This window comes from Camelus bactrianus, chromosome 13, assembly GCF_048773025.1.
Source record: "Camelus bactrianus isolate YW-2024 breed Bactrian camel chromosome 13, ASM4877302v1, whole genome shotgun sequence".
Classification (NCBI taxonomy): domain Eukaryota; kingdom Metazoa; phylum Chordata; class Mammalia; order Artiodactyla; family Camelidae; genus Camelus; species Camelus bactrianus.
In genome coordinates, this window is record NC_133551.1 from 68547379 (window position 1) to 68758704 (window position 211326).

The window sequence follows — 211326 nt, forward strand, 5'->3', positions numbered from 1 at the left end:
GGCCATGGCCATACAAGAAGACATTTTATGTCCCACAACTGCTGCATCAGTCCCAAGGACATAGCCCAGTAGCTCTTTTTTTGTTCTTTTTCCCGCCGAAGTTTCTGTTTTAGGGCTGAGCTCCACAGGAGGAAAAAGCCAGTAACAGAAGATGATTGGCACCAACAGAATGAAGATAACAGTGGCAGAGCCTTCCAGTAAAAGACCCCGTGGCCCAATCAGGGGCTGGAACTGCCTCAACCAGCTACCTGGCTGATGACTCCCTACTTGTGTGTTTTCCTTTTTCCCTTCTGTCTCTGGGCAATAAGGCAGCTCTTCTTCTCACTTTGTCCCTCTGCCTCTACTGAGAATTCTTTCTCAATCGGCAGGCAAGGACCTGCATGTTTGAGGGGGACTTGCTCACCCATTTTGTGGATTTTCCAGTTTGGGGCCCCTCTATCTGCTAACATTAACTGACCTTAATTTACTTTTCAAATAGAAACAGGACAGCTAAGACTCCACCTGTCCAGGAAGAGAAGACAAGGACATTTCAAAAATAGATGACTTCCACCCAGAAGTCTGAAACAGGCCTATATAAATCCAAATTCAATCACTAAAAAATGTTAAAAGTAACATATTTTCATGGATTCCCAAGGAATAAGGTCTGTTTTTAGAGGACTGTTAAAATTAAGAATCTTAGTTCTCTGTATCTTAGGGTTAATCCTTTTACTCACCAATTTTTTTTTACTTACTATTTGTTTTGTATATTTAAAAAGGCCTCCCCCACTCACATGATGATTGCCCAGGACTTAAGAGTTCAAGGTGGGATTTGGGAATCTTTACAATCAAGTGCAAATACAGTTTCATTCCTCTTGTAAAAATCCATGCCCCTAATCAACAGGAAGCAGCTAGAGTGGTTGCTGCCTATTTCCCTCAAAATTAAGGCATGTACAAAGAAAAAGGGGGGAATTGAAACAGCACATAAAACATTGACCTGCTTAAACTAGTTTTGCCTCCTTAACTGGGTTGTTAATTAATCAAACCTTGAGTTATTTTACAGAGACAGCACTGCACGTGTGCAAGACAGGAACCCTTGTCTCCAGGATGACTCGGGAACCAAGAATCTTCAGTCTAGGGAATTCAAACCATAGAAGTGTTGCCACTGGAGCCCTTTACTAAGCAAGAAGTCCTTCAGTAAGGAAAATCCAGCTTCCAGCTGCCCGAGTAGCTTGATTCCAATCAACTTCTGACCTTCAAGACTAGCCAATCAGCTTCTGCCAAGTTTGAAATTGCCCCTAATCCCTTAAAATGTGCCCTGAACACTGGATGGGGAGACAGATTTGAGCCCTGCCTCCTGTTTCTGATGGTGTACCTCACAATAAAGCTCTTTTTTTTTCCCTCAAAAACTGGTGCCATAGTATTGGTTTTATGTGTCTCAGCAAGCCCTTGCTCGGTAACAAAAGGATGAAAAAGATCTGCTGTATAAAACATTTTATGATTTCTATCTGATAGCATGAAAATGATACCTGTATTTCCTGCTCATAAAGTGGTATTTCAAGCATCTATCAACACTACTTTATATCATCTACTGTGAGGTGAAAACATTACTGTTAATTGATAAAATTGCACGACCAGAACTACTGAAGTTCTCCTGAGTCTTTAATGACAGATATATTAGCATTACCTTAGACTAACTATGTGTCTTTTCAAACAATGCTCTGTTTTATTTTTCTACAGTATAGAATTGAAGATCCTGGACTTTAAAGTTCAGCTTTGGACACTTCCAACTTGAACATGCTGTGTGATCTTATGGAAATCACTTAAGGTTTCTGTGCCTCGGTTTCCCCAAGTTTAAAAAAAAAAGATAGTTATAATAGCTGCTTCAAAGGTAGATTATAAGGAGTAAATAAGTTACTGTGCTGAAAAGCTTAGAAAAATGCTCGACCCATAGTAAGATTTCCAAAGGTTAGCTATTGTCATTACGGAGTGTCTTGCCAGCCTTAAGGTTCATAAATCTCACTTCTTTAATCATACTGTCTTTCCCAAAACACAAAAGCAAACAGCATGTGTTTTTATTCTCACTGACATGTTCCTATAGGCCTCTATTAAAAATGTCATTCAGTAGTGTTGCATTTGGCTGCTGTAATCAAGCTATCTGACTTAGAATGTGTTCCTTCTCATGTTTTTAGCATGCCATTAATCTTTCTAAAGTGAGAACTTCCTGTTGAGAAATTGTGCAATCTGTATTCCTAATAATTCTTATAAATCACAGTCATGTATTAACTGTTACTAGTCTTTATTTAGAAGTTGAAGTAACATGCTTACTAATTCTCTGGTTTCATGATTTCCTGTCTGAAATGTCAGTTATTTCTGGATCTGTCCTCAGTCTAATGTTTTTAGGTGCTCATGATGTAAGGCCACTCACTGTATGCTGAAGATTCCCAAAGCTGATCTCCAGCCCTGAATTGACCTGGTGTTTCCAATTCACATAGCTAGGCTTCTTACTGGCGTCTTCACAAGGGTATTCCACGAGCAGCTCAGTCTATTCTGAAATACAACTAATGTTGCCAAGAGATAGGCCCCCATCCTTCTATTCTAAAATACAACTAATGTTGCTGATAGATCGGCCCCCATCCCTGACGAGCCGAATAACTCAGAGACAAGGTCTTGGAGTTTAGAGGCAGCTTTATTGCTGTCGGGCAAAGGAGACTCACAGCAGGCTAGTGCCTTAAAAACTGTGAACCCGCCTTAGGGCTGGGGCTTAGTGATTATATAGTGAACAAGTTGGGGTGTAAAAGGGAACGTTAATTAACAAAAGTCTCTGGTAAATCTTCCTCCGGAATCTTGGTGTGTCCGTCTGGTGTCATGGGGCTGTCCAGTGGTCTGGAGGGTCATCAGCCCATGACCTTCTCTATCTGATCAGATTTATCAGGTGCCAGGAGGAACTTCGGAGGGTCTGGTCATTCTCCTGGGATTATTGTCCTGTGACTCCCTTCCTGGGGGAATGACTCAAAATCCAAACATGACTGTAAATTTCAATTATCAGAGTAATGGAATTTGACACAACATTGTAAAATTATTATAAATCAATAAAAAATGTTTTAAATAATTCCCAGAGTAAGGTAAAACAAACAGGGAAACCAGTAGCTCTAACTCTAACAATGGGCCTGGGGCTGGGAGCAGTCTGATCAGTGAGATTTGCTGACCGCTCTAAAAGCAAACAGTAAGTTTAAGGTCAAGAATAGTTAACCTAAGCATGGCCATTTTATTATTTCTCCTTCACTAATACTGTTAACTGTCTTAGTTACTGACCAGCTTCAAAGATAAAAGATTTTGTCTTGTTCTCTCTCTGGAACTATGTTTACTTTGAATACATCTTCCTGTGAACCCATTCTTTTGAGTAAATTATACCAACTGAGACTTGGCAGCAGCAAGGGATGAGACAGACCATTGATTAGACATTACCTAAGTCTCACTTTTGAGGTGTAATTAGTTTTTCATAAATGCAACTGACTCCTAGTCATTTTAGGCTTTGTAATTACAGCATGTTACCAGCAGAAGGAGATAATTTCTTACATATTTTGTTACATTAGGTAATGAGCCTTAAAGGAATTCGTTGGGCATTCCTAAGGCTGAATCTCCTAGGAGACCAGAAAGATAGTGATCTTGGAGATCATTTGAGGATGCTGCAAAGGAAATAGCTTTTGTTTTAGCAAATGGGCAATCAGGAGGCCAGCCCTAGTTAAATTATAGGCCTCCTGTGATCTTGGGCAAGTCCCTTCCTCATCTGTAAAATGAGGGGACAGAACCAAATGAGGTCTAAAATTGAGGAAGCGGTGGCAGTTTCTTCCTCCAGGGGGAAAGGCCTAAGATTTGAGGCTGTGGCATAAGCAGACACTGACAAGAGACTCTAAAGCATGAGTTTCTCTGTCTTGTGAAATACATTTTTACACCATTCATGTTTGGGGCTCAGAGATTTGCACTCAGAACTGCAGGCACTTTTGATACACCACATGAAACACTAATATTTGATAGGAATATAAGAGCAAAGCCCATAGTGAGAAAACTTTCCATCTGATTTCCAAGCTGAGGCTATGTAGACAGTTAAGAAGTAAATGCCAACTTACCAATATTTAAAATGTACATGCCTGTTGACCCCACAATTGCATTTCTAGGAAATTTCTCTGTAGATACATTAACTCACATGCAAATAAAAGTACAAGGATATTCATTGCTGCTTTGTTTATAATCACAAAACACTAGAAACAAATTAAATGTCCATCATTAGAGGATTTGTTTTAATTCTTAAAATATATGGTACAGCTATCCAAAGGAATAGAATGCAATTGTTAACAGTTAGATGGTTCTAGATAAACTGACATCAAATTACCTCGAAGAACTATAGGTAAGTTAAAAAAAAGCAAGGTACAGAGCAGCATGTACAGTTCGCTGCTATATGAAGGTTTATTTATTTATATTTGTATGTGTGTGTTTGTGTATGCATCTCTGAAAAGAAATAAGGAACATGTAACAGTAGTTACCTTGGTGGAGAGGGAATGTTTACCAGATAGCAGGGGGACAGGTAGGACGGACTTAATTTTTATTATATGTCTTTTTGAATTTTGTTTTATGTGCATATATTACTTATTATAAATAAGTAGATATATAAGAAATGAATTTCAGTAATTGATTATTGGGATGGGCTCTGGAAGAAAACTAACTTTTCATTTATACTTAAGACCATAGCCCCTCTCTCATCCTAGCTTTATATCTTGCCTCCTCTTCTCTAATCGTGTCCCAATCTGTCTTCATACTGCGGAGAGACTGTTCGAAAACATCGTTTCCGGGGGAGGGTATAGCTCAAGTGGTAGAGCGCATGCTGAGCATGCACGAGGTCCTGGGTTCCATCCCCAGTACCTCCATTAAAAATAAATAAATAGATAGATAGATAGGTAGATAGACCTAGTTACCTCCCCGCTACTAAGAAAAAAAAAAGAGGATTTAAATAAATGAATAAACGAAACGTCTTTTCATCACATAACCTCCCTGCCCCCAAATCTCCATGATCTAGGAGATAATTTCCAGTTGTATAAACTGACCTCAGTCTTGCCTCCTCTTGTTTGCTGGAAGCAACATTGTGCAGAGTTCAATAGCAAAGGCTTTGAGGTGAGACCACCCGAGTTCAAACCCTGCTTATGACCATGAGTTGAGCCACTTAATCCCTGTGTGCTTCAGTTTCACCATCTACAAAGTAAGCTCAACAATGGCATCGACTTAGCAGTGCTTGGCTAAGAGTACACAATATACATCAACTGTGATTATTACCAAAGATTTTGCTTTAATAAAAATACTTTTGTGCGTATCACAGGTTATAATTTTATATGGGCTTATTTACTTGTTGATTGTCTGTCTCCCAGTAAAACTGTGAGGCCCTTCATAAGGGCAGGGACTTTGTTGCTTTACTTAAAGACATATTGCTGTACATATCATGTGGTTTGGCATATAGTAGGTGCTCACTCAATATTTGACTGAATGCCCTCTTAGTTTTCAAAATCCCAATTCATTCATTCAACGAATACTTAGTGAGTGCCTCCTGTGTGCCAGTCTCTATAATTAGGTGATAAAGCAGTGAACAAAACAGGCAAAAATCTCCACTATCTTTGAGCTAGGAGATTCAGCGTGGAGTGCTTCTGTATTTGACCCTGTTCTAATATGATCCAGCAGTTCCAAACCTAACTGGGCATCAGAATCCCTGGGGAGCTTTAGAAGTCTGAGGTAGGGTCAAAAGTGGGCCCTGGAACCTGCATTTTTTCCACAAGTAAGATTTTTAAAATTTCTCACCATTCAAACTCTGAATTTTAAATTGATTTCTTAAAAATTGAAGTGTAGTTGATTTACAATGTGTTCATTTCTGGCGTACAGCATAGTGATTCAGTTATACATATATATATTCCTTTTCATAGTCTTTTTCATTATAGGCTATTATAAGATATTGAATATAGTTCCCTGTGCTATACAATAGGACCTTGTTGTTTATTTTATATATAGTAGTTAGTATCTGCAAATCCCATACTCCTAATTTATCCCTTCACCCTCCCCTTTCCCACCTTGTAACTGTAAGTTTGTTTTCTATGACTATGAGTCTATTTCTATGTTGTAAATAAGTTCATTTTTAAAGATTACATGTGTAAGTGGTATTATACGGTATTTTTCTTTCTCTTTCTGGCTTACTTCACTTCGTATGACAATCTCCAGATCAATCCATGTTGCTGCAAATGGCGTTATTTCATTTTTTATGTATGAGTAGTATTCCATTGTATGTGTATATATACACATACCACAACTTCTTTATCTAGTCATCTGTCGATGGATATTTGGGTTGCTTCCATGTCTTGGCTATTGTAAATGAACAGTGAGGTGCATGTATCTTTTTATTTGACTGGCTCACTTATTCCAAGAATGCTTGTTTTTATTTTATTTCCATGCTTACATTTTGTTGCAAATTTAGGTTTTTTTAATCTATTTTTATATATAGTGGCTAACATTTGCAAATCTCAAGCTCCTAAATTTATCCTTTCCCACCCCTTTTCCCCCAGTAACCATAAGGCTGCTTACTATGTCTGCGAATCTGTTTCTGTTTTTATAGATGAGTTCATTAGTGTCCATTTTTTTTCTTTTTTTAGATTCCACATATGAGTGATATGCGGTATTTTTCTTTCTCTTTCTGGCCTACTTCACTTAGAATGACATTCTCCAGGTCCATCCATATTGCTGCAAATGGCATTGTTTTATTCTTTTTTTATGGCTGAGCAGTATTCCATTGTAGAAATATACCACAACTTCTTTTTAAAAAAATTTTTTTGGTGGGGGCAGGTAATTAGGTTTGATTGTTTGTTTGTTTATTTATTTTTAGAGGAGGTACTGGGGATTGAACCCAGGATCTCATGCATGCTAAGCATGCACTGTACCACTTGAGCTATACCTCTGCCCCCAACTTCTTTATCCAGTCATCTGTCGATGGACATATAGGTTGCTTCCATGTCTTGGCTATTATATATAGTGCTGCTGTGAATATTGGGGTGCATGTATCTTTTTGAATTAGCATTCCCTCCAGATATATGCTCAGGAGTAGAATTGCTGGCTTATAGGATAAGTCTATTTTCAGTTTTTTAAGGAATCTCCATGCTGTTTTCCATAATGGCTGTGCCAAACTACATTCCTACCAACAATGTAGGAGGGTTTCTTTTTCTCCATACCTCTTCCATCATTTATTGTTTGTGGACTTTTTAATGATGGCTATTCTGACCAGTGTGAGGTGATATCTCATTGTTTTGATTTGCATTTCTATGACAACGAGTGATATTGAGTATCTTTTCATGTGCCTATTGGCCATCTGTCTGTCTTCATTGGAGAAATGTCTGTTTAGATCTTCTGCCCATTTTTGGATTGGGTTGCTTGTTTTTTTGTTATTGAGTTGTATGAGCTGTTTGTATATTCTGGAAATTAAGCCCCTGTCAGTCACATCGTTTAAAGCTATTTTCTCCCATTCTGTAGGTTGTATTTTTGTTTTATTTTTGGTTTCCTTTGCTGTGCAAAAGCTTATAAGTTTAACTAGGTCCCATTTGTTTATTTTTGCTTTTATTTCTGTTGCCTCAGTAGACTGCCCTAGGAGAACATTGCTAGGATTTATATCAGAGAATGTTTTGCCTATGTTCTCTTCTAGGAAGTTTATGGTGTCTTATGTTTAAGTCTTAAAGTCATTTTAAGTTAAACAGATTCTTGGACTGGTGGCTCATATCAATCGGCTCATTCAACTTTAGCACCTATCTCATCCCCAGTAGCTTTTCTGGAACTACTACCTTCACCATGAAACTCCATGAGTTTTCCCAATTCTAACTTGGACTTCTTCAGCATTTTAATTTTTCTAACAAAGAGATTGTGGAGTGGATAAATAGATTGGTAAGCCTTTTACGTCTTTTCCAATGCTCTCTGCAGTCAACTTATTGACCACTTCTATCTAGTCATTTGTTTGTACCTCTTGAGTCATGATTTCCATCAACTTCTTCCAGATTTGGCAGACCTGTTTGTGCTGAGCATAAGAGGTCTTTTGAATCTGATTGTTGTTTTTTTTTTTTTTTTTTATGAAACCAACAGAGAATAGACAAGCAAATAACCTTAAGTAGTCTTGACATCAATATGAGCTTCAGTCATGGTCTGCCATTTTTGACTGTGGAGCACATTTTGTCACAGGTAAGATCCATGCCACAGAAATTAGTTATGCAATTTTTTCCCTGAACATCCTCAGTAATTAGCCTGAATTTTCTATATGCAACTTCATGATTCTGTAGATCAGCAAGGCTCACCTCCAAAACACAACCCTTGAGGCCTTCAGGTGTGCTTTTTAGTTCCTTGTGACTAGTGTTTTTCAATACTTCTCCCAGTTCTTTTTTTGCGGGGAGGGGGTAGTAATTAGGTTTATTCATTTATTTAAGTGGAGGTACTGGGGATTGAACCCAGGACCTCGTGCATGCTAAGCACGCATTCTACCACTGAACTAAACCCTCCTCCTCTAATACTTCTTATATTGAACATAATTGGTGCTTTCACATCATACCAATATTTCTTAGAAAACAGATCAACTACTTTCTCCTTGGCTCCCTTTTTGCCACCTTTCATAAGGTGCTTGTTCTTACCTCCATGGTGCTGCTCAGAGAGCCAAAAGGTAGAACCTGCATTTTTAAAAGGAAGCACTTCAAAAGCTGCTCCAGTATTTGTTTCTAACATTCAGCTCTACAGGGTGTTTCAGCATGGGGAATGGGTGTTGTTCACAAGTTCTATGACAATTTTTAAGCTTGGGATTTTTAATGATACGATTTTAATATTTATTTTACCAATTACAATTGCCAAATTTTTATTTTGCAGTGACATTTCCTAACTGAAAGACTTGATCAGTGTTTCTAATACTAGGATTCCATGAGTGTTTTCCCAGGGATCTTTGCATTATTCACGTTTGTAGGACACAGATCTAGTGCTTTCTAGAGTGAGGTTAACCCAACTCTGTTCAATAGTGTTTTGCCTTCCCAGCTTCGGAGCAGACTTGGGTTCGTCCTAAGAGATATCCCAGAAGATCCATTTTATCCCAGGGCGGTAGGCTGGCAGCTCAAGGTTGCTACAATCTTAGGTGCAAGGAGTGAAGACTGAGGCCTTGGCCTCTGTATCTCTGGCACTTCCTTAGACCACATGTAGTACAGATGGGTTCATGAAGGTTCTCACCTTCAAACCAGGTTGCTCCCTTGGAAGGGGGATTTTTCTGAAATCCACCACCTGGTGATAGTGATAGTGGAAAACACAAGAGCCTGGGAACCAGACTGAGTTCAAATCCTGCCTCCCCACCCCAACTCCCCGTATTTGTGGCTTTCGGAAAATGATACATCCTGTGCCTCAGTTTCCTCATCTAAAAATGGAGCTAGTAACAAGACATACAGTGGTTGTTACAGTTACGGGAAGCTCTGGTTGCATAACCAAGGCACTGAGTTTCTCTCCTTCAATTGACATCCAAGAGCACTTCCATCTGCCACAGCCTATCCCTGTGCTCATCAGTCCCCCAGGGGTACAAATGAATTAATTCCTGGCTTAATGTCTATCATAGTCTCAAGCCATTGGGGAAACTGCCCAGTTGTCTCAAGCAGTGCAAAGAAGGGTGAGTGCAGCTTTCAGGCCATTTGTTGGCACCTGAGGAAGGCAAGAGAGGAAGCGCGATGTTCACTTACTCCAGCTTCGCTCCCCTAGGCGCTGTTCCTACCTTGGAGAGCCTCGTAAGGTGGTGGGTGATGGGGAAACCAAAGACCTTCCCAACATGGCACCGCCCATAGGCCCCTTGCGCGGGCCCGCCTCGCTGACGTGTGTGGGGGCGCGCGCGCGTCCTCCGTGCCCGTCCCCGGCGCATGCGCGCTCCGCGCTGTCTTTTCCCGGCCAGAGCAGCAGCGGCGGCGGCGGCGGCGTTTGAGTGGAGGAAGATGGCGGCTCCGACCGGCTCGGTATCCCGCCAGCTGTGAGGAGCCCCCTAGTACGGCGGGCGCGGCCTGGGGCGGAGCACTTCTGCTCCGGTCTTATCCCCGGCTCCCTCACCGCCTTCGCCAGCGGAGCGTACCCGAGAGCGTGGCGCGGGCTGGGCCAGGTGAGGCCTCTCCCTCTCCCGGGGCCGCGGCGGGGAGCTGGCGCCTTCTGCCCTTTATGCCCAGGGTCCAGCGCAGGCCCTGCACCCCGCGCGGGGGTCCGTGCCGGCTGGCCTGAGGGCCTTGCCGCAGTCATCCTCGCCCTCCCTGCGTTAGACAGGGAGGAGAAGGAGGAGGTGAGCCCCTTTCCACCCAACCCTTGGGATGGGTGCGAACCCGGCCTCTCTTCTCTAGCAGAGCGATTCTCATTCCCTCACCGGGGCCACGAAAGGGTGTGTGACCAGGGTAAGGGTGTCTGGGGTATCAGATTATCTTCCAGCTCGACCCCAAATCATTAACGCCTTGCGAGAGAAGCTGGAGTTGGTGCCCTCCAGAATTAGGGCTGCGGCGAAGGGCAGCATCTCTGAAGCTGCAGCTGCAAAGGGAAGATTTTGTAATTGGCTTAAGAAGTAAAACACAAGCAGCCTTTCCTACTCCTTAGTTTTTTGAGCATTCCCCCAATGAAGTAGGAACTGCGGATCTCGTTGATTGAGACAGCAATCCACGTTGTGACTGGAATGCTTCTGGTGAGAATTATTTTTGCAGAGGGAACTGTGGAGGGTAGGAACCAATTTATAAACGAAGGAAGAACAATTGCAAGACCTTGATAGCCTCTGCAAAGTAACTTCGGTGCTAATGAAGTCCTCATTCCTTTGAAACCTTTGGATTGTTAGAATTCGGAATATCCAATTGTTTTTGTCTGTTAATCTCCCGAATTTTATTAGGAAAATAAAGGCTTCATTTCTTAATTGTCAGAGTCTTTGGACTTTTCTGTGGTGGGTTTCCGATTGCTCAGCATGAAGCTTCAGACACGTTACCAGTTCTCACTTGCTAGCAGGAACATTGTACTATACTTGTTACCCTTTTTGAGAACAACTTTTGTTATTGTTTGAATGCTAATTCAGAGACTTTGATTTGTTTCTCTCAGGTAGGGAAGCTGGATGAAGCTTTGTGGTCTCTTCCTTGAGGAATGATGGCTTCAGTTGGAATTGTACTGTGGGGAATTGTTGAGGCAATGGTTTTGACTTGGAAACACCAAATACCTTTTGTAACTTAAATTTGTTTTGCTTGTGCTTGATAATGATGACATCATGGGTTTAAAGGGACAAGGACAATTTGAGAGGAAATAGCATCATTTAGAATTGAACACTTAAGATTCAGTCTGTAGCTTTTACAGTGAATAGTGATGCTCTGTGTCTAATTCCTAATTTTGAGCATATTCATGTGTATAATCTGACTGAGATACCTTTCTATTGTATGTTGTCATTTTACACCTTGTAACTGCTTCTGACAAGCCCAGTACAAATATATTACTCAATCTACTTTGACCCATAAATGCTTTGTCTACTTCAAAAAGCTTTTTGATTGTTAAAATGACACCTGTTTAGTTTAATACTGTCTAAATCTTTGACCATTTTTTTTCTTTTCTTAAAGCCTTTTCCATAGATTTGTAGATTTTCTTAATGCCTTTGCTAAGGACGTAAACCTAAACCAGCAACTTCTCCATTGTAGAAAATTGGAGAGCCACTGCACTTCAATTTGCTAATAAAGTCATGAAATTAATGCAGTAAAATATCCTGGTGGTTTGACATTATGTTTCTTGGCATAATGTGTTGCATTATTGTGCTAAATCATCATCAGGTATTGATGCAACTTCGTGACATCCATGACATCATTCACTTTCCAGCATTTTGCCTTTTGCAATTTCTTAGCTTCTCACAGTCACAAAAAATTGGATCAGGAAAAATAGCTTGGATGCTACTTAAATGTCTGATTTCTAGGAGCACCTTCTCTAACGCTGCTTTAAAACCTGTAGTTAAAATCCTTTTGTAAGATTCAGAGCTGTGTGATTCCTACCTATTGTGAGAATACTAGCAAAACCTCTGGGATTTACAAGAATATTGAGGTCCCAAGGAGAAGTTATCTCAAAGATGAACAAATACATGATTATCTTCTTGATTTCAGGGTTGTTTTAGTCAGTCTCTATAAAACCAGAAACCATTGGTTAAATAATGCCCTTCCCCCTTCACAAGGTTGTTAAATGAAGCAAAAACAGGTAATGTTTGTGAAAGTGCTTTTGTAAAATAAAAGATAAATATAGGATTGATTATTCAGTAATCAATTTTATGAAAAGACACTGAGGGCCCTCTGTGCGCTGGACATTTTGGGAAGTAGGTACTAATGATTCTAAGATAAGACAGCTTTTGGTCTCAAGTTGCCTACAGTCTGGTTGGGGAGCCAGACTAGGAAACTAGTTAAATATATTGTACTGTAAGAAATGCACTGAATCCAAGCAAGGAAGTCAAGGAAAGCTTCTCAGAGCCAGGATGGCTTTCCCCAACCTTTCCTGTTATTCTGCAGAGAAATCTACCTTTTATGAGTGAACCTGCTTTTTATAAACACTTAAAAAAATTCTGTCATAAATTCTTTTCCCCTTTTATTCATTCACCATCATGATACTTCCCACACAGTATGCCCCAGTTATGGTTTCTGCATTCTTAAAAATCCACCAGTCTTGGGAGAACCTTTCTGAGAGTGAGTCATATGCACAGGCAATAAACACAAGCACTGCAGCTGCAATTAAAATATTTCAGATTACTAAGTGGTGACAGCTTTAGAGTGATGATGCTTTTGTTTTTGTTTTGTAAACTGGCACAAGAAACACTGTATGATTTTAATTTGATCAGTACTGTCTCGTGCCTCCCAATAATAAGTAAAATGAGAAGGTCCTTTTCCTTTTGGGGTAATGTTGACAGTTTAAGCCAGAACTATATTAAACTATTTTATAGAATCTGTTTATGTGGATTGAGGCTACTTAGCATCTCTGATATTGAACTTCTATTCAATACAAGTTCCTCATCTTACTGCTCTGGTATTTTATAGTTAATTTAACATGTTATCACCTACACTGCAAAAATTTTACGAATTTTTGAATGGAATGGAATCTGTATGTGGTGCAGTATTGAACGCGTAACATCTGTATCTTAACTGAAAATGAGTGCTTTATGGTAGTGGTTGACAGAAGAGTGAAGGTAATGTGTTCATTCTTCTATATTGTGACAGTTTGTTCTATGTAGAAAGATATGGTAGAGAGGTCATTTAAAAATAGCTCATAACACTGCAGCTTATTTTTAAAATTGTTTCTTGTGACATTCTTCTAAATGTCTACAGTAGTTTTTCCTTACTCATACCTGTATTGGGAAGCAAATTTGCTTTGAATTCTTATTCTTCCTGTATTAAATTTCTACTTTTCAATTTCTGAAGTTTTCTCCTAGATTTTTTGTTTGATTTTTTTCTAGTGTTGCTGTTCTGTTTTGCTTCAAAGATGGAAGTATTTTGTGATGTTTTGATACTTGTTTATATATGTGTGTGATAAATGTGCATGTATTATATACAGCAATAGTTACTTGTCAAATTTTACTACTCTAGACAGTAACTTAGCTTCAACAGTAACTTATTTCTTCTCATCTCCTAGTAATACATACATCTGAGGTATTTCATTTAATTTTTGTGAAGGCAGACAATTTTTAGTTTTAGCTACTAATTCTCCCTTAGAATATTTAATATTTAGGGTGCATTTATTTCACCTATTTTAAAGAATTCGCTAGTATGGCATACTCTTCCCAATTTGTGTTTCCTTTATTATTCTCATCTTGAGTGTTTGATTCCTGTTGCTATATGGAGAACAAGACTTTTTTTTTCCAGAATGAAGTTCTTGGTGCATTATTTGGAGAAAGATTGATGTTAAATATGGATTGATCAGTACAGTTTTACTAATTGTTGCCTCTCCCATCTGCTGGTTTTTCAGACGGAAGTCAAGGGAAAATAGAATTTATCCTTCTATTTCAGTGTTTATTTTTAAAGCTTTTTTTCTAGTAATCTTGCTGTCTCTTGCCAAAAAACACCAGTGTCTTGTCTTTTTTTGGTTGATCCGTCAGTATGATGTTTGCAGTCTGTTTTGCAGGACTGCTTTCTTAGCTTTTGCTTTGAAATACCAAATAACATCTTTCCAAATAGATCCTTTGGTCTAGTCAAAATCAAGCAAGCTGCTTTCTTACTACTGAATCTAAAGTTTTACTTTCCTGTGGACCCTTCAAATTTTGGTTTGTCTGTCTTTCTCATCTTTCCTCCTCTTTTTTTTTTTTCCCCTTCCAGTAAATGTAGCTCCCTCTTCCAAGTGTGTTTCATAAATCATAATGGAATTTTGGGGTATAATTCCCATAGGGGTACATAATGATGTGTGGGTTAGAATTTCACATTTTATTTAACTTAAAAGGGACTTAATGGTAGTGAATCCTGACGACATTATACTAGGTGAAATAAGCCACAAAAGAACAAGATACAAAAGAACAAATATTGTGTGATTACACTTATATGAGGTACCTAGCATAGTCTAATTCATAGAGACAGAAAATAGAATGGTAGTTGCCAGGGACTGAGGAGAGGAGGGAATGGGGAGTTACTGTTTAATGGGTATGGAGTTTTAGTTTGGGATGATGACAGAGTTCTGGAGTTGGATGGTGGTGATGGTTGCACAACAGTGTGAATGTACTTGATGCCACTGAACTGCATATTTTAAAATGCTTATTAAAATGGCAGTTTTTATGTTATGTATATATAATGCACCCACACAGGAAACTTAATGGTTTACAATGTTCTGTGGACTGGCTTGATAATCATTTGTTTTAATATAGTAATTAAAATTAAGATCATAGGCTTTGGCCCCAGGTAGATCAAGGCTCATACCCTAGTTCTGCTACTTTCCCTGGATATGGACCTTAGGTTCTCTAAGCCTCAGTTTTTTCATCTACAAAATGAGGATAATGCCCACGTTATGGGACAATTAAATGTGGGAACGCATGTGAACTTCTTAGCACATTGCCTAGCACATAGTAAACACTCAAATCTTAAAACATTATTATTACATTGTGTTATGGAACATTAAAACTGGGACAAGGAGAACTTATCTCCTTGCTTCCTCATAGTGTAGTTCTGGTGGCATACTTGTCCTGTATGCAAACATACCTGTAGCAGAAATACATGATTTCTTTTTTCCTCTGTGCTTTTCTTTCTGTCTTTGGAGAACTGGGCTTATTCATGTGTTCATTTGACACCACTGCCCTGATGTCTCTTAGATCCATCTATATGTGTTCTTTCCCCTTTATACCTCTTGGTTTTCCAGGGGCTTTATAAAGCATATCCTCTAACTCAGCTGAGTCCATTATTTCATCTCTCTCCTCCCTTAAGATAACCTTCATTACCAAGTTCTCTTCACAATATCCCCATTTCTGTAGATAAAATAATTTTATTCTGGTCTGGTAAACCATAAAACTGGGAATCATTTGTTAATCCTCTTTTTTTTTTTTTTTTAATCTTTTGTATCCTGCCGTGTAGTTCTGTATTATCTTCTTCAGTGTCCCTCAGGTTCCCCTGTTCCTTGTTGTATTTGCTGACATGACTCTAGACCAGGCTTTCACGAGCTGAAGGCGGACTGACGTAATGCTATAGTTCTTAGCTGGTCTCTTTGCCAGGGCTTTGCTGTTTCCCAGTTGTATGATCTCAGTCTCCCTCATCTTCAGATGGGAGTTGTACTTCCTCCCTCATGACATACCTGTAAAATACTTAACTAAGTGTCAAACACATGGTAAACACTCCATAAAAAGTAGCTGCTGTTATTTGAGTTTTTCTTCTTGGTAATTTTTGTAAATGATTAAGATTGAAGTGACAGTATTATGACAGACCAATCTTAAAGGACTACGGTCTGAATATTTCTCCTCTGATCAGGAATGTATGATAACTCATTATTGCCTAGCTTTCTTATCTTTGAAGCTCTCCGTATGGCCCTCGCTGTCCCTTTTCAGCCTTAGTTTCCATAATACCCGTTATGCAGTCTGTTCAAGCCAGGCTAGTCTCACTGCCTCTCATATGTATCATGTTCATTTTTATAACTGGAGCATTCATTTTCCTAGGTCAGAGGCATTTTTTCACTTAACTACTCTATCCAACTCTGTAGGGTATCTCCTGTGTGCTCCACCATTTAACCACTGTTGCCCTTGCACAACTAGGTTAAAGTTAATACCCAAAAAGAAAATTATTCTGCTAATTAATTCCAGCCAAATATCTTAAAAGAGATATATTATGCAGTATAATTCATATGTAACATTTTTAGTATCTTATGGTCACATTTAGTACTTACATGTTAGGTACTCAAATGCTCATTCAGTGTATGCACTTGATTCTTAGGGGTGATGTTCCTTATGAGCTTCCTGAGGCATTGCATGATCCCAAGTGTCTGTTGAGTCTTTCTTGCCTTTTTCCTCATTGGTCCATTCATTCAGCAAACATTTATTGAATGCTACTGTGTGCTAGGCATGATTCAAGATATTAGGGTCACAGTGGACAAAATAGGCCAGGGTTCTGATTTCCTGGATCTTACATATGAGAATGAAGAAAGCAATTGAGGAATGAATAAAATTTCAGGGCGTAATAAGTACTTCAGATAAATAAAAGAGGGTGATGGGGGGAGGATATAGCTCAGTGGTAAGAGTGTGTGCTTAGTATGCATTAGGTCCCGGGTTCAATCCCCAGTACCTCTATTAAATAAATAAACCTAGTTACCTCCCCCACAACAAACAAACAAATAGAACTTTAAAAAGTAAGAGGGTGATAGGATAATAACATGCGGCTGAAAAGGAAGACTAAAGGAGATTGATTGGTTTAGAGAAGGCCTCAGGGAGAAGGCAATGTTCAGGCTGTAAGACACAAAGCAGGACATTTAACACGAAGTTTTGGGGACACAGGGAACAGCTAGTGCAAAGGTCTAAAGTAGGAAACAGAATCCAAATTGCGTTTGGCTGTTATTTAGTTCTTGCTTCGTAATATAAAACAGCCTCCTCTCCTTTCCCCCATTTTTTTTCTTTCCCTCAGTGACATTGACTTTTGGAAGGGACCAGTCTGGTTCTCTGGCAGACTCTCCCACATTCATGATTTGTCTTCCTATTTCCTTGTGTCAATGAATTCCTTCCTTTATCCTCTTTTAAGACAAATCTAAAGGCTTGATTATATTCATATTTGCAGACCTTTGTGATACTGTGTATTCATTCATATTGTATCACACTTTATGTCAGCTTTTACCAGTATAATAAAGATGCTAAATTTGATCACTTGGCTAATGTGGAAGTCCTCAGTATTTCCATTGTAAAGGTTTCCCTTTACATGGATCAAGTAGTCTTAGGGTAGCACTTTTAATGCAATGCAGTTACTCTATTCCATCTTTCACCTGTTGGTTTTAACGTCCATTAATGATCCTTGCGTGAATCAGTTGTTTCATTGGAGGTTGAATCAGTTTCATTGCAGGTTGTGAAAGGATGATTGTTATTATTATTATTCCTTCCACATTTGTTAGCTGGCAAGACACCATCAGCTGAGAATGAACTACTGTAAGTCTTCCCTGATAAGGCAAGTTGTTTGGGTTTACCTTTGCTCTTCATTGTAAATTCTCTTAGTAAAGAATTGGTCACCTCAGTGGTGGCAAATGAGTTTCTTTGCTATTTTCTGTACCACTGTAGGCACGTGGGTTTTTATTTATTCATTGTTTTACACTTAGTTGTAGCCATTAGTCTCTTTGATGCTGAACTTTGGCCAGTATAAGCCTCTTCAAGCTGGTGTCAGATCCTTTTGACATGTCCTGTTGGTCTTTGGGATGTTTTCTATCACAAAACAAAGATATCCCAGGTGCACCTTGTGTTCTCCCTGTTCTTGATCTGAAATCAGTCATTCTTCTAGGGAGACCTAGTTTCTTTTACAGAAAATGCCATTAGAAACCAAGATCTGAGGGCTAGGAATGCTCACTGCTATTGGGTCTTCATTATTTCTAGGTCCTTTTAATGGACAGAGATAGAAAATATGTTTTTAGAAATCAAAACTTTATAGTGATATTTCCAACTTAATTTGAACTGACTTTTTTCTTTAGCTTTTATATTTGTCTCTCTTTTCTTTAACTGAAAATCTTGGTTTTTAGTACTGTTCACATTTGTTTGCTTTATTCTAAAGTACACATAAATTTTAAAAATATTCATAAAAAAGAAAAAATATAGTATTCATATTATTACTAACAAAATTACTGAGGTAAGTCTAAAATTTGTTTGTAATTCTTTTTACCCTTGGAATATTCTTTTAGGATCGAGTCAAGAAAATGGAAAACATACTAGATATTTCAAAGAGAGGAGACTTAGTATAGATTGCAAGACTGAGAGAGCCAAGAAGAGTAGGGTAGGGTAACTTAGAGATTAGTAACAGGGTAAAACTGTTATCTCAAGGGTTGGGGGAAGAAAAGGGATAGATGGTATTACCAAAATGTTTAAAGAATCTGGAGGAAGGTCACTCACCCCCTCAAGCACTGCTGCCATCTTCAGATCTGGGACCAAGAAGGGAAATTGCCAAGGTACACCACATGGCTGGTACTCGGAACAGCCTCCTCCTAATTTTTATTAGTTTCTGGTTTATTCTTTCAGTGTTTCTTTTTGAAAGAATAAGCAAATATCTCTATAAAAATATTCTTCTTTTTCCTTTCTTACATAAAAGGTTGCCATATTATGTACACTTCAGCATTTCACTTAATATATCTTGGAGATCATGACTTATTGGAACAAAGGTAATCCCTAATCATTTTCCCAGCTTCGTTGTGTGGATGTGCCAGATTTGTTCAACTAGTGACTTTTTGGTGGTCATCACTAAGTAATGCTTTATTGCTGCTCTTTTAAAAATGGATTTTGGTGCGTGTGTTAGAAAGAGCATTGGGCTGATACAGGTTCTGTTTTGCCACTAATTACATGACCTTAAGGAAGTCACCTAAGTTTTCTTACTTCGGTTTCCTCATTTGTAAAAATAAGGGTTTAGTTGCTCCATAACTCTAAGATCTCCTACTATAATAGTTTCTATTTTTCTCTCCAGGTTTTATTAGCCATATTTTAAACCTATTGCTTGGTAAAGTATATAAGGCATAGGAAAACTGTCAATGAGAACATGAGGTTAAGTTTTAGAAGTACGACTGAAGGTTTTCTGAACTTGAATCTGCTCTGGTGCTTGTTAAAAAAATTAAGATTCCTGGACCCATCCCTGTTTTCTGAAACAATCTCCAGGAAATGTACCTACTAGGTGATAATTTTTTTTTTTTAATGGCCAAGCAAGCTTGTGAAACAAAGATTTACTTCATGTGTATGTGCCATTGTCTTTTAGGTTTCCTGAGGGTGGGGAGTAGTCAAGACATTATTTACCCTTCATGAATTCCTTTGCTCTGACCACCACCAGAAAAAATATAAGTGGAAATGAAAATTTCCATTCTCTTACAGCATCTTGTCAAAATGCATTATGTTCTTTGCAGAATATTTTTGTGTTAGTGAGGTAGCTGGCTCTGTATGCAAACAGAGATTTGATAGGAGTGCTGTGCGATTGTAGAGTCCTTTGAATTCTGCTTCCTGAAGCACTATTTTCACCATGCTTCTCATTCGCTCACATTTAGTGAATTCCTTTCTTGGCACTTTGGAACATACTGGGTTCATATTTTGGCTCCTTTTCTTTTTACAGAGCTGGCTAATTGTGGGCAAGTTAATTTATCTAGGCCTCACTATCCTCATCTGTAAAACATAACTGATAACATGCCCCTCATAGAGTCGAGGTAGGGTTAAATGAGGTAAGGTGCTTGGCACATATTCTCAGCACCTGTTGAATCCCTTTCCTTTTATCAGCTAGTCTTGATACCAGCTGCATTTTAATGGATTCTTAAGAAATTGGTACTCAGAGGCTATGGACTGGCAGCATTGGCTTCACTAGGGTTAGAATGCAGAATGTCAGGTCCCACTGCAGGCCTACTGAATCTGAATCTGTAGTTTGAAATCTGCATTAAAATGTGAGAAGCATTGGAACCTTAAGAATTTCCAGTGAGATCTCTTTGTTCTTTTTGTCTGAGTTCCTGATGATTTGGTTGTTCTTTTACGTTTGGCAGGTTGTGCTGTGCACTATTAGCTGAAACTTTTAGATGAAATATGTGAGCACATGTTCAGAATAAAAGTTCACCTGCAGAAATCTTTACATATTATTATTAAATAGTATTAAAAATTAGGTTTAGCTAGAGTTTTTATATTGTGAGAAGTTCAGAAGAATGCATAAAATGTGTGCTACTTAAGGAATAATAATAATAAGCAAACACCTGTGTAAACACCATCCAGGTCAAGGAATAGAATATTGCTAGTGCCCCAGAGGTGCTTCCAGTGTACCCCTCTTTGATTACAGCCATTTTCCTCTTAGAAGTAATTACTTTTTTGTCTTTTGTGATAATTTCCTTGCTTTTCCTGATCGTTTTATCACCAATGTATGTATCTCTAAACAGTAGTTTAGTTTTGCTTGTTTGTCAGCTTCACATAAATGGAGTCATACTTTGTGTATTCTTTTGTTGTTTTCTTTTGCTCAGTATTAGAGATGTATCCATTTGTTGTATAGGTTTTCTTTTTAAAGTAGTAAAGCTCAAAAAGTCTGGCAAGTTTTGAATGGTTTTAGCTATAGTATTAAATCTTGATGTTTTTGAAGAAAATGAAAACACTAATTCAAAAAGATATGTACTTCAATGTTCATAGTAGCATTATTTACGAGAGCCAAGATATGGAAGCAACCTAAGTGTCTGTCAGCAGATGAATGGATAAAGAAGATGTGGGATATATGGGTGTATATATACACACACAATGGAATACTGTTCAGCTATTACAAAAGAATGAAATTTCGCCATTTGCAACAACATGGATGGACTTGAAGTGTATTAATCTTACTGAAATAAGTCAGACAGAGAAAGACAAATACTGTATGATGTGATTTATATGTGGAAAATAAAAAGTAGAGCAAACTAGTGAATGTAACGAAAAACAGACTCACAGATGTAGAGAACAAATTAGGGATTATACTAATGAGGAGAGGGAAGGGTGGAGGGACAAGATAGAGGTAGGGGATTAAGAACTACAGACTGCTATGTATTAAACAAATAAGCTACAAGGATATATTGTACAGCACAGGTAATATAGCCAGTATTTTATAATAACTATAGATGGAGTATAGCCTTTAAAGAATTGTGAATCACTATGTTGTGCACCTGAAACTTACTGTATATCAACTATACCTTAATTTAAAAAAAGAAGGAAAAAAACCTTTGATGTTTAATTTTCTTTGGAGAACACCCATTTATACAGTTTGTTTTTTCCCCTCTACTTAAAGATACATAGTTGTAATATCTAAACCACTCAGCACTTTGTTTCTAAATATTACAGAATTGCTAGTTTTGTTATGTCTATTTTTGGCAGGAATATTATGAACTCTCCAGGGTGTCTTTTGTTAGACTATAGAATAATCTACTTTTAAGTATGTATCTTTACATTTTAAAATCAGAACCAAGTTGGATTTCCTGAATATTTGAGACATTTTAAAAAATTACAGAATAGATGGTTGTTGTAATCAACTTACGTAAGTGAATCCTTTTTACAAACTACTATAGATAAGTACTTTTAACAGTCTGAAATGAAATTTTCTCTCTGGATACAAAAAAATTCACCTTCACAATTTTAAGCAGAAATGGCTTTTATGTTTATGTTTTTATTTATTTATTTATTTATTTGGAGGTACTGGGGATTGAACCCAGGACCTCATGCATGCTAAGCATTCACTCTGCCACTGAGCTCTTCCCTTCTCCCCCAGAAATGGCTTTTTAAATTTCATGGTATGTTGTAGTGTATTCTTAGTACATATAAATCCACTTCCTTTTAATAGCTGCTTAAGATTATGATTGTATCATAATTTGTTTATCTACTCCCCTGTGAATGGATATTTAGTTTGTTTCTATTTATTTTTTAAATTTGCTGTTAAAACAGTGCTGCACAAATCCTTTCTGCAACTGTGTCAAGGTTTAGTTCAGACATATTCCTGGGTAGAATGTCTGGGTCATCTGGCATGTGCATTTAAAATGTTGACAGATAGCACTTTAAAAAAGATTTGAGCAGGTATGATTTAGTTTTCCTTGACAGCCCTCAGCTTGATTGGAAATTTTGAATTACTTTTATCTAAAATTTATCTTTATTCCTTTATTGTTGATCCATTTTAATTCATTTAACCATTGTCAGGGAATGTTCTCAGGAGTAGGTGGTGCTTGAGCTGGCCTCGAAGTGTAGGTATATTTGCACATAGGAAATAGTATTCCAGGGAGCAGCAAGTTTAAAGGATTATAGAGGTAGGAAGGAAGAGGCTCTGTTGAGATTCAGTTTGGCTGAATGGTAGAGGACTAGACTGCAGTGAGGAGAGATACACAGAAAGTGAGGTTAGACCCAGATTGTGATTGACTTTAAAATGATATGCCAGCTGGTAATTCTTCAAAAAACTAAACAAAGTTACCATATGATCCAGCAATTCCACTTCTAGGTGTATATCCAAAAGGGTTGAGAGCAGGAACTCAGACATATTTGTACATCAGTGTTTATAGTAGCATGTTCACAGTAGCCACAAGGTAAAAACCTAGATGTTCATTGATTGATGAATGAATTAAATAAAATATGGTGTATACATACAATGGAATATTATTCAGCCTCAAAAAGGAACTAAATTCTGACACATACTACAACATGGATGAAGCTTAAAGATGTTATGTTAGTAGTAAAATAAGCCAGAAATAGGGCACGTATTTTATGATTCCACTTATGTGAGATCCCTAGAGAGTAGTCCAATTCTTAGAGACAGAAAGTAGAATAGTGGTTACCAGGGGCTCACAGTAATGGGGAGTTAGTATTTAATGGGTATGGAGTTTGCATTTGGGATGATGAAAAAATTCTGGACATAAATAGTAGTCATGGTAGTATAATGTGAATGCACCTAATGCCATTGAAATATATACTAAAATGACTTAAATGTTATATATATTTTTACTACAATAAACAATAAAAAAATAAACACAGAAACGCAATGCTAAAGACCTTGGGTGTTGCAGAATAGGCACTGGGGAATCAGTGAGGGGTTTTGATCCATATTTGTGCCATGAAAATTCATTCTGAAGCAAAATAAAGGGTAGATTGGAGAAGGAAGGAGCAAGCAGTAGGAAAACCAGCCAATTCTCTTCATCTCAGTTTAGTTAAATGATTTTGGCCTTTAAGGCAGCAGTGGAGGTAATTGGAAAGAAGGGAGAATATGAGAGAAATTTGTCGATTAATTAGATGTGAGAGGAAAGAGATAAAGAAAAATAAAAGATGACTCCTAAGCTTTGAGTCAGGTGGATGGAAGGAAGGAAGATAAGCAGGTAGCTGGGAGAATGTTCAGCATGAATTTGGTATCACCTGTCCAGATGGCAATTGAAAATGCGAAAAAGAGGAGATGTGGTTCAGAAGAATCAGGCCGAAAATAAGTGTTGGAGTGATTCATTTGTCCATCCACCCATTTTTTGAACAAATGTTTCATTAAATCTGCCTTTTGCCAGGCATATGAGATGAACACATCAGTCTGTAACCTCAAGGATCTCATGTCTAATGAGTCATTCTCTTACTGATGATGTTTGAAATCACATGATGCCCTAAGGAGAAAATGTAGCAAGGACAAAGAAGGCAAAAATGGAATTTTTGGAGCTGCTTCCACATTTAGGGTATGAAAGCAGAAAGGAACCTCAAAATGAGGGGTCAGAGAGGTAGTAGAAACCAAGGGGAACATACATAGTCATCAAGAATTAAACTGAAGTTGAGAAATCAAAAATGGTGCTAAGATTGCTAAGTTGGAAAATTTCAGAAATTTCTTTAAAATGAATTTAAGGTTTGCTATTTCACATTATTTTATCCATACGAGTGATGACAATGTAATCTTAAATTTTCTTTTTCTTTTTGCCATTTTTCATATTTTGATTTATAACTGATGGATGTAGAATCACATTAGTGTGCCAGTCAGCTGCACTTTTCACCTTTGGATTTTTGCTGTTAATCAGCAGAAATTCCCGCTTTGAACTTTTGTCCTTAGTTTTTATCTATAAATAAAATATTGTCTTCCTTCAGTCTAAATTGGTCTGGCTCATAATATACTTCTGTTTTGTTATGGTAAAATATATATAACATTAACCATTTTAGCCATTTTAAGTATGCTTCAGCGGTATTAATATTCATATTTTTGTGTGTAATAATAATACCTTTCTTCATTTATATTGCTTTTTAAGTCAAACTTCTTTCCTAATAATTTTTCATCTTTCCCACATAGAAAATTGATTCTGTTTATTTAATTTCACTACAATAGTTAACTTATTTAATTTCAAGTACCTAGTAGATTGGATGGCCTTGGAGAGTATTATGCTTAGTGAAATAAGTCAGACAGAGAAACACAAATATGGTATCACTTATATGTGGAATCTAAAAAATAGAGCAAACTAGTGAATATAACAAAGAAACAGACTCACAGATATAGAGAACAAACTATTGGTTACCTGTGGGGAGAGGGAAGTGGGGAGGGGCAATGAGGGGTAGGGGATTAAGAACTACAGGCTACTATGTATGAAATAAATAAGCTACAAGGATATATGGTACAGCACAGGAAGTATAGCTAGTATTTTATAATAACTGTAAATGAAGTATAGCCTTTAAAAATTGTGAATCACTATGTTGTACACCTGAAACATATAATATTGTACATCAACCATACCTCAATAAAAAAATTTTTTTAACAAGAATACTTCATATTCCTTGTTTCTTTAAAAAAAGAAATAAAATGTTTTATATTTTATGCCACATTTTACAGAAAAATATTTTTAGGGGCAACAAAATTTTTTTAACCTTTCAACTAGCATTATCAATTTTGTCCTTAGGCCATATTTGCTTCAGAATTTTTTTTTTTTAAAGGAGAATATAAGACACAAGTGGTAGTTGAAACCCTGTGTGTTTGCCATCCAATCCCACTGCCTTTGTCTCTAAAATAACCATAATGAAGTGGGTGTTTATCATTTCCATGCATGTTTGTATATTTTACTATATATTCATGTATAAATAACACTAGATAGTGGTTGTATCATGCAAGTATTAATATAAATGACAGTCAATTTTAATTTTTAAATGAGCAGTGTTGCACAAATTAGATTCTGTTTCATGAAGTAATTTTTGCAAATGTGAAAAATGAGTTGGAGCATCTTTACTAACATGTAACTTTTTTTTTTAACTAACAACTTCTCTGACATTCTAGGTCTAAAGTTAATGCAACTTGGTTTAAACTGAAAGTGTGCATTTTATGAAATATATATTTAATGAAATACACATAGATTTATTTCATTAATTTAATGAAAGTGTATTCATTATTACTTCAGCTAAATTTTGGATGACTGCTGCTGCCAAACTAACAGAGCGGTCTCAGCAATGTACAAAACTGCCAGTGTCAATTCTGACAGGAAAACTTTTAAAAATTTAGTTAAGAATAGAAGTAGGATAAATAGAAGAGTCTTTGTGATTCCATGTCTGCATATAAATGACTGCATCTCAATTGTTACAAATTTGATACCAGTACCACTGCAAGTGAATGTTCTTAATAATAAAATTCTAATATCTAAATCTTTAACACTCTCCTCTCGCTCCCAAACCTCTGTGTGTGTGTAATTTTTAAAGTTTTATTTATTTATTTATTTATTTATTTATTTATTTATTTATTTATTTATTTATTTTATTTTATTTTATTTTATTTTATTTTATTTTATTTTTGGAGGGGGAGGTAGTTAGGTTTACTTATTTATTTACTTTGAGGCGGTACTGGGGATTGAACCCAGGACTTCGTGCATGCTTATGCACTCTACCACTTGAGCTACATCCTCCCCCACAGTGTGTGTAATTTTGCATTTCATTCTAAACTAGATTCTGGTTGGCAGTAAACATTTGCAGAATTTGGTGCAGTTATGTTGTTTGAATTCTGAAAATTAATCTTTTCCTTCAATTCTTTTAAGTTTGCAGATAGCTTCTTTTTCTGGTCATAGCCCTATGTAAATAGGAAGTAATAATGAAGATAATTAATTATGCTAATCTGCTGTGTTAGTTAAGAAGGCTTTTCTTTATAAAATTAAAATAATCCCTTAGAAGTATAGCCCTAGGCTTCCCTTAAGTACTGCTGTATTTTATAAAAATTGTTATAAACAGAACTTGTGGCTAAGCTTATTTTAAAGGAAAGTTTTCTTTAAAGGTATTGGGCTTCCCTAAATTGTAATACTTAAGTCTAGAAGTCAACTATGGAGGGATATAAGAGAGAAGAATATTATTTCTTTTATAGTGTAATACAAGCAAATGACCATTAGTGTAAATTGCATAGGTTTAATTATTTTATCAGTAAATATAGTTTCTATACTAATTGTTTGTAGAAGATCATAATTAGAAAATTATTTGAAATGTGAAAGGAAATGTTTCTTTTTTATTTATATACAGAATGTTCTAGTCCACTCAGAAGGCAGAAATAGGTATAAAGTAACAGTAACAAACTCTTCTATCAAAATGAAACTAGAAATTATAAAATCATTTGGGAATCAAGAAATAGATACTGTTTACCTGATGAAAAATAGTTTCAGATTTTAAAGCCAGCAGTGTGAGATTTGTAATTGTGGGATGATTACGTGACATTAAAAAGCTAAAACTACATATACTACATGCTATTATTTCTCTCTATATGCCTTGTGTATATACAGACATCTCCAGTGTTCCCTGACTAAAGGATTATGCTCATTAGAAGCTAAAATCAAGTAAAACTGACCTGAAGACTGTATTTTATTTCCCTTTGGACCTGTAGGCACTGTTTTCCAGTGGAAATTTCTTTGCTAGGCTTAGAGCTGTTGGTATTAGTGATTGTAAAATGCAAAATTTTTTTGAATACATTTTGCCTCATTGTATTACAATATAGGGCACAGTGTTTTGCTAACCAGTTTGAAATAAGGCTGAATATGTTTAGATTTTTGTGCTTATTAAAGGCAATGATTCATCTAATTTATTATTTCAGAATATACTACTGCTTTTCTCAAAGGAAATTGTTTAGTAAACATCTCTTCTGGTGTAAAATTGGTATATATGGGTGAACAAATTTATTTTCACTACTGGCTTGTTTAAATGTTCTACTTTAACTGTTAACTTCTGCAAACAGAATGTAAAACAAAATGCAAATGTTCTTTAACATTTGAGTATTTACTATATGCCTTACACTTTTCCAAGAGTTTACACGTATTAAAGCATTTAATCCTCACAAAGACTCTATGAGATAGGTATTATTATTATCCACATTTTACAGATAAAGAAACTAAGGCCTTTTAAAGAAACTCTAAAATAGAATTTTTAAATTTAAATGTAATTTCTTCAGGCAGTTGTGATTTCAGGATATACTGTATTTTCCAGTCTAATTTTATTCATAGTATTATACAAAAGTATTTCTGCACATTTTAACAACTAAAATGGTACCTTTGAGGATTCTTGTCGTAGAATCACAGTTTTGCCACTGTTTTCAGTAACCCCTCATCAGTAGTATCCTTTCAGTTAGTGCACAGTAGTTCAATAAACTTTTCCTTTCTTCCTTCTTTTACTTTATGTAATGGAAAATTTCAAATACATGCATAAATACAGAGGATAGTATGGTGACTCTCTGTACTCATCACTTAGCTTCAAAAATTACCAGCGTTTTAATTGTCTTATTTCATCTGTCTCCCCACTTTTGGGCAGACGGATGGTTGATTATTTTAAAGCAAAGTCTAGATATCCTGTTACATCACTCATTAATACCTAGATACTCATCCATCTTTAACTGATTTTGGGGTCTTGGAGGTATTTTGTTTTGTTCATGTATTTTGCAGTTCTTATTGAGAGTGTACACATTTAGGATTGTTATTTCTTCTTGATGAATTGACCTCTTTATCATTGTGAAATATCCCTCTTTTTTCCCTGGTAATATTCCTTGTTTTGAAGTCTATAATGTCAAGTATTAATATAGACATTGTAGCTTTCTAATGATAAATATTTCCCTTATATCTTTCCTATACTTGACTTTTTGCCTCTCTGCATCTTTTTATTTAAAATTTCTTGTAGGCAGCATAGTTAGGCTTTCTTTTTTAACCAGTCTGATTGTCTCTATCTTTTGATTGGAGTATTTAGACCTTATGCTTAGTTTATTTCAATATAGTTAGATTTTTATTTGCCGTCTTGCTATTTTTTTCTTTTGTACCATCTGTGCTTTGTTCCTTTTTATCTTTTCCCCCCTTTTTTTGTATTGCGTAATTGAGTATTTTTTAGTATTCCATTTTCTCTCTCCACTGTTGGCTTATTAGCTACACTTCTTTTGGGTGTGTGTGTGGTTCTAGGGTTTTCAGTATGCATTTTAAATTTATCATGGTCTACAATGTGTATTTTAAGTTTATCTACAGTCTGTTATACAGATAAAATGTTACACCTCTTCACATTGAAAACCCTATGCTTTCCTTGTTCCTTATCCTTTGTGCTGTTGTTGTCATGCATTTTATTTCTATGTATGTTGTAAACCACACAATACATTAGCTTTGCTAGTTAGATACCTTTTAGGGAAGTTTTTAACGTGATAAAACAAGAAAGTCTTTCATGTTTACCCTATATCTGTCATTTCCTGTGCTATCATTTCTAAGTGTATGTATATTCAAATTTCTAGCTGATATCATCCTTACACCTGAAAGATTTCCTTTAACATTTCTTGTCATGTAGATATACTAGTGTTATATTTTTTCTACTTGCCTGTCTGAAAATATTTTTATTTTATTTTTAAGGATATTATCATGCATATAGAATTCCAAAGTTGTTGTTTTTTCCTTTCATCACTTTGAAGATGTCATTTCATTGACTTCCGGCTTTCATAGTTTCTGACAGTCATTCTCTATCACTGGTTTTCAGCAATTATAATGTATTTTTGTGTGGTTTTCTCATTGTGTATTTTTTTTTCTGCTTGGGTTTAGATTTTTGGAACTCTGGGTTTATAGTTTTCATCAAATTTGGAAAAATTTTCACCATTATTTCTTAAAATATTTACCTGGCTCCCTTTCTCTTTTCTATCAAGACTCCAATTACATGTGTGTTAGACTGTCTGATATTGCCTCAGAGGTTACTGAGGCTGTGTTACATCTTTTTCGTCTTTTTTTCTCTCTGTTTCATTTTGGATAGTTTCTGTTGCTATGTCTTAAGTTTCAGTTGATTCTTTTGTATGCTCTAATCTGCTGTTAATTACCTACAGTGACATTTTCTTGTCATATATTGTATTTATCATCTCTAGAAGTTTTTTTTTTTCCTTTTAAGTATTTTCTGTCTTTCCCTCTGTTATAGTCATGTTTCTCTTTAATTCCTTGAGGATAATAATGGGGTGCTTCTTATAGCTGTTTTAATGTCCTTATCTTCTAGTTACATCTGTCAATTCTGGATTTTTCCTATTGACTGAACTTTCTCTTAATATGGGTCTTTTTTGGGGAGAGGGTCTCTTGGCACATCGAGTAATTTTTGCTTGGGTGTTGGATGAGTGTCTGGATTTTGTTGTCTTTTTTTAAACAGTGTTTTGGCAGACAGTTAAGTTGCTTGCTGACCTGTTTCATCTTTTTGAGGTCTATTTTTAAGTCTTGCTAAGGTGGAATTAGAGTAGACTGCAATTCAGGGACAGTTTAGCACTATATTAAAGGTGAATCCTCTGGGTCTCCACTGAGTATCCCAGGTGATCAACAGGGTTCTCCACTCTGACTTGCTGGAACTAGAATGTTTTCCTGCTTGTGAGCTGTGGGAATAAATTGGCTTACAACTCCCTGTAGTTCTTTGCCTGACTTTGTGGAGTTTCACTATGTAGGTGTTGCCCAATACTAAGCAAAGATTCAAGAGGACAGTGCAGATTCCTGGAGTTCTTCTCCTGTATGGCTTCCTTCTTTCTGGAATTCTGCCCCACGAGTTCTAGCCTCTTCAGCCTCCCTGAACTCTGTTATCTGTCTTCCCAACTCAGAGAGGTTACCATGGGCTCATTTGATTCCCTCTGATTTCATTGAGGTCCAAAACTTGCCTTCAGGCAGAAGACCTGGGCAGTTGATCTTTTTAGCTTGGTCTAGAGGCATGATGAAATAAAAAATCTAGAGCAAGAATCCTTCACAAGCAGTTGGGCATACTTCCCGTTGTATCACACATGAAATATAATTTCTGGCGGTCTTACAGATGGACCTCTAGGTTCAGATGATATCAGCCTGATCTCTCATATTTTCCATCAGTCTTTCACATAATATTACCATCCTTTGTTGATTATAAATTATTAGAGTTTGCAAAATGGTGATTTTTTAAATTCTGTCTTCATCTAAATAGAATTCCTTACAAAGTTCTTTCCCATAGTAACTATTTTTTATAGTTACTGCTCTTTTAATTTTTTTCTTAAAATAAATTTTTTTTAAATTGAAGTACCATATTAACTTGGTTACTCTGGTTAGTATAGGAAAGGCAGAAAAGGACTTGATTCTTTCCCTTTATTTATTAAGTTTTAGTAATCATGATGTCCCTTAGCAGCCTCTTCTGGTGACCAGTGAATTTTCTTTGATATCATTTTGAGCTTACAAATTTTTATGTATTTGATACGTTTGAATCCATAATCATTTTTTCAGGGTTTTGTGTTTTTTATGCTCAAATTGTTTCCTCCAGGCCCATGGGAGTGCCTTCAACTTGGGCCCCATGGTCTTTTATGACTACATTAGTCTTTAGCAGTCTCTTTGCTTTCAGACACAAGAAGATATTCCAGGCTCATCTTGTACATTTCCTTCCCTAGTGGTAGAAACAGCCATTTCTCAAAGTAGACCTACTGCTTTATAGTGGAAAATAGAATATAAAGACCCCAATCTAGGTGCTAGGGGTACTCACAGCTACTGAGATGTTTCTGCTCTGAATCTTTTTCATTGGACAAGTCTAGGAAATACTTTCTTTTAAGAGGAAAAAAAATGAGTTTCTACTGATAATTCTTATTTTTGTTTCTAATTACAGGGGTTTTATTTAATCTCTCTCATTTTATACTTGTATCTTTTTTCTTTTATGCTTTTTTTTGTGTGTTTTTTTTTTTTTTTACTGGAGTTAACGTGTTTACTTACTAGCTTTACACTATACTTCTAGTAGTTTCAAAAAAATGATGACCAGGTTGTTACTACAAATAAGACTACTGAATACAGCTTTATTTATTTTTTAATGGATTTTTTCATACTTAAAATATAACTCACAGAAGATACGTAGTAAGATATATTACTTTTTAAAGCTACTTGAACTGATTCCTATCTCTGTGGTGTTATGCCACCAACTTGTTATATAATTGGGTAATTTTATTTTTTCAAATATTTTCTTTTCTTTGTGATAACAGCTCAACATCACTGTTTACATTTCTGAAACCCCCTTTAATGAGTGTTTACTTTCATCCAGAGAATTTCATTGTACAAGAAAAAAAGAAGTTGAATGTTTCTGCATACCTGTTTGCTGTTTGGTTCATCTTCGTGTACTCTCCACTTAACATTTCTCCCGTTTGAAGTTTTGATTGTGGTTTGCAGCTTAAAAGAAGTAACAGAAGTACATAATTCCTAATAATCTTAGGTATTATCTGTCTTTTGTATGGTAATGCTATTGTGTGGGTGGGAATTCTATAAATGTATGTCAGTTTGATTTTAGAATTTGTAAACTGATACGAAATAGTAAATATGAAACAATGAAATTAGGGGCATTTAGTTTTATGTTCTAACCTATGTGTTTCTTTTAAAGAATATTTAAAAGTCAACTGTTTAGGCCATACAACTGACCTTTGACCCTAAGTATAAAATTTTGCCATCACATATTTCTTTCTGTCTGGAATTTAATATTATAAGCTTTCTTTGAATGCATTTGTATTTTGCACAACCTTCACTTATTTTTATAAAACTGGTACAAAACACTGCATTTTGACATTTCCGGCTTTTTTTCCAAACAGGACAATTGATACAGTATGCAGAATCAATTTCCCTGAGATTATAGTAAATTTAAAGAAGATCACAGATGGAAATTTGTTTCCCCAACACCATCCTTTTAAATGTGGATTCTCTAATTTGAATTAGGGTATTAAAAGATTTTCAGCCATCACACTATCCATCTGAAGTACAGTGTGATACAGCACATATAAAAGGGCAGTTGGCATTGGCAATTTCCACATGTTCCTGGACACCCTGCCTTAAGGCATATTGTCTGCCTTAAAGCCCAACTCTGGCTGTGCATGTTGCATGTTGCATGTTGATTGCCTTTTCTGCTCTTGCCTTTGTCTGGACTTTATTAGAAACCTCAGCGATAAGAAGTGAAATACGGGTTTTAATTAGGCAAGTTATTAATGAACAGAATTGTAACTTGTGAAGTGGTGAAAAGTAGAAACTATCTGTATTACCTAATGTTGACCGAGGTCTTGTAGGCTGCCTAACTCAATAGATACTTATATAACACTGAAATAATGAAGATACTGTACAAAATGAATAGAAAGCGAGAAGCATGCATAATTGACTGGAGGGAATGGGTGAATCTCACAAAAGAAATAGCTCAAATAATGAGTAGGAATTTGCCATACTGGCAAGTAGGAGAAAGGTGTTTTAGGTAGAGGGGGTGTCTAGCAAGCACAGAGACCAGAGATGGGGAAAGGGTTTAGGTATTTCAGGAACAAATAGCCCAAAATGACTAAATTGAAATCTGTTAGAGTTGTTAATCATCTCATTCTTAAATCCTTGGCATGTTTTGGTAGCTATTGCCTAGTAATTTTACTCATTTTATTAAAATGTTCATTTTTTGATAGGAAGAACTGAACCAAATAAGATATATTTTCCAGGGTTCAGGAGGGTAACTTTATATACTTTTTGTCTAGGTGAAATTATATCGAAGCTTCTTCCATTAAATCTTTTCATCTATTCCATAAATGTTCTTTTTTGGAGAGAAATATATTTGATCTTCCTTCATTCAATAATAGTAATAGTAGCAATCTGCCTTCCTGATATGTAGGAGAAATTTTAAAGTGTTAACCTATAAATGCAATACCGTTTTTAAGTATAAGCAAAGCTCTCAGTATGTGTGGTTAAATTTACTGAAGGTGGCAAAGGGACAGTGACATTTTTATTTAATTTGCCCCCCCATATCTGTTTGTTATCCCAGAAGCAATCAATTTATCAGTAAATTGGGGGGGGGAGCAAAAGAGCACATACGAAACAGCATTCCTAACTCATTGGATCTTTTCTAGGTAAAAAATATGCTAGATCAGAAGTGACCAAATATTAAAGATGAAGAAATATGACCAGTAACTGATACTCTTATGTCCTTTAAAATGTTAGTTTATCATGCTATCAATCTGGTGTCACTTATTTCCTACATACTTATGTCAATGTTTTCTTTATGGGGTGTTTTAGAAGGAGGGTGTCTTGGCTTGCACTGCCATAACAAAATGCCATAGGCTAGGTGGCTTAAACAACAAATTTATTTTTCAAAGTTCTGGAGACTAGGAAGTCCAAGATAAGGTGCTAACAAAGTAGTTTCCTTTTGCGATTTCTTGGTTTGCAGGTAGCTGCCATCTTCTTGTGTGCTCACATGACCACTTTGGGAAGAGAGAGTGGGAGTAAGCTCTCTGGTATCTCTTCCTAATCCCATTATAACAGCCCCATCCTCATGACTTCATTTAACCCTAATTATCTCCCAAATGCTCCATTTCCAAATAACCATCTCATTGGAGGTTAGGACTTCAACATAAAAATTGGAAGGGGGCACAAACATTCAGTCTGTAACAGAGGGTAGTAAGAGTTCCTCATGTGTATTTTATATTTTTACCATTTCATGAAAATTCCCAAAGGAAAAGAAGGTCTTAAGAGTTTTCTTAATAATGTGATCAAAACTAGGCTTCAGAAGATCCTCTCATGGGAGTCAATTGAGTCCTTGCTTCTTTAATATTGATGTGCTTTTGTCATGTAGCTCTTTTGAGTTTTTATTTGCACAAAAGCTGAATATAAATAAATGTTGATAGCTCACTTCAGCTGAAGGGAAGAATAGATTGTAAGCAAGGGTTTTGTGATTTACTTAAAATGTCAGCTACTTAAACTAGCAGTCTGGTTCTGGGTGTGCAAATGTAAAGGAATGCTTTCAAGGGTAAACACAAGTGGGCAATCATATGACTGTGACAGTTGTAAGTGAGGTCTTGGGTGCTTTGGTGATGCTTTCTGATTGAAAGTAATGGTTGGTTTTCCGTTCTTTATTTTTAACCTTCATTTCTCCATTGTGAATTTCCTGGCATAGGAAAACAAAAGTTTTGTTTGCCCAAGGTATGAAGGATGAAGTATTCCAACTTCACCCTTCCAACCAGTATTCTGATTGAAATTATTTTCTAGCTCTCTTGGCCTTAGTGCCATCTTCTTAGAAACTTCAGCACCATGAGAGCCAAGTGAAGGAAGAAGCAAATGGGCCGACCAAAGCATAAAAGAAAAATGAGGCAGAGGTCCAGATAAATCACTAGCCTGTGCACCATGGAAGCCGTGTGAGCAGAAACAAGAAAAACCAGAGGCCAGGGACGCTAGTACAAATTGTTAGATTGTGTGCCTACTGTCTAGAGCTCATCTCAATGATTGTAGACCATCCATAGCCATCTGATCGCCTCAGCCACATTTGAGAAACCTTTCTTGCTCATACCAAGTAAGTCCCTTTTGGTCCTCTGTCCCGGGCTTGTAACATTCTGGACTAGTTCTTTTCTCAGTGTGAATAAGTGTAACAGGTGTATGATTAGTCATCTCTTTTGCTGTCTTAGCTGAAGGAAAAAAAGAAAAATTGTTTTCTATCCATTGTAAAACTAGTTTAGTGTCTAGCTACATTATATGCTAATAGGAATTTTGCCTAGTTGGAGACAGATTGGGAAGAGAGAGAATCTATATGAATTATTTGGAAATTTGCAAGGGAGATTTGTTTCTCATCTTTTTTTTTCTTTTATTCAATCATTTATATTCGTATGAACTCATGGATATTTATTTTGTGCTCAAATTGCTTCAGCTTTGGCCATCAGGAGTTTTTTCATTTGTCTCCTATGTACTTTTGATATAATCCCATAAATGTTTTCTTTTTGGATCACATCCTCACTTTCTGGCACTACAGAATTATCCAGGATCATCTTGTATAGTTCCTGTCCCAGTCCTAGTTTTGCCATTTCATCAAGGAGCCCTAGTTCCTTTTATTGGAAACTATATTAGAAATCAAGATCTGAATACTAAGTATGCTTATTGCTACCAGGGTGTTGCTTCTAGAACCTCTCAGCTGAGAGTGCAAGGAGATATGTGTGTATCCTAACCCATTTATTTACATAAATCTTAAGTATTTCTGTATGTAACCATCTATATCTATATTGTATCTCCTCTCTCTTATCACATGATCATTTTACACTCCTCCCTTTGCTTATTTGTAAATTCGCACTCCAACCATGAGAAGCTTGGCTCCTGCCGTCCACCATTCATTTACTTAATTTTCAGTTCCAGTATACACATATAACTATATTAGAGTTATTAACTATGCTTCTGTGGGAAATGAGTTCATCAAGTAGAGTCTAGTGTTTATGTGTGTTTCCTTTTGCATTTAATCTTACAGATGCCACTCGTATGGTCAGCACCTTTTCATCCACCCATGACTGTCTTATATATTTGTAACACAGTTCGGTTTTTTTGTCATAGTCTCATTCCTTCCTAATACATTTTTTTTTTTTTAATTTTCATACATTAAGACTCACTTTTTGTGCTGTGAAGTTTTGTGGTTTTTGGCAAATGTGGATTGGGATAGTAAGTTTTACTTGAATTTTAAAATGCTTTAAAAAATGATTTGGCCAGAATGACTCTTTTAACTCTAATGTTTATCTTTCCCATTTTGGCCACCCTTAATGTTTTTCTCCTGGGACTTACACTGTTAAAAGTTGGCAGTTTGGGGCTGGCAGGGGAGATTGCTTATTTATTTGTTTTTTGTTTTATCAGCTAGGCCCCTGGCAACATGCAGATTTCCATAAGGGATTACTTATGTCTTCAGAGATTCCAGGTGCCTTAGAATCTGTTACTGAATGATGACAGTTATTCATAATTTGGCATGGCGTAGTATCTTGGCATTTTTCCCCCCGTGATCATTATACTTAGTTGACTCATCTGGTTAGCAAGGAGTTCAGGTGCAGCAAGTAGCTCAAGATTTATTTTTATTTCAGTAACTTCATCAGTGAAGGAAAACCTGTTTTATAGTGTACTCCCAGCGAAGGCAAACTGTCTACAGATGTGCTTTTGGTTACAAGGAGGGCCATGTGAAAGAATGGCCTGATACGAGTTCTTCAACACTAAATACTTCAAGAGTACACTTGGCAGCCCAGAAGTGAGTCAGTAACATTAACCTCTTCAGGAAGGGACTTTGTAATCTTTATTCATTAAAAAAGTATTTATATTGCTAAGGTAACTACTAATGTGCCAGATGTACAAAGATGAATATGACTTAGTCCCTGCTCTCAAGTAGTGTACAGTGTAGTGGGGAAGAAGCAGGTCATAGAGATGGGGGCTGTATAACTGAACGGACTGGTGACATCTGTTGGAGTTTAGAAGAGGTTAGCTGGCTCATCATAAATTGAAAGTTTTCAGAGCAGATAAAACTTGTTTAAGGACATTTACCCATTACTTACATGACATCTGTGTAGTTCATCTCTATGTTTATTCAGTAGTCTAAGTTTAAATTGTATGGGTAATGAAACCTGTAGTTATTTCTGGCTAGTAAGACTAACTCAAGTAGTCCTGTTACAAAATAAATGGAATCAATGGATGGAAAAATTTCACAAAGAAAACTCCAGGCCTATATAGATTTGCAAAGCAGTTTCTGCCAGATACTTAAGAAACAGATAATTACAGTTTTATATAAATTCTTCTAGATAATAGGGGAGTGGGGAAGAACAGTCCCCAAATCAATTTATGGAAACTAGCATGATTTTGATTCCAAAACCAGAAATGGACAAGAAAGAAATTATAGATTGTGTCTCTCATGAACAAAAATCCTAAACTAGATAGTAGCAAACTAAATCTAGCATTGTAAAACATGGCCTAGTTCATTTTATCTGAAGAATGCAACCTTGTTTTAACATTAGAAAATAATTAATATAATTTATTTCATCAACAAACAGGAAACATTTTAGTAATTGCAGCGAAAACATCTGATAAACTTTTAAAGCCCATTTATGATTTTAAAATCATATCAGATTAAAATCGCTGGCTACACTGTAGGTGGGAGCATAAATTGGAACAATCACTTTGGAAGACAGTTTGACATTATCTGGTAAAGATGTACATGCCTGTAACCTACACCCAGCATTTTCACTCCTAAACTGTTTTTCAACCTGTGGCCAGTAGAATGAAGACAATTTAATGGCATTTGACTAACAGTTCCCGTAAGTGGTAAATACAATAGAAAACATGAGTGCACTTAACTGTAAGGGTATTATTTTGTGAAACTCATTCCCAGTTATGTATCTGTGTATGTTTAAGTGGACTGCTTAGTGAGGTAAAATGTATTTTCTTATTGTAGTTGCTATCAGGAAAATTTGAAAGACACTATGCTAGAGAAGCTAAAAAATGGTCATTATTTCATAAAAACAAAACATTGGGAACAACTGATTTCTTTCAACAGTAGAATGGATAAATTGTGACTGATTGATACAACGAGATTTTACACTGCAGTGAAAATGACCAAAAGCTACAGTCAGCAACAAAGCAGTATATTGCTTAGGAGTATATATGTGATATCCTTATGTGGTGAAACTATAAAGAAAAGTAAGGGACTGATAAATAAGGTAGCATAGTGATTACTTCTGGTTGGATCAGAGGTAGGTGGTAATAAGAGAGACATACAGAAGCCTTCTAAACGTCCTGTGATGTTCTGTTTCCTAATTTGGATGTGGATGCACAGTGGTGTATTTTATTATTTTAAAAATTGTACATCTGTGTTCTATGCAGTTTTTTTTAATTGTGATAAATTTACATAACGTAAAATTTACCATTTTAATCATTTTAAACTGTGCAGTAAAGTGGCATTGAGTACATTCACATTGTTGTATAACCAGTACCACTCTTCATCCTAGAATGTTCTCATCTTCCCTGGCTGAAACTATACCCATTAAACAATAATTCCCTTTTCTCCCCTCCCTTTAGCCCCCCTGGCAACTACCATTCTACTTTGCTGTATAAATTGACTACTCTAGGTACCTCATCTAAGTGGAGTCATATAGTATGTATCATTTTATGTCTGGCTTGTTTCACTTAGCATAATGTCTTCTGGCTTCTTCCTTGTAGCTTGTGTCAGAATTTCCTGCCTATTTAAGGCTAAATAATATTCCGTTATGTATATATACTAAATTTTTTTTATCCACTTTCCACTGACGGACATTTGAGTTGTTTCCATCTTTTTGCTGTTGTGAACAGTGCTGCTGTGAACGTGGGTATACAGATACCTGTTTGAGTCCCTGCTTTCAATTCTTTTGGGTATATACCCAGAAGTGGAATTGCTGGATCATATGGTAATTCTGAGTAACTCATTGAGGAACTGCCATACTGTTTCCCACTGTGGCTGCACCTCTATATTGTGTGTCTGTTATGTTTGGCTGTTAAAAAATTAGTTTTAGAAAGGCAAAGCCTCCTTGTTTCCCTCCTCATAGGTGATGCTCTTAACTTTGATGTGTGTCTTTCTAGATCATTTTTCTATGTATTTATATATATAGATACCTATATGGATATATAATTTTGATTTATTCCTTTGTTGTTGAACTGGCTATGAAAGAGTTGTTTGGGTGTTTCATTAAAAGTAACCCCCCAGAGAGTTTGATTTGGTTGGTTTGAGTGGACTTAGGAATCTGAATTTTAATAGTTCTAATAGTTTTAATAGTTTTATAGTTTAATGATTCTGATGGGCAGCCGCTGATTTATTCTTTAATATAAATGGTATTAACATATTTTCCCCATTTTTGGAGATCTCTTCATGCCAATATATGCTGACATACTCACATTTTAAATAACTAGTGCTTTAAATTCTATAGTTTAGAGATAGAATTTATCTAGTCATTCTTCTATGTATAGACTTTTAGGTTGTTGCAACTTTTTGTCACTACAGAGAAGATGCAACAAACCTCCACTTGTGCATATGTATGGATGTTTGTGTTGGAAGGATATCTGAAAAGTAATTTGCCGAGTCAAACGGTTTGCATATATTAAATTGTTAAATATTGCAAAATCCAATCCAGTATTGAAGTTTTCCGTCTTCTGTATAAACTTTTTCTTCTTCTAAAGAAGGAAATACTTACATAGTTGACCCTTGAACAACAGGATTGAACTGCATGGGTCCCCTTATACAGGGATTTTTTTCAGTAGTAAATACTACACTACTACATCATTTGGTTTGGATACAGAGGAACTGCATCTAGGGAGGGCTATTGGTTATATACAGATTTCAACTGAGTGGAGGGGGGTTGCCCCTAATTCCCACCTTGTTCAAGAGTACAAGTGCAATAGCAGAAATATTTGTATGAGATATGTTGATATATTTAGAAGAAACTGAAAATCAATTGCCTTTAATTTTTTTTTAATTATGAGGAAAATACTTACTTAATGATACAGAACTGGTTTTGCAAAGTAAAATGAATTTGATTTTTTTAAAACAAAATTCTTTCCATTGAAATAGTTCTGCAGTGGATGAATGAACTAGGAAGATGTTAGCCCTTCTTAGAGGTGAAGCCATGAAGTATTGATTGCTTTTGTCTTTCTTAACCCAGAGGAGAGGCTTTTTTTTTTTTTCCTTTTTACATGAACTTTCCTTATCACAGATTTTCCTCTGGATCTTGAAGAGTTTTCTAACTTAAATCATTTTAGAATGAGGTTTGGACTTGTTCCTTTTTTCTTTTCTCTGTCTCTCTCTCTCTTTTTTTTTTAATGTAGCATAAAATAGCACCTTATGTGAGAACCTGATGTTTTAAACTTCAGCTTCTGTGGAAAGTTTTGAAACTCTGTGGTTTGACTATTATACTCCTAGTAACAGTAATAAAATTTGACTGATATAATCCATTGCAGTTTAAATGAAAAAAAAAAAAGTGCTACAGTTAAGTCTTGTTGAAAATACAGACCTTAAGAATTTAGTAGGGGAAACACATGGGTGAAAAAGCATTAAAAATTCACCAGCCAATGAAACAAAAGAGCAGCAGCTAATCTATTTCTGAAAGAAATCAGGTTACATTCGTCTTTGGTGCATTCTTGCCAGTAGCCATCATTGTCTCTGCTTTTCTAGCGCTAGGAAATGGTTTCCCAGCGTACTGGGAACAGCTAGTTTAAATTAGCCTTTAAAAAAATTCAGACTGTATAACTTGTTTTAATTGTCTGTGGGATTTTCTTTTCACAAAGCAAATAAGGAGTAAAATGAAATATCATGACACAGTAGTGAAATAGTAGTCCTAAAAATACCGGTTCAAGTTCATATTGTCTTGAAGATTTGTGCATATGTGTGTTTATAAGGTTTCCTTTCTTGGGAAGGACAGCCTTCATTCAGAGATTATGGTATCCCAACTCATTTAGGTTTATAATTGTCCTTTTATGAAACTATGACAGTATTAAATTGGTGTGTGTGTATGTCTAGTTTTTTGGAGGTTTTTCTTTTTTCCCTTGCCTTATCTAGGAACATAAAAAGTTGTTGACCCAATGTCAGTCCCCTTCTATGTCAGTCCAAGAAAACTTGCTGATCTGTGAAATTCAGAGGTCTGGGAACCACTGTGATAGAACCTTTCCCCAGAAGGCTAGAGAATCCTGGCATGCAATGGTTTTTGCACACTCCTCCTTTGCTTTCAGAGTGAGGGTACATCATGACAGAAAAATCTTAACATCTTAAAAGTAGTAATGATTTGCTTAGATACTGTACATTTTAAATTTAAGAATAAAAACTCCTGCTGCTTTATGCCCCATTTTTAACCCTCTAGTTTTGTCTTTAGCTAGTCTGAAATCTGTGATTTTATTATTTTTATTTAAATTTTTGATATGAAGTTTCTGTTGTTTTCATCAGAATATCTAGAAATTAACATTTAGGTTTTGTTACTGACCCCAAAATGAAATCATAAAGCTGTGTTTGCTTATTCATTCAGCGGTCTTTTGCTGAGTGCTTTTTGGATGCAAGAAATAGGATTGTTTTCTGTTGTGCCCTAAGGGGAGAGGAGGATGCAGACAGACAACAGCAGTGTAGTAATTACTAGTATGAGGGCAGGCAGTTACTTAGTATTGTGGAAGCATAGAGGGAGAGGTAGTTGTGCTTTGAGCATTTCTGCAGCCTGGAACAGTCAACTTTCAGTTAATACACTTTACTGCTGTTACAGTATGGATATTTGCCTCTTTTTGCATTTTCTTATTTTCTTAAATAATTATTTTCTAGAGGGAAATAATTTCCAAGCCTAGGAAGTTGCACCTTTTAATGCACCTTTTCTCTAACTCTCCTCTGATTCATACTATACTTAAAATGAAAGCCTTTTGTTTAAAATCATTCTTAAAGTTAAATTATTACATTCAGAATTATTATATACTTTGTATATTATTACTATCTTCTCTTAAAGTCTAAAAATTCAGTGTCTCACAAAATATAAATTTGAGTATCAAAGCTCTGTTATACTTTTTTCATTTTATGCCAAATGGAACATTTTACTGAACCTAGAATATATGTTCTCTGTGTGGAATTTTCAGAACTTAGAATATCTTTATTGATGATTGAAAAACCAGTACATTTTTCTCAACCATTTATACTTAGTAAAATCCTTTGGGTGCTACATAAGAATATGGAGAATGGCCCTGAGAACTGGTCCAGTTCTGCTGCTATTCTGTAACAGCCTTAAAATGCCTCCACTTAGTATCAGCCATTGCAGAGAATGATAAGAAAATATACTGATGGGTAGTTTGAGGAAATACTTTTTTTTCTGTTTCATTAAAGGGAATCTTAACTTATATAACCCACTGATGTGTTAACCATTAAAAAAAACCCTCACTATAGCTGATACCTGTTATTTGGAATGCTTTCTAGAAACAGCTCTCTGAATTTACATGTCAAAATAGCTGACAGTTTGCTTAATAGCAACAGTAGTTATGCCAAATTATTCTATTTCTAGACTTTTTTTTTGGTCAAAACATTGACTGTCAGGAACTAAGGAGTCTCCAGATTATGGGCTTCTGTTTTATTAAGTAGTATGTACATGTGGTAAAATACCCATTGAGTGAAAAATAGTTTTTGCCCTTTTGTCCTAAAGGTAATTCTGTAAGTGACAAAAAAGTATCAGTACAAGAGATGATAACTTGAAAATCTTCTCTCCTCCGTCCCCAGTTTCATTCTCTGAGATGCTACCTATTCTTCAAAGCCCAAGTGCTTGCTTCTGTATTACTTCCTTCTCATACTAGTTGAAGCCATCTCTTCCTTCCTGGAACTGCTAGAGCTTCTTGTGTGGTACCACAGTTCGTTCTGTGTTAGTGTTCTTTATGTGTCTTTGGCTCTTAGCAGGTTAACCTTTTTGAGAGGAAATAGTGGCATAGCTTTTTTTTGTAACTCCCATGGAATCTAAGCACAGTATTTTCACATATAGCAAATCTTCCACTGATACTTATTGAGTGCATAAAGTAAGGTAGAAATTTATATTTTACTATTTTTTCACTTGTTACAACTTTTTCATTGACTTAGTATAATGATAATAATAATGGTGGTATATTAATAAGAAGGCTTATTATCATATTGGATTGGATCATATTGTGGTCTGTAAATATTCATTTGACAGCATTTTGTATTTTCAATATAAAGAGTAGCATTTAATACTTGTCAGCTCACATTAGTGCTGCTGAGGTGGGTAACTTCATGAGTTCATAATGACATCTGTGCAGGATTGCTGCTTTGCTCCAGAAGCCTGAGAGGCCCTCATGCTGACCAATGACTGGGTGCTTTTCATTCAATCCAGCTACACATTCTTTAGTTAAGTCTCAGTGCTTTATTTAACTATCATCATTAAGAAGTTTCCTTAATTGCACTTTTTAAATTGAGTTATAGTCAGTTTACAATGTTGTGTCAACTTCTGGTGTACAGCACAGTTTTTCAGTCATACATGAATATACATATATTCGTTTTCATATTCTTTTTCACCATGAGCTACTACAAGATCTTGAATATATTTCCCTGTGCTATACAGTATAAACTTGTTTATCTATTCTATATATACCTGTCAGTATCTATAAATCTTAAACTCCCAGTCTGTCCCTTCCCACCCTCCTCCCCACTGGCAACCACAAGTTTGTATTCTATGTCTGTGAGTCTGTTTCTGTTTTATATTTAAGTTCATTTGTTTTCTTCTTCTTTTTTTTTTTAGATTCCACATATGAGTGATATCATATGGTATTTATCTTTCTCTTTCTGGATAACTTCACTTAGAATGACATTCTCCAGGGACATCCATGTTGCTGCAAATTGCATTATATTGTCGTTTTTAATGGCTGAATAGTATTCCACTGTATAAATATACCACAGCTTCTTTATCCAGTCGTCTGTCGATGGACATTTAGGCTGTTTCTATGTCTTGGCTATTGTAAATAGTGCTGCTATGAACATTGGGGTGCAGGTGTCCTTTTGAATTAGGGTTCCTTCTGGATATATGCCCAGGAGTGGGATTGCTGGGTCATATGATAAGTCTATTCCTAGTCTTTTGAGGGATCTCCATACTGTTTTCCACAGTGGCTGCACCAAACTGCATTCCCACCAACAGTGTAGAAGGGTTCCCTTTTCTCCACACCCTCTCCAGCTTTTATCATCTGTGGACTTTTGAATGATGGCCATTCTGACTGGTATGAGGTGATACCTCATTGTAATTTTGATTTGCATTTCTCTGATAATTAGTGATACTGAGCATTTTTTCATGTGCTTGTTGATCATTCATATGTCTTCATTGGAGAATTGCTTGTTTAGCTCTTCTGCCCATTTTTGGATTGGGTTGTTTGTTTTTTTCCTACTTAATTGCATTTTTTAATCTTTTAAAATTGTGGCTAAACTTGATTGCATTTTAAATGTTTGGTTTCCTTTTAGGTAAGTGATATATATTCTGATTTTCTTAAAGATGTGTTTACTCAAAGAGGATTGTCAGATGTCTAGTTGTGTAGAAATCAAAGGCACAATTAGTCAAATATTGTACTAGGATCTGGCAGTGATTGTTATGTGCACAGCAGGGTAGTTTCATTCCCGTCTTGAATTTCTTTGAATCGATTTTAATTCTTCACAAATTAATTGATTTCTTCCAATGAGTTGAGAGTAGTTTGCTGATATCTGCTATCTTTCCAGAATAGGTGGGGAACTTTCATTACTTAGAGATAGAGAGGTTTTCCTGTCTTACTCTGTGTGGCTTACCCTGGGTCACACAGCCTTATAGCTAGACAGTAGCAAATCTAAAGTCTTAGCCTTAATTTATACTCCAGAAGGGCAAGGTATTTGGATTTTAAAAACTGGTTTGTGTTTAGTTGGATATGGTATAATAGTTTTTCAAAGGAAAAGATACTTCTGGGACAAATAAATAGTTTTGTCAGTACCAACCCTCTTGACCCAGCAAGGGGTTATTGGGGATGGCTCAGGAGTCTGGCAGCAGACTCTCAGACCAGTGTACACTTTAAAAGGTCAAAATTCAAGGAATCAGAGAGGTATATTCATTCTGAGCAATAAGATACCTTGATAACATCCAGTGACATATAAGGGTAGGGTCTGCTATTTCCTGGATGTACTGTAAAATAATGTAAAGGGTGTTATGAGTAGAAATGTCAGTAAACCTTGGCCTCATTTGGATGTCTAGTGCTCAGAAGACAAGATGCCTAGGCTAGTGGTCTCTGCTCTCAGAGAGCTCAGATTCTAGTAAGCTGAGTTCAGTTTGTAGTTTCTTCCAAAGACTTGATCACTTTGGGGAAACTGAGAAGGCCTAACACAAATGTGAAGGGTGAGGAAGACTTTTTAAAAAGATTTTCAGGAAAACCACACTCATTGAGTTACTACACTTAGATGTGAAATGTTTTGTAGGGCTTCTTTTGGCATGAAAAAACAAAAAACTGTTTCAAAATGCCTCTGCATCCCCTGGGAGTATGAGTGATGATTTCATTACCTAATCATGGATGTGAAGATGAAGAGTTGTGCAAATTGGTGCTGGGCATGTAATTACAGAGGAATTGCATTTGAGCCCATCCCTATGTGTTCTCATTGGCATCTGTGCTCAGGGCCAAGTTAGCAAACATGCCCTCAGGGACATGGGGTTTGATGCTTTTGTAGACAGTGAAATGATTGATGAGAATTACTTAAAACTGGGTATTACAAAAGTATAAGTCCCTTTATTTAGGCTTGCTAACTGTACTCCCGAGAAGATTTGGGAAAAGAGTAAAAGTTGTTTTATTGAGCCAAACAGATTTATTTTGCTTGGGAAAAAAATAGTGTTATGAATAACCTTTTGCAGCCTTCATCAATACAGTTTGTTCAGAAGCAGACCCTAGGCTCACAATCTGTCAAAATGTGTGAGGGAACAATTGTAATTGTGATGCTATATTTAATTCAAAAGTGAAAGATGCAGCCAAACTCAAGGAATTTGTTTTTTTGGACTCTTTTCCTTGGTGAATTTCAGAGTTGAGTGAAGGTTAAAAAAATATGAGGAAGTCAATAAATTCGAGAATATAGCCAATGGAAGATGAACAATGATAACTTGCAAGGGAAAGAGTAAGAGGGATTATGGGTAGTGATTTTTTTTTGCAGTAGAAAAAGGCACTTTTGGAGGAGATGGGCCAGAAAAAAATTCTCATCATTGTTTTCTATTTTATGTAACTGTACTCTTTAGGGTAGGAGTTAGGGCTGGAAATGGAAGGGCCTTCCTCTGGCAGGTTTAAGCATACGGACGAACAGTTCACCCAAAGTGGACAGAGGTAACTAGGATCTTTTATCTAATACAGTTTATGGTAAACCTATCACAGTACTTCTCTGCTTTTGAGGAATGGAGGGAATTGGTGCTGCCCTTCCTCTGCCAGCACCCACCTCCCCCACCCAGGAGGATTTAGGCTACTCTTCTTCTAATTAGCCACCAATTCATCACTAAGATCCTAGCAGCCACTTTGCTAGGACACATTGCAGCATCATGGGCTAATTTGGTAAATAAATTATGTTGGAAGCAATTTCATGAGTTTTGACTCATGTTTTCCTTTTTTAATGTGATTATTCTTCCAGTTGTTAAGATGTTGTGCATAATTAGTATGTAAATTACAGGAGTGGTAGAGATGAGGGGAGGATTCTGTTCTTTGCTCTCTGTGCACCACCCTGACCCCTCACCTTTTGGAACATTTCAGATCTTTCTCAAGGCCTCAAAGTATATTTCAGGATCACTCTTCTCTTCCTATTATTTCTTATTCTTTTCATCAGTGCCAGAGGGAATGCTGAAAATTTGCAAGGTGGATGGCATAGAGAATGGTCAGGATAGGTGCATATGGTTAAGAGAATGGATGTATTAAAAGATTATAAAATGAACTCAGATGCTACTTCAAAAAATGACTTGCTGCCCGTCTGTAAAGAGTATAGCTAAAGAAAGCTATTAGTCCTTTCAGGGTCTGTATCAGCATTGGAACCAAGGTCATGCTCTTCTCCAAGCAGCCTCCAGCCAGTGGTGGCGAGCAGAGTAGTGATCTGAAAGCCTTCCCTTCTTGCCCAGCACTGGAGTCCTCTAACTGGCTGTCCTCGCTCCTGAGCTCTCTGTTGGACAGGCTTTTTGAGATCTGCATCATGGTCTGATGGCTCCTCCTGATCAGTCCTACCCTTCTTCTCACAAAAGTTTTCCCCATTAAACCTTTTTCATTCCTTATCTTATTTTAACATCTGCTTCCTCTAGAATCTAACCTGTGACACATTTCTTACATAAATCACCTTGTTTCTTCTCTTTACTGTTTTTACCTCAGGCTTTGCATAGAACATCAGTGGCATGGTATAAATAAATTGCCTGCCTCTGTGTTTGTGTGTTTTAATTTGTACTCTTCCTAGAAAATTTAAGGAATACAGATAGCACAAAGATGTTTAAAAATTACCTATGATTTTTTAAAAATTAATTACCTCCACTAGAGGTAACTTAACAGTGTCTTACTTTGTAAGCTTTAGAGAAATGCATTAAGTTACCAGCTTGGTAAATTTATCATAAACTGAACACACCATGTAACCATTACCCAATCAGGAAGCTACCAGTACCGTAGGAGTCTCCCAGTGGTTACCTTGGTAACCACTACTCTCACTTGCAACAGCATAAATTAATTTTGCCTAGTTTTGAATTTGATATAAGCATGGTCATGTAGTGTGTATTATTCTGTCTTTTTTTCTTAGCATTTTGTTTGAGAGATTTATCTATGCATGTATCGGGTTCCTTGCTGTATAGTATTCCATTGTGTGAATGTACCACTCTATCTGTTCTGTTGGTGATGGATGTTTGTATTGTTTCCAGTTTTTTACTCCTTGGATCTGTTATGTTTTCTAGTATAAATATTGCCTTTCATTTGGTATTACAGCTAGTTAAGCCTATTACTGGGAAGTTTGTTATCCTCTTAAGTCACTTGTGTAAAAGCGAAAAAAACCTGTCATTTCTTATTCCCACATCCTCAGAATGTTCTTATTGCTCTTTTTGGACCCACAGTTAGTTTTTCCTTCTAAGTTTGAGGTCTTGAATTATGTTGTTAGCCAAGGGAAGCTAGTTGTTGTTTCCTTTGCTGTCTGCCAGTCAGATCCTTGAGTTACAGGAGTTGTTGTTAGAGAACAAGTTTTTTGGTTTTACTGTTGTACCAGAACTTGGCTGTCATTCTGGTTTTCATTGGGCAGAAAAAATACCATCAGAAGCCTTTAGGGATTTGTTAGATATTTTGGGATGGGCTTGGTATTTCAGCTGTACCTGAGAAATTAAGGTGGTTCATAACTAGTGTGGGAAAGTGCTAAACAACAGTTTCCATATTGAGGATCTAAAAGAAATCATAAACAGCTTGGATGTATGTGCCTGAGTTATTTCAGAACTCCTGACAGTGTATACTGGTGTTTGTTTGTTTCCCACTATAGGTGTCAAGTGGAATGTCATGGCCAGCTCCTCAGACAGTGAAGATGACAGTTTCATGGCTGTGGACCAAGAAGAAACTGTGCTGGAAGGGACAATGGAGCAAGATGAGGAGCCCCACCCAGTACTGGAGGTTGAGGAGACTAGACATAATAGGTCCATGTCTGAACTGCCAGAAGAGGTTTTGGAGTATATCCTGTCGTTTCTTTCCCCATACCAAGAACACAAAACTGCAGCCCTTGTCTGCAAACAGTGGTATCGACTTATTAAAGGTACTGTGGAAAGTGAAAAGGTTTATTTATTTATTTAAAATTTGTTTGATTTATTTTTAGACTCTCAATTTCATCTTCTTTTCTCCCTTAAATTTCTTGTGGTTCTAAAATTTAATGTTAGACAATTAACACTGTACATTTTCCTTTCCTCTTTATCCTGCCTAGTTTTATGAACAGCTTGAATACTGTAATCCAATCTGCAGTTTTAAAATGAGGACTGTGTGTGTGTGTGTGTGTGGTAAGTTTTATTCATGGTCTTACCAAGGACTTTAGCTTGGGAGACAGCCTTTCAGCAGCTCTGAGAAACTGTTCCAAAGAGGTAAGGAGGAGCTAGTATGTAAATAAACTTTTTGGCTAGCATGTAGTCAAGCATATATCTTGGTAAAAGATTACTGCTAATCACAAAGAAGTAATTAGAGTAGAGACAAACTATAATATACAGTTTGAGAAAGATAAAATAGGTCATCTGTGAAACAAGAATAGTAAGCAATTTTTAAAAAGAAAGATTCAGAGGCAGAGGTAGAGCTCTCAGTTATTAAAAAAAAAAAAAGTTAATAGAAGTAAGAATTTCAAAAGAAATATTTGAATTGAGATCATTTCCCAGAAAGTGAAAAACAAAACAATAAAGAGATTATTTTTATGGAGATAAAAGATTTTTAAAATTTTAATGATTAGTCAGAGGGCCATTCTCTGATTGTTAGGAGTTCCAGAAAGAGAAAACAGTTTTTAAAAAATGAAGAGGATGAAATTACCAAAAATATACAATTTATTAGACATATGAGATAGGACTAAAGCACATGACTTTTCAGATTAAAAGTAATCACCAAGGTTTCCAGTGCAATTAAAAAAAAAAACTACATCAAGGAAGAGTATCATGAAATTTCAGAATCACAGATGAGGGTGGTGATCTAATCAAGTATATGAATTTATTCTTAGGTTTTATTTGGCATTCTTACCATTTTGATCTTTTTTTTTTTTTTTTTTTTTTTTTTTTTTTAAGAGAGAGGAGCCTTAACCTAGTACTCACAGTCTTAAATCTTCCAGGGAAATCACTGCCAATACAGTTTTTTTCCCTGAGTCATTATGTATCTGTCTTTTATTCATTACTGCCTCACCTCATTTCAACATTTGCAAATGTGTGTTGCTTCACCAGTGCATAGTGGCATTGTGGTCACACATTAAAAATGGCCATGTCTTTTTAATATTCCAGTTCCTAACTGTGAGTTCAAGCAAGAGGTAATGATCATCATTGGAATACATGTTCTGTGACCCTGCTTAAGGATCCACTAATGTAGTATTAATTCAAGAATGATACATTCTTTCAAAATGTAAATAATTGGTTATACTCTTCATTCAAAATGTTTCTCTTTGAAAAATAAGATAGTAGTTTCATGTGTTGGAAAAATAGATTGTTTCAGAAATATGAAGCTTTCACTTTTTTTTTTAATAGATTTTTTTTTTAGAGTAGTTTTAGGTTCACAGCAAAATTGAGCAGGTTCATAGATTTCCTGAATACCCACTGCCCCCTTACATATGCACAGCCTCCCCTGCTTTCAACATCCCCCACCAGAGAGGTGCATTTGTTACAATGATGAACATACACTGATGCATCATCATCACCCAAAGTTTGTAGTTTACATTAGAGTTCACACTTGGTGTACATTCTGTGGGTTTGGACAAGTCTATAGTGACATGTATCCACCATTACAGTAAAAGCTCTCACTTTTTTAAAAACAGCCTTCCCTAGTTATAAATTGATCTTTTCATAATGCACTGTCAGCTTATTATCTCCTTATTTAAGATGGACAGTACTTGGTTGCCACGGTCTAAATGCTTACTGAGCAGCTGTTGTATTCCAGAGACTGTTTTACCGGCCCCTTTGCTCTGGAGTAAGTAGCACCAGTTATTTTGGTATGTTGCCTCCTGGTATGACATAAAGGGGAGCAGAGTTAAAGTGTGAGCTGATTTTGTAATCTTGAGGGAGTCACTTAACCATTCTGAACCTTGGTAAAGTGAAAGGATTTGATCTTCCAGTTTTGAAATTCTGTGATTCTATTTGTATCTTTGCATGAGAAGTCAAAGAAATTTGGAGTTCCTCAAAGAAACTTATGTCTAGTAAAAGTGATAAGACATAAATGCAGTTTTAATAATTTGATTTACAAGTGAAGAGTCTAGGCTGAGGTATTTGTTATTTTTGTCTTTAGGTGTAGCCCACCAGTGTTATCATGGTTTCATAAAGGCTGTCCAGGAAGGAAACATTCAGTGGGAGAGTCGGACTTACCCTTATCCTGGAACCCCAATCACTCAGCGGTTCTCACACAGTAAGTATTTACTGTGAAAATAGGTCCCATCCTGCCAGTAGTCATGTTTCCAAAAACTTCTTTGGAGGGTTGGATTTTGTTTGACTTTTTAATGAAGAAAATGTAAAAGGAGGGTTTATATTAATTTTACCTCAGAATTAGGGAAGAGCATAGCCTAAGTATATTGTAGGTACTGTTGTATAAGTTTATATTCTGCTTTTTCATTGGATTTTTCTAGTATCTCCTGCTCCAAAAAGGTCAAGGTGTTACGCTTAGACTTTTAACCGTTTGACATCATGTAAGAGGAAAACAAAAGGAAGGCATGTCTGCGGCTTTCTGAGATCCTGCTTAGGGAGTATCCAGAGTTTAGTACTGTGTCTTATATTAAACTCAACTTTAAAATAGTGCATGTTCAGCAAACACTAGGTTTGACTGAGGACACACAGAAATTTTAAACATGAAGGGTGTTGATTATAAAACACAAATTTAAGTAGTAAAATTATAAATGTTCTGGCAAATAGACATAATTTAGGGTTTTTTACTTACTCTAAATTCTCCATCTTAGTTGATTTTTGTAGATACCATTTTATTCTGTTAGTGATTTCTATACCTCCATCAAAGTGAGATTGAGATGTGATATATCTTAAGCCAGTAAAGGTGTATTTATTAATAGTTTTGCATAAAGAAATTTCATTGAGAGGAAAGGAAGCCTCTTAGAAAGTTCTCAGAGTTACTGTTTTAGCTAATATTACTTCTCTTTTCAGAAACCTTCAGTGTCTATTCAATGCTACAAGATAAAAGCTAAACTTAGTCTTATATGTAAGACCCTCTTTAAGTTGACATTTGTCTAAATCTACCACTTCATCTCCCAGCTTTTTCCAAGAGCTCTCCTATTTCAAGTTGTCACTTGGCTATACTCATTTCTTCCTCCCTGGAGTATTCCTGTCCACTTAGCTGAAGCGTGCTTCTCCTTGAAAACTCAGTTGAAGTTCTAGCTCCTTCAGGAAGCCTTTTCTCAACTCTCTACTAGCCCACAGAAAAAATTTTCCTTTTCTGAGCTTACGTTGTTGTCTAGAATACTAATTTGGTGTATAACTCACATTGTATTTTGTTGTTAGCTTATATGAACTTGTCTGTTTTTTGGGTTTTTTTTTTTAAGCCGTATTTTGAACTCCTGAGGGGAAGGAGAGTTACTGGCTATCCATGTTGCCTGGGAAGTCTGCTTCCAAGCTCACTCAGTAACCTTTGGCAGGAGACTCCATTCCTTACTACATGGATCTCTCCACAGAGCTGCTTATGACTTGGCAGCTGGCTTCCCACAAAATGAATGATCAGAGAGAGACAGAGACAGACACCAAGACAGCAGCCATGGAGTAATCTCTGGAGTGAATACCTTCTTTTCTGCTCTATTCTATTGGTTACACAGGGATTGACCAAGGGTGTGAGGATCATTGGAGGCCTCCTGGAGGTTGACTACCCCAGACCATATGCTATACTCTCATATCCAGAGGAGAACTCAGTAAATAATAACTCCTTGAACTGGATCTAAATAGAACAAAGGAGCAGCCAAAGTATTTGTTGTGTTTTTGGTCCTCTCAAAGAGCTGTTTTTACTCATAGGGGAGCTGTTGTGACTCCCCTGGAGTGTCGGATCTCAAAGTGAGATTCCTGCACTTTGAGGGAAGGAGGGCTTCTGTGAGACTCTTTGGGGTATCTGTGAAGTCAGAACTGGCTTCGTTTTAAGCTGTGGGTGTGTAGGAGTGACGAACACAGTAATCCCTAGAGTAGCTTAGCACCCTTACCTTGATTTTCCCAGCTTTCTTTATTAGTGCAGATGTCAACACAGTGAAATAAACAATTAGTTACTACTTCTATACTTTTTCTTCTCATTATTATTATTATAAAAATAGTTTTGAAAGAATCTCATGTTTTCAGGAGTCCACAGACCACACTTTGATAACTGCTGTGATGGACTAAATAATCTTTGTGGAAAATATTTAATGAAATTACAGGAGGATCCATATTAGGTCCAGTATTTATTGTTGAGGAAGGGGCAACTTCAGGTATCTACAGATAATTGGAATAGGAAGAAGAGACAAGGTTTCTAAGGACTAAAGACTTTTTTTTAGGATGGTGTTTGGAAACAAGTAGTTTTAGAACTGTAAGAGAGGGAAACCACATGAATTTGGGTAAAACAGAAACCAGACTAGGAAACAGGGGTGAATAATTATCAGAGCAACAGTTCAGCTTTCTGATGAGCGAGGGAAAAAATATTTTTCAGTTAACTAGTTTTTGAAAAGAGTATTACCACAAAACAGTCAGTATTTTTTGAAAGGGAAATAGAAAGGGATGGTACTATGAGTAAGCTCACAGAATTCAGAGGTTGGTGGGTTTTGATACTTGTTTTTGCTTTAAAATTTTTTTCATGTCCTTACTTGAAATCCAAGAAAGGGTGTCATAGTTTTTTTTTTTTTTTTTTTTTAATGATGTTTGTGTGTTTCATTGCCTTTCGTTGTCTCTTTCGGTCTGTCTCATTGTTTCCTCCTATCTGTCTGTACATGCTATCTAACTGGCAGGCTGAAGAGGATTGTTACAGGAATGGGTGGATTTCAAAATAGGTTGAAAACAAGGAATTCCTTTAATTTTTTTCCTTAGCTCCTTCCTCTTCTAAGTCTGTATTTCTCCCTTGAGCTCTATTTTATTCCATGTACTCATGTTGAGTTTGAGATCCACATTTCCAATTCTTTGCTCATAGTGCCAAGAGATCCACAGATGTTTCTTATTTAGTCAGCTAAAAGTAAAATTCAGTAGTTCCCTCCCCCCCACCCCCGCCAAATTTTCTCCTCTCCCTAATTTAGTTAATGCCATTATCATTCTCTCAATTATACAAGCTTGAAATCTTGGATCCATCCTCAATTCCTCTCCCTTCCTCAACAACAAAAGTCAAAACTTGTTGATTCTGTTCTGTCTCTGCGGTCTCTCTCATACCTTTCCCTTCCCCCACTTTTACGCACATTTCTGATTTAATCATTCCATCTTTCCTAAATCATTTCTAAATGGTCTTCTTGCCTTTCCTCTCTCTTCGTGTGAACCTGGACTAGACACTGTTGGCAGCCATCTGTAAAACTGGGGACAGTGCCACCACCTAGGGCATTTGGAAATGTGTAAAGTCATTGTTTATTGTCTAGACTGGAAAAGTACTATAAGCAGTTGGTAGGCAACGACCAGAGGTGCTAAGTGTCCTGCTGTGAATGGGATGATCCTACACACAAAGAATTGACCTGCCCGAAGTGACAGGAGCCCCTGTCAGAAAACACTGCAAGTCTGAAATATAAAACCAGCCTCTGCCAAAAAAGCCTCAGCCTTTCAGCACTGCGTGTAAAAGTTTCTACTCTACTGGTATTCAAGGCCCCAGCTTATCTTTTCAGCCTGACTCACTGCTGCATCCTTACACAGCCAGGTTCCACCCACACAAGAATCCTTGTAGTCTTAAACTTCCCTACTTCATAGTTTTGCTTGTATTCCCTGATTTCATTCTCCCTTTCCCTCCCATTCCCTTTTCACTCTTAGACTCTTTCACTCCTTGTTAATTGACTGAAAATGTTCTGTTCTCTAAAACCCATTCAAGAGACAAAGCTGAAAGCCACCTTCTTTTACACCACTCTCAAATTCCCGACCTTGGAGATTAAGCTCTTCTCTTCCTCTGCTTAGACCCCCATTTTTTACTGTAAATATCTATTTAAGAGAGGCTACATGCAAAGGAAGAACTTTAGATTGGGAAGAGAGTTCCTCTGCTCCTCTAACCCATAGTTTTTTCATCTGTAAAATGTGTGTGACAAATTCTGTGTATGCCACAGGGTTGCTAGGAAATTTAATTGAGGAAACACTTGTAAAAATATGTTTTAACCTGCAAAATGGTAGGATGATAATGATGTCTCCTCCACAAGATTGTTATCTACTTGACGACAGTCAGGTTCCGTGTCTCAGACATCCGTGCACCTTTAACAACACCTGGTTCATAGCTGATAGTTATTAAGTTCTGTGGAATTGTGTAACAAAGATAATGAGCAGTAGAGCTTTCCTATGTAAAAATCTGGGACAAAAAATGCAGGGGAAGAAAAATGAAGCCAGCTCTCCTAGTTTTTTGGTGAATGTGTGTGTGGCCAATCATGCAACCCTTGATTAATGTAGGATGTCCCTTTCAGACTGACATAGGAGTCTTTTGAGTCCCCAGAATCACATTTTGAAAAATATTTTAGTGTTTAAGCTGAAAATACGGTCAGGTCATTCCATACAAGTGCTAATTGTGCTCCTGCAGTAGGCAGCAGGCCCAGACTGGATAACCAGCCTTTCTTATTCCATAGTTACGTAATTACAAGCCTTATCAAGTATGTCCCGGCTTGTATGTGTAAGACACATGACAGCATAGTTTCTTTAAGCATGGGATAAATGCCTTAGGACCTTTCCCTGGGGACACACGGAGAAACAAAAGAGAATTTAATGTCTGAAAGTGTAAAAATTACAGTTCAGTAAACATTAATTTAGTGACCACCAGGCACCGTGGAAAATATGAAACAACTGGAAGACCTTGTACTTCAGAGAATTATAATATAGTAGGAAAGTATTCAGAACACTGAAGACCTATTTGCTGGTTGTGTGTGTAATTGTGAATATTTGACTTGTCTTTGAATAGGGATTATTAGATTTTAACCCGAGATATGTGACTTGCAGTAGGTGTTCATGCAGCAGTCAAGCACATTTCAGAAAACTTGAAGAGATTTAGCGATTGGGATAATCACATTCTTTATGTTAATTTCTTAGCAGAGTAGTCATACTGTACTGTGAACTGTAACTTTTGTATAGTACATTCCAATGGTCTAGATGTTCTGAAAAGAAAATATTCTGTTTGGGTGGAGAACTTTGGTAAAAGGAAATAACTACTTGAACAGTGGTATTTGCTGAAATACTAAATTCTTTTCTAAAAGGCCCATTGAACTTGTTGGGTCTCCCCAACCCCCACCCAAAACAACATGTAGGTGTCTTAAATAAAAATAGACAAACATAGTTCTTAGGATGCTTAAAATATTTGAGTGTGTTATTGATGGCTATTTTCTCATTCCCATTATATCTGAGTTCTAAACATAGCTGCCTAAATTGACTCCCTTCCTCTCCAAGCTTTGTTGATAATGACTGCTGGGTATTGAAAATACAGTGTGTGAAACATGTCATTTCAGTCCCTTAGCTTTGCGTAGAGTTTGGGCTGTGCCTTCCTCTTCCAGAAACCTTTGTTTGCTCAAAAAGAAGCAGGAAAATGCCGAGTGCCTTATTTTAGTTTAGGATTAAAAAACATGTGGTAAGGACCTCGTGGGGCCCAGCTACTGGCTAGGTTTTCAATCCAAAGAGAGAAGAAGAATGCTTGCTACCTCTTTGAAAAGTAAAGGCACTGTGCTCTTTTGCTACGTGAAGGAAGCCATTGCTAAGAGTTGATCTTTGAGGAACAGTGAGACGTAAATGAGCCCCTGACTCTTTCAGTTATGAAATCACGTATTTGTCTTGACATCAGTTAAGGTTTCAGAAGCCAGAGGACATTGCTAATTTCTGTTCTGGGGGTATATATTATCAAGACTAAGAGAATGTTCTTTTATACCGAGCATCAGTTGATCGGTTCAAAATTGTCCCATTTGTTGGAGTAGCTAGTTCAAAAAAGATATTGGTGGGGGGGGTATAGGTCAGTGGTAGAGTGCATGCTTGGCATGCATGAGGTCCAGGGTTCAATCCCCAGTACCTCTGTAAAAGATGTGAGAAGACCAAGATATCTAAAGCTCAGCTCCTTTAATGGAGATTAAAACGTGGCTTCAGGAATTACACTTATTGTTTGTCTAATGTCATCTAACTTGATCCTTTGTTATTTGCAGTTCTTCGACCTGAAACATGAACAATGGAATTATGTAGGATTTTACTTCTTAATAGACTTTCTTGTTGGGATGTGGATTTAAAAACTGATTTAGATATGGACTAGAAGTTATTTTCAAAGGCAAAGAAAATCAGTGGAAAGTATAAGATCATTTAAACCTTCATATACCATTGTAGTGTGTCTGAGCTCTGGGAATAATTATTTTGCAGATGTGAGCTTATTGATGATTAACTGGTATTTCATTTCTTCACATCTCTAGTTTCTTTAATTTCTTTGTTAATTTGACAAGCCTGCAGCTCCATTATTGCACAATGTCTTATCAGATGTTTTGGATTTACTCCTGCTGGCTAAAATTATTTGGGTGTAAGTGACTAAACACACTGCTTTTATTATCTCTTAACTTACCCAGTTTTCTGACTTGTCCTTCCTAGTGTAGAAGTCCTCAAAGCCCTGTCGGGTAGACTGAGTTAAGAAAAAAATTAAAAAGGAAAGTTATTCCCAGAGCTAGTATTTATCACAGGGGTAATTATAGTAGTGACGTTTCCTTTTTTCTTAACTTGAATAAGTGGTGCCAGAGTTCAGAAGAGATCTTAAAAACTGGTGTGCTAAACTGAACTAGACATGTAGATAAACTGGATGTTCACTAAAACCATGCACTAGTGAATTGAATCTCTGAATTTCTTTTCCCTTTCCCATTTCTTTTATGTGACACATAACTATTCTAGCCTAATTTCGCATGATCCTTGTGAGGTCTTTTTTCACCACTGGTATGCATGAAATGAGTGAAAAGTTTTGTTTGGCCCTTTTCCTGAAATCCAAGATGATAAATGCAGGACCATAAGGAGCATGGTCATCTTTTCCAAAGAACAGAGGCTAAATGAGCTTTCCAATGAGAAGCAAGGTGGCAGAGCTTAGTTTCTATGTCTCTTGTCTAGACTCTGGCTTTGGTCTTTCTGGTTTTAGGGGAACAGACCCTCTCACGGTCATTGCATCTTTTCTTCAGAATAGTGCCCATTGGTGAGGTGTATATAATCATCTAATTAAAAAGGCTCTTCTTAAAGACCTGGTGCTTTTTTAATGTTACTTGCTGCACTGATTTTCTGTTCAGCACCAGTCAGTCAGTCTTGGTGGCTTTTGGATACACTTAGGGGCTTAATGACTTTTATGTTTTTTTCTCTCAGTTGTTTTAGGACCGTTCTACTTCTGAGATCCCCGAACTACATTGGTTCTTTATGTGTGGTTGCTTTATGACAGTTGTTTTCTGTCATTCTCTTTTGTATAAAGCCTTATTTACTGGTTTGTGCTTGAAAGCAAAAACAATAAGAGGAGGACTGGTAGAGAGAAATGGGAGGACAGAATACATCTGTTAGCGCTGACTGTCTTTGCCTAGCCCTACAGGATAATGATGCAGATTTAGATTAATTATGCAGCTGTGCTGAAATTTCACTCACTGAGCACCCGCAATCTGAATTCTTGTGTGCTCATGCTAGACTTATACTGTCTTATTTAATGACATCATTGTCACTTTACTTAGTGTGCTCAGAAATAACATTTCCATAGCTTTTCTCTGGACCTTATTTTAAAGTTTATTGTGATATTGACCAATCTGAAGACAAGAGGCTGGTTATAAGAAAGTTGGTACCTGATAACAGAATTGCAGTGTGTGAAATAATTGATCTTTGAAAATTATGGGCTATCATTAAGATGTTAGAGGGGCTTCAGAATTAGATATCAGTTATTCATTTATTACTTTCTTTCTAGGTGCATGCTATTATGATGCTAATCAGTCTATGTATGTGTTTGGAGGCTGTACCCAGAGCAGCTGCAATGCTGCCTTCAATGACCTCTGGAGACTTGACCTAAATAGCAAAGAGTGGATCCGACCTTTGGCTTCAGGTAAGAGATAAAATGCTGATCTTTGCCTTCTTACCAGGTAGCTCCCTTTGCATGGAAACTCTACCTGATCCTTTTTGGTGTTGGCTTCAAAGACAGATTATTGGCCCTCGATCCTTTGTCAAATCTGCTACTAAATGCTAAGAGTGATATGCTTGTGTAAGGTCTTTGAATTTTTTTTAAATTATGCTTTATCATTAGTATTGGTACCCTGCCAAAACTGCCATGCTGCTGTGTGAATTCGTTTGCGTGGTTTTCTCAAGTGCTGGTACAAGTGTGATACGCTGTTTGGTATGAAGTTGAAGTAAGAGTAGAAGCACGATGGTGAGAACTGTCGTTGACTGACAGAGGCTGTTGTCCCAGGGCTAAGACCTCTGAATATCTTTTGTTGTTGCCATCTCAGGTATTTGGGGAGTGTATGGAACATGCCTGTGCTGGTCACTCTTAACAACTCAGGAATGTGGGAAGATTCCACAGTAGGTGCATTCCTGTACAGTCCCACTGTGCCAGAATTCTGGCAGAAAGAAAGTAGACTATTTTCTCTCTTGACCTAACCTTTCTTGGGGGAAGAGACACACACAATTGTTTTCGCGCTTATGAGGTGGGACAGTTTAAAGGGCACAGTTAAAAGATTGGAGGGGCTGGTGTGATGGAAAAATAGAGTCCGCTGAATATCAAGTATTCTGCTAGATGTGTTGGCAAGCTTTTATCAAACATTCTTTATTTGGCTTTTCAAGGTTGGAATTCACTCTAGGACTAAGGAGACGTGGGTACGCCTTGGGCAGAGTCCCTGCTTATTTAGGCCTTGATTTACTTTGATTGCTAAATGGAAGGCAACATGGTATATTAGAAAGGGCACTAGACTAAAAGTGAAGAGACATGAGGTTCATTTCCTGGCAAAATTGCCATTCTCCGTATAAACCAAGAACGAGTTACTGTATCTCTCTGAGAGAAATACAGAGGATGACCAGAAGATTCTGTTTTTAAGTGGGTTGGAGAGGCTGGTTTATGTTTCCCTTTTTGTGTAATGATTGCTATGAATGTCTAGGCCAGAGGCTTAAAACCTTTTTATGAAAGGAAACTATATTCTGCTTCCCCAAAGCTGTAAGCTCCTGTTCCTTCCCTCTGCAATAGGCAAATATAGGAGGGAGCAGTCTACAGGTGGGGCTGCGTTTTGTGCAGATGAAGTTCTTGGAAATTACTGGAAAGATGAGGAAGTGTTAATCTTTAAAATTTTTTGAAGATTAATACTATCTTAGAGCCCTCAAAGCTGTGTGTTTCCACCACTGTGTCCCTTACGGCACTTAGTGCAGTGTCGATTAGAGTTTGGAATCACATTCTAAAATGTAGAGATCTTTTCAGCTTGAGCGTCCTGTTGCCCCTGTACTTATTGTCCAGGCCCCATTTCAGAGCACATCTGATGTTCCACTCACAATAATACTGCCCTCCTCTGCTTTGTAAACAAGCGTTTATGCCTTTGATAATTTGGATCGATGTTGCTCTTTCTTGTAGACGTGGAGCTCTGGACCTTCATAGCCTGTTGGCAACTACTTTTCCTGTTTTTCCTTATTTCTCCCTGTAAGATAGACATGGGATTTTTTTTTAAAACTACTAAGTTTAAAGACTATGTTTTGAAATCCTCGAGGTAGGAGTATCAGAAAAATAACTGAGTTTATAATTCATATTCTACAAAGAATCTGAATTTTTAAAAATATGATGTTAGACTGTTCCCTTTTATAAAACATATAAGCTTCTGAATGTTTAAAAGTAAGTTTCTAACAAAGATTCTAGTTTCTGCTTTAATTTACAATTAGAGCCTTTTTGGAGGAGGGGAAACTGAGCTTTTTGAAATATCTGCTTAAAAAAAAACAAACAGTAGTTTAATAGAGTTCTGTGAGATTCTCATTTAGGCAGAAATCCCATGGGAAGATTGCCTGAGGAAATGTTTCTATATGCTGTCATGAATCCCAACCAAAATTACTTCCTAACTGAAACATCAATGAGTCTTTCTTTTTTTTTTTTATTGAAGTATAATCAATTTACAGTGTGTTGTGTTAATTTTTGGTGTACAGCGTAGTGATTTGTTTATACACACATATATTCCTTTTCATATTCTTTTTCATTATAGGTCATTACAAGGTATTGGATATAGTTCCCTATGCTATACAGTAGGACTTTGTTGTTAATCTGTTTATATACAGTCATTAGTATCTGCAAATCCTGAACTCCCACTTTATCCCTCCCTACTCCCTTTCTCCCTGGTATCCGTAAGTTTGTTTTCTGTCTGTGAGTCTCTATTGTAAATAAGTTCATTTGTGTCTTTTTTTTTTTTAAGATTCCACATATAAGTGATATCATATGATATTTTTCTTTCTCTTTCTGGCTTACTTCACTTAGTATGACAATCTTCAGGTCCATCCATGTTGCTGCAGATGGCATTATTTTACTCTTTTTTATGGCTAAGTAGTATTCTGTGATAGATAGATAGACAGACAGACACACACACACATGTGCACATATATATACATACATACGTACACACCACAACTTCTTTATCTAGTCACTTGTCAATGGACATTTAGGTTGCTTCCATATTTTGGCTATATTTTGTTAATGTTGTATCCTGCTACCTTGCTGAATTCGTTCATCAGCTCTAGGAGTGTTTGTGTGGAGTCTTTCTGAATAAAACACAGTTGTTGGTATGTCTTGGTGTGCCTGACACACCCCTTTTAGTGCATAGAGCTGGGTAAGTTGGATGGTGGCTGAGGGGAGGATGCTATCCACCTCCCTTTGGTACCAGAGGTGAAGTCTTCTTGTAGCATTTGAGTATTTGCAAGTTATGAGTGTCTTTATCACTGAAGAATGGTAGCTTTAACAGGGCTCAGTCTTCAAAAGTGTAGCTCTTTGGAGAACATCGAACAGTGGAGCAGTTTGGGTTACGAGCAGAGTTTTGAAAGAGAATGCCACTGTATCAGGTACCTTTTTACATGTGTATTTGGTTATATTGCAGATGAGACTGGAGCATCTCACTTTGGTTGGTGTCTTAACTCAGGCTGCCATAACAGAATACTGTAGTCCAGGCAGTTTTATCAACAGAAATTTATTTCTCACAATTCTAGAGGTGAGGAGTCCAAGATCAGGGTGCTGCAGAGAGCTCTCTTCCTGGCTTTCAGAGAGCAGCCTTCTTGCTCTGTGGCAGAGAGTGAGTACCTAAACCTAATTATCTCCCAAAGAGCCCATCTCCATATGCCATCACATTGAAGGTAGCGCTTCAACATAAGAATTTTGGCAGGCCACAGTTCAGTGCATAGCAATTGGAATTAATGTGATTTGCCAGCAAAACCTTGTCTTGCATTCCTTTTGAAATGATAGAAGGAGGGAGCATCTGGAGGGAGTATGGTGGCGATGAGCACTGGAATGACAGCTCTTACAGTTGAGAGAGACCTACCGTACTTAGACATTTCCAGTGAGGTTCCTTCTCCCTTTTGTACCTGCTGTTGTGATCCCTACCCTCATGGAGCTTATATTGTAATGGAGAAGAAACAAAGCACAATTATGAAGGAAACAAGGAATGAGGTATAGAATAAGAGGGGGAGAGCTACTTTAGACAGGAGGCCATCTTTCTTGCTGAGATGTGAAAAGTGAAGCGTGGAGGAAAATGAGAATGGCATGTACAAAGAATAGAACTTACTGGAGGGCCTGAAGGCAGACCTTTGTGGAAGTAGCTTAATGAGCAAGGGGTAGACTGGCGCATGGCACAGACGGAGTTGACATGTAGACAGAAGCCACATCATTCACAGAACAAGATCTGTGAGATTTTGAGATTTTAAGCAAAGGAGTATTATGATCCTATTTACATTTTTAAGAACACTTTTGCTGCTTTTAAGGAAATGGATTAAAGAAGGCAAGACAATAAAGCAGAGAGAACAGATAGGAGGCTATCAAAATAGTACAGGTGAGAGATTGTGATGGGTTGGACTAGAGTCCTACCAGTGGAGATAAAGAGAAGTGAGTGGATTTGAGCTGAATTTTTATGGTAGAATTGATGGGACTTCTTGATGAATTAGATATGGGAGGGTGAGAGGGTCAATCAAGGCTGACCTGTGTTTCGGGTTTATATACTTAGGTAGATAGTGGGGCCATTTGCTGAATGAGGAATAAGTATTTGAAAGTTATTTTTTTTAATCTCCTTAAACATTTAAGTGGTGGTATCAAGTAATTAGTTATTATGGGGAGTTTGGCATTTAAAATAGGGGCTTGACTTCCCTTAAGTGACAGTGCAGTCCTTCATTTTGTTCGGTTAATTCTTCTCTCATCCTTTGTTTATGCAGCAAATATTGATGGACTGCCTACTCTGTGCCTGGTATTGTTTTAGATTCTGGGGACATGTGAGTGAATAAAGCAGACAAAAATCCTACTCCTAATGGAGATTAAAACGAGAAGACATATTTAAAATGACAAGTACATAATGGAGATGATTAGTGCTATTGAAACAAAACTATAGCATTACTAGTGGGATCAGGAATAGGGGGATTTTAACGAGAGGGATCAGGGTAGACCTCATGGAGGTGTCATCAGAACAAAGACTTGATGGATACAAGAAATGAACTATGTGGATGTCTAAAGAAAGAACATTCCAAACAGAGAGAATAACCAGTGCAAAGGTTCAGAGGCGGGAGTGTGCTTGAGACAGTCAAGGGATAATGAGGAATCCAGGTGACTGGAACAGAGTGTACTAGGAGAGGCTGGACAAATAATGGAGGAGAGTATGTCATACATATAAGGCTTTCTGGCTGTTGTAAGGACTTTGTCATATCCTTTGAGTGAAAATGGCATTTAGGTTGCCGAGAAGACTGTAAGAGGGCAAGTGTAACAATGAGATCTGTTAAGAAATGGTAGCAATAATCTAGGCAAGAGATGATGGGGATTTGGACTAGGGTGTTAGCAGAGAGACAGAAATTGACTGGATCAGATCGAGCCCACAGTTTGGATGTGGAGTGTGAAAGAGAGGAGTCGAGGATGGCTGTAAAGATTTTTAGCTCAGGCACTTGAAGGAATAGAGTTGCCATTCACTGGGATTAGTAAGACTGTGGGTAGCCAGGGCTGGCAGAGTGCAGGAGAGATGAGATATTCAGTTTGAAATGCACATTAGGACATCCAGGTTGAACAAGGTATGTCTGGTATTCAGGGGAGACATACAGGCTAGAGATTTAATGTCTAGATAGCCAAATGGCAGTCGTATAGATGAATTTAAAACTATGAGACTGGATGAGATTACCAAGGGAGTAAGTGAAGATAGAGGAGGCTGTCTGGAAGGCTCCAACATTTGGAGATCAGGAAGGAGAGGGGGGAATAGCAAAACACTAGAAAAAGAGCAAGGGGTAAGATATGAGAAAACCAGCAGAATGTGGCATCTTGGAAGCTACCATACTTCTAAGTGTTTCCAGGAAAGGAGGAAATAACAATGTCATATGCAACTAAGTGGTCAAGTCATACAAGGACTGGGAATTGACCTTGAATTTAGTAAAGAGAGTATTTTGAATGAGTGGTAAGACCGAAAGCCTATTTGGAATGGCTTTAAGAGAATGGGAAGAGAGGAGTTGAAGACAGTAAGTATGAACAGTACATTATTTTTTTTTGAAGAGTATTTCCGTAAAGGAGAGCAGAAAAGTGAGGTGGTAAGTGGAGATGAATGTAGAACTGAGAGTTGCTGTTTTTTTAATATGGCGGATATAGCATGTTTATACGTTGGTGGGAATGCTTTTCTAGAGGGAGGAATTGATTTGGGTAAAGAGGAAGAATTAATTGTCAGGACAGCATCTTCGAATAGTGACAAAGGCAGAAATTACTATACAAGTGGAGAAGTTGGCTGTGGGTAAGAACACTGACCCTTTATCCAAAGGAACAAAAAGGAGTATATGATTATAAATGTTGGTGAATGGGTAGATGTGGAAACTGGTGGAAGTTCTCTACCGATTTATCACTCAGATAAAATAATTAAGGGTGGAACAGAATAGAAGCCGTTGGAAATCCTGGCCAGTGATTATGAATGTACAATTGTATACATTGTAGTCTTTGCCAGGTAGTTCTAGGAAGTTGAATGTTTTACCTTCTGGTATTGTCCTAAGGTAACACCTTAATTCTTTTTTTTTTAATATATGTTTTTATTGAAATATAGTCAGTTTACAGTGCTGTGTCAATTTCTGGTGTACAGCATAATGCTTCAGTCTTACATGAACATACATACATTTGTTTTCATATTCTTAATCAGTTTCGTTTGACTCAGCCTGTGTTCAGTTCCCAAAGCAAATGAGCAGTTCTTGGGACAGGTACTTTAAAAGACTTAATGTTTAAACCATTGTTTCTAAAATACCCTCTATTCAAACTGAGGCTAATTTTGGCATCTGTTTAATATGTCATATCATAAGTCATAGCCTATTTTGGTTACTTTAAGTCAGGATAGAAATTTTCAAGTAGGAATTTTTACACTTAATATCGGAGTGTTCTGATTTTCAAAATTTATTAAACATTAGTCCACACCCATTTACAAAAGGGAAACAAATTTCAGTTTTAAAACTACATGGTTATGAGAGTCTGTAAATATTGGGAGAGTCTATAGATGTTAGGTAAAGATTTAAAGCTCAGCCTGTTAACTCTAGTCCTGGAACACAGTTGATTTTCCCACCACATTCTCCCTGTAGAATCTTCTTTCCCAAGGGTTTTTTTCCCCTTTCCAGTTTCTTCCCTTTCAGTCACACATGTAGTTCCAAGTGATGGCTTGTGGTTCGGGCCCTTTGTTTTAAAAAAGCACACTCAAGGTCAGAGATACACAGACTAGATGCCTGTTCTAATCTTGGCCTTGCTTCTTGTGAGCTACTTGCTTTTGAATGTAATAATTTCTGCATTCTCTGGGTTTCCCTTTCCTTCCCTGTGTAAGGAGGAAAAGATAAGACCACAGTTCCTAAAACCACATGGCAGATCATCTTTAACCAAATCACCTGGGAAACTTACTAAAAATATACATTCCTCAGCCTCATAACACTCACCTAATCTCAAAGGATTAGGGATAGAGTGGTGGGATCTGCATTTTTTAAAAAGGGAAAATGTCCTAGTTGATTCTAAACCTGGCTAAATTTGGAAATCCTGGATCTCTACGAAATATTACTGTGCAAATTGTGGCCTCACTTTGTTGTCACAGTCTATCGGGTGTGTGTGTGTAATGTGCCAAAGTGGACTCCCTAACTCGTTAAGGAAGAAGAAAAATGACTGCTCTGTGCTCATTTAGCTGCTGCTTTATAGAAATAGCTACTGTTACCCTAATTAGCAGAGTAGCCTACTTTCTTTCTTTTTTTTTTTTTAATTGAAGTATAGTCAGTTACAGTGTGTCAATTTCTGGTGTACAGCATAATGTCCCAGTCATGCATATATATGTGTATTTGTTTTCATATTCTTTTTCATTAAAGGTTATTACAAGATATTGAATATAGTTCCCTGTGCTGCTATACAGAAGAAATTTGTTTTTTATCTATTTTTATATATAGTGGTTAACCTTTGCAAATCTCAAACTCCCAAATTTATCCCTTCCCACACCCTTTCCCCCGTAACCATAAAATTGTTTACTGTGTCTTTTTAAAATCTTTTTTATTGAGTTATAGTCTTGTTTACTGTGTCTGAGTCTGTTTCTGTTTTGTAGATGAATTCATTAGTGTTCTTTTTTTCTTTTTTCTTTTTTTTTGGATTCCACATATGAGTGATATCATATAGTAATTTTCTTTCTCTTTCTGGCTTACTTCACTTAGAATGACGATCTCCGGGTCCTTTCATGGTGCTGCAGATGGCATTATTTTATTCTTTTTTATCACGGAGTAGTATTCCATTGTATAAATACACCACAACTTTTTTATCCAGTCATCTGTCGATGGACATTTAGGTTGCTTCCATGTCTTGGCTATTGAGGTGCATGTATCTTTTTAAATTAGAGTTCTCTTCAGATATATGCCCAGGAGTGGAATTGCTGTATCATATGGTAAGTCTATTTTTAGTTTTCTGAAGAAGGAGTAGCCTACTTTCTAAGGAAAATGTTTATGAAGAAGGGTTTGAGGTAGGGTTCTGGTTGCCCCAGATTCTTCATACATACTATCTGACTTTCAGATCAACTCAACTAGATTGGCAGTACTATTATCCCCATTTTACAGATGAGGAACTGAAGCTCAGAGAATCACCTGATAATTTACCTAAGATCACATAGCCAGTAAGAGATGGAGCAGTGATTGAAATGCAAGATTTTGTTTCTGAATTTTGTGTTTTTTTCTACTATACCATACTGAGTAGGTTTTTTTTTTCTATTGTTTACTGGTTTTACATTGTCAATTTTTTTAAATGGACTTTTAAATTTTAGAATAGAACAGAGTTCCCACACCCTAATTTTCCCTATTGTTAATATCTATTTGTAATAGTACATTAAAACAATGAATGAACCAATATTGATACATTACCATTAACTAAAGTGCATACTTCCTTCAGATTTCCTTATTTTTTTATTCTAATGTCCTTTTTCTTTTCCAAGATCTCATTTAGGATACATTACATTTAGTCTTCGTGTCTCCTTAGGTTCCTCTTGGCTGTGACAGTTTCCTAGGTTTTCTTTTTGATGATCTTGACAGTTTTGAGGACTACTGTCAGATGCTTTGTGGACTGTCGTTCAGTTTCAGTTTGATGTCTTTCTTATGGTTAGGCTAGAGTTACGGATTTGGGGGAGGAAGACCGTGATGGTATAGTGCCCTTTGCATCACATCCCATCAAGGGTACTTACTGTCAGCATGATTTATCACTGTTGATGTTAACCTTATTCACCTGCATGAGATAGTGTTTATTGTATTTCTCTGCTATAATAATTATTCTTTTCTCCCTCTTTTAAAAATTATTTTTTATAGTTTATTTTCCTGTGATTCTCTTTTCTTTATTCATAGTTGCCTTTGTCCTTGACATACCATTCAGTTTTGGTGAAATAACTAAGCTATCTGACCATTATGTCTGTCATCAGCGTCAGGAAAGGATAATAGCAGAGGGTATGTCATTTGAAGAAACCTTTTCACAGCTTAGAGAATTTTAAAATATCAACATGATTTGCCTTTTTAAATTTTTTGGTGGGGAGCAGGAGAATACTGAAGACAGAAGTCTCTTTTATTATGCCCTAACACAATCAAGATCTTTCTAGCTATCCAGAGTCAGAAGCTCTACTGGAAATCATTTTGTTCCTTTGGGACCATTCCCTAAAAGAAAAAGTATGTTTTACAAAATTACTGAATAATCCTGCAGAAAAGCTTGTTTACTTTTGAAGTCAAGTGCAGGAAAAAGAAAAGAGTATTATCCATATCAGATGTCTATAGGAAGGCCAGAATATCCTTAGAAGCTGGAAGGTGCTGGAACTGCCCAGAAATAACTGCCCAGAGTGTCGTTGTTTCTCTTGCTGTGTAAATGATACCTTAAAAATGACACGCATAGGGCTCTTGGATCCATCGGTGAAGCTTTCTGTTCTGTGCCTAGTAGAATAGCTTAGTCGCAGGTTTCCTACTGTAGTTTCCTGAGCCTGTGGTAATGTCGCCAGGAAATGTCAAAACAAAATAAAGGAGTCTGGGACTGATACCTGGCACCAGGTGTAACCAGAACAGCTGACAGGAGACTGTGTTCTGGAGTGGATCACCCAGTCCTTCCCTTGGCGTAGATCCCAGGTGTCAGTGCTGACAGTGAGATGGCTAGATGTTGAATTTTTTAGAGTAAAGTGTATTAGTGACTCATAGTCATGAGATTCTCCTTTTTAGCATCGTTTTGCATCTAAACACTTGATACATTTTTTAAAAATCACCATTATGTGCAGATGTCTTCTGAGAATATGGAGATGGGGGAGAAGTGGATGCTTATCAACTGGTAAATATCAGACCATGTAGCGAGAGGACACTGTTCATGCCTTTCAAATATACTCCAAGCTTCTGTTCTCTGTCTTAAAAACAAATCATTGATCTCATTGTTTTTGTTTGTTTGTTTGTTTTGAAGTACAGTTGATTTACAGTATTGTGTTAATTTCAGGTGTACAGCAAAGTGATTCATTTATACATAAATATATGTGTGTGTGTGTGTGTGTGTGTGTGTGTATATATTCTTTTTCAGATTCTTTTCCATTATAAGTGTTACAAAATACTGAATAAAGTTCCCTGTGCTATACAGTAGGTTCTTGATCTCACTGTTTGAAATATTGTCTTTGTGAATGAGAAGGCCTAATTAATTCTACCTACAAATCTTTTCTTCATTACCAAAATGTATTAAAATCTGTCCTTAGTTTTTCTCTTTATTTTGCAGATTCTACATCCTTTAACTTTATTCATTTGGTACAACTCATGAGCCTTTTCTATCTTTTCTTAAAACCCTCTAAACGTTTTTTTTATTTTAGATAGAAGTCCAGAGTGTCATTGAGAATAAGCAATGACTTTCCTTAGAATTCTGAGCTTCCATATCTACACATTGTGATCCTCTCTGCTTACAATCTTGACAGGCAATTTTTGGTTGCTCTTGGTTCCTTGTGTAGTAAGACTCTCAGACCATCTCATGTTTCTGTTTATTCTCAGGTATCCACATAATTCCTCCCCCTCAACAGCAACTCATGTTTTATGACCACAATAAACTTCATCTTGTATGATTTATTAGCTTTATGCCCTGAATCAAATTGTAGAAGGCTAATCCTGTATGGGGGAACACAGAAGGTATTATCCTTGAGTCTTTTTTAACTTCTCCTTCCCTGTGAATGACCCAGTTGGTTTCCAGGACACTCAGCAATACAGTGTACCAACTTATGCCCAGTGCGCATTGTTTGGCTGTTTATTCTCTATACAATCCAAGATCAGGCCAGTTTCTGAAATTTTCCAACTCTCTAACCTTGAGGAGATTTTGTGAAGTGTCTACAGGGTACTCATAGATGGGTGAAGGTTGTGTTTGGTCATTCATTAACTTAAAAATATCAGGTTGAATTCTGGGAGACTATCCTTTCGAAGCTCAGAAGCTACCTCTCATCTCTTCTTTGGGAGATGAACTCTTTTTTTGGGGGGGGGTGATAATTAGGTTTATTAGTTATTTTGATGGAGGTACTGGGGTTGGAGCCCAGGAACTCATGCATGCTAAGCATGTACTGTAACCACTGAGCTGTACCCTCCCCACCTTGGGAGATGAACTCTTGAACTGTGCTTTAATTGATTCTACTTTTCAAACAAGTAGTTCCTCTGATAATTTTCTCTTTTCCATAGTTCTCTCTGGAAGTGATTATGGGCTATGGATTTTATATTTAATTTGTTGGCTTTTTACACGGTGTTCCTTTTTTGCTTTTCCTTCCCTTTTTAGTAAGCTTTCTGAAATCCCTTTGCCCAGTCTTAAAATGTTTCTTGCTATTGCAGGGTGGCTACATATTATGTGAGAAATGTGTTCCTGAAGACCTCACATAATGAATTTTAATCCTGACAGTGGATTGCTAGTGTTTTTGTTTACTGGTGAAAGTAATGGGTGATGCCATGTGATAGCAGTGCAACATGCTTTGACATGAGCCATTCTTTCTCAACAATACTTTATCAAGACATAATTTACAATAGGAAAAATGAACAAATCTTAAGTGCCCAACTCAAAGACTTTTTTATGTATGTATATAGCCATGTGATCATCACCTAGGTCAAGATGTAAAATACTTCTGTCCCTTCAGAAAGTTCCCTGGTGCCCCTTTCTTGTCAGTACCACTCCCCACAGAGGTGATCACTATTCTGACTTCTAACAGATTTTGGGGGATTCATCTTGATTTTTTTTTAGATTCATCCATGTAGTTGCATTTGTCAGTGGTTTATTCCTTTTCTCTGCTGTGACTATTCCATAATGTGAATATACCACTTTTTTTAAAACCCATTCTGCTGTTGATGGATTCTTGGGTTATTTCCACTTTGAATATAGCTACAGTCAACGTTCTTATGTAAGTTTATTTGTGGACATATGCACTCATTTTTTACTTAGGATCTACTTGTCAACTTTAAGGAATATTCTAGACACAGAAAGTACCCAGAGAGTTCTCTGTTCACTTAGTCTCACATTAAGTAGGAAGATACAGTGATGTAAGTAAATATTATAGAGGTTTGGGGGGGAAAGACCACTCAGCTAGTAATTAAAGGTATACTCGTTATTAGGGCCTCATGACCTAAAGTGACGGGAGGAATGTGTTGTGGGAGGGAAGGAGGTAGTTGGTAGTACCATTAAGAGCATTGTTTTTGTGCCATGCAAACACAGGTTTGCATCTGATCTCTTCAGACTAAGTTGCTTAGTAACTGGGTGACCTTAGACAGATTAACATCTCATTTGCCTCACCTTTAGGGTAGATAGGGTGATATCTATCTTTCCTAGTTTTTGTTCAGATTATATATAGAACACTCAGATGGAGAGGGGATGTGGAAACTGATTGAGTTGATACCTTTATATATACTGAAGTACTAGCTAAGGAGTAGAGAGTGGGCATAAGTTTTCTTCTAGTTCCTAAAGCTTGAAGAGTGACTGTATTCATTCCTTTATTCATTTTCATGCCTTTATTTATTGTTTATGCCCAATGCTATTCTTGGTGCTGCAGATACAGATGTGAGTAAGCAGCCAGGACTCCAAGACAAAAAAACAAATCAATAAAAAGACCATATAAAGAACTAAGAAGAAAATAACGTGATGCTAAAGAGTAGATGGAGATGTTTAAATAAGTTACAAAATGTATATAGAGCCAGAACTTGTGTGGATGGATAGGTTTTTAAAGGAAATCCGATTCATGAGACGTAAAGTAGTAAACTAATGAAACAGGATTCTCTTCACAATTTGTTACAATTTATTTTTGATGCCAATTGTTTTTTATTAGGATTATGTGCTTTTGCTTAAAATGACTCTGAACTATTTGAATCTACATCTACATTTTTTTGTTTTCGTAGAAGAAAGGTAATGAGGGTCCGGACACCACTTAGATGTGCTAATCTCTGTGAAGAAGGCGTGGGATGTCACCTAAGTGACTACTACTGCTTTGAATTCTTTGTTGTATTAGCTCCTTCCCAATTCGTGGACCCGTTCCTGCTTAATCTTTATGAGTTGGTGATTTCTCCTTGTCTCCTCTAGCCCTATGCAATCCTGGAACAACTTGGACTTTGGTGGTCTCGGGAGATGTGAATGAGAGCAGAGCCAGTGGGTTCCCCTAGGAAAGGAAGGAATCCTTTGTGTTTATTTATAAAGTTCAGATCCTGGGACTTTCCAGAATACATGCTTTTCTAAGGTGGGTACACATTCTCTCCTGCTGGAGAGAAGAGTGGGGCAATTTGCATAGCACATATCTGGGTAAACTTTGGTCCTGCAGGGGAGAGAATAAATAGGATTATACCATATTTCAGTTTGGCTCTTTCCCGCCTAACTATGACTTTCCTGTTTTGACACCAGGCCAGAATCTTTATGACTAGCAGCATTGTTTTGGCTTCTGAACAGAGCCGCTTAAAAGGGCATCCCCGCTCCCCCTCCACTGTTAGAACTGCAGTTAACAAATTACCAGATTAAGCTGAGACTCTAGACCTCATCTCCTTCCCCAGAAATTGAATCAAAAGGCAACTTGAAATGATCACAAGGAACTATTACTGGTTTTCGTGTTGTTAATTTTTAACTGATAAGTGCTGCCCTGTTCATCAATGGTCTTTCATGTGGGTTTGTTTAGAAGTGAAAACAATGCCAACAGGGAATTTTTGTTGTTGTTGTCCATGCCTGTGGCCTGTGTAGTTATACAGATCTAAAAGTTTCTCATGCCCATTACAAAAATTCCACTTGTTTTAGATGTTCTGTAAATGACCCAAGGAATGATGTTTTTAAAGACATGGGTATAATTGTAATAATAAAAATGTATGCCCTGAAGCCTAAGATCCAGACAAGCTTTGTCTAACAGTAGTGAGTTGTTTTGATATCTATCAGTAACTTTCTGGTCATGTTGCAACTGAAGAATGAAATAGGGCAAGCCAAAAAATAAAATAAAATTGGAGTGTGAGGGGAACACCCAAAGAAGCATTTGACCTTTCCCCTGCTGAAAGGCCTACTGATGCCTCCCGGGTAGACTGTGGTTAACTGGCGCCAGCTCTCACCCCAACCCATGAGGGATCCGTGGATGGGTTCAGTTCTGGAAACAGTTTTATAAGAAATAGTTCTGTCCTCTAGGATAATATAATAATATAATCTTATTGGGAAGCTATTTTATTGGCTCTTGTTGCTCACAGTAGTCTCTTACGATCCTTTGTATTCCTGTGGTGTTGGCTGTAACTTCTCCTTTTTCATTTCTGATTTTATTGATGTGAGCCCTCTCCCTTTTTTTCTTGATGAGTCTGGTTAAGGTTTATCAATTTCGTTTATCTTCAAAGAACCAGCTTTTAGTTTCATTGAATTTTTTTCTATTGGCTTTTTAGTCTCCATTTACTTCTGCTCTGATCTTTATGATTTCTTCCCTTCTACTATCTTCAGGTTTTGTTTGTTCTCCTTTCTCTACTTGGTTTAGGTGTAAAGTTAGGTTGTTTATTTGAGATTTTTCTTGTTTCATGAGGTAAGCTTGTATCACTATAAACTTCCCTCTTAGAACTGCTTTTGCTGCATCCCTTGGGTTTTGGATCATTGTATTTTCATTTGCCTCTTTCATTGCCTTCATTTTTATTTCCTCTGATTTCTTCAGTGATCCATTGGTTGCTTAGTAGCATATTGTTTTGTCTTCACGTGTTTATGTTTTTTGCAGTTTTTTCTTGTAGTTGATTTCTAGCCTCATTGGATTGTGGCTGGAAAAGATGTTTGATATGATTTCAGTTTTCTTAAATTTACTGAGGCTTGCTTTGTGGCCCAGCTTGTGATCTGTCCTAGAGAATGTTCCACATGCACTTGAAAAGAATGTGTGTTCTGCTGCTTTCAGATGGAATGCTCTATAAATATCAGTTAAGTCCATCTGGTCTAATGTGCCATTTAAGGCCTGATTTTCTGTCTGGACAATCTGTCCATTGATCTAAGTGGGGTGTTAAAGTCCCCCACTGTTATTGTGTCACTGTAAATTTCTTCTTTCATGTCTGTTAACATTTGCCTTATATATTGAGGTCCTCTCCTGTGTTGAGTGCATACATATTTACAATTGTTATGTCTTCTTGGATTGAGAGAGACCCCTAATGGATAATTTAAACACCGTAGTAAACGCTCAGATAGATGCAGGATGTCCCCTCTCCATTCAGCCCTCCTTCCCCTAGGAGGGTCTTTAGCCCAACATGGGAAGGGATGTACTGGCAGAGGTCCTGCAGAAAGCCATGTCTAGGAGAATTTAGTTCTTTTGCATCCAGTACCATGTCCTTGGTAACTAACTTAAATTCCTATTTTAGACCGAGTTAAACAGCACAGTTGGCTAGAACCAAGTCGTGGAAAGCAGTTTAGGGGTTCTGTAGTGACTTTGCCAAGGAGTAACTTTATTATTTACCTCCTACCTTTGTTCTTTAAAATAAGCAATTACAGTTTTGTATCTTCCATGAACATCTATATAAGTGCAAAGACATCATAGTTATTATTGGCCACAATGATATTAAATTGGAAATGTTTTCAGCAGCAGCAGAGAAATTAGTATCTGTTCCAGATAGAACCTCTGGATACTTTGGAGTCCTGGCTGCATACTTTGGAGATCATTCTGAATAGTCATTACTCTTCAAGGTGTTTACAGCCCAAGACAGACTATATACTCATGATTTGTGAAGTGTTCTTCTCAATTTTTTTTTGTCTCCCACTTTCTCAAACCATAGTATTGTGAAATATGCTTTTCTTGTACCCGTTACAAAGTATTACCTATAAAATCAAAACAGTTTAACCAGTTATGGGGGTGCTACCAGTTATAGGGGTACCAGAGGCACTTGGGCATGAGGGGGTCTCATGTTACCATACAGAGAAACCCTAACTAATAAAGGAAATGCCCTCCCCCCCAAAAAAAAATAGTTAAGAGATGTAAGCAGTTAAATTATTATAATGCCAGTAGTTTTTCTTTAAAGGGTCTCTTGCCTCCTAAGTTATAAGTTCCAGCCTCTCCCTCGTGCCCTGTAGGTTTTCTGATTCAGATGCTAATGTGGTGTTCTGGGAAATGCCTCTCCAATTTATTCTCCTCTTGACCTCTGACTCTTGCTATCAAGGTCAGTCACTTCACACACTACCATAATGACAGCTCTATCAAGCCAAAGGCTTGGTCTGCTTCCAAAGGCCCAGCTTGGGTCCTGTCAGCAAAATTCATCTCTCCCGCCCCTTATATAAACACCAAATCAAGGCTCCTCACTGCCACAGAAAAGTACCCACACAAAAGAAACTGTGAGGTAGGTAAGGCTGTTGGTTAATTCTATCTAGTCTATCTGGTCTTATTTTGCCCTCAAGGCCAGTTTTGTGTGGAAAGCACTAGGGTACCTCATATCGAGCTGCAAGTGCATGCCTCTCATTGGCCCTACCCTGGGAAAGTGTATGTGTGAAGAGTTGTTAACGTGAAATGGAAAGTATGACCTGAATCCTCAGTACCATTATTCATTCTTTAATGTCCCCTTTGGCATCATTACTATAAAATAAAATTATTTGAAAGCATCCAGGGAGGTTTTTGATTGCCAGTTAAGAAGCAGTTTAGACCATGCCCCTTTTAAAAAGCAGATCACATACCAAAACATTCTGTAATTCCATGAGCAAATTGGAGATTTTTTTTTTTTGTCCAGTTCTTTTCTTCTGGATTCACTGACATACTGTTGAGTCTCCTATGGTTAAATTTTTCATGTTCATAGTTTTCTTGTTTTCAAACTTTACCTCTTATAAGTACCTAATTCCTAATATTAGATCCTTCTTTTTTCAGAATCATGGAAAACTATTAGCAAGTCTCTTATGTTGCTGTAAATAAATCTTAAAGTGATTTGCCTGAAAGCCAGTAGAGGGAACAGTTTTGTTTGTTTATTTTGCAGAGTGTAGTTCAGTAACATGTGGATGAGTATGACCAATGAAATATTTATATATTGAAAATATTAAAGTAGTTCCTTTCAGCACCCCTTTAGTCAAAGCACTTGGCAGGCAAAACCTACTTTGGACCCTTGTTAATATAGTCATACTCAGAGTGTACATACGGAAAAAAGTCTGGATAGGTTCAGTGTTAAGGAAAATCATCTAAACTGGGAAGAAAGGCAAAAGGGTGACCATATGCCCTTGTAACGTCATACTGGAGCATTGTCTGACAGATTCACCCAAGAATTATTTAACTCTCTGCCACATAGTTCTCAAAGTCTAGTCCCCAAACATCAGCATCACCTGGGAACATGTTAGAAATACAACTTCACGGATCCCACCCCAGACCTACTAAATAGGAATCTCAGCCTGTGTTACAAGTCCTTCAGCTCCTTCTGATACAACTAAAGTTTGAGAACTACAGCTCTAGGGGCATGGTAACTATAAGACCTTAATAATAAACTAATAATAGCAATAAATAATGATCACAGTGTGGAGATACAAGAGTAACTTTTTAGTTATGCATAAAATACAGGAACCCCCAGTTAAACCAGGCGCTTGTTCTATCTTGTATCAAACAGGTGAGCTTCTCTTTTGTGCTGGGTTCTATGTGAGTAGAAACTACAGTTGTGGGAAAGTGGCGAAACAGAATTTGGAGTTGCTTCACTGTTTTCCAATCTTCTTTGCAAAAGTAAACAAGAATGCCTTGTAGTTCTACCACTGTCTTTTCATGTGTGAAATTTTCTTCTGATTTCATAGGAACCTTGGGAGACATCTGAACCAATTAGCAGTTTTAGGGAAGGTTAGTTCTGTGGATAGAGAGCCTATCTGATTATCCAGTTTCCCACAGCTGCCTTTTTGACTTGTGCCTTGTTTTGAAATTTCTGCTGTGGGATTTGAGGCTTTTGGTGTTTGGGGAGAGAAGCCTATGAGGATAACCATCAGCTCTGGGAGGAAGAGGCTTAAGTAACGTGTCTGTCCAAGTTTGGTGTGGACATATTTGGTCCTGTGGTGCTTGATGAAAATCTGCGTGGGAGTGATACCTTTTCTTTTTCCACTTTTGTAATACAATGATATTTAGACTGTCTAGAGGCCAAGTGACTTCATACTTTGAAGGCAGGCCAAGAAATGTCCTAATGAGTACAAAACCTTCATTTATAAGTTTTCTTGAGGGGAGGGTATTTATTTCATCGTATGTCACCATGATGATGATGGACCTTTTAACCACGGAGGATCTTCTTTTGTCACCTACCCTATATTGTACAAGATTTCCAGTGATTCATTCAGTCTCTAATGTCATTGGCAGGTGTGTTTTCATAAAGATATATTAAACAACTGTGTGATATCATTTTAGCTACTGTATGGAATGGATTGCTTGCACATAGGTGCAATTCTTCAAAGTTTAGGACCTGGTATTTTATCTAGGGCTAGTCCATATAAAAGTTAGTTACTTTCCTTGCCTAATAATGTATGGTCATGTGTTTGTTTTTTAAAATAAAATTCATAAATACTACTCTTTAAATAGTGTGCTTTTCTTGGAACTTTAAAACAATGAATTGAAAGTATGTAATTTGAAAATGAGTTTTCTTGTTTTTCTCAAAAATCTGGTAAAGACCTTGTTTGCTTTCCAGAACTCAGATAAAGAGATGGTCTATTCTTTAAGATACAGAAATTGCCAAAATTCATTGATCTCTGCAGTCTCTGACCTCAGCATAAATTCATTTCATTTCATTTGTAAACCTTGTATCAAGATAATTGGGAGGGGAATTGAAGACCCTCTGCTTTAAACAAATTCAAAATAGGAGATAGGCAAATTTTAGAAATGATTTAGTTAGGGACTCTTGGTAAAGACTTTACAATATTGATTCTTCAAGTAACAAGAACTTAGAAGTATCCAATTTGTGAAAAATACTATAAACATTACATGCATAATTGGGTCACAGAAAATTTGACAGACCAGTATCTTTGACCTCTTGTTGCTGAACTAACTTTTTAGAGATGGTATGTTGAATTCTGTGCCCTCCCTCCCCCTACTTCATTTGTTTCTGTGGGGTAATTTTCCCCCCACTTTCCTTATAAATTGAGGTGGAGGAGCACAAGTTAACTTTCAGTATGACTCTATGTAGCTGTCAAGATTAAGTAAAATGCTAAAATTAAAGCTATTTGTGACATAAAACAGACCTTAGAACTGCTGGATGGTGGGGTTCTCCCACTCCTTTGGATAAGAAGTAGAAGGAAATTTTGGGGCTTTCTTGAAATGAAAGTCCAGATATTTGAGAAGTCACTTTGGAAATCCCTTACCAAAGATAATCCTTAAGGACTGATTTATCGTTGTCATTGGTCCCAGTTTACCTTTCCTTGGAGAATCTGGAGAACAAATAAAGGGAGGTAGATTGTGACCCAGAGCCTTATGGAGAAAAAGGGGTTTTAAGAATAGCCTTCTGTTCAATTTGCTTATCTTTATGCCTAATTAGTGGCTTACCTAATTAGTTAAAATTTAGGTTTTGTAAATCAACTATATTTCAATAAAAAATAAAATACAAAGGAACTTCTTAAAAAAAAGATTTAGGAAAGAGCTTTTGCAGCTTTGAAACACTGAGACATTTTGAGGTGCCTGACTTGTTGTGGTTAACTACTCAGGAATGTATCTGTGTGCATGGATAACAATCTAGAGAATGAGTTTTACATCCAAACTAAATGGATTGGAATCCTGGTTCCCTCACTTATTAGTTCTGTGACCTTGTGCAAGTTTATATAAATGAGCATTGTCTCAATATTCTCATCTGTAAAATGGAAATAAAACTAGGAGTTTTGGAAGGAGTAAATTAGTTAATACATGCAGAGCACTTAGAAAGATGCTTTGCATATAATAAATCCTCGATAAATATTGATCACTATCATTTGTAGCAGTAGTAATAATTATAAGTAGCAGAAATTATAATTTCTCTTAAAAGTCAATCAAGTCACCCAACCATCCCTACCACCTTCCCGATATGATGTGAACATAGGCACATGGTTTATAAAGTCAAATTCTTTATCTAAAGTAGTACTGTCCAATAGAACTTTCTGTAATGATGGAAATGTTCTGTATCTGTACTTTACAATTCAGTAGTCACTGGCACGTGTGGCTAAATGGTGACTGTGTTGGGCAGTGCAGGTCTGAAGTGTAGTCTTTACTTGGGTTTGATTTTATATGTTACTATGTTTTACAAACATTCTTTTTAATTCTATGGCTAGTTTTTCCCCTTAAGAAGTATGTATTCTGTATAGCACAGGAAACTATATTCAATATCTTGCAGTAACTTATGGTTAAAAAGAATATGAAAACGAATATATTTCCTATATGACTGAAGTATTGTGCCGTACAGCAGAAATTGATACAACATTGTAAACTGACTATAATTCAGTAAAAATTTATTTTTAAAAAGAGTCTGAGCATTAAAAAAAAAAGTATGTATTCTTATACTGCGTTTGTAGTATCTCTGCATCCAGCGGTTGGTAAACATTGGTTTGCCTTGCCTCTTAAAGTATTGGTAATATTTCAAAAGGTGTTACAGGAGACGCATAGTGCACATGAAGGAGCAAACCCAAACTAGTCTTCCCATGTTAACCATTCTTTTTTGTTTCCAAATCATAATTCTGTGCATTTGATTGACCTTCTTGGGACTTGGGATGATCTCCCTTTTACATCATCTAGAATCAGTTACAGTTTTATTCTATTGTACTTTCTTGAGCTAAATAGTTACTCTGCCAGGAATATTCTAACCATATAGTAGCAGTTAAATATGCCCACCAGTTCAGTTCTGTTCTCATAAACTTGTGCCATGTAGAAAGCAATACTGTCAGAAGTCTGTGGCTAATTGACCTGGTATTAACTTCAAATTAATTTGCTTTAGCAATGATAATAACAATACCAGGCACTGCCCTAAATGTATTATATGATTTAACTCATTTAATTTTCTTTTTTTTTTCATTTTTCAGTTTTATTAGGTGAAATTGTTACAATTTGACTGCACATATACAATGTATTGCATGTAAATACATATACACAATATAATGCACATATTTCTTTAATTTACATATATGTACTATACATTGTTTCTAAGAATGTTTAGAGCTTTAGCTTTTTAAACTTACATAGTTATCAAGGAGTAAAGCCAACTACAAAATAAGAATTAATTTAAAAAGATACATACACCCTGCTATTAACAGCCACATTCTTTATAATTGCTAAGATATGGAAGCATCGTAAGTGCACGTCAATAGATGAATGGATAAAGAAGATGCAGCATATATATGTAATGGAATACAACTCACCCATAAGAAAGAAGGATATTTTGCCTTTTGTGGCCCTTCGTTCACTTTACTTTTTTTTCTTTTCACTTCAAAACCCAGAATTTTATAACTGGCATAAACATTTCCATTGCATCAAAAACAACAAAATACCTAGAAGTAAACTTAATCAAAGAGGTTACCTATACTCTGAAAACTGTAAAACATTGATGAAGGAAATTGAAGGTGATACAAAGGAATGGAAAGATATCTTGTGCTCTTGGATTGGAAGAATCGACATTATCAAAATGATCATACCTACCCAAAGCAATCTACAGATCCAGTGCAACCCCTGTCAAAATACTCACAACATTTTTCACAGAACTAGAACAAACAATTCCAAAATTTATATGGGGCCCTAAAAGACCCCGAACTGCTAGAGCAATCTTTTGTAGGTCTTTGTTTTCTCTCTCTCTCTTTCTTCTTTTTGTTCTCTTTTCTTATGGTTTGATGATAACTAGAGAAGTTCCTTTAACATTTGTTGTAAAGCTGGTTTGGTGTTGCTGAAATCTTTTTGCTTTTGTTTATCTGTGAAGCTTTTGATTTCTCCATCAAATCTGAATGCGAGCCTTGCTGGATAGAGCATTCTTGGTTGTAAGTTTTTCCCTTTCATCACTTTAAATATATCGTGCCACCCACTTCTGGCCTGTAGAGTTTCTGCTGAAAAATCAGTTGATAACCTTATGGGATTTCCCTTGTTGTATGTTATTTATTGTTTTTCTCTTGCTAATTTTAATATTTTCTTCTTACCCTTAATTTTTGTCGATTTGATTTCTATGTGCCTCAGTGTGTTCCTCTTTGGGTTGATCCTGTGTGGAACTTTCTGTGCCTCCTGGACTTGGGTGACTGTTTCCTTTCCCAAGTTGGGGAAGTTTCCGATTATTATCTCTCCAAAAATCTGCTCAGGTTCCTTCTCTCTCTCTCCTCTTTCTGGGACCCCTATAATGCGAGTATCAGTGTGCTTCATGTTGTCCCAGAGTTCTCTTAAACTATCCTCATTTCTTTTCATTCTTTTATCTTTTTTCTGTTCTGCAGTAGTGATTTCCACTAATCTGTCTTCTAGCTCATTGATCCATTCTACCTCATTTAGTCTATTCTTGGTTCCTTCTATTGTGTTTTTCATTTCAGTGATTTTATTCTTCAACTCTGTTTTGGTTTTCTTTATATTTTCCAACTCTTTGCTAAACACTTCACTCTGTGCATCTATACTCCTCTTGAGTTCTCTGAACATCTTCGCCATCATTACTTTAAACTCTTCCTCAGATAAATTGCCTATCTCCTCATCACTTATTTCTTCAGGGATTTTATCTTGTGTCTTGGCCTGAGAGATATTCCTCTGCCGCCTCATATTGTCTGTCTTTCTATTTGTATTTTTAGGTAGGTTAGTTACATTTCTCAACCTTGGAGAGGTAGCCTTCTGAGGGAGACATCCTACGGGTCCCAGCAGTACACTCCTCTCTTGTCACCCAAGGGCCAGAGTCCAGCAGGTCCTAATGTAGAGTCTGGTCTGTGTTTGTGGATTCCTTCCATGGGCTTTGGGATTGTTGTTTTCTTTCTTTCTTTCTTTCTTTCTTTCTTTCTTTCTTTCTTTCTTTCTTTCTTTCTTTCTTTCTTTCTTTCTTTCTTTCTTTCTTTCTTTCTTTCTTTCTTTCTTTCTCTCTTTCTTTCTCTCTTTCTTTCTCTCTTTCTTTCTCTCTTTCTTTCTCTCTTTCTTTCTCTCTTTCTTTCTTTCTTTCTTTTTTTTTTTTGCCAGAAACAACGTATTTAATTTTATCTTTTTAAACTTTTTTTTTATTGAGTTATAGTCGTTTTACAATGTTGTGTGAAATTCTAGTGTAGAGCGCAATTTTTCAGTTATACATGAACATACATACATTCATTGTCACATTTTTTTTCTCTCTGTGAGCTACCACAAGATCTTGTATATATTTCCCTGTGCTATACAGTATGATCTTGTTTGGGTTTGTTGTTTTCTTATTTCTGGTGTCTGCCCCCTAGTGGATGAGGCTGGACTAGAGGCTTATGTAGGTTTCCTGGCAGGAGGAGCTGGTGCGTGTCCGTCCACTGCTGGGTGAAGCTTGATCCTGGACCTCTGGTGGGCAAGGCTGTGTCTAGAGACGTTTGTGGCTTGGGGAGTCTGCTGATGGGTGGGGCTAGGTCTTGGTGCTAATGATCCAGTCAAGATGTCAGGCTCCAGGAAAGCTCATGTAGATGAACACTCCCAGAATGTCCGCCATCAGCTTTTATGTCCCCTGGGTGAGCCGCAGCCATCCCCTATGTCCCCAGGAGACCTTCCAAAACCAGCAGGAAGGCCTGGTCCAGGTTCCTATGAAATCACTGCCTCTGCCCTTGGACCTGGCACACTCAAGATTCTGTGTATGCTTCCCAAGAGAATGAAGTTTCTGTTTCCCCCAGTCCCATGGGGCTTCTGGAGCTAAGCCCCACTGGCTTTCAAAACCAGATGTCCTGGGGTCTCCTCCTCCTCCCAATGCTGGAACCTTGGCTGGGGAGACTGACGTGGGGCTTAGATCTCTCACTCCTGTGGGAGACCCTTTGCGACTTAATTAGCCTTCAGCTTGTGGGCCGCCGCACCCCTGGAGGGATATGGGGCCCGATTATATCATAAGCACGCCCCCCTCCCCTGTTCCATTGTGGTTCCCTCTTTATGTTTCCAGTTGAAGAAGATCTTTTTTGCTAGGTTCCAGTCTTTTTTTCGATGATTATTTAGCAGTAGTTGTGGTTTCATTGCAGTCGTGGAGAGGAGCTCGTGGTCCTCCTACTCCACCACCTTGACTGGAAAATCCTTAACTCATTTAATTTTCACGTCACTCTTTTACATGGGTATTCCTCAATCTGTTTCAACACTGGAGATGAGCATCCTTGTATATTCTCTTTTTTCACTTGGCCCGCTATCTCATTAGACATTAGATTAATCCCTGGAAATGGAATTGCTGATTCAAAGCATACGCATTTAAACTTTTTGGATACAAGTTGCTCAATTTACATTAAAAATTCTGTTTTTGTTTGTTTCCATGTTTTGCTATTTGTGGGACCCTTGGTCTGCTGCTTCACTTTGTACGCTTGATTTAAAAGCCAGAATTTCCAGTATCTCAAATTCAAATCCAAATTTCAGTCTGGAAAGACAAATTTTTAAGTCACTACCCTGCCAAAGTCTGTTACATATTTTATTAGCTTTTTCCAACCTTTTCACAGTACTTATGAGTTCCAAGGTAGGAGCAAGAACTTGAAGATTTGGTTGATATTTCACATGTTCTATTAGGGGTTTATGCTAAATATCTGATGCCACTAAGTGTTCTTAGATGCTTACTGCATATTCTGAGGCCTGGTACCTTCTGGTAAATCATGTTGTTACTCAGGGAAGACAGACCTCTGCTCTACGTTCTCAACCTCAAGACTGTGTAATCAACACCATTAAAGCAGTCTGAGCAGGGGTTTTCAAACTGTGTACCCATAACTCCTTGCTGAAGGGGGAGGCTAACTTGCCCACTTAAATTGGAGCACCTAAACTGCTATCAGGTTGATATACTGCTGGGATTCCTTCTTAAGATTTCCTTTGAAAAATAGATCCTATAGCTTTAACAACAACAACAATTCTTTTTAATATTCCAGTATTTACTGACACCTGGATGAGATGGGTTACTTTGGTCTTGAGCAAACTAAGGTGACATGTAGAGTAAAGGATTGAGAGAAATGGCAATTGTTTCAGAGATAAAAAAATGAAAAATTATGCTCCTGTGGAACGTTTGTTATTCCTGAAGTTTTCCAGCATAAGCCACATTTCTGTTGTTTTGACATTTGGTCAACATAGCCCAGAGGTCCAGCCTGGAGGGCCTTAGTAACCACTCTTGGCATAAGGCCTGCAGTTGCATTGGAATGCTTTCATGTCCAGCCTTGAATGTCTACTTACATTTGTGCTAGTGAGGCCCATAGCTAGGGGCCTAGAGGTCCCTATGTTAACATTTGACTTATAGGACAAACGAGAACTGCATTTTTTTTATTTGTTTTTAAGTTGCATCTGGGTATCTAGCAACTCTGTATATCCTCCTCCCTGGGTCCCTTACATGCTTTCCTTTGTGACCTCTGTTAAGCTCATTGAAGGGATGGACAGGAGAATCAACATTTATTGAGTACCTGCTATGTGCCCGGCACTGTGCTAGGTGCTTTGAGTATACTGTTTAAAACTCAGAACAACTTTATGAGATAGGTACTCTCATCCATAATTTCAGATGAACAAACTGAGCCTGAGAGAGGCTAAGTAACTTTCTTCTAACTCAGGTTTCTCTGTTTCAATTATAAAAGATGTATAAATTGGTGATTTTCTGTCAGACCTGCAAATCCAGTTTTGTCTCCTCCTCTCCCTTATGCTTTGTAGTATTGGTTCCTGTTTTGTCACTCTTCCAGAAAAGTGATCTATAGACAGCCTACTGTGGCTTGTTGTGAGGCCCCAAATCCTAACCATGGTATTATTGACTTCTCCCAGGGTCCTATCCTTCCCCCAAAGCTGGAGCGACTCTGGTTGTATACAAGGACCTGCTGGTGCTGTTTGGTGGCTGGACGCGGCCAAGCCCTTATCCCCTACACCAACCAGAGAGATTCTTTGATGAAATACATACTTACTCACCCTCTAAAAACTGGTAAGCCACAAGGAAAAGATCTTTTCAGTTTGGAGTAGAAGATTTCAAATGACTGGATTTCTCATCTTATTTATGTGCATCCAGGAACCTCTTTGAGAATTTGATGAAAACTTTGGACTCTTTTCCCAGAAAAATAATTTTACATATGCACAGATTTTGCCTATAGTTTCAGAGGGTGTACAGGACCCCCTTAAAACTTGAAGTTAAAGTCCCTTATTCCAAAGAGAAAAGATAGAATAAAAAAAGATTTATTTCTCTTGCAAGAATAATGAATGAGCCAGTTAAGGAATAGGGAGCTCTTCAACTTTGGCTATTGACTCCCCAGGAGTGCTGTGGATCCAGATGATTCTTTATTCCCTGTTGTGTGCCCAAGACTGACTCTCAGTTGTTTTTCAAACTTGTCTTTTTTTAATGACAGTAACCCCTGTTCCTTATAATGGACTACTTATTACAGGGCTCGTGGCAACTGCTACTGATCAGATCAGGACCGCAGAAAGAAGTAGCAGGTGGTACTCCTTCAGTCAACGAGGCTGAAGCAGGCAAGGAACCGGAATGGAGTCCCTTGTCATTGTTTTCTCATCTCTCCACTCTACCTCCAAGCCATACACCTTGAGAAGTTGAAAGTGAATATAACTGTAGCAGATTTGTAGAAAAGGCATAAATGCCTTATGCCATCCTCATTTATTACCCTAACAGTATCTCTCCTGAAGGTGATAGGTTTATTATTTTAAATGGATGCTTCCTTACCATTTTGCACCTTAAATGCATAAGACCAGAAGTGGAGGAGCTGACTTCTTGGCTTCCTCCTGTCTTTTTATATTAGGTGGAACTGCATTGTGACGACCCATGGCCCACCTCCCATGGCCGGCCATTCCTCCTGTGTGATAGAAGATAAAATGATTGTCTTTGGTGGCTCCCTAGGATCCCGGCAAATGTAAGTATATTTGGTTTGCGCCCTATCAACCTGAAGGTAAATTCTCCTGGAATAAATAACAGATCAGAAGAGCAAACTAGGCAGGGTCAGTATCCCTAAACATGGTTCTAATTAATCTAATTAGTTATCTCACCCTAGTATTCCATTTTTTGATTCCAATTATAGACCAATAAGTTGAAAAATAAATAAAATCCATAAAATCAGGGCTGTTATGTAGGATCTTTTTTGTTTGGAATGTAGTTCAGTTGAGTGAGATCAAATTCTTACGGGGCCTCCACCTTGTCTCTACCTACTTGTGCCTACAGAAGGCCCCCTTCCAAGAAGCAGAGCACTTCTATTTGCTCTCCTTTGCGGCGCAGCCATTCTCAAGAAGAGAGGTGGATTGACAGGGCAAGTGGCAATGGTTCACTCTCCAAATGGGCTGGGTTGAGGGAGAGGGTAGGAGCAAGAAAACTGTGTCAGGCCTGACACACCTCTGTGAGGTGGTTCTCCCTATCCACTGTCCTCCCTCTCTGGCCACGGCTGGCCAGCTCGGGTCAGGGCCAAAGCCAGAGCAGCCTGTTGGAACCACTGCTTGTCTGCTGGGCATTAGCAGCAGCAGCAGGCATTTCCCCTGTGCTGTGAGATGGAAGTTGATGAGCTGTCAGCAGTAAAACCATTCCAGACCCCACCCTGTTCTCTCTCAGGATACTCTCCTTCTTCTTATTTTAAAACAGTTGTGCAGGAGACTGTAAGCTCTGCCCTCCAAACGAGAGGATTTAGGGCTTAAGGTATTGGCGCTCTTACTCCTGTGTTCCTTTGTGTGAATAAATGACCTTAGAGAGAGGACCGTAGAATAGAGACTGCCATTTAGGAGTCTGTCCTTCCCACACTGGTCCCTCGAGGGTTGGAGATGTCACTTTGTCCTTGATAAAACTGCAACTTTCATTAGCCATGGTAAAATTACTTTTTGTAGGCAAAATATATAGGTATCTCCTGGACGATGATAGAACTGCCTTTTGAATAATTTTTTTCTCTTCCTTGTGGGTTTTGCCTTTGAAAGAGTGTATTTTGACTAGTAGTTATTTCCTGCTACCACCAGTTAATTAACTCTTACTTGAGGTAATCGTGTTTGGCTACATACATGACTCAAATGTGGCCTTATAGGTCAGTGGAAAAGCAGAGGTTTGAATGTCTCCTTTCAGGGAAAGGAGGGGAAGAAAAATATAATCTGAATGCTAACTATGAAAATGACACTTTTAAGGGCATCCTTATAAATGTAACCTCATTTATATCAGTTCTTGTGATCCCTGAGAGCTCCCAACTCCTTCATTCTTATGTTCTTATCTTATAGGAGCAACGATGTCTGGGTCCTTGACCTCGAGCAGTGGGCGTGGTCCAAGCCAAACATCTCCGGCCCTAGTCCTCATCCTCGAGGTGGCCAATCTCAGGTGCTTAGGAATTAAAAATAACTATTCAGCAAACACTGTAGCATCTTTCAGTTAGGACAGGAGAGGGAGGAGGGAGTCAGGTAAGATGCCAACATATGTAAGCCCAAGAGAATTTATCATCCCTTTTTGCTGGTATTTATTTTTCAACTTCTAATGCATTGTAATTATTTTTGGTGGCTTTATATTATGCCTCTCTCAAAAGCACTTACTTTTTTATTTTTCAAGAGAAACCTGCATTTTATGTGGTTGGCACTCTCATGTTAATAATATTTGATCAACAAAGAATCCATTCAGGTGAATCATCAGTAATTTGTTTACAAGGATCAGAACTGACTTGGTTTGGGGGAATGGAGAACCTATGGTAAATAGAATACTCTCAGTTGGGAGCTAAGTAGACTATTTTTATATACCGCTGAAGTATAAGAAGTCAGATGCCTGTGTCTTTGTAGGTTTATTTTAAATTTCTTCCTCTCCTCAGATTGTCATAGATGATGCAACTATCTTAATCCTCGGAGGGTGTGGCGGTCCCAATGCTGTGAGTACTGCTGGTGTGGCTTTCTCATGGACATGCTGCTGTGTTCAAAACTTGCTTCCCCTGTCTCATCTTGTAAGAGTGTAAAATATGGCCATGTCTGTGGTATTTTCTGGCCTTTCTCTCCACTCTTTTTTGTAGGGAGGAGGAGGGAAGCTTTTCATCAGAAACATTCATCTCTTGAACATGCATGTCTATAGTCTTCCTACTCCACTTAGTCTTTAGGCTATGAAGTTTACTGCTGTCATTCTTTCAAGGAGGGGTAGGACAGCAAAGCAGGTTGATAACAGCCAGAGTTCACATGGAATTTATTTCAGAACGCAGATTCAGACATTTGGGTATGTATTATCTACCCTGTCCATCAACACACACACACAAAACCGCAGGCAAAATTCACTTAAAACTCTTTCATGGGGTCACAAGTACAATTTTATGTGCTAGGCCAGTGGTAATAAGTGAATGAATGAATGGCCAAAGATTTTGCTGTTCTTTCTGAAGAGCCCACACACTCTCTTTACCAGATAGCACAAATTTGAGATTCCAGCTTTGTGTGTGTGTGTGTGTACTTTGTAACATGTACCTGACTCCTGTTGTTGGTCCTTCTCTTACAGCTGTTCAAGGATGCTTGGTTGTTGCACATACACTCAGGTCCCTGGGCCTGGCAGCCACTCAAGGTAGAAAATGAAGATCATGGGGCTCCGGAACTGTGGTGCCATCCAGCTTGCCGGGTAAGCAGAGAGCTGACAGGCCAGCAGAAGGAGAGGCCCATAACTGGGAAGCCAGAGTAACTCGTCAGATTCCCAAGCAGCTTTGTATGGAAATTGAAAACACCCTTGATGTCCCAAAAGAGGTGGACATTAACCGTAGCTACATGGGCATTTCTGACATACATCAGCCGCTAGATGGAAAAACTTATGTGGGTCCTGCTCATCCTTTAGGCCCCAGCTTTAAGCATCTCTTTGTCTGTAAAACTTGCCATAGGGTCCCCCAAACAAAAACCTGTTCCTTCCTCCACTCTACCCTATTCTGTAGACATAATTCGAATGATAGCATGTGTCACACTATAGCAACAAATTGTTCCCATGTCTACACCTACTTCTAGCTTAAAGGGCAGGCTACATTATTTTCATCTCCATATCTCAGGTACTTACAGAATGCCTGGCACATTGCAGATGCTCATCATAAAATGTTTGATGGTTAAATGAATGATCAGAACTGAGCACAAATCTTCTGTCTTCCAGGTGGGGCAGTGTGTGGTGGTCTTCAGTCAGGCTCCTAGTGGGAGAGCCCCACTCAGCCCCAGTTTGAACTCTCGCCCTTCACCTATCAGTGCCACTCCCCCAGCCCTGGTTCCCGAAACCCGAGAATATCGCTCTCAGTCTCCAATAAGAAGTACGGATGAAGCTCCCTGTGTTAATGGCCGCTGGGGAACACTGAGGCCCAGAGCTCAAAGGCAGACTCCCTCAAGTTCTCGAGAAGGAAGCCTTTCCCCAGCCAGAGGAGATGGTTCTCCCATCCTCAATGGTGGGAGTTTATCTCCAGGATCAGCAGCTGTAGGTGGCTCTTCCTTGGACAGCCCTGTACAGGCTATCTCTCCTAGCACACCATCTACCACTGAAGGATATGACCTAAAAATGGGACTTTCTTTGGCCCCCCGACGAGGGTCACTACCAGATCAGAAAGATCTAAGATTAGGATCAATAGATCTGAGTTGGGATCTGAAACCTACTTCCAGTAGCAATCATATGGATGGTGTGGACAGCAGGACAGTTGGGGGAAGTATGAGACACTCTTCTGAACAGACGAATGGTGTGCATACACCACCGCATGTGGCCAGTGCCCTTGCAGGAGCCGTTTCCCCAGGTGCCCTGCGTCGGAGCCTAGAAGCCATCAAAGCAATGTCATCCAAAGGCCCCCCGGCCTCTGCAGCACTGAGTCCTCCTCTGGGGTCTTCTCCAGGCTCCCCTGGGGGCCAGAACCTGAGCAGTGGAGAAACAGTGCCCGTTCCCCGTCCAGGGCCTGCCCAAGGAGATGGACATTCCTTACCTCCCATTGCCCGCCGTCTGGGCCACCACCCTCCGCAGTCCCTAAATGTTGGCAAACCTTTGTACCAGAGTATGAACTGCAAGCCCATGCAGATGTACGTGCTGGACATTAAAGACACCAAGGAGAAGGGGCGGGTCAAATGGAAAGTATTTAATAGCAGTTCTGTGGTTGGACCTCCAGAAACCAGCCTGCATACAGTAGTACAGGGCAGGGGTGAACTCATCATATTTGGAGGACTCATGGACAAGAAACAGAATGTGAAGTACTATCCAAAAACAAACGCCTTGTACTTTGTGCGAGCAAAGAGATAATGTGTTCTAAATCCCTTTCCCTTCCTGTGGCTTTTAATTTGGAATTTTCCAGCGTGCAAGCATTTGGACTGAGAATTGAGAAAACAGAGGAAAAATTACTCTCATAAACCAAAACGCCAATTCCCAGCCTCACTCACTCCAGGCTGGGATCAAATCTCCATTAAGAAAAGAATTATATAAATATATAAATATATATTATAGAGCCAACTCTGTTTACAAAGAGGGGGAGATCTCCGTCCTGGTTCAGATAAAATTGTTGCTGTGTTTTAGCAGAGGCTGTGCTGCCTTTTTCTACTTTGCTGGTAACTAGACCGAGAATTTAGGGAACAGACTAATACCAGAACTCTCCTAAAGACACTGAAGAGCCACCTGTAAATCTTATTTGGCCTTCTCGGAGTTAGAAAAAGAAAGGGCATGTGTAAGATGCACAGTGGAGGTTTCAGGTTCACATGCTTCAGGTGCTGGCAGGGTACAGTAGCCTATAGAAAACTCCGCTCCCCCCGCCCCCCAGCGAGGACCTGTGAAAAGCTCTCTCTGCTGGGATGCCCAGTGCCAGGCCCCATCCTGCCCTTTGTGACTGAGGAGAGTTACCCACCAAGGGCTTTTTTTTCCACATTTGTGTGCCAGGGTCATCATGAAACAGTGTTTATGGAGCAGCAGCTGTCCATCTAGTGTCCATTGGTCTTTGAGTGCTCCCTCCATGTCTCAGAAAACATTCTGGTGTCTGACTGGAATTTTCTGACAATTGTATTTGGTTGCAGTTGCCAAAACCCACATTTGTTCTCTTTCCTTCCCTTAAAACCTGATCCTCAGAGACTGCCTTTTCCATTTATAGGCTGCTTTCCTTCCTGCCTTCCTTCCATCCTTCCTTCCGTCCCTCCTCCCTCCCTCCTTCCCTCTCCCCCTCTACCCTCCTCCCCTCCCTCCCCTCTTTTATGTGGGTTTTTTAAGCCCTAAAACCTTTTTCACTTTCTTGTCTTTTACAAGGCTTGGGTACCCAGAGAAACCTCTTAGAAATATTTCTGGAACCCTGTTTCTGGTGTCACTAGGGGACCAGTAAGGGATCCTGAGATGCCAGTATCATGAGAGATCCTTAAAGCATCAAAAGATACTGTTTTACCTTATGGACTTCTTTTTATTTGCAAAGCACATTGGACACACCCATCCATGTTTATAGAACGTGGCAATTGATCTTGGAAGAGAATCCCAGGAAACAATTCCTTCTAGAAGTGATTTTTGCCGTTGTTTGTGACATGCATTTTTCTGTCTGGCTGTTGACTGGTGATTGGGTTGGGTATCACATGCTTGGCCTCTTTGATGCACGACTAACGTGGGAGCAGCTCCTTTTTTTGTGATTGTGGTGTTCACCTGTCACCCAGACAAGGCCTGGGTTTTTACTTTCATGTCATTTCTGAGATAAGGTGTAATTAGCTAGAACATTTCTTTGGTTGATACAGGAAATTACAAGATACCAGTCTCTAAACCATGGCCTGGACATAGGAGATATTGGCACCACTTAAATGTGGACTTTTGAGTTATTTCTTATCAATGGAAAGAGGATTTTTATTTTGCCTTTAGGATTTAAATTTCAAAACACTGCATTTCTCATCCCCACACTCCCCTTTTTCATGTTAGCATTTCCCAAGCACAAGCCTGCTACAGCTGGCCCTGAGTCCTGGCTTTCAGCCAGCTCTCACCAGTCTGTCTGATAAGTATGTTTTCTCCTGTTACATCATGTTGAATCCTTTCCCCTAGCTATTCCCTTTTACAGTGCGGTCTTGGTGGGAAAGCCCCCCGGTGCCAAGCCCAAGAAAGGGCCAGCTCACAGGGAGCGTGGTATGTGTTCCAGAAACTGCTCTGTGTGTTCCCTAAGATGAGGAAACTACCATGTGCCTACTTACTGTGGTGTCCAACTGCTTGTAGCTCAGCACTTAGCCTTCCAGACTCTCTGCTCTGGGCCTGTTGCCAGTCCTTCTTTGGCAAAGACTGTTAGATCAGGTGGGGTCCTTATCCACAAGAGAAAGCTAACCTAGAAGATTAGCAGTTTTGGCATTATTGCTGTGGCTGAACCTTGTTTATGACATTGCATTTGTGCATGGATGGTGCCTCCAACCTCAGTTCCCGTTTAAATATAAAGTCTTTGGAAGCCTGAAAGTTAAGAATCTCAACTTTGTAATCTTCCCCTTTGTCCTGTGGCCTTCCTAAGCTAGCTGTTAACTTGTTGATTCCTTCTGCTTTCCCCAAGTAGGCAGGCAACAGAGATGACGATTCTCTTAGAAAGTAACCTGGCTCCTTGGAGCTCTGTGGCATCCCAGTATTACCTGGACCATTTGGAACTAGACCGTCTGTTTACAGCTCTTTAAGAACAGTTTGCCTCTTCTGCAGGTGGTGGTTTGGTCTTGGTGGCTCCTGGGCATTGTGGGCACACACCTTGGAGAGCGACTCAGCACAATCAAGGCGATTGTCTCCTTAGGCCCTTGTGAAGCCACACGTGCTGTGGAGCTTCAGGCATCTCAGCTGAAGTGACTGTTTCCACAGCACCTTGGATGCTTCAGTCAGATCAGATACAACCACGACTCGGGTTTGACGTGATGCCAATTTTGTCTTAAAATTCACTGAGGAAATTGAGACAAAATATTTTTTTAAACCCTCAGGAGCACCTAAAGTAAATATTTATCAGTATTTAAGTATTTAAAATACATTTTGTTTCTACTTGAAGCTTTAACCCCTTCCATTCCTGCAAGTGTGCCTTTGAGAGCCCCCATGTCAGATTGACTTCACCGGCCACCTCACTGACCTCCTGAGAATTTTAATCTCTTCCTACCCTCTTGAACAGAGCTTCCTGTTTCCTCACTTTGCAGGCTGTACAACAGAGAGGGTTCTGTATTTTTGCTCATATTTCTACCCTTCTTCTACACTTGGGTGGGGGCCTCTGGAACCCCCGACCCCCACCCCACATTTGGGAGCACAAATTCGGTGTCAGAACAAGCTTAAATTTAGTTGTAAGGGCTTACTCTCCTCCCAGCCCTCTGGATTGATTTGATTTTAATGTTTGAGGTTGGTATCAAGAGCTGAAACCATGAACTGTCCTAGGGACTGTGCTGAAACTCTTTAAAGTAAGAGAAGATGAGGAAGAAAGAAAACCAACTTAAGAAATCGTGACTTTGGAGGACAGAAAGCCACCAGCTGATGGAGAACAAAGGGATGCTTCCCTTTCACTTTAATCTCCTGGGTTTCCTTCTGCTTTTGCTGCTTTCCTTCCCCTTAAAAGTGATATTCCTGGTTGGTTTGTTCGTCTGTCCTTGTCCTTTCGGTGACCCTGGCACGGTGATGTGCTCTGCTTTGCATTATCTGTGGTTTCTTGCCAGCGCACAAGTCAGTGGGGAGGATCTGAACACATACAGGGGCAAGGAACCTGAAGTTCAAGGCCTGCACCACCTGCAGCCTCCCCATGAACTGCAGAAGGCATGATCTGCATGGTCGCCAGTAAGTGGCTGCCTCTCACCACGTTCCTTGTCAAATGCGAGCAACCCTTAGGCATTGGCTCCACTGTACTCTTTCCTTGCTCTGCTCCCCTCCTACCAACCAGGGTTCATGTCAGTGCACACCAGTTGTGCCCTGGCGAAGCCGGTGCTGTGAGTGATGTTTCCCATACAACTCAGGGGTCCTGGGTGGCTTACCCTGAGATGATCATTTTAGGCACATAACAGCGTAGGAATGAAAAGTGGATTTGATTTCATTGGTATTTAAATCTCTGTCGATTTTATTTTTTGTTAATGTTTTCCCCTGATGACTTTTTAGCAGTTTAACAAATAAAAAGAAATGGACAGAATTGTCTTAACTGTTTCATTAGTATAAAAGAAAGAAAGCAAGCTGTGATGGAAAGCAATTGGAGATTAACGTTGGAAGCAAAGTCGTTGGAAAGATACTCTTCCCTCCTCTAGGAGGGTTGCCTGTCCCTGAGGACAACGGCATTTATGATAAAGCAGCTCTGTCCGTCATACTTGAAGGACTCTGTTTCAGAGCCTCAGTTACCACCCTGCAGTGGAGACCCAAGAGAGGTGATGAGCTTGGAGCAGAGGCCCGGGGGCCAGGATGACATCTACGCCTTTACTGGCCTCCTAAGCAAAGATGAGGACACAGAGCGTCAGGGTCTTGAAACAGCATAGCAAGTGGGGGTTAGGAACACAGGCCTGAAGCCGAGAGGCCTGTGGCTAATCCTGCCCTCCCCTGTTTACTCCTTAGCCTTGGATACGAGTCTCGTCATCTGTGAATGTAGTTGTTTCTACTTTATAAGGATCATGAGGATTAATTGAAGTTGTACATGAGAAGCATTAGCACAGTGCCCGGCACACAGTAAGTGCTTAATAAATGGTGGCTATTATTTATAATTAGCCCTTGAAGGAAATACATGATCTTAAAGGAAAGTGCTGGGGTCAGTGTGCAAATTGTTAGGTGCATGCCCATACTGAAGGATTACGCACGTCCACAGTTGTCTGGGTCATCTTTGAGATGTCACCACACAAACCTTTGAGGCTTTTGCCTCGAGAGCGGTACATTGCAGCTGCTGCCATAAGTCAGGCCAGAATGGTCTAGTTGTTTCATCTCCCTTTGGACTTTATTCTTGGTTTGCCAGTTGAATTTGGCCTCTAGCACAAAAAATATTCTGCCTGGATTTGAAGGCACACTTAGTTGGCTCCCAGTCTGAAAGTGTGGTTTGGGGGCTGATGATATGAGTCTGCCCACCCACGTGGGGACCTGGGAGGAACCCGGCACCACGAGGGTAGGGGCTACAGCCCCTGGGTCTTTTCACCAAGCACCATTACGTTTTTTTTTTTCATTTAATGTGTACTGATTGTTGACCTTGTCCCAGGCTCAAGTGCTGCGAGCCTGCAGCTCATCCTGTCTGCACGTTTGTGTTTCCCAAGCTGCAAGATGAAACTTTTCCATTTCTAACAACATGTGGTCTGATGCTGTCTGTTCTGTTTACTGAGGCATGTAGCAGACTAGACCGTGATAAGAGGAAGGGTCTCGGTACAGGGGGCCCAGCACTGTGTGCTAGCAGCTACTGATTTGATTTGGTGGTGGTAGGGGTAGAGTGATCCTTTTGAATGCTTCCACAGTTGTCCCTGCAGAAAGGTTGGGCTAGCAAGTCCTTGTGACTCTGTTGGGCTAAGCAAGCTTTAGTCGGTAGAAGCTGTAGGGAAGAGATTTCAGGGTCGCTGGGGAGAACTCTGTATGGTCAGAGCTCTGTGTAATGAGTGGAACCAGTGTGGCATCACTGGAGGACCTCAAGTGTTGCCTGGATAGTCAGCCTGTGGGATGTTGTAGAGGAGGTGATGTTCAGTGGGTTACGGTGCCAGTGGTGATTGGTGGCCCTGGGGAAGACCCCACATGCCCAGCCTTCAGGCCAGGCCAGTCTCACAAGGCTCCATGACAGCTTCCTAACTCCATCTGTCCATGCCAGGAGCTGTGCTCCTGACTACTGATGAGCAGGCTCCCGCTCTGGAGGAGATCAGAGTGTGAAGACAGTGATGTGATTGGCCCCAGGTCAGAGGATGTGTGGGAGCAGAGACGAGGGGACTTGCCAATTTGGGGAGAAAGCTTAATGTCAAGAACACAGCTCAGAATGGAGCCGTGACTCACCCCAGGCCTTGCAGTAGCTGGCAGCCTCTGCCTTCCCCTGCAGTCCTAGCACAGTGCTCCCTGGCCACTCCCCTGGGGACTGAAGGGCCTGAATTACCAATCCCAGCCAACAAAAGGGCAACGCCACACTGTCCTTTCTGCTTCCCTGGTTTCTACAGCTCTTCTCCAGTAGGCCCTGTGGGGAAGCACTGCAGGATTCACTCAAACGAGGAGATCAAGGCCTTGCACGTGTTACTACTACCTTGAGCTAGCTCCTCAGCCCACGACTTTGCCTCCCATCACCCTAATCTGGGGAACCTGGCAAAGACCAGGCCGTGAGCACCCTTGGTAGGAGCATCCAGGTAGGACAGGAGACATCACTTTGGAATCCTGCAGGCTGATTTGTTTGTAGTGTTGCCACAAGGACTGGGGTTTACCCTTCTCAGCACCTCCAGGCAGAGGGGAGCATCCCCAGCTAAAGTCAGCCTTCTGGTCTCAGTGGTCGTAACTATCACCTCCTCCCTGCAATATACCATTGAAGAAAGCAATCCAGCATCCTTGTGGATTTTTTTGTGAGGTAATGAGTTCACTGTTGCTGGAAGTATTCACACAGAGACTGATAACTTGCATGGCAGGGGATGGCAGAGCTGATTGATAATGCATCAGATCAGTAATGGGACCAAAGGACCTCTGTATGCCCTTTCAATTCTTAAGATGTTCTGTGGACTGAGAAGGGACTTCCCAGAGAGGCTGTGGGACAGGGACATAGGCACAGACTTTGAACTGGGAGAGACCTTGTTTCAAAAGCTAGTCCTGTCACATTAAGCTGGGGCGAGTCATCTCACCTCTCTGAACCTCAGCTAAAATGGCAATGATGCTGCCAGTCTCACCGGTTAGCGGCTTAGCTGGAGCCAGCAATAACTTGCTAGTCTGTGGCATGGCTGTGATTACTTAAAAGACCATCTGGGGGCACCCTATGAAAGGCTTTGAGTCCTAGGCACTATCAGAGGCAGTCTTGAGAAGGAAGTTGAATGGGCTACCTCCATTGGTAAAGCCTGAGGAGGACCCCTTCTCTGGCCTCTGTTGCACTTCTGAGCACCATCCCCAGGCTGGCCCTCTCTGCTCCAGCCCCCAGCTGTGGGAAGGCCAGTGTTTTCCCCATGGGGCTAGGCTCTGGACCCAGACCCCGTCCACATGCAAAAGCTGAGCTGATGTTTTAAGTAAATGCCAAAGAGGCTTGGCAACGTGTGCCATGCCCCCACCAGGGAGCCTGTCTGCCCACCCACTGCAGGGAAGAGGGCTGCAGGGCCAGGACTTACCAGGCAGACGCCTGGGAGGAGGAAAGAAGCTTCTGCCTGGTGGGGAGGCCAGGGGACTTGGGCTGCCACCCACTCACTGCGGGGGTGGGAGGATCACTATTCTCAGCACACATTCCCTGAGCATGGACTGACCCCGGATGCACCAGACAGATGAATCAAAAGAGCTCACAACCTCGTCACAAACCAGGGAGGTGTCACTTTGGGCTGAACAAAGATGACAAATCCTGAGCTTCTGAAGCCAAAAAACAGTCTAGGTATGTCATACTAAAAAAATAAGGTGGAGTCAGTAGAACAGCCCACACACCCAGCGGGGGCAGGACATCTGAGAAGAAGCCAGACAGCAAGGAAGCTCTTGTCCTGTCCTCACCCTGCTAGACTGAGGCAGGGGCCCGTGAAGACAGAGCCTTCCTAGGGTCCCCGGTAGGTGGGGTCCAGGTCTGGCCTCAGACTGGAAAGACAGACTCCCTCTGCTCCAGGAAGGATGCAAAAGGGCTGGGGGGTGGGTGCTACCTTATCCAGAGCAGCCGGTATTCAGGGCTGAGGACAATGCAGAGTGACCAGAGGTCATCCTCTCAGATGTTGCAGGGACGGAAGCTCATAACCAGAATCCATGATGGGAGGAGAGAACACCTCTGAACAGAGGCCAGCACATATGAGGCCATGGCAAAGATGTAGAGGAGAGTTCTCTCTGGAGCGGAAGGCCCACCCCCGACCTCTACTCCACCATGGTTCCCTGGCATTTGGGTAAGCGCCTCCCACCAACCCCACTGAACATGAGCCCCAGGGCCAGAGAAGGGGGAGATTAAACAACACTGAAGGCTGAGTGTTTAAGCTGTAGAGAATGAGGAAATCACTGAATTTAAGTTTACCAGGAAATCGCTGGATTAAAATGTTTGCATGGCAGAGACAGATTAAATTGAATCAGAGGAAACAAAGCTCTATTTCTTAAATGCCTGAGTCAGTGAAGGTAAAAACTTGTACTTGCTCCAGTTAGAAGGAGAGGAGTCAGGTGAAGTGCTTGGGAGTCACAAGAAAAGGATGAGAGGGGTTATGGCAAGTGCTGGACAAAGGAAAGAAAAGGGTCTTCAAGTAGAGGAAACAGCCTGTGCAAAGGCACAGAGCTCTGGGTGTGACTGGAGTGGACAGGGCAGAACTGGAGAATGAATTGGAGATGGAGGACAAGAGGCAGAGCCCAGGAATGAGTGTCCTAACCCAGTAGTGGCAATGAAGAGAAGATATAGAAACATAGGGAAAAAAATCAGCCTCTGGTGGCCGGCTAGATCTGGAGGTGGAGGAGGAGGTGTCTAGCCAGCACAGATTCCTGCATTAAGCAAATAGATGGTACCCACTGTCAGGGTTACTGCCAAGGCACTGTCTGCCCTGTGGAGTTTGCATTTCAGTGGAGCATGAGGAGAAGGGATGACATATAGGTGAACAACTAAGCAAGATTATTCCAGGTGAATACCATGAAGAAAATAAAAATGCGACGTGACAAAGTGTGATGGGGTTGGATCATCAGAGCAGCCTTTTGGAGGAGGCAGCTGAGACCTGAATGTAAGAAACAGCAGCTGTGGAAAGATGGCAAGGAAGAGCATTCCCTGCAGAGAGAACAGCAGGAACAAAGGCCCTGAGGTCAGTGTGAGCTCGACAAGTTCAAGGAGGAGAGAAAAGCAGGGTGCACAGGTGGGCCTTGCAGGCCATGGTGAGGGAGGGGTGTGGACACTGGTGCAGTGGGAAGCTGTCAGAGGGTTTTAACGGGAGTGACACATGAAGCTGTCTGAGTCAAGGACACTAGACTTGCCAGCAACCCCAGACTCGAAAGAACTTCCTGGTGATGATTTGGTAGCTCCAGCCCCAAATCCTGTATATATGTATGTATGTATGTATGTATGTATGTATGTATGTATTTATGAGGGGTCAGTAATTAGGTTTATTTATTTTAATGGAGGTACTGGGGATTGAACCCAGGACCTCATGCATGCTAAGCGCACACTCTACCACTGAGCTATACCTTTCCCGGCAAATCCTGTATTTAAAGAGAATCTGGACACATTAAACCTCCCAACTAGAGTCCTCTCTACCCTACTGCCCTGCTTATTAATCTCCACCAGAGTGTGGAATACACAGGGCGAGGTTTGTATCTCATTCACTGTTGTCTTCCCAGTGCCTGGCCTGGCACCAAGAATGCTCATAAATATTTAACAAATACATGTCCTCATCCCCTCGTGCCTGGAATGTTCGCCCTGCTTCCTAACTGATCCTTCTTCCAGGCTCACTCTCTTCGGGCCATGCTCCATGCTGTAGCCGTAGCCAGTCAGTCAACACATTTTTATTAGGTTTTTACTACATGGCAGACATATTTTAGGTATTCGGATTATTATGGGCTGAATTACATCTCCCCACCCTGAAAAAAAATGCATATGTTGAAGACCTAACCCCCCAGTAACTCAGAATGTGGTATTTGGAGAGAAGATCTTTACTAGGATGAGTAAAGTAAAATGAGGTCATTAGGATGGGCCCTAAACCAATATGACTGGTGTCATTATTAAGGAGAGGAAACTGGACAAGGACTCACACAGAGGGAAGTGATGTGAAGACACAGGGAGAAGACAATCACCTACAAGTCAAAGAGAGGGACCTAGAGCAGATCTTTCCTTCTCAGCCCTCAAAGGCATTAACCCTACAACACTTTGATCTCAGGTTTCTAACCTCCAGAGCTGAGAAAATACATTTCTGTTGTTTAAGCCACCCAGTCTGTGGTACTTTGTGGTACTGCAGCCCTAGGGAACTAACACAGGGATGGATATAACAGAATAAGAAGACAGGGCCCCTATCCTAGCTTATGTCCTAGATGAGGGGGACAGGCTGCATTTGAAAATTCCCAGGATGATGGGAAAGAGTGAGCCTAGGGCATGGGGACACATCCTTGAGTGGTAGAGGAGGAAGGCTTCTCTGCAGGAGACATTCACTCAGAGACCTGAGGGGAAGCAGCCATCCAGGTGAGGCACTGGGGATAATGCAGAGAGCCCCAGGTGGTGGGAAATGCAACTCAGAGGCCCTAAGTGGGAACAGAAAAAGGCCAGGGTCACTGGAGTGCAGCAGGCCAGGGAAAGAGGGTGACAGTTGAAAGCAAGAGGTGATCAGGGGGTCACAGGAGGCCTTGGAGGCATGGAATTTGGATTTTATTCTGAGCTCAGTGAAAACTACTGAAAGACTGTCATCATGAGTGCCCTGGATTTATGTTGCAAAAAGATCATTCTATAAAGCTATTTAAAAAAAAAATCAGTCTGGTACCTGGGTGGCATCCCAGAGGGAAAGCAGAGAAACCCTGAAGCAGCTGCAGCATCCTGGCGAGAGATGGAAACTCGAATTCGATAGTGTCCCTTCACTTAGGCTCCCTAGGCGTCCCACCTGCCCCCGCCTCTGCCCTCCAGGTCCTCAGATCTCTGTGTGTGTCTGCCCACCTGGGCCATGCACTTCTCAAGGCTGGGGACTGTGTCCCTGCCTTGACAAATCTTCCTTTTGAGGCCTTCAACCAGGAGGTGCTCAAACTGAGGGGAAGACCAAACAATGAAGAAGTAAGTAGATTAATCAGAAGGTTCTACACTAGAAAGGTCTTTAGGTAGATGATCCGCCTGTTTCACCTGAGACCCAAAGAGGAGACCCTTATGGGGATACACAATTTAGTGGTCAAAGGGGCACATGAGAGAGGAACTCACTAGACCATGTTCACAGCATCCTTCTGAAACGCAATTCCAACCACCCTACTCCCTGGTTTCAACTGTTGACTGGCTTCCTGTCCCCAGCAGTGGTGATTATGTAAGTGAGGTCTTTGGGCATCATTCAAGACTGAATTGTGTCGCCCTCACCCCCATGCTCCAAATCCATATGTTACAGCCCTAACTCCCAGTGTAACTTATTTGGAGATAGGGCCTTTAAGGAGATAATTAAGGTTAAATGAGGTCATGAGGGTGGGGCCTTAATCCAATATTACTAGTGTCTTTATAAAAAGAGGAAGACACACCAAGGGTGTGTGTGTACAGAGAAAAGGCAGTGTGAGGACTCAGAAGGCAGCTGCCTACAAACCAGGAGGGAAGTCTTCACCAGAAACCAACCCTGTTCCATCTTGATTTTGGACTTCTAGCTGCCAGAACTGTGAGAAAAATTTTTTTGCTGTTTAAGCCACCCAGTCTGTAATGTTCTGATGGCAGCCCAAGCAACCTGACACAGAGCCCAGGTTCAGAAGTGCCCTGTGCTCTTGTTAAATGGACAGGCTCGCAGACCCAACCAACCCCCCGAAGTAGAATCTCTGGGGGTTGGGGCCCAAGAATCCATGTTTTGAACAGGTTCCTAATGCTCACTGAAGTGTCCTCTCCGCAGGCTCCAGAGGGCAGTGAAGACTGATTCCCCTACCCCTCTGGCCACTAGCTCCTCTGATCACCAGTCTCCCTCTCTGTGCCCAAGAGGACTTCACATCTTATCCGGCCGCCAGGTTAACTAGCACACTCATTCTGCCTAGTTGCTCCATTTCCTCACACTCTCCCTGAGCCCTCCACAAGCCAAGCCAGGGCAAGGCTGGCTGTGAAGTCTGGAAACCTAGGGATAAATCAGGTCTGAGCCCTGCCACTGAGGCACTCCTGGGCCACAGCGAGAGCTCCACACAGCTGACTCCGGTGGATAACCTGACTCCGGTGAGATGCAGCAGCAACTGCAGGGAGGGGAGCAGAGTGACCTGGGAGTATGGGCAATGGGGTCAAGCTGCAGAATCCTGCTGGAATGGTTATTAATTGGTTGTATTCCTGGCTAGCGAGGGAAGCAAGCTGCAGGCAAGCGCCCTTTCACATCCTCGTCCCTTCTACCCCCTAGGGGCCTCATAATGGGCCTCAATGATTTGTGGGTTCATGGCCCTCTGGCTGCCTTCTATTTTACTAGAATGGCCCTCCTAGTGGCTGAGGACAACGTTTTGAAAACACAAGACCCAGTGTGGCAGAAAAGAGACGTACTTCAGAGTCCAAGAACCCTGGGTTCTGAGTCTGGTTTTCCTACTGATCACTGGTATGACTTCAGACAATCACATTGTCTCTGAGTTTCCTCATCTATAAAACAGGAATAATACTTTCTACACAGGTTTGTTTATAGAATTAAATGAGCTAAGCTCTGAAAGCCCCACTCTCTGGGACTTAGTTGACTTTCAATAAAGGTTAACTCTTAGATTATTCCTTACAAAACAGTGATTTGCCCTATTTGAAGGCATGGCAAGAAGACACTAGTAAAAATGACGAATAGTGGACAACCTCTCAGTAATGACCCACCTGCATCTTGTTCAACTATGGGGCGTTTACTGAGCACGCATCTTCTGAGTAACGGGCCTGGTGCCCAGTGTTGGAACAGTGGAGAGGGGCTCATGGCCTCAGTGCTGGAACATCAGCTCCAGGAGGGCAGGGACTTACTGTTGCCAGTGCATTCCCAGCAGCTGGAACGGGCCGGGCACATCGTAGGCGCTTAGTAATTATTTGTTGAATGAGTGGCATAAATCAATCAATTAATAAATGACTGGAAGGCCTCTGACTCATAAGAACTTGAGCAAATCTCTTGACTTCTCTCATCTGCGAAGCCAGAGGCGTTTAATTATTCATCTCGAGTTAATTAATCTTGAGCTGCCGAGCAGGATTAATAATAATAAATTATTAATTATTATCTGCGCGGTGGTAGCTGCTGAGGTGGGAGAGACCAATCCTGCCAGGAACAAGGCAGCTCCGCCCCGCCCCCGACGTCTCCATGACAACGGCCTCCGCACATGCGCCTCAAGCACCGGCGCCTGAGCAGGCGGCGTGGGCCGAAGCCGGACGCAGGCAGGGCGGAAGCAGGCCGGGAAGGCTGGGTGGCTGGAGCGCCGGGCGGGCTTTTAAAGGGACAGTCTCCACCCGGGCCTTTTCTCCCGCGGGGACTGCTGATGGTGACGGCTGGGTGGCCCTGGGGGTCGGGATAGAGGAGGTAAAGAAGAAGCAGGGATGTATGACCGCCCCGTCCCGGAGGTGACAAGGGAGTGAAGGGCTGTGTAAATGCCCTCTGGGGCATTTATGGGATGGCTGTCCCCCAGGGAGCAATACAGAGGAGAAAGGACTATGGAATTCCGCCTTCTGGGTAGTAAGAGGGAGACAGAGCTTTGTAACTCCTCAGGATATTGAAAGGGAGCTTGGATTCCAAATTTGTTGATGGGGATAATAAAAAGGGTGGGGCCCCATAACTACTTCAACCCCCAAGGAGGGGCTGGGGCTCCAAGGGAGAGTCCGAGGGCTGGTTAAAAGGGGTCACAGGTACAGCTTGGGACAGTTACCCTCTCCCCTCCGTGTCGCTTGCCCAGCCATGACCAGACCAGCCGCCCCGGGCTCAGTGATAGTCCCAGACTGGCAGGAGAGCGCCGAGGGCAAGGAGTACCTGGCCTGCATCCTGCGCAAGAACCGCCGGCGGGTGTTTGGTAAGTGCCCCCCTCCCCCAGCCTGTCAGTTGCCACTCCCTGGGGAGAAAAGTGTCACCTGTCCCTCCCTGTTGGGAGGGTGGGGAGCAGAGAAGCGGGGCAGTGAGACCCTGCTCCACTGCACTCTTCAGCCTTGGGAACCCCAGAAACCCTATCCCGGGGAGCCCACCCCCAAATCTCCTTAGAGTTAATTCCATCATCAGAGCCAGGAAGATGGAAACAGCCGAAATACTGCCAGGAACCACTATCACCAGAGAGGCTGTTGATTGAGCCATCACCCGGTGCCAGGCCCTCTGCTGGGCACTTTATACAATGGACTCCAGTTTAACCTCAACAGCACACTGCAGACTTGTCCAAGATCCCCTAGTGAGTAGAGACCAGCCGCTTCCAGATCCTGCTGTCTCCAGGATAAGACACACATGTTCCCCAGGATGAAGCTAACTCGTCCAGGCAGGGCCAGCTGACAGGCTGGCAGAGGGGCCTGGCATTGTTTACAAGAGTCCAGCTCTAGCCAAGAGAGACAAAGCACCAGAAGGCTTAAGACCAGAGAGTGAGAAGGCAACCCACAATTTAGGACTTCCAGGCATTACACCTGTAGGTGTATGGCTTAGACTTTTTTGGGGCAAGTTTGATATATTGATTCTAAGGAGTTTATTTATAATAACTAAGAATACTTTTGCTGATATTTCTCCACTGAGGAAATAATTCTGAAAAACCTTGCTTTTACATGTGGGAAGTCTAGGATATGTGATAACGTTATCAATAAAAGCCATCTTGTGCATCAAACTTAAAAAAAAAAAAACGGTGTTATTTGGAGTAGGTGCTGGCCCACTTCACAGAGCACAGGTGTTTCCAGCAGAACTTCTCCTCCCGGGATGTTGCTTGTATCCCAGGCCTCTGTCACAAGTGTAGAGAATGGTTTGTTGGCACTGAAAAAGCCCTGAGAGATGAGGTTGTACAAGCCAGGGTCTGATGGGGCAAGTGCAAGTTGACCCCCTGACCCCACCTGGCTCCCGCCTTGCCCCAGGGCTGCTCGAGCGACCAGTTCTGCCCCCCCCTGTGGCCATCGACACTGCCAGCTACAAGATCTTTGTGTCTGGGAAGAGTGGCGTGGGCAAGACAGCGCTGGTGGCCAAGCTGGCTGGCCTGGAGGTGCCCGTGGTGCATCATGAGACCACTGGTAAGTCCTTCCTAGGAGACCTTCCCTGGGGCGGAGAAAAGACTCACCTGGAGCACATAAGCTGGGATTTGTAACCAGCCCCACCATTTACTCTGCAACCTTGGAAAGTCACTGCACCTCTCTGAGCTTACATTGGCTCCTCTGTCCAGCAGGGATAATAGTACCAACCCCTTGGTGTTGTTGTGGGGTTAGGACTAGAGATAGTGGTGGTAACATGCCTAGCAATGAGCTAGCACTCAGTAGGTGCTCAGAAAACACTAATCTTCCTTTCTTGTTTCCTTCCACTGGTTGCTAATTGACCATCATGTTGCAGCATATGACAGTATTCTGGGACCTTTGGGTCTCCATGTTCACAAGAGTTAAACTAGTTTGTCGTGGCTTGGGCTAGGGCTGCATCTCCCCGGTAGACTGGAGGCTCCTCCCAGGCGGGGCAGTTCCCCCATCGACTAAGAATTCTCCCACATCAGGAACTAGGCCTTCCCCATCAGACTGAGGACCCACCAAGGCAGGGACGTATCTCCTCCTCCTATTCCCTCCTGGCCCCTACTCCTCTCCACCTCTGACTCTCCCATGCTGAGTGGCTGACCCCGGCCTCCCCAGGCATCCAGACCACCGTGGTATTTTGGCCAGCCAAGCTGCAGGCCAGCGACCGTGTCGTCATGTTCCGCTTTGAGTTCTGGGACTGTGGGGAGTCTGCGCTCAAAAAGTTCGACCACATGTTGCCGGTGAGCAGGCAGGTGGGCCTGGGTGGGTCCAGGAGGGGCTGGTTATCTGAGGTGGGCTTCTGAATACAGGTGGCTAAGCCTGGCCTGCCTGGTCTGCGGGAGCCAGAATTGGGCATGACTGTACTGAGGATGCTGCCATCCTGGCCTAGGAGTGCCCGGAGCTGGCACGGGGGACTGGGTCCCAGCCCGAGCTCTGCCCTGGGACCAGCCACTCCCTGCTCTGGGCCTCAGTTTCCCAGGCTGCAAAAGGAAGGATGGTGCTGAGACTTCTCAGGGCCTGAAGCTGATAGGTGCATTCTGGTCCTGAGGTTGTGAGCCTTGCATCAGCCTCTCATCGGCCTCTCCATCCCCAGGCTTGCAAGGATAAAACGGATGCTTTCCTCTTCCTCTTCTCCTTCACTGACCGTGCCTCCTTTGAAGACCTCCCTGGACAGCTGGCCCGAGTAGCAGGCGAGGCCCCTGGTGTGGTCAGGATGGTCATTGGCTCCAAGTATCCTTTGGTGGCCCCTACGACTGTCAGAGGCTACATTTGGAAAGGCCAGAGCAAGGGGGTCAGTGACCCTGCCTCTGCCCAGCCATGGGGTCCAGCCCCATGTACTTTACCTTAAAGGCTGTAGCTGAGCCTCCCACAGACCCTGGATGTGGATGGTGAGGGAGGAAAGAGAAAGCTGGGTTTGATGAGGTGGTAAGCAGAGGTCCCTGGACAGGCTCCTTGACCCTTCTCCAGATTTGACCAGTACATGCACACAGACGTGCCTGAGCGTGACCTCACAGCCTTCCGGCAAGCCTGGGAGCTGCCCCTCCTGCGGGTGAAGAGTGTGCCAGGGCGGCGGCTGGCAGATGGACACACGCTGGATGGGCGAGCTGGGCTGGCCGACATGGCCCACGTGCTCAACAGCCTGGCGGAGCAGCTGTGGCACCAGGACCAGGTGGCAGCTGGCCTGCTCCCCACCTCCCCAGAGGACACCCCCAGCTGAGAGGTGATGGCATTGTGAATGGGCACTCCTAACCCTCAGGTGACCTAGGGCCAGACCCAGGGCCTAAGGCTGGGGCAGGAATGTTGATCTCATCCCGAGGACTGGCCAGAAGGGCCTGGTCAGGGAGGATGGGGTCCTGAAGGCTCCTGCCCCAGCAGCACTTACCTTGCGGAAGTCATAGCAGGGGGCACAAGGCATCTGACCTAGATGTCATCTGGCTTTCTCCCTCTGCCCTACAAGTCTGGGCTCTTGGAAAATGACGAACTGAATGGGCAGGGCCTGAGGGCTCAAATGTCTCCCCCAACCTCCCGCTGCCCTCCCGCTTTTGCAGCATCTGTGGAGGGAGAGGTGATGCCTCTGCTGGGCCCTAGACATTAAGTGACTTCAATCAACAGTTTGTGTACTGGAGGGAGGGTATAGCTCAGTGGTGGAGTGCATGCCTAGCATGCACGACGTCCTGGGTTCAATTCCCAGTACCTCCTTTTAAAAAAATAAGCAAATAAACCTCACTCCCTTAAGAAAAAACAAACAAAAAAACAGCCTGTATTAGTTGAGGAACACTATCTGCTGCTCCAGATAAATCCTTAACTCTCAATAGCTTAACCTTGTAGTTTTTTCTTCCTTATGTCTCACCTCAGGTGGAGGTTAAGGTGGGTATGGGGGCTCTGCGCCAACCACTCATTCAGAGACCCAGGCTCTGAGATCTTCAACACGTGGATTCACCCTGGGGCATCAATATCCAGTCAGCAAACTGGGAATGAGTACAGGTCACTCTGCAGGTTTCTGTGGACCTGGTGTAGGGTGCTTTGCCTCATTGCTGCCCACATTCCATTGGCGAGCACCTAGTCACATGATCACACAGCTGCAGGCGATGCTGGGAAATGTAGTCTACTTGTGTCCAGGGGGTGAACCCCTCAGTCTGTAGTGCCTTTCTTGACTATGAAGCTGTCAGACTAGGCTTAAGACAGGGGCCCTGCTAGCCTGGGGGTATCAGAAAGCATCACTGGGCAGGGCCAGGGACTGGGCCAGGTTGGGATCGGGGCATGAGTTGGCCTGACAGGCAGCTCAGCCCTGCAGGAGGCCAGCAAGAACAGGAGCAGGCGGGTGAGTCAACTTGTGTCCCTGTCCCATTAGCCAGACACTGGTGAAGGCAGGCTAATGGGGGTGGGGGGAGACATGGGGTATAAACAGGGCATTTATACTTTCACTCCCCAATGACACCGTATCCAGTTCCATAGATGGACCCCTGGGTAGAGGGCTGGCCTGAGTCTGGCCCACCTGGAAGGGCCCTGGATGCCAAGGTCAGCCATCTGATCCTCAGAGCCCCCTCTTGAGAAAGCAGCTCCCGTAGCTCTGCACACTCCACACTCACGTGCATGATCATGTGTCCACACACCCCAGCACTTATCCTAAAATGCTGCCCCACTCCTCCATCCTGGCACACATGGGAGGCTCCCCGTGCCATCTCTGGCTCATGCTCCTGAGTGTGCTGATGGCCTACATGGCACTTCATGCCAGTCTGTCCACACTGGGCACTGCCCGCAGGCTTGTGAACCCTTCTAGGGCCTAAAGGATTGATTAAAACCTTCTTACCTCCAGCTCAGGTTCAGAGCTGAGGCCTGAGCTTACCCCATACCCCAGAAAAGGAATATTGCTGGGCAGGACCCCAAGCCTCACAGCTTGCACAGCCCATAGGCTGGCTCCCGCTCTCGGGTCACAGAGTGTCGCACTGCTGCCTTCAGCTCTGCTTTGGCCCATTTTCCTCTGTTCTTAGCTCCAGTAGTCCTTACCCAACCAGGCAGAGCAAGGTGGGACCCAGCGAAGGTATCCTCAGGGCCTGGATGTGACTTTCCAGCTATGAACACCCGTGTTGTGGGCACCAGCTGGGGCACTAGTTACCCCACATCCTAGTCAGTTATCTCTGGCCTTAAAGCTTCAGCATCTTTCTTGGGCACTGGCTTAGCCAAGAGCCAGAGTTTGCTCTGTGGAAATAACCCAGATCCTCCCCAAGGCAGAGCAGGGCAGTTTTCTCCCAGTTAGCACTGCTCCAGTCCTAGAACCAACCCCTCACCCACCTTCACTCCAGACCAAGAGGGGAAAGATTCCCTTCTCCCCGAGTAAGAACAAAGTGGGGACCACACTGACGATGGGCCTTGGAGCCAGCCACCTGCCACCCCAGCACTGCTTTCTCAACCCCTCCATGCCCAGGCCCAGTGCCACTTTCTTTTTTTCTTTCTTTTTTTTTAAATTGAAGTATAGTTGATTTATAATGTTGTGTTTGTTTCAGGTGTACAGTCCAGAACTGGACTGTGCTGGTGCCCTAATCTTGGACTTCCCAGCCTCCAGAGCTGTGTGAAAGAAATTTCTGTTGTTTATAAACCTACCCAGGTTGTGGTATTTTGTTATAGCAGTCCTATGGACTAAGGCAAGGAGACTGAAGCCCAGAAAAGGTCAAGAATTTCTCCAAGGTTGCAGAGCCATGGAGCAACTCTGATGCTCTTAGCCCTCTGCACCCGTTTCCCCGGGCTGTTCTTCCTCCTCATCCCCTAATGCTGTCTTCTGCGTCTAGCCCCTCACAGGTTCCCACTTGGTCCTGCTTTTCCAACCAGAAGCCTGGGGCTGCCTGTAGGAGGGGAAATACATACCATGCTGGTGCCTCCCCCCACCTCACCATCTTCCTGGAAGTCACCGCAGTCCCAGTGGTAGGCCAAGGTGATGCTCCTGTGCTTTCAGTGCTCCAGGAAGGCCATGGCCCAGAAGGACATAAAGATGTTGAGGAACACAGTTCCCAGATGGTCAAAGAGCTAGCCCAGCTGCGAGGGAGGGAGAGAGGGCACACTGCAGGGCCTGGCCCAGCACTGCCTTCCCAGTAGCCAGGCCCAGGTACTGGGTCCCAAACACCTATCCACTCCCTGGCTCACCTTGGCCATGGGGCAGATCTTGGAAATATTCCATGTGGCACAAGTATTGCAGAGTGGGCACATGAGGAATGCACACCTGCTGGCACAGATCTCCTATGAGCAAAGGGTACCCATCTTGGCAGGGTCTATCCTCAACCAGACAGCTGACTCTGCCCACCCATCTCCCCTTTCCCGCTCCCAGTCACTCAGGCCGGTATGTCGGTGCCCGTGGTGACTAGGCCAGAAATAAAGACCAGGGTGCCCACAAGAGAAGCAGGCAGCAGGCTATGTAGAAACCTGCAGGGGTGACAGCACGCTCGTGAGCCCCCATCTCTGTGCTCGACCCCAGCTCTCAGCCCTCACCCCCAGCACCAGACTCACCTAACCAGGCAGAGTAGATAGCCACCTTCTCCTCAGAGTACTCTCGTATGTGGTCCAGGGGCTGGTACTTGTACCAGCATCCCCAGTGCGCCCACTATGAATACAGTTAATTGTTAAGGGTTGAGGTCTGCACCAGGCACCTGGTACCCCAGCAGTTCAAAGGAGCCCTAAAGGGCTGCAGCAAAGCCCCAGAATTCTCTCCATATGCCTCCACAGTGGGAGATGGCTAGGCTTGCCTCATCTCTCCCTCATGCAGTGGGGAAGGCTGCAGCATAGACTCCCTCGGCCAGCAGATGAGCAATGCCCATCTCTGCACATTTCTGTTTCCTGTAGACTGTTCGGGCCTGGATCTCTGCCACCTGCCAGAAAGTATTCTGGCATCAATTCTGCCCCCTTAAGGTTCCAGCTGGACCTTCCTCCACAGGCAGTCTTCTCACCTCTTGGTGCCTCTGTGTGTTAGAGAAGTAGGAGTCGTGGGAATCGCTGCCCAGGAATCTGTGAGCAGAGCAGGGGTCAGAAGCTGAACTCTCTGTCAAATCCGGGGCTCAATACAACGGGAGTGCAGTCTCTACGCTGAAGACAGGGATAAAACTTACCAGTTGCTAAAACCAGAGAGTCCTACTACCTACAAAGCTCAGCCTAAGCTGGGTGCGTTCCAGTCAGTTGAGCACCTGAGGGGGATTGAACAAGTGGGAATCAGGGACGGGGAGCTGCTAGGGCATGGCCTGGACCCCAGGCTGCGGAAAGGGCAGGCCTGAGACCTAAAGTGAGTTAAGCAGGAGTTGCCTCCCTGGCAAACCAAGAGGGAGCAAAGGAGCCTTGATTTGACTAAGACTGCGGCTGGCGCCCCTCGCCTCTATCGGAGGCCCCGCCCACCCGGGGGCCACCCGTCAGCCTCACTTGTCTAGCTTGGCGCCGCGGAAGGTGCACGTGTAGAAGTCCAGCGGCTTATTGGACAAGCGTTGCTGCAGAGCTTTGCACAGGCGCAGGCGCCGCAGCAGCTCTGCCGACCCGTCCGAGTCCGGGTTAGGTCGCGCCTGGAAGACAAGTGCAGAGTCACAGGTAACTGGGAAGACCCCGCCCCCCGGGCTGACCCCTCCCTGGCCCTCTGCTCCCACCTGCAGCTGCGCGCGCAGGCTCAGTGCCTCCGAGTAGAACAAAAGCAGCTCTCAGGCCGCGTTCAGTTGGGCGAAGTGCGCCCTGTCGGCGCGGCTCTCGGCGGTGGAACTGCACTTCTTGGGAGGCCAGGGCCTCTGAGTGGGCCAGAGCCCGGAGCCTCTCCCGTCGCGATCCGCCCAGGGGTGACAGATACGGTTCTGCGGGCGCGGGCCCTTGCCGCCTTCAGAAGAGCTTTGAACTAGCACCCTCATTTTACAAACGTGGAGATAGACCCTGAGTAGGCCAGCGTCATACAGTAGTGGCTGCTGTTTCCCATTTATTGGGCACCGCCAGTGTGCAGGCCCTGGGCTGAGTGCTTTACATTTAATCAATACAGCTCCTTTATGGGGTTGACACTACACTACAGTAAAGCCCATTTTACAGATGAAGTGCTGAAGTCGCTTGCACAAGTCGAAGAATCATCTGCCCAGAGATGCACAGAACCCAGACCCTCCAGGAAGTTGCCTTCACTTTCAAAGTCTTCATCTTCCAGTTTGCCAATTTCTACTCTTCTCCCTTCTATGTGGCATTCTTCAAAGAGAAGTGAGGACCTCCCCCTCCCCACAAGGCTATTGCGTCCCAGTGAAATGATCCAGCAGAATGGCAGCATCCTTGATGCTCTACCAAGGCCTTACTGTTGACCTTGAAGTTGGTCCTTGATTGCCCTGGGCCTCAATTTTCTTAACTGTAATATACCAACACAACATTGGGTAAATGTGAAACTCTTAACACCTGAATTCATTCATTCACTCAACCCTCATTGATGGCCCAGGCCTGACACCCACCTCCCACTGCTGACATTTGGGTTCATGGCCATCTTTATGGTGGCCTTTCCATAGCACCCTGGACTGGATGCTAGGGACACAGGAATGAACCAGATCTGGGCCTTCCCTTCAGGAGCTTCCAGTTTTTAATAAGGATGGGTCAGAGATCCTCATGAGCTAGGCTCCCAGGAGGTTGTGTTAACTGTTTAATTGCCATTGTCATTTGGCAGGAATCAGAGGGAGAATCACCAAAAGAACCCATCCCCCAACAGCATGACTCCCTGTTCCTGGGCCGGAAGTAACTATTGGCTTCTCATGGGTTGAGCAGTAGGTATAAGCCATGGTCCCAACAGGCCTTGGGAACATAGCTTATCTGGGGGTGGTGGAACAAGGCCTCCCAGCATCTAGGTCACCAGGGTTATCTCTCAGTGGATGGGAGGCCAGAGGATCAGGAGTACAGTGGAGAGAGGTGTCAGCCTCAGCATGGAGTTTAGCTGTGGCCTGGCTCCAGAGGGAGAGAGCACATTGCAACAGAGCAGTGGGCCTACAGTTTTGTGGGATATCCCGTTCAGTATGGCGCACTGTTCGGCACACAAAACAAGGATATGAGTACCCCTAGAAGGGCCAGCTTTTGAGGGAGGTTTTGGGCATCCCTCCCTCAGGTCTGGCAGGGGTAGGATCTGCCTCTGGGGCCTCCAAGGAGGAGGGAGCAAGACCCTAAACCCTGAGTAAGGTGCCTTGTGTCTGCCAACCACAGTGTGGCCCTGAAACCTGCCTTCTCAAGCTCGCTTAGCAGCTCTTCATCATCATGGTGGGCAAACAGCTGATCAGCAACGTGGAGAGGTTTGTCGTGCAGTGAGCACAAGGACTGACCTGGGATCACAGAGTTGGGTCTAATCAGGTGGGAGTTGGGGGAGGCCTTTTTATGAGAACAAAGCAGAAACCCTCCCTGACCAGAGATCAGGACACAGACAAAAGTCCTAGTTCTGTCTCCTGTAAGCTCTGGCATTTCTTCTCTCTAAGCTTCAGTTTCCTCACCTGTACAAAGGGGGTGATACTACCTCTCCAAGAGAGTTGAGTAGATTAAGTGATATGCTGAACAGGAAAGAGGAGGGCTTTCTGTTAGTATTTTAGAGGGGGGAGGATATTCCTGAGATGGAGAATGGCCATGTAGGAAGCACAGAGTTGAGAGCCCTGGACTCCAAGACTGGATTTGAGCCCTGGACCCACCATTTACAACTTGAGGAGCCTTGGGCAAAGTCTCTGACTCTCCATTTCCTCATCTGTAAAGTGGGAGTGATCATGGTACCTATCTCAAAGGGATATGGGAAGGATAGAATGGCATTGGCTGGTCTCCCTGCCCCCTGCACCAGGAAGCTTAAGGCCTGATGGCAGAAGAGACAGGGAGGCGGGAGACCCAGATCGGGCAGGAGGACTATAAGCTCATTGAGTGTGAAGGCCTGTTTGACGAATACCTGGAGACGGGTGAGCAGTGGCCCCGCAGTACCAAGCCCAGCAAGGTCTCTGGGGGCCTAGCCCAGCAGAGGAAGTGACCCCAGGCCTGACACTCCCCAGCTCACAGAGCTGCAGTTTGGGTTCATCACCATCTTCGTGGCGCCCTTCCCACTGGCACCCCTGTTTGCTCTGCTCAACAACTGGATGGAGATCCGACTGGATGCCCACACGTTCGTGAGCATAGGCAGCCGGTGGCTGAGCGGGCACAGGGCGTTGGGATCTTGCTGCCCCTGCTTGAAGCCAAGGCCCACTTTTCCATTATTGTGAATGTGAGCCTAGGGCAAAGAAGGGGAATACAGGGTCAGGGGAAATGAAGATCAGAGACTAGGAAGAGGGAAACGGGGGCTGAGGCTGGAAATCAGGGTCAAAGATTGGGAAATAGAGGCAGAGAGCTAGAATCCTGGGGTGCAGGCTCATTCTGTCTGCGGGAGTGGGTTTGGACTCAGGTTGGGATGAGTTAGGAGTTTAGGCCCTGAAGCCCCTCTGCAGGCTTTCCTCATTCCTTTCACCTCGGACTTCCCGCCTCGTCCCCTGTACCAGTACGAACACCACAGCCAGCTGCGTGGCCACATCAGCTTCGCACTGGCGCCCGCACCTCCCGCTTACCTCGCCCAGGGCAACCACACACCCTGCAGGCGGGAGCACCACCGGGCGCGGGGCGGAGCGCGGAGGGGCGGGGCCTGCCTGGGAGGGGCGGGGCCCTAAGCCCGTGGACCCGCTGGCCTGGCTGGGGGCGGGGTGCTGAATCTAGAGGCGGGGCGGGATCCTGTGGGAGGGGTGGGGCGGGGCCTAAGTGGGAGGGCAGGAAGCTGAGTCTGAGGGGCTGACTAGAGGGTAGAGCTAGTTCAGGATATGTGCTAACCGGGCAGGGCCAGGCTCTAGGGCGAGGAGGCGCGAGAGTGCCAGGCGCGGAGTCGAGAGCCTCGCGGCACCCCACGCCCTTTGCTCCCAGGCACAAGGCCTTTCGCGACACGCAGGGGAATCTCATCCTCTTCTACTGGAAGGAAGCTGCTGGCTGTGCGTCTGGGCTTCATCATCGTCTTCGAGGTAGGCTCAGCCAACTGTGCGTTGAACAGACCAGGGTCCAAGTTCAGGCTGTGCCGCCGAATGGCTGTAAATGGGGTATATTACAGAATAGGATCTACTTCATTGGGTCGCTAGGAAGATTCAGTGGCAAGCATCTGCACAGCATAGTAGGTGCTCAGTGAATTAATGTCATGACTATACTAATATTATCTCTTGGCAGCAGTCCTGGAGGAAGGAGAGGAAGCATGCCCCTTCCAGCTTTGCTTAAGATCTTCTTTCTCTAGCCCTGACTCTAACAGGGTCCCTAAGGTTAAGGGGTTCGAACTATACCTCTGTGTCTTTCGGCAAATGACAACCTCTTTATGCTTCAGTTTCTTTACAGGTAGAACAGGAGAAGTAATCTACTCACCTCCTAGAGTTATTGTGAGGATTAAGTGAATGAATACCCGGAAATCCTCAGAATAGTGTCTTGCATTTAGTAAACGCTCCACAAATTAAGACTGTTAAGGCAATCGTTCTCTTTGGCCTCCCTTCTCCCCAGCACGTGGTGTTCTTCCTGAGCCTCATCGTCTGGCTCGTGCCCGACGTGCCAGCCATCCTGGCTACCAAGATCAAGCGCGGGCGCTACCTGGCCAAGCTGGCACTGGCAGACAACCGGGTGGCACTGCTTTCGGTCAGCGCTGCCCGCGGACCCTGGCCCCATCCCGTATGACCACGCCCCTCTAACCGCCCTCAGGGCTAAGCTCAACTTTCTTGCTCCGCCCTTCGTTCGGCCTCGCCCAGAGGGAGGATTGGCCAGATGCCCTCTAATTTCCACTTGGCCCCGCCCTTCACCCGTCCTTGTCACGCCCTTTCTTTTAAATTATTTCCACCAGAGTAGTTTCTGCTCTGGAGGGTCCTCCTGCTCAGCTTAACCTAGCCATGCTTTCTGTTTGCTGCAGCAGGGGCGCTGTCCCTGGAGCCCAGGACGTAGAGGCGAGTGAGGAGAGACTGCCCTTCCACGACGCTAGTTCCCCCAAGATGCTTCCTTCATTGGGGTCCTCTGCTTCCAGCCAGGGGTCTGGGCAGTACCTTGGCCAGCGGCCTCAAGGTTGCCTGGGAGCTGGGATGAGAGGGTTAGGGTTCTCTGAAGACCCCTAGTCCTGCCTTGCCTCTCCATGTTCCCAGTCTCCTGCTCTATGTGCGGTGCTGACAATAAACCTCTCTTTGTGCCCCATTGTGACATCTCTCCATGGACACCTGGTCCCCACTCACTCTGTGCAGTGTCTTCTCATTACATGATGATGCTCTGAGGGGCCAAAGTAGACATGAAGGAGTGAAGGGACCTAACCACTCTGAACCGAGTGGTCACCATTTGGTAGGGAGAGTTCATTAGTGTCTGGGTGTGGACCTCTTATCCCATGTGCTAATCAAAGCCTATAGTGTGTAAATAACAATAAAAGAGCTTAGCTAGATCAGCTGAGATACTTCCCAATGGATTTTCACACACTTTTCACCAGATCCTTCCTAAAGCCCAGTGAAGCAGTACTGGGCAGTGGTTAAGGACACAAATTGGTGGTGGAGTCAGACAGACCTGGGTTTGAATATTAGTTTTGACTTTTATTTGCTGTGTGACCTTGGGCAAGTTCAATGTCATTATCTGTGAGATAGGGATTTCATAGAGCTGATGGGAGATTTAAATGGGATAATGTGCTTAACCTGTGCAAGCCTCCTTTCCTCATTTGATTAAGTGGGAGAAATAACAGTATCTATCTTCTAAGGTTGCGGTGGAGATTAAATGAATAAATAGATGTGAAGTGCTCAGAAGGGTGGCCGGCACATAGTCAGTGTACAATTAGAATTATTAGCAACATGAGTATTAGTATTTGTATACATACTTGTATTAAGTGCCTGGCAATTACCAAGTGCTCATATAAATGGCAGGTAGTATTAGGGAGAAAGCAACTTCCCAACTTTCTCAGGTTTGTGAAGATTGCATGCCAGGTACAGAGTAGGCCCTCCTTACTAAAGGCTGGTTCTACTTGGGCTATTTGAATTGGTTTTTTGAGGGTTCATTCAGTGTGGGCTAGAGCCTGGGAAGTCTGGTGGAGGAGGCTGCTGGAGGTGGTGAGGTGGGTCATTATAGGCAGCAAGGGAGGATGGATGGTTCATGAGGAACTGGGATGCTGCAAGGGTGACCAGGATGGTGCCAGATGGTCACATCACAGACTTCCACAATTTTCGTCTCCCAACCATAGAGACAAGTGTTCCCATTTTATAGATGCTGTAGCCCACTCTGAGAGAGTCAGTACACTACAGAGTCCTCAGGGTCCCTGAGAAGTCTAAGGCATGGGAGTTTCTCTGCAAAGGTCCCAGGATGCTCCCCAGCCCCAAGAAGCCCCCTGCGGACGTTTCACATTTGGGAAGCTCCAGAAGATGGGTGACCTGTCCCCTGGGAGGAAAAGCAGTGCCTCTTCCATCTTTAAGATGTTAGTCTGGGGTCCTTCAGAGCCTCTCCTGGGCATAGGACTCCCATTGTTCCAGCCCCCCTCTTGTGCCTCAGACTGGCCAAACCGGTTCTGGGGAAGGGGGGCGGGGAGCAGGCACGTTGAGACAGCCGCCTGCCTGCCTGCGAGGTTCCCTCCGCCCTTGCCTCCCCTCTCCCTGCCCCACACAATACCTGGGAGCTTGCATTGCCTGGCTCAAGGGCCATGCTGACATCGCCCCCTGAGGACCTGGCTGCAACCCCAGAGCCCCCAGGGTGGCCTGGAGCCCTGGACGTGCTGGAGGCTGGACGGAGCTCCCTGGCTGAGGTAGGGCCCACCTGGCTGCCAGCAACCCCATCCTCCTCCCGCCAGTTTTCCCAAATGAGTCCTTTGTGCTGCCTGCCTGGCCTCTTATCCTGATCCCCACACACTTACGGCCTCTTGGGGCTCCACAACCTTCTTGGCCTGGATCCACTTTCCAGCCATGATCTCCCACTTGGCCTTGTTGGTTATGGAGAAGAGGGGCCCTGCCCTGGCCCTACTCCTCTGAGCAGCAGGGCAAGGGGTACCAGGGAGGGGGCAGGGAAAAGCTGGGTATAGGAGGCCAGAGCCTCTTTCTCCAGACTGTGGTAGTGGCCAGGACTCTCTCTGCCAGCCTTGCCAAATGGGCCCATTGTCCATGTGATTAACAGGGACCCTCCTTGGCCCTGCCCATCCTTCTCAGCCTGCAGAGACATTTGTGATGACACAGGTTTCCTAGATGTGGTGGCTGGGGTCCTACAGATGGGGACACTCAGGCCCAGGCATAGGCTATGATTTGCCTAAGACCACACAGTTGATCAGTGTCAACACAGGGCCTTGAACGTTGGCAGGGGTTTTCCCCTGTGGGTTCCAGAATGACCCTTGCCTAGTGGGCACTATAGTATCCTGTGTTCATATCTTGGGCAGGTAATGTCCCTGTTACCTGGGGCTAGTCTCTTCCGGAGATTCTTTTTCTTCTTATTTTTTGCCTAGCAGAGATAAGCTATAAACACTATGAACATAGTTCTGCCCTCTCCTTGGTCCCCAGCATTGAGGTTGAGTGGATCACATCCATGGAAGGCCACAGAGCTGGCATCCCAGCTAGATGGGTCATTCCCATTGCCCCTTGGCCAGGACAGAGGTGGAGGCTGACTCCCTCCTGACTTCCTCCCTAGGGACCAGCCTCCAGCCTGTCCCTCCCCACCCCCCCACCCCCACCAGAAGCCTTACACACCCCCCTCCATTTACATAGCCTTCTCCTCTGAGACTTTAACAGTGGGTGCTCCTGCCCCAAGGGTCCCATGTTTTGCTCATTTCTCCCTGCAGTTGACAAGGGTGAGGGGTTCTTCCTCACCCTCCAGGGGCTTCCAGAACCCAAGTGGAGAGAATCTCCCAGAATACAAAGGAGCAGAGGTATGTGTATATTCTGCCACATGTGGACCCACAGATGCAAGGGGGACTCCTGTGTTAAGGACTTGATTCTGGCAGAGAAAGAGACCTGTCTGCTGGGCAGTGGTCCCCTGTGTCTCCTGCCACATGCTTCTACAAAATAGGGTGTGTCTCACTGTCACTGCCTCAGTTTCCCTATCCATGTGATGGCCCAAGCCATCCCTCAACAACAGAAAGACTAATAATCCTCAAAAGAATGATTATCAACTACAAAGCTCCCACTATGTGCTAGGTGCTTTATATGCATTATTGTTAATTTTCATATTAGTGTTGGCATGACTATCTTATTTACCAGATGAGGAAACTGAGAGACTTGCTTCCTGTGGGGAGGGCCTGGAGGAGGAACTGTTCCTTAGGAACAGCCACCCCACCCTCACTCCAGGCAGGGGATGAAGAGAGCTGGGGGAAAGCAGGTTGAGGGGCTGTGCACAGTGGGGCCCAGTCACAGATCCAGTTGTCCCCTACTGGGTCCTCCCCTCCTTCCCACTCTCCCAGGGTCATTGATACTGTTACTGTTTCTCTCATACCAAAGTTTTGTCTTTCTCTCTGTGCACTGAGTCCCTGGGTTTTCAGCCAGAACAGTTAGCTATTACTTCCTCCAGGAAGCTTTCCTGGAATGCCTGGATCAAGATGAGCCCAGCACCCTACTCTGAAGTTTCCTCTGGGTTGGCTCTTGCCAACCTGGATTGTAACTGTTTTCATTTTTGGCTTCCACACGAGACTGGAAACCCCCCAGGGCATGAAACATTTGCCCATCTGTCTCCCCGAGTTTTTCTGGGCTTCACATCTGTCTCTGAGTATCTAGTCTGTCTGAAATTTTCATTGTCTCTGTCTCTCTGTCTCCATCTCTGGATCCCTGAATGTCTCAGCATCTGTGGTTTTCTGGTTTTGAGTGTTTTAGGGTCTCGGTTTCTGGGTTGCTGTCTAAAAGGTCTGTGTTCTCCAAGTCCCAATCCCTCAGTCTCTCCGTCTCTGTCTCCTGGGTATCCTGGCCCTGCCAGGCTGGGCACTACCCCTTTGGCCTGAGGGGGCCTCTGGGGGGGTCCTTGCTGCCCAGCCTGCCCACAGCGAGGCCAGGCTAGGGTAGGCCCCCGCCCAGCCCGCTCCCTGTTCCCTCCCTCCCTCCCCGCTTGCCTCACCACAGGGTTTGATGAATCAAACTCTTTGTCTGGGTGGGATCTCCCCCAGCCAGCTGGGCAGAGAGAGGGCTTCCCCTGCCGGAGCAGCCGAACAACATCAGCAGCAGGCCTTGGCTGGAGAGGTGAGGGGCTGCGGGAGGGCAGCCTGCGAAGGGCCACGGGGCAAGGGCTGGGGGGCTCAGACCTCTGATCATTAGGTCTGTCCTGAGGCTCCAGCAGCCTCCCTGGGGATGATTTACTGCCCAGAGAAGGCCCGTTCAGCCTGGCCCAATCCTGGGGCTGGGAGCTAGGGTAGGGAAGAACCCCTCTTCACCCCAAGCTGGGGGGCTGGGGCACTTTCCTGCCCTTCTCCTGGGATGACCCAGTCTGATCTGGGTGGTGGCCCGCCTGCCAGTCTGTGACTCTCCCAGCCAGCTTGGCATGGGTGTGGGCACCACTCAGGGCTAAAGGCTGCAACTCCGGGCCTGGGAAGGGAGGTTGGATAACACCAAAGCAAGGACTTCTGGGTCTGTGTGTTTGTATCTGCAGCAGGGTGTGTGAGTGTGAATGGAACAGCAGTGTGAGAAAGCTTGAGTGGATAGGTGACTACCTGGTGGGTCAGCATGTGTGTGTGAAATCCGAGTGAATATATGGACTTCTGTAAAAAAGTGTGCAAATGTATGAGCCTATGAATTTGAAATGTCTGAGTGTATCTGTGAAAGTGTGTGTGTCAATGTGTGTGCTCGGGAGAAAATGTGTGTGCATGAGTGTGGACAGACAGGAGTTTGTGTGACAGTTTGTGTCGGATCCCATGTCCCAGTGAGAGTTAGGAAATGTGCAAGGTGCCTAAAAGCACCGATTCAGAAGCTAGACTGCCTGGGTTTAAATCCTGGCTCCACCATTTATCAAATAACAATTGCTGTGCCTCATTTTCCTCACCATAAAATGAGGCTAGTAATAGTATCAGTTCAGGGTTATTGTGAGGATTAAATGAAATAATATGTAGAAAGTACTTGGCCTGTCATTCAGTAAATGCCAAGTAAGCCTTAGCTTTTACTATATAATTAGGTGTGAGAGTGCTTATACAGATGTGTGTACACATGTGTACACAAGGGTTTGTCCAGGCCTCCAGGACATGGTGGCTTGCTGGCCCGCCCTGTTACCCTGTGTCTTGCTCTGATGCCTTCTCCTCTGCAGGCCCAGGTGGGTGGCAGAGCAACAGAGGAATGGACTGTGGGCCACCTGCCACCCTCCAGTCCCATCTGGCTGGGCCACCTGGCACTGCCCACTACCCAGTAGCTGTGTGCCAGCAGGAAAGTCTGTCCTTTGTACAGTTGCCCACCCTGCAGCCCCCAAGTCCTGTGTGTCTGGATCTCTTCCTCGTCGCTCCAGAGGAGCTGCAGGCGCCTGGCAGCTGCTGGTCCCTGGGGACCCCTGCTCCTCTCCAAGGGCTGCTATGGCCATCATCCCCAGGAGGCCCAGACACTGAGATCTCTGCCAGTGCGGGAATGCGGCCCAGCAGGGCTGGCAGCTGGCCACACTGTCCTAGTGCCCAGGCCCCAGCTCCAGAGGGACCCTGGATTTCCCAGCACCCACAGCCACAGCGCCGGGCCAGCCATGGCTCAGAGAAGAAGTCAGCCTGTGAGTCACTCTGGGTGGGGGAGTGGTAGCCTAGTGGGGCAGATAGGGGAGAGCCTGGGTGGCTCTTTTAGGACTTTTAAGCCCCAGAGTTCCCCAAATAGGCAGGACAAGTGATAGATTTTAGCAATAAGGGAGCTGGGGCTCAGGGAAGGCAAGTGATTTGTCTGAGGTTACAAAGTGAGTGGCTATCCTGGGCTCCTTGGCCCTTTGCCCACTGCAGTCAGGCAGTCAGGCAGTCAGGCAGTCAGGCAGTCAGGCAGTCAGGCAGTCAGGCACGGTGCTTTCTCTCTACCCCTCTTGTTGATCCCATTACTCTGGAGAAAGATCCTGGCAAAAACATTGGCCATTCTCTTGGGCATGTCCCCCAGATGCTCAGGGCCATAGAGCAGCTGCAGGGAGAAGGTGGGGAGAGACCCACTGGATGCCAACCTCTGCTCTCACCCCGCCGCTTGCAGGGCGCAAGATGCGGGTGTACCAGCGTGAAGAGGCCCTTGTGAGCCCCGAGGCCCATCCTGTCTTCCTGGAGCCTAGCCGGGTGACAGAGCAGGCACTGAGCACAGAGGAGCCTGGGCCGCTGGAAATGCCTGGGTCCACCCGAGTGGGCCTCGAGGGGCCTGAGCGGAGGCGCTTCTCAGCCTCTGAGCTGATGACTCGGCTGCACTCTTCCCTGCGCCTGGGGCGGAATTCTGCAGCCAAGGCACTGACTCCAGGGTCAGGCACTGGAGTTGCCCAGGAAGGTACCAGCTCCTCCCCTGGGCCCTAAGAGCAGCCCAAGAGCCAGATGTGGGGTGGGGCACAGCTCACATTCACTGGATACCTGAGATTGGGGGCTGGTTAACTGGAGTGTGGTGCCCCAGTGCCCAGCACCACTCCTGGGGCCACCCTCTCTCAGCTCTTGCCCTCTCCAGGGAAAGCGTCTGCAATGGAGTCGCGCAGTATAGAGATGAGGGTGGACGCTATGGCGATGTCAGCCCCTGTTGACCTGAGCAGGGGCCATGGCAGCTGGCCCGAGCCCAGGTACTACTTCCCACTCCGGGCTCGGGTCCAAGGCCGGGTACCGGCGAAGAAGGGCCCCGACACTTCCTTTCCTAGGCTGGATGCGCAGGAAGAGCCGGCTCTGGGTTCCAGGAGCGCCAGCGAGCGGCGCCAGTCACGGTTCCTCCTTAACTGTACGTGGGACGTGGAACGTGATCATGGAGGAAGGGGTTGGGGGCTTGGGGGTCCTGGGAAGCTGGGATTTGGAGAGTTGAGAGGTAGGGATTTTGTGAGAGGGAGAGAACTGAACTCTCAGTATCCAGCACAGGGGCTAGCATACAGTTGGTACTCAAGCAGTGTTTGTAGAATGAGTGAGTGAATGAATGAATTCACTGTGTCCCGCTATACGAACCGTTGAAATGGCTAGTTAAGTGAGGCGGGCCCTTGGGTGAGACGGGGTGGGAGGGGGAAGCCAGGGAGGAGCCGGGCCAGGCCGGCAGGAGCCCCACGGTCCTCCTTCGCCCCTCTCCCCGCCCAGCCGTCCTCTACCAGGAATACAGCGACGTGGCCAGCGCCCGCGAACTGCGGCGGCAGCAGCGCGAGGAGGAGGGCCCTGGAGAAGAGGCGGAGGGCGCGGAGGAGGGGCCCGGACCGCCGCGTGCCAACCTCTCCCCGAGCAGCTCCTTCCGGGCCCAGCGTTCGGCGCGAGGCTCCACCTTCTCGCTGTGGCAGGACATCCCCGACGTGCGCGGCAGCGGCGTCCTGGCTACGCTGAGTCTGCGCGACTGCAAACTGCAGGAGGTGGGCGCGGGACCCCGCGGGGTGGGGCCGGCGGGGCTGCCCGCGGAGCGAGGTGGTCCTGGGGCCCACAGTGGGAGGTGCATAGAAGGGGCGGGGTCAGCAGTAGGTGGTTGGCAAAGTCCAGCAGTAGGTGGACTTTGAGGAACGCGGGCCACGGGGGTACCCAGCCAGCTGGCCTGCAAACTGCAGGTGGGCATGAAACCCAGCGGGGAAGGCGGGGCCATAAAAGAGGAACTGTCAATGAGGAAGGTGAGTCTAGGACCTGACAAGGTGGGGCTGGCCTCGTGCTAGGACGCAGGAGCCGTGGAGCCAAAGGCGAGAGGGGAAGCTCGATGGAGGGGCGGTGTCAGGGGCGGGGCCAAGGGGCGAGGCCTACCATAGGGCAGGGACCGAGAGGGGAGCCATCCAGAGCGCAAAACGTAAGGTGTGCCCGGGACTAGGTGGGGCCAAGGGCAGAGGCGGAGTCGGCAGGGGGGCGGGACTAATGGAAGGACGCGCCACTGAAGGGGCAGGGTCTTCAGAAGGCTAGGGCTCGGCCAGATGGGCGGAGCTGGGGACGCAAACTGGGTTTGACAATTGCAAGCATCAGGAGGCGGGTCCCAGATCCCTGCCTGGCACCAGGTTAGGGGAGGGGCTAGAGAAGGGGAGGAGACACGGGAATGCAGCTGTGTCAAAGGAGGTGGTGTCCAGGGCTTGGGATGCGCGTGGTGAGCGAGGCAAGGGCGTTCAGGCTGGTGTGGGCTTTTCAACCCTGCGTCCGCCCTCGCTCAGGCCAAGTTTGAGCTGATCACGTCGGAGGCCTCATACATTCACAGCCTGTCGGTGGCCGTGGGCCACTTCTTAGGCTCAGCTGAGCTGAATGAGTGCCTGGGGGCCCAGGACAAGCAGTGGCTGTTCTCCAAACTGCCCGAGGTCAAGAGCACCAGTGAGAGGTGAGGGAGTGGTCTGTCCTCGCTGGGGTCAGGGACCGAGCCTGCAACTGACTGGGCCCCCAGGTCTGAGGTCTTATCCGGGTCCTGGCCCTGACCCCCAGCTGACCTTTCAGGTTCCTACAGGACCTGGAGCAGCGGCTGGAGGCAGATGTCCTGCGCTTCAGTGTGTGTGATGTTGTGTTGTACCACTGCCCGGCCTTCCGTCGCGTCTACCTGCCCTATGTCACCAACCAGGCCTATCAGGAGCGCACCTACCAGCGCCTGCTGTAGGGCTGGGGGCTCTGAAAGGGGAGGTGGGGGAGGATAGAGAGAGTCTCAGGCAGCAATAGGTACAGAGGATTGGGTGGGGAGGGGTGACCCGGGAGGGGAGGGGTACTGGAAAAGGGCTCTGTGACCAGGATAAGGCTAGACTCAACCCCAAAGGACAGGAAGGGTGTGCTGAGAAGGCATCTGAAGAACCAATGGGTGGCTGGAGTCATGGATCCCAGGGGTTCAGGTTTACCTGTGATCGCAGACTCTCCCCATTCTCCAGCCTGGAGAACCCCAAGTTCCCCAGCATCCTGGCTCGCCTGGAGGAATCCCCCGTGTGCCAACGCCTGCCCCTTACCTCCTTCCTCATCCTGCCGTTTCAGAGGATCACACGCCTCAAGATGCTGGTGGAGGTACCCGGAGGGCACCAGGCTGTGATGAGGGCTGGGTGGGGGAAATGCTGATGTGCCCCCCACAGCCTTTTCTGGGCACCCAGGGCTAGGCAGTGTCACTGGGGGAGGTCACAGACTGCCTCATTGCACTGACCCCACCCTCTAGAACATCCTGAAGCGGACAACACAGGGCTCTGAAGATGAAGACATGGCCACCAAGGCTTTCAATGCACTCAAGGAGGTGAGCTCGGTGGGGCAGGGGATGTCTGGCTCCCAAGGGCCTCCCCCAAACCCCTGAGTGTCTCTAGAGGAGCTCCAGCCTTCAGTGTCTCTGGTCCCTAGGTGGGAGCCTGAGGCTGGGCCAGGGGAGCCAGGGTTGAGGGCTACAGGGGTGCTGCAGGTTACCCACCTATGGCCTCCCCAGCTGGTGCAGGAGTGCAACGCTAGTGTGCAGTCCATGAAGAGGACAGAGGAGCTCATCCACCTTAGCAAGAAGATCCACTTTGAGGGCAAGGTGCATACCCTGAGCTGGGAGATGGGGTGCACGAAGGGGCATCTCTTGTCACCTCCTTCCCTGGGGGCTGCAGGCCAGTTCTTCAGTGTCCACACCCTCCCATCCCCTGCCCTGTGCTCCCTTCCCTGCTGCCCCTGGCCTGATGTGTACTCCCCCTTGCCTCCTCCATCCTCCCAGATCTTCCCGCTGATCTCTCAGGCCCGCTGGCTGGTTCGGCACGGGGAGCTGGTGGAGCTGGCACCACTGCCTGCAGCACCCCCTGCCAAGCTGAAGCTGTCCAGCAAGGCGGTCTACCTGCACCTCTTCAACGACTGCCTGCTGCTCTCTCGGCGGAAGGAGTGAGTTGGGGTGGTGGGGCGGGAGGTAGATTGAGGTGGGGTTCCCTTCTTCCCCACCACTGGGCTCACAACCTATCACTGGGCCCAGGAGCCCTCACCTGTGTCAGGCTGTGCTGCCATGGCGCCCTGAGCCTTGGAGGCTCCCCCAAGAAAGGCAAAGATCAGGCAAGTTCATCTTCTGAACCTGAAACCAGGGTTGGACTATGTGCAGAGGACTTGAAGCTGCTCTGAGCTTAAGCCAGTTGGAGCAGAGATTAGGAACACAGCCCTAGAGTTCTAGCTCTTCCCTGAGTCATAATGATAATCACCAACGTTTACTGAGCACCAGTTCTGTGCCAGGCATGCTATGTGGGTTGTTCCCTTTAGTCCTCTAAACATCTTCCTGGGAAGTAGGCTCCCTTGTTATTCTCAACATCATGGAGCTAGTAAGTGCAGGAGCTGGGAGGAGGCCTGGTCTGTCGGATGCCACATCCCAGCTCTTAACTACTGTACTATCCTGTCTTCCATCTAGGAAATAGAGACTACCATGTAGGGAGATTCAATGTGATAATAACACATGAAGAGTTTAGCACAGTGCCTGGCACATACTGACACTCACTCAGTATTAGCTGTGCTTATTATAAGTTTAGAATGAGGGAGAAGACTTCTTGAATGAAGTAAGACTTAAGGCTGGATGGGATGAAGGATGGACATCTTATGCTATGGAAAGAGCTCATTTCTGATTTATTTGTTCATTCAATAAAGCATCACTGAGTCTTTGTTCTATCCTGGGCTGTCCAAAGGGTGCTGGTGACATGATGAATGAGACTTATTCTCTGTTCACAGGAGCTCTCAGATCAATGAAAATACATCCTAGTAACCATCTGTTCAAAGTTTTGATGGAAGGGTAAACTGTACTGTAATATCCCCTGATTTGGGATGAGAATCAGTATAAGCTTCAGAGAGGAAGGGACATTTGATTTGGGTTTTGAAGAATAAGTAGGAGTTTTCCAGGTAGAGGAGTTTGAAGGGATATAGCTAAGTCACAGAAGAGTATAAGAGCAGAATGTGTTTGAGAGATGATGAAGCCTGATATGGTTGGATTTGTAGAGGGGAAGGGCAGGAGAGGGAAGCTGGGATATTAAAAGTCATGGCAGAGAGGTTCCACTTTGTGAGGGCAGTAGGGAGCATGGAGAGTTAAGCAGAGGAGTGACACTTTACTCCTGGCCAATTTGGAGAATGGTCTGGAAGGGGAACAGGAAGAGACAGGAAGCTCTGGTAATTGCTCAGATGAGAGTAGATGCTCCAGAAGTGGTAGGGGGCTTGGGAACAAGTGAATCCTGGGGACAATAAGGAGACAGACAGATAGGATATAGCTGCTGTTTGGGTGTGAGGGAGAGGGAGGATAGAGCTGAGAACGAGGACTGAGTTTCCTCTTGGGCAACTTGGTGGCATCCTTCACTGAATTGGAGACAATGAAGGGACTTGGTTTGAAGTGGGAGATAATGGTTTTATTTAGATGGGTTGAGATGAAGGAACCTATGGAACATCCTCTCCCCACCTACCTATCCTTCCCATAAGGACCTATCAGACCCAAACAGCGGGCCTGGCCATGTTGGGCACTGGGATACAGTGGCAAATAAGAGACAAAATTCAGCTTCTATACCAGTCAGAGTCAGACATGAAACAGCCCATTAGAGGAACAGCCCAGTTGGCTCTTTGAAACAGGGGCTCTGGGGAGAGATTCAGAGAGAAGTAGAAAGCGTGCCTGGGGGTCAGGGACTGGTCTCCAATACCTTCCACCTCTGTCAGTGAGCCAGTGGGAATGGAGCTCTGGATTCCCTTTAGGGGCTTTGCTGGCTGCTGGGGGGCAATGCCCTGTGCAGCCAAGTTCCCTTAAGGGGGTCCTAGAGGGACCAATGACCCCTTCTCCTCCCTGCCAGTGGGTGGGGTAGCTGGGAGCCTGCGCATGGGCCAGGCTGACCTGGCCTCCTCTGGTCCTGCAGACTGGGCAAGTTTGCCGTTTTTGTCCACGCCAAGATGGCCGAGCTGCAGGTGAAGGACCTGAGCCTGAAGCTCCAGGGCATCCCTGGCCACGTGTTCCTCCTTCAACTCCTCCACGGGCAACATGCAAAGCACCAGTTCCTGCTGAGGGCCCGGACGGAGTGAGTGGGCCTGGGTATGGGGAGAGGGGACCCCTCAGGTAGGCACAAGGCCCTTTATCTCTGGCTTCAGGATGGTGGCATAAGGCTGGACATGGGCAGAGCTGGCACCCAGGGTGTTCTGGACCAGTTCTGTTCTTATGCTCAGAGCTGGATGGGGCACCAGCTTGGGAACAGTGCTGTGGGGGACTCTGGGGTAGAGAGGACATGGCCTTGGTTCCAGGTCTGGACATCATACCCAGTTCTCCCAGCCCTGGTTTCACCACCCTGGCTCTGGGAGACTGCAGTTTGCATGTTGTGACAACTCAGCCTCCCTCTCCACAGAAGTGAGAAGCAGCGATGGATCTCAGCCATGTGTCCCTCCAGCCCCCAGGAGGACAAGGAGGTCATGAGTGAGGGGGAAGGTAACCGATGCTACCTTCCCCTCCTAGGGCCACATTCCCTCGGCTGGGTACCTCCTTGCTCTCCCGTTTCCTCCAGTCCTGGGTGCCATGTGGCCATCGGGGGCGGGGGGGGAGAGATCAGCTGGCTGGGGGCAGTCAGGGGCAGCTCTGCGAAACCTCGAAGGACAGGCAGGATTGACATAGGACAGACCAACCTCCACGTACAGGCAGCACCCTGGAGATAACGTTGCCTTTTACATCCTCCCATTTCGTCCTCTCAGAAGCCCATTTTACAAATTAGAAAACAGAGAGTCAGAGAGGTAAAGTGACATGTCCGAGTTCATCTAGTAAGTGGCCGACCTGGGACTGGAACCCAGGTCTGTCTCTAGCTTTGCATCAGTGGTAGAGAGGACAGGCACCAGAGCGGTGGGGGTGTGCGGGTGGTGGCGGCAGGGCAAGGGATCTGCTCTGTTAATACAGAGGCTTCTCTAGGTGTGAAATGAGGCTGGTAAGCCAGGGTGCAGAGAGCAGCTTGATACAGTGGGGACCAAGTGGCTCTGGAAGGTTTTTGAGCAGGGTGTTAGGGCTGAGCTAATGAAGGAAGGAAGGGAACTCATTTCCAGCTGGTATCTTCCATGTGCCAGGGTGCTGGGGGCTTTGTATACGCATTTATTTTATTTAATCCTCGTGACAGCCCTATTAAGTAGAACCATTTTTCATATCTGAGAAAACTGAGGTCCAGTAATGTTAGGTAACATGCCCAAGGTCACACAGTCAAAAAGCTGGGATTCCAGCCTGGTCTGGCCCCAAGGCCTGTGGTTTTTCTGATATTCCCAGCCCACCTAGTGTGGTTGAAGGAGCTGAGGGCTCGGATTGGAGCAGATTCTCTGGTTTGAGCTAAAGGTCTTGTTTGGGCTGGAGGGTTAATTTCCCACTCCAAAGAGGTGGTCAGGGAAGGTCCTTGAAGGATGGTGGTGGGAACCATGAAAAGATCCAGGGAAGATCATTCCTGGAAGGGGGAACAGCCAGTGCAAAGGCCCTGGGGCAAGAGGGAGCTTAGAGTGTTTCAGGAATAGCAGGGCAACAAGTGTGGCTGGGCTTCATGAGCGAGGGGGAGGGGGGAAGATGAGGGCAGGTGAGGGGGTTAGCAAGGGGGCAACCCCAAATCATGCAGGGCTCTGCACACTCTGGAAAGGACTCTGGATTTTATTCTAAGAGAACTGGGAAGCCCTGGAGGGTGATAAATGGGGGAGTGATGAAGCTTGAATCCCAGTTGAGAAGGATGGACTGGAGGGAACACCAAAGTAGCATCAGGGGGCCTATGAAGGGACCATGGCTGTTTGTGGGGCTGTCTGGGGGCAGTTGAATTGACCTGGAGGTCAGAAGCAAAACACTGAATTGAGCTGGGGAGATGACAGCCCAGGGCACAGAAGCAGTAATCCAAGCCAAGAGGAACGGATTCACCTAGAGCTTGTGTTTAGGGTGAGAGAGGAGTGGCCAGGGTGGGCAGAGGAAAAGCAGCAGCAGCGGCTACCCTCCCACCCCTTATTTCCTCCTACTGCCTCTCCCTGCCTCACCCTGCCCCATCCTCCCCTGGAGACTCCCTCACTCTCCCTTGGGCTTTCAGACTGCCCCCAGGTTCAGTGTGTCAGGACATACAAGGCACTGCAGCCAGATGAGCTGACCTTGGAGAAGACTGACATCCTGGCAGTGAGGACCCGGACCAGTGATGGTGAGACAGGCCTCCTGGGAAGGCCTCCCTGATGGGGCTTCAGTGGGCAGGAGGTAGCTAGATAGCTAAGACTTCACAGGAAAAGGTTATGCAAGTGTTGGTCAGCCACAGCATGCAAGAATCAAGTTAGATAAGAGGAGGAACTTCCTGCTTGCAAAAATGTAGGATTGAGAGTAAGTGATGAGGGAGAGTGGGAAATCCCTCCTCAGAGGATATCAGGAAAAACAGGTCAGAAGTTCATCCACAAGTCTGCTAGAGGCATGCTCCTTCCTGAAGCTGGGAGATGCTGAGATGATGTCGCCTCGGCCACAGGGGTGCAGACGAGGCTTGCATCAGGGCCTAGGCGTTCCCTTGCAGACCTAGCCCTGGTGTTCCTTTGATGCCACTGATGCTGCTCCCGGCCTGTGTGCTCTTAGGCTGGCTGGAGGGGGTCCGCCTGGCAGATGGTGAGAAGGGGTGGGTGCCCCAGGCCTACGTGGAAGAGATCAGCAGTCTCAGTGCCCGCCTCCGAAACCTCCGGGAGAATAAGCGGATCACGAGCGCCACCAGCAAACTGGGGGAGCCCCCCATGTGATGGGCAGCCGTGGCCTGGGACACCAGCTCCACACTCGGCTCCCGGACAGGTCTGGAGGCGCCTGCGGTGCCTCCATGCCCCAAGCTGCTGCTGCTGGGGCTTCTGTTCTGAGGCCTGGCATCGAGGGTACAGGCTGGACACAGGAGGGGTTGTCTTCGTGCTCCTTGGCGTCCAAGATTCAGAGCTGAAGGCAGTTTCTTCCTCTGGCTTGGGGGCCACGACATGTGACCTCTGATGTCTGGCAAGGACTTGGGCCCTCTCCTTTTCCTGCTCTCGACCCTGCCTGACTCTGGGCCAGCTCTGGTGCTGCTGGGTGCTGGGCCTATATGTGTATGTATATCTGGAGTCTTCTGGCCTGAGCCCTTGTGGGCCCTGGTTGCTGTGACTTGTCTGTAAATAAACTCCCATAATGCCTTTGCTTGGAGTCTGTGAACCATCTGATGCTGCCTCCTCTCCAGCCCCGTTTCTCCAGCTAAAAATCAGGAAGGTCTCTGGCTACCTCCCAGTGGGGATTTGGCCTTCTGCAGAGTTCACCTCTAAACCAGAGGAGGGTGAGAGAGGGGCTGTATATCAGTTAGACTGCTTATGGCTGCAATTAACAAAATATCCGATTCAAATAGGCTTAAATATTAAGGAGAATTTGTTAGTTCTTAGATTTATTTCTTATAGCTTCTTTAACAAATTACCACAAACTAGGTGACTTAAAACAAGAGGTTTATTCTATCACAGTTCTGGAGGCCAGAAGTCTGAAGTCAGTATCACTGAGCCCAAACCCGGTGTCAGGAGGGCCATGCTCCGTCTTATAGCGGAGATGTACTCTAGGGGAGAATTGTTCCAGCCTCTTCCAGCTTCTGGTGGCTGCCGGCCTTCCATGGCTTGCGGCCGCATCACTCCAATCTCTGTCTCCATGGTCACACTGCCATTTTTGTGTGTCTGCCTAATCTCCCTCTGCCTCTCTCTTATAAAGAGACATGTGGTTGTATTTGAGGCCCACCCACATAATCTCTCCAACCCATAACCCTTCTTTAAATCCTATCAGCAAAGAACCACCTCCCCTCTATCCTATAACATTCACAGGTTCCAGGGACTAAGATGTGGATATGTTTTGGGGGGCCATTTCTCAGCCAACTGAGAAGTGTAGCAGCAGGATGGGCTTCAGGCAAGGCTTGATCCAGTGGCTAAATGATGTCACTGACATCCCAGCTTTTTCTATTTCTCTGCTCTGTTGTTCTTGGTATTGGCTTCATCCTAAAGTTTCCAAGGGCTTTTTCATTCACATCCAGCTTGGAAGAAGAGAATTGTCTTTGTCCTAGCAGTCCCTGTCAAAGTTCTGGGATGCTTTAGACCTGCTTGGGTCACATGGCTACCTCTGGGCTGATCACAGTGGGCAGGGAATGGTGTCGGCTAATAGACCTAGCCTAGGTCATATGCTTTATCTCTGGAACCAGGTTATCTTCTCTGAAACCCCATGGATCCCCAAGTGGAATCTAGTGGCTGCTGCAAAGGAGGGATAGATGCTAGGGAGGTCAATGTTCACTAAAACCCAAGTCACCTAAGAAAGTGAAAGGACCTGGGAATAATGGATGTGGAGATATGAGCACACTTGGGTGGGAGAAGGAGAGGAGCATCCTTCATCTCTCAAAAGATGTCAAAGAAATCAGATGAGTTGAGGTGGTCCTAGAGGCCCAGCATGGGCAGATGGGGAGAAGCTCAGACCCCTGAAGGAGGTTTGGGGAATGACTTTCTAACATGAGCTGGTGCAGGGAGGTTGGAGTGCATGGGCTCAGGAGCCCTACCTATTTGAATTTGACTTCTGGTCCGTGCATTTATACCTCGTGTGATTTTTAAAAATAAAACTTTTACTTTGGAATACTCTGAGATTCACAGAAAAGTAGCAGAATTGTTCAGAGAGTTCTGTTCACCCCTTCCCCAGTTTCCCTAATGGTAACATCTTAAATGACTATGGAACAGTTGTCAAAACTGAGAAACCAACACTGGTACATGACTATTAACTGAATACCAGATTTTATTCAGATTTCACCAATTTTCCCACAAATGTCCTTTTTTTGTTGTTGTTCCATGATCCAATCTAGGATCCCACATTGCGTGTTAGTCATTACGTCTCCTTAGCCTCCTCTGATCTGCCACAGTTTCTTAGTCTTTCCTTGTTTTTCATGACCCTGCCAGTTTTGAGGAGTTCCGGTCAGTATTTTGATAAACTGTCTCTCTGCTTGGGTTTGTGTGATGTTTTGCTCATGACTGGGCAGGAGTTGTGGGTTTGGGGGGAAAAGACCACAGAGGTGACCTGCCCTTTTTGTCACATCATCTCAGGAGGCATGTGATGTCCACGTTACTTATTACTGGTTATGTTAACCTTGATTACATGGTTAAGCTGGTGTCTGCCAGTCTTTTCCACTGTCAACTTACCATTTTCTCCTTTTCCTACTCTGTTATTTGAAGCAAGTGGAGCCCACACTGAAGTCGGGGGGGAAGGCAGGATCCTCCTTCTGGAGGCCATATCTACAAATATTATTTTGAATTCTTCTGTAAGGCAGACTTTTCCTCCTCCCTCCCCAATTTATTTAATCAATCATTTATTTCTATCAGCATGGGCTAATGCCTTTATCTATCTTAAACCTTTGGGTTGTAATTCAATGCTAAATTATTTATTTTATTGTTCAAATTGTTCAGCTTTGGCCATTGGGAACTCTTCCAGATTAGCTCCTGTGTCTGTTACATCCCCCATCCTTTTGTGTGTTTGTTTTTTGAGAGTTTCCTTACTTTCTGGCACCACATGACATTCTACGCTCATCTTATATTTTTCCTTTCTTAGTACCGAAATCAGCCATTTCTCTAAGGAGCATGGTTCCTCTTACTGGACAGTGGTATTTAGAAACTAAGATCTGGGCACTGGATGTGCTCATTGCTTTTGGGGTGCTACTATTTCTAGGCCCACCCACTGGATAGAGGTAGGAAAAATATATATATATATGATTTTAGACAAGATGCTTAATGGCTCTAAGCCTCAGTTTCACCTCTGCAAAATGGGGATGGTGATAATAGTACCTACTTCGTGGAGCCATTGTGAAATAAAATACATAAGGTTGACACCATAAGAAGGCTGTTCCATAAGAAGTTGCAAAAAATGGTAGCTTTTATTGAGTCGCAGCTGCAAAGCCAGGACAGGCGGGCCCTTGTGAGGTGGTGAGGCCTCTGTGTCTTGAGGATTTAAGGAACTCTGAAAGTCCAGGAACGATATTCCTGCACTGAGTAAAGCCCAAAGGGCCTCTCTGCTTCCTCCAGGGCTGAATCTGCATGGCAAGAGCCAAGGTGGGCACCGGGATGGCAAAGCAGAGGAGACAAGCTCTCCTCATTCAACCTGCCCTGGCACAGCTGGATTCTGGCCACCGCTCGAGTCTGGGCTAGGCTGCTGGGGGCTGGGGTTGGGGTGTGGCTGTCTTTAGGGCCATGTTGCCAGAGAGGCCAGGCTGCACAAGATCCTATGGGGCCCACTTCCCCTCTTCCCCACCTGCCCAGGAGGTATATTCCGGGGAAGGCATCGTGGGGGGTCCCCTCTCTCAGTGGTACCTGCCTCTGCCCAGGAGGCTCTGCCCTGGTACCTGGCCTCGGCCAAGGACCCAGGGCCCTGCCCCTGCTTGCTGCAGGAGGAGGAGGCAGGCGGGGGTGGTGTTGGGCAGGACAGATGGGCGGGCATGTCTGGGGCAAGGATTTTGGCCTGAAGCTGTCTGCTCAACTGGTCTGCAAGCCAGGTAGCTTCAGGGGCTCCTCATCTCAACGGCCTCCCACCCAGTGCCAAGCCCCTTATCAGCAGTGACTGCAGAGCCTCTGTCCTCCACCACTGCCAGTAGTCCTCAGACTCTAACCTACGGCTTAGAAGACTTCATCCTGAAATGAACTGTTGAGAAACGTATTCAGCTGTTCCTTTTCAGGGCACAGTGAGGTTTCAGGGGGAACCAGGAGCCAAAGCTTTAGCCCCAGCAGGCACTTACCTCCGGGGCAGCCAGCGTGGAGCCCACAGCATGGAGATACTCACCTGTTTCTTTGTTCGTTCTCTCCCTCCCTCCTTCCTTTCTCTCTTTCTTTCTCTTTATTTTTCTGTCCTTCTTCCCAATCCCCTTCATTCTCCTCTCTCTCATTTGTGTCTTCTGTGGCAGAGGTGGTGCTTGGACAGCACCCTCTCACCCTAACAGGTGAGACAGACAAGTGGACAGAGGAAATGCGGCGGCCGCCACACCACACTGAGAGCTGGGAGGACGCGGGGCAGCAGGAACAAGCCTCCTCTGTTGGCGGAGTATAAATTGGCACAGCTACTTTGGAAAACAGTTTGGCTGCATCTGCTAAAGCCAAGCACATGCCTACCCTCTGACCCAGTAATTTCACTTCTTTCTTTGCATTTACACCCAACAGAAATATGTACATATGTGCCCCAAAAGACACGAACTAGAATGTTTATAGCAATACTATTCATTAATTCGCAAAAATACTAGAAACTCCCTAAATGTTCATCAATGGTAAAATGGATAAATTATCAATTCACACATGGGAACACTATACTGAGAATAAACCATCTGCAACTGCGCCTAAGGACATAGTCTAGGAAGCGGACTTCTTAGATGATCGTATTTGCATGAAGTACAAAACCAGGCAAAGTGAACTGAGGGGTAGAGATCAGGGTGGGGATGCCCTGGGGCAGGACTAGTAACTCTTGGGGGAGTCTGATGATGCTGTTTACACAGGCTATTCATCTGGGGACAATCCATTGAGCTGCCCACAGAAGATCTGTGTCCTTATGCATGTGAGTTAAACTTTAGCAGAACCTTTACTCTGGTATCCTGGTAGGAGAAACCCTGGGGCTGTGGGTGCACAAAGAAGGGAGCAGCCAGCTCTCACAGGTCATCAGGGCAGACTTCCTGGAGGCGGTGTCACCCACGCTACATCTTAAAAGCTGAAATGGAGGTGGCAGGACAAGCACATAGCAGAGCAGAGACCCAGGATTTGCCCTCCTCTGGGAACCAGCAGCTAGAGAAGATTTTTCTTTTTGGGAAAAAAGGAGTCAGCGGCTCAAGTCCCTGACCTGACCTTGACTTTGGCCTGTTCCTGCTTTGCTTCCTTTATGAGAGGGCCCAAGGATGCTTCTTGCTCCAGTATTTTTTCTGGGTTTAGATGGAGACTCGCCTTCTGATTTCAACAGAGATTAGTTATGAGCCGGAGCCTCCCAGTCTTAAGGATCTATGTGGCTGGGAAATGATCCTTTCTTCAGATGAAGGAAGTTTGGCTAAGAAAGGCCTTTGGGATTTGAAAGTTCATCGTGGAGGTATGAGTGGCAGGCCTTGGACCTGACATTCTTTGAGCACCTGTTGTGGGCCAGGGACTGCAAGACGCTCTGCCATCCAGTGACTCCAAAGATTTCCACAGCCACTTAATTCTGCAGGGCAATGGAAGGATGGGAGGAAATGCTTTACAAACTGTGAAGTGCAGTGCACTTGCACAAGACCTAAACCCTTCAGTACCTGACTGAATGGTTGGGCAGCCCATGTGGGTGGTGGGGGTGGTTTTGGACTGGGGCATGATGTTGAGATTAAACCCTGAAGGATGCCATGGATTACAGCAATGATAAAGTGCCAGGTACCATTTACTGGCCACTGACCAGCTTGTGGGATGAGGCCTGTATGTCCATCTTCATATTAAGCAGGTATTTTTGATCCCATTTTACAGATAAGAAGACTGACACTCAAAGAGAAAGGCACCTTGTGAATCCACACTTGAGAGCCCCATGCGGGCCCGTTGCCCTGGCCCTCTTTCTAACTGATCATCAGACTCCAAGCTCATTCCAACCTTGGGGCTGTTGCCCTGGCTGTCCCCACCTCCTGGCATGTTCTCCCTTCAGACATTCAGATCTGGCTCCTTCTTGTCATCCAGGCCTTGACTCAAACGCCACCTGCTCAGGAGACCTGTGATCACCCTCGCCTGCGTGGCCTCCACACCTCCCCGCTCACCACTCTGGGATTCCTTGCTTTTTTATTTATTGACTTGTTCACCATCACCTCCCCATTGGACTGTGAGCACCATGAGGGCAGGGACCTTGGCTGTGGCCTCAGGGCCAAATGTAGCGCTTGGCAAAGAGGAGAAGCTCAGTAAATGCTTGTTTACAAGGGGTCAAGGGATTTCAAACCCAGCTCTGCATGCCTCCTGAGCCAGAGCTCTTCACCCACTCAAACCCACTCTGCTCCTCAATTCCCATGCCAGCCCCCATCTGGGAGCCACATGGTGGCAGCGGAGCAGGGGGTGGGCCAGGTGCCCTCAGGCTGTGGGTAAGGCTACCCCACCTCAGCCTGTGTGATGCTGCCCTGGGCACCAGGAGACCAGCTCAGCCACTCTTGCCGCCCTGACCTGGATTTGAACCTGGGCTCAGCTCTCACTTCCTGTCCCTGAGTGACCCTTCCCCATTCCAAGGTCTCTTTGGGCCTCAAGTGTCCTCCCCAGGTTGTATTTCTGACATTCCTGGGAGAAAGAACAAAAGAAAATTGGCTAAAACTGCAGCAGGGGGACTCTGGTTAGACATAAAGTAGGACTTCCCAACTGTGGGAACTGTAACAACAACCTGGGAGGGAGAAGGAAGTGGCTTTGTGGAATCTCCTCCCCTGAGCAGCGTGAAGAACAGGATGAACAGTCATCTGCTTGGGTGGGGTGCAGGGGTATGGACAGGATGAACTTTGGAAACCACTGTCAAGTTCTTGGCTAATGAGCTGCCTAAGGCCTGGGGACCTGGTCAGGAAGGAGAGAAGGGGTCAGCCGCTGGGCCTGGCATTCTGAATGCTGGCGTGGGTGTGGGAGAAGGTGGAGAAAGCAGCTGAAGAGGGCAGAGGCTGTGCCTGTTTATTAAATGAGGCAATAAGGACACGGAGAATTCTAAGGCACTTTAGAATTTCCCAAGCAGGGTGGGGTAAGTGAGCACTGGAGTTGGAGTCGGGCAGACTTGGCTTTGAGTCCGGTTTTACCACCTATAAGCCATGATGCTCTAGGCAAGTTACTTCTCCTTTCTGAGCTTCAATCCCCTCATCTGTTAAATTGGAATGATAATACAGTTTAAAGGAGGTGACACTTTGGAAAAGGACTTTGCAAAAAGCATTAAGACATGCACAGGATGTAAGGCAGACTGGGCAAGTGTCATTATGCTAACAATTATGGTGTTTTGTTTTCAGTTCAAACTCTGCATCAGGCATAAGGTCATTTAATCCTTACAACAACACTATTTTTTTTTTACCCATTCAACAGATGAGGAGCCTGAGGCTCAAAGAGGCGACAGGACTTGTCCAAGGTCACAACCTGTTGGAATCTGACTCAGGACTTAAATCCCCATCTGATTTCAGTCCACATCCTGCACTGCCCCCACACCCCGCAGCCTATGATTGACTGAGAAGGTGCTTTAGAAATTGTAAAGTTATGAATATCATTATCATCATCATTTTATTTTTTATGGTAATTGCTGTTCATTAACTAAGGTTCCTCTAGAGGAAGCAGCAGCCTTCTCAGTTCTGCCACTAGAGGGCAGCAGAGTCCTGGGCTGGGACCCAGGGGTCCTGAGGGTGGTGCCCTGCCCACTCCTCACATCCCCGGGGCTTGAGCCCTCCTGATGCTTAGCTATGTGTGGGTGGTAGGGGGCATGGGGCAGGGGGCCGGGCAGGAGCAAATGCCTGGTCCTGACCTCAGCTCTGAAAGGAAAAATCCTGACAAGCAAGATGGTGGTTGGTCATGGCACCCTCCTCCAGGAGGCTCCATGCTGACTCCAGGGCTGGGTCAGAGCCCTCTTCTTGCCCCCATAGCCCTGGAATCCAGAGCATCAGCATCACAGAACATGTCATCTTCTCCATGCTCCCACTGGACACCTTGAAGGCAGTGCTCTCTGACTCCTTCAAGGGTCCCAGCATGGGCCAAGCACCAAGGGGTGGGGGGGCTTAAGGCTTATTGAATACATTTATGGGGTCCAGAACTGCTTCCTTCTGAAACTGCCCCAAAGATGTGGTGAAGGGGAAGGGGGAATTCCTAAGACTGAAAAGATGTTTATCCCAGAGGTTCTAGAGACCACCCCCTTGGCTCTGGGATGTCCAAGTCTTTGTGCCAAGTTCTTGGATATACAACAGGACAATAAAAATCACCACCACCGGGTACTAAATGCCACTTCATCAGCATTGATTACCTCCTGAAGCGCTGTAACAACCCTCTGAACAGGTTCTATTTGTACCTTCCAAATTTTCCAAAGGAGGAAACCGAAGCTCAGGGAGGGGAAGAGACTTGCCTGAGGTCACACAGCAAATAAAAGGCAGAGCCTCTTTGAATCCAAGCCTGCCTGACCCAGAGCCTACCTCTCAAGCCATTTGCTCTAACAACTCCCTCCTTCCAGCTCTGCAGTGATTCCCAGCACACAAAGCCCAGGCATGTCCACCAGCCACCACGATTCTCACAGCAGCTCTGCAAGGTGGGCTGATGGGGATGGGGAGCATGAGCCAGTGCTGCACTGGAGCCTACTCAGACTGGCTCTCAAGAGCAGCTCTTCCCAGCTCTGCATTCAGTGATGTCAAGCAGGTGCTGGGAACTGGCCATGCTAGGAGTATTTACAGAAACCAGCCGCCCCTCCAATCCCCGTCACCAGCCTGTATCAGAGCTGGTTGTTAATCTTTCGCCAGCACACCACCATGTGACTAGGAGCCCACTGAGCCTTAGAGAGGGGAAGTGATGATACTGAGATGCCCACTGGCTCTCTCTGCTTCCCAGCCAGGCTTCAGCCCCTCTGCCTGGCTCTCCTGATGCCTCTGCCCTCCCCCTCTTTGCTCACACCCTGCCTGGGTGTGAGAACGAAGCCGTTTGCAGCTGCTGAGCCCCTGATCCTATTATCCCCTCCGGGGCGTGACCAGGGCTTGTGATTGGCCCCTGCTGGGCCCCCTGCCCCTCCCTCCTGCCCATGGACTTGGGGTGCTCCTGACCCAACCCCTCTTCTAGACTGCAGGTGAAGTCTACTTCATAGCTGGGAAGTGGGATGCCTCGAACCCGACACTAATGCCCCTCAAGCTGTGACCCATGGCAGAGAGGCACTGACATCCTCCAAAGAAGAGTGACACCTAATGGTGTCACATCTACCTTGTCTCTACGCCTGTCTGCCCCTGCCGCCTTCAGGGTGGGGTGAAACTAGGCTGTGTAGAAGGCAGGTGTGGACATGCCCTGGGAGGCTGTGCTGCTTGGCTGAGGTGGTGGCCGGCAGCACTGGTCACTCAGGGCCCCAGTGGCACCCTGGACTCAGCTCCACAGCCATTCTGGCTGCTGGATCCAGTGATTTTGGGGGCCGAGCATGCAGCAGGAGGCTGGCCAAGCACCTGGAGGTGAGGCCATGTGGGCTGGCTGGGGGAGGAGCCGCCAGACAGGACAAGGTGCCCACACCCCATTTTCCCATACAGGTGCCTCCCTCCCAGACATCCCCACAGTGTCTGCTGTTTTCCAGGAAAAGGCCAATGCAATCGCTGAGTCGACGGATCGAGGCTGGTATCACCCTGGCAGCTCGACAGGATGAGCCTGCTGCTTCGAGGGCCCAGCGGGGCCTGCCCAGGAGCCCTGGACCTGGCGGGGCTCCCATTACCCGTCCTGCACCAGTTCCTACCTGGCAGCCGGCCCTGCCCCTCTCACTCTCCTTCTCTCTCGCCCCTCCCTCTAGCCCAAACATCACCTCATGCCTAAACCCAGTCTCTCTCCAATTTCCCAGATGACAACCTTACTCGTCCCTGGAGTAGGAAGGAGGGGAGATCAGGAGACCTGGGTTTGAATTCCAGGGCCACACCTACTGGCTGTGTGGCCTTGGACAAGTCCCTTTACCTCTCTGAGCCTCAGTTTCCTCACTGATGAGATGCAAGTTGTCATCCCACTGTGCCATGCCGTTCAAAGCCTAGAAAGGGCCCAGAGGGTGTCTGGCGTGCAGGAGGTGTTCAGGAAATGGTTTTGACAGACTCTTCCCCAGTGTGACCTGTTCTCCCAAGACCTGTGGGGAAGAGGGAAGTTGTGGAATCTCCCGCTTGCCCATCTGACATTCATCAGCAAGTGGTCATTACGCTCAACACGGCGCTCCCATTATTCACTGGTGAAACGGGTCTAAGCCTCTGAGCTCTCACCTCGGCCAGCTCTGGGCTCCCAGCGGCAAGGCTGGCTTGGGTACTTGGTCTGGGGCTCCCGGCTTTAGCAGAGCCTGAGGTGTGGGTAGAGAGGGAGCACTGCCAGGGGCTACCGTCTGGGTGAGGTGGGGACTTGGAAGAATCCAGCCTGTCTAAAAAGGGAGCTGGCAAGGCTGCCCTGAGGGGGGCATCAGCCGGACACCCCCAGGGTGGGAGGTCTGGTCCTCTCCGGGGCAGCTCTGGGGGATGGCCCCGGGCCAAGGAGGCTGGGTGGGTGCCCACACCCTGGTGCTGGTCTTAGCACATCACGCCTGCTCCAGACAGCTTCTTCTTGTTTGTCTAGGGTTTGGGAGGAATGAATGAAATTGTTATGTAATTAGCAGCGTGGTGGGCCCCATCCAGGACTGGGGGGGGGGGGCTGGGAATGCAGAGGGAGAGAGCCTGGGAACGGGGGTTGCTCAACAAATGACCAGTGAAGAAGGAAGGGTGGGAAGTGAGTGGTGGATTGAATAAAGGAGTGAATCAGTGAATGAATAAGTGAGTGAGTGAATTAATGAGTAAGCTAATCCTAAATTATAGTAGCAAACACTTTCCGAGCTCTCGCTTTGCGCCCGACATTGTTCTAAGCGTTTTACTTGTCTGAGCTCAGTCTTCACAAAAACTTTATGAAGTAGGCTGTGCTACTACCTCCGTTTCACAGAGGCACAGAGAAGTTAAGTAACTTACCCCAAATTACACAGCTGGTGAGTGACTGGGTTTGGACTTCAACCCGTCCAGGCTGGCTCGAGTCTCTGGGTACCAAGTGGGAGCATAGCTCCAGGACCATGAGGAGAGTTCCTAGCTGAAGCGTGGGAAGATGGATTTTGCATTCTGGACCTTGAGACTTCAGACTTTACCTTATTCAGTGAGTCATTCATTCGTTCCTTCCTTCCACATATCTGCTGATCACTCACTCACTTGTCCACTCATTGAGTGCTGGCTCTGGGAGAGGGAAGGGTGAGATTAATGCCTCTGTTCTGCCCTAGCAAAATTTGTCCTTCAGGGCTAAGCTCAGGTGCCACCTCTTCCAGGAAGCCTTCTCTGACTTCCTCTGCAGAGGGCCCACAGGCTCCTGGGCTTCCCTCAGTATTACTCACCCACTGGGCAGTGCTTTCGTCTCTGAATTCTTGGTATACCATGAGTGCTCAATAAATGCTTGATGAGGCATCCTGTTGCTGCTGGGCCTCCTCCTGGGTACTGCCAATTCTCCCTGCTCTCTGCTGCTTCCTCTTCTCCCTCCAGCCAGGAGGCTCCGGTGTCTGGGCACACCCCTCCAAAGACCCTCCCATCCTGCTGGTGAGTGGAAACTCCCGGGCACTGGTTCCAGCCAGGGACCACGGTCAGCACAGCTGGGATTCACCCCTGGCCCCGGGTGGGAGGGAACAGGGTCCACCCTAGCTCAGCAACCGACAGCAGCCTCTTCTTTCACTGGCTACATGTTTGTTTTCAAATTCCTGAAGCCTTTGTCACCCTGCACCCCTGTCCCCGCTGGCCCCCGGCCTGCCTTTGCTTCCTTCCTCCCGTTGCTTGATCAGGCTGGTCTGCTGGGTGGGGCACCGGGCCAAGCCTCTCTCTCCTGCTGCCCACCAGCAAGGGCCTGAGTCTTGAGCTGGCTGACCAGAGACTGAGACAAGGAACTCAGGAGCCCTCCCCAGCCCCTTTGCACGGAGTATAAAGACTGTCTCTTTTTGCTCTTCAGGGAACAGTGGTAAGGAATCACAGGCTGGTAGCCAGGACTAGTTACCTTCAAGGCTGGGTTAGCCAGGTTGGGCCAGCCTGATCCTGGCCCAGAAAGCCCAGCACAGGTCAGACTTAATTCAAATTCTTCCCACCTGGGAGTCTTGGACAAGTAGGGCAGTAGGTCTCAAACATGAACTCCTGTGCATCAGAATCGCCCAGGGACCTTGACCAAAATCCAGACAACTGGGCCTCATCCTCGGAGTTTCTGTCTCAGCAGATCTGAGGAAGAGCCTGGGGATCTGAATTCCTAGCGTGCTTCCTTAGTGATGACACACAGTGCTGAAAAGCTTCAATAAGACAAAGCCAAGTTAGACAAACGTGGGTTCTAACCCCAGCTCAACCACTTACCAGTCATATGACTGACCTTTGAGAACTGTACTGTCCCGTTTGGGAGGCACAAGCCACGGGTGGCTATTTAAATTTAAATTAATTAAGATGAAATAAAATTAAAGCCAATTCCTCTGGAGCATTGGCCACATTTCAAGTGCTCAGTGGCCACATTTCAAGTGCTCAGTAGCCACATGTGGCTAGTGGCCACCATATGGCACAGAGCAGATACGGAACATTGCCATCCACCCGTCATTCCATCCACAGAAAGTTCTCTTGGACAGCACTGTTCTAGAATGTCAGCTCCATCCACGAAAGCACAGATAATCATCTGCTTTAGTTACTGCTGTCTAAGGCATCCAGCACAGAACCCAGAACGTAGTCGGGGATCCATAAACACTTTTTCATTTTTTTTTTATTGTGGTAAAATATACCACATATAATGTCAAATTGACCATTTTAGCCATTTTTAAAGTATTCAGCTCAGTGGCATTAAGCACATTCACATTGTTGTGCAACCATCACCACTATTCACTTGCAGAACTTTGCCATCAACCTACACTGAAACTCTGTCCCCGTGAAACAATAACTCCACATCAAGAAATAATGTTTTAAAATTTTTTATTGAAGTGTAGCTGATTTACAATGAATAAATAGTTTTTGAATAAATGAGTGATCTTGGTTACTTCCCCGCCATGGGCTTGATCTTTCTCATCTACAAAACTGGTATCTACAAGTTTCCGCCTTGCTAGTTTGTAAAGGTTAAATGAGCTCTAAAACGTGTGTTTAACACTGGCCCTAGTGTACAGTAAGTGCTCATCAGATGTCCACCATTACTGTATTATTATCCCTTCAGGAAGTCTTGCCTGAGTATCCCCCACCTCCACTCTCCGAACTCTCCATTCAAATAAACAGAAACAGGGACAACTGCTGGTGTGAATTACATGGGTGTTTCGTTTCCGGGGCCTGGGCCGCTGCTGCCTTTGTGTCCTCTGCCAGGCTACTTACCCCGGTGACCATCACTTTCAGTTCCCAGAGTGCTTTCAACCAATGATCTGTCCTGGGACCCTGCCACACCCCCTGAGACAGGGGAGGAGTTGGAGGAGTCAGATGATGTCAAAGTACAGATGGGAAGGCTGAGGCCAAGGTCAAGTGAGAAGCCAGTGGCAGAGCCACGACTCAGAGCAGGAATGCTGATCCCAGTCTTTGCAAGGTGCTACCCTGGCTGGCACATGGGAGCCACTAACTGAATGGAAAGATGGATGAATGAATGAATGCTGTCAGGTGGATGAGCCCCGTTTTGTAGCTGAAGAAACAGGCTCAGGAAGGCTAAGTGAGGTGCTTGGTAAATGTTTGTGGAATTGACTGCACACTGTCAGAGAGCAGGCCATGCTGGCCAGGCGCTCTGAGTCCAGCAGTACCTTTAATCCCTGCCCCAGGGGACAGCCAGGACAGTCTCTTGCCCTGGACAGGAAGTTATCCTGGTGGAGTAGAAAGACAAGCTAACTCTTGGCATCATGAGAGAAGGAAGGAATTTCTTTGGCTTTGGAGTCAGACAGGCTCAGATCTGTCACAGATCTTGAGGCGCAGGAGCAGTCTTGCTAAGCTCTTAAACTTTCTAAGCTAGGGACCTTTCTGAGACATTATAAAAGCTGCGGCCTCCAGCCAGTGGTGAGCTGGTAAATGTTTAATAACAACTGGCTCTTTGAAATGGGGGAGAAAAAAGCCCTGGTTTGCATTATTTGCTGATTGCTGTGGTGTAAATACTTCCACTCACAGTTATTTCAAGGTACCAATGAACCCTGGCTCACGAAATTCATGAAAATTTAACAGCCTGCTCTCCCTGAGCCAGAAAGAGCCAGCTCCAGCACAACACTAGGTCTGTGTAAACTCAGGCCAGCCTCTTCCCCTTTCTGTGCCTCATCTCCCTCATCTGTAAAGTGGGGCTGCTAATGGTGAGGATGAAATGAGCCATTTCCATGCTCCAACTCAGAGGCTGAGAGATCAGCAAGACTGATGGGGTGATGGCTGTGGAAGATCACACCTTCCAGCCCTGGCTGGGGCATGTTGGGGGACCGAGAGGGCAGGCAGGAGCATCACCTCATCCCTTTTCCACCCCTGGGCTCCCGGGCAGCTTCTCCTTCCTTCCTGACCCCTAGCCTAAGGACCCCTGGGTTGCCCAGTGGAAGTGACCACAAAGCCCCCTGCCTTTCTGTTTGGGCCACTTCCTGAAACCAAGCTGTGGGTGGGGCAGTGGGGAGGGCAGAGCAGCTCAGGGGTGATGACAGAGTTTGCCCAAATCTGGAAAGACAGGCTCATCTGCTAGAGTCTGGTTAATCCCCCCTTGTTTACCATGGCTTAACTCCTGCCCCATGGGAGCGGGAGGAAGTCCCCTCTGTCACCCAGGCGGCCCCTCCTTTCTCTACCCCAGCACTGGCAAGACCCTGGGCACCCGAGGGGGCAGTCCTTTGACAATGGGGTACCAGGTCATGGTGACATCCCCCATGCTGCAACTCCCCTCTTGGTTTTGGCACCCAAGGTGCCTGAATCCAGGGGACAATGAGCCTAGAAGTTAGGAGATCTGGTCATGTTGAGAAGGGTCCTTCTCACTTTGGGAGGGAAGACTGCATTCCTGGCCAAGTGTTTCAGAAATTTCTTTGTAAAGGTCATGAGAACACAACAAAATATGAGGGCAGAAAGGTGTATACGGCAAAGACAAGTCTTCTGCTACAAAGATGGGGAAACTGAGGCTGGGCAGGGGAAAGGTCATATTCACAGTCAGTCACACAAGGACTTGAGCTGGGCTGAGCTGGGACCTGGACCCAGTCCCTGGATGGCCAGTCTCTCTTCTTTGCTACCTGGTAAGTGGCAGAAGGGGCTAGAAGGCTGTGGCCCAAGAACACAGCTGTCCTGGGTGGGGAAGAGTGACCAGCCAAGGCCTACGATTTCCCAGGGGGTCCCTCATGCTGGTGACCACCCTTCTGGAAGACCCAGGCCCTGATAAGTCGAGTGATTGTCAGTCTGGAGGTGGAACACTCCCCTTCCTGGGGTATAGGTGATGCTGCCTGCAGGTGGGGACCTGGGTCTGCCTGGCTTTGCCCCTAATTCCCTGTGTGGCCTTGGGCAAGTCATGGTCTCCTTTCCCCTTGACACCAGTCTCTCTGGCAGCAAAATGGGTGGTGTGGACCAGATCAGTGGTTGAAAACTTGTTTTAAGTTGCAGAATGATTATTTAGATGTCTGGGATAGAAAACAGACACCAGAAGGGCAGATCTGGGGTTTGGGGAAGAGGAAATGACAAGAGGGTGGGAGATTTGGGTCCTGGAGCCTTAGCTGCTCAGACACCCACCCTACACCACAGCCAGAGGGGACTCTTAACCCTCCTGGGGACAGAACGCCCTGGGGACTGTATCTTTGGAAAGGGGGGGATGCCACGGGCCTGGGCCATACCCCGAAGGAGGGAGTCTGGTATCACTCCTGACCCCTGAAAGACATGGAGAGAGACAGAATTCAAGAGATAGAAGGGGGTGTGTGGGGGGGTAATAGCTCAAGTGGTGGATTGCATGCTCAGTATTCACCAGATCCTTGGTTAAATCCCCAGTACCTCCTCTAAAACTAACTAAATAAACCTAATTACCTACCTCCCCCCGCCCCCCAAAAAAGAGACACAGAGAGGCAGAGAGAAACAGAGCAATATAGAGAAAAACAGAGAAAGAGAGGATCCCCAAAAGAGAAATATTCAAAAATGAATAGGGAGAGAGGGAGAGGGGGAGAAAAAGAGACACATGTTTCCACTCAAAGTTCTTTTTTGTTTAAAATAAAATCGACCCAACAATCTTTGCTGCTGATGGTTGGCCGGAGCCCAGGCCCCAGGCAGAATGTGACCACAGGCCTCTGGCCCTCTGCCTGAGAAACTCAAGTCATAGCTGCCTGGGGCTCTGCTCCGACCACCTCCGACACAGAGCCTTGTCCCCTGGCATGGGCTCAGGCCTGAGGCGCCCAGGGGAGACCCCCAGCAGGCAGGCCTCTCCCCAGTAACTGCCCAAGCATGCTGCTCCTGTCAGAGCCTTTTGGTCATTCCAGGCTGGGAGCAACCAGGCACCAGGAGGCTTGGGTCTGAGGGCCAGGCAGGGCACTGCGGCCAGGAGGAAGGCCTGAGAAGGGATAGGCTCAGGATGGGCTTTAACTTGGGACAGGACCTGGTCAGCAGGGGTGCAGCACCCCCGGACATTCAGAGGCCCTCCACTCCTCCTCTCTGGAGACACAGCCCAGGTCCCTGTAGCCCCGGGCTCAGGGCACTTGGCTGGGAGCAAGCTGTGTATGGTGGGACTGTGGAGGGTGTTATGTGAGGAAGAGCAGGGCCCTTGTCACCCAGCACACCTTGCCAGGCTGGCTCAAAGCCCCTCCCTCTCTCTCTCTCTCTCTCACACACACACACATACACACACAGACACATATCTTGCACTCAGACCCAAGATTTGATCTGGCCTCAGCCCCACATGCCCCCGCAGGAACCAAGCTAATCTAATAGCAGTGACCATTTGTAGAGCACCTGCTGGGCCCCAGAAATGGCCAAGCACTGAATGCATCATCTTATTTAATCCTCATACCCCAGGAGGTTGGAGCTATTATAATGTCCATTTTACAGATCATGAAACTGAGGCTCAGAAGAATTAACACACTTACCTAAATCTCTTAATAAGTAAGATGTGGGATTTGAACCTGGATTTTCTCACCCACCACAGCCCTACACCCTGGGTAGAGGGGAGTTTTCGAGTGTGGGGCCACCCCTGGAATCCCAGAGCCCACGGAGGGGGCACGGTTCGCTCTCAGGCCCTGGCTCCCGGCCGTCCCTTCCGGAGCTGAGAGAGGCAGGTCTGAGAACAGCTGATCCCCCGGGTTTTGTTCTTGGCACAAAGGCGTCCGGATCCAGGCTTAGTGGTGAATGGCGTGAGGCCCGTAGCCCCCTCCCGCGGGCAGCCCTGGCAGGCTCTGCCCCTGCCGGCTTCCCCACAGCCCTGGAGCCCTCAGCTTCCTATTCAGAACCCCAGCTCATCCATCAACAGGAGTATCAAAGGCAGGCAGATCTGGGGGGATTAAAGGAAGCAGTGAGAGGTTGGTGGGGGGGCTGGGGGATAGCTGGGGGCACTCACGCCAGGCACTTCCTGATCTCATGTAGGTAGTCCTCAGGGCCACTGGCAGTGCAGGTAATGATGGGAAATGGAAGGCCAGAGAAGGAAGGGACTGGCCTAAGTTCACACAGAAAGTCAGAGGCAGAACCAGGGTTCAAATCCAGGTGACCCAGCTCCCAGTCAGGGCTTTTTTCATGAAACAAATTTCCTCTGTGCTTAAGACACCCTCGTCCTGTGGCCTCTTCCAGAGACAGAGAAAAGGACAAAGGCAGACAGAGAGAGGAGAAGGAGACCCCAGTTGGCAGGGGCAGACACAGAAGGAAGGAGAGGGTCTCCTAGCAGAAGCTTCCCCTCTGGACCGCCTCAGGGGGGCGCTGGGGACTGAGGGCTGGAGTGCCAGGGGCAAGGCCTGGTCTGGTAGAAGAGGAGAGGAAGGGCTGGGGACCACGCTTGGAAGGAGCCCCGGGAAGAGGGGAGACGAAAGCCCAGGGCTTCCTCAGCCAGAGCCTCCTGCAGCCGGGTCTGCCCTCGGGCCACCGTGAGGGGTGGGATCTGGGCGTCCTTACTGACCTGGGACTCAGACTTGTCGGGGAGACAAGGGAGTGTGGGTCTTGCTAGTGAGGGCTCTGGGTGGGTGTGGAGGACTTGGGGACAAGCACAATAGGCATTTGGGCCCTGGGGTGTTGCCCTGCTGTGTGGCCTCAGGGAGGTAAAAGTCCCTCTCTGGGCCTCAGTGGCCTGCTAGGGCCCTAGAGTCAGAAAGCGTCCTCATTCTGTCATGGTAATGTGGGTTTGATAACTGAGGGTCCACTGAACCCTTGGGGTGAGGCAGGATTTTGCTGAACCCTGAACCCGCATTCTTTCATCCAGTTCTCATAGTAATTCCACCAGAATTATTTTCTCCCTACCTGACAGATGAGGAAACTGAGGCTCAGAGAGGCGGTCAAAGCTCCAAGGCCACACAGCTTGTAAAGATTTCAGAGCCTCAAGACCTCAGTTTGGCCCCTTCCCCTCAGGTGCCAAGCCCTGGCTGTGCGCTGGGACCCTGGCAGGCTGACCCCAGGGCCTGGGCAGTTGTGAGGCCCGCCCTGGGCTTCTGTCTGAGGTCCCCTCTGTCCTGGTGCAAGGTGGCAGAGAAGGGTGCCTACCTGCCCCCCCCCCCCCAGTTGCAGGCACAGGGCCACCCCCCAACTCCAGGAATGCCACCACATTCCTGCGGCGGGGGTGTGGCTGCCCGCAGCTCTGTTTGCCGGAGGCCTATGCTGTTGCTAAGCAAGCCCCAGCTCTGGGGCTGAGTCAGCAGGCCGGGCAGCCCCCGTCACTCCCAGCAAATCCTGGTCACCAGGAAGGTGCTGGCAGGAGGGGTGGAGGAAGCTCTCCTTCCCTTGGAGGAGAAGGGGTTGCCTTGGGAGTCAAATCCAGGAGTAGTGGGGGAAGTTGGGCCGAGGCTAAGACACTCCCTGCAAACAGGGGCAGTGGAGCTCAGGGGCCGGTGTTAGGACTTCAGACCGGAGGGGAGGCATTTGTGCTTTCCGAAGCATCTTCTGTGTGCCTGGCGCCGTGCTGGCTGCTTTGCCTGAGTCTCTTATCTCATATAATAAACTGACTCGCTCTCTTTATCCTCCATTTTGCATATGGGGAAACTGAGGTGCAGCCGGGTCCTAAGTGAGTGAAGGGCGGGGACAGGCCTATGACTCAGAGCCGTGCTCACCATGCAGGGGGCAGAGAGGGACCCCTGTTCTGCCAGGCCTGCCTGACCTTGTGAGCCTGGACTGGGCCCTTCCCCATCTCTGCTGGGATCACCAAGGGTCTCTCCAAGCCCTGAGAAGAGAGGGAAAGTGCGGGGTGGGGGGTGCCTACCACTTCCTCCTCAGGGCTGTTTACTGTGGATTAGGGACAAGTCACTTCCCCTGGCTGGCCTCACCCTCCCGGCCAGCCTTTGATCTCCTGGCGGTGACTGCCTTCAGATTCCCTTTATCTTTATGGGCAATGCCCCTGAGCACCACCCTCACCCCATCCCCACCCCACACTGGCACCCAGAGGGCAAAGGCGGCTCACCCAGGAGAAACAAGAATGTGTGGCAGGAACCCCAGGCCAGGAACGGCCAGGACTCTCAGGGGTCTCGGAAGTTGGCCTCATGGTGCCAGTTCTGCTCCTCTCCGGGTCTCCTTTGGAATGGAATTGGCAGGTTGTGGGCACTGGGAGCCAGGATTGGGCAGACGGGGTGGGGCAGGGTAGGGGGTGGGTGTCAGGAGGCCAGGAGTTTCGATGGTTGGTTTTGGTGGTTTGTGATAAGAGAAGGAAGAGGTGGTCAAAGTCCGTGGGAGACAGGGCGGGGGTAGGAGACAGAGTGGGACGGGAGGGAGACAGCGGGTCTGATTCTCAGCCTGCCTGGTGGTTTCGGCCCCACTGCCCGAGGCCGCAACCCAGGTCTGAGGACCTGCACCCCCCCGTCCTGCCTCCCCTCTCAGGCTTATGGGAGGGGACTCGAACAGATGACCATGATTTGGGGGGTCAGGGCTGAAAGAGGCAGTGTCAGTGGTGCCTAGTCTGAGATGTGGATCCTGAGCTAATGGGCTGGAAGGTGGTCCCTGCCTGATGGGGGAGTGCTCGTCCCCTGTCCTGGGAATACCTCTACTCCAACGCAAGAGCCACAGCCCCTGCCCTCAGAGGGCTCCTAGTCTGATGAAAGGGCACAAGGGCCATTCCTGGAAAAACTCCCCCATCTGCTAGGGAGGCTACTGTGGCCTTCCCTTGGGGGGTGCACTGTCTGAGGGCAGAGGCAGGCAGTCATGTCTGCTAACCAGCAGGGCTGCTTGGAGTCTGGCCCCTTCACCTGCTGAGCCTGATCAGGCCAATTTGGAGGTGAGGACGGCAGAGTAGGGCCCAAAGACACCCCCACCTCACTAGGGATCAGCCTGGGGTCAGGCCCTGGCTGAGGAGGGGGGCCTGTCAGGCTGGCCCTGAGGCGCATGCTCAGGCTGTGACATGAGTGGATCTGCTGTGCAAAACAGTTATTACCACCTGCTTCTCTAGGCCCCGACGAGACAGGGAGGGTCTATTACAGGGTTGGAGATGCAGGCAGCCCTCCTTCCTCACCCCACCCCGCCACACCCTGCCCACTGCACACACACACATACCTGGGCATAGACACGCACCTGCACACACGTGCAGTCAAATAGGCAAGTTGTGTGATTCTGAGCAAGTCCCTTCACCTCCCTGAGCCTCAGTTTCTTCAACTGTGAAATAAGGATCATAACAGGATGCATGTCTGGATATGCAGAGTCTATGTAAGCCACTGCCTCCCTCCCCTGCTCAGTTCCCTTACACTAGGACACACAGACATGGGCACATATGCATCCTTAAACATGTGGACACCTACATAAGCCCACGCAGCCCTGCTCAGACCCCTCCCAACTCACATGCAACATCCCCACACATCCTTGCTTGTGAACCTTCACACAAGTGCGCACACACATATATATACGTAGTTGGGGGACTGTGGCAGGGTCCCCAGGATCACAAAGGGAGCCCTCACCCTCCACCAGCAGCATTCTCTCTCTGGGGCAGACTCCCAAGTTAGCCAGGCCCCAGGCAGGGTCCCCAGGCTCAGTGCCCCTTGCCCTCTCTCTGGGGAAAATGCCACTTTGGGCCAGGGGGAGGTTGTGTGTGAAAGACATGTAGATTTGACTTCAAATGCCAACTGCCCCCAGAGCCTTGGTTTCCTCATCTGTCATGTGAGGATGCGAGTAGTCATTAAGATGTCATGGAGTAGGGGGTGGATTCCATGCGATGATCTACATCAAGTGTGATGTGTGGTGCCCAGGACACAGTAGGCACTCAATAAATGTTGCTGGGGTTGACTTGAAACAGCAGGACCTACCTAGAGTGTAGAAGAGAGCAGATCTCGTCAGTGTGTTCCACACACCTGTTATGTTCCAGGCCTTGAGCTGGGCACTAGGGCCTCAGATTTAAAACAAAGCCAAACCAAACCAAACCCTGTTCCCTCCCTGCCCTCAAGATGCTCACCCAGTCCTGGAGAAGATGTGTCAACAGCCAGTTCCCAGTCAGAAGGTACATACAAGGTGTGTGCTGGGAGACAGAGAGGCAGCAGGGTGCTGAGGGAAAGAGTAAGGTTACCACTTTTCAGGGGTTGTCCCTTTTTGAACTCAGTTTCCCCATTCATAAAATGGGCATGAAAATAACTAGCTCACTGCTGGTCACGTGCCAGGCAAGTAGCTCACTTAACAGAAGGGGTGATGATTCTGGTGTGATGGTGACCTAGGACGTGGCCCCTGGGCCCCTTTCTCATCCTCCTGAGCCTGTGCTGGGGAAGGGTCTGGGGGTCTGGCGAAGGGCTGGCACAGACCCCTGGGATGTGCTTGTCCATGGACAGACATGGTCAACCACCTCAGCTACAGGAGTCTGCACACTTCTGGTGACCACAGTCCTGGGGGAGTGGCAGAGATATACTGACACTTAGGAGCACTCAGACTAATGGGAGCAGCACAAAGCCCCCAGCCCTCCCCCTTCCCCAGCACCCAGTCAAAGTGGGGAGGCAGCAGAGCAAGTTACCCGAGTGATGACCTAAGACTCTTTGGAATGTTGGAGCTGAGAGGTCCCTTAGACTATCTCTCAAGTCTCCAGGGGCTTGGCCTGGAGAGACCCTCTCAGAGTCACAGGGGCGGGACACACATGGGGACTGGGTGTGCTGAGCGCAGGCGCTGGAGCAAACTGGAGGCTGCATGCTCTCAAAAGCCCTTCAAAGTCAGGGTTTTATGCATAGCCCACCAAACCCACCAACCCCAGACCAGTCTGATCAATTGGAAAGCCCATCCCAGCTTCGCTTTGTACAGATGGGGAAATTGAGATCTGAACGAGGAGGTAGTGTTCTAGCTGTGAGACCTTGAGCAGATGTCTGCAAGCCTCAGTTTTCTCCTTTGCTTTCTGCGCAGGGTTGGTATGAGGCCAAAAGGTAATAGATGCTCAGGACTAGCTCAGTGCCAGGCCCAGAGATAAAACCCAGCTAATCTAGCTGTGAGTATTATTAATTATTATTGTTGTGAAGAGCTAGTGAGGCCCCAGGCCAGGCAGCACTGGCTGAAGGCTTCCTGGAGGAGGTGATTTTTAAAGGCGGGGGTGAGGGGGCTTAGGGAGGAGGGGCGGCTGGGGCCCGAGGGCAAGAACCAGCAAACTGTCTGCAAAGTGCGCACCAGAGCTCCTGGGCCGGGATGCCCCGGTCCCCTGTCGCTGTCCCCAGGGCCGCCCCTGTTTCCATGGCGACGGGGGCCGCCCCTGCCGGGCCCCCGACCCGCTTTACGAGGCGCAGAGGCCGAGGCGCAGAGGCGGTTCCTCGCAGCGGGGAAGGGACTCGGCCCAGCAGTAAACCGCACGCGGCGACCCTCAAAGGCGGCACCTGCGGGGCCGGAAGCCGGGGAGCGGGCGGTGCGAGACAGGGGCGCGGGTGGGGGATGCTGGGCCCGGGCTGCCCCCTGCGCCCCCCCCTGCCTCCCTCCCCCGCCCAGGGCCCCCTAATTCACTGACCCCTCTCCTTGGCAGGTGGGCGCCCACCCCGCAGGGAACCGGAGTCGGACACCCGCCCCCGTCTGCCCCCACCCCGCTCTTGTCTCGCTCTGCTTTCCCCTCTCTTCTGCCCCCTCCCAGGCCCTCTCTCCTGCCTCCTCCCAGGCCCTCTCTCCTCTCCTTTTGGCCCGGGCTCCTTCCAGACTTTTCTGGGCTCTCCCGCAGTTTCCATCACTGTCTCTGCTGGTCTCTGTCCCTCAGCAGCTGGAGAGGAGGGGGAGTGCCCTTGAGGGGAGGAGGACAGATGGCCCCAGGCTGGGACTCCAGGGTTGGTGAGTGCCTGGGCCCCCAAGCATGGGGGCACTAGTCAGGTTCCTCTTAAGGAATCAGGAGATAGGAATATAGGTTGGATTTCTTTTTCAAATTATGTATTTAGTTTTGACTAGATCATTGATGCATATGGTGAAAATGCAAACAGTGCACAGGAAGAATACACAATAAAATAGCCAACCACCTCCCCCCCAGGGTTCCTGGTTTCCCCCCCACACACACACACACATACAACACACACACACACAGGCTCCCCAAGGCAGGGCTGTGTCCAGGCCCCTAGTCCCCTCATGCTCAGCACAGGATTCAGTACAGTGCATATCAGAGGTCACAGAGATATCTGTGAATGTGAACACACGTGTGTCCATACACACACGTGCACAAACACCCCTACCCAGGGCTGGCTGAGGGGCACCTCAGGGGGCCCAACCAGGGAACATGTGACTAGTGGCAAGTTTGGACAAGTGGCTGTGGCATGATGGATGGGATGGCAGATGGATGGATGGGCTGGTGGACAGACAGACAGACGGGAGCTGCCAGGAGGTGACTACCTGGCTGGGAAGAGCTGTCTGGGAAGTGATGGATGGGACACAGAGAGGACTGAGAGGGGCTGGGCTGATGGGGGAAGGAAGTAAGGATGGATAAATGGACAGACAAACTGACAGATGAGGGAGACAGATGAGGGGGTGAGGGAGACAGATGAGGGGGTAATGGAGCGATGGGTGGTGGGGTAGACAAGTGATGAGAGACCCTGCTGAGAGAGGGGACAGGGTCTTGCTGGGGAGATTGTGACAGAGATGATGCATAGGGCTGGGTGAGGACGGATTCTTCACTGCTGGGCTGGCTACAGACAGATGGACAGACAGATGCACTCATGGATGAATGGGTGGGTGGATGAGGAGGATAGCTGGAAGGAGTGACCAGGGCCCTGCCGGGGCTGGTTGATAGAGACACCTAGACAGATGGAGGGAGACAGGTCAGGAAGGAAGGGCTGGGGTAGGGTGGGGTAGGAGCCCATGTCCTGTCCCCAGGTGGTCCCTACAGAGCCCCCAAGACCTGCGTGCCTGGACACACGTGCCTCTGTGTGTGTGTGTACAGACATGTGTGATGCCAGGGTCATGGCTGGTTCACAGCACTTGCCAGTGTTTGTGTAGGCTTGTGAGGGCATAGGCCTTGGGATGGACATGGAATAGAGGCCTGGAGTGTGGAGTCCCTGCCCTTCCCTTGGGGGCCAGGCGGGGTCCTGCTGGGTTTATCCAGAGCAGGGTGGGAAGGGGGCCTCGGGCAGGGATCTGGTGAATGAGGCCTTGTGTGCTTGTCAGTGGTGTCAGGGGGGAAAGGGGCTGGGGTCACATTCGGAGACTTTCAGAAAACAAACAAGCCAGCTTCCTTACCCTTCCTCCCTTCCTCCTGGGCCTCTACCAGGCCCGTGGCCAAAATGACAGGACTCAGGCGGGGGGGTGGGACCTGGCAGGTTCTGTGTGCAGGGCCCCCAAATACAGTGTCAGTGATAAAAATAATCATGGCTGCCATTTGTGGAGGACTCGCCATGTGCCAGGCACTGTGCCAAGAGTTTTTCACACTTTCACGGCTCCCCCCACAAGGTGGGTATTGTATTATTTTTATCTCCACTTGACCAAGGAGAAAACAGAAGCTGGAGAGATATGCTCCTCAGAGGAGGTGGTGGCCACGGGAAGTCAGGAGTGTGCCTTCACCCACCCATGGCCCCGTCCTCCTTGTCGCATGTGCACAGGGGCCCTGGTAGACAGGGGGACCCTCAGAACACAGAGCAGGGAGCAGACCAGGGTGGAGAAAGGACAGGAGTGATCTCCGGAGACCCACTGGTTAGCCGAGTAGCGCTGTGGGCCACAGAGCCCGACGGGGCTTGGATCCTGATCCTGACTTTGCATTCGTGTGACTTGAGGAGGTCACTTCATCTGTCTAAGCCTCAGTTTCCTTGTGTATGAACTGGGGAGCGTGCCACTCACTGGGGCTGTTGTGAGGGTGAAAAAAGATAATGTAGGAAAAGCAACTGGCAGGTCAGAGCACCCTAGGGCCACAGCAGAGAATCCTGGAACTCAGGTAAAGCCACTGGAGCCCTAGGGCACTAGTCTCCGCATCTTTTGCAGTAGCAGGAATCCCCCAGTAGTCTCATTAGCTCTGGTCTCCGGAATTCACCCTCCGGGCGTGGCTGAGCTCTGTGCTCATATGGTCACCTGGGCCATCATCACACCTCTGATGTGGCTGTTACCCCTCAACAGTGCTTTTCCCATCAGGAAACAATTTCCCCATCAGGAAAGTGAAGGAGAGAGAGGGGAAGTGACTAGCCCAGATCACAAGGCGATGTGAAGCCACCATGCTGTGTGCCCATTCATTCCACAAAGCTCCAGGCTAGGTTGTTGGGGGTGAGGAAGAAAGCAGCCAGCAACTGGCCTTCTTGGAGCCGAGGCACTACTAGGGAGTGGGGCGGAGAAGGGAGACAGACAATAGACAAATAAACAATCCTATGTAGAGTGTTGGCAGCGGGTGGTGAGTGCAAGGGAGAAAAACACAGCGAGGAAGGGAGGTAGGGAGTCCAGGGGTGGGGTGGGTGTTGCGAATTTAAGCAGAGTGGTCAGGTAAAGGAGGTGAGGGACCCAGCCCTGAAAACTGAGTTGGGGGGAGGGAGTGATCCAAGGAGTATGCAAAAGCCCTGGGGCAGGGCTGCCCTATTCCAGTGTTCAAATTCATTTCTGCCAAAGGTTGTGATGAGGCACCTCCCTGCAGCTGATAGCCTTTGGGTGCTATCAAGAGAAGGTCAAGAGAAGTAATTAGTGAGAAGTTGTTTGCAATGAGGTAGGAGTCCGGAGGCCAGGGTTCTAATTTTCCTGCTGTCTCTGTGACCTCCAGCAAGTCCTTTCCCACCCGTAGGCCTCAGTTTCCTCCTTTGTAAAATACACAGCTTGGACTTTATCTCCTAAGACTCCAATTCCATAGACACAATGCTGTGACTAGGTCAAGGGTGGCTGGGAAGGCAGGGGGTCCCAGCAAGGGCTTTGGAGACACTTCTGCCCCCTCAGGCTCCTGACCTTGGCAAGTGACTCTGACTTCTCTGAACCTCAAAGTTCTCATCTGTAAAATGGGGGTAGAATCCCTTCTTCTCAGGATGCTTGTGTGTATATGAGGTGGTGCCCCAAAGCTCTCAGCTAGGGGCCTGGCACATAATCAGGGCTCAGCAAGTGGGCACTGCTTTTACTTTGATTTTTAAAACCTCTGGCTAAAGACTGGCACCCAGAGAGAAAAGGGAGGAAGGCCAGTGGTCTGGTGGTCAGGGAAGGCTTCTGGGAGTGGGGGGCCTAAGCTGAACTTGGAAGGGGAGGAAGATGTGGCCAGGTGGGAAAGGGAAGGGCAAAAGGAATGAGGGGTGTCAGTCAGGAGTGAGAGGAAGAGATCTCTGGATCCAGGTGGGAAGTGGGCAGAAGGTGGCCCAAGCCACACTGGTAGGGGAGACACCCCGCCCCGCCCACCCGGAGGCTCCGCCCTGTATCCAGACCTTGTGGGCAGGGATTTGCAGGGAACCCACTTCAAAGGGTCCCAGGAAGCTTGAGCAAGCCCCAAAGGAAGCAACACAGCCTCTAACCCAGCTCTGGGGGTGGGGGAAGCCCCACAATTATTGGGGGGCTTCATTCCATGCTGCCCCCCTCCAAATGCGGGAGCCCACATTTAAGTTCCCCTTCCTGACCTCAAACCACCACACTGGGGGAGGGGAGCTCAGTACCACTTCTGCTCAGGCAAGTTCACCCCAAAAACCTCACCTGAAAAGCTGAACATCATGTCCCACTTTGCAGCTGCAATGGGGGCCTGTGTTCCTTTGAAAAAGATGGAGCCCTAGTACCTGCACGTGTGTGCAACCCATCAACATTTACTGAGTGCCTACCGAATGCCATGCTCCATGGGGCAGGCAAGGTGGAATAAAACTGGGCTTCTGTCCCTCAAGGCACGCCCTGCCTAAAGGGGAGGGAAGGTGAGGAAGTAATTATAACACAGTGTGAGAGCTAAGGGTTGTTCCAAAGTGAAGTGATTTATTTGCTTGGGGGAGCCCAGCTGGCTTTTCAAAGTGGCTTTTGATTGTCAAGGTAAATAGTAGCTAAGATTTAACACTCACTCACCGTGTGCCAGACACTGTGCTATGGGCTTTACGTATATAATCTTGTTTAATCCCAGCAGCAGTCCTGGAGGTTGGAAACCATTATTATCATGCCCATTTTACAGAGAAGGCAGCTGTACAAGGCTTGCCCAAGGCTACATCGTTGGTTAAGTGACAGAATCTGGGTCTGCTGGACCCACCTTTCATTCCTTCATTTATTCACCCACCACATCTGTCTTGGCACACTGCAGACCAGGTGCCCTCCTACCTTTGGGGCCTCCAGTGTTTCTCCCTCTACGTTTCTCCAAGGTAAGTCTTGAAGAATGAGTAGAAGTTGGCGAGATGGAAAGGGCATCCAGGGAGAGGCTAAAGCTTGGACAACAGGGATGCAGGCATGAAAACCCAGGGTGTGCTCAAAAAAGTGCAGCTAGACCAGGCTCTGCAGTGAAACACACTTCACTTTTTAATTCTACCTCTGCTGTGTCCTGGCTGTGTGACTTTAGAGAAGAAAGTTCTCTCTGAGCCTCACTCTGTTCACCTGCAAAAATGAGGACAGTATTAACTTTTCCTTCCAGGGCTGCTAGGAGGATTAGATGGGTTCACATGGGTAAAGGTGGCCTTGGCGTATAGTAGGCCTTCAAGAAAATGAAGTGAAATGAATAGAGGGAAGTGATTTAGAGGGTCCCCATCAAACGTGAGCATCTATTGAATGACTCCTGTCTCAGGGACACTCTTCTAGCTGGTGCCAAGAATGCAAAGAGGTGTTGGATTCGTTCCTTGCCTCAGGGAGCTTATGGTCAAGTTGAGAGGGAGTTCAGAGGCTCTAAAGACGAGGAAAAGTTGAGCTGGCTGAGGCTGGGGTCCTGGGGGGCATGTTGTATGGGGGCTCCGGGGGCTCCACGGGTTCAAGGGGGGGCCTGATCCCTGGGGGCTTCCCCGAAGAGGTGGTCATTAGATTGACCTTGAGGACTCCGGCAGCAGAGCAAGTCACCTCATTCCAGGCCAGGGCCGGCCCTCTGGATTCTGTGGAATTCAGGGCTTCGAGAAGCAGTGGAAAGAGGGTTTGTGCCAGATCCAGGCTGCCTGGGCTAGAACACTGGTTGTTTTCCAGCTTTTAGGAGCAAGTCTGGTCCTCTGCGAAAAGGCACAACAACAGTGGTCACCTGCTGGGGTTATAATGAGAATGAAGGGGTTAGTATAGGTGAGGTGCCTAGAACTGGGCCTGGCCCATAGTAAGCACCTTATAACTGTTGGCTACAATGCCTTTTTTCAGACGTTCTTGGTCAGAGACAGGCACAGATCAAAGGTGGTGTGGGTGAAACTATTGTTTCAATGTTTATATTTGTCATCTGCTTGTCCCGAGCCAAGTCCTAGTAAAAGCGGGCACCTGAGCGGGCTGGGGGGCTTGAGGTGGGGATTAGCTGATGAGGCCAGTGCCACCATGCACACACACTCACACACACTCAGGCTCCACCTGCCTATACAGGAAGCCTTGCTCGCTGCAGTGGCACTCAGGCCCCGAGGGCTCTTTGGGGCCTTTATGGGGTAATTCCATCTCCATTAGGGCTTATTATGTCACTATAAATACCACCTTTCGGTGCCGCTTTATAAGACACACCAAAGCACTTTCCTTCTCCGCATCCAGTCACCCAGAGCGGGAAGGACTCTGAGTTGGACAGGAAGAAAGGGAAGGGCGTGTCACCAGGTGAGTGACTAAAGACAGAGGAACTGCCCCCACCCAACACCCTCCTGCCACCTCACACACCACTCTTCCCACAAGCCTCTGCTCACATCCCACGGGTCCCATGTCCTAGATGAGTGACCACTAGCTCTACACTCTCAGCCCTGAGCTGGGCATATACCTCCGAGCATTCAGCCCACAGCCAGCAGGGCCTGCCTGCACCCCAGCACGTGGGTTCAACCTTGTGGGGCCACGCATGGAAGCCCACACGTGCCACACAAAGGATCAACCAACGACTTGCAACATAGAACTTGCCAACATCTTCATTCACTCATTGGACAGTATCTTCTAGTGATGCACCCAACATACAGAGCCTGCAATGGCATGTAACACACTTGGACACACACAGTCTTACATACAACACACATGAAATCTTACACTCATCACATATTGTCCATGACCCAGAGGGTCCAACACAACCTGCAAAACACTTATCCGTAGCATGTGCTACACACACACACATATTCACACACCATGGGCCATCTGAGGTGCCTTGTGAATACCACCTGCCCCACCTGCCACAGATGCCACTTCCTCTGGCTGCACCACATGTAACCATAATAACAGCTGAGATTTAACAAGCGCGTTCCATAGTCATGGCCTATGCGGTTAACATGCATGATCGTATTTGGTCTTCACAATAACCCTCTGAAGTAGGTTTATACATCTTCCAGATTGCAAATTGGGGCCAAAGAAGTGAAATGTCCAAAAACTCATAGGCTGACTCCATAGCCTGCGTTCTCAACCACTGCCAAGTCCAGCACATTCAGTCACACACAGATCCTCTCATGTCCACACATGCTCACACACACACACCAACACATCCACATACTCACTCTCATGGACAATTGCATGCTCACATACTCTCGGAAGACCAAGTCTCCCCTCCCATCATCCTGGTCAAAGGCTTTCATTACACTACCCTAACACCTGTAATTAACCCTCCTCCTCTTCCAGGGGAGATGTCTGGACCCGCTTCCCAAGGGCAGGCGCCAAGGCCAAGAGGCCAAGATGTCCACCTCTAGCAGGGAGGTACCAGAGTAGCCCAGCAAGGCTGTTGGGTGAGCAGGTCCAGGAGAGTCAAGGAGAGGATGGGGTGAGAGAGAAGGAGGTGGGCAGAGGGGGCTGTAGCCTCCCAGAAAATCAGGTCTGCTGCAGCTGCTCCTCCTGGACTGGACTCGCCAAATGGCTATTGGGCAACAGGCAGTCGTGGGTGGCCTGGGCAGGCAGGCGGGAGAGAGGACATTCCCCGTTTGTTTCACTAATGCCAGTCACTTCCATCATGAGGGGAGATGAGCTCATGTCTGAGGAAACTTTGGGGAGAGGCACCTTGGGAAGCAGGTGCCCCCAAAGTGTCAAAACAGACCAACTGCTTCTGCCATGCCAGTGTTGAGGGATGGGATCCTCTGCACAGCCTCTTGCCCACTCTTTCCCAGTATGGGCAGCAGCTAAAGCAGAGACTACCCAGATTCAAATTCTGATTCTACTATCTTTGAGCTATGCAGCATTTGGGCATGTTGTTTAAGCTCTTAGAGCCTCAGTTGACTCTTCTGTAAAGTGGAGATAATGACACCTACCTCCCACATGAGAATTCAGTGAGATCACCCATGTCTGCCTCGCTCGCTAGTTGAGGTGGTTGCTCAGATTACCGCATTCTTAGAGGGCCCTGAGCAGAGAAGCTCTCCCTGACCTCCAGTGGTTTGGTGCATGGATCAGAGATCCCAGAAAGGGCGATATCTGGATCTATTTCGGAGCTCTCTTGGACCTCCAGGTCACTTCAGCCCAAACCTTCAGGTCAACGTTGAGCTCGCGCCCAGAGGGCAAAGGGTGAGAGTGGGGAATGGCTCAGTGCAAAACCATCCTCACGTCTGGGCCAAGGACCTTCAGCTCAGAGATCCCCAGGACTAGCCCTGGTGGCAGTGGCGCTTTGAGGTACTCAAACTTGGGAGGACCTGGGGGTGCCAGCGAGTCCAGAGGGCCCCAAGATCCTCCCCAACGCCCTCGGGACTTCCCCTCCCTTCCCGCAGGGTGCCAAGACGGCCCCTTTAAAGACATTCCTGAGGGCGTGGCCTTGTTGACGTCAGCGCGGGGCATGAATGAACAGGAGCCGGTTCTCACTCAACTTCCATTAAGCAGTCGGGGCAGGAGGGGCAGAAGTTGCAAGCAGGCAGCAGGCGGGAGCCGGACACCGAGGCCAGCGCGCGGGCGTGCGGGACCCGGGCTGAGAGGATCAGGCCGAGAGCGAGCAGCGCGGCATGGAGTGTCTGGCGCCCCGCGCCTGTCTCGCCCTGCTGTGGGGCTGCCTGCTGGCCGCCGCTACCGCGGCGCAGGGCAAGGAAGGTGAGTGTGTGCGCGGCGGCCGCCCTGCCCGACCCAATCCAACCCCGGCGGCCAGACCCCTGGACTCCCGCTTCTTCCGGACCCCAGCGAGGGTTGACCCGCAACTTTGGAAACTGAGCTGGCGCCTCCCAGTCCCTGCGTGCTGGGGTCTGGAGCGCTCGTGGGCTGCAATCAGGACGAATCTGGGAACCCCCATCCGGGGTTCTAGGGGCGCCGGGACCAAGGGTTTGCGGCCCAGGCGCGCGGGGCTCGAAGGCCTCCGTGAAGGGGACGCGGGGCCCGCCACGCGGTTGCGGCCCGGGCGGCAGCTTCAGGAACGCGTCCCGGCGGGGGCGCGGGGGTCCCTTGGAAAATGGGCTATCTGGGGGGCCTTTCCGCGGGCTCAGCCTCTTGGTGACCTGAATTCACTAAGCCGCTTGCCCCGATTTTGTGGAGAAGGCCTTTCTGTGGAGGCCCCTCATTTTGGGGAGGGGTCTCTTCGGCCGGCGGGGAGCTCTCTGAGGAAGCCCCAGCACCCTGAGATTTTCTGCACGTCCCCTTCTGCCTCCAGTCCTGGAGGAGAGCATGCGGGGAGTTTCGGGCCAGTCTGCCCACGCACAGCCTTCCCTCTTTCCCACTTCGCACTCCCAGGTTCGGGGGGCAGGTTCGGGGCCGCGAGTGCAGACAGGAAGTCCCAAAGTCAAGCGTTCTGAGCAAGGGTTGACTCAGAACGAGGAAATGCGGCAGGTGGGGGCGCGGCCTCCCAAGGTGTGGAGCCGTCACCCTGGGGCCACCAGGGAGTCCGGGCACCCGGGTGTGAGGGACTGAATCACCCACCCCCGCCCCAGCGCTCCCGGTGCCGCGCTGGGTGAGGGGCGGTGGACTCTGCCCTGGGCGGGGCGGGTGGTGGATGGGGGTGTTGCCCCTTGGCTAGGGCCACAGAGGATGGGGGCTCCTGCCCTTGGCCTAAGACCTTCCTGTCCACCTGGCCGAGGCCGGCTTCAGTTTCCGAGAGATCAAGTTTTGCCCACCCGCCGGGGCAGAGGGAGGTTTCCGCAGGCTCCGCCAGAGGGAAGTGCGGAGGAAACCCTGGCCTGGTGAGAAGTTTCCTTGAGCCTTGCCTTCTTTTTCCGCCCCCCAAACCGGGGTTGGAGGTTTTGCCGTTCTAAGCTGGGAGGCCAGAGCTGGAATTCTTGGTGGAGGTGGGGGTGGCATCCTGTCCCCTTCCCTGAATCAGTCAGGATTCCTGGTACAAACTTGCAGGAGGAGTGGGTAGCTGGGATTTCTGTGACCCTCAATACCCACCCAACTCCTGCAGCAGCATTTGGTCCTCCCTCTTCCTGGGGGGATTGTGGTTGGAGAGAAGGGGAGAGAGGCTGGATTCACTACAGGCCTTTCCTGAAGGCTGCCTGCGGGGGAGTAGGGGGATTAAGCAGGGTGATGCTACTAGGTGATAATTGTGCTCCAGCCTTGTCCTTGTGCTCCTCTGTCCAGCACTCCCCAACCTTGATGACTGGTGCCCCACCACCCCATGTGATGGAGGAAAATGACAGGGAAACATACTTGCTGAGGCTCCAAGGGCCCTTGTGAAGGACTCCCTAGGAGGTGCGCCAATGGCGGGGATGGGGGCAAGTGATAGCCCAGCTGCTGGTGTGTTGTGCTCCCAGGGGTTCCTAGATGTGGCTGATCTCCCTGGTCATGGGTTGGGGGTGCAGAGAGGACACATGCGCCTTCGTCTACCTTTCACCTAGGCCACTGCTCACTTCCCTTCTCTTTTCTTGCTGCTTCCCTGTGAGTGGAGGAGCCAGGCTGCATTTGGAGACCCAGATGGAGCCTGTTAAGTTCTCAACAGCCACTGAATCCGTCCTCCTTTTACAAATAGGGAAACTGAGGGAGGCCCAAGCCGTCGCCTGGCAGGGCCCTCTGCACAGAGAGGATTAGGTCTGAGCATCTGACTTCTTGGGCTGCCAGAGCCCAGGGCCCCTGCGCCATGGTTTCATGGTGGGTTTTCTTGAGAAGTGAGAATTGCTGTGCAGGGGTGCAGGGGTTGCTGACTTGAGGTGCAGCTGGGAGGTGGGCTGGAGCGTGCCCAGAGGCCTTGGAAGTCACTGGCTTCTTGATTCTGTAAAAGCCCAATGTGCCCTCTGTCCCTTTCCCTTTTTGCTTCATCCTTCCTCCCCACAGAGTCCTCTGCCTCCCTGTTTCTTTACGAGTTAGCTGGTCTTGGTTAAAGAGGCATGGGGGGAGCAGGGAGGCGACACTAGGGGAGTGGGTGGTAGTACTGGATTTGAGTTAAAAGCCCTAAAGCAATATGGACCCAGATGGATGACGTTTATAATGGAACTTCAGGCTGAGAGGGAGGTTTTCCTGGGGTAGGGTGAGGGACAGGGGGCTCCTGGATGAGCCCTACTTAGCCCAGGCCTCTCAGTGAAGCTTTTGGGGTCAGCTGAGAGGCTCTTAGGGCCCTGCCCCTTCCAGGGAAGCAGGAGCCTCAGCCCCTGTAAGCGCCCAGGGAGAGGCTGCACCCGTGTGAAGTCAGGGTGGAGGGCCTGGGCAGGGCGCCTGTTCCTGGTGATCGGTTCTAGGGAATTTCCCCGGGAGGGGGCTCCTTCCTCTGTGAAGGCTTCTTTTCTTCTCAGATGAGACCTGTGATAATTCTAGAGCCAGGCCTGGGGCTTGAAGGGGAGTGAGCCCTGGCAGGGGTGGTGGGCGTCCCTCCGTGCCAGGTTAACCCTTCAGAGCCTGGGCGCCATGAGCCCCCTCCCTCAGGGGCAGCTGCCTACCCCTCTAGGGAAGGAGGATGTGCAGGCCCCCTGTGAGGAGCTTTCACCTTTGTCCTCCTACTTATCCAGCAGGAGCCAGGAACCCCCAGATTCCTTCCTGTGTAGCCGGAACATTCCATTTGCTAGTGGGGTTAGTGAGTTTTCCAAGCCTGAGCCCTGGGCATGTCCGAACAAATCCCTGCCCCTACCCACCCCCCAGCCACCCTCCTCCTCCCCCTCAGCCTTGGGGCTGGTGCCACCTCGGATTTCCTCTCCCTGTCTGGGCTGTGAGACCCTTCCTAGAGAGATTTGGCCCCGGTCAGCAGCAGTCAGGTGGCAGGGCTTCACGCCCAGGCCCTGGGGCCATCAGGAAAGGGTTTCTCAGACTCCTCTCAGGCTCCTCTCCCCTTCCCTCTCCATCTCTTTAAATCAGGCCCACCTCTGCTCCCTGCCAGCCCAAGGTTCCACCCTTAGAGTCTCCCAGGTCCTGGCCTTAATGAATGCTCCTTCTTTAGGCCATATTCCTCAAGGTCCAGGGTCCAAAGGAAGTAAGCACTTGGTCCCTTCCTCCCTCCACCTTAGGGCTTTACTCTGAATCTGGGGACCTTATAGAGGGTCTGTGCCTCAGTTTCCCCAATCTCCTTACCTTCTAGGGAGGGTGGCTTCTATTGGCAGCTACCTGGACCTTACTTGGAAATGGAGGAGGGGCTGGACCAGGGGTCTTGGGTCTTAGGTCCTGGCTGCAGCTGCTGAGCCTGGCAGAGCCAGGGGTGGACTGATGGGAGGTGCCCAAGGGCAGGCCTGGATCCAGGGAAGCCCCTGGCAGTGTATCCTTCCCTCAGGTTCCAGGTGCTTCTTGGGGGCAGCATGGTCCTGGCACCTGGTTCTTCTGGGCCTGGAAGTCCCCTATTAGGGTTTCCATCCTGGGTGCCCCAGGCACCCCTGGCAGGCATCCCTGGCAGGGCAGTGGCCAGGGTGTGAGGGACAGGCAGCGGGAGCAACCTTCCCAGGGAGGGGATCTCACCAGCTGTGTGTATCTTTGGGTCCCTCCTAGAGGCCCCTGGGGGTTCAGGGCTTTATCCCGCCTGTTCTGTGGCTTTTGTGGTGAGAAGATCAGTTTCCAGACACCCCCCACCAGTCCCCCTCCCCTCCCTGGAGCTGTTCCCACCTGTTAACAGCTCTCTCCTCTTGGAGTGCCATGAGACACGTGTATATACGTGTGCTGCATATGTGTGAGCCACGTGGCCTGGGTGGGGTTGAGGGTGTTTTGCGCTGTGTGGGGGGGATGTGGCAGGAGCGGCCAAGAGTACCCCCAAAGCCCACATGAGTGTGAACTGCTGCGGAGGGGCCTTGTGTCAGGAGGCAGATGGGGCAGCGTGGTGTCACTTAATAGCCCCACTCGCCCCTGCTCTCTGCCCAGCTGCTGTTCCCCTGCTGGGCTGAGCTCTGTCCTGCTCTGCCCAGCTGGGGGCTGCTGAGGGGGGCGGCATGGCTGGAGTCATGGCCTGGGAGACAGGAAGCCTAGTCCTCACTGAACCAGCTCTGTGGTTTTGACTACATCCCATCCCTTCCCTGGGCCTCTGTTTCCCTATTTGTGGAGGGCCAGGTCTCTTGCATAGGGTGACCCTGTGTGTTGTGGTCTCTCTCTGAGGCTGAGGAAGGCCTCTTGGGATTCCTGGGGGCCTCTCGCCTTTTCCACTATAGCCTGACCCGTGAAGATGCCCTCGAGCTCACCCGGCCCCCTCTCTCATCTCTTCCAGTTGTACTGTTGGACTTTGCTGCGGCTAAAGGGGAACTCGGCTGGCTCACACACCCATACGGCAAAGGGGTAAGCCTTCAGGCTCGGGTCGGGGTGTGGGAATGGGGAAATTGAGGCCCAGGAGGATGGGGCCTGGCCTAGATCGCACAGCTCAGCCAGGGTTCAAACTCAGGATCCTGCTTCTCACACCAGCTGGGCAGGATGGGGTTGGAAGGTGGGGAAGGCACCTGAGTGGTAGAAAGAGCTGAGGAGACAGCTGGGGGCCTGAGCAGAGTCAGACCCTCGCTGCCCCAGAGGGCTGATGGTCAGAGGGAACCCCTGTGGCTCCCTCCACTCCCCTCTGGGGAGGGAAGCAGTTAACGGTTCCCCCTGTCTTCGAGGTCCCAGCCCAGGAGGTGAGGGGTTGAGACAGAGGCAGGGAACAGTGGTTCCCAGGTCCCCACAGCCCCAGGAAACCCGATCAAGTTCCTCCCACTGGGCCCTCTCCCGGCCCCTCCAGCTGCTACTTCCCTTTCCTGCTCAGGGTAGAGTTTGTTTTGCCTCCTTCCCACCCGGGTTCATTCCCTCCCCTCTGCCCTGCCTGGCTGTGACCTGGACTGGTGGGCAAGACACTAGGATCCTCTTCCTGGCTTTCCGTGTGACCACTGTGTGGTCTTGGCGAAGATACTACTGCTCTCTGAGCCTCAATTTCCCCCTTTGTATAAGGGGCCCTTGTTGATTTTGTTCTGGGGCCTGAGCTGGGGAGAGCAGTGTCTCCAGAGGGCTACTTGGGACAGTTTCTATTGCTGGCCAGATCCATGTAAGTCAGGCGCCTGTCCCTGGTCCCCTTAGCTCTTAGGAGGCCTGGAGTGTAGCTCTAGTGGATTTCTAGGATCCTGGAACATTCAGCTGGGAGAGAACACAGATCATCTAATCCAACCCAGTCATTATACAGAGTGGGAAACTGAGGCCCAAGGGCATCTGAGGCCTTGGCCAATGTCACAATGCAGCCCAGGCCTTTTTTTTTTTTTTCCTTTGTCCTGTCTACTTTTCATTCATTTAACAAATACATTCCTGAGTACCTATTCCATTTCACATAGGCCCTGGGGATACAGAAATGTATTAGATGCCATCTCTGCCCTAAGGAGCTCAGAATCTAGTGTGGGAGCCGGGTGTAGTTGTCACCACATAGGTGCTATCATAGTGGAGACTCTGGGAGCCAGAAGGGGGCATTTACCCCAACCTTACTTAGCCCAACCTGGGAAGTCTTCCTGGAGGAGGCTGAGCTATAGTCTGAGGAGGGATAAACACATGTTGAAAAAGCCAAAATCTAAGTGATGGGGGCTCATCCATTGTTTCTGTCTTAAGCCCTTCCCCTGCCACTCACACATGTCTATACATACACATGTACAGTGAATAACAGTAATGATGATGATGATGATACCAGCTGCCTTGTATGACTGTCACCCACTCCAGACAAAGTGCTCAGTATTTGTCCTCACAGCAATGCTGTGAGGTAGCTCTTGCCCCCATTGTACAGTGGGGACTTGGAGGCTCAGAGAGATTAAATCTGCCTGAAGTCACGTGGAACCCCCAGCTTCCACCCTCAGCTCACTGTCTCATATAGGGGTTCAACAGCCCAACTATGGGATCTGAGACACCAGGAGGTCAGATCCCAGCTCAGCCACTTGTAGTGTTTGAGGGCGACCTGAAGCACATCCCTGGGCCTCAGTTTCCCTCCCTGCAGAATGAGAATAAGCAGGAACCACAGAGTATCTTCCTGGTGCCCAGCTCTGCCACCTGGGCGATGCCCCTGGGCCTCAGTTCCCACGTGCCTGCCCACACTAACCTGTTGGCCCCTGCGCAGTGGGACCTCATGCAGAACATCATGGATGACATGCCCATCTACATGTACTCTGTGTGCAATGTGGTGGCCGGCGACCAGGACAACTGGCTCCGCACCAACTGGGTATACCGTGGTGAGGCAGAGCGCATCTTCATCGAGCTCAAGTTCACCGTGCGTGACTGCAACAGCTTCCCCGGTGGTGCCAGCTCCTGCAAGGAAACCTTCAACCTCTACTACGCTGAGTCGGACGTGGACTATGGCACCAACTTCCAGAAGCGCCAGTTCACCAAGATCGACACCATCGCGCCCGACGAGATCACGGTCAGCAGTGACTTTGAAGCGCGGCACGTGAAGCTGAATGTGGAGGAACGCTCCGTGGGGCCGCTCAGCCGCAAGGGCTTCTACCTGGCCTTCCAGGACATTGGTGCCTGCGTGGCGCTGCTCTCTGTCCGTGTCTACTACAAGAAGTGTCCCGAGCTGCTGCAAGGCCTGGCCCACTTCCCCGAGACCATTGCAGGCTCTGATGCACCCTCCCTGGCCACCGTGGCTGGCACCTGCGTGGACCACGCTGTGGTGCCACCTGGGGGTGAAGAGCCCCGCATGCACTGTGCGGTGGACGGCGAGTGGCTGGTGCCCATCGGTCAGTGTCTGTGTCAGGCGGGCTACGAGAAGGTGGAAGACGCCTGCCAGGGTGAGTGATGATGCTGGGGTGGCAGGGAAAGGGGGTGCTGGGGTGGAGGCTGTGTTCCCAAGTTCTAGTCTTGGCTCTGGAAAGTGGCAACCTTGGTAAGATTGTCCCAGCTCTGAGATGCTGTGATTCTGTTAGGTGAAATCTCAGGGGCTTCCTGGACTTATGACTGGATTCACTTATTCACTGAAAATGAATAAACTGGGAAACAGTATAGCATGGAAGCCCTATGCTAGCTAGCCCTATGTTCTACCACTAACCTACAGCCTCTTTCTAGGACAAGAATACCTGGCTTCCAGTCCCAGCTCTGCATTTAGCTGTGTGATTTTAAGCTAATTCCTTAACCTCTCTGTGCCCAGGTTTTCTCATCTGTAAAATAGAGATGAATACAGTGCCTATCTCATAGGGTTGTTATGATAATCTAATGACTTAATACTCATAAAGTGCTTAAGTCAGTGTCTGACACATAAGTGCTTTTTAAATTTGATTGTTATTTTTGATTCATCCCACAAGTATATCTTGAGTATCTATTATATACGAGCACTGTGGGCACACACTACAGTTCCAGGAGCTAGTTCCATCTCTGTTAACTCACTGTGTGACTTTAGGCAAGTCACCTAACCTCTCTGGGTCTCAGGCTTCTCTTTTGTACATGGAAGTAAATGAACTGCACCCAGGATTCTCACCACCTGGCTGTACCTGACATTAGCCTGGGGAGCTTTTGAAAAATGCCTGCATTGAGGGAAGAGGTGCAGGGGATGCTCAGGGTCTGCCCTCCCTGCCTGACCCTCCCCGGGGCCATACACTCAGATCCCCCTGTTGGGGCTTCTACTGATGACAAATTGAGCCCAGAGAGGGGGCAATTAAATCAGGCTGTCTCTGGGAACAGGGCCTGGGCATTAGTGAGCTCACATTGGGAGGCTGTGGCTTGGCACGGCTGGGGCCTGTGACAGCGGAAATATCTAGAGCAACGTGGATTTTTTTCAATGGGTGACTTTTTCTGGAAAAAGCTGTGGGGCAGGGCATTTGTGGAATGTAGGCCAACCTTTGGAAGGCCAGCTCATCCCCTCTCTCTGGGAGCTTCTTTGCTGAGATAAGCAGGGTGTTGAGAAATTGGGGGTGTAGGCCCTGTAGCTACACACACCCACTGAGTGACCTTTGGTAAATCTCTCTTCACCTCTGGCTTCTTGTCAGTAAAACGAGAAGTTCAATTATACTAGCGGACTGGATACTTGGTTTTTAGCCATGGATCCTGCAACCCATGAAAAGTTTTCAGATGTTGGAGGAGCCTGAAACCCTTTCTGATGGTCTCTACTTGCCTCATAAAATAAATCCTCAGAACCTTGCTTAACACAGCCTGCACACCCCTGAATGAGAAGTTCTCTAAGAGCCTTTCTGTGCCTGTGGTATAGTCTCTGCTCTGGCCCTTCCCACCACCCTGTTGTCTTCCCAGCTCGCCTCTGCTCCTCAGGCGGCCCCTGCTTTAGGTGACCTCAAGTGCACACTCCCAGTTTCAGACAATGACTGTGGGGTGGGGGGGGCCGAGGCAGCCCAGTGGGTCGAGCAGACTCCTCCCACATGACATCCTCACACAAGAATGCGGGGGTGGGGGGTGAGGGGCAGCTGAAAACTTTCCACAGGCTGGTGATTCAGGCTCTACAGAGATAAGTGGACAGTTGGGGTTGGGGGGGTGTCTGTCCAGGAAGGGGGGCAGGCTTCCCTCCCCGGAGGTGGGGGGGTCAGGACCTAGCAGGCTTTGTTTGTGAAGAGTTGAGCCTCTCCAGGTTGGGAGGACTGGTTTCCAGGAGCGGAATTTTTGACCTCTCAACTGTCAGCCACCTATGCCCTGGTTTTTCCTCCTTGGGAGGCCTCTAGAAAATTCCCTTCAGTCTGGTTTAGGGACCCTCTGCGCGGCTGAGAACCCCTAGCCTGGCTATTCTTTATCCCTCCAGACCTTTCCCAGGAGCCCCTGACCATGATGCCAGTGGGATAATAGTAACTCCCGCAGAGAAGTGCTTTCGAAGGGCAGGCACAAGCCAGGCAAGTGCTTTATCTGGATGTTCCTGCTGAATCTGCACCACCTGAGAATAGGGACTGTTATCAGTCTCATTCAACAGACAGGAAACCGAGGCTCAGAGAGGTGAAGAGACTTGCCTGGAGTCACACAGCTAAGATGTAGTTGCATCAGGACTGAATTCAGGCAATGCAACAGCATCCAGGCTGGAGGATGGGTCAGGAAATAGGGCGGGAAATGACCAGTTCCTTTGGAATCCCTGACTCAGCTCCTGGCCCTGGGACAGGTTCTCAGGGCAGCCCCAGGATGACAGGTCCTGGTGCAGGAGGTGAGGTGGTTGGGGGGCTGTTACAGAGCACGTTATGGGAGAAAGGGAGGGAGATACAGGGCCTGCCCCCCTGCCTGGCCCTCCACGGAGACGTGGACCCAGATGGGGTCCCACTGGGGCTTTCATTCATGACAAACCAAGCCTAGAGAGTGGGTGTGAGCATGCCAGGGTCACCCAGCAGCTGGTCCAGGTTATTCCCAGTGTTCATTTCTCCTCAGGGTTCTTTCCCCAGGAAGCTCCAGCTCAGGAAAGAGTTAAATGGACAAAGGAAGGGAGGAACCTCCCAGGTGCTGTGTGGACAGGTGGGCACACTGCCCAGAGAGCTCTCTTGAACTATGTCAGGAATGAGCCAGCTTCCCTCCAACCACCCCTCCCCCGCCCTCCCCCAGCCCTGTCCGGGGATGGGGACAGCGGAGTCACTCAGGCTGACCATCATCTCCCCTGGGGCGGCTTTGTCTCCCTGTTTGTCTCCGCTTCCTGTGCTGGCATCGGCAGCTAAGCTGGCGGGGCCCTGGCTGGCGCCTCAACCATGGGGACTGCCGGCCAGGTGAGCAGGTGGCCAGCGCTTTGGCCAGAGGCTCAGCCCAGCAGCTGGGAGGCCAGAGCTGGAGGGGGAGGCTGTGAGGGTCAGGAATTCTTTCCTTGGAGGCTCCTGATCCCTCAAGGGGCCCAACCCCTCTCTGCCCCAGTTTCTCTATCCCCTAGCTCATGGACACTTCATCCCAAGTTGAGTCTTTCCCAAGTGAGGTTTCCTTCAGTCTTCACAAACAACCCAGAGAAGCTGAGAACTTTATCCCCATTTTACAGATGAAGAAACTGAGGCCCAGAGAGAGGAAACAGTGACCACAAGTGCTGAGGCATGGCATGGGGAGGGCAGTACACTGTCTCTAAGTGCCGCTGGCATTTATCTTTCTACTCAGAAGCTGTGTGATCTTGGTGAGTCCCCTCTGGGCCTCATTCTCCCCACCTGTAAAAAGGGTGCTTTTGAAACTTGCTGCTGACTTAGCAATGAGTCTACATCCTGTGACTTTCTGCTGTGGCTCCATCTGAGAACCTGGATTACTCCAGCAACCTGTAGACTGGGTGACCTCATCATGTGTGGCAAGAAGTGGGGCCCTAGTGCTGGCATCCTGAGTGGCCCAGGCCCAGGGTCCGTAGCTGAAGAGGAAGCATCCCCTGGGCAGAGGATGGCTCCAGTTGAGGTGGTCCTTAGGCAGGGTGGCCCTGAGCCGTGGCAGGGGCTGTTGGCAGGAGCCCTACTTTGTCAGGGCAGGGCTGATCCATGGGGATGGGGGCTCTGTGAGCTGTGACTCTTGGGCTTGTCCCTTCCCTGGGGAGTGCCACCGGCCTTATTTCTTTGGAGTTTCCTCTGGCCCGAATGGGTGGGTGGGGTGGGTGGCAGCCCCCACCTCTGTGCCCTGCCTGCCCTGCCCTCAGCTCACAATGGGGCAAATTAAGGTGCTGGCAGCTCCATGGGAGGCCCCTCCCTCCCTCATGGAGGTAAGCGTGTCCCCAGAACGGAAGGAAGGAGGCAGGGAAAGCAAACAGAAGATAAAAGGCCGGTGGAGGGCAGGAGGCTGGGGGTGGGGAGCCCAAGTTATCCTGCTTATCACAGCTTGGGTCAAAGAATGTGCCTGAAGATTATTCCCCAGGGTGTGTGGGAAAAGGGCAAGGTGCTAGCAGCACTCGGGCCACTGGGACGCCTGCTTCTGTGGGGACGACAGCGCCTGCTGCAGACAGAGAAGCCACCAGGGTCTGGAGTTATCAGTTCCCCTCATTTGCAGGGTCAGTAACTTACAGGGTTGCAGTTTGCTGCCTGTCCAGGCATGAGACAAAGTCCAGGCTCTGCATACTGGGGCTAAGGTGGTGCACGTGGTCGCCAGCTGGGCACTGCTTGGGGAGGTGACCGGCCGCAGGTGAATTGCCACCTCAACCTCCTGACCCTATGACCTCGCCACCACCAGCCTGGGAGGTGGTTGGGCCTGGAGGGAGGGCCTCTGCCAGGGGCTGGATTTGCGTCACGCCAAAGGGTGTCTGTCCCTGTGTCACCCCATGCTGCCACCTGAGGGGCGGGCATTGGGAACTGGAAAAACGGGGTGTAGCCACCGTGCCCCAGTTCTCCTGCTCAGAGTGGCCTGGGCCTGCCAGGAGGCCAGGGACAGAGAAGTTCTCCACAGGTACAGGTATGCCAGAGTCAGGTTCTGGTGCCAGGCAGGTGGTGTTCCTGGCGCACCATCCCCGCGGGGTCTCCCTGGGCACTGAAACACCGCTCATTTCTTTTTGTTTTTTTTGTATTCTTATTTTTTTTTGAAGTTTAGTTGATTTACAGTGTTAATTTCAGGTGTAAGCAAGGCAATTCAGTTATACATAATACATATATATTTTCAGATTCTTTTCCATTACAGAAACGCCGTTCATTTCTGTGGCCCTAGAGCGCGTGTTTAATGTGCACGTTGTCGGGTTTGTCTTTGCTCACACATTCATTCATCATCCGGTCAACAAACATTAGCCAGGCACCTCTGCTTGCCAGACTGCTGGGCCACGGGACAGGTGAATGGGACTCCATTCCAGCTCCCCAGGAGCTGCCAGTCTCAGAGGATCCTAATATGTGCAGAAACCATTTTAAATGGAGCACAAAAGCCAGGCTGTGAATACCTCTGGAGCAGAAACGGTGTTTATTTACCTCACCACCGTATCCCAGCACCCAGCGTTGTGCCAGACGCTTAGGAAGTGCTCAATTTCTATTTGGTAAACATAAGATTGAGTAACAGATGCCTTAGTGGTCAGAAGGGGGCCAGAAATTGGGCAGTTTAGGAGGGCTGTGTAGAGGAGCTCAAGCTGGGTACTGAAGGATGCATAGGAGTTTGCTGGTTGGTGAAGAGACAGTGGGTATTTTGTGTATGTTTGAATATGTGTGAATACCCAGTGAGTGACTTCTGTTCCCACTTCCCTGCCCAGAGTGCCAGGAAATCCAATCAGGCAAAGTCAGGAAGACACAAGGGTCTGCTGGTGTCAGACACATGAACTCTGGGCCCCCTGAGCAAGGGCACATTCTGGCGGGGCCCTGGGAAGGCCCCTTGTAGTTCTTTGGTTAGAGGAGGGGGCAGTACATTCTCATCAGGCAAGCACATGCCCTGTTGATGCTGCCTCTCCACTGTATTATCTGGCACATCCGCAGCGGAAATCTCTCCAAATTCCCTCTTTCCTGCCGGCAGCAGGCGGGCCACCCCCAGGCTCTGGGACCAAAGAATGGAACCCGACTCTTCCCCCACTTCCTCCTCTTGGCATAGGGCTGGGGGGCTGGGGAGCAACCACGTGGTGGGGAGTGAGGGCACTGGGGGGCGGTTTGCAGGTGGCTGAAGCCTTCAGCAGAAACAAGCCTGAGTTATGGGGGCTTGTGTTCCGCTTCAGCCTGAGAACCTGAGCCAGGAAGGTGTGATTTTGATTCTAGGGGCCCCTGACACCCTAACTCTGCTAGGCCTGGGCCACTGGGAACCAGGACTTACCCAGAGTGTAAGCCCCTGGGGTGGACAAGTCAGGGCATTTGGGAGAATTGAGATCCCAGGATAAACATGGCCCAGCTTTCTGAAGTATCCTTTTTACTTGAAGATTTGGGGGAGGAGAGAGCTATTTTTGTATTGTAACAGATAAGTTATGAGGAGGAATTCAAAATACACATGGATTTCTTAAATACAGTAGGAGACTTGAAAGATCTTTGGGGACTGAAGGAGGCCACGTTGACTGTCCCAGGTTGAATTCCACTCTTTTCTCCCCTAGGACATAATTGTGCCCAGTTTGAGAAGACCTATGTTAAGAGGTGCCATGCACACACCTCCCCCAGCTGCTCTGAAATTAGTCTTGGGATTTTCTGGCTTTTGAAGCGGATCAGGCCTCCTCTCCTCCCTCTTCGGGCTTGTTTCAGAGCGTTAATTTTTCTTTGCTCCAAACTGAGATGTTTATGGGAAAGAAGAGGGGTTTGAGGTCAGACATCCAAGTTTAGGCTTTGACTTTTGTGTCTTAGGAGCTTGTTGACCTTGGCCAAGTTGTTTTGCCTCTCTGAGCATCAGTTTCCTCACCTCCAAAGTGGAATGAATGATAACAGTGCCCAGTATAGGAGACTTATTGTGAGGACTAAATGAATGTCAAGTGCTTGGCCCAGGAGCTGCACACAGCAGCTGCTTAATCAGTGGTCGCTGTTTGTCAATGGGGCTCCAGGCTCTGCATAGAGCAGGAGTCAGGCCTCCTCTGTCCTGTACAAGTCCCCTGCCCTACGGCATGTGCCCGAATGCTTTCAGGGCCTGTGCTGATGCTCTTATGTGGCAGGACGGGGTAGGGGGGGTGGTGAGAGAGGCTGCTGGGGTGGCCCCTGGGGCCCCTCTGCAAGCAGAATCATTAACAAGAAGTCACTCTTCAGGACCTTAGGAACTGGGTGTTCTTTGAGTCCTGTCCCCTGACTCCCAGTCTTCGGTCCCACCTCTGCTTGCATGGGGAGCTAGACAAGGAGGGAAGTTGTCCAAAATTTTTTCCTGACAGCGTAGATCTGACTGTGGCATTGCTCTCTACATCAAACCTTCAGTGGCTTTCATTGCCCCCAGAATAAACTGAAGTCCCTGCTCCCTGACCTGGCGTTAAAGGCCTTTCTCAGTCTGGTCCCTGGAGACCGTTCAGCCCTTAGTGCCTGCTTCCCCCCAGATCTGGTCCCACAAAGCCACTCATACTTCCTGTGTTAGTCTTGCTCTTTCTCACCCTTAACTCCTCCTTCCAATATTTCTGCCCTGCTGAACTCCTACTCAGTCTCTAAGCCCCAGCTGAAATATCCCTCTGACTCCACAGACCTCTGGCCAAGGTTGTCTCCACCCTCTGCCCTTCGCCCACCCCTTTATGGTGGACATTGTCATGTGCTCCTGCTCCCTAAGGTTAGGGGCTTTGTCTCATCTCAAGGTCTGTGCCCAGCACAGGGCATGACATTGAGGTTGGAGGTATCTCAGGGCCCTCTCCATGGAGTAAGCTGAGGAGGGGGTGATAATTGTAGGGTTGGGGAAGAGGTCCCTAGGGTGCCCCCCACCCTGCCCTGGTCACTTTAGCAGCTGCCCAAGGCCTGCACTGTGTCTGGGTAGCTTCCTGCCTGTGGGGCCAGGAAAGGCCTGGGGCCCACGGCAGGATAGGGCGGTGGGAGGAAGAAGCCTCTGGAGTCAGGTGTCTGAGCCCCTAACTAGCCTGGCCAGGACAGGACCTGCCACCGGGGGAGGAAGAGCTGCTTCCTGGCTGTCCTTGTGAGTGGCGGAAATGACTCGGTCCTGGGAGCAGATCCAGAGAAAATGCTGGGGGCCTGGCCTTTCCTGCTTCCTGGTCAGTCAGCCCCGGAACAGGATGGTGGGGAGGTCCCAGGGTTGGGGGGAGCACCTGTAGAGGTGACATCCTGATGTGGCTGGCTGATCTGCTGGGGAGTGATGATAGTCAGTCAACAAACACAAATGGTGAAGAAGACCCAGCACTGCCCTGGGCAGCTTGCAGTCCAGGGGGGGACCCGCCAGGCTGGTCTGCACAGATTAAAGGAGATAAGGCAGGCCAGCGGAATGCTCTGTCCGGTGCTGATCCAGCTGCAAGACAGGATGCTTAGGAAGTTGAAAGGGGAACTATGGGCCTTGAATGCCAGGCTCAGGGGCGTGGCGCTTCTTGCAAGAGCCAGTGGTGAGGGATGCAAATGTTTGGAGGATGCAGGCGAGGCGTTTCCTGGGTGCCCAGCCTGAGCTAGGTGCTTACCATGCATTTTCTTACCATAAGACATTTTACTCATGAGAATACACGCTCAAAGAGGTTTAGCGACTTTCCTGGGGACCCATAGCAAGGGAATGGAAAGGTCACTTGGGGTGGCAACAGGCTGAACTGATGTCTGTGCCTGTCCCTGACAGCCTGCTCGCCAGGGTTCTTCAAGTTCGAAGCCTCGGAGAGCCCCTGTCTGGAATGCCCTGCACACACCCTGCCGTCCTCCGAGGGGGCCACCGCCTGCGAGTGTGAGGAAGGCTACTTCCGGGCCCCCCAGGACCTGTTGTCACTGCCCTGCACTCGTGAGTCTTGCAGTGGGTCAGGGAGGGATGACTGAGGTGGGTGAGGTGATGTTGACATGTCCACGGCCACCTGGATCCGAGCTCTGTCCTCTGTGCAGGTCCCCCCTCCGCCCCGCACTACCTCACGGCCGTGGGCATGGGCGCCAAAGTGGAGCTGCGCTGGACGCCCCCCCAGGACAACGGAGGCCGAGATGACATCACCTACAGCGTCACCTGCGAACAGTGCTGGCCTGAGTCAGGCGAGTGCGGGCCCTGCGAGGCCAGCGTGCGCTACTCCGAGCCACCCTACGGGCTGACCCACACCAGTGTGACGGTCAGTGACCTGGAGCCGCACATGAACTACACCTTTGCTGTAGAGGCCCGCAATGGCGTCTCAGGCCTGGTGACCAGCCGCAGCTTTCGCACTGCTAGCGTCAGCATCAATCAGACAGGTGAGGGCCTGGGGGTGGCAGATATGCCCTTGGGGCCTGGCCTGGGTGGGGTTCAACAGGATGGCCACTCAGGGCTTGGCTGTGTTCAGAGAGGCAACAGCATGTGGTTAAAGTCATGGTGCCTGGAGTCACTTCTGAGCTCTGTGACTGTGGGCAGGTTACTTAACCTCTCTGAGCCTCAGTTTCCTCACCTGTAAAATGGGGGTTATAGGGGCTATTGAGAAGATTTAATAAATTCTTATATATAAGGCTCTTAGAATAGTGCCTTGTCCATAGAGAGGTTATAGCAAGGATCAGCTATTGTTTTACTTTTATTATTTATGTACTCATAAATACGAGGTACCCCTGATGTGCCAGCCTGTGATGGGGCCTGGCCTGGGGCTTTGTACTCTGGAGCTGAAAGTTGAGAATCCCAGATTGGGATCTAAAGAGCCTGGGCTGTAGGTGGGACTGGGTGCACCCCACCTACCCCCTTGCCCTTGGGTGACTTCTCACACCCCTCCCTCCCACCGCCCTGCCCAGAGCCCCCCAAGGTGAAGCTGGAGGGCCGCAGCACCACATCGCTGAGCATCTCCTGGAGCATCCCTCCACCACAGCAGAGCCGCGTGTGGAAATACGAGGTCACCTACCGCAAGAAGGTAACTCACAAAGAATCAGGACTGTCCCTGCTGGGCTTTGAGCAGAGGGCCAGCTGGTCACATAGATGCTCACTGTACAACACAGTCACCTGAAGAAGCTCTATTCTACAGATGAGGAAACTGAGGTCTGGGGTCTTTCTGAGAGTCACCTCTCCCAGGCCAGCCTGGCAGAGATGTGGGGGAGAGGAGACACAGTGTTCTGGAATCCTCGGAAGAGATATTTGGGGGTTGGGGAAAGAGCCAGGTCTTGGAGATAAAACCTGGGTTTGAGTCCTGGGTCATGCATTTGCTGGCTATGACCTTGAGCAAGTCACTTCACTTCTTTGAGCCTCAGTTTCCTCCTCTGTGAGAAGAGCCTCAGGTTTGCTAACATAGCAGCCAGCTTGCTAAGCTGGGAGTAGTCTCTGATGGGCTGAGATGATGCCCCTGCCCTGACCTCATGGTCTGCCCTTCCACCCACTAAACACCCACAGGGGGACTCCAACAGCTACAACGTGCGCCGCACCGAAGGCTTCTCCGTGACCCTGGATGACCTGGTGCCAGACACCATCTACCTGGTCCAGGTGCAGGCGCTGACACAGGAGGGCCAGGGTGCCGGCAGCAAGGTGCACGAGTTCCAGACACTGTGTGAGTTGGGGACTGAGGTGTGGGCCGGGCCAGGGTCCTGAAACAGTTAGGACATCTTGAGCAGAAGAAATGGATCAAAGAATTTAGAAGTGCCCTAGCTTGAGCCTAGAACAGTCCTGAGTGTGTGGGGGGGGGGGAATTGAGGGCTGGGGGAGGGGACCAGGGCCAAGCATTCAGGGCAGTGTTGTGAGAAGGAAAGACGTGGGCTCTGGCATTGGCAGGCTCAGTTCAAATCCTGCATCATGGAGAGAGTCCCACGCACCTGAGAGTACCCACTGTGTTCCCCGTGGAAGGCCTCTTGTTTGCCATCTATGAAACGGGAATCAAATTCTCAGGAATTTGTAAAGGCACCCAGCACGTGTCCTCTTGGATGCCTAAAGTGGGCCTTGGGTACCACTGGGGGCGTTACCATGATTTGAAGTGTAGGGGGCTCCCTTGTCACCGGCTGGTCTCCCCCAACAGCCACAGAAGGATCTGGCAACATGGCAGTGATTGGCGGTGTGGCTGTTGGTGTTGTCTTGCTTCTGGTGCTGGCAGGAATCGGCTTCTTCATCCACCGCAGGTTCGTCAGAGCCCATGCCCGGGCTCCCCAAGGACTTCGGTGGGACACGGAGGGATGGGAACCTCAGTTTCCTGTCTGGAGGATGGGGCCGATAGGAGTCTAACCCCTCCTCGCCTGGGGGTATGAAGACACAGTGAGCTGTAAAGTGCTCAGCGAGGCGCCTGGCATGCGTGGCAGCTCGGGGCGTGGTGGTCATTATGACGGTGTGTCCACACTTCCCCTGGACACGCAGGCAGGAAGCTCTGGAGAGCGCTAATGAGGAAAGCCCTCATTACAGCCATTTAAGGGGCCATTACGGGGCGTAGATCCCAAGGAGTGAGCCCGGCTTGCTCATTTCCTCTCCCCTCTGGCCTTCCCCCCGCCCTCTGCCCGACTGAGTGGAGTGCTGAGCACGCCAGGCCCCCCCACCAAGGACCAGAGGAGGGTCTGGAGGCCCCCCGCCGGTCACTGACCTCCCTGTGTGTTTGGCTTCCCACGGGGTCTCTCAGGAGGAAGAACCTGCGGACCCGCCAGTCCTCCGAGGACGTCTACTTCTCCAAGTCAGGTGAGACGCAGCCCCTCCGTGGCCAGCCGCTCTCCCCACCACCTCCCTAGCCCTGGGCGAAGGTGGGGGCGGGCAGGGCACTCCCTTGGGCAGCTCAGAGGGCTGAGCCAGAAGCTCTTTGCCCCACAGGCTGGTCCAAGTCTCCTGAGGTCTCTGGTCTGTTGCCTCCTCCTCCTCCCCCTCGTCCTATTCCTCTAGGGCACCCCCTCATAGGGGCCCCTCCCCGGGCTGTCTGTGATCCTGCCCCTCCTTCCCCTTCCAGAACAACTGAAGCCCCTAAAGACGTACGTGGACCCACACACATACGAGGACCCCAACCAGGCTGTGCTCAAGTTCACCACCGAGATCCATCCATCCTGTGTCACACGGCAGAAGGTGATTGGAGCAGGTGAGGCTGGCGCACCCGCCGAGGGGCCTGGTACGGGTTGGGAGTGTGCGATGCCTGGGCTGACTGGGGTGCTTCTCCCACCTCGCCTGCCTGCAGGAGAGTTTGGGGAGGTGTACAAAGGGACACTGAAGGCTTCGGGGAAGAAGGAGGTACCTGTGGCCATAAAGACGCTGAAAGCCGGCTACACAGAGAAGCAGCGGGTGGATTTCCTAAGCGAGGCCAGCATCATGGGCCAGTTCAGCCACCATAACATCATCCGCCTGGAGGGTGTCGTCTCCAAATGTGAGGCTTGGCTCCACAGTGGCGGCAGGCTGGGTGGGAGAGCCTCAGGGGCCTGACCCACATGAGGGATGGGGAGGGCCTGCACACTTGGGCCACCAAATAGGGCCTCTGTTCATAGCTGTGTCCATCACCCAGACCCACAGCTGTGCCCATGCCCCCTCCCCACCTGAGCCAGCTCCCTACAACCATGGCCACCCCCTTACACCTGTGCTCACCCTTGCAGACAAGCCTATGATGATCATCACCGAGTACATGGAGAACGGGGCCCTGGACAAGTTCCTTCGGGTAAGGACGTGGGCGGGGCAGGCCAGGATCCACGGCCGGCGCTCGGGGCCCTGGCGGGCACACGGCTGGCTGGTGGCTGAAGTCTTGTGCTCTTGGCAGGAGAAGGATGGCGAGTTCAGCGTGCTGCAGCTGGTGGGCATGCTGCGGGGCATCGCGGCCGGCATGAAGTACCTGGCCAACATGAACTATGTCCACCGCGACCTGGCTGCTCGCAACATCCTCGTCAACAGCAATCTGGTCTGCAAGGTGTCTGACTTCGGCCTGTCCCGCGTGCTGGAGGACGACCCCGAAGCCACCTACACCACCAGTGTAAGTGCTGCGGCGGCTGTCATCTGGGGTTAGGGGCCTCGAGATGAAGCGGCCTTCGCCACGCTCCAGGGTCCTCTCCCCTGCGCACCTCCAGGGAGCATGGAGCAGAGGCCCCGACTGAGATCGTCCTGGGGATGGCCGAGGGGACAGTAGTAACTGGCTTGGTCCCTGCAGGGCGGCAAGATCCCCATCCGCTGGACGGCCCCAGAGGCCATTTCCTACCGCAAGTTCACCTCTGCCAGCGATGTGTGGAGCTATGGCATCGTCATGTGGGAGGTGATGACCTATGGCGAGCGGCCCTACTGGGAGCTGTCAAACCACGAGGTAGGCCCCTCGCCCTGCCCCGCCCTGTCCGGACCTGAACTTAAACCGTTTACTCATTCCAGAACCCCAGGGGCAGGGCAGAAGAGTTCGGGGGGCTAATCCTTATCTGATACAGCCCTTCATGGTTCATTCAGTGAATGTTTATTGAGGACCTACTGCGTGTCAGGGCTTGTGCTGGGCTCCAGACCCAGTCCTGCTTGCACTCAGTAGAAAGACAAGGAAACAAGTAGTGGGGTCGGGGTGGGAACGTGTGTGTGTGTATGCATTTGTGTGTATATGTGTGTGTGTGTGTGTATTTGTGCCTTTGTGTGTGTGCGCACACAAGCGCCTGGTGCCTCATGCAGCTTGGAGGCCTGGAAGGCTTCCCAGAGGAGGTCATATCTCAGCTGAGACTAAAGCACAGGAAGGCAGCAGCTAGGTGAAGACACAGGAGGAGGAATGCTCTGGCTGAAGGGAGCAGCGGGTATAGACGTCCAGAGGCTGCAGGGAGGCTGGCTGCTGCCTGGGGTGCTCTGTGAGGGAGCAGGATCAGGAGACCCTTCCTCCATGGAGCTCTGGAGACAGCCTCTTAGCACTTGTCCTTTGTATGACAGTTGTGTGTTGGGCTCTCCCCTTCCCTCCTCTGTCCACCACCATGTATGGGAGTTCGGGGGCTGTGAAGGCACCCCTGAGCATCCTGCACCACCCCCACCCCAGGTGATGAAGGCCATCAACGACGGCTTCCGGCTCCCCACGCCCATGGACTGCCCCTCTGCCATCTACCAGCTCATGATGCAGTGCTGGCAGCAGGAGCGCACGCGCCGCCCCAAGTTCGCTGACATTGTCAGCATCCTAGACAAGCTCATCCGAGCCCCCGACTCCCTCAAGACCCTGGCCGACTTTGACCCTCGGTGAGTTCCATACCCTCTGTGCATGGAGGCCCCCAGTTTTACTCCTGAGCCACTTCAGGGTCGTAGTCAGCCAGGTGCAGCAGGCAAAGGGTGCAGAAGTTGTGCGTGGGCTTAGACTGGATGGGGGAGGCTCAGGTGATACTCAGAGAAGCAACCAGCGTACGTGGTAAATGTGCCGGCACAGCGCTCAGCACTTGACATGTTTTAACTCATTGAAACAACTTAGGAGATGGGTCCTATAATTATCCCCCTTTTGTAGATGAGGAAACTGAGACATGGGACGAGGAGGTGTCTTCTGTGCTGGCAAGTGGCCAGACTGAGACCGCCTCTAGAAACCTGAGTCTCTCTCTTAAGATTTTTTTTGTGTTTGTGTTACGGGTTGTGGTATTGTCAGTAGGAGTAGGGGGCATCGCAGCTATAAACACTGACTGCTCCCGATACGCCAGGCTGTCTCCTGGAACCCTGCCCAACTTGGTTTCCCCGTTGCCCGGATGAGGACACTGAGGCTCGGGGCTGCTGGGTGAATTGCTGGGTTGGGGGCAGCAGGCTCGGGGTCCACGACAGGCTGGGTTCTGCCGCCCCTCACCTGCAGGTGGGTGTGTCCTGTTGCAGGGTGTCCATCCGGCTACCCAGCACCAGCGGCTCAGAGGGGGTGCCCTTCCGCACGGTGTCCGAGTGGCTGGAGTCCATCAAGATGCAGCAGTACACAGAGCACTTCCTGGCGGCCGGCTACACCGCCATCGAGAAGGTGGTGCAGATGACCAACGAGTAAGTCTGCACTCTGGCCCCACCGGTGCCTGCCCTTTCCCGCCTCCCGCCTCCCCAGGCTGCCTCTGGCACCAGCACCCATCTGCTCTTCTCTGTACCGTCCCAACACTCCCCTCTTTCCTCTTTCTCTCTCTTTCTCTTTGGGGAGAGAGGCAGAACCAGGCTGGCAGCCAGCAATTCTGGGCACTTACTCTTGGCTCCCTCCTCATCCTACATCTTTTTTCTAGACTGAGAAAATAATAGTAATTGTATCATAACAGTAGCATTTATCAAGGGCTGACTAGGTGCCAGCTCTGTGCTCAAGCACTTTGAATCTGTCCTCATGATAACCTGGCAGGTGGTCCCACTGGACAGGTAAGAAACCGGTGCAGGGAAGTATAATACAGCCTGGAGGCCTATGGCCATTAGGGGCAGAGTAGGATTCCAGCCCTGGTCAATCAGGGTCTGGAGCTCAGGGACCATGTCGGTCATTAGTGGAGAAACTGAGGCTCAGAGAGATTACGTGGCTGACTCCAGGTCACACAGTTCGTAGCTGAGAGAAGAAAGGCTTCGCTTCACAGCCACCACCTGGCTGAATAACCTAGTTGTCTTGTGAATAGATGCTATTGTTTCACATTTAACAAGTAGAGAAACTGAGGGTGAGAGGTTACATAGCTTGCCCGAGGTCACACAGCCAGCTAGGGGCAGCATTCTCCTCTAGGATGCTGAGAAGAAATGGCAGAGCCCTTGGACTTCCCTGGCTGATGATGGGCCAACCCATCCCAGGCCTCTCTTCCCGTGTGGTTGACTCTCGGTGACCCCTGGCCCGGCCCTGGGTTCTGCCTTTTGTCAGGCTACCCCGTGGGAGCTCTTCCCTCCTCCCAACTCCTGCAGCAGGGACCCTTCCCAGCACGGCCTTGGCACGGACACCTCCTCCCACCCCAGGAGGGAGAAGACATTATCCTCTTAGCCTTTTGTGCCTCTAAAAATAGTGTTAGTTCCCAACAGCTCAGTTTGTGTAAGGTCCAAGGTCATAGTGGGAATGAGACTTGGGGCCAAGAGGTTTTGGGAATCACATGGAAGGGACGACCCAGGCGTCCCCTGGTTCTGGGTCACAGTTCTGGGATTTGGGCCTGTGTATAAACACTCTCCAGGGATTCTGAAAACTGCTCAACTGTGCTTCTGACCTGCTGGTCGAGGCCTCTCAGATCAGGCCACCGCCTATCCCAGGGGACGGCTGGGGATGAAAGTCAGGCAGGGACAGAGCTGAGCAGAGGGAGGCATGGAGCTGCGGAGAGAGAGGATGAGCCCCAGGATCTCTTTTGTTGCCAGACAACTGCAGGGTCCCACGCTTGAGCTCTGCAGTCACATCGGGGTTCAGGTCCCACATCTGCCACTTCCTATCAGGTGATTTTGGTCAAATTGGGTTCCATCTTTGAGCCTTGGTTTCTGTTTCCCCCCTGTGGGGATTGCATGGGTGCAATGTAGATGGTAGGCCTGGTACGCAGTAGGGGCTTAGTCCATGTCGCTCTCCCCTTTCCCTCCACTCCCTTGCTTCCCAGGGAAGCACCCAGACCATGTGCAAATACCAGGGTTCCTGAGCCCCCTCCTTTTCCCTGGGGAACCTGGAACCCTCTGCCCTTCCAGGAGCCCCCATCGAGGACAGCACAGCTTCCCTCCTGGGTGAGGAGAGCTGAGGGCACAGGGAAGTACTTACAGGAAACATGTGTTCTTAGAAGCTTCCCGAAATAGCCCGGGGTGCTCCTGGGCCAATTCCTTTCCCACGAGCAGGAGCAGGGACAGGGCTGTCCTGGATCGATGGAGTGTGTGTACGTGTGTGTGTGTGTGTGTGTGTGTGTTTGTTTGAAAAGGCCTGGATAAAGGCAGGAAGTCATTCCACACTCCCTCCCCCTCCTACCAACTCCACTGGTGCTCAGATCTGGGGCCTGCGTGACTCATACCGCTGCCTCCTTTATTTCAAATAATGGGGGATCTTAAAGTACTTTTCCCCCCTGAAGGCTGTATCTGCACATGCTGTGGGTCCCAGTGGGAGGCTCTAAGCTGCTCTCAGAATTCAGCCCTTTCCGGGTAGGATCTGGTTTCAGGCTTCAACATCCTATCCCCACCTTGGCCTCCCTGCTTCCTTTACCCCTTCCCAAGGGGCTGGCTTTTTGGTCCCCTGTAGGCCCACAGCAGCCACCTTTTCTCAGCTTGAACATTCATCATGAGAGCTGGGAGTCACTTGAGTTTCTAGCTAGACTAGTGGCTCTAAATGTTTTTCGAGGAGCTAATGTTGCATCCCAGCAAAGGACCCAGTCCACCGAAAGGCCTGTCTAGTGTCCAAGGCTGTGGCATACAGCATCCTGAGGGGGCGTGGGACCGCAGCTGACGGGATGTTTGCTGAGAAGATGAATGATCCGGCCACCTCTCACTCCACTCTCCTTGGGCCAAGGGACAGCACACAGTAGGTGCTTACCGAGGAGCTGTGGCGTTTGAATCTCCCAGGGCCAGGACTGGCATCACAAGTGCGAGGGGAAAAAGTGGCCTTGGTCATGTGTCGCCTCACCCCCCGTAATGGGAATTGATGGAAGTGTCTGCCCTGGATCCCCGAGGTGGACACCAAGGCGGGGGCAGGAATCAGCTTGGATGGTCTGTGACCCTCGTCCTGTGTGCCTCTGTTTGTGGTTAGGAAATGAGGCAGGGGAGGTTTGGGGGGCTTTGTGAGAGTAGGGCTGGGGTAGGTGGCTCGGAAGCATCTAATCAGAGCCTCCTATTTTACATATAAAGAAACTGAGGCCCAAAGAAAGGACAGGAGCCATCCAAGGCTCTGCTGGAGTCCAGGACTAGAATTCAGCCTCCTGCCTCCCAGCCCAGCCCTTTTGCCTCCTAGACAGGCCTCAGAAGCACCTTCAGTTCCCACCCTGTCAGACGGATGACACTAACCTGGGAAAGGGGCCCACGGCAGCCTGGGCAGTGGCTCAGTCTCCAGAAAAGCATTCATTCGTTCATTCATTCATTCAGCAGACACTTCTTGAGGGTCTACTGTTTACCAGCCCTATCCTGGACCCTGGGGTGAAGGTGAGCCCAGGGAACTGGATCTCAGCCTTTGCCCTCCTATAGCTCACATAGCCCGCTGGTCCTTAAAGACCCATCAGGGTCTTTGCGACCTGATCAAATGCAGACTCCCTGCCCACGTTCAGAACTTCAGTGAGTCTGGAGTTGGGCCTAGGAACCTACCTTTTCAGTAAGTGCCTCCTTCCCTGGTGATCCAAAGGCTTATGAGGAGCACATTGAAATAACTTGGGGGGCACATTGAGACCTACAGATATGGGGAAAACAGTGCTGCTTTCTCAACACCCTCAACTTTATAGGTTAGGAATGGCACTGCAGTGGTAGGTTAGGAAGTTCTCCCAGATGTCTGACTTCTGGTCTTCCTGATGCAGTGGGAGCAGCCAGCCCCATCCTGGAGGTCCCTGAGCCACCTCCCCACGCACCTGGGTCGGCCCTACCTTGTTCAGCACTTCTCTGAGGGCTCCCAGAGCCTGTGGGAAAGTCCTGTCTCCAGAATTGCAAATAGGAGCTTGCACCATATAATTAGCTCTCTTTACAGCCAGGAGTTGGCCCATAAAAACCTGAGTGTTTTCATGGGTTTGGGCTGATGGGTGAGGATGGTGAAGGAGGGAGCTCCCAGAGTGAGCAGTAAAGGTCCAGGGCTCCTGAGAGTGTAAGTGGTTTTACGAGGGGATGGAGGGACCTGAAGGCGGGGCAGGGGAGGGAGGGCTGTGGGTTTCTGGGCACATCTTTCTATTTGGTAACGATTCCACTTCCCCCTCTGCCACCAGTTTCCAGGCTCTCCCACTCTCCAGTTAGGCACTGTTATCCCATTTTACAGGTGAGGAAATTGAGGTTCCTAAAGGGAAAACTCCTGCCTTGGGGTAACCTGGTCACCAAATGTGGTGACCTGTAAGCCCCTGGTCTCTAATGGGAGGGGCCTCTCAGCAAGGAGTTCCTGAGTCTTTCCTCAGTTATGAGAACTTGGAGAGAGTGGGGATGAAATAAGGCAATGGCTGTGAAGAAACCTTGGGCAGAGAGCTTTAAGCGATACCCCTAGAGGGTCCCTGGCCAATGTGCATCTGGTGATTGCATCAGTGCCACCTGGGGAGGAGCCTTAAACGGGGGAAACTTTAGGACAGACCCCTCCCCGGGGTTGGGGAGGAGAGGCATTTGTTCACACCTGGCTTGATTCCCAGCTCCTCCATCTCCCAGCTGTGTCACTGTGGGCAAATCACTTCACCCCTCTGAGCCTCAGCTTTCTAATCTGCAAAATGGGGGTATAAAGAGCACCTACCGTGCAGATTTGATTAAAAAAAAAAGCTCGCATTCAATTCATTTGTCCTAACTGTCGGTGCTGGCAGGCCTTCAGGATGCAGATCCTCCTGTCAGGCCTCTGCTTAACGAGCTCTGCCCTCCCAGATGCCCAAGGCCCCCTTCCCGCTGCTTCTCCCTCCCACTGCCACCTGCCTCCTCCAGAGCAGACCCCTAACTCTCCCTCCCTCCCTCCCCACACAGCGACATCAAGAGAATCGGGGTGCGGCTGCCCGGCCACCAGAAACGCATCGCCTACAGCCTGCTGGGCCTCAAGGACCAGGTGAACACGGTGGGGATCCCCATCTGAGCCCCGACAGGCCTCACGCACCCGCTCAGCCAAGAATACTTGAAGAAACAGAGTGGCCTATGGCCCAATCCATGCTGGGCCACCAGGGACCTTATTTATTTCTAGTTCTTTACTGATGCCACCCTGAGGCCTCTGCTGGGGGATCTTAGATGATACCTTGGCCTGAGCTGAGATGAGGCTCAGGGACCCCAGGCTGGGGGGGTGGCCTCCGAACTCTTCACCTACGAAGGACAGACTTTGTGGACACCCCCACATGCTCAGCATCCCTCTAGCAGGAGCCTCGCCAAGGCTTTCGGACATACACACAGGACATGGCCAAACTAACCTCCCCTTCGCTGTCCGGGGAGGTGGGGCAGTCAGCCCACGGCCATAGGAACAGGGTACCTCACAAGAAGAGAACAAACAGCGAACTCCGCTGGACAAGACCCAGAGTGGTTCTCCCGTCCCTCCAGTGCCTTCAGCCCCCAAGGCCCCGTCCTCAGCCCCCACGGGCCAAACTCTTGCTTCCCCAGGGCCCTTGCAGGATGCTTGGTTGTGTTGAGGTTTTTTAAATATATATTTTGTACTTTGTGGAGAGAATGTGTGTGTGGCAGGGGACCTAGCCAGGGCCGGAGGTGGACGATGGCCTGTGTTAGACATTCCCAGGCTGGGGGCCAGCCCCTCGGGTCCCCTACCCCTTTAAAGAAGATTCATTACTCTGTCAGTGTTAACGATTTTGTTTTGTTGTGTTTTTTTTTTTCGAACCTTAATTTATTATTATTTTTTTATATTTATTGTTAGGAAATGACTTATTTCTGCTCTGGAATAAAGTTGCAGATTGTTCAAACTGAGCTTGGTTTTAAGTCTTTGGAGGAGCAGTGGGGTTGGAGAGGCCTTCTGGGTCAGAAGTGAGAGTGGGGAGGGCTCACCCCAACCCAGAGTGTTTAAACACAGCTTCTTACTCAAGGCACACGTGTCATGTAACCCTGGGAGTTGTGGTGGGTGGGAGGTGGGCAGGGGGCCAGGGAGCAGGCCCTGCCAAGCCCGTCCTCCATGCCAACAGGCCTCTGTCACCTTTGATCTCAAGGCTTCTGGAGGGCTAGGGGACTGGAAAGTGCTGAGAGCAGCCACTCCCTCCCACGCATCTCCACGGAGCTGTTGAAATAGATTCTTCGTCCATGTAGGGCTCTGAGGTTTACAAAAGCTTTTCACAAGTTTTGGCTTGTTGGAGTTTTTTGGGCAGCCCCATTTTACAGAAGAAAACTGAGGCTGGGCCCAGTGACAGGGCTTGCCCAAGGCCACACAGCAATTTAGAGGCAGAGGCCAGACTTGAAAGCAGGGCCTTGAGTCCCAATTAGATGCTCTTCTCATAGAGGAGGCTCAGAGATGTGCAGTGACTTGCCCTAACTCACACAGCAGGAAGGAGCAGAGGCCTTGAGGGGAGCCAAAGCCCTGATTTCAAACCATGAGCCTTCTCCACTATACCAGGTTGCTACCCTGCGTGCGAGAGGTCCTTCACAGTAGGCCTGAGGAAGGTGTCATACACAGGTGACCAAAGACAGGACCAGATGAGCAGAAGTGATCCGGGGCACAAGAGGAAGACTTCCTGGAGGAGGTGATCCAGAGCTAAGACCTCAGGGGATTAGCCAGTGAAGCAGTGGGAAAGGGTGATGCAGGCAGGCAGTAGTGGAGGTGTGAAACCGTGCGGTTGTGCAATGAGGAACCACAAGCAATTTGATGTTATCAGGGCATGATGCAGGGAGCTGAAGAGGTCTCTGGGGCCTTGTAAGGCAGGCCCAGGAGTAGGGATTTTAACTTGAGGGCAATGGGGAGCCACCAAAGATTTTAAGTAGTGTGAGACATGATTACTGTGCCCCAAACGGAAGTCACTGGTAGCGGCAGGCCCAGAACTCCCAGCCTGGAGCTGTGTAGAGACAGGAGACATTCTGGCAAAGCTGGGAGGGGGCCTAGCTTGCCTTATATGTCTGCTCTGCCCTGACTCTACAGCTGCAGGAGAGCTGCCTCTATGGGCAGCCGGCTCTGGGTCGTGGCCTACCGAGCACCAGAGTTCTCTGAGTGTTGGACAGGGCTGGGGTTGGGAAAGGTAAGGGCGCACAGGGACACCTCGGCAGACCTTCCTCCTTTAGCACGGGGCTGCCTGGGTGTGCTGGGCCTGGTGTCTGAGTCAGGCCTCCCTGGGACCTGACCTTTGCCTGGCCTGCCCCAGGTGGCCACCGTGGCTCTGTTACTGGGCTATGGCCCCTGCCACTACCACTGACAAAGCTGTTGGTCCAACAGGGAGCCAGCCTACAATCCCCCAGCAATCTGGGCTGCAAGGGCACCTAAGGCCAGGCTGAGTCCCATTCCCAAAGGAACTCAGCCATCTGATGGCCCCACTGGTCAGCAGGAGTGGACACAGGAGGTGGCTCAGCATGGGGGAGGTGGCCACATGTCCTCTCTCTCTCTCTCTGTCGGAGTGCCAGTGGACATAAGGCCCTCTAAGGGCACATAAGATTGCATAGGCCTGTGGGCCACAGACTGGGGTCTGTGCTCAAAATCTGGTGGGCAGCTGTCCAGAGCCTCCAACAGACCCCACGATTGGCAACAGGGGAAACTTAATTTTTTTTTAATTAAAAAAAAAACAAAAAACTGTTCTCCCCCATAGAGGGCCTAGAAGTAGTGACGCCCCAGTAGCCATAAGCACATCTAGCTCCCAGATCTTGGTTCTTAAACACCACCCTCTAATAAAAGGAACCAAGGCTCCTTAGAGAAAAGACTGATTCCAGGGCTGCGGCAGGGAAAACGCAAGATGAGTCTGGAACATCTTGTAGTGCTGGAGAATAAGGAAATGCTCAAAAAACAAACAGATGAGGGGATATCAGAACAGGAGCCAACTTGAAAGAGATCCCAATCGCCAAAGCTAGACCAGGATGAGCAATGGAATAAATAACATAATTGTATTGTAATCTGAAGTATAAATATCCATGAGTCCATGCAGATATAATGATTGAAGAAATAAATAAATGGGGGAGACTAGACAAGTCTTCCTTACAGAAGAATTCCAAATAATTCATGTAGGTTTTCCCCCTCCAGCAGGTGAAGTTTAATTCCCCACTTTTTTTTTTAATTGAAGTACAGTTGGTTTACAATGTTGTGTTAATTTCTGGCATACAGCACAATGATTCAGTTATATATATATATATATATTCCTTTTCATATTCTTTTTTATTATAGGCTATAACAAGGTGTTGAATATAGTTCCCTGTGCTATACAATAGGACCTTATTGTTTATCTATTTTATATATAATAGTTAGTATCTGCAAACCCAAACTCCTAATTTATTTCCCCACCGCTTTGAGGGTGGACTGGACCTAGTGAAACCTTCCAAAGAAAGAAAGTATAAAAAGGGTTTAAAAAAAAAAAGGGAAACATTTTTAACAGTAGAGAAACCTGGCAAACACTACTGTAACCAAGTTAACATCATCGGTGAAAAAATAAACAAACAAACCCAGGTCAACAGGAATATTTTGCTTTAATTTGATCAGGTGTCAGCAAACACTTAACACAAGAGTTGCCGGGTGCCACTCACTGTTCCAAGGGCTTTGCCCGTATTTACTCGTTTAATCCTTCCAACAACCCTTCCAGGTGGGTACCATTGTTATCCCATTTTACAGAGCTGGACCCTGAGGCATGGGGAGGTTAAGTAACTTGTCAGAGCCACTGGCTCATGCAGAGGTGACAGGAGTTGGGCCCAGGCAGTCTGGGGCTTGATAAAATGGTTTTCCATTTGCCGCCTTCAACTACCAAGACAGAACATTCTTCTCTCTCTGCTTTGATGGACACCTCCCTAGATATGGTTTGAGAACACTGGTTCTGGGGAAACTGAGGCCAGATAACCTGCGCAAGTTCTCCAAATGCCACAGCAGCCCACAACCCAGGCGTCCAGGTTGGAGTTGGGAGGGGAGAGGATGGAGATGGCTTGCTTCTTCCTCTTGCTCTGTGCCAGGCTGGGTGCTGGGGCCGCAGAAAGGAAGATCTCTGCCCTCATGGAGCCCTTGCTCAAGTGGGAGCAGCAGGGGCAACAGAGCGGGACCCAGGCCAAGAAGGAGAGGAGCTGGGTCACAGAGGAGCCAGAGTAGGGCACCTGACCCAGCCTGGAAGGGTCAGGCAGCTTCCAGGAGGAAGAGGAGCCATCCAAGTTGAGACCAAGGTCAAGTGGGAGTCCACCAGGTGAGGGGGAGAGAAAGGTCCCCAGAGGAGCCAGTCTCTGCCCTCCACACTCTGTGACGAGGGTCCGAGTCTCCCCCATCTGGCCAGGACAAACCCTGCTGTGGCTCCAATGCCACCCTAGCCTCTGGCTGTCATGTCATGAGCAGCCCTGTGACGCCAGCTCTGCTCTCTTTCCCACCCCAAGCAGAACTTACTTCTCTGGCCTCAGTCATCCCAGCTAGGAAGTGGGCCTTCAGCCCGCTGCCCGCCCTAGGCTCTGAGCTGCAGAGGCCATGGCAGCCCTTTGATACACCCAACAGAGCCCTAAAGGAGGCGAAGGCAGTAATTATGAGGATGCTGGGTGGGGAGCTGCCGTCTTTTCCCAGTCTGGATGGCAAGTTCAAACAGTGTCACCAGGCACCAGCCTTGGGTTTTCTAATTAATTTGCAAATCCTAGAGGGATGGGCAAGCTCCCTGCCCCTCCTGCCCTTCCTCCTCACCCCTACCCCCAACCTCGAGCTGTGGCCCAGGGCTGAGGATAGGGCCTGGCACACAGCGGATGCTGCTAGAACAGAGGATGCTGCTAGAACAGAGGATGGGTGCGTGTGGTGCATAAAGTTCTTATGTTCTCAGCTCTGGCCCTCTGTGTCTTCACCCACGCTGTGTCTTGTGCCTCGACTGCTCTCTCCCCACAACAGTGTCCAGCACCCAGTAGGCCCTCAATAAGTATTTATTCAATGAACAAATGAATGAAGGGGAGAGGGGCCAGGGTTTTGGGACCTGGCGGCCCAGTGGAACCAAACAGAGCTAGATTATTCAATATCCCAAAACATGGATTGTGTGGGGAAGACACGCTGTGCAGATAGCCCAGCTACCGCTGGCTGGCCAGGACCATGCAGCCAGAAAAGGTGGAGGAACCGAACATTTCTGAACACCTACTATGTGCCAGTCAGCATGCCAAGCCCAAGACCCGCAGTGTCTTATTAAAGGATCACAGTGATTCTGCAAGGCATGGATTAATCCCCATCTTACAGATGGGGACACTGAGGCTCAGTGCGGTTATGGTCTCAGACCAAGATCTCACAGCTAGGAGGTGACAGGGAGGAGTATGAGACAAGGGCCATGCCATCCCACTGGCTGCTGCTGAGTGACATCTGGGGGCTTCGGGGGGTTCCTAGGAAGCAGGGCAGCAGGAAGACCCTTGGACTGGAAGAGGAAGAAAGGGGCTCTGCTGGGCACCTCCTGATAGCCTTGCTGGGGTCCCTGGGCATGTCCCTCAGGTGGCTGGGTCTCAGTTTGCCCATTGGTAATGTGGAAGGCTCGAGGAAGTCCATCCAGGCTGGGATGAGGGCTCCTGCCCCCCCACCACAGATTGCCCCCCCCCCCCCCCCCCCCCCCGCCATCCCTGGCGCCCTCTCCCCAGGCAGCTCCAGGCAGCGGGCCCCACTCCAGCCCCTGGGGTTTGGCTTTCTAATGCAAACCTTGTCAGCTAGTCTCTGTCTGCAGAACCAGACCTGGGTTTCTGGGAAGCTGTGGCTGTGCTCCCCCTGCCCGGGGCCCCATTTCAGCAGCCTCATCACATTCCCCAGTGGCCTCGGCAGCCTGGACAGACGGATGCTGTTTCCACTCTGGTCTGGCAGCCAGGCAGCTGCGTGACCAGGTCTCCTGCTGGTGGAGGGGGTCTTCCCCCAGGGGCCAGGCCTCGGGGCCAGGCAGGCCAATCCAGACCAACCCCAGCATCTGGGCGCAGAGAGTCACACTGCAAAGCGCCAGGACGCATCTACCAGGCCTTTTCCCCTAAACTCTGCACCCCTCCCATTGCTCCTTGCAGACTCCCAGCCTGCCCTCAGTTCTCCATCTGAGCCCTCCCCCCTCCCCACACAGACTCCCCTCCCTTATTTGTGCTTGTGGAAATTGCACTCACTTTTCCAGGTCCCACTCAAAATTCTCCATCCTCCAAGAGACCTCCAGAACCACTCCTGCTACCAACTGATTTGGGAAAAATCAGCTCCATTCTCCCATGCCCCCATTTTAGCACACGGACCGCAGTGGGGCTGGAATGACACTCAGAGGTGTGTCCCTCTGGCCCTGACTCACTCCTCTGAGCAGCCCCAGTTCCTTTCTGCATATCACTTTCTTCAAGAACTCCATGAACTGTATCTGTTATTATCCACCCAGTGGGTGGGGCAGACTGCATACCCCATTTGCCCAGGACCTGGTTTAGGTCAATTGCCCTGTATAATTAGTAACAGTGCCCCCTTTCAACTCTCCATCCCTATTTGGATGCTAACGTATTTGGTCCCTACTGTGGGGTATACAGAAGGAAAAGACTTGCCCAAAGCCCAGCAGCTAGCAAATGGCAGAGTCCGGATCAGAACCCGGCACCTTGCCCCAGAGCCCCACTCACCACTGATGGGTTTCCGAGTGAACGAGCCTCGGCCTTCTCCAGGAACTCTTCCCTACACCTTTGGCACAACCCACCAGCTTCCTCTGACCTTTCAAATTCAGGAGAATCCCCCATCAACCAACTTAAAGTCACCCTTGCACTTTTGACTTTGCAGCTACAGGTTCACATGATGAGATCATTATGTCATTGACCCCACTTCCTGCCCCGCAGCCAGTTCCATGAAGGCAAGGACAGGTCTGTTTTGTGGCTCCTGGATCCCCAGACCTGACTCCTCCTGGGGGCTTCCCCCATATATTTGATGAAGGAATTGATGAATGGTGTGTGGCACCACGGAAAGGGTGTGGAGAGATAGAACCCAGGTGGTGCCTTCACAGACCCCCCCTATCCCTGTCTGCCCCAGGGACAGACATTCATGGAAACACGGAGAATACTCAGAGGATAAATTCTGTGCTATGACAGTGTGGGGGCTGCAGGATCCAAAGAAAGAGCAACTTGCTCCGTCGGGGGTGGGTCAGGGAAGGCTTTCTGGAGGAGGTGGTTTCTGAGCTGATTTGAAGGATGAAGTGGCAGAGGATGAATGAGGGTGTTCAGCTTGGAAGCTGAAGGCAGGCCAGTGTGGCTGCAGCCTTGAGGGCAGCCAGGAGGGTAAAGGCTGCAGGGGTGGGCGGGGTCTGAACTGAGAGGGTCTTGTTGCCCTGCTAAGGATTTAATTTTGATTGCAAGGCTAGGCCCCAAGGAGCAGCTCAATGGTTCTTAATTGGGGATGGGGGAGGGAGACAGGCAAGAAAATTTCAACTTGCACTTTTTTTCAAACTGTGCTATTCTCTTATAAAAAAAAATCATCTAAATGTTGACCCCCCAAAAAAGAAAAGTCGACTTTTTTGCCTGCCATTTTTAATATCAGAGCCACTGCCTGCCTGGCCCTGAAGGGCCTGTTCTTCAGAACAGGACTGAGCCACTGAGGATGCAGGTGTCCTGGCCCCGCCCCCACCACTCCATCCCCAGCCATCTGTCTAGGAAGTTCCATTGTGGTGGCCTCTGACATCACAGTGGGGGGCAGCGTGATGTCACAGGGCCCCTTTGTGGCCATGGAGGGGGAGGTGCCCCCCCATCAGAGGACAGCTCCTCACCCCCCACCCCCAGCCCAATCCTATTAAGCATCGAATGGGGACAAAGGAAGGCGCTTTGTGTTTTAACCCTGTCTGAAGTGAGTCACAGGCTGCCGAGGGAGGGGACATCAAGAGCTTATGCATTCCAGAGCCTGCCACCTCCCCTAGCTGGGCCTCCAGGTCAGGCTGAAGGCCTTGCTGCCACCACTAGTCACTGTCCCCATGCCCTCAGCCCTCCTTACAGGGCTCCCAGCAAGTAGGACAACAGAGATAAAGAGATTCCCACCGCATGTCACCCTCAGATCGAGGGCCAGGGCCTGTGAGAAGGCTGTAGGCAGAAACTCCTCCTGGATCCCTGATGTGACACTCAGCCTTGAGAGCAGGAAGGGAGGCCCCGCGGGCTCCAGGGGACCCTGGGCAGGGAGAAGGAGGCAGAGTCAGCTGGAGTTAGAAGGCAAACATCCCTGAAAGACCGAGCAGGGTGGGGGTTTGGGCGGGGGGAGCAGCCTGAGTGCACGGATGGGGGACTGAGCCGTAGAGAGGAACAGGACTTGTCACCCAGCAGCATCAATGAACATTTGTTGAACACCTACTGAGAACCATACTGGTCTGTGCTGTGGGTTGATCATCTGATCCTTGAAACCCTGGAAGGTGGTGGCTAGCACCAACCTCGGATCTGGCTATTTTGGACCGGGACTCAGCCAGGGACGCCTAGCCTGGGGACGGCTGGGCAGCCCCCTCCTCCCAGGTGTCCCTGAGGGAGGAGGGGGGCAGGACTCCCTGAGGCTCAAGCTCTAGGGTTGGGGGCTGGATTTGCAGTTTCTCCTCTGCCACTAATTTGCAGGCCCTCCACTCACTGAGACTCCACTTACTTCTCCGTAAAGTGGGACTAACAGTGACCGTCTCCCATGGCTGTCATGCGGGCTGGACAAGACAGTACGAGTGCCAGGATCACTGCCCCCAATCATTACCCAACCCCTCACCGCACCCCCAGCTGGAGGTGGGGGTGGGGGGACTCCTAGTCCTGGCACCTCCAGCCTCACCTCCATCCTTGGGCTTCAACCCCCAGCCAAGCCCCACCCCCTTCCAGACTGGCATCTGCACCCTTTGAAGGACTTGTCTGGGCCCTGAGCTGGGAGAAGGGTGCAGCTGACCAGGGACACCTAGGTGGGGGCAGGCAGCGGCTCTGGGAGGGGCCTTGGCACCCCCACCGCCTCCCGAGTGGGTTACTCCATCCTTGGCAGAGTGCCCCAGCATGCAAGGAGGCCAGGGGTAGCTCAGTTTCCGACAACAAAGTCCTCTTTCTCCCTAGCTTGAGGAATGCCGGGCACCCCCGCCCCCCCGCCCCATCCGTATCTATTACCCAGACCCAGTGTTCACCCCAGGGGGCCCAGGCTGGGCCCTGGCTCTGCCCTTTATGGTGTGGGAGTGCCACCCCTGCAGTCTCCCCTTCCCACCATGGCTCACGCGCGCACACACCCACCCACCCCCTGGGAGCCCAGTCCTCAGGTAGGAGCCCTGAGTCCGAGGCTGTCTGGGGCAGAGGTGTCTGCAGCAGGCTGGGAAGGAAGAGACCCACGGAGTGTGAGTGCCCCGCCTCACCTTGCTGTTCCTGTCTTTGCACTTGATGAAGTTTTTAAAAATATCCTAACTTGGCAAAGCAAAAAGTCACAGCCTCACCTACGCCTGCCCCTATTTTTTGAATTGTATTGGCATGTGAAGTTCCAAGGTCTGAGCCTCTGATTCTGTTCAAGCCCCTCATTTTTACCAAGGAGGATGCAGAGGCCCCGGATGGGTGAGAGGTTTGCTTACGGTCACAGAGCTTGGTGGGGTGGGGGCTAGGGGAGGCTACATGCACACTCTGGTGGGATCTCACTCTGAGCTTAGCCGGGGACAGAGAGGAGAACTGGCCTCCCTGGTGATGGTTGCACCCTTTATACAGATGAGAACACTGAGACTTGGAGAGGAGGAGTGGCCTGAGGGTACCCAACATGGAGCAGAGCAAGGATTTGCACTTCAGCCTGGGGCCTCATGGATGGGAGGGATCGTCAGAGGCGTGAACCCCCAGATCCCCTCCTTGGCCACCGCAGACCCCAGTATAGCCCCAGACCTCAGCGAGGGAAGGCCCAACTGGGAGGTGGGAGGAGGGTGTTCAGGCCCAGGCTGCTGGCCTGGTCTTGACCCTTGGGCAGGGATCTGCCCCTCCTGCCACAGCCCTGGCCAGATTCTGCCCAGACGCCTCAGGAATGTGGGGGGAGGGGGACTCAGGGACGATGGGGCCTAGGGTCCAAGGATGGACAGTGGACAGAACAAAGAAGCCACGTGTCTGGGCTCTCCCTGCATCCCCGGGCTGAACCACAGCTGGGAGGGGGGCCCCCCCCGAGGGCGGCACAGGCGCGTGTCCCTGAGTGCTGTGTGACCCTTGGTATGCAGCTGCCCATCTCTGGTTTCCTGGGCTGCAAAATGGACTGCAGGAGCAGGGAATTTAAGGCTGAAGGTCTGAGGTTGGGACTTCTGGCAGAGAGAAGTGGGGGGCCAGCCCTGCAGTGGGCTCCTCTCCCTGCCTCCTGCCGCAGCCTCAGGAATCGCCTTAATTATAGCGTCAGCCTCGCTGTGCTTCCTGCCATAAACCCAGGAATCTAAATTAGAAGGCAAGAGGCCGGCTCCCCCTTCCCTCCGACCCCCCAAGTCTGCCGGGAAGTTCTCCTGGAGACAGGCCGCCAATGGGGGGCTAACTACAGAGGTGCCCAGGCAGATGGGCGGCTGTCCCCAGAATCCTCGTGCCTGTCTCTGCACGCTGTGTGCCCGCTGCGTGCCAGGCACGGGGCTAAATTAGCTCATTTGATCCTCCCAACAGTAATGCAAGACTGATGTCAAGTTCCTTCTTATAGAGGAGGAAACTGAGGCATGAGCTCGGGGTCACCCAGGGTGTTGGAGGCTGAGTCAGCTGGACCCAGTTCTCCAGCTCCCAGGCCAGGACTGGCCCCTTCACAGAAGGCAGAGAGGAGGATGGGGGACAGTGGAGATGGCTAAGTCCATCCTGGGGAGTGGAGGATGGGGTCTGTGATCCATGAACCTACCCCCACCCTCCACAGCCCCAGGGGAACTTGGGAGGGAGGTTGATGGGAGGGGGTTGAGGGGCTGCTGTGCAGAGACGGGGCAGGGTGCGGGCCAGATGCAGTGAGTGTGGATTGCTTGCTTTCCTCCACGCTCTGACCTGGCCAGCTAGACCAGGGCTGGGGCTGGGGCTGGGGCCTTTCAGATTCAAAGTGAGACCCAGCCAGAGCCCACTGTGAGTGCATATGTGCACATGGTTTGTGTTTGTGTGTGCAGTGAGTGTGTGTGTGCAAGCATGTGGTGGGGAAGTGAGGTCATCTGGGCAGAAGGGAGCTGAGCTTGTCCAAACCACTGGAGCCACTGGGGGAGAGAGAGACAGACTTTGGAGGGGGAGGTGGTGGTGGAGGGGGGAAAGGAGCTGAGGGAGGGAAAGAGACCAAGGCAGAGAGAAGAGAAACAGGGAAGGACAGAGACACAGCCGGAGGATGAGGTGGGGTGGGAGGCAGACAGACAGGATGATGGAGGGTGTTGGGATGGTTGTGGGGAGACAAGAGGTGCCCAGAGAGGGGGAGCCAGGGAGCAGAGATGGGGGAGGGGTGGGGCACCTCTGGAGGGAAGAGAGCTGCAGTCTAGGTGGCTTCCTACCCATGTCCTGCTGAGGTAGGACCAATTATGTCTGCTTTTGTTCTAGTCAGTGGGTTTGAGATCACCCATCCCTAAGGCAATATTTTGAGGACCTGTTACCTGTGCATCCCAGGGCTGTGGCCTACCTAAGGGGGCAAGAGCTCAGGTGCTGGAGAGGCACAGGGTGGTCCCAGAGCATGCCCCGAGAGCATGGTGGACAAAAAGGGGAAGCTGGGAGGGACAAGAGGGGCACTTCTCCGAGGTTATCAAGGAGGCTGGTGCAGAGCTGGGCAGGGACCAGGCATCCACACATCACCAGCCACATCCCAGTCGCTCTTTGACTCTTCCACCATGAAACGCCCTTAAGTGGCTTATGAGGTGCCATGGGCCCAGCAACCTGGCTGACTCACCTCTCACCATGTTCTCCATAACCCATTGGTTCTCAGCCACGGTGATTTTGCCCCTAAGGGACATCTGATAATGTCTGGAGACATTTTTGTTTATCACAGTTTGGGAGGGACTGGGCTGCTGGTGTTTAGTGGCAGAGGACAGGGAGGCTGCTAACTATCCTACAGGACAACCCCTGCAACAAAGGATTGTCCAGCATACTCATCCCCTTCTGTTCCCAGGTGGGCCAAGTTAGTTCCTGCCTCAGGGCCTTTGCAGGTGCTGTTGCCCTGTCTGGAATTCACTTTCCCCAGATCATCACACGGCTGCTGCCTCCTCATCCTTTCAGTATCTGCTCAAACATCCCCTCCTTAGAGTGGTTTTCCCTGACACCCCGACACCCTCCCGTACTCTGTCATAAACCTCTGATTAGTTCCCTCCCAGCACTTACTCCCAAATCATGAAGGCTTGTTTATTTACTCAAATCCTTATTTATAGTTGTCTACCTTCTGCTTGGCCGTGAGGTCCATGAAGGCCGGGGACTTTGGCTCTCAGCAGTACCCAGACACTGAGTACTGGGTGATGAGATTGAGAGTTCACTTAGAACAGCCAGGGGCTGTTTTAAGAACTTTGCTTAGAACACTTTGCATATATTAACTCAGTCCTATGAGGTAGGCCCATTTCACAGAAGGGGAAACCTAGGTTCAAGTGAAGTGACTTGCGCAAAGTGACACAGCTAGCCAACGCCTGAGCTGGGATTTGAACCCAGGCAGGCTGGCATCAGAGCTCATGCCCTTAATGGCGCCACATTACAGCCTCTCTGCAAATGTGAGTTGAGTGGATGTGTGACCTAGTCACTAGGATGCATGTCCCAGCAATCCGGGCCCCCATCTTTCTCTCCTCCAACTGTCCCCTTGCTCCCCACCCCAGGTCTGTGGTGCTGCGGTCAGTGGAGCTGAGTCTTCTGAAAAGGAAGAGGTCAGGGTGCTCTGTATCTCCACTCCAAGTCAGCAGGGCAGATACCTACAGTAAGGAGACTTGGGGACCTAGACCTAGGGGCTCAACACCATCGGGATCCCCCACCATTGTCACCACACTAGGGCCACGTCCACTGCCCTGAGTCACTGTTGACTCTCCCAGGCACCCCTCGGTGCTGGAGAGGCGGCGTCCCCCTTCCTTGTGCCTCCCTGGCTGGGCAGGGTGAGCTGAGCACAGGCTGAGTCTGAGGGCTGTGCTGAGCCCCACACTGGGGCCCTCCCTCCCCCACTTGGCAGCCTACAACCAAGAGGGGAAGTCACAGAAGCGAAAGGAGGATGCTGTGGGTGCCCTGGCCTGTTGAGGACCGGGAGAGGAACTCAGAAGGCTGCCCAGACTGCTGGCAGGAGGCCCGTCCCAGTCCAGAGCCCACTGATCACCTCTCTTTCTATATCACTGCGCTCTGTCTGCCAGGCACTGGTACCTCTCAACCTACCCAGCAGCTGCATGATCATGTCCCAGTTTCCCTAAAACTTCTTTCCCTGGTCCTGTCTACTCTCCCAACATCTGTGGTGGCAATCAAGTGACAGTCTGGGCCTGGGGTCTGCCAGGGAATGCCTTAATTCTCATTCATTCATTCATCCATTCGTGTACTCTTTCATTGTGTTCCGGTTAGAGCATGGATGCTAACTCCAAATGGCTTCACCACTTACTAGCTGTGTGGTCTTAGGAAAGTCTTATCATCTCTCTGAGCCCCCAGTTTTGCAATAGTAAAAAAGGGGGAAGATCCACAGGGGGGGTTTGGAGGTTTCACTGCGATGAGGCACAGAGCGCTGAGCATGGTGCCCAGCTTGTGGTAAGTGTTCCATCCTCAGAAGCTGTTCTTTTTTCACAAAAAATTCCTTTGCAAAAACTTTCCTATGGCCTGTAGGGACACACAGACTCCTGACAGCAACCCTCAACCCAGATAAGACCTGATTCTGAAGGCATCCTGAAGGAAACCAGGCAGGAGCCCTGGGTTCTAGTCCTGGCTTTATCATTGGGTTGCTGTGTGACCTTGGTGAGTCATCGCTCCTCTCTGGGCTTCAGGCTCCCGGGTTGAACAATAACCGGTTGGTTTGGATGACCTTGGGCAAGTGACCTCTCTCCATTTCAGTTTTCATCTGTAAAGTAGAACAGTAACAGTACCTTCCTACAAGAATGCTGAGAGGAATAAATGAATTGATACATGTAAAGTGCTTAGAACAACTCTGATACATAGTGAATGCTCCACAGACCTTAGACATTATCATCCGCTAACATTATCTCTGAGGATCTTTTCTAAAATTGAGATATAATTTACATACCATAAAATTCACCCTTTCAAAACATATAATTTAGTCACTTTGAGTATATTCACAAGATTGTGCAACCATCAACATTATCTAATTCCAGAACATTTTCATCACCCTAAAATGAAATCTTGTACCTGTCAGTCATTCCCCATTGTCTCCCATCCTCCACCCTGGCAAACACTAACCCATTTTCTTATTTTTATTTTTTAATTAAAAATTATTTTGGGGGGAGGAGGTAATTAGGTTTGTTTGATTGTTTGTTTGTTTGTTTAATTGAGGCACTGGGGATTGAACCCAGGACCTCATGCATGCTAAACATGCACTCTACCACTGAGCTGTATCTTCTCCACTATTTTAAAAATACTTTAAATTGAAGTGTAGTTGATGTACAGCATTATGTTACAGGTGTACAATATAGTGATTCACAATTTTTAAATGTTATACTCCATTTATAGTTATTATAAAATATTGACTATATTCCCTGTGTTGTACAATATATCCTTATAGTTTATTTTATACCTAATTTTTTGTACCTCTTAATCACTTTACCCCTACCATGCCCCTCCCCTCTCCCCTCTCCCTGCTGGTAACCACTAGTTTATTCTCTATATCTGTGAGTCTGTTTCTTTTTTGTTATATTCACTAGTTTGTTGTATTTTTTTAGATTCCACATATAAGTGATATCATGCAATATTTGTGTTTCTCTTTCTGACTTGTTTCACTTAGCATAATGACTTCCAAGTCCATCCATGTTATTGCAAATGGAAAATTTTCATTATTTTTTATGGCTGAGTAGTATTCCATTGTGTGTGGAATACTACTTCTTTATCCATTCCTCTGTTGTGGACACAGATTGCTTCCATTATCTTGGCTATTATAAATAATGCTGCTATGAACACTGGGGTGCAGGTATCTTTTTGAATTAGTGTTTTGGGGTTTTTTTTTTTTTTTTGGATAGATACCCAGGAGTGAAACTGTTGGATCATGTGGTAGTTCCAGTTTTAGTCTTTTGGGAAACCTCCAAACTGTTTTCCACAGTGGCTGCACCAATTTACATTGCAACCAGTAGTGTCCACATCCTTGCCAACACTTGTTATTTGTGTTCTTTTTGATGATGGCCATTCTGACAGGTGCGAAGTAATATCTCATTGTGGTTTTGATTTGCATTTCCCTGATGATTAGTGATGTTGAACATCTTTTCATGAGTCTGTTGGCCATCTGCACATCCTCTTTGGAAAAATGTCTATTTCTGTCTTCTGCTCATTTTTAAATGAGGCTTTTTGTTTTTCTGATGTTGAGTTGTATAAGCTGTCTATATATTTTGGATATTAACCCCTTAATGGTCATATCACTTGCAATATTTTCCCTCATTCCATAGGTTCTCTTTTTGTTTTGTTGATGGTTTCCTTTGCTGTGCAAAAGCTTTTAAATTTAATCAGGTCCTGTTTGTTTATTTTTGCTTTTATTTCCTTTGCTTTAGGACACAGATCCAAAAAAATGTTGCTATGATTTATGTGTCACTAATCTACTTTCTATCTCTATGATGTTGCCTATTCTGGACGTTTCATATAAATGCAATATGCAGTTTTGGATCTGGCTTCTTTCACTTAGCATAATGTTTTCAAGGTTCATTCAGGATGTATCAGTACTTCGTTCCTTTTCATGGCTGAATAATATTCCATTGTATGAATATACCATATTTGTTGATGGACATCTGGGTGATTTCCATTTTTGACTATTATGAATAATGCTGTTATAAACATTCAAGTAGAAGTTTTGTGTAAACATGTTTTTCATTCTCTTGGAAATCTCTATTGGAATAGAATTGGTAGATCACTGTTTAGCTTTCTCAGGAACTGCCAAACTATTTTCCAATGTGGTTGCACTAGTTTACATTCCTACCATCAATGTACGAGGATTCCGCCACACCCTTGCCAACACTTGTTAATGTCTGTCTTTGTTATTGTAACCATCTTAGTGGGCGTGACTGGTATCTCCTTGTGGGTTTGACTTGCATTTTCCTAGTGACTAATGATGTTGAACATCTTTTCATGTACTTATTGGCCGTTCATATGCCTCCTCTGGAGAAATATCTATTCAAATCCCTTGTTCAGTTTTTAATTGGATTGTTTGTCATTTTTACTGTTGAGTTGTAAGAGCTCTTAATATATTTAAAATACTAGGCCCTTATCAGACATCTGAATTGCAAATATTTTTTCCAGTCTGTGAGTTGCCTTTTCACTTTCTTGATGGTGTCCTTTGAAGCATGAAAGTTTTAAATTTTTCTTTTTTCTTTTTTTTTTTTTTTTTAGGGGTGTGATAGTTAGGTTTACTTATTTATTCATTTTTAGAGGCGGTACTGGGGATTGAATCCAGGACCTTGTGCTAAGCATATGCTCTACCACTTGAGCTACACCCATCCCACAGAAGTTTTAAATTTTCATGAAGTCCAACTTATCTATTTTTTCTTTGCTTATGCTGAGATGTCATATCTAAGAAATCATTGCCAAATCTAAGGTTACAAAGATTTACATCTGCTTTCTTCTAAAAGTTTTATAATTTTAGTACTTAGATTTAGGACTTTGAACCATTTTGAGTTAATGGTAGATGTGATATGTGGCATGAAATAGAGGTCCAGCTCCGTTCTGTGGCATGTGAAAATCCAGTCGTCCCAGATTTATTTGTTGAAAAGATAATTTCCCCACTGTGTTTTCTTGTCAAAAATCAATTGTCCATATTGTATGGGTTTATTTCTGGACTTCTGGTTCTATCCCATTGGTCTATATGTCTGTCTTTGTGCCAGTAATGCACAGTTTTGATAGCTGTGGCTTTGTAGCAAGCTTTGAAATTGGGAAGTGTGAGTCTTCTAAATTTGTTCTTTTTCAAGATTGTTTTGGCTATCCTGGGCCCCTTGGATTTCCAAATGAATTCTAGAGTGGGCTTGTCCATGAGGATCTTTGAACCTGTGACTTTAAGGCCATAATTTTTAATAATTCCAATATCTGAAGTCATTGTGCTCTATTTTTATTGTATTTTTTAAAAACTTATTAGAATATAATTGACGTATAACATTGTATAATTTTAAGTTGTACAACATGTTGGTTTGATACATTTATATATTGCAATATGGTTACCGCTTTACTATTAGCTAACACCTCTAGCATGTTACATAATTATTATTTCTGTTGTCTTCTGTTTGTGCTGATTCTTGCTCATGGTGTGTTGTTTCCTTATGTGCCTAGCGATCTTTGACTGTGTTCTGCTCACTGTATTTGACAATTATTTGTGAAAATAACATGAGGTTTAAAATGACGACACCTCCCTCCAGACAATTTTTTGTTTATTTCTACCAAGCACCTGGAGATACTACTAATTGAAGGCCACTGTAATTCAAGTTCAAGTCTTGAGTTTCATGAGTCACCCAGGCGGCTGGGTTCAAGGCTTGGTTTTCCACTGGGTCACTCTTATTCTGAGGATATCTCTGCTTAAAGAAGATTTGAGGTATCAGGCTCCCCATCTTGGACAAAAGTCTAGGTTTACCTTTTATTCTTCCTCCTTCCCTGGCTCCCTTGAGGCCCTCAGAACCACAGCTCAGTTTCAAAGTTGTTTCTTCCAGATTGGCAAATGCCTTCGGGGCAAATGTGATCTCCACACTGGGCTTTCCCCTCTGGATTTTTGCCTTCTCCTAGATTCTCACTAGAGAATTCTTCAATACCTTGTTCATTGTGTGATGGTCTTAAGAAGGTGGTCTTTTTGAATTGGATCTAGGGACTTCAGTTATCTTCAGCAGGAGGGTTGGTCCAAATTAGGTATCCCACCAGTACTGGAGGCAGAAGCCCCTGCAAATCCATAATTTCCCACTGGTGTTTCCTTACCCTTGCCCAGGCTGTGCCCAGAATATACCCCCTCTCTACTCATCTCAGGCACTCTTAATCTCAAAGCCCTACTCAGAATTTTGCCACCAGAGGCTCTCCTCATTCAAGGTCCCTTGCTCTCAGCCCTGGTCCTGAGAATACCCCTCTCCACCACTGTATTTACTCGAGGAGTGTACTAAACAGTTGGTTGCAATTCAGTGGGATCAAGGTTGGGAGGAGGAAGCAGAAGGAGTCTCAGGGTACACTGCAAGGAGACCCAACCAGGGGAGGCTTCCAAGAGGAAGCAATATTTAAGCTGAGGCTTGAAGGATGTGTAGCAATTATCCAGCAAACGGAAGTGGGGGAGGGAACGGCGTTCCAGGCAGAGTGAAGATCACCTGTGAAGGTGCAGCTTGGAGCTGGTGAATCAGAACGGAGTGCGAGGGAGGAGGGGACCGATGGGTAAAGCGGGGAGGTGGGTCCAGCACCCCCACCGGCTTTTTGGATTCTCCTTTTCCCTCTTCCCCTCCCAAAGACAGGGCTCCGAGGAGTAGAAGACCCCATATTTGAGGGAAAGCAAATTCCCTTGACCTTCTGCATAAAATGATTCCTTTCAGGAAAGGTCACCGTCCTTGGCTCGCCTCAATCCCTCAGCCCCAGACTCCTTCCTCTCGTCCAGCCTGGGGCAGAATGGAGAATGGCACATCCCCTTGTCGCAAGAGAAGCAGGATGTAGAGCTGAATGCAGCTACAGAGACTGTCTTCCTCAACTGCCCCTGCCAGACAGTCCTCCATGCAGGCCCCGAGGCCCTTCCTGCAGCACCTCCGGCTCCGTCCTCACCGTCCTGTTTGGCTTGGATGTGGTCCCTGATCTCAGGGACCTGGAGGGACAGGGGTGGCAGGGTGCAGAGGCCAAGCCCTGAGCCTTCAGGAACAGTCTCATGTAATATAGCTCTCTATTCAGCCAGGATTCTAGTGACTGGGGACATAAAGAACCCCCTAGCCCTTCAGCTGCCCCCAGGTCACCGCAGCATCAAGCAGGGATGGGAAGGGAAGGTTGGTTAACCCTCAGGGGACCAGGGGTTGAAAAAAGGAGTCTAGAAGACTTCTGTCCCGACCCCTGAAGGGTTATAGCAGGGAGTAGGGTGAGTGGTCCTAACTGGGGAGGAGTCCCTTCCATCATTTATTCCACTCAGCCCCACCCCCGCTATTGTCCAGATGAATAAACTGAGGCTCAGGTCACTTGGCAAATGAGAGGCAGAGGCAAGAGCTGAACCCAGGTCTCCTGACTCCCGGCCACTGTTCATTCCTTCTCTGGTGCCCCCAGTGCAGATGCCCAATGCCCTACTACGGTGGCTGTGGGGCAGGGAGGGTGGGTTTCAAGGTTCCCATCTGGGCTGTGGTGGATGGGACAGCAGGTGCTGCAGGAGTCAACCAAGGAGTTAACTGTTGTCCAGCCCCGGAACCTGACACTCAGCCTCCTGGGAACAGATGGAGATTACAGGCTCCTCTCCCGCCTTTCACGCTTCATCAGAGGCTGACACGTTCCTGGCCCCGAGGCTCCAGGGCCATCAACAAAATGGGCTGAACAAAACATGCCTTGTGCAGTTCTTCTAAGACTTTATCAATGCCTTCCAGCCAAAGACCACCAAACGCACCTGATCAAAGCTGGGCTTACTGCTCGTTGCAACGTTGCAATGAGAGGGAGAACACACACCTCAGGAAACCACGGGGGCGGATCCGGGAGAGGGAGTCAGGCAGGTCTTGGGAGTGGATCTGGGCTGGTGTTAGAAGCCTCAGGGAGGGCTCAAGGGAGTGGAGTTTTGCTCTGGGTTGGACGCGTCAGGAAGCTTGGGTGCTTCTGTGATTGGGTATCTTGATCATTTTAATCTGGGAGGGAAGAGGGATGAATTGAAGCTCAAGCTGTGATTGGCAAAGAAGCAGCTGTCGCTTGTTTAGCCAGGCTAGAGGGACGTTTGGTCATTTTTGTGGTTTGGACCATGTTCATTTTTTTGACTGTGTTCATACATGATTGTCGAGTGGTCTTGGTTTTTGTCTTGGTCCATCACGGTCACTGAGGGGCCTTGTCTGATGCTGGTGATCTGTGAAATTGCTTATGTCTAACAGGAGCGCACGGTGGCCTAGCTGGGAGGGCTGGGCCAGCTCCCGGCTGTCAGCAGCTGCTTTTCTCTTTCTCAGTGTGAAAAGAAACAGCATGGAGCCCTGAAAAGCCCCATGGCCCCATCGCATGGGGGGCCCGCGATGGGTAAATGTCAGCCATGACTTGTCTGTGGGACCCAAGGCTGCAGAGGAAGTTCAGTTGAGACAGGGAAGCCAAGAGCCTTTGGAGACAGACCTGGGTTCAAATTGTGCTTCTGTTCACGCTCTTGGACAGGTTACCTCCCTCTCCCTTGCAATTGCATCCACTCAACAAACATTTAGCTAATGTCTATTGTATGCCAGGAATGGGGACCTTGGGCAAGAGCCTTAAATCTCTGGGACTCAGTTTATCCCTCTAGAAAATGGAAATAAGATTGGTACCTAAGACACACCAGTGCCCATCTCCCAGGGTTGCTGTGAGGTTCAGTGGAAAACTGCGTGAAGCGTCCCAAGCATAGTCTGGCACGTGCCATCCGGATTTCCCAGGGATCCCTACCTCCCTGACCACCCCTTTCTTGTGGGCCCTTTATCAGTGGGGAAGCAGGAGGGGCCCACTCCAGGTCCAGCCTGCTTTGGCCAGTGAGTCCCAGGGACCTAAGACACCGGCTATTCCCCACACAGGTCTGGGACTACATGAGGCAGGAGGAGGTCCTGGCCCCCCGGTCTGCTCTTCCAGCCGCTCCCGGGGGCTGGACCATGTGACAGTGCGCAGTGGCCCTGAAGGCAGCCGAGCCCCCAGTTCTGCCCAGGTACCAACTCTACCACCGGGGCCGGGATGTTGCCTGTTCTTTGGCCCAAGTATGACCATTTGTACACATTGGGGGTGCCCTCTTGGCACTGACGTTCTGTGGCTCCCCAGCCTCCTCCAGAGCAGTTCCTGGGGCTTGGGGAGGCAGAGAGGGTGCCAGGGCTATGGGGGTGGCAGAGGGCATGCACCATCCTGCCTTCTCCAGGCGCAGAGGACGGGAGTGGTGACAGAGGAGGGCATGAGGCCAGCACAGAAGGAAGCTTGTGTACCTGCCGGAGGTAGCGGTGGGGGGGCCCATTACATGGGCTTGAGTGGTATGGCAAATGGGGGCTCTCAGTTGAAGGCTGGGTGTGTAGGTGTGTAGAGGTGTGGGGGCAGGACTCTGATAACAGAGGGGTGCACATTCATGTGTGCGTGTGTGATGCCCCAACCTGGGTGGGTGGGTCTCAGAAACTGCCCAGATTTAGGATTTAAACTAGCCTAGGTCAATTTCCAGGTGCGCGACCTTCTGGCTCTGTGACCTTGGCCAGATCACTTGTCTTCTCTGAACCTCATTCATTCACTCCACAAGTATAACTTGGGCTCTTGCTGTGTGACACGCATCGGGGAGTCAGGGGTCAAAGAAGGCAGAGTCCACCCCTCACGCAACTGCTGGTCTCACCTTCGTTTCCCCATCTTTGAAGTGGGGGTGGCAACGCCCATCTCCCGGATAGTGTCTGTAAAAGGGCATCGGTTCTAAGTGCTCTGTGGAGACTTGTTCTCTTCCTCCTGGAAAACTTGGAGCTGTACCCCTCCTTCCAAGGGACACAGCTCTCAGCTGGTGAGAATGGGGAGCCAAGGGGACCCCCCTCAGGGCACGATCCAGCTCCCAGATGGCCCTTGTACTGCTCTGTTGGCGTGGGCCCTGGGAGTAAGTGGCAAAGGCATTTGGGGTGGGGTGGATGGGATGGGGGTTCAGCAAGAACCCTGGCGCCTGCCTTCCCAGCACCAGCCGAGAGAAAATGTGGGGTGGGGGTGGGTCTGGAGGACAAAGATTCTCTGTGGGCCCCCTTCTGTCACCTCACACACACACCCAGTGTGGGCACAGGTGTGGGATGGAAACTCCTCCAACAAGTTAGGACACCCTCTCTTCCCTGGGCGGGGCTCATGGGGAGGGGGTTGGTGAAAGGGCAGAGGAGGTAGCTGCCAGCTTCCCACTGGGCTGCTGTTTACACGCAAGTGATGAGCTGGCTCTTGGCTTCACTGCTCTGCTCACCTGGCCAGGTGTGCCAGAAGAAGCTGGCTGGCTCCTGCCTGGCTCCGATCGGCACTCAGTGCTCCAGCCTTGCTGGATTTGGGTATCAGAAGGGACAGACAGCTGGATGAGGCTGACTCTGGACCCTTGCTTAGAACTAGATTTCCCTCTCCGCATGACTTCTCTCCTAGGCCCACAGCAACTCCTCTGAGTCTGAGGAACTGCCGTTCGTCTTGTGGGGGGAGGCTGACAGTGCTTCAGGGCACCCCTGGGCCAGAAAGGAAAATGCCCCGGGGAAGGGGTCGGTGACTTCTCTTCCACACCAGTGGATTGGGGGTGCATCTCCATAAGGGTGGCAGCCAATCACCACCAGAGGAAGAAGCAGGCTGTAGCCAAAGTGGGAAAGATTCAAGTGAGACCCAGGAGAGTCAGTGTAGCCCAAGGAGGGACGCTGGAGTCAGCTAAGGAGGCTTGTGGGGCTGCTGACCCCTCACAGGGCCTGCCTTTGGCCGTAGTGGGGAGACAGGCCAGGAGAGATGGAAGAGGGGTTGGGGAGTCAGGTCCCCTCTCCTGACACCGAGTAAAGGGCATGTGGATCCCGCCCCAGACTCACCCAGCCAGTCGTTCCCTCTCACATTGCCAGCATCACCATGGAGAGAACCAGGCTTAGGAGTTATTTCATTAGAATTGCAGGACAAATCTCTTTAACCTCTCTGAGCCTCAGTTTTCCTCTTCCATAGGATGGGCAGAGTGCATCTGCCTCTCAGGGCCCATGTGAGGCCACACCATGTCATGCCAGCAGCCAGATGTGCCAGGCAATTGGTACCTGCCATGCAGGGTCTAATTGATTCCTCCCATCGACCCTCTGAGGCAAGCATCATTACAGCCCCATCTTACAGAGGAGGAAACTGGGACTTGGAGAGTCCAAGGGAGACACATGGTGAGCTGGGAGTTGATAGGAGTCCTGTGGGGGCCCCTGTTCCCTCTCAGAGTGCGAAGAAAGAGGCACAGCCTCAGATTGTGGCCTGAATGTGCAGCCACTTACAGAAAGAGAGGAGGCCGGCAGCTCAGTTTTGCAGCTGTCCCCACCGCAGGGGATTTCTTGTCATCCAGACAGTGTTTCCTTCCAGTCACCCTCCCAAGTTTCATTTCCTTCAGCAAAGGGTCCCAGCCGCACAGCTGGCTCCCCTAATGACATTGCTTGGTGTCCAGGCCCCACAGCTAAGATTCTGCCCAACACCCACCCCCAGCGAATGCAGCCACCTCTTGGCTCCTCAGACCTGCTCCTCTGCTGTCCAGGCCTGAGCCCTGCCTCCCATCCTGTCCATGTTCCCTGCTTCCTCGTGCCCCGTTGCCTGGCCCTCAGCATCCTCCGCCTGGTGCATTGTGCTGGGGTGTCCAGAGAGAAAGGCAGTGGGGTCTTCTGTTCTGACCCAGTTCCAACCTCGCTTTTGTTTTATGTGCAAAGAACAAGGTGCAGGGGACTTAACCCACCATGGATATGTGGCCACGTCTTGCATCACTGGAGGAGGAGCTGGGAGTGGACCTCAGAAAGTGCCTGCACTCTCAATCTCATTCACTTGGCCCCCATTAAACTCCCCTCCCTCCTTTTCCAGCCCCCACGGCTGCTGCTCGAGCTGTGGCCTCCCAGCCTCCAGTCTGGTCCTTCCAGCAGCCTCCTCTGACCACCACCCATCCCTGATCTGAATCCTTCAATGGCTCCACTTTGCTTCCTGATAAAGTGCTGGCTGCTGGGTCTGGCACCCAGTGCCCTCCCTGAGGTGACCGGCCATGCCATGAACACCTGGGCCTATGGGGCCTTCTCCTCACTGCTTTCCTGGCCCTGAGTCAGC

At 46.9% G+C, this 211326-nt stretch overlaps 4 protein-coding genes and 1 pseudogene across 12 annotated transcripts; 4 read left to right on the forward strand and 1 right to left on the reverse strand.

The window, feature by feature from the left end:
- Positions 1-5808: 5808 nt before the first annotated feature.
- On the reverse strand, positions 5809-9314 carry LOC105071138 (small ribosomal subunit protein eS1-like; annotated as a pseudogene).
- A 608-nt stretch (positions 9315-9922) lies between these two features.
- Positions 9923-90295, forward strand: FBXO42 (F-box protein 42). Its single transcript, XM_010957476.3, has 10 exons — positions 9923-10156; positions 48350-48616; positions 50821-50937; positions 58591-58725; positions 84620-84773; positions 85597-85707; positions 87041-87137; positions 87616-87672; positions 88281-88397; positions 88911-90295. The coding sequence occupies exons 2-10, from the start codon at positions 48367-48369 to the stop codon at positions 90024-90026; spliced, it is 2154 nt and encodes a 717-aa protein (XP_010955778.1). The 5' UTR covers positions 9923-10156; positions 48350-48366; the 3' UTR covers positions 90027-90295.
- Positions 90296-102773: 12478 nt separating this feature from the next.
- CPLANE2 (ciliogenesis and planar polarity effector complex subunit 2) lies at positions 102774-106933 on the forward strand. 2 transcript variants are annotated; one of them, XM_010957478.3, is made up of 6 exons: positions 102774-103005; positions 103335-103448; positions 104476-104628; positions 105229-105353; positions 105707-105843; positions 106081-106933. In XM_010957478.3, exons 2-6 carry the CDS (start codon positions 103337-103339, stop codon positions 106328-106330), a joined length of 777 nt encoding a protein of 258 aa, XP_010955780.1. In that variant the 5' UTR covers positions 102774-103005; positions 103335-103336; the 3' UTR covers positions 106331-106933. The 2 variants fall into 2 exon arrangements, with proteins under 2 accessions (XP_010955780.1, XP_010955781.1); XM_010957479.3 differs by having other exon boundaries at positions 102776-102964.
- A 6908-nt stretch (positions 106934-113841) lies between these two features.
- Positions 113842-130216, forward strand: ARHGEF19 (Rho guanine nucleotide exchange factor 19). Of its 8 annotated transcripts, XM_074377337.1 has the most exons (20): positions 113843-114095; positions 114616-114747; positions 115016-116866; positions 117887-117973; positions 119198-119270; positions 120325-120768; positions 121224-121505; positions 121677-121785; positions 121861-121937; positions 122282-122544; positions 123316-123476; positions 123590-123742; positions 124009-124138; positions 124284-124358; positions 124542-124631; positions 124809-124969; positions 126955-127113; positions 127435-127514; positions 129121-129225; positions 129642-130216. In XM_074377337.1, exons 3-20 carry the CDS (start codon positions 116765-116767, stop codon positions 129797-129799), a joined length of 2709 nt encoding a protein of 902 aa, XP_074233438.1. In that variant the 5' UTR covers positions 113843-114095; positions 114616-114747; positions 115016-116764; the 3' UTR covers positions 129800-130216. The 8 variants fall into 8 exon arrangements, with proteins under 8 accessions (XP_074233437.1, XP_074233441.1, XP_074233439.1 ...); XM_074377336.1 differs by having other exon boundaries at positions 113842-114095; positions 121677-121937; XM_074377340.1 differs by lacking the exons at positions 114616-114747; positions 115016-116866 and having other exon boundaries at positions 113842-114095; positions 119154-119270; positions 121677-121937.
- A 30828-nt stretch (positions 130217-161044) lies between these two features.
- On the forward strand, positions 161045-188226 carry EPHA2 (EPH receptor A2). The gene is made up of 17 exons (XM_074377344.1): positions 161045-161271; positions 165773-165840; positions 167618-168287; positions 176539-176694; positions 176793-177125; positions 177648-177763; positions 178237-178390; positions 178853-178952; positions 179441-179496; positions 179759-179884; positions 179981-180166; positions 180390-180451; positions 180551-180760; positions 180935-181084; positions 181781-181974; positions 182587-182742; positions 187291-188226. Exons 1-17 carry the CDS (start codon positions 161187-161189, stop codon positions 187394-187396), a joined length of 2928 nt encoding a protein of 975 aa, XP_074233445.1. The 5' UTR covers positions 161045-161186; the 3' UTR covers positions 187397-188226.
- Positions 188227-211326: the final 23100 nt, after the last annotated feature.

Bases quoted from the DNA above. Each gene is read 5' to 3' on its own strand.
- FBXO42 (XM_010957476.3), top strand. From the start codon at position 48,367: ATGGCCAGCTCCTCAGACAGTGAAGATGACAGTTTCATGGCTGTGGAC. The intron at 50,938-58,590 runs GTAAGTATTTAC...CTTTCTTTCTAG, and splicing joins CACTCAGCGGTTCTCACACA to GTGCATGCTATTATGATGCT. The intron at 87,138-87,615 runs GTGCTTAGGAAT...TCCTCTCCTCAG, and splicing joins CTCGAGGTGGCCAATCTCAG to ATTGTCATAGATGATGCAAC.
- CPLANE2 (XM_010957478.3), top strand. From the start codon at position 103,337: ATGACCAGACCAGCCGCCCCGGGCTCAGTGATAGTCCCAGACTGGCAG. The intron at 105,354-105,706 runs GTGAGCAGGCAG...CTCCATCCCCAG, and splicing joins AGTTCGACCACATGTTGCCG to GCTTGCAAGGATAAAACGGA. The intron at 105,844-106,080 runs GTATCCTTTGGT...ACCCTTCTCCAG, and splicing joins AGGATGGTCATTGGCTCCAA to ATTTGACCAGTACATGCACA.
- ARHGEF19 (XM_074377336.1), top strand. From the start codon at position 116,765: ATGCTGACATCGCCCCCTGAGGACCTGGCTGCAACCCCAGAGCCCCCA. The intron at 119,271-120,324 runs GTGAGGGGCTGC...TCTCCTCTGCAG, and splicing joins AGCAGGCCTTGGCTGGAGAG to GCCCAGGTGGGTGGCAGAGC. The intron at 124,359-124,541 runs GTGAGCTCGGTG...TGGCCTCCCCAG, and splicing joins CTTTCAATGCACTCAAGGAG to CTGGTGCAGGAGTGCAACGC.
- EPHA2 (XM_074377344.1), top strand. From the start codon at position 161,187: ATGGAGTGTCTGGCGCCCCGCGCCTGTCTCGCCCTGCTGTGGGGCTGC. The intron at 168,288-176,538 runs GTGAGTGATGAT...TGTCCCTGACAG, and splicing joins GGTGGAAGACGCCTGCCAGG to CCTGCTCGCCAGGGTTCTTC. The intron at 179,497-179,758 runs GTGAGACGCAGC...TTCCCCTTCCAG, and splicing joins CGTCTACTTCTCCAAGTCAG to AACAACTGAAGCCCCTAAAG.